A 243793-nucleotide genomic window follows, 5' to 3' on the forward strand; every position below is an offset into this window, starting at 1 on the left:
TGTCATAGATCTGACATTAAGACCATTATAAGCAAATAATATTCAACATGTTTATATCTGAGACTCAATGTAGAAATAGTTGACTGTAAAACAATAAGTTAATGTCCCCTAGAAATTTGCAAAAGGTCAAGTTATTTTCTTTGGTAGATTTTCCATTTTCCTTGTTTCTTGCTTCGGTCTCTATTTATTTTGTGAAGCTGTCTGTTGTGACATGCTGGCAGTACCACAGGGATCAGAAGTTCATTATTTCCAGCAATATTTTATGCAAGCACATCATAATTTAACTGAAAATAGGAATTAGCAAAACCTTCCTGCTAAATTTATCGGATTAATAACATAAGATAATCAGGGGAAATCTTCCCCTAACAGTATCATACAAAAAATATGAATCCAGGCCTCTCTACCTCTGCAGTGAAAATGGAGATCATTCACAAATCATCACACAAATAGGCTTCAATTAACAGCAGACCTGAACACAATGAACAACAAAAGTGGATGGATGAATCAAGTCATTCATTCACACCCATTATATTTTCCTAACTTGCTCATCTATTGGTGATTAGATTCACACCATTTGTGCTTACTAAGTGATCTGTTTCAAAGCAAGTTTCTGGTTGTGTAAGCAACTTCAAATTCCTGGGTGTCAACATCTCAGAGGATCTATCCTGGGCCCAACACATTAACACAATCATGGAGAAGGCACTGCAGTGGCTCTACTTCATTAGGAGTTTGAGGAGATTCGGTATGTCACTAAGGACTGGTACAAATTTCTATAGGTATACAGTGGAGAGCATTCTGACTGGTTGCATCACCACCTGGTATGGAGGCTCCAATGCACAAGATCGCAAGGGACTACAGAGGGTTATAGACTCAGCCAGCTCCATCACAGGCACAGCCCTCTTCAAGAAGCGGTGCTTCAAGAAGGCGGCATCTATCGCTAAGGACCCTCACCATCCGGGACATGCCCCCTTCTCGTTACTAACATCAGGGAGCCTGAAGACCCACACTCAACAAGTCAGGAACAGCATCTTCCCCTCTGCCATCAGATTTCTGAACTGTCCATGTACTCTACCTCATTATTCCTTTTATTTTTGCACTATTTATTTTTGTAATGTATGGTAATTTTATGTCTGTGCACTGTACTGCTGCTACTAAACAACAAACTTCACATCATTTAACTTAGAGTTAATGAATCTGATTCTGGTAAATCTTTCAGCCTGATGATGATCAATCCTTGTATCCATTTCTTTCTCCAATTTTTACAGAGCCTTCATTAGGAGTCAGAGTGGTACAGCACAGAAACAGACCCTCTGCCACCAAGTCCATTCCAACATTTTTGCTCAGCTAAACTAATCCCATTTGCCAGCATTAGATCTGTATCCTTCTAGGCATGCCTGTTCAAGTGCCTAAGTGTCTCTTGAGTAGTGATTGTATCTGACTCCACACCTCCTCTGGCAGTGATTTCCAAATATCAACCACTCCAGATAAAAATGTGTTTATAAACCTTCCTTCCAGATACCCAATAAAACTCTTTCCTCTCACCTTAAACTCATGGCCTCTTGGTTTTGACACCCCTGCCACTGGAAAAAGCTTCTGCTTATCTACTCTCTTTATGCCTCTTAATTATATACACCTCTATCAAGTCACCCTCAGCCTCCTTCGTTCCAGAGAAAACAAGCCCAGGCTATTCAATCTCTCCCCAAAATCTTCCAATCCAGGCAATATCCTGGTGAATCTCCACAGCACACTCTCCAGCCCGGTCACATCCTTCCTCTAGTGCAATGACCAGAACTGCGCACAGCACTCCAAGTGCGATCTAACCAGCATTTGGTAAAGTTGCAACATAACCCTGCAACTCCTATTTTCTTGGCCCTGACCTATGAAGACAAGCATGCTATATGCCTTCTTCACCACCCTGTGTACCCGTGTTGCCACTTTTAAGGAACTAAGGACTTGAACCTCAAGATTTCCCTGCTCATCGTTACTCCTTAGCAGCCTACTATATACTGTATATGTCCTCTCCCTACTTAACCTCCCAAAATGCACCACCTCAGACTTGTTGCAATTAAATTCCATCTGCCAATGCTCCACCCAACTTTTCATCTGTTCTTTATCCTGCTGAAGCCTTAGAAACCTTCACTATCTATAACACAACTAACTTTTGTGTTAGCCTGCAAACTTATATATCATACCTCACACTTTCACATCCACATTATTAATATATTACAAACAACAAGGGTCCCAACACTGATCTCTGTGGTACACCACTTGTCACAGACTTCCAATCAGAAAAGCATCCTTCCACCACTATCATCTGCTTCCCATCACCAAGCCAATTTTGGGTCCAATTAGCCAGCTTGCCTTGAATTCCATGTACCCTAACCTTCCCACCAGCCTGCCCAGCTATCTGATCTGTTACTTCCCTCAGCTATTCCCATTGGGATAGAGAAACAAAGGACTGCAGATGCTGGAATCTAGATGAAAAACACTATGATGCTGGAGGAACTCAGCAGGCCAGGCAGCATCCGTGGAGAAAAGCAGGCAGTCAACATTTCGGGTCAGGACCCTTCTTCAGGACTGAAGATAGGAAAAGCAGAGCAGTGACAGGTGGACAAAAGAGGGGAGGTGGGGTGGGCACAAGGTGGTGATAGGTAGCTGCAGGTAAGAGATAGTGATAGGTAAGCGCAGGGGAGGAGGGGAGAGCAGATCCACCGGGGGATGGGTCAAAAGTAAAGAGAGAAAGGAAAGGATCTCATTCAGCCTTGGGAATTTATCAATCCTTATAACATTTAACACCACCTCCACCTTCATTCTGACCTGCTCCAGATTATCAACATACCTCTCCCTGAACTCACCATCTTGCACGTCCTTCTCCTCCTCCTCTTTGAATACAGAAAAGTAGTATTCATTTAGGATGTCGCCCACATTGCCCAATCCACACACAGATTACCCCTTTGGTCCAAAGAGGACCCACTCTTTTCCTGGTTATCCTCTTGCTCTTTATAAATTTATACAAAGTCTTCAGATTCTCCTTAACCTTACTTGCCAAGGATATTTTGTAGCCCCTTTTTGCGCTGCTAATTTCTTTCTTAAATTCTCATCGCCATAGATATTGCAAGGAGTGACAGCTCAGGGGAAGCACCTGTGAATATTCTGGATATGTCACACACTCTGGTCCTTTTCTTAGGAATAATATGATGGTACATTTTAAACAACTGCAATGCAGGAACATCAGAATTAAAATAGCAGGCTCTAAACTGTCAGGGCAAATAAATCCTGTGATTATTTTATCAGATTAGTTGTAATAACCTCACCCCCAAAAGTATATGGAGAGCACTGCAGGAGACTTGTAATGAATAGGAACAGAGTAGGAAGAGATAGGCCCCTCAGCCCTTCAAGCCTGCTCACCATTCAATAAGATCAATGGTTAATCTGATTGTAACCTCAACTCCACACTGCTACCTACCCACAGTAACCTTTCGTCCCCGTGTTTTTCAAAACTCTACCCAACTCTGCCTTAAAAATATTCAAAGACTTTGCTCCCACCACTGTTTGAACAAGAGAGTTCCAAAGACCTCTCAAAGACCTTAGCAGAAACATTTTGCTTTTATCTTTGGTTATCAGAGGTTATTTTCGAATAACATAACAAAATGATTACAAGAGCAGAAGGCCACATTAGCCTTTAAGTCTGCACTGGCATTCAATAAATCACAAACAAATTAATTTGCCACTCATCTGCCCTACCCAGTCCTCGTCTCCCTTAATGTCCAAAAATCTATTGATTTCAGCCTTAAATATATTCAACATCTGAGCTTGCACAGCCCTTTGGGCTGGAGAATTCCAGAGATATTCCCTTCTGCTGCTTCCTCAATTAAAGCTTGCATTTAAACTTTAACTAGAAAATTGATCTTAGAAGGATTGAAGAAACGTGAGATAAGTTGATCTCTAATTAATGGGCTGATCATACAACAACCAGCCGTTTGGAGTGAGAACCAATGTCTGTTTCTACACTGATGCTATCTTAATAAGGATGGTGGCTTTTACCCAGCTGCCTTATATTAAGCTGCAAAAAACAACTTCTCTTATCACAGTTTCTGTATCGACCTGTTAACCCTCTGCTGTGATAAGGGAGAGACATTTTGCAGTAGAAAAACCAGAAGCTGTTACATGGCTACCAGGCTCTGTGAATCCACATTAAAACAAGTTCAGTGTTGAAAGTACTAATACAGGGTGGCAGTCAGAGGAAGCTGATTATCTCCATGCTGCTCCGCTGTTCTATTTTATTAGCTCACTGAACTTGAAAGAAAGCTCATAAGTACATGGTGCAATTAAAATTGACATCAACCTTTGAAAAATGTTATGTTATTATACAATGCCAAATAAGGCCACTTAGTCAGCATCAACTCTTTGACAGACCCATCAAATTAGTGCCACTCTGCTTTTTCTCCATAATCCTGATTTTCTTTTCCTTTTCTGGTGATTCAAATTTCAAAACTCATTATTTCAGACATCAATTTCAAACAATAAATTTTGCTTTGTTAAAACAAAAATCACCTCATCTCCTCTCCATTTCTATTGGCGATTGCTTTCAACGGATGTCCTACAGTTACCAACAGCCAGTGGAAATAGTTTCCCCTCATAAAAATCCTTCAACATTGTAAACACCTCTGCTAAATCTCCCCCTACCCCTTTCCACTCTGAAAATCAATTTGCAAATTCTACAGTCTCTCCATGTGATTAAAGTTCTTTCCCCTTGGTATTTCCTTAAGCATTCCAGATAAAAACTATTAAGGCTTAGAATATAGAACATAAAACAGTACAGGCCCTTCAGCCCATGATGTTGTGCCAACCTATATTAACCTTATTTCCATTCAATCTATCTCCCTCTCGACTTCACCTCCCATAACCCTCTATTTTTCTTTTGTCCATGTGCTTATCTAATAGGCTCTTGAATGACTCTATCATATCAGCCCCTACCACCACCCCCGGCAGTGCATTCCAGGCACCCACCACTCTTTGAGTAAAAAATCTACCTCTAACATCCCCCCTGAACTTTCCACCACTCACCTTAAATGGGTGACCTCCAGTATTGGCCATTATTGCCCTGGGGAAAAGATGATGGCTGTCCACTCTGTCTATGCCTTTCCTAAGCTTATATACCTCTATCAAGTCTCCTCTCATCCTCTGTTGCTCCAAAGAGAAAAGCCCTAACTTGCTCAACCTCTTTTCATAAAAGGTGCTCTCCAATCCAGGCAGCATCCTTGTAAATCTCCTTTGCACTGTCTCCAAAGCTTCCACATCCTTCCTATAATGTGGTGACCAGAACTGAACACAGTATTCCAAGTGTGGTCCAATCAGAGTCTCATAGAGCTGCAACCTTACCTCTGGACTCTTGAACTCAATTCCCCGGCTAATGAAGGCCATCACACCATACACCTTCTTAACTACCCTATCCACTTGTGCAGCAACTTTGAGGGATCTATGTACTTGGACCCCAAGATCTCCCTGTTCCTCCACACTGCTAAGAATCCTGCCATTAACAATGTACTCTGCCTTCAAATTCATTCTTCCAAAGTGTACCACTTCACACTTCTCCAGATTGAACTCCATCTGCCACTTCTCCGCCCAGCTCTGCATCCTGTCTAAGTTGCGGTGCAACCTACAACAACCTTCTGCACTAATCTACTACACCACCAACCTTCATGTCATCTGCAAACTTACCAACCCATCCTTCCAATTCTTCATTTAAGTCATTTATAAAAATCACAAAGAACAGATGGTCCCAGAACAGATCCCTACAGAACACTGGTCACCAACCTCCAGGTTGAATACTCCCCTTCTACAACCTGTGGGCAAGCCAATTTCAAATCCACACAGCCAATTTTTCATGGATCCCATACTTCATGACTTCCTGAATGAGCCTACCATGGCGAAACTTGTGAAACGCCTTGCTAAAATCCATATATACCACATCCACCACACTACCTTCATCAATTTGTCTTGTCACTTCCTCAAAAAGCTCTATTAGGCTCATGAGGCACGACCTGCCCTTCACAAAGCCATGTTAACTATCCCTAATAAGACTCTGCTTCTCTAAATGCTCATTAATCCTGTCCCTAAGAATTCTCTCCAATAGTTTGCCTACAACTGATGTAAGACTCACTGGTCTATAATTCCAGGGATTACCCTTTTTTCCTTTCTTGAACAATGGAACAACATTTGCCATCCTCCAGTCCTCTGGTACCACTCCTGTGGTCAGGGAGGACTCAAAGATCATCGTTAATGCTCGAACAATCTCTTCCTTTGTTTCCCGTAGTAACCTGGGATATATCTACCCTAATACTTTTTAGTAGCTCCAAAACCGCTTCTTTCTTAACCTTGCAATGCTCCAACACATTTGCCTGTTCTACGACAACCTCATATTCGTCTAAGTCCCTCTCCCTGGTGAACACTAAAGCAAAATATTCATTTAGGACCTCCCCTACCTCTTGACACATTTCCCCCCCCTTATCCCCAAGCGGTCCTACCCTCACCCTATCCTCTTGTTCCTCACACACGTGTAGAACACCTTAGGGTTTTCCTTAACATTACTGCCAAGGCCTTCTCATGTCCCCTTCTAGCTCTCCTCAGTCCTTTCTTAAGCTCCTTCCTGGCTACATTATACTTCTCAAGAGCTCTGTCTGATTTTTGTTTCCATAACCTTAAATATGCTTTCTTCTTCCTCTTAACTAAACCTTCCATCTCTCTTGTTAACCATATCTTCCATAATTTTTTATTCGATCACTACTTACTTCTAAAGGCAGTTATCCTACATGCTTGTTTAACACCCCAAACAACTGATGCCTTCAAGATTTGGGTATTTCTATTTCTAAATGACATAGAAAGCCTTTCGTCCCATGGAGTCTATGCCAGCTCTCAGAGCATTCCCATCAATCCCATTGCTCATTCATTTCCCTGCAACATATTCTCTCACACCCATCCAATTCTCCTCTCACCCACCAACACTAGGACCACCGTACATTTGCAGTTAACTTAACAACCAGCAAGTCGATGAGGTAGATGTGAGGGGAAACAGGATGTGGGAGGAAACCAGAATATTTGGGCACAGATAGAACATGCAAACTTCATATAGACAGTACCCGAAGTCAGAATCAAACCTAGATCATTGGAGCTGTGAGACAGCTGTGCTACCTGTAGTACCACTGTGACAGCAATATGTGAACTCCTCGCTCAGAATGCTACATTTCCCCTCCCTTTAAGACAGTCTTGCTCCTTCCATTCCTTTCAAAATGCATCACTTCAAATTTCTCTGTTAAATGTCACCTTCCTTCTATCCGTCTGTTAGTGCCTCTCACCTACTTCCATCCTCTTGACTGCTTTTTACCACATTTCCACATCCTTTGTTTTCTGTTTCAGAAGGGCCTCCATACTGCACAGCACTCCAGCATGCTTGGGAATGGACCCAAGGCCACAATGGCTGTCACAGCCACTTATAACCCTGATGAAGAGTCACAGACCTGAAACATTGACATTTTTTCTTTCCACGGCTGCTGCCTGGCTTGCTGATTTTTCCAGTGTTTCAGTTGTTGTTCCGATAGTCTCATCTTGAAGGTGTAGGGTAGCTGCAAGGAGATTAGAACCAGGCGTCTCCTGAACTTGTTGATCTATTGCTTGTGCGATCAATTTTAAGGAGTCATCGGCAGTTTGTGTGTGGCTGGAAGCACTCAATAGGTCAGGCAACATCTGTGGAAAGAGAAACAGAGTTAACTTTTCAAGTCCTAGACGCTTAGTCAAAATTGAGAGGGAAAGAAAAAAGTTAGTTTTCAATGTACAGAACAACAGGAAGAGGGTTATAGTACAGGAAATATCTCTGACAGGGAGAGACCAAGTGACTTAAAGTGCCAGTTAGAGCCCATTATGCTTCTTTGTTATATATTGCTAATAGTAGGCCTATGGGATATGTACAACAGACTAGACAATATTAATAGAAAGAGAAAAACAGCCAAAATTATGATAGGCAGAAATGACCAGTTCTGATGCCAACAGAGTGATCGAGTGAGTTAGCTAAAGTTAGAGAATTTGATATTGAACCTGGAAGATTGCAAAATGCCTGGGGTGTTGATAAGGTATTTTTCCTCAAGTTTGTGTGGTTTCTTTGTAGCCAATTTATACGGTTGGGTATGTGAGATAGTGTTCTGACATGCTGCTGTCTGAGTTATATTTTCAGGGGCTGAGCTTTATATATTTATCTGTAAATCTATGGCACACACTTAACCAGTTTAAGATTTGCCCAGATGATTGGGCATTGAGCTAGCTGAGTAGAAATCTGGCAGGGTAGACCTGAAGCTAAAGTTCTGATTACGGTGGCACAGTGGTGCAGCAATACTGGGGTTCAATCCTGGCCTCTGGTGCTGTCAGTGTGGAATTTGCATGTTCTCAATGATTAGCATGGGCTTCGTCCAGGTGCTGTGGTTTGTTCCCACCTGCCAAAGACATGCAGGTTGGTAGGTTATAGAGTCATAGAATATTACAGCACAGAAACAGGCCCTTTGGCCCATTTAGTCTATGCCAACCTGATCTTTTGCCCAAACCTATCTACCTGCACCCGGACCGTAGCCCTCCAAACTCCTCCCATCCATGCACCTGTCCTTTGTCAAAGGTTAGTCAGCCACTGTAAATTGTTCCAGTGGTAGTGGTAAAATCTGAGAGGAATTGATGGAAATGTGGGGAGAATAAAACAGGATTAGGGTAAACGGATGTTTAATGGTCAGCGTAGATTTTGTGGTCTGAAGGGTCTGTTTCTATGCTGTCTAAGCCAATGCCCTAAACCAAGCCAAAGTATTCTGGAAACCTCTCATGACCACAAATTGCGCAGCATTTTCTACAACTCAAAATTGTTTATTTAAAAATGAACAGATCCTAAGAAAAAGTGAAAAACAAGAATGGAAACTGATTCTGAAGAATGATGTACAATTTACGAAACAAACCATTGCAAAGGTTAACTTGTTGGAAATAGCCAATTACTTTCTCTAATTATATTTCAATAGAGGGCTACATTTCAGATAATTAGATCTACCTTTTGCTTAAGTGGTCTCCAATACATCAAAGGTCTACTCCAACAATATCACATCCTAGGCCATTAGTGCCTGAATAGTACACCTAATTAACAAAAGATTTTAATTAGCCCATCAGAGCCATTGGTCAATTGTCTATTTCACATCGAGCAACCTCCACAGCACTTGCCCTCTAATTCAGAGCAGCATGGCAGATTACATTATTGATTATGACAAATCTCAACACATTATGCCTGGAACAAATGAGCATTAGCCTCAGAAAAAATACGTTGTTAGTCATGCTGCATACATATACTTGTGCATATGACAATAAACTCAAGTTTGACTTTGACTTTGTATGCAACATTGATAGTCACTACATTCATTAATGCTTCATCTTGTAGAACACTTTGAGCTGCTTCCATACAATAAATGCAAGTGTGATTATTGTTATACGATAAGTGCAGAATTCTAGCAACAGATTATATGCTTCTGGGTATGTGGTACACTGCATACTGCAAAGCTTCATGCACAAGCATTAAAAAATTCTGGTCTAAGAGCTAAGAGGTTACATCTTTAAACAATTTCCTCCTATTCAGAATTAGAAAATTGAGAGTAAACACTGTGGTTAATCATTTTGTGCATAAATCTTACCTTACTCAAGGCCATGGGTTATAAACTGCACCATAATATTGCACCTCATCTTCTCTAATTATCCTTAATAATATTTGACATTTAAAATTTGTTCAGCTTATTTATACCAATATTTAATTTCACATAGTGCACATACTTTGAAAACTAAAAATAATCTTACATGCTCAGATGCTTAATTAAAAAATATGACACTAGCTGAGCATACTAAAAGGTTCTGATATATATATAAAAAAATCAATAATGTTATTTGTCGTGAAGATTCAAGGAGACAAGAAATAGGAGCAGTTGTAAGGCATTCAGCACCTTGTGCTGCATTGTGATTCAACAAGTTCATAGCCAACCTTTTATCTCAGAACTAACCCCATATCACACCATTCCATTAAATCCATGAATGTTATCCCCACTTACTCCTTCTCCAGGCTGTTCAGAAATGTCTTTGCCACTCTCTCTCAGCTAGCACCACCTCTTCTCGTATCATTTAGTTTCCCCTAGACTCTGCTATATCACAGCTCTTTTCTTCTGTCACCTCTCCCCTCTTTCTCTGTACCCTAAAGCTTCTTTACCTCCAGTTTTTCCCCAGTTCTGATCAATGACTTGAAACACTGTATTTTCCAACTACCAAGCATCGCCAGTGTTTCACATTTTATTTCCAATTCCTCCCGTCAGCAGCATTTAGATTTTGAATGAGTCATGCCTGTCATGTTCTTTTTGTAATTTCATGCAGCACATCTTGAAGAGCTGGATGTTTAGTTGTTTTATTGCTGAAGATGAATGGAATATGCAGTCACAAAGCCCTGATCGAACTTAATGGCAGGTCCTTAATTAGTTAAAATGCTTCCAATCCCCACCCACTACCCCAGCCAGATTGACAGCCAAGATGGCGGAAGGACAATATAGTGGAGGGGAGGGTTGAGAAGAAACAGGGTTGAGGGTCTCTGCTCAGTCCATGTAGTTTCAAAACCAAGCACATCAGTCAGATTATGGGAGGGGAATGAGACATCAGGGATGGAATTAGAAGCGCTATCAATGGGATGGTGAAGCATGTGAGGATTGAGTTGGAGGGTAATCATAAGTGCATTGGGGGAAATGCCTGAGAACGTGGAGGGAGATGGTCCCATGCATGGGCCTTGTACAAAATGCAACAACCCGCAGTGTCTCAGCATTTGCACAAAAGTGTCAGTCAAATTGTTGCCCAGAAGTATAGGAGTAAAGTTTGAGCTCAATTTGCAGCAGCAAAAAAACTTTCCCTCTTCATGTGCCAGTGAAACTTTGGCCATAGAAATCAAATAGTTGTTCAATCTCATAACTCACCATAAAGCTGCAAAAACAATTTTAGATTAACCTTTTTTCAATCCATTCCAACCAGCCTTATAGATCACAAGAGCTCACTGTGTATAAAAATAATTCTATTCATCTCACCTCTAGACCAGTTGACAATTATCTTAAACCTCAAATTCCAGTATAGTTTTTCTTATAACATAATGAGAAATGAGTCTCTGTGTTGCCTTGAAAGGGCAGCTGTAGAAGTGGTGTCAGTTGTTAGAGCTGATTTTGTATAAACTGATTTTGAAAGTGCATGGAGCTATTAACCTGCAAGTTTATAACTATTGTGGGTGGTGATCTGGAAACAGCCACATATGGACAAACATTGAAATGTAAAGAAAAGATGTCAACATTAATACTAGAAGCAAACTCTGGCTTGGAAAAGGTCAGGGCTGCAAAAGCAGCAAGAAGCTGTCTCTTTTGTCTGAGAGCACATAATGCCAAGGAGACAGAAATGAAATGAGAATTACAGAGTCAGAGCAATACAGCACAGATACAGGCCCTTCAGCCCAACCAGTCAATGTCAACCAGGTTGTCCACCCAGCTAGTCCCTATTTCCTGCATTCAGCCCATAACTGTCTAAGCCCCGCCCCTGCATGTACCTATCTAAGTGCTTCTCGAATGATAACACTGTACCTGCCTCAACCACTTCCTCTGGCAGCTTATTCCATATTCTCAGCACCCCCTGCATGAAAAAGTTGCCACTCAGGTCCCTTTTAAATCTTACCCCTCTCACCCTAACCCTATGCCCCGTAGCTTTGGACTCCCGTACCCTGGGGAAAAGACTGTTACCATCCACCTTATCTCTGCATCTCATAATTTTAAACACTTCTGTAAGGTTGCCCCTCCTTCTCCTACATTCCAAGGAATAAAGACCTAGCCTGGCCAACCTCTCCCTATAACTCAGGCCCTCTAGTCCTGGCAACATCCCCATAAATCTTTTCTGCACTCTTTCCACTTTAACCATGTCTTTCCAAAGACAGGATGACCAAAACTACGTACAGTGCTCTAAGTGCGGCCTCATCAACAACTTAAACAACTGCAACATAATGTCCCAACTCCTATACTCAATGTCCTGACTGATGAAGACTAGTGGGCTAAATGCCTTTTTTACCATTCTGTCTAGCTGTGACACTGCTTTCAATGAACTATGCACTTGTACTCCTAGGTCCCTCTGTTCCATTAGACTCCCTAGTGCCCCATATATAGTACAAGTGGCTGCAGAAAGGACATAGAACACAGAACAGTACAGCACAGGAACAGACCCTTTGGCCCATGATGTCTGTACCGACCATGATGCCAATTTAAAGTAATCCCATCTGCCTGCAAATGATCTCTATTCCTCCATCCCCTGTTAGAACGTAGAACTGTACAGCACAGTACAGGAAGGACATGTTTAAAAGTGTATAATTTTGCAGGGTAAATATAGAAAAGGAAGGTCTCTTAATCCGTCTGGATAAGGGTCTCAACCAAAAATGTCTACTGTCCATTTCTGTCCATAGATTCTGTCTGACCCATCAAGTTCCTCCAGCATCTTGTGTGTTGCTCCATCTTAATCAACGCTGGCAGACTCACTGCAGTACACAATTGTTTCTTGAAATGGCTACCGGTTTGTCCTGTCTTCATGATCAGTTAATTTCATGTGTCCATTGCTCCTTGGGTTCCTGATTTTAAGGTTGGTGGACAAAGTTTGCACATCTACAATAAATGCCATGAAACCCGACCCAAACTGAAGTCAGGGCCGAGTTTGCATGTGGCCAGCAAGGTTTGCACCAGACCCACACTTTGAGGCAAGATGCTACTTTGGGGTGTACAGGAGATCACCTTAGTTGTCCAGCAGAAGATGGGGCAGTGACCCATGCTCCTCTTGGTCCTGTAGAAATAATGAACACTTCCTTTCAGCTGCTTTTTGCATGGCCTCCAATGTTACCTTTGAGAACATGTTAAACCATGCATTGTTGCATGGATGGGACATTGTGTAGAAGATGGTCATATAATTTATTTGTTTTGATTCATTAAACATCATCATGATACACTTATATGTTTATATCAATTCAACATGACAGCTCACGATACACAGCTATATGAACGCCTATGTGGTGAGTTGGGGGCAAATTCCTAGATTAACAAAAAACAACCTGCTACCACAGCAATCTCAACCATTGTCTAACCTTCCCCCCCCCCCCCCCACTCATCATGGGGTAGTGAGTGGGTTAATTTTATGACCTCAGATTTTTAAGAGTGGGTCTTGTCACAAAATACCAGTTCACAAGATCTGTTAAGTTACAGCCATCTGATCAGTCTGTGCCAGTTTTTATTTTCTGCATAATTTGTATACCAGATGTCTAGCTGAAATAATTCTGCTGTGTCTTATTTCAATTACTCGCATCAAATGGATACACTATTTACATATTTATATCTTTTAGTATTCAAAGGAGTTCTCATTTAAGAAACATTGGTAAACCAGCTGCTCTCAATTCCCCATTGCTGCTTTTGCCCAAGAGTTTGAGATAAATGGTCTCTCATCTTCCCTCCCTTTGAATGAAAATCAATGGCTTCTGGTTAACATCTGTGTGAAGTCTACATGAGGAACCTATAGAGAAAATTCGAGGTGTTAACCTGCATCTTAGCAACCCAAGAACGCTGGTACCCTTACATCAAACCAACTTTTATCAATTTGCCTTTTAGTAATGTGGATAAAAAACAACAGTGAAATCAACAATAATTAAATGGTATCTGCACTGAGTGCTACAACCATACACCATCAAACCTTGATCTGGCAAATCCCACCTTCAATTTTGCTGCTGGGTTTCCGGGAACATCATGGGAAATCTTGCACAGCAACTGTTGAAAGTAAATTGTACTGAAACATCCTCATGTTAATATGTTGAATAAGTGTCATGTTATTTTTGCTAAGTGAAGGGTCATTTTATCAATCTATTAATATGATATTGTAGAAAAATCCCCAGCAGGAAGAACTGCCAAGATTCAGAAGCATGGAACCCACTTCTTTGTTTTATTTATTTACAACTACAGTAAATGCAATCATCAACTTTTCAAACCAATGGTGCAAATGACGGTTGATCTCAGAAACTTGTTTGGCATCAACAGAAATTTGAACATAAGCTCTTAACAGATGAAAAAGGAGAAATATAATCAAAAATTGAAGGATGATCTGAGAGCTTAGTTTTACATTATTTATTTGCAACATTGCAATTGTACAAGCTTCCTCTGGATGACCTCAAAAGCTGGTAGTAGACCTTTTTTGAATCATTGCTGTCTTTGTGGTGATGACATTCCAGTAATCACAAGGCTCAATATTTTGGAAGGTTATCCACCATGCATCAAGTTTAATTTTTGATCCATTAATGCTTCTCACTTTCCACTAAAAATTATGGGAAGAAACTGAAAGAAGAACATTTCAACAAGTGCAATGAAAAGAAAAGCAAAAATACTGCAGGTGCTGAAAACTTGAGAGATCATCAGCCTGAAACATTAACATGGTTTCTCCCACTGCAGATGCTGCCCGACCTGTTGAGTATTTTCAGAAATTTCTGTTCCTATAGCAATGAAAAGACAAAACAACAATGCAGCAAAATAACCTTCCGCAATGAAGTAGTCCGTTTCTAGTACACAATGACTCTGAACAGAGGAATGCATTGGTGAACTTCCAGTTTAATGCTTCTGTGTGTAGAGTTGTACACAATGAAAGAGCCTAGTGGAAACAATGGAGCAGATTTCTCAAACTTACACATAGAAGGAAGCCATTCAACCCATCTCGTTCATGCTGGCTCTCAGAGCAATCACATCAATCCCATTCCCCCTTTTATTTCCCCTTAAACTATTATCTCACACATGCCCATTAAGACACCTTTAATTCTCCCACCAGACAATTTAAAGTAGCCAATTAACCTATCAGCCAGCAAGTCTTTTGACAGGGAAGGAAACTGGAGCACCTAGGAGGAAACCTACATGGTCATAAGGAGGACATGAAGACTCCACACAGACAGCACTGGCAGTCAGGATTGAACCTGAGTAGCTGGAGCTATGAGGCAGCAGCACTACCTGCACTGACACTGTGCTGTCCTTACTCGATATCAATGCACCAGCTGTTGGAAAGAACCAGCCCAATGTTGCAACTGGGGCAAAGGCAAAAAGATGGATGATGCCAGAATCTGGTGCAGGGCCCAATATTCTCAAGAGAATTCTCTTCCAATCTCCACGTGTGGACAAGTTGGCAGCCCACACTGAAACACCAACCAGAGCATGCTTGTAAGACTTCAAAAGAAGTACCATCAACTGAGAGATATCACATCTATGGTGCAATTTTAAGTAATCCCAAATTCTCTACAAATATAGGTAACCCATTCCAGAAGGGTTATCAATCACTGGAAGCATTGCTGGCTGCTTTGGGAGCTGACAACAAAGGAATTTACCTATTCATTGGACCATTCCCAGGCCTTCCTCCTGTCTACAGAGTGACAAGGCACTGTGACTTTCCATGCTAACATTGTGCCCAACATGCAGGTCTTTTTGGTACACTAGAACCACAAGACCAAGTGCATTGACATCCAGTTAGTGGCATAATGGCACTACAGCTGCCTCATTGTTCCAGTTACCCAGGTTCAATCCTGACCTCCAGTGCTGTGTGTGTGTGGAATCTACATATTCTTCTTGTGACCATATGGGTTTCCTTCAAGTGCTCCAGTTTCCTCCCACATCTGAAAGTCTGTTTGGTTAATTAGCTACTCTAATTAATTTGCACATGAGAGAGAACAGGTTAAAAAGGGAAATAAGATCATAATTTGCCCACATTGTGAATGGATTGCAAGTTGACCATGTCAAAACACTTGGGGTATTTCATTTATCATTAAAAAGCTGGGCATAAATTGTGTTTAATTGTTCGATTTACTGTTCAGGGATAGGTGATGATCATCTAATTCGTGGTCGAATGTATTTAGATTCCCTTTACTAAAACAATGACTCATATAGGCAATCTGGATTCATTTATCCTCTAAGTTGTTTAAACAGGAAGTTACCAAACACTTACAAGCATTCCTCACTGATGTGATAACTTTCTTTCCAACATACTTGCTTTCAAACAGAAGAAACAACAAGTTTAACACTTAAAAAGAATGAACATCCCACACCTTTGTCACATTTTTACAAAATAACCTTGACTATCACCATAAAGTACAATTTATCACAAAGATTGTGTTTTTTCTTGAAAGACTTCCAAGAAATCAAGATGTCCCACTAAGTTCTTTCATTTCTCCTTACATAAATGGATTAATGGAAAAAATAAGTCAGTGTATTCAGGGATCTACAGCAATAGCAGAGATAAAATACTTTCACTCCTTCTCTTCAATATAGTGACTCATGCATGTTAAAACTATTATGGCAGTATTCAACTGCATTTGAATTGTAGCAAAGATGTATACGATATTTTTTAATACAAGCATACCTTTTCACGATGCAAATCAAAGAGGATGCAAACAACAGTCAGTGCAAGCCTATTTTATTGGTATTTTAAGGATTTCCTATATTATGGCTGCTGCTACATTGTGAAGGCATTCCATTGACTGCAATGATCTTTGGGAGCTCATAAGAGGTGCTATACAAATCCAAAGTCTTTCTTTTTTATAGCTACTACACAATAACTGACTTATAGGCGGCACGGTAGTGTAGCAGTTAGTGTAACACAATTACGGCGCCGGTGACCCGGGTTCCATTCCTGCCACTGTCTGTAAGGATTTTGTACGTTCTCCTCGTGTCTGTGTGGGTTTTCTCCGGGTGCTCTGGTTTCCTCCCACATTCCAAAGACATACAGGTTAGAAGCTGTGGGCATGCTACGTTGGCGTCGGAAAAGTGGCGACACTTGCAGGCTGCTCCCCAGCACATTCTCAGTAATGCAAAAAGATGCATTTCATTGTATGATTCAATGTACATGTGACTAATAAATAAACATCTAATAAATATCTAATATCTAATTATAGTGGTTGTAATGTACCTATTGAAAATGCATGATTGTCTTCATTAAACAATATGTTAGATATCTTGTCCTAGCTGGTCATCTGTCCAACTGATTATAATTTAGAATAGTTGCTGGTATAACTTCAATTTAAAATTTTGTGACTAATGAAGACCTAAACAAGTTCATTTTGCAGATTTTTTGTTCTCCTTCCTTTTTCCTTCAATGATCATCTTTTACCCTTGTCATTCTTTTGATCCCAATTGAAAAATCAAAACTATAGATGCAGCAATCTGAAATAAAACCTTAATGTTGGAAACAATCAGCATATCAGGCAGCATCTATGGGAAAAGAAACAGAGTTAATGGTTCAGGTTTTCACAAATGTTTCCTGTCATGCTTCACATTTCCAGCATTTTTTTCCAGCTTTAAATCCCATGTTGATGCCAATATAAGCAGCTTCTGGAGTCATACAAAAGGGACTGGTAGCATCTGCTGTGGCTCAGTTGATAATACCCTTGCCTTTCAGTCATGAAGCTGGTGAAGTGATGTCCCAATCCTCATTCTAGAACAGAAAAAAAAAACTGAAATTAGAATTTAACTTGGACAAATACGAAGTGTTGCATTTTGGCAAGTTAAACCAGAACAGGACTTACACAATAAATGGCATGGCCCTGGAGATTGTTGTAGAACAGGGAGACATAGGGTTGCAAGTATATAGCTCTCTGAAAAGTGGCGACACAGGGCATTGAAGGTATTTGGCATGCTTACCTTCATCAGTCAGGGCATTGAGTATAAGAGTTGAAACGTCATGTTACAACTGTCCAAAATGTTGGTGAGACCACACTTGGAGTATTGTGTGCAATTCTGGTCACCCTGCTATAGGAAGGATGACATTAAGCTGGAAAGGGGGCAGAAAAGTTTCACAAGGATGTTACCGGAACTGGAGAGCTTGAGTAAGGAAAGGCCAGATGGGCTGCTTCCCCCCCCCCCCCCCACTGAAGTATAGGAAGCTGAGAGGCATAGATAAGGTGAATGGTCACAGTCTTTTTCTGCAGGGCAGGGGGGGGGGGGGTTCTAAAACTAGAGGGCATAAATTTCAGGCGAGAGGGGAAAGATTTAAAGGGGACCCAGAGACAACTTTTCCCCCAATACAGAGAGTAGTAGTTATGTGGAATGAGCTGCCAGAGGAAGTGGAGAGATTTAGAGGATATGGGGCAAGTGCAAGCAAGTGGGACTAGCTTAGGTAGACAACTTGGTTGGCATGGAGGAGTTGGGCCCAGGGGCCTCTCTCCATGCTGTATGACTCTCTACGACTCTTCAGTGCTGCACTGAAGACTTGTTTGCACTATTGGAGGAGTCACTTTTTGAATGAACTATTGAACTGATTCCCAGTCTCCCCTCTTATACAGACTTAAAAAGAACAGGACTACTTAAAAAAGAGCAGAGGAGTTCATCTCAGTTTCTGGCCAATATTTATATATTGATCACAAAAACAGATTACAATTAATGAAGGGCTATAACTTTGAATTTACTTTTTGTCTGTAGAGCAGTTTATGACGTCCAAAGGTTGTAAAAACGACCATAGAAACGAAAGGAGGATTTAGTTCATTCTTATTTGTTTATTCTTTTACTTCCTCGGTTGCTTTACTTCCCTGTGAATGGAAAATTATTCCTGCTTCCCAATGTGCCAAGATCAGAATCTCTCCCTAATATGACTGACTCCATGGTAAAGCAATCTAAAGTGTAGTGTCCAAAATAAATGACATCCAGAAGGAAACAATTTGCATCATGACTGATTAGTATTTTCTCAATGTGTAATTAAATAGGTTAACCATCACATGGTCCATTGCTGCTTAAAATCTAAGCAACATCTTAACATATTTCAAACTTCAATTCATGAAGAAACACTTTGAATATGATTCATCACTGGAAAAGTTCAATCCTGGAAAATTACTTCAGCTATGGTGAGGGACTCAAAGTCATAAACTGCTGCTTCCTTTCATCATTAAGGGCTACGAATCCAATCGAAAGAATGAGATGCAAAGCTGCAATCCACAAGGATGCTGCCTGAAATAAATTTGGGTTGTCTAAACCCAGTACAGTGGCCGACAGCATTCACATTGTAGATTGGTTAGTCTGCAACTGGAGGGTAATGTATGCAGGCAGCAAGAAGGAGAACAGAATGGTCACCTCTGCTGGCACAGGTAGGACATAATCAATATGAATTTAAAATCCTCTCAGCTTATTAGCACACATCATAGCATTTTACTCATTAATTCTAAATCTAGGTTATGTCAAGTCCATCAATAGACTGTATGTAACATCTGCAAATCCTCAGGGCCTTTTTCTTCCTCTGTGTGCCCAGACTACAGATAGTTCTCAGACATGCTAAAACTGGAAATCTTAAAGCTACTGAAAAATCAAAAACAAAACTGCAGATGCTGGAAATCTGAAAATACAGAAAACGTTCATTTGCTGTCTGACCTGCTGAGCTTTTGCAGCATTTATTATTTTTATCTTAAAGCCAATATTCTCTGTTCATGGTCTTCTGCACGTACGTACATCTTGTGACAGTAAACAAAAAGGAGGAAAAAATAACTAAAACAACACACTGCACTCTGATGAAACACAATAGGTAACATTGAGATCCCATTGCTCATAAGGTAGTCAATACTCTTCAAAATGCCCCACCACACCAGTTAAATGGTTTGGATCATAAGTGAACAATTTTCACTCTTATATCTTGGTTAGAATTTTTTGTTAGAATTTCCTGCAATTTAATGTTTATGTGTATGGTCTGTAATTCAGCTCTCCAGTAAGGATTGCTATTATTAATTATATTATTTCATCTTCATGAGGGAATAAGTGTCTTTCTAGTCCATATATTCTTAACTCACAATTACCAGTGCTCTGCTCAAAAGGCAAGAAGACACAATGTCAACTGATACTCCAATGCAGTACAAAGGCAATACTTCATTTCTGGAGGTCCTATCTTTCAGATTGGACAATAAACCATGTACAAATCTGCTCTCTCAAGTAGATGTAAAATGACACATGACAGTATTTCAGAAAGCAGCTCCAGAATGATCTGCCAGTGTCCTGGGCAATATATATCAATCAATCAATATCATTGGCACAGATTATTTGATAATTATCACATTGTTGTTTGTGGGAGCTTGTTCTCTGCAAATTAGCTGCAATGATTCTTTTATTACAATAATGATTACAATTCAAAACATTCTTCATTGTATATATTAATGTATTCCCTTTGTTCTGCCCTCCCCTCTCCCCCACCTTCTTTGAAACATGAAACTAACTTGTTTTCTGTCTTTCCCAGTTCTGATGAAAGGTCCCAGACCTGAAACGTGAACTGTTCCTCTTTCTACAGATGCAGCCTGACCTACTGAGGATCTCCAGCAATTCTGTTTTTATTTCAGATTTCCTGGATCTGCAGCTCTGCTTGATTTTCCTTCTGTTTAAGCTTCTATTGGGTTTGAATCCACTGATCTTCAATGAGTTTCAAATCTGTAACATGCATTGTGTTAAATTTTTGCCACATTATCTGAGTTGCTTTTTCCAATTTGTCCTCTCCTTATCTACCTTTCAGCTGGTATTGGTTCTACTTAAAACTTTTGATTTTAAATGCTTTTTTTTTCAAATTTCCTCTCTAAAGAAACTTCTCTAGCCTATCCACAAAACTAAACTCCGTCTTCAAGTAAATATTATGTCGTTCTTCCTGAAGTGTGGCTCCCAGAACATCCTTTTTTTTCCTATCTATATTTATCTCAACCAGCATCCTCATTTATCATAGCCTTGGCATATCCTTTTCTTTGGTTGCCTCCACAAATAGATTTCCATTTTAGTCCTAATCATTCTGCCATTCCTCTGATAATCCTTTTACTATTAATATGCTTATAGAAGACCTTTGAATTCCCTTTTGTGTGATGTGCTAATCTACTCTCACACTTTGCACCTCCTATTTCCCTTTCTATCTCTCCTTTGTGTGTTTTTGTTCTCATCCAAATTTTCTCTGATATATCAGCAAGTCGAAATCTGCCATACATGGCCTCAATCCAGGTTGTTGTACCCTCCTACACCTTTGTTATCAGTGTACCACTAGCTCCAGTTTCCTCCCCATTGCCCCTTGTGGAAATGTTCCCAGACAATGCCCAAACCGACTTTTCTTTCAAAGCTGCCATTTTTCATTGGCAGTCTGTTCCAGGAGAGATCTTTTTTCAGTTTGAAGAAATTAGCCTTCCTTTGGTTAAGTGTTTTTTTATTCTAGTCTGTTCCTTGTCCTCTTTTTTTAATCTAGACCTTAAAATAATTCCTGCAGTTCATTGGATGCTGCTAATTTAGAAAATAATCAGGCAAATATTGCCATCTTGAAGAGGCCATTATAGTTAGGTTAATGTTTCCATGGTGAACATCTTTGGTTTTATTGTCGGCGATGGAGGGAAATGGTTCCCCGACGACGACCATACAATGGAATTTCCGGGGATTGTGAAATTCATATCTTTTACTTCATGAGTTTCAAGGACTGCTTTATTAAACACTCTTGATACTTTTTAGATTGTTAATGGATTTTTACCATGTTTAGATTTATTTATTTTTGCTTGTTTATTAGTTTTTATAAGTGGCGATTTTCTTTTTGTTTTAAATCACATTCCAGTTGTATCTTTTTTTGTAATGTTTTAACTAGTGTAATAAATTGTTTTTTTTGTGTTTCCACCCATCAAATGATGTGATTAACATTATAACTAACTAGATGAAATAAGCCCTGGCTCTTCTGTCGGTGATTCTCCATCATGTTGCCTGCCCCTTTGTTAGACAAAGGGAAATAGTCTAAAATTTGGTACCAGTCTTTCTGGAGTAAAATTGGGAAATATTTCTGCACAAAAGGTGACAGAAGTTTAGACCCCTTTTAGGCAAAGCACTTTGTTAACTTCAAGTGTGACATTTAGATGGGTATCTAGAGCTGAATCACAGAACCCATTCAATGGCAGAACAGAGTGAAGGAGGTGAATGGTCAACTCTATTCCTGTTGTATTTCTACATCTCAAAGTAGTTTACTGCATGCTGATAAGGGCAGTTTCCTCTACCAGCAACAGTGAGCGGTAACTTCTTGATAACCATGTTATTTGTGAAACAACATGCACTGAGAGAGTTAAACAGTCCAATGAAGTTTGAAAGATCAAAAATAATTAAAAGTGCCCTCAGGTTTTGCTACAACAGAACCTGGTGCTGTCTGCAACGAGGAGCATAAAGATTCCAAATAAGTGTTACCTCCAAATTGTGAGGTGTCGTCCTAAGAATAGTTTCCAAGAATCATATCAATTGTGAAATCAACTGTTCTAAATAGAAAGACAAAGGTGATGCAAATAAATCTTGGGAATTTGGTAGTTCCATTTTCCATCACTATCAGGATAACAACCCTGTGACATGACCTCTCCCATTTCTTTGCAAAATGATAGCGGAACAATTCCAATAAGAACAAACATTAACAACTTAATTCTAGTGTTCGGTCATCTATCACTTCTTACAGAAAGAAAAATGTTGGCTTGTTTGAAATGTAATCATTCTTTATACTGACATTGATATATTTCTTATTCTACAATTTGCAAGGATTCAAACAAAAATAATAATGGTTCAGTCAATTGCTCAGTCATTTTCCTTCAGTGTAAAACTGTCCCTTACATTGACATTAATGGAAAATTTTAGACCATCTAAATCAGAGGCTACAAGTACAGTTTGTGTAATCATATGCTTGTAACATTAAGACAAAGGTCTTTTGCTGAGCTTTAGTGGAGGGAACTTTAATCTGATACTAATAGTAACAATAGAAAGTGAACAAATTGTCTCACTCTCATCAAGCAATGTTCAATAAATACAAAGATTCACCAAAACTAATAATAAAGGGGAAAAGTATTGAAACATTTGTAATGTGTATTCACTGTGTCAGTCAGAACAATGAGGTAGAAGATTATTCCTGTCTTGTTCACTTAATCACATGCTGCACAATCAGGAACATCATTCTGCTTGGGCAGTCCCATGGGATCAAAAATGATCTGCTTCTACTCAGTTTTGTGGGTTCTGAGGTAACTGGTGACACCAATATGGGAACAGCAGAATCTTCCACAGATGTAGCAAGAGGTGGTGTACCTTTTCTGCCACCTACACAGGGCTTCTGTGTGCTCCCAGTCCATGAAGGTTCTCAATACCGTGAATGCAGCTTTTCCACATTGACCAGTCATGGGGCAGAGGTTCCCACAAATCAGTGAAAATGTTCCATTTAAATAAACAAGGCAGTTTTGGGCACATTTTTAAATCTTTTCACTTTGAGGTCATTGAAATTTAACCTGGAAGTAAGATGCGAATTTTAAAAAAAGTAATCAAAATATTTCCCAAACTTTTTTTGAGGTCATTGAAATTTAACTTGGAAGTAAGATGCGAATTTTAAAAAAAGTAATCAAAATATTTCCCAAACTGCAATGCACTCAAAAGATAGGGGAATGATGTGTTTGTTCCATGAACTTAGAAGTAGCAGGAAAAAAAACAGAAAATACTATAAAAGCTCAGCAGGTTGGGTGGCATCTGAGGAGAGAGAAACTAAGTTAGTGATTCACATAGAGTACTTGCATCAGAAACATTGCATCACCCCATTTAAATTAATGGAACAAATCATTAGCTGCAGTGAAAGACATTCACAAATGTCAAGTGCGTTCCCTACACCCAACTCAAAAGTGATTTGCTTATGGGTATGAAATGTCAGTTCCAGGAGGCAGGCCATGGTGTTGTACCATCAGATTCAAGGCAATCTACTGTTGACCTTAAACATAGAAACCAGTGACCATCAAGGGAAGAATGGCCTTTAATGTTTATGCATCCATCTTCTTCCAGTTAAATAGTAGGAAATATCTGCTGTAATACTGAGAACAATCATACAAAAAAGGTGATTGATGCATTGTACAAAATTGTATCTTTTCCTACTGAAAAGTGACAGCAGCATGACACAACTATATAATTCACAGCAGGGTTGCCAGATGATTGATGCAACTACATGTCTATCATACAACCCCTAAGCACAATGCCACGAGCTATATAAAGAGAGCAGATCTTTCCGCTATGAATATGCAGCCTGTTGTTCCCAGAGTTCTGTCTCTTAATTACACTTCAAACCTATGGCTTGCATCACATTTATTTTCAGATACAGGCCATGTGCTGCCGATTGATGCAACTGGGCCCATTTATACCTTTTTTTTAATGCACAAACTATGCATATAAGTTATTTGTGCATATTTTAATGTGACAGTGATACTTTGCTGTTGAAATCCCAACCACTGGGAAAATTGTACCAAGCAATTTTGGATGCTGTTCACCTTGGGTTGACTGTGCCATCAGCACATGTTATGGTGTCATCAACGTGTGTGGTGTTCACCTCTGCTTTATCAACAGAAATTGAAGCAACAGTGTGCAACCTACCACCTACATTTGCAAATTCCAGCAAAACAAGGAGCAAACCCCACAGCAAGTCAATAAGGAGATACAATTCAAAGGCCTCATCTGGGACACCAGTGTGGTTTGTCTCAAGTGCCTGGCCACATTGTCATTTTATTGCTGTGTCTGCCAGTGCTCATTGCTGAGAGCAGAAGACACAAATGAAAATATGCAAAGCCAAGTCCAGAATTGTGAATGACTATTGAAAAAAAACAAGCTTAATATTTCCTTATTTGAATGCGCATAGCATTTGTAACAAAATGGACGAGCTGATAGCATAGATAGTGATACGAGTACAATGGTTGCAGGGTGACCAGGACTGGGTGCTCAATATTCCAAAAGAACAAGCCAAAGGGGAAATGAAGTTGGGTGGTGTTAATCAAGCAAGGTACCAGAATAGTGCTGAGTTGTGATATAAAGGCAGTGGATAGTGATGTGAAATTGGTTTGTGTTAAAATCATGAATAGCAGGGGAAGGAAGATACAGGCGGGTTTAAATTGGATGAACCAAACTGCAAGGGTATCATAGAAGAAGAATTTGTGGAATGAGACAGGGATTGCTTTTTAGAGCAGTACATTGCTGAGCCTACACAGGAACGAGCTTCTTTAAGATTTGGTTGTGTAATGAAGGTTAAATAAAGGACATTATGGTTAAAGATTTGCAATGGGGTAGTGACCATAATATGATAGAATTCCAAAAGCAGTTTAAGGATGAACACCAAAAACATTTTTAGAGAGCCAGCCTTTAGCTTTAACCTTTTAGGTCACGATTTTAAGGATTCTTTTGGTCTTATTGATTTTGGGGATATTAGTGGTCATAGAAGTAATAATTCTAATTTTATCAGTGTTAGTGGTCTTAGTGATAGCAACAGGATTAACTTTGTAGCCAATAGTGCAGTCACACAGAATAGTAATAGGCTTTCCCCTGGTTTAGTTGTGAGAGACCACAATGTTGGTACTGGTACCAAGGATGACTCTAAGGTTAGAAGTGACAATGTTCTTGATGGACACAGAAGGAAGGTTGTGCTGAATATTCCATTGCCAAGCTTATTTGTAGTATATGTTTGGAAGGTTTTGTTGCATTTAATATACTTGAAGCATTTTGTAAGGTGTCACACGAATGTTGAGATTAATGTAAAATGCAGTAAGTGTGACAAGGCAGGTAAATACCACGCCACTGCCTGCCACTTTTCCAAGTGTAGACCAGGCAAGATGGTTCAGACTATAGCAAGTGCTAATGTGGTAGGTGTTGAAAGATTTACTTGTGAGGTGTGTATTGAAGAATTTGCCTCAAAGATTGCATTAAGTTGACATGAAAGACACAGGCACCTGCAGTGTCTGTTTCTTGAAGAAGGGGTGTCGAAAACTAGAGGACATAGGTTTAAGGTGAGAGAAAGGAGGTTTAAAGGGGATCTGAGGGGTAAAATTTCTACAGAGCAGTTGGTATCTGGAATGATCTGTTGGAGGAGTTGACGGAGGCAGGAACGGTAACATTTAAGAAGCAGCTGGACAGGTACTTCAATGACCAGGGCTTAAAGGGATATGGAATGAACGTAGGCAAGAGGGATTAGTATAGATAGGCATGATGGTCAGCCTAGGCACAGTGGGTAAAAGGGCCTGTTTTGATGTACAACTTTAAGACTGTGACTCGTCTCCAGATAGTGCTGGTATTTCCTGGCTAATTTTATCTGCAGGTTTTCTCAGCCTCTCTCAGGAGGTCCATTCTTCATGAATGAGACGATGTCAAGAAAGAAACACTAGTTGCTGCTTACTAATTCTGTTTCATACAAGGAACAATACAGAATTATAACAGGGCCTGAGTCTGGAGAGATGCTTCAGCAGCTTATGGCAGTCTCCGACATGCTGGGAGCTCAAGCAGTGTTTCTATAGGCCTATACCAGGTGCCAGAAAATATAACGCAGCAAAGCCAAGCATTAATCATAAGCAATTTGAAAAACCTTTAATCAAACACAAAATTGTTAACAAGGCAATTAAATATGAAAAATGTGGTTAGTGCTTGGAACATATGAGCAGGGGATGTTCCAAAACAATAGCAATGTTCAAGAAACAATAGCAATGTTCAAGAGACATTTAGACAGACACACAAACAGGCAGAGAATAGAGGGATACAGACCATGTGCAGACAGATGGAACTAGTTTAGATTGGCCTCAAGGTTGATGCAGATAGGATGGGATGAAGGCCCTGTCCTGTATTGTTCTACATTCTGTTTACTGTGTAAACACTGAGGTAAGGCCTTAGTGCACAAAGTTTCCAAAGCCTGTTACATTGAACTTGACACCTTAGGCCTGGTGCATTGCAGAATTTTGAGACAGTCCCATGAACAAAATATGATCTACCCTTCCAAGTCTTAATTCATCATGGTTTGATGTGCCCTTTCTAACAGAGATCTAGTCCTACACCATATTGTTCACAGACCTCTTCAATTGCATTATCAGTAGTACCAGACTTTACCAGAGGGTGCATACTTCCTGATGCTTTGCTGCTGAAGTTTTTAAACACATCCCCAACTTTTATTGTGCTCAGTGGTGGCAATGTAAAACTAATGGACTAATGGTGTCTTGGGCATGGACAGAACAGGAATATCTGTACAGCCCCAAAGACAGCTGAATGGTGAGTTTGAAGGGGTTAGGACAAGTACTATGGTTGACTATCTTCCCCCTTTTTCATACTTTCTAACTACATCCTACCAGACTCTCAAGCAGACAGTTGCACAATTGAACCTTCACTAACAACTACTAGGTTCCAAGTTCACTGATCTGAGAAAGCGAGAGACACCTACATTTACACAGCAGGTTTCACCCCCTCAGAATATTCCAAAGTCAATGATTGCATGATCCAGCAAGGCATCCAGCTCCAGAAATGATTATGAAATGCAACTACCACAAGAACTGCAGTGGTTCACTGGAAATGAACAATATTTTCTCAGGACTAAACAAGAATGGGCATAAAATGGACTATTATTTGCATCAGTCTGAAAAAGTAATAGTTTCTCTCTCCACAGATGCTGCCTGACCTGCTGGGTATTTTCCTCACATATTCTGCTTTTATTCCAGTGTCAGTAGGCTTCTTCCCTCAGTAAGGAGGTTCAATACCTCCAACTCCAGGGGATGCTTTTAAAAGAATGAATACAAAGAATGTCTGAGATATGGAGAATCATTAGGACCATCTACCAGAACCTGAAACAGGTGGTAGCATATCAAGAGGAGTCTAGAAACTATAGTTACAGTACAAGGAATTGTATCATGTCCCCCTTGAACAATATTGCTACTTCAATATGAAGCAAATCACCCAGACATAGAGTCCAAAGAACCATCTTAACACCTACCACTTCAAATGTGGTTCCTATCCACTTTAATAGCATTTCCCTTCACAAATGTGCATTCTATTGGTCAAACAGCAGGATGCCAATAACTCTAACTCCAATCAAGAGCAACCTATGCACCAGAGGAGCATTTATTTTACTAATTGGAAAGCAGCACCAATCGACATTAAGGATAAATAACAAGCTCTGGTTGACCTTTTCAAATTACAACAGAAAATAGGTTCCAATTAGAGAAAGGAAGGTTTAAAAAATGTTCAAAACCATTAATTATTTTTGATGGATTAAATTAGGTTAAGCCTGTTTCTTTTGGTGAAGAATTGGTAAACAGAGGACATGAGTGAAAAGAGTGTATGAGCATTTTTTTTAATAAGTGCAATGCATATGGGAAGAAAATTTAGCAGTCATTTTTAAAGAGAATGGGATAATTTGAGAAGAGAGCTACATGGAATTAACTAGCTTTCAAGAAGCCAGCAGAATTACACTGGGCTGAACGGCCTCTTTTTTTTTTACAAAATGTTTATTAGCTAAAAGCACTACAGAAGACAACCATTATCAATACATTACATCTAATACAGAAAGAAACAACGAAGCAACTACATAACTACAGAGAATAATGCAAACTAATACCCGTGAAACACACATACAACATTATGCCCGCTACCGCCACACACAACACTTCAGATCAAAATAGCATCGGCCTCGTCCACGACACACGCGATCCCCTGAGGGGCCCACCGAGCACGGAACTCGGCCAGGGCGCCCGAGGAGACCGCATGCTCCCGTTCCAACGACACCCGTGCGCGCACGTAAGCATGGAAGACGGGCAGGCAGGCCGACCTGCCGCTGGATGGCCTCTTCCTGCACTGTATCATTCGATGTTCCCCTCTGAACATAGAGAAAAAAAAACTTGAAATATCACTCCCATGGCTCTTAATACTCTTAGCATTTCCTTCACTGATCTCAACCCCATTTACTAATAATCCAGTAGAAGACGTTCAATAACAGACTCTTTCTGCCACAAAAATTCTTTCCCTATTACTTCTTTGCAGCAGTTAGTTTTGTGTGGAAGCTGTTGCTATTAAATTGCGTTTTTCCCTATAACCAAGAACATTATATTGCAGCTGCTTGAACTAGCTTTGGCAGATTTACACCAGTTAAGTAATCAAATGATTCAAGAGAATTAAAGGATTATTATTTTACATATGGAGCCACTGCTATTAAAATCGTATCCCCATGAATCACATATTTCGCTAAAGCTCATGAGCGACAATGAAAAATTGATAGTTCACAGTGTTTCAAGTAAGAATATACTGCTTGTGTGGATGGGTTGAATGAAATTATGTTAATACTTTAACAGCTATTTTAATATCTATTAAAAGTAGCAACACAGCACAACTGCAAAGTTCTTGGTAGACAAGGAACTAAGACAGGTTTTTATTCTATGCCACACATCCATTTTACAATTGAGGGCAGGCTTAGCCAAGAATAATATTAAATAATAATTCCAATGAACAGAGAGTGCAGATATTTAATGGCTTCCCATCTTAATTCCTCAGTGCATGAAATGTTTGTAAGCTTCCAAAGCAATCCAAGTTTTAGCATGCAATTAACATTTTAGGTGCTTATACATATTTAAAGGATGACCACGACAGAACATTCAACTCCGCCAGAGCTTGCTCTTTCAAAATGCGGAATGCATTCATGACAAATGTTATTACAAACCATTTGCACTCATGCATCTTTGTTATCATAAGTGTGGAAAGGTCAAAGATCAAAACCAAATTGGCCCATAAGTTACTTCTTGAATTCTGTGCTGTCACTTGCCCTTTGAGATGGTTTGTCTGAATGGTTAATGAAGTGCTTCTGCACTCAATGGGGCATGATTGATGCAAAGTCACAGATGAGTAAGCTGTGGTTTTAGTCAGTGAAGAAAATCTCATTTATCGAACTAAAAGGGATCTGAGCAGTCACAATTCAGCTCACGTTTCCCGTCATTAAAAAAGAGGCTAATTTAGAAAAGTCAAGATACCTTTTTGGTAAGCTTCTGTGATGTAGTCATATCAGTTGAACTTCAAATAACTGTAAACACTGACAGGCTGGCTGTAGTTATTTTTCTATCTGCCTGCCAATTTTTTGGCTCATTAGTTGTATATCTTTCCCCACCAGGGAGGAGAGACTGAATGCTCAAAGCTGCAGGAGCATAACACAGTGATTCATCCCCTAAGCCTTTCCATTACTATTTGGAGTTTTGCATTGTACAAACAAGTAACAATGTCCATCAGTTTTACATTAGGATGAGAGCTTGCTAATGATATTTTTCAAGTCTTCTTCTGGGTAAAACCGTACTAGATTCAATGCATTCCTCTGATGGGACTAAAAACAATTATTAATCTGAATATCAAATAATTTATCAGCTACCTTGTGAAGAAGGTGGCCTTCCAGACAAAATTCATAAGAATTCTCCTATTATCAGGACAAGGCAAAGTTCTGAGTTCGTGTGATTATCAATTTTTGGTTGTCTTGGAAACTGCAATCTATGATTTAAGGCCAGAGTCTGCAAATTGTTCTTTGCAATTTGTAAAAGTTACATTTGAAAATGATTGCCCCTTGAAGTAAATTTGTACTCTATCTTCTGAGATTATTAAAGCTGCTTGTTTTCTTACAGTCTGCTGTCCCTGGGCAGAGTGCTGCAGTCCCCATGTGACTGCACCCTGACCATGTCACTGGGCTGTGCACAATCCTCGACCATGAAGTTTGAGTTTAGCTTCAGCCATGGACATTCAAATCAAAGTGGGTGCCCCAAGTTAGGCTCCAGCCTCGAGGTAGACCATTGTCTGAGCTGTGTCCACCTGAAGAAGCAAAGTCTCCTGACGCTAATCATTTCACTCACTGCCAGACGTGTCATTCGCCACTGAGAACATGCCCATCGAGGTGGAAGAGAAATATCTGTCACAAACTATTGATCAAAAGCATCCAGTCTCCTGCATTAACCACATATCGAAACTACACAGCAGCATGGGGTAGATCTTTCCACTGTGACACTGGGGTGCTAGATGTGTCCATTGACCTACTGCCTACTCTCACCCATATTCAAATTCATCTTTAAATTTCTGCCTCCATATATTTCTGCTTCCATATATTGAAACCAAGCGAAAACAATTATTTTACCACTTCAACAGCATTACCTGACATTTGCACTTCATTCAACTCAAGCTGCTCCCCAGAGTTATTTATTGGTGACTGTCAGAAACCTTATGCTATAGGCAAAGGGCAGAAGAATGGGACTAAATAAATAGTACTTTCAAAGCACTGGTACTGGTATTTACTGAATGGTCTCCTCTGTGCACTGTAAGGTTCATTGGGTATAAACAGCCTAACACACCCACAGGGAAATTGATAGGATTAGATGCAACACTATTTAACAATTCAGAAACAGCTTCTTCCCCTCCTCCATCAGATTTCTGAACGATCCGTGAAAACTTGAACACTACCTAGTTATTCCCTTTTTTCACACTATTTATTTATTTTTGTAACTTATAATAATTTTATGTCTTTGCACTGTACTGCTGCCGCAAAACAACAAATTTCATGTTATACAAGTCAGTGATAATAAATCTGATTCTGATTTTATATTGATGTCTTCATTATATCAGAATGTGAAATGTGAACATATTTCAAGGACAATCAATTTTAATGATAACTTCTACAAATTCCAAAGGATCAGTATTGGGCAATGTGCAAATCTATCATTACATTGGATTGTATTGGCATTCTGGCTGAAGAGCCTAGTTAAATTATCCCCTGGGATTCTGTGAAACCATCATAGTCAAATTGGAAGTTGAGAACTTTTCTGAAAACAAGAAAGAAGCCGGGCAAGTGGAAGTATTTTTTTATTATATAGGTATAGAGGTATTTGGAAGGCTTAAAAAACAATCTGCTGGAGGAATTCAGCAGGTCAAGCAGCATCAGGACTGATGCAGGGTTTCGACCCAAAGAGTAGACAATTCTTTTCCCCCAGTAGATACTACTCGACCTGCTGAGTTCCTTCAACAGATTGTTTGTCGCTCCAGGTTCCAGCATCTGCAGTCTCTTGCGTCTCTATTTGGAATGCTTTCTGAGCTCAATATAAATGCAGATATTCAATATTGTCATCTATTCAATTGATAGAATAAGGGACAGGGTGGGGGAACCAAATGGCTCCTACATCAGCAAGGTAATTCATACTTGCTCCATGCAGTTAATTGGTAAGTGCAGTACATTGTTAAGCAGAATGATTCAAAGGCTTACAGTTGTATTCCAATATGTCCTGAGTTAGCTGACCCAAGCCTAGTATTATTAAGGACATAAAACTCTGCCTTGGCATACTTAGACTAGGAACAGGAAAAATTATCCAGAACATCCCCCGGATTACTAACCAGCAACATATCGTGAAAAATGAGTGTGGTTATTGGGTCAAGATAAAACCAGGTCAGGTTATGATGCTTCTCCTGACTGGATTTCCTCCAAGGAATGTTTAGATTCACACGTGAAGAATGATCACTTGAATAAGGTAGAGAAAGGGAAAACACAGAAGGGAACAAAAGACATTTTATAACAGGGGTAACAGAAATTCAAAATTCCCTCACCCAAAGGTTTGGATCAACTGAAATTTTCAACAGAATTTTTTTTAACAGATGGAAGTATACTTTACTCTTTAGAATTTTTTCTGATTGTTTTCCTTTATCTCTATCCTTTATTCCTTTGTGTATGCCTATGTCTTTGTTTTGCTTCCTGGACAGTGATTTATTTTCTGATTTTCACATTCTGCTTTGCAGTCTCTGTGTTCCAGTAATGGTTCCTCAATTTAATTGTTTGAAAAGTCTCTCCACTGCTTTCCAGATCAGGGACACCACAGATTCCCTGTAGCTGACATTATATTGAAACAGATATAGTACTCCTAGAAATTTCTGCCAATAAGTTCATGAAAAATCTTTGGGCAGCTGCACTTGGAGTTAAAAAAAGAAAGTTGTTCCTTTACTACTCACAAAATCTGAACTTACAGTATTATCACCAATTCACATCATGACATTTTGTGCTACAGGAAAATTTCATTAATCTGGAACACTTGGGACTTTGGTAATGAATTGATAGGTTTCCTGGGGTATTGGATGTTATCCACAATTAATACTTCAACATACTTTTTTAAATTCATTGTTTTTGGATTTTACACAGTAATATAGTAAATTTTCCAGCAAACCTGGAGAGTTTAAAGGGAACACAGGAAATAGAGCCCCAGTGAATTTCGATTGTGAGATACAGAACCAGGTGAGCTTCAAGAGAGTGTGGGAAGCGTGGCCCAGAGGAGTTTAAAGAGGGCCCTGGAATCAGCACCTGGTGAGCTAAATTCTGAACCATTAGGATTTCCAAATGGTCTGTAGATTATCAGAGTTTTATTGTAGTTACAGCATTTAATATGTCATTTTACTTAATCAACGAAAGTGCTTTTTTTAGTAATTGAACATAACAAATAGCATTTACGGCTTCTGCTTGCTGGCCTCAAATTGAAAATTCTCATCCTTGTTTCCAAACATCTCACTGGCCTCCAGCCGACCGACCTCTCAAACTTCCTCAGCCTCCAGGACCTCAGCATCTCTCCTTTTCTGTTCCTTGTATCTCCCTTATTGTAAACTTTAATCTTCCAAAGGCTGAGGTGCTGTAATCCCCTGCCTTTCCCTCTTTTTCTGTATCTCTGTTCCTTTAAGATCGTCCTTAAAACTGAGCTTTTTGACCAAGCTTTTTGTCACCTGCACTGATCTTATTTTCTTATTATGGCACAGAAGGAAGCTATTCAGCCCATTAGGTCCATGCCTGCTTCCAGCAGAGCAATCTCATCAGTCCCTTTCATCCTCTCATTATTTTTCTACAACCCTGCAACTTATTCCCTTTTACATGCCCATAAGTCCTCTTTGACTCTTTTTGTCACATACCTACACTAACCTATAGTGGTCAATTAACCTACCAGAATGCCTTTGGGAGGCAGAGGGATATTGAAACACATGTTGGACACCTATATTGTCACAGACTGCACCTGGGGTTAGGATCTAACATAGTCCCTGGTATCCCCTAATGTCCAAATTTTTATTTGCTAATGCTGCCATGAAATGCACTGCGATGCTTTGCTGTGAGGTTTGTGCTATATAAATGCAAATTACTGTTGTTGCATAATTCTTGAGTTCTCTCAAGGGAAATTTAATCTAAATTATTTAAATGATGAAACAATCACGTTTGAACAAAATCCCCAACTAATATTTCTATAAAAATACAGTTCACTATAACATCAATATAACCATTTGCCAATCTTCTGAAAGCTTTTTCAGAACATTGCCAAGGATGGACAAGATCAATTTTATTTTTGCATACTTAAAGGCAAAAGAATAATGCAGATGGAGGGTGAAATATTCTGACAATTCATGGTACTGGAATAAGTGAAGAGAATAACCTTGGCTGACAACTTGAACAACTCTTCTGTTTCTCTTCCCTATCTTTTTTTTTCAATTACTATATAAACGGATTGTGGTGGAGCTAGACAAGCTGCTACCTCAGAGCTCTAGGCAACCAATCCAGTCCTAAGCCTGAGCACTCTCTGTGTGGAGTTTGCACATTTTCTTCCAAGTGCTCTGGTGTCCTCCCACATTCCAAAACAAAAACAAGGGTTGGTAGGTTAATTGACCACTATAAGTTGCCTTTAGTGTGTAGGTAAGTGGTAGAATTTGGGAGGGAGGAAATTGATAAGAATGTGGAGAGAATAATAGGGGTTGGGGTATAATTAGTGTAAAACAAAGGGTTCTTGATGATCAGCGTGGACTCAGTGGGTCGAAGGGCCTGTTTCTGTGTGGTATTTCTCTATGCCTGCGGAAGAGCTAGTTTAACAAAAATGATATTTATGCTAAATAACATTTTAAAAAATCAGAGGAAGAAGTATATCTTGTTAGACTTTCTGGCCCTATTGCATCATTGAATGGTGCCAGATCAATGTGTATTGAGAGATCAATTCATTATCAGTCCTTAGAAGCCACCAATGCTTACTCAAGATGTCCACCATACTCTCTTTACTTTGAACATGGAAGACTATAGCACAGGAACAGGCCCTTCATCCTACAAAGTCTGCGCCAAACACAATCCCAAATTAAACTAATTCTCTTCTGCCTGTATATGATCCATATCCCTCCATTCCCTGTATAGCCACGTGTCTATCTAACAGCATCTTAAACACCACTATTGTAACAGCTCCCACCACTCCCCCCAGCAGCCTATATCAGGCACCTACCACTCTCTGTATTTAAAAAAAACCTGCCCCACACATCACCTTTGAACCTTCCCCCTCTCACCTTAAATGCATGTCCTCTAGTACTTGACATTTCTACCCCAGGAAAAAGATTTTGACTGTCTACCCTATCTATGCCTCTCATAATCTTATAAACTTCTATCTGGAGGACCACAATTACATGAATACTTCAAGTATCACAAGTTCAGAAGTTGTGCCCACAAAGCAGATTGCCTTGAGAAGTACTGATATCCCTATCATACTCAATCTCTGATTGGTGACTTGTGAATCATTAGAATTCCTCAATAGAATTGTTTGGCAGAGGCAAGGGCTTGGAGCTTCATCTCCACAGTATACTTTCTGTTTGCAGGGTCCCTGTCTAGAAAGCAGGTAGGAACCATTCTGGAGCTGGGCATAACTATAGGTGAGAAGGCACAAGAGACTACAGATGCTGGAATTTGGAGCAACACACATAAAGCTGGAGGAACTCAGTGGGCCAGGCAGCATCTGTGGAGGGAAATGGACAGTCAACGTTTCAAGTCGAGACACTGCATCTGGACTGAAAGATAGACGGGAGATGGCAGGTATGATGTGAGGACCCTTCCGTTGCTTAATATCGGGGGTTTGTGGTTGAAGATGGGTGGTTGTCCAAATCATGATTGATGTAGGAACTGTGGCATGGTCCCTGATGTTGGGGTATTCAGTGGTAGAAAGGGGGCACTTAACAATGTCAAGAGATCAATTTCAATAAATCTGGTAAGTTTGAAGGGTTAGTGGGCAGCAGCTGAGCTCCTCATGACCCAATAGTAGTGCCCTAAAGGCTCATAGCTTTTCACTGAAGTAATCCTTACCTACTATTAACCTAGCTGTGGTTAAACCTGTAAAATAAGTTATATCTTATTATACCTGTAAAATAAGTTATAACATAATAAGTTATATCTGAAGCCCCTGATCACATTAAAGTACTCAAGTGACCAGCCAACCTCCTGGACCAGATTAGCATTCTATTCCCCTCACCTCCTTGCACTGAACCCTCAACCCATAGCATTAGAGACGGATTGAGATTGTGTTGAAAAAAAAGTTCTAATTTTTACACCTCATTCAACCCCAACACATCTTCCAGGATTCAATTTAACCCCATTGTGTTCTGCATCAGAAGTAGAATTATCTAATATTTACAAGCAGTTCTGCATTAATTAAGAACCTGTTCAATCAAGCATAAATTCTGTTTCCCTCCACCCCTACTTACAAACTGCATTTATTTTCGGATGCTAGTAATCACTGCTACCACCCAAAAATTGTAATTATGTTGTAAAATATTTATTTCACTTTGAATTTACTGAAGGAAATATCAGACAATTATGGTTTTCTTTCCACCAAAGTTAATTACTTTGACATTTTTGTTCCAACAATCCAGGAAAACTAATTATGACAACCAGGGAACAAAGCCTCAGGAGAAACTATGGCAATAAATTATGTATTATTGCTCTGCTAATCCAACAGGAAAGGTTATCAAAATGCAAATCGATTCATTACTATAGCTTGAATTATTCCATCCTCAGTTAAAGCTGCTCAAGTGTTCAGCTTGTTTATTTGGTAGTCAGGGTGGGTCCAAAGCTTGGTTGATGTTGAGTAAGAAGACCTCGGCTGGAAAGGTGTCATGAAGTCCCACAACTATCATTGGCACCTCTGGGTTAGGGTCAGTCAAGTTCTCTTGCACCTGGTCGTGATCTATGCACATGCATGAATACATAGCCAGCTAGTGTTCTGCTAATGATGAGGGAGGAATTTTCACCCAGCTCACCAGAGGCAAACCCACAGAGTCAGGCAAAACTCCAGTTTTGTGGAAACAGTATTCCTCCATTTTCTTCAATATACCATAAAATCAGACAAGGTACAAATCAATGTGGTGCCCAGTATCATCAGTTTGCCGACATGTGGGTAGGATCAAAGTTTTCACCTCATTATCAGGATTCATCCATGAAGATAAACCTCCTGGTCATGGCACACAAATGAACCTAGCAACCATTATCAAAAAAATACCCAACAACTTTAGCAGTAAGGTAAGATGAAACTGTAAAACAGTTTTATTTTGAATATCGACATCCATCAAATTCTGTTTTCCTGAGAGAGAGAGTATAACACTTTATAGGGCCATTTTTCACACTCTGCAAGACACAATCTGATCCTATCTATATTTCCAGGTTCAGTTCATTCTAAAGATCAGGACATTTTACAGCTGATGACCTGCATTCTGACAAGGTCAAATCAAGTAGGCTTGCAGTACATGAGAAGCCTGAAGCGGCTGAAGTCAACCATGAATGCAATGGCTGACTTCAGCTGCTTCAAACTTCTTATGTACTGCAATGAGAATTAAAACTAAGTGCCATTCAAAAATATTTTGATGTCTTGGGATGGGAGAAGGCAGAGGTGGCAAAGAGGAAGTTATGCTCTTTCTTTACACTTTTGTCACATCAACTGCACATTCACTTGCTGATCTTTTCCCGGACATTATGGATACAAATGCTATATCTAGAGTCCTTTCATGAAATTATAGATATTACAACAAATGAATGACAGGTAAACATAACAAAAAAAACTGCATTCTCATTAGCCGAGTGACTTCTATATGTGTAACTTGTATCTTTAGGTGTTTTGGTTATTTTTACCTCTTTCTTTTCAACCATCCCTCTCCAGATCATCATCCTTTTAGGATAAGTAAATTCTTTCAATCAGCCAACCCTTCTCTCAGTACTGTTTCCATCACTCGGGCCAATGGGAAACATTTGGGACAATACTGATAAGTTTGCAAAAAAAAGCTTCAATCATAATATGTAGTGTGCTTGATATGGATTTACTGTGCAGACCAGAACTAATGACAAATGTTGTGAAGTGATGTTTGAAGGGTTAAAACTTCTTGTCTCTTTATTTCTGCCCCCAATCAACACGTCACAAAATATGTTACGGAATTCTCATTGGCTGAGCAAAAATAAAGTAGTAAGCTCTTATTGATTAAGTGACAATTTACATAGTGGATTCTCATTGGCTAAATATTAAATTATGCACTGTGTTCTAATTGGCTGTGTGGATGTGACTTGGACCATAATCAGAAAACAGCAGGTGCTGGAAATCTGAAGTGAAAGCAGAAAATGCTGTAAATACTCAGCAGATCAGGCAGTATATGTGGAAAAAGAAGCAGGGCTAATGTTTCAGGTTGATGGTTTTTTTTGCCAGAACTGGGAAAGAGAGATGAAGTTTCTGTTTGGATGAAGCATTTTATGTAAGTGACTGTATTCAGTAACTTTTCTGGATCAATTTGACATGCTGATCAACTGTGAAGCTGGTATGATGATTTTATTTTCTATTAATTTTTAATTTTTTTTAGTTAGAAATTGTCCATAGACAAGGAGAACTATAATGAGGTTGACAACAGTTTACACAATCTCACTATAACTGTGGTTGACAACACCTTGTCACGAAGTGCAGCTTTATTCTCAGGCACAATACAAATACTGACTAGGAGTACATCATTTGTCATAATAATTTGAACCCTATTGAAAATGTTGAATAAAATCAGAGTCCCACACTCTTCCCTGATATGCTCTGCTCAGTGATAAATGTGCCAGATAAAAATAAAGTCATTGATGAAAAGTGCCATCAGATGGGAATGATCCAAAGGCAAACACAATTAAAGGACCCAGCCACTCATTATTGATTGCTGTTTGACTTTGGCTGATTTTTTTTCTAACCATGAAAACTGACTTCTAACTGCTGAACAGTTTCTTTTTAACAAACTAACTGTAGTTACATTGTGGTGTTAATGAGGATAGTTGTGGAATGGACGATTGGAGGAGCATCTTCCACAGAGTATAGGTACCCCTTGGCTCTACATAAGAATTTAGGACAATAATAACATGAATCTTTCAAAGCACATTTTCCCCCAAAGCCAAGATGTATACTGCCTGACCTTTATGCTGGTAATGTTAGTTGCCAGTCTGACTGTCCTATCATCAGATGATCCATGATGGGAATCATTGACCTAAGAATATCCAAATTAGGAGCAGAATTAAGCCTCTCAAGTCTGCTCTGTCATTCAATAAAGTCAAGGATGATCTAGTTGTAACCCTGTTTATATTCCAGTTCTATAGCCTTGTTTATCAAATAGCCATCTATATCTGCCTTTAAAAATATTTGAACATTATGCTTCTATTGCCCTTTGAGGATGAGAGTTCAAAAAATTCATGACCTTCTGAGAGAAACAAAATATCATCTCATCTCTTAAATGGGTGATCCTAATTTTTGTTTTATTCAGTGACCCTTGGTTCTGGGTTTTTCCCACAAGAAAACACACTCGCCCCATCCACCCTGTTTAGAATCCCTTTGGGAGTAAACTGGTTGCTCTACATTGGACACAATAATCTTTGGATTTATGGAACCCAGGCAGACATTGAGGCTGGAACCTCCATGCTCTGTGGTAGCCTCAGTGGCAGGCTTGGAGCTAATGGCACTTCTCTTGGAGTGTGCTTGTTGACTTTCTTTGGTGTGTGGTAGGGGGCAATGAAAGGGTTTTATGAAACTTGACAGGGTAATATCATTACCTTCTCACTCAGAATAGTTGTGCTTACATCAATTCTATTGAAGATGGCGGATCGATTGGCCAACCACATATGAGTTGAAGGGTTTCAGCAATGACTTCCTCTGGGGCAGGTTTCTACCTAAATTCTCACCATTCTTCCTCAACTTTGTTTTTCAGAAAACGCAAGAGTCACAGGACTCCATCATGGAAACCTATTGTCCAATTATGCTGTGCTTTAATCCATGGGACAAAACCAAATGACTCCATGGATCAAATCATTCTTCAGAATCATTAGTTTAACTTTCTTTGATTGCTTACACTGGCACTTGTAGATTAAATTGTCGCTGGACAATCCTGATTGTCAATAGAAAGCTGGATCAGCTTCTAAGCAGGAAATTGCAGGATGTTTATATTATTATTATTTCTTCTGCCGAAAAATGTTAATGGTAAGCTTCATGGTATTTGTCAAAAATGCTTATCAAAAATGTATGTTTGAAAAGGGAATGTTTTCAACTGCTCTTCACACATATTGTCAACCAGTTTTCCATTATTACCTTCTTATGAGCCAGACAGACCTAAGAGTGCACCCTTCTGTAATATGGCTCAGTTGATACTTCACAGGTCTTGGATTTGGTCTCTTTGTTGGTAATAAACAGCCAGTATTTTCAACCACCAGTCTTTATTCATTTATATTGTTGCAGTGAATCTAGAGTGCAGAATTATTCAGCCCAACTGGTTTCTGGAGGCATTTATCTTTAAATGAGCCATCTCGCAGGCATGATAGTGTAGCTGTTAGTGTAATGCTATTAGAGCGCCAGCGACCCGGGTTCAATTCCAGCCACTGTCTGTGAGGAGTTTGTATGTTCCTCCTGTCTTTGTCTGGTTTCCTCCGGGTGCTCTGGTTTCCTCCCACATTCCAAAGATGTACGGGTTGGGAAGTTATGGGCATGCAATGTTGGCGCTGGAAACATGGCAACACTTGCAGGCTACCCCCAGAACACGCTACGCAAAAAGATGCATTTCATTGTGTTTCAATGTACATGTGACTAATAAAGATATCTTATCATACCTGTCTGCTATTTCTTAATGCAATTCCTGTACTTTTAAATGGCACTTTCCTTCCAAAGTTACATTTACCATAATTTCCCATCATGCTTTAGGATGAACAGAAAGAGATCAGAGCACTTTACAAATCCTGTAGTGTGGTGAATAGAAATTTAGTACAATCACTTGAAAATTGTGACTTCCTATCCTTTTCTAGTTTCTGTTTCCTATTTGTTTCTATACTGTATGTAAAACACATTTGCTACAAGAGGGCTTAGCATTTATTAAAATGTATTCATTTGGCTCATTACCACATTTAACTAGGACAAAATAGGACTGGTTGCCTTTTTGCTCAACATCACAATCATCTCAACATTAAAGAAGATAATAATTACACTGGCAATTTGTCAGTGAATTTTAGGTGGAACTATATATTTAAATACCTATGTGAGAGAAAGCAACCTCCCTCCAAATACTTTGTTGTGAAATAATAATAAAAATTTAATAGTAGTTCTGTGGTGAATTTTTCCACAGCTGTGTGCAATTCCACTTGAGGATAATCAGTAATTTATGCCAAAAAGGTGCTTATAAAATAGCTTGCATTTTGAAAAGCAGAATTTCTTGTGGTGGCTTTCCCCACAGGAAATGACAGACCTTATAGAAGATTTTACTGAAAAAATAACGTAGAGCACCGAATTGTTATTCACATGATTCATAGCTTAAAGTGGTATCAACCAACATTAAATATATTATGTCCCTCCTTTAAGGATGAAAGGAAAAAAAACAATTATATTTTAATAAATAATTGCCTCTGCAGTTTACTTTGGCACAAAGCCTTACAAAAATTTCCATCATAGGTCTGGCCTTCCAGTAAATGAAAATAGAGGGAAAATGCAGATGCTGGAAATCTGAAATAAAAACAGAAAATGCTGGAAACACTCAGTAGGCCTAGCAGCATCTGTGGAGATGCAGTCAACATTTCACATCAGATATCCTTTGTCAGATCACACCAGTCCTTTGTTGTTCTGATTTAAGCACAGCATTTAAATTTCATAATTTAATTAACCAACACTTCTGGCACTGTCTCAGTATCTACTATCATTTTCTCTCAAAGTTACTGAAGGAAAGATGGTAATTAAAACCAACAAACAAAGATGTTCTATTAATGAACTTGCATTGTGCAAAACAACATTTCTGACACAAGCTTCTCTATAGAGACGGACTTCCCAAGCAACAGAGGCATTGTCTGCTTTTACTTCTGACTGTCCTTATGGATCTGATCCAGCTGGTTGTAGTTCTCCTGGGGCCTGCATTAGTGTTAGTGTTGCATCCTTCCTGGTATTATCTGCTTCTGTCTTGTCAAGAAGGTCTTCCTGCAATGATGCTGATTCATCCATCATGGGACACCCTTCTCCATCGTGGCCTTGTATGATCTGGGCTATGCAATGTATCAAGTCACCACAGCTTCCAGCATGTCTCTTGTAGGTCTCAACTTCACTGTGTTTCCAATTCTTAGCAGCAAGAAGAGTGTTAATTTAGACCTGTCTTCTTTTGCCTGCCTCCATTTGTCTTAATTCAAATAAGGGAGTATCAAAGGATCCTCCCTGCACCTTGCTGCACGTTTATATTTAAAAAACGTAATTTTTTTTTCACTCTTAGCTGGTTGCAGTGTGCTTGCACTTTCCAGCATCTTGTTTGAGGACCTGAATGGTCTGATACAATGCTCTGGTCCTGCAACCAAAGGCATTTCATAATATCTTTAGTTTAGTCAGCTGTGATTTATCTGTTGTAACTATCTCAACATAGAGTGAAGACACTTCCCTTTGTTATCTCCATTCTTTTTTTTTCCAGAGAAATACACTATCTGATGGTTCAGGCAGCTTTATTTGTTCCATTGTGTAGTACCTTAATTGAATTACCCCGTTCATCACTCTTTCAGCACGTTCATGTCTTATCGCAATTGAAAGGGATCACACTGAGCCTTTATTATTCTGATATGAATACAGCATCTAAATTTCATAATTTAATTAACCAGCACTTCTTGCACCATGTCTCAGTATCTTCTATCATTTGCTCTTGAAGACACTAAGGGATAGGTGATAATGAAGGTGCATTATCAATTGAAGAACTTGTATTGAATAAGGCAGCATTTCTTAAAGAAACCTTCTCTACAGAGACACAGATTTCCAGGCAAATTCTACATAAAACAAGTTATAAACAGCACAGCTGGCAATTGGTCACATACACAACATTTAAATGGCACCAACCAATTTGATGTAACAGTAGGGAATTCTACCTTAACCAGAAAGTGCAAGGATAACACATACCTTCTTGGGCAATATTGACTTTGGGTGCTAGTTCAAAATGAGTGGTAGTAGATTTAAAATGGAATATTATCCATGTTCTAAATCTCTCCCAACTTTAATTTTTCTGTTGAGAAAAATAACTGGAAATTAAGAAGGAAATGGGGCAGGAAAGTTAATCAACATCACCCAAAGTCAAACTTAGCCTGAAAAGTTTGACATGTAATTCATGGCCAGTGTCTGTGTGGGGACCCAGGTTGGAAGTGGCTAGGTATACATTTGACAAGGACATGATTCTAAAAGTGAGACTGATTGGTCTTAAATATAAATGACTTCCTCTGTATTTTCAGCATTTGGAATAAACTATGCCAGGAAGTTGCACGGGGGCCAGAAAATAATGTAGATATCAATGCACCTTTATTAAAAAGAGACATAGCAAGAGTATTAAGTTCTGCCTTGTTTGACTCTACTGAGACACCAGTACCCAATTCTGGGTTGAAGGAGGTGGAAGATGGAGCAGGTTACAGTGCTTTCCTCCCATAGACAACAACGGTTTCTCTGTGTCCCCCTCTGTGTCCCTCTCTCAAATCAATATCAATATTCTGTATAAAGCTAACAGTTTTGACTAAATGTTGTCATCTAGTATCCCAGCTTTAAGAGATTAACAGGTTATGAAAGTGAATTAGTCCAATGCCCATTATCATAAGGAGGAGGTAAGATCTGGAAGAAGAGCTCATCCAAGTAACGTTAATAATGGTTCCTGATTCATAAGCTGAATGCTAATGGACCACGGTAAATGGCCATAATGCCCAGTCCTTCTACCATTAAAAGCTACTAACACTTTCGGGGCTATCCTGTCAAAGCTGTATTTGCAGCTAAAAGAACCATCAATCTATGGCAATCATTTAGTGAGCTTTCTACCAAAGGCCACTGTAATTTAATGGAAATTATACACTCATTCTACCTGACACATGGTCGTGTTTCAAAGTCGCATGGTGCATTTAAGAGATTGACTGTGCATCAGTCAGGATTTGAGGAGGTGGAGGAGGAGAATGTTAAATGTCACATGAAAATACTGGAGATGGTTCTCGATATCTCAAGCTGAGCAGTAGAACTGTAAGAGTCAGAATGATGAGGCTATTTACACCCTGATGACTTGTAAGATGAGGAAAGTTAAATGTTTAGTGTGAAACTGATTGGGGAGCATACTGAGGCCAAAATTATCTTTAACTTGGCCATCAATTTCATTCAATTTTTTCACATTCTCTTGTTAATACTGCACAGACTTTCAATAGAATATAAAAAATAGAACACTGCAGGCCCTTCAGCCCACAATGTTGTGCTGACATTTTATCCTGCTCTAAGATCTATCTAATCCTTCCCTCCCACAAAGCCCCCTATTTTTCTATCATTCATATGATTTTGAATTCATCCAGATACAGTATAAGAGAAAATACTTTGCACCTATCAAGAGACACAAGTTATGCTTCACGTGTATAGATCTCCTCTGATAAAGTCTGAGTTGGTGCCCATTCAGATAACCTTTGCTCTTATTTTAATCTCCTTTCAGAATGTCTTTAAATGAGGATATTAACATTGGACCATAAATCATACTGTGCATAAAATTCATGTGCTAAAATGACATTTTGCAGGAGACTCCCTGCTATTAGTGCCTGATTTTTATGCCTACACTTTGTACAAGTGTGTGCACGTTTGAATTTTCCTCCATTTCTTTCTCCTCTTCTTTCTGTTCCAGGATATGGCAAGGGCTGTATCCTTGTTATTGCAAAAATGCTGACCATACAGCAGATCAGGGGAAAAAGTGCAAGGGACCCTCTTTTGTGTGAAATGCAGGGTACTTCTGAAACCATTCCAACATGAGGACCTAAGTTTGATGTTCCTGATGGCTTTCTCCATTGGTTGCAATTTTGCTTTGCAGCCCCAGCTGGAGTGAGGAAGGTGATAGATCTTGTGACCCAACAATCATCCTGCTCTCTAGCATGACAACTGAAATACAATGACCCAGCAAACAGGATGGAAACATTATACATGCTTTTTGCATATGTGACATGACGGGAGATGTTTTCAGTTTGCAATCACACACTAGCTGAAAACTCTTGCAGGACTTGCATGTGGAGTCCAGAATGCCTCATGAATGCAGCGCTGGCAAATCTATGTGCTCATAAAACCTTATAGTTTCTACTCATGGATGTGGAGATGAAGCGCCTACTGCTTGCACAGAGAACATGTTTGAATTCTCATATCTAGTGCTGGGTTGCAGACTGCATTATGTGTCATGTTACTTGGTCACCACTGCCCAGAATGGCCCAGGGATGAAGTAGTTCAGTGTGACAGTGACATTCACCTCTATTGATATGGGTATGTGATTGGATCTCTGCATGCAGAAGATGACAGAGCTCTCTCTCTCCCCACTAAGTTGGAGAACTCTATAGATCCATTAATCTTCATAGATTTGAGGGGAAAAAAGAAAGAATCTAGTTCTCAGTAGATGTTTGGAAGGATATTAACCTTAGAGTATGGTCAGATGATATTTTAAACATCCTCACAAATTTGCAACACTAGCTGCAACGAAAACTATATCTACATTCATAAATTCAAACAGCAAGCTTTGAAATTTTATCGCTAACCACAAATTTTATATTTCCATATTTCCTTACAACCAAAATGGAGGCTATTTCAGCCTATTAAATCTATGCTGACTCACAGAGCAATTTCATTCCCCCACTAATTTTCCCTGTAATCTCTTCTTATGTTCCCATCCACTCCTCCCAAGTTCTACCACTCATCTACACACTAGGAGCAAATTTACAATAACCAATTAACCTACCAGCCTGCATATCTTTGGGATGTGGGAGGAGACCGGAGCATGCAGGAAAAACCCCGCACGGAGAACTCCACACAGAAAGTCTGCCTTATTATTGAAATACACCAGAAAAGCTATTGATGTCCATGATCAAACACTACAGGCAACCCCTGTGTTACAGCGTTTGGATAATGGAAATTCACCCTTTTAGAATTCACAAATCACTGCCCAAAAATATGAAATACAGAATAAAATTTGCTCTCTCGGAATTTATATGAAGAGAAAGTAAATAAATACATTTTCTTCAACTCAGGTTTCTTGATGCATGCACAGATAATGGTGATATGGGCTGTTTTGTTTTAGGAACACAACCTCACCCACACTCCTGTAATATGGATGTCGCCTGTACTGCATTAGTTTCAAATTTTGCTTCAGGATCCTCTGCTTATAAGCATAGAAACAAAGTCAGGTACAAGCAGTGGCAGCCAACAGCATGCAATCCATGTCTGGTTACTGATTACACAAAATTCACCAACCCAAACATGGCTGATGAGGTTACATGCCACTTGTGCAGAAGCAGACCCTTCGTCCGAATGGGAGTCCAGCTTTGGCAATACTTAAAAGGAACTGGTGGAGCAGGAGTCAGACCTGGAGTTCGGTGATGGGAACCCACTGCAGATCGGTGCCCTTTAGCTAAAAGAATTAACTGTGATTGCTGATCTTCCTCAGGCTCACCTGGTCAGAATCAAGTGTTTCATCCCTTCCTGCTTCAGAAGCTGATTACAACAATGCCCCAACCTTTTCCTCAAGATCCTGGTCGGCCCCATGGCTGATGCCTAGCCCTGCTCCCTGAGTCCTGTGCTTCATTGCTCCCCCACCACATAACCTGCAACCTACCTGCTTTTCTCCCTTCATTCCAAAATGAATTAAGAAGCAGATGATAAGTTTTGTGTATATTACATATGAAAGGCCAGCTATACTGCATGCAGTGCCTGGTGCCTTGTATACAATGGAATTTTGCAAAGTTAGAGCCCCATGCAAAATCTTCTTTGGGCCACTACACACTGTGTGTTTAACTTGCCTTTCCTGGTGATAAAGGAATTTCTAGGCTGAAGTCTTTTGACAAGATAAGAAAATTGAACAGGGCAATGATGATTTTTAGTAAAAGAAATCTAGTATCAAATTAACACAATATGAGTACCATAATGAAATTAAGGTCACTGAAGTATGCTGATTCAAGAATTTTTTTCCAGTGTTTTGGAGGAAATTATTAACAACAAATCCTGAATTTGGCATGGAACACTGAAAATTGTAAATGTCATCTATTCAAGAAGTAATTGTCACTTACAAATTGTGACACTTTTCTGAAATAGCACATTGAAAGTTAAGCTCTCAGCTGTAGTACTAATAAACCGAAATAATTGAACTTCCTATCTACCAATACCTAGTTTATATGTCATTTCCTGCAAAGTTTAACAAATATTGTTTGTGTCACGTGTAACCATGAGGTCATTGTACAAAATATCATTCAGAGGTTTGTAAGTTCAAAGCTCCCCCAGCAGCCCCAGGTATTAGAGCCTTCGCACTTGCCCTGTGTTACTCCAGCACTGAGTGCTTGCCTGATGTGGGAACACTTTACCCACATAAGTAACATCGACAGGGTGTGGAATTTCAATACAGAATTATCATTGGCTGCCTTAAGCTAATGAACATCCAACAACTTATGTCACTGGAATCCTACCATCAGGTACTCGGAGAGATGTGGCCATCCAAGGAGAAACAGAGGATGGCAAGGAGGTCACAAGGCTGCAGATAAATGCCTGGTGTTGTGCTTTCCCATGACAACACCATCAGGCAGGACCATTGCTGTGACCAACCATGAGGAGCCATTGCAGGCAGGACCTGAAGACACTGACAGTGGGGTCAGCACAGGTGTTGACCCACTGAGTAGTTTTCTGAGAGCAGAGAGGTGAAATGGACAACTGGAGGGCCCTAAAATTGGGAACACAGATCAGCTGGTCAGAAATAAACATGGTGAAATAGGGCAACACTCAAGATCTGTGACTGCAGTGAGAGGTAGACCATACAACACCTCTTGCCTGCCCATTGCTTAAGGATGCATGGTCCAGGATCCTAAGGAGGCCAGGTCTCAAACTTTGCATTGTGTCCATCAATGGAAAGATTCATGACTTTGGTGGATGGACACACGAAGAAGAAGATCCTCAATTCACAACCTTGGTCTACTCTAAGAAACCTTTTGGAGTGGAGGTTAAATGTCTGAAGGCATACTTTCATTCCACTTTCCAATTCGTCAATATGAAAAAGAAATAATACAAATTCTATAAGAAAGGTGCCAACCAAAAATATTTATGTTGCCATTTTGTTTTTTCTGGTCCATATGCTCTTCTGCAGAATTATATTTTCACATAGCGTTTATCTAATTTATGGGAAAGAATTAAAGTTTTAAGGATGTCTAATTTTTAAAAAAGCAACAAAAATGTAGTTATTCTATTTGCACATTTTGTTTTGAATTAAGAAATCATCTGCATTTCCATCTAATTCTCCATTTTGATTTTCTAATACCAAATATGATGTGCAGGACAGCATTTTTTATATTTAAAAGCTAAAACATGGATATTTGGGTGCAAGAGGAACTACTATAGGGGGCTTGAGAAACAAAGGACTGTAGATGCTGGAGTCTAGACGAAAGACACAATAATGCTGGAGGAACTCAGCAGGCCAGGCAGCATCCATGGAGAAAAGCAGGGGGTCAATATTTCGGGTCAGGATGTGAATTAAGACAGAAAAAGCATAACTTATTAGAATAATAATTAGATGTGCCTTGTACTTCCTTTGACAAAGACAAAAGTAATCTCAAAGTACTTAAAATGTTTACCTCACCTCAGAGGGCAGATAAAGAGAAAATATATGATTTAATGGGATATTAAGAGTGAGGGAGATGATTTTAAAGCATGAACTAGACTGTCAGGGAGTGGAAGCAGGACACACTTTCACACAATCCATATTAAACATCTTAGCTTTCTCCTAATGCCTGTAGATACTAGAACAACTGGCAATGATGGACTTCAGTTGATCAAGGATAGGAGAAGATGTGGAGCAGAGGTGAAATACGGAGCAGCCATCGTCTTATTAAATGGTGTGTTTTCAGTTTTTTTGTCATTGTTTTTATTTTTTGTAACCAATTATAGCAATTTTAATAGTTGTAATATTCTCAAATTTCAGGGACATCTGTAAGTTCTTAAAATCCCCGATAGCTTTGACTGGACACAACACCCCTCTCCTAAAGTCAAAGCTTGTTGGGGAATGCAGGGGATGGGGCCTCTGCACTATGCTGCCTGAGGCCTGGTCACCGCTGGGATCTTGCTGCTGATTCAAGGGTGCAGAGCACCAGCGAAATCAGCTAGCTACATTCAGAAGAAGTAAATGAGGGTGGCTGGGTACTGCAGATAATGGTCCAGCATTATCTAGCCCCTGGTTCCAATCATATTCACCCAACTGAGGCTAGACTAACAGGTCTATAATCTCTTAGCTTATCTTGAACTCAGTTTTCTGAAATAACGACCCAGCTTCCTCAACTTCCTTGCTGATATTTTGGCCTTTGAGAACATCGGGTTAGTTCTAATATGTACACAGTTGAAACCGAGTCTTGATCCCACTGTCAGTCGTGAAACTGCTTACAAGCTGTCTGACTCTCTTCCTAAAGTTAAGCTATAGATGAATCAAAACTTCCCTTAGCTAAACAATGGGAAGCCCTCTCATTTATTTTAAATATGCTGGACTTTGGCAGTCTGTTCAAACCAAAGCTGAGCTTCAAAGGTAACATCCAGTTTATTGCTAGACAACTTATTTCCACCAATTCATTATTGTCTGCCTTCACTGTTCAGCTTCTGAAACCCTTAGCTCTGTGACAAAAGCAACTTTTAGTGTAAATGCCTTCTGCTTCCACCTTGCCAATCAATGCTGGTCCATTCTTCAAGACTTTCAGATTATTTAAATGCAACCATCCAACTCCTGCAATAAAAACAGAAAATGCTGGAAACATTCGACAGGTCAGGTAACATCTGTGGAAAGGGAAACAGTTAACATTTCAGATCAAAGAAAGAAGAAACAGGTTAATCTAGATAAAGGAGAAGGTGGAGAGGACACTCCATCATTATAACCCATCCCTCCTTTTGCCTTTGAAAATTTCATAATGCCAACTTTAAAACCAAACATTTTATCTCTTGTTCTTCTAAACACAAGCCAATATCTATCCCTGTACTTTCTTACATTCTGTGAAGTACCCCATGAGATTTTTTTTAAATATTGAGAGCATTATATAGATGCAAACTCAGCCATTTGATGTTGTCAAGGAAGATATTTTCTTATCCCAGTTAAATAGATATTTTGAAGAATTTATGCGGGTCCATGGTTAATTAGTCAACATATGATAGAACACTCAAAGTTGATTGAGACAATTGCTGACCATAATCAAAGACCCCTCCCACCCCGGACATTCTCTGTTCTCCCCCCTGCTATTGGGCAGAAGATAAAAAAAGTATGAAAACGCGCACCACCAGGCTCAATGACAACTTCTATCCCACTGTTATGAGATGCTCGAACAGATGTTTTGTACGTTAAAGATGAACTCGACCTCACAATCTATCTCGTCATGGCCTTTGCACCTTATTGTCTACCTGCACTGCACTTTCTCTGTAACTGTAACACTGTTTCTGCATTCGGTTATTGCTTTCCCTTGTATTAGCTAAAATACTTGTATTTTGAAATGATCTGTATGGATGGCTGGCAAAACTAAGTTTATCACTGTATCTCAGTACATGTGACAATAATAAACCAATACCAATGTAATGGCAGAACGTCAGCTGAAAATTTCCATCAATCTTTTACCAAATGTTTGACCACAATTAACGTAACCTTGCATTAGAAAGCAGACAGGAAAAAAATCTAATTGTTGTAAACCCACTTTAAATTAACACAAAAGGTGAGTATTGAAAAGGTTTTCCAATTACGCATTCTAAACAAGGAAGGCAGCTTTTGGTCCTCACTCACAATGATGGATGTTAATTCCAATTATTAACCTATTTTAAATGTTTGCCATTCTACTCAGTACCTTAGACCTATATGTATTATGAAGGATGGAACCAATCATCCCAGGAAAGGATCAACGGGGCAGAACACTTCATTGTTTGGCTCAACAGCACTACTGTAAGGAGCCAGTGTTTGTGAATTCAGACATATTCAGAATCAGGTTTATTATCACTGACATATGTTGTGAAATTTGTTGTTTTGTGACAGAAGTACAGTACAAGACATAGAGACATTAATATTACCATAAGTTACAAAAATAAATAAATAGTGCAAAGGAGAAATAACAAGGTAGTGTTCATGGGTCCAGTTGAATAAATGCCACCTTCTTCCACATCTCTTGATATGCAATTTAAAATATCATTCTTGAAAAAGAAACAAAAGGGTAATCTTAATAATTTTGCTATTTAATGAGAATGCTGTTGAATGACCAGTTTTCAAAGGCCTTTGAATAATCCAGGAGATTGCAGCAAACAAGCACAGGAAACAAAAATATCAGTTTTGACACATTAAGCACAGGTCCAAGGAGATGAAAATTAGGCTACAAAGCTTATGCTGCAAATAAGTAATGTATGAATCTATTAACACTAATATGATATACTCAGATGATTTCTAGCTCTCTTGACCAAAGCGATAATTCTCTTTCCATCTCACAACTATCAAAACCAGTGATTGAGTTTGAATAGCAAGATTGCTGCTTAGGGATTTCAGGTTTGTAGATCTCATCCCATACATGTGCAGAATGAGAAAAATAATGCCACTTTACAACATGGGAAATGCAATCCATATTGACCCTGCAAATCCCCTTCTGTATAGAAACGCTTCATTGCAATTACATCAGCTTGAGTACGGAACCGTTCTATTATCTTCACAATACATTTCCATTATAACAAGTAAAAGATCCAACCTTTTGAAGTGGCGAAAGAACAAAGAAAGAAAATGCTACAATCAAGAAAACACTGTGAATAGTTAAGGACATGGTTATAACAATAAGAATTTCTGTCCTCCACAATTTGCTATTTCTTTTACTTATGGTACAGTCCTAGAGATTTAAAAAAATATAGAATAATCTCAAAAAAAAAGTGAAACATTGACTAAGTACTGATGGGAAGAATTACTAAATATGTACTTTCCAAGCTTGGAAACTGAGAGTAAGATGCTTTGAAGATTCAAATTGCTATTAATCAGACTAGATACAACTCTCCATCTCAGTACATAAAAAAGTATGTTCTTCATATTTAATCATTGTTCCAAATTTTGAAGAAATGCGAACTTTATATTTCTGCCTTCAGCAAGAATCATTGAATTTATTCAAGCTGGGAACAGTAAGTCAACTGGCACAGAGTATCTTCATTGTTTATCTGCCTACATGGATTATATCTGCAGTTTCAGAAACACAATCATGGACCTTTACAGCACAGAAACAAGCCATTGAACTCGTCCAGTAATGCAAAGTTAAATCAGTGTAAGGTCATTCCCTTTTTATATTTCCTCTGCTTCAAACATTTATCTGATGTTTACACTAAAATATACAACAGCATACTTGATAAAGTATTACATGTGCCAACAACTTGGTCTGAAAGATTTATCCTGACATCTGTCTCGCTTTCTCTGCATAAAAAATTAACTTCACTGCTACTTATCCTAGTTTTCCAATTAAGCAAAGTAGATTTTTTTTCCTGTTCTCAAAGTTTAAATACTTCTATCAAGTTTCTTTTCTTAGACTTCATTATTCCAATATTTCTGCATTCTCCTTATCTCTGTGGTTTATAAAGGCTGGTATCATCTTTGTGAATACACAAGTCCTTTGTAACTTTAATATCCTTGCTGATTGGCACTCAAACCTGCACACGATGCTCTAAGTCTAAATCAATATATTTTCTCCAAATATATCATTTATTTGTGCTTGCACTCCCCATGTATAAAACCCAAATACTGTTGGTCTATCTATGGTGTTTTATATCTGTACTTGTAGTTCCAATGATTCTGTACTTAATACCTAGTTCTTCAAGTTCAGCAAAACTTATGAATCTTTTGTATTTCCCCCAATCCATGTTATTTTCCAAAGTATAGTCCCTCAAATTTAGCTATATTGAATTATGTATGCCATCAGTTTGCTAACATGTCAATAGTTTCCTGTAGTTTTAAATGTTCTTTAGTATTTGACAACTCACTTACTTTTGGGTTATCAATAATTGGTAAATTGGTTTATTATTGTCTTATGTACCACAGTGCAGTGAAAAACTTGTCTTGCATACCATTCATAGAGATCAATTCATTACAACAGTGCATTGAGATAGTATAAGGAAAAGCAATAACAAAATGTAGAATAAAATGTTACAGTTACAGATAAAGTGTTATAGTTACAGAAAAAGTGCAGTGCAGGTAGACAATAAGGTGCAAGGTCATAACGAGGTAGATTGTGAGGTCAAGAGTCCATTTTATTGTACTAGGGGACCATTCAATAGTCTTTCAACAGTGGGATAGAAGCTTGTCCTTGAGCCTGGTGGTACGTGCTTTCAGGCTTTTGTATCTTCTGCCGGAAGAGAGGGGGGGGGGCGTAAGTGAGAATGTCCGGGGTGGGTGGGGCCTTTGATTTTGTTGGCTGCTATACTGAGGCAGTGAGAAATTTCTAAATATTCACTCATTTTAAATTATGGATTCTAGGAATTTACAATTGATATACATGAATTGATTTATCTTTGTTCTTTTCGTACAGGAATATACCATCATTTGTTCCCCAGCCCTGCAACATGGTCTGAAAATAGAACGTGGAACCATTCCCATTGTTTATTCGACTCCTTTCAACATTGCCACGGATTTAATCAAGTTAAATTCTGCTAATTTCTTTTACCAAGAAAGGTCTGATGAAGGGTCATGAAGCTGAAATATTAAGTCTCTGTCTCCTTCCACAAATGTTGCCTGACCTGCTGAGTATCTCCAGCATTTTATGTTCTAATTATAAAATAACCTTATGTTTAACTACATGCATAAATTACTTCCTATTTGATATTTGGATTGCTACATCTACAGAAAAATGAATGAATTTCCCAACTCATTGCTTGGTTTCTCAGAAACTTTTGTGACCATGTAAGGAATGGCAGTGCAACAGTTTAGATGAAGGAGTGAAATGAAATCACCATCCAGAATAAGCATAAAATCTCTGCCCCTGCAGTAAAGCCTCCTGGTTATAACTTGCAGCATGAAACAGGGAAGGTTGCAAGTCAAATCTAACTGGCTACCACAATCAATTGATTACATGGATGGCATATTAGGGTTTCTATGAAATGTGACTGTCATGACCCTGATCAAATTCTAGGCCACTTAATGGAACTCTGCTCATCTATATAAATTTCACAGTAAACATTACAGAGATGCACTCCCTCTCCTTGGGAGCATTAGACTGAATGACTAACATAAACTGGATTTACAGTTGTTTCTTCAAGTCAGCTATATTATAGAGGAAGACACGATATTATTGTTTTGTTTATAATTGATCCTTTTGAACTGCTGCACGATGTGGTGGTTTTGTTTGAAAGTTTAAAAAAATAACTGGGAAGATCTGTATGAGTTTTTTTCTGGAAAAAATAATATATTTAAAATGAATAAATACTCTTCAATTTTCAGATATTAGTCACATGTTCAAGAAATGAATATATGCATGGCAGAAAATACAGATAAAGAGGATAAAAATTTCTCTTTGTCCAATCAGTCCTTCAGTAAATACATTTAAAATATCGGTGCAATTAACTTAAATATCTTTTTTCTCTTCTGCTTATTTTCTTAAGAATCTGCCCACAAACTAGAGGGGAATTTTTCATCAAGTATTTTAAATCTACTCATTAATCATTGCAGTATGTGCTGCCTCACGTTATTTGCTTTTTCCAACTGTTTGGTCTAAGGTAAACATTGTCTTTGTGGAATGTTGGCCATATGATCTGCAATCCTTGCTTTTAACCATTTTTGTCACTGAGCATTAGATTTAGCAGACTCAAGTACACAATTCCCTTTGCTCCCTGGCCACAGAATGTTCCTTAACCTCAAACTTCCACTTTCTGCTCCAGAGGAACACTCCCATTTACTGTTCCCTCACCAGCGATTCCTCCTCTTGAATTCTAAGCCACAGAGTTACTTTAATGGGACCGCGTGAGAATTTGCCAAGATCAGCCAATTTCCTGCTTGGCCTTTCATAAGACAAGTTACCAATTCCTTAAGGCATTTCAGTTTATACAAGTTGACAGTGATGTCCACGAACAATCATGGCAGCCATTTTCTTCAAAAACAATTAGTTTCCAATGACATATGCTTTAACAGGCATGGCTTCCTACATGTGAATTCCTAACTTGCTGGGTGCTGTAAGGATGCTATTCTGCTTTCACCAGCCCAATGTCAAATGCAGTGGCTAGATGACAAGGGGTACTCCCTTTTGCACACAACACCTTTACACAGGACCACCACGTGCTGCAATGAAGCACAAAGGAAGGGAAACCAAGGAGATACTTAATGGAGGGTTCCAATAGTTTTAGCAAGATGAATCTAGTACTGTTTCAAAAACTATGAGAGTATTTGATGGCATAAAATGGATGACAGTGGATGATTCCTCTCGTGATTTTCATTTTCATGGACTTCACTAGAAATGGAAGTAGGCAGAGTTGTGTAACAAAGTTTGATGCCATGGTAACCGATGTCAAAATTCCTTCCATTGTATAGTTCACCTGGAAAGGATGGACATTCAATTTATAAAGCATGTCAGAGGTCCTGCTGGTAACAGGCTGACACTGAAAGCAGTCATCCATTGTAATTATAACTGCTACTGGATAGCTAAGATACATTTTTGGCACACCTTCTTGTACAAAAGGAACATTTATTATCATGGATTTGCCATGCATAGTAAATCTTTCTCCTCCCACCAACCTATCTATGGTCCAGATCAAATTCTTTCCCCTCATAGACAGACATCACATACTAAACCTGAGCATCAGCATATTACCTGTCATTCAAGAAAATTGGGAAAACAGTCCTTGATTCAAATATTTTCATATTTTTGTAAACAATCTGCATAAGTGTAAGTAGGGATGAAGATTTTCCCAAAAACTGAAATAAACATGTTTTTATTTTGCACCACTCTTCAATGAAGAAGCTCTTGCAGAAGGCTGATGAAGTGTATTCCTATATTGCAACTGTGAGATCAGTAGCCTCTGAGGAACATACACTAGCTCTACAACTGGTAATGGGAGCTGGATTTTGGAAATTATCAACATGGGTGTTCCCACAAGATACAATATGCTGTATAATTCAGTCAACGTTCACCTTCCAGATGAAAATTCCAAAGACTGCCACAATCAATGCTTTGAACTGAATACTTGTGTGGATCTCACATGGAGCTTTCATTTGGCGCTGCAGCTATAACTATCACCAGGGTGTTCTGCTGTGAGTTGAATTTCTCATGCAAGTTAGTGCATGACAAAGCACCAGGATTTGTTGTTTTTCTGGCAGTTTGATTCACACATCTGCTCTGCTAGAGTTCTTCATAGAAGGACCACCAAGATTATTAAATCCTTGCCCATTCCCATTTCTCTGGCTGAGCAGTGCACTAAGTCAAATTGCGTGCAGATACTTCATCTCTACCATTCTGTAATTTGAGTAAGTGTGCCTTGACTACTGAGTACAAGAGGAGGATGAATCCTGGGGTGGATCAATGTTTCAGCAGGGGGTTAGAGGACAAGAGGCCAACAACATATTGCTCTTCAGCAACCACCTTTTAATGAATCCTGGGATGGTGTTAGCTAAGTTAGCCAAAAATAAAATCAGTAGTATGGGATGATTCTTCAGAACGTTGAAGGAGAATCTAATACACTGCTTGATGTCTGAGGTGGTGCAGTAGGAGGTGAGAGAGTAAAGTTGTCGTCTATGCCATTTCACAACATCTTTCATTGGTTACTATAGCAACAAGCCTGCAAAGAATCACTTAACTCCATTAAATAAAGCCAAGCACATAACTAGATCAACCAAGTTACAATAAGTAAGAATAAAACAATAAATGCAATAAATTCTCATGTCCTATAATTAGAAATGTTTTGATGAACATATAGAAAGATATAATGTGCAGAGGAATTTTCAGAATTTCTTAAGCCACAAGCACAAATTTAATTCAATGGCATTTCATCAGTAAAGATCCATATTCCCCTCCTGAGTGCCCCCACCTGCACCCTCCATACCCCTAACCCCAAAACAGCCCTTTGATCAGGACCCCATTCTCTTTCAGATGAAATGTGAAACGTCATTGTCCAGAAATATAGAACTTATTTCACCTGCATACTAGCTGCCAAACTTTCCACACATTTCCAGCATATTGTAATGCAGTTTCAAGCTTTATCGAGATCCAGAAAACAGAATCAATTATTGTGACACTTAACAGCATTACCATTGTTAGCACAATTGCAAGTTGTCTCAACCAGATAAAACATGTCGATGAGAAGTTGCTGCAGTCTCTAAGTGACATGAATTTGTCATCTCATTTTGAGCTTTGCACCATTACCAATATATGCTCCCATGACAGTTTTGGATTATTAAGCCCCCTTGAACTGAGCCTCAGTTTATCTCTGCCAGCATAAGAGCTAAAACAAAGTTACATTTTTGATTGCCTAGCTACTGAGAAATAAAAAGTAATGATTCTGTCTCTCATTCTCCCCATGACTGCATGGGTTTCCCCCAGGACCTCTGGTTTCCTCCCATGTTCTTAAGATATGGACATAGGTTTAAGGGGAGAGGGAAGAGATTTAATAGGAACCTGAGGGGCAACTTTTTCACGCAGAGAGTGGTCAGTTTATGGAATGAGCTGCCAGATGAAGTGGTTGAGGCAGGTACATTAACAACATTTAAAAGGTACTTGGGCAGGTACATAGATAGGAAAGGTTTAGAGGGAGATGGGCCAAATGTGGGTAAATGGGACTAGCTTAGACGGGAATCTTAGTTGGCATGGACCAGTTGGGCTAAAGAGCCTGCTTCTGTGCTGTATGACAATTTGCTTAAAAATGAAGCCACTCAAAACTTTCATGGTTTCCTTAATATTCCGCAGTTATTCTGAATATTCTTTTTTTCTACTTGGGGTTCCCATCCACATGCAGCCTGATTGACAGGCTGTGAATTTTGGCTGAGAAGCCAGGTTACACAAGGCCATAACCCGTTAGTAACAAGGTAGGTTTGTTAGAGAGAGAGAGAATGAGATGGCGAGAATGGCCCCACTCAGATCACAGAGGAGATACTGATTACTAAGTTGCTCCAAAGATGAGGCATTCCCAATTGGGAGGATGGGAGTTTCAAATGGATCATAAGGGATGGTGGGTGGGGGAGGGGTTCAGTCATTGAATTGCAAGAAAGTCCCAATTACAGGAGGGAACTGAATGCCAGGGGGGCAGTCTATTGTTGATGAGGAGAATGTCCAGAAGAGGAGATCTACTGATGACTGAGGAGATCCACAGGTGGCTGAGGAGGTAGAGGCCGGGGAGAGTGACGGTGATTGGACAGAGTAGATGGGTCATATTAGAGTGAATGATGCTTACTGGATCACTGATTGAGCCAGATGGTAGCACTTCTACTCCTGATGGCCCCGAATATTGCTTTAAGGACACTTGCATTATGGATTTAGCTCTTTATGCTTCTGTTCAGCTGCCAAATCTCCCAAGGCCTAGGAGATCTGACCAAAGTTAGTAAAAAATGGGGTGACTATCAAAATTAAGCCATTTCCTGCACAAATTGGTTATCTGCTCCTCATCCTGCTCCTGTTAAAAAGTATGCAGATTCAAGGATGGATGGAGTTCTTGTTTAAGAATCTTCCCATTGTAACCTGTAACACAACCACAACCCACCTATTCTTGTGAGCTAAGATTCAGCCCACAGACTTTAGTTTGTTAGGGGTTACTTCTGAATGTTAGTATACTTGCTGGTTCAAACAAAAAGCCAAGCTGCAATGCTGACCAATTCCGATGTCCACAGAGAATAAAGGCACTAAGTTTAATAAAGTGAACGTTTATCTCCTTATTTTGTCTCTCACATGGGAAAAATCCAATGAGAATGGATGTGTAAGAGTTGAGAGCATTTAAGAGAGATTTATTTGAAACTGGAAACAGCTGTACTTCAGTGTTCTGCATCACTTCAAAATGCCTGCAACCTCAAATACCATTTCACTTAGTCATGTTTGTACTCTGTTCAGCAGCTTCATGGATAATCTGTTAACCATGATCTTTCCAGGGGCAGCAGCATTCATTGCAGAGAGATTAATTTCCCATTCAGTAGACTACCAGCAGCTGAACCACTGCAAGCAGCAAAAGAATTGCAAGTGAAAAGACAGTGTGCCATACTCAGCTCTCAAGGGATCATCAGTAACTAATCCAACAAGGTGCTGTCTGTAGGTCAATTCTCTTTGGGAATTTTACCAAGTCTTTTTTACCTTGGTAATTGCATCAAGCTGACTGTCAGAAGGCACCAGAGAGCACTAACGTGCTGGCAGAGGAGCCTGCATCCAATTTGTCACAGTCAACAATATAAGCAGTTTGTAAATCCTGCACAATCTGTCTGAATACTATTTCTGAGGTGATGCACTTGTTATTGCTCTGCCTGGCAGGTTTGCTGAAACCTATCTGCTGTTTGTAGACTCCGTTTAATCAAAAGTCATTAAGATCAGTAGCCAGTGAGCAGGATAAGTGTCACACTGTCAGAATCTAGACTCAATGGCATTAGAGCAATATCACTGCCCCTTAATCCTCAAAGATTTCTCAGTGGAACAGTCCTGTAAGAATTGATAGCACTGAGGAGAAATCTATTTGAGCAGAGAAGCAGCTGTACTTTAACATACTGCATCAATTCAAAACGTCTGCAACCTCACATATTATTTCTCTTAATCACTTACCTCTCCCCATGCCACTTGGAATATCATCCCTTGTGTATAAAAGATTAAACATAAACTTAAACTAACACTTCCTGAAGCATGCATTCATTAGGCCATGGGAAAACAGTGTTGCATCCATTTCTATTCCAGTATAAATATGTTATGTCATCCTTATCTTTCATCCTCCACAGAATCAATTACATCAGATCTGTTCAAGCTGCCTGTACAGCCGTGCAGTGTTATGACAGTTTACACAATTTTAAAAAAGCTATACAATCTTATAATAGTACATAATGTGAACTTTTCGACTGCTAAGTGTCATCCATTTTGATTGAATCAAATCCAACAGATTTTTATAATGTGTGTGGCTCTGAAAAATAGAAGAACTCCATATGTTATGGTAGCAGCTGGAATATGTCTCATCCATCTTGATGTTGAATCCCTAATGTTGCAATAATAGACAAGGCCACTGTCTCCAAATGCATGGCTGCCTTCTAAAATGGTTCTAAGTTAGATTCTAACTATGACAAGGACATTAATAATAATGTGGATATGGCATCTCTGATTATCAGACCTTGACACAAACAGATTTCACCTGGGCACAGGTACCTGCAGTGCATGACAAAATTGTAAACGCTTTTCAGCTTTGAATCCCAGAGAGGGGTTGATCATTCACATGCTTTAACAAGCCTGCATGCCTCAATTTCAGTTGAATGCAGGCCAACCATGGACAACCAGGCAGCTAACGAGGACTGCTGGGAGGTAAGGATAAGTGTTCTCCAGCAGTATTTGAAAAGACAGGACCTTTCTCCCCCACCCTAGCCCATTAAGGTAACCTGCTTTCACCACTGAACTTTAGATCACTTCAGTGTTTGGAATTCCCAATGATCTGAAGGCTCCTAGAGATATCACTGATGCACATCCCACCTTCTGATCTGTTCCCCCTCAACATGATCATCAGCATACCCGCCACTATTGATATCCTCTTACAACCACCCACATCCTTTTAAGTCAGGATGTAACAGTTACAGTAGAATATAACCTACTTCAGTTTTTAATGTAGTTCATCTGTGTAATACTATACCACCACTAGTTAATGCCAGGAGTAGGAAAATTTAAAGGAATAAACTAAAATAAAAACAGCAGACAGCAAATTGGAAAGCCACCCACCAAGAACCAGGGTTTAGCCCATTTAGTTAATTATAATGTTACTAACATCATTCGATGTGTTGAAGATTAAAAACTAAACTAAACTGTAACATATTGCAATTATTATAACATTACAAGAAAACCATAATTGCAACATATTAAAAAAACATCACCACAAAGCCATAAAACAATAAGAACAAGTTCAAAGTCCATTTAAAAAAAACTAAAAATGTTAATTGTACTAAAAAGTGTGGACTTGGTAACTTGGGCAGTAAAAGATTTGAATTTTTCAATACCAAGAAAGTCCATAACTTGGTCATTACCTGGGAACCATATTCCTCTCGCACCAATAATAAAATCAAAGAAGCTTACCGTGGCAACTTCGCAATTGTCCTTGATGGCAGCTTCTAGGTGACAATATATTTATTGGCCTTCTCGAGATATGCAGCTCCCTGTGACCCCATATTATCCTCGATCCAAATGGACATGTCAATGACAACAGCTTTGTCACCCTTGACGAAGATAACATCAGGTATCCAAACCTTCCCCGAGCTGTCCAAAAACCTTGACTCCTTAAAAACTCTAAAACCAGCTTAAGACGCTCTCACATGTAAAAGTTCTAAAACCTTGTTATGCTTGTTTATCTGTGGTTGCTTCATATGCCTGAAACATGGCCAAGGTCTCAATCGCAAATTCACACCTTCTGCAGATTTTATTCATGTTGGGTGTGAAAAAGAGCAGTTATAAAATCTGATTGTCTAAAAGGAATAAAACCTTTAATTCAACTGCTGGATTGGGGAGCATTTTTATCATTTGAAAACCCAATTCCCTGATATCACATTTGGGTCCAAGCCCCGAATTCTCTCCAATTCCCTGAGATAATCCTAATTTCCCTAACTGTAGATTCATCTTGAACAACATCATCAGTATCAATTCTGGCTTTCAAACACATACCTTTCAATCACTTGATCAAAACCAATCAAGCAAACTCAAAGGACAATCCAACCAGCTTGTCACTGGCAATTTTAAAATCATGATACTTATTGGTGATTGACAGTGGGATTTAGGGATCCCAGGTTCTCGCTCCTTCATTCTTAATATAAAATACCATGAAAAATATAAAAATTCCTTAATATTCTTTCTAATAACTTTAAGAAGTTTAACTAAAGTATTCTGTGGAGACTCATTTAATTGGTAATTGGTTTATTATTGTCACATGTAATGAGATACAGTGTAAAGCTTTTGTTTGCATGTCATGCAGACTGATCATTCTATACAAAAGTACGCCGAGGTAGTATAAAAGGAAAAAGACAATGCAGAATATAGTGTTACAGTTACAGAGAAAGCGCAGTGCAGATAGACAAATAAAGTGCAAGGGCCATGACAAGGTAGACTGAGAGATCATGAGTTCATCTTTAGCATATAAGAGGTCCATTCAAATGTCTGACATTGGAGGGACAGAAGCTGTCCTTGAGCCTGCTTTTTAAGGTCTTTTTTTTAACCAGGGAGTAGTAAAAACAAGGAATAAAGTATATTTTTAAGATCTCCAATTTCTGGGTGGGTCCAGGCCTAACCTTGGAGAGATTTTTGCCCCATTCCTTGAGTTTACTCACCCAGACTTCCGTGGAGCACTTGATCCATGTGTTACGGACTCAGTGAAAGTCCCTTTAAGATAGAGAGTGTGTGTGTATGTGTGTGTGGGGCGTGCTTACGTCAATAGAAGATAAAGGACGTAATGACGTTGTTGAAGAAGTCAGAAGAAGGAGAGAGAGAGAGAGAAGGGAGAGAGACACCAGCCTGCTTGTTTTCTCTATCGATGGATGAGAAACAATAATTGTGTTTGCCACTGAAATCCATGTATGGAAGTTGGAAGTAATCCGGTGGAGTTCACTTTGTTGCTGACCTGTAGAAGGAAACAGGTATTTGTGTGTGGACGACCACGGTTCGGATGCTTTTCGGGGTGAGGAAGTCACTACCGAGTAAACACTGAAGTGTCGTTTGGGTTCCATCGAGGAACATTTGGATTTCGTATGTACTCTCTCTATGTTTTTCTACATCTACATCTTATCTTCAGACAACGGTGGTTGTTGAAGAAGCCCTTGCTCATGTTTCACCTTATGGCTTGCGGAACTGAACTTTAAGAACCATTCAGGAACTGGGAGTTTTGGACTTTGTCACACACACACACGACGAGTTTAGTTTTGGGGTTAACGTTCGAGGTTTAACATTCTTGAATTCTAACATACTAACATTTTTACTTTTATTTTACGTATTATCATAAGTAGTGATTAATAAAATAGTTTTTAACACTAAATCATGCTCAGTGTGTTTCTTTTGTTGCTGATTTCGTGACAAAATTGGGGGCTCGTCCGGGATAGTTCCCAAGGTTAACGAGATTCGTCCGGGATCCAATCCAAAGATTTTTGAGGGAGGTCTGATAAATTCTTTTTAATTGGCTTGTGTGTGTGGAAACCAGCAGCAATGGATATTAAGGCATTTTTGGAGTCACCAACCCAAAAGGGATTGGAGGTGGCGAAAAAGGATGATTTGATAAAGATTGCTACAAGGCTAAACCTTACAGAAGTAAAGCAGTCTATGAGAAAGGCAGATATTCAGAGACTGATAGCTGGCCATTATGTGGAAAAGAAGGTGTTTGAGAAGGAAGTGTTAAAACAGTTTCCTGGCAGTGAAATAGCAATTTCTGAGGCACAGGTGCAGCTGGCAAAGATAGAGGCTGAACGAGAGCAAAATAAATTAGAAGCTGAACGAGAACAAAAGAGATTAGAGGGTGAACGAGAACAAAAGAAATTAGAGGCCGAACAAGAGGAAAAGAGATTAGAGGCCGAACAAAAGAAACACACTGAGCATGATTTAGTGTTAAAAACTATTTTATTAATCACTACTTATGATAATACGTAAAATAAAAGTAAAAATGTTAGTATGTTAGAATTCAAGAATGTTAAACCTCGAACGTTAACCCCAAAACTAAACTCGTCGTGTGTGTGTGTGACAAAGTCCAAAACTCCCAGTTCCTGAATGGTTCTTAAAGTTCAGTTCCGCAAGCCATAAGGTGAAACATGAGCAAGGGCTTCTTCAACAACCACCGTTGTCTGAAGATAAGATGTAGATGTAGAAAAACATAGAGAGAGTACATACGAAATCCAAATGTTCCACCATGGAACCCAAACGACACTTCAGTGTTTACTCGGTAGTGACTTCCTCACCCCGAAAAGCATCCGAACCGTGGTCGTCCACACACAAATACCTGTTTCCTTCTACAGGTCAGCAACAAAGTGAACTCCACCGGATTACTTCCAACTTCCATACATGGATTTCAGTGGCAAACACAGTTATTGTTTCTCATCCATCGATAGAGAAAACAAGCAGGCTGGTGTCTCTCTCCCTTCTCTCTCTCTCTCCTTCTTCTGACTTCTTCAACAACGTCATTACGTCCTTTATCTTCTATTGACGTAAGCACGCCCCACACACACATACACACACACTCTCTATCTTAAAGGGACTTTCACTGAGTCCATAACACATGGATCGATCCTGTGCCAAGATATTTTTCAAAATTCCCTGGACTAACAAAATCTAACTCATTACCATTAAAAGACAACTTATTGATGGTGTTAAATGTGAAATTCTTATTCTGAAAAGCCATATAAAAACCCACCATTTTACTGACATTTACCTCAAGGACTATTTTCTTCCAAAACCTTTAAAGGATCTTGAAGTTCTTCATCATATCCTTGTGAGAATCACTCATAAGGGCCACATCATTGGCAAAAGCCAGAGCAGTACATTAAATAAAAGTACAAATAAAAGTGTCCATCCCTATCTGAACATGATAAAATTTCCATAACAGTATTAAATGAAATGAGCGACAGTTGGTCACCCATGATAGGGATGGTTCCGGGCCTGGCTTTGCTATTTCAATAAAAGTAGATGGATTCGTATACAGATCTGAGATCAGGTTCAATAAACAAGTATCAACCCCATTCTGGCTAAAGCTTTAAAAATTAGCTTATGGCCAATGGAGTCAAAGGCCTTGGTACAGCCCACCTCTGATCTGTTCCCCCTCAGCATGATCATCAGCGTGCCACAATCACCAAATGCCTCCCCAAAACTCTTGATATCTTCTTACAACCACCCACCATCCTTGCATCTATACCTTTCAGTCCCAACTCCTCATCACAACCTCAATCCTGGTTGCCTCACAGTTCTAGGGAAACTGGTTTGATCCAACCTTCAGTGCTGTCTGCTTGGAGCTTGCATGTTTTCCCTTCAACTGTGTTTCCCCCTGATGCTCCAGTTTCTTCCCACATCCTTAAAGACATGCTGCTGGTTAATTGGCTGCTGAAAATAACCCTTACTGTAGGTTAGTGGCATAAAAACTAAGGGGGAGTTAATAGTCATGTGAAAGAGAACAAATTGCAGGACTATAGGGAAATGACAGGATTGATATCTTGGGAGCCAGTATGAATCCAATGGATTGAATCACCTCCTTTTGTGTATTAGTAAGTAAGCATGGAACCACTGCTACCACTTCTGCAGTGTTTCCTGCCTGAAAGAAAGCTGAAGGAACACATACTCATTACATCACTAAACTCAGAGTAATTCTTGGGGTAGAAATTTGTGTACAGTGGCTTGGACTAACTGGTGACTGCTAACCATATGAACTTGTATCAGCACAACAATCAAGAGAGTGCATATGAAAATTCAAGCTCCCTTTCCACATATAATCAGTGAGTGTTAAGATCAATGCAATCAAATTTAGGAAGTTAAGTGCAATATGCACCCGCCATTATGTTGCATGTTCAGTGAGTTAACATTTCCACCCATTACCAAGCCCTATCCCGAGCTTGGGAATTCCATCCCTGTAAATATTAGAGTTGTTGAGTCTACATTATTCATTTTATTAGACTGTTATCCAAATGCAAAGGTTGTGGCTATCCTCAACTTACAGTGCTGAATTCAGTTACTAAAAGAATGGCTCCAAGGTTTTCCCTGACATCCATAGTAATTATCCCTTCAACTAAATGGGCCATTACATTATTCCTCCGTGACCTTCAGTCTTTAAGAGCATGACTGGTATAGGTGGTCCTTATGTGTATAGCGCAGTGAATGTACAGTCATCATACAGGTGGATGCATCTATTAGAGGGGGAGAAACACGCAAAGCTATTTTATATGATGCCATTCAGTACAATATTGCAAAGGGGTCTTGGCCCTTATTTGAATTGATATTTGGTACAGATGATGACATTTTAAGAAATTCTGCAAAAACTGTTTTTACTCACATGATGAAGCCTGAAAAATAAAATGGATTTTAAACAACTTCCCAAAAAGTCAAAGTAACTTGATTCTGTTATTGCAATAGAAAATATCATTTTCTCGTGCTTTAAAATCCCTTTTAGTTCTGAGGTGTATAATTCAGTTTTTAAGATTACTTAAAAATATTAAATGATTCATTGGTACATTAGAAAGCATACCAGGACAGGAGATGAATAAGCAGGAGCACAATATCGATTTTCCTCTGTATGATAGTCTCCCGGCTTGCATGCCAGAGACAAAAGAGAATAACAAGAGACTCACAGGAAGGAAAAAAATATGCAATATGAAAGGTGAAATGGTTTATTCAAAATTTATTTTACAGAAATGTTTTTACTGCTAAATGGAGATATTGATTTGCATTCCAATTTAGAACTCTGAATGGCTAAGTTGCTGAATAATGACATTACCATTTGCTGCAGTCAGTTTCAGAGCATAGTGACATACAGAGACATTATAAGTAAATGCAACAAACAAGATAAAGGACCATATACATTGATCTGTTGAATTCTACTAAGCTGCACTGGATTATTTTAGCCTTCATAATCCTTTAAAAATTGAAACATCAAAACAACTACATGTTAAAAATAATCTGGTAAAATAATGCACTGAATATATAATTTCTTGCTTCTAATTCAGCCATACCAGAGGACAGCACTTAACACCAAAATCAAGAATGTGCCAGATTTAAGACCTTGGATTTTCAAGAGTTCAAGTTCACATGCATATTTGATGAAATAATTGTACACAAAACTGTGGGAAAATATTATGAATGTTATTATTTTAAGCTTTTATGGAAATATTTGTTCAGATATTTACTGTGGCGGATATGTCCTAAACTGTAAGATTAGGGCAAACATAACAGTTGATGGCAGAAGCTTAAGTATAAAAAACTTAAAATAAAGTTATATTTATTGATTTTTTAAAATTATGGATTGCAGAGATTTGAAATTTCACAAACATAAAACCATTTTTTCAGAGCTAGAGAAGTTGTTTAGCATTAATTATTCCACATTACACCATTTAAAACTCAGTTAATCTCCACTCAACAAGGCTTAATGTTTTTGAGAACCTTTACAATGTGTATAAATGATTGAAGTACATGTCAAATCAGTAATTTCAGATATTTACAATTAAAACAAAGAGAAGGGAAAAGTTCCCTGAAAGTACAAGGTTAGGACAATAGTGACAGCATTAGTTCACCTGAATCCTTCATGCATCTCAACCCTTCACCCCAACCAGGATGTGCATGCCCTTCTAGCTCTTAGTACCAACCCCCCACCCCTCAATCAATCTATTTCTCCTTACCCTACCCACTCAAGTTCTTAACCGCACTCAGTCCACTTTCAGCACTTCCCACAGTTCTTATGTCAAGTTTGTACACCCCAGCACATGCTCAGTCTCAATCACAACATTCTCTATAGCCCCTGCCTCAAAACTCTCTGCAGCTTCAACCCACTCCTAATTCCTAATACAACACCCTCTGCAGTTCCTATCTGAGCACTCGCTATTGTCCCTGCACATTCCCACTCCCTCTTTAGCGCTGAGGCACCTATCTCAGCACTCTTTTCTGCTTATCAGATCCTATTTCAAACCCCTCAACAGCCGTCATCCCTTCAGGCAGCTCTGGAGCTACGGGGAGGAAGGACAAAATGTTGCAATAATAATGCATGATCATCTATCTCATCAAAACATTTTATCTCCATGTTGCCACTTGGAACAAAACAAGATGCAAAATCCTGTGGACTTGTAGCATTTTCTACCAGAACTCTGAAAGTTGAACTTCGTTCTGTTTACATGGAAACATTTTGCCCCATGTACTAGTTTGTCGACGGTACAACTATGCAGAGAATTGATTAAGAAGCATTAAGCATTCCAAGCCTGCTGCAAACTGAGTGTGTGGTGGTTAAAGTTTGGTGGCTGTAACAACATTCAGTGTCAATACCGCACACCTGAATTCAAGGAAGGAATAATAGGTTGTGCTTCATGGTAAGGGGCATAGAACGGCTGTAAGGTATTGTATATGCAAAATATACCCTCAAGATATCCCCTAAAATTATTGCCAAAAAAGCCAGAGGCTCCATGGACAGATATTAAAGGAAGCCCAATACTAGCTGTGCAACTAAGGTGACATTTTGAAATCAAGTGCAACATGATGAAATCATCAAGGATGCCTGCTCCCATGACTATTTCCTTTTCTAGGAGAAGGTACAGGACCTTGAAAGCCCAGATGACGAGACTCAGGAACAGCTTCTTCCCCACTGCTATCAGACTTCTGAGCCAATCACCTCTTTCTCATCTCCTTCCAGGTGGTGCTGCCATGTTCTTGAGCCCTTAATCCTACCCCTTCTGTTATTGTCCCTTTAGCACTTCTTTCTGTGCCACCTCAGTTTGCACTACTATGCACCATCCTGTTGTTTTGCACTTGTCGCTGTATTTATCGTTGTATCTATTATTACCATGTATACTGTTTAGTCTGTGAGCTTCATGCAAGCAAGGAATTTCATTGCACTCTGGTGTATATGACAATAAACTAAACTAAACTTAACTGAAGCACACAGAAATCTTGTTAGCAAATTGTGGAGGTGGCAAACTTAAGGAAAGCTTCTATGGTTAATGATAGATTTTGAGATTTCAGACTTTACCACCACAGGGGGCAGCATTGTTGTAGTATATGTTTTATCTGCTGTTCTCTTATGTTTTCCAGTGATGGGGTTAAACTTGCAGGAGTATAAACCTGAGAGAAGTATGTAACATTTCGATGGGGTGTCCAAGCTGTTTGCTTAAAAGTCAAATTGGATATGTTATTCCAGTTGGACCATGGTTGAGTTGAATCAATGCATTTGAACTCAACTGGAATTATTGCTTGGGTAGTCAGCAGAATTCTGCTTCCCGAGGTCTGAAGTAAAAAGGAGGGAGAGATGCACGTATTCAGCATAACAGGTTTAACGAAGGCTGGGACTGAGCTGGGAATAAAACACAGTAGATACCTTTTCCCAGCATAAGAAATAAAATGACAAACATTGAATTCTTCTGACTATTCGGCACAACAAAGATAACCTAGGATTCTGCAAACTCTGCTATTTTCTTGATGAGCCACCTGGAGTTGTTTTTTAAAAAACCCTCAGCTCTCCCTAGGTTATGCCTCACCTGCCATATATTCTGAACATTTTCTGTTTTTGTTTCAAAATGTTCTGCTCTCTCTCTATCTGCTCTCTCTCTAACTGTATTGGGTATATAATTGTGCTGCTTTGACCCACAGATCAATATTTTGCTTTGGAAGAAAAGCCTATAAATCATTATTTGCAACATTGCTGTAGAAATGTTAATCACCATCTGAGTTCAAACTTAGAGAAAGTGTTAACCTATTTATTTTGAATTTTAATTGGCTAATTGAAATTGAAATGCTTAGTGGTGATATTTATTAACAGTATAAATGTAAATTTTTAAGGTTAGTTTTCTTTGAAGTGAAGACTGTTCTTAATGAAAATAATAGTATGGTCCTAATGCCAATGTCTGATTCACTGTTTTTAAGTATCTCTGATAATCAGACATTTAAAAGCAGTTGAAAAATGACAAATAATCAATGAAGATATTTAAAACAATTAAAAATCCAAACATTAGAATAGTTATAAACATGTTAAAGTACTGCAAATTGATTAGAAACATAAATTGCACTGGAATAAAGAAAAATAAGCAAAAAATAGACTTTGTAATCACCATCTCCATTTAAATGAATGGGTCGTCCTCAATGTGCTGGCTACTGCTGACATAAAGCAGAAAGGCCAAATGCAAAGTGTATCCAGCCCCTCGGCCCATCCAGCAACTGAACACGCCTGGGCTTAGGGCTGAGTCCAGGAGTGGAGGGAAAGGTTAGGTGAGCCTGCGTCTGACTTAAGTGGAGTCCATACCTAGGACCTGTCATGCACAGGTGCTGGATGGATGATAATTGGAGCCCAATACATATCATGCAACCAAGATAATATTTTAATTGCAAATGTCACAGAGGAGGAAGATCTCCAAATACTTGGTATTCAGGAAGAACAGAATTTCAAACTCCAGAGCAGTGGTTTATCTGAACCTGATAGTAGATATGTTTGGTATATACCCATGTGACAGTGTCTACTGGTTCAAGTGGCAGCTGCTGAGAAGGCACAGATGGAAACCACACAAAGACTTCAATGCAGCCTCACTATTATCCAGGAGAGGTCTAGTCTCTGCCATATGCGAGCAACTTGAAGCTCCTCAGGAACAGCCATATGCCCCCGGGAAATATAATGATGTCTTCATTGAGCAGAGTGATGGCATTTCTGGCAGCAATATACCTGTCATGAGCAGATTGTTCTCGGTGGACAAATCAGAATTAGGTTTATTATCACTGACTTATGTGGCGTGAAATGAGTTGTTTTGCAGCAGTGGTACTGTGCAAAGACATAAAATTACTATAAATTACAAAATAAATAAATAGTGCAAAAAAAACAGTGAGGTATTGTTCATGGGTTCATGGACCATTGAGAAATCTGATGGCAGGGGGAAGGAGCTGTTCCTAAATCGTTGAGTGTGGGTCTTCAGGCTCTCGTACCTCGTCCCTGATGGTAGTAACAAGAAGAGGGCATGTCCCAGATGGTGAGGGTACTTAATGATGGATGCCGACTTCCTGTGGCACCACCTCTTGAAGATGTCCTCGATGGTGGGGAGGGTTGTGCCGTGATGGAGCTGGTTGAGTCTACAACACTCCGCAGCCTCTTGTGATCCTGTGCGTTGGATCCTCCCCGTGAGCAGCTTGGGGTTCCACAGGAATGAAGGTAGAAATGCTACATGTGAGTAGGTTGTTGTCCTGCATTAGCAGTGAGATGACATGCTTGAACAGATCACTGTCTGACAAGATCAGAGATATAGTACACATAACATGTATTTGGTAATTAGTTTATTATTACGTATACCGAGATACATTGAAAAGCTTTGTTTTGCATGTCATCCAGACAGATCAGTCCAACCATAAGTACACCAAGATATTACAAAGGGAAAAAGGAATAACAGAATGCGGAATATAGCGCTACAGTTACAGAGAAAGTGCAGTGCAGGCAGACAATAGGTGCAAGGGCCATGACAAGGTAGATTGAGAGATCAAGAATTCATCTTTATCATACAAGAGGTCCATTCAGGAGTCTTATAACAGCAGGATAGACTCTGTCTTTGAGCCTGGTGGTACATGTTTTCAAGCTTTTGTATCTTCTGCCTGATGGAAGGGGGGGAAAGAGAGAATGACTGGGATGGGAGGGGTCTTTGATTATGTCAACTGCTTCCCTGAGGCAGTGGAAAGTGTAGAAAGAGTCAATGGAGGGGATGCTGGTTTTCATGATAGACTGGGCTGAGTTTGCAGCTTTCTGTAATCTCTTGCGGTCTTGGGCACAGTAGTTGCCATACCAAGCTGTGATGTAGCCAGATAGGATGCTTTCAATGGTGCATCTGTAAAAATTGGTGAGGGTCATCGGGGCAGGAGCAGAGATGTGTCCAGCACATATACATCTCTTTGTGTTCAATGGAATCCTGCTCAGAATGCAGAGTTAGCTAACTCCAGGGAGAGAAGTAAAGACAGCTGGTACCAGACATCTGTGAAATGTTTTGACCTAGATGGATGGGCTAGCTTCAGACTGCTGCCCCTGGCCAGCTATCCCAGACTGCTCCACGGACAGCAGTCTAAAGCTTATCCATCCACCTAGGTCAAAGCATCTCTGGGAACATTTGTGCAGACTTGAAAGAAAGTATCCAGCAACCAGCCTGAAGCCATATAAAGGCATAAATGTAGCACTAAAATGAAACTATAAGGGAACATCATAAGAGTTTAACTTGAAAGACATCGACTGCAATGTTTGCTTTATGTATTACTTGATCTCAATTTATTATAAACAATTTTCAAGGCATACACAATGTTCAAATGATTTCTCATGTAGGACACAGAGCAACTTTAAGTGTGCAGAGGTAAGTCATACTGGTGTGGCAGCTGCTAGCATTGCTGCATACATGACGCTGCCTCACCTTGTAAGGTTGCGTATACCATGCATTTAAGATCAATGTGTTGGAGGAAGATCTTGATTGCTACTAGACAGGAAAGGATAAATTTCAAATATAAATATTGGTGTCATTGCAGCACAGAAAATGATGGTGAAATTGTTTGACAGATACCAGAGCTGTCACATCATTTTGGTAAAAAATGAGTCTGACCTTCAATTTCTCCTTTTTCAGGATTTTTCACCCTGATTGTTGTCCTCTTCCGATTCTGAGTAAACCTTACAAGAGCCTGAAGAATATAAGGAAGGTCACAAGGAGAGATGAAATAACTGCTCGATGCTGCCTATTCTCTAGGAAACCTCCTTTTAAGCCCATGATTGAAAGTGACAGGAAGAGATAGCTTGGTAACATAGCTGTGCAGTAGTCATGTCCAAACGTTTCACACAGTGTGCAATGTATCTTTTACCACTGAAATATCATCAGTTCTCCAGCACTGTTTATCTTGAAAAGTTCCATTAGTTCAATGGCTAAAAAGGAACCACGATTGTTGAGCATGACAACTGACAACTGATGAGCATGCACTTCATTGGTTTAGAATTTTATCCTATCTAATCCCCTTACCTAACCCATTTCATTCCCATCTGATCACTATGTTGTGTTGTGCATTACTCTCAGCTGCTGTGGCTACAATGATGAATATCCATAATCGAGAGCGAGTAGCAAGCCAAAGTATGAAAGCTCTTGACTATCGGTATCCTCCACAGAGCGGAGGTCATCCAGGGAAAGTGCATTCTGTGCAAAGGTTAAGGTGCTTAAAGCAAGCTGTCATTTTTCAGAAATACAGAAATGCCATAAAAAGCTATTAAGTAATCAGAGCAGGGAAAGTTGTAGTGTATGTAATTTTGTTGGTGATGTCATTGATAAAATTATTGCAATATGGGCTGTATTGACTATAGCTAACAATTGGAAGGAGATTTCAAATAAACTGCCATACCTTGTTTATGCCAGAAGATGAATCCCTCCAGAGCCCAACACGGTCTCCTGTTCCTCTTGCTCCTGCTGTTCCTCTGCCTTGGCTTCTGAGTCCAGGCTCCTGCTCTCCAGGCTGCTTATTCTCAGACACTGTCTGCTGTCCTCTGTTCACCAGGTTATGCAGCTTAGAGTGCTATGAAATCTCCACATTTATGGAGTGTGTACTGCAGTGTGCCCCCAGAGTGATGAAGGCAGTGGGATCTCATCTTCAGTCAGTCAATGGCATTCTCCACCAGCATCCTTGTACGAGTGGCTGTCATTGTACTTCTGTCAGCTTGTGTGGTTGCATCATGAACAGATGTTATGAACAATGGAAGTAGAGAGTAGCCCTTGTTCCCAAAGGTTTTTCCCTCCCTCTGGGCAGTGCTGACCACTGAAAACTTTGGGCATTGTGATGCCCGTCAGAACAAAGGAATCATGGGTGCTGCCAGGAAGCAAGGCAATGACCATCATAAAATTCTTCTCTTGGTCAACAACAATTTGGATATTTAGTGAAATGAAATGTTTTCAATAATAAAAAGTTTTGGACTATTCATTAGAGCCCTTTTGGGCACACAAGCCCAGTAAATGACTGTCGGCACTTGTAGGAAGTCAGCAACACTAGCAAATCCCAGAGCACAAGTCACCATTTTCTCCTTAGTGAAATCAAAACAAAATAGACCTGTTCCTTCAGAGGCTGGGTGACCTCTCTAATGCTGTAGGTCAGCAAACTGAGAAATGTGGGAGAGATGGGCAGCAGTTACCAGGAATGAAAGTTTAAACTTACCATAACCTTGACCTCCCATGAGAGAACAGCCACAGGTCAGAGGTTGTCCTTAAGAATGTCACATATGCCTGCTGTGATAGCCTCAGAAAACTTGAGCCTGCAAAGGTGTTGCACATTATAGACATCTAAATGTGATATGGTGCCTCTGAAGACTCTCTGTGCGTAGAATCTTAACACATGGTAATGCCTTTTAATTCAGTCCAAAAGACCCCACTCCTCCAAGTGGCCACTCATGCCTATCCCAAATGCTTCCAGTAAAGAGGTGCTCGTTGTAGTGTCACCATTGAAGCACCCACTGAAAGAGTAGCTCAGGAGCTAACAGTTTGTACTGAGGTGCATAATGGATATGGCTGCACTAGAGAGAGTGCAGAGGAGTTTCACCAGGCTGTTGCCTGGATTGGAGGACTTTAGTTATGGGGAGAGATTGGATAGGTTGGGCTTGTTATCCCTGGACCAAAGGAGTCTGAGGGGTGACCTGAAAGCAGTATATAAAATTATGAGATGAATAGATGGGATAAATAGAATCTTTTTCTTCCATGGCAGGGATATCAAAAAGATGAAGGTAAAGATTTAAGATGAGAGGAAGGAGGTTTAAAGGGGATCTGAGGGGAAAGTTTCTTTTTTATACAGAGAGAGGTTCACATCTGGAACATGCGACCAGAGGATGTGGTGGAGACGGATATTATCATTACATTTAATAGGCACTTAGAAAAGTACTTGAATGGGCAAGGCACAGGAGGATATGGTCCTGAGTTGACAAATGGGATTAGTGTGGATAAGCAAAAAGGTCAAATGGGCATGGTGAGCTAAAGGGCCTGTTTCTGTGCTGTACAACGCCATAATCCAAACACAGAGAAGTTGCAATCTTTGTCAGTGATGCTTGTGGACAAAAGTGGAACACAGCAGAAGCTGTAGGGGAAAAAAGTCAATGCCCAGGGAAACTCTTTAATTCATAGCCCTTTGCCGACTGGCTATGAGATTTGCTCCTTGTTTTATAATGAGTGAAAAATAGTCATTATAAAACATGGGTCATACTTTCAGTAGCCAATTTCCACCAGTAAATGCAGCAATGGATGTTGCACACTGGATACTAGAATTAGTTGTGCATGTGATGCTGGGAAATATCAGACAAGGCAAGATGAATAACACCAAGAATTGCAAGAGTCAATTTCCTGATGGTCACTATTCATCTCGGAAATTATCGCTAATATGATCTAATGTATGTAAAACAGCTTTTATGCACAAAGGACACATGAAAAGCATATAAATATGAGTCCAATTTACTGGTAAGTGTGAACTAAGTACATCAGGGTAACCCAGGTTGAGCAATATCACAAACCCATCAGGATCTAGCTAGACAACTGTGACTTGGGTTCCGATCCCTAAAGGAAATCATGCAGCAAACACTACTGCTTCAACTTAGGGGCTCTCTTGCTGGAAACAATGAAAGCTGAAGAGGGGTAGCAACATGCACCCAGTTTTCAGAGAGAGAGACCTGGACAGATTAATTGACAAGCTCACCTGCAGGAGAGAAGTGTTATAGCCAGGGAGAACAGGCACCTTCTGTGCAATAGCCAGACGTAAACCTGGCCACACACACACACACACACACACACACACACACACACACACGCACGCACGCACGCACGCACACACATACACACATTCCACCTCCCCCAATTTCCCCCCAGCTTCCCAGATTCATTTACCCCCTCTCACACCGGAACTAAGGCAAGCATGTAATGCACGCACCTCCCTCAAACTTTTTCTCTGATAGACCAACTTTGTACACAACAAGTAGCAGCTGCAATGGACTAGAATGGAGGTCTGCTTGGGGACGATGACTGGAGCACACCTACGCATTTATGGATTTTGGGGCAAGCTATTTATATGCATCAGGGACCACAGAGTGTGAAGTCAGTCTCCCGGACATGAATTAATTCAATCCTTCGCTATTCTACATGACAACACATTGATGCAATCACAAAGAAGGCATGCCAACAGCTCTACTTTGATAGGAGTTTGAGGAGATTTGGAATGTCACTAAGAACTTGTACAAATTTCTATTGATGTACAGTGGAGAGCATTCTGACTGGTTGCATCACAGCCTGGTATGGAGGCTCCAATGCACGAGATCACAGGAGGTTGCAGAGGGTTATAGACTCAGCCAGCTCCATCGTGGGCACAACCCTCCACACCATTGGGAACACCTTCAAGAGTCGGTGCCTCAAGAAGGTGGCATCCATCACTAAGGACCTTCACCATTCAGGAAATGCCCTTTCCTCATTACCATCAGGAGGAGGTACAGGAGCCTGAAGACCCACACTCAGTAATCCAGGAACAGCCTCTTCCCCTACGCCACCAGACTTCTGAATGGTCCATGAACACTACATTTTCCCTTTTTTTTTGCACTTAATTTATGTCTTTTTGAAGTTATTTTATGTATTTGCACTATACTGCTGTCACGAAACATCCAATTTCCCGTTATATAAATCAGTGATAATAAATCTGATTCTGATTCTGATTCTGATGGCAGTTACACAGAAGGGAGTTCAGAAGGAGTGGGTGTGCCAATATTAATAAGGGCAGAACTGAACTGGACAGAAGATCAGAGAAATCTCATTAACATCTCATAGGACCTCTGCTAAGGACACTTGAATGGCCAATTACACACATGACACATGGCTATCTTGTCATCAGCAGGTACCATTTGGAGAGGAAAGCATTCACGTATTCCTGGAGATTCCTGGAGAAATATCATGCCATCATTTTCAAACCATTACATCTGCAACCCTTCTAAAAGGACATTAGCCCAGTAAAGAGTGCTGTAGATCCTGATATACAGAGTTACAATAAAAGTAAACAGCTTTCTTTCACATCATGCTTTTTTTCAGCACTATGCTATTCAATTTTAGTCCCTACTATCTAAAGCTGCATACTGTATTCTACAAGATTCCACCCGAAGATTAAACGAGGTAGCTTTTACCACCCCTCAAGGATGTAATAGACCTAATGATCTCCTTCTGTGCTGTAAATTTTCATGATTCCATTCAATTTTATTATACTTAAAGTACTACAGTAAGCCAAATACATTCTGGTAAGTGGTTAAATAGCAGCTGTTTAGCTTTGATTGCCAGATTGCTTTGATTGGACCATCGTAGGAGGCATAATGAATAAACCTGAAGCTAATTTTCATTTACAATGCCCCAGGATGTAATATTACCAAAACATTTCCAGAGGAGTCAAATTAAGTCTTTATCAATGCAATTAATACAGATCAAATACCTTAAAAAAACAAAGTGAGTAACCAAACAATGAACAAAGTCTTGAATCCTATACAACCAAACATGTGATTATAACACCATAGATAATTTTTCAGGATAAATTATTACATGGTCATCTAATAGGTAGTGCTCAAAACAGCCATTTGTATATAGAAGCAAGAGATGATATAGTGCAAAATAACATAATCTGTCAATGTACAAGTTCAGTATAGTTTATCCAGGAATCCGAATTACATTAATGTTATTTTAATGCTGTTTAAAAATATAAAGGAGAGATGAATTTGAAGCAATCAGTGAACAGACATATTAATGGAAAGGGTTGGTACAAACCCATAACATTACAGAAGTAAGTTCTACTTTACCTCGTCTTGCAAACATGGCAATGGTAAAACAAAGTTATTGTTTGCTGAAGACAAAACTGATCTGTTCATAGTAGCATTCTATCAGCAACACCAGAATGGAAGAAATATACACTATTTGCTTGAAATACAACAGCAGGACATTAATTAGCAACTTCAAAGTTACAATCAACATAAGTAGACTCCTACATGAAATATCAGATTTTGCATAGAGTACAATCAAGAATAATAATTCCTTCACCTAAGCTCAAAACAACCCAAATATTGTTGAGGATGAGAGGGGGATGGGTTTTGCCACACACTCCAGGACTTACAACATTTACTGGGTTGATGAATACTTCTGGAATCTGAATTCAGCACTCTTTACAAGCGATCAATAGCTATCTGTGAGCTGGTTAAGCAATAGAAGGCCTCTTCAACCAATCATATTGAAGAATTGTTACTGAGACTTGCAAAGCAGCAAGTTAAAAATAGGAAGTATTAGTTAAATTTTAAAAATTATATGAGAAGCAAAAGAAAGACTAGGACATAAACATGTAATTAAGGAAAGGTATAGAAAGAAAAATGTATATTTGTTCAACTTTCATGTAAATGACGTAAAAAATAATTGTGCTGCCACACATGACTGAAATCAAAACAACTGCAAGAACATTGGAGGCTTGTGTAGCTGTATGAGGATTACCTGGACAATTGTATTTGGCCTTTGCAGGCTATCAGCAATTTGTTGCCCTATGCATCTATTACTTCATAAGGGCGAAGGTGGGGGACCCTACTCAATGAGCAGCATATTAATCTTGTTGACCTTGGATAGAAAACAGGAGGAATTGTGTGCATGGTGCTTCTCTGGCATTGCAGGCTTCAGTATGATGCAGGGTGCTATTAACTGCACTCATGTCACTTTCAGGGCTCCACCTCAAAAGGCAGAAAAGTACTGCAAACACGAGATATTTCACTCCCTTGCTGTTCATATGGTGTGTTGCCATATTCAATAGATCTTTATTTCCAATGGCAGATATCCAGGGACATTTCACAGAACCTTCATTTTACATCACTCCTCTGTCCCAACTATCTTCCAGATATACAGAAGACAGGAAACCCCTTAAATGCTTGGCTACTGAGATCAGTGCATGCTGCCTTTCACTATAAGAGCATTGTGCAACCATACTGCATTCTAATTGAGCAGATTACCTTGGTGCTCTGACAACAGTTCAGCGGCCTGGTTGTGCATGCCAGAAAGGCTCTCTCCACAACCTGGGTGATCATGCAAACTTGATCCTTGCCAGCAATTACAGTGAAGGAGGAAGTTCATCAGGGGGAGGAGGAAACTGGAAGAAATAACATGTGCAAGCACGTCTGGCCACATGTTGATGTTGTAGTCAGACAATATTTATGGGTCTGTTTATTCAAGTGTTTTGGGATGAGCTAGCTCAAGTTGAAGCTAACCGGCAAAGACTGAAGTAGTGTCCACATCTCTTAGAGGGGAAGTACTCAGCAGGAGGGAAATGAGGATCTCCTGCACAAAGGAAAACAAATAATCAAGTGGCAATGGGAGAAGGTTCCAAATGAGGTCAACGCCAAGCACAAAGAACACAGACATGGAAGAACTGCCGCAAAAATTTCCACATCAATAATGCAAGATGGAAGAAGATAGTTATGACCTGATCCATTTGTGAATTATTGCCAGTTTTTCTTTTAAAAAAACTATCTGTTTGACTGAAGACTGGAAGATGATTTTGAATCTTAGATGTTAATTTGATCCATCCCTTCATAGCACTTCCTCATGTGTGGAGGAGAAAGGTCTGAAGAGATGTTAAGTTAAATTACAAGTCAATTGTTATTTTTCTTGGAAGATTTGTTTGATTAGCTGTTTCTTAGCTTTCTTTCTGGACTTGGAGAGTCGAAAAGAACAATGGATAATTGAGTTTATTTCTTCTTTTGAGTACCAGTTGTGTTTTGTTGAAATTTTGGACAAAATATGATGTCCACACTGGTAAAGCCATTCTCAATATGTGTAAGCAATGTATGTTATGAGGTTTTAAAGTACAACAGCTCCCCCTTTAGAGACTGTGCAGTAATTTAGTGTATTCAGCACTCTACAGTTCAGCAGTACCTGGATAAGGACTTGAAAGACCGTAATTTACAGGGCTACAGGCCAAGAGCTGGGAAGTGGAAGTAACCCAAAGTCAGCTTTTGACTGGCATGGACAAGATCGGCCAAATACCTCCTCCTTTCCTATAAATTCTTATCATCCTTTGATTCTATAAGAGTGTAGGTTTAAATGTAGCCAGTATCAGCACAAAAGATGGATTGCATACCTCCTCCAAAGTTGAAATGATACTGGTAACTCAGAAGAATATGGAAAACCATTATATAACTGTGGCACAGTTGGCAGAGCTACTGCCTCACAGCTCCAGTGACCAAGTTCAATCCTGACCTCCAATGCTATCTATGTGGAGCTTGCACATTTTCACTGTGACCACATGGGTTTCAACCGGGTACTCTGTTTTCATCCCACATCCCAAATGTATAAAGGTTGAAAGGTTGATTGACCACTGTAAGTTGCCTCTAGAGTACAGGTGAGTTGGCGGGAATGTGTGGAGAATAAAAACATGATCAGGGTAGGATTAGTGTAAAATGGGCTGTCAGAGTAGACTTTGTGGGTTGAAGGGCCAGTTTACTTGATGGGTGAATCTGTGATATAGAATCTGAAAAGCACCTGCCAGCATTTCACAGGGGAATTGTGGACTTAGAAGTAATAGCCCCTGCATGAGTCTCAGAAATATGTGAAGCACTGCCCCTTTATCTAACTGCGCAATATATTAAGTTTGGTATGTGCAATCCATCACAAACTTTTACATGGTTTATTACAATGAGGACAACCCCATAACACTATCTAGTGCCTTTTACAGTTAGTTCACACAGCATAGGAAAGGGCCGTTCAGCCCACCATGCCTGAAGCTTTACCCCATTGAACCAGTGTTTATTGTAACAGTAGAGTGAGGGATATGTTGCACCACAAATTGTACATTATATATTATTTAGGTTACTCCTACTTCCCAGCTCTGAGTGCCTTAGTTCCATGTTTGGAATCTTTAATGCTAAGCTTGTTTTGTCTCTCCTGTTACAATTTCACATCCTCTGTTAAACAATTTCCTTTGCATTAATTTAAATGGATTTAAACACTGTTTCTATATTCAGCCATACAAAAAGCTGGAGAACTCAACAAGTCAGGCAGCATCTCCTCCTTGTTTCTATATTAATCAGGGAAAAGTTAAATATTAGTTTTAATCTACAAGTTATAGCTTCAAAGTGTCACTGTGAAAATTGGAACTGGCAGAGCCCATTCAGGCCTTCGAGACCTCTTGCATTTGACTGGACTATAAATTACCTCCATCTTAACCCCATCTACCTCCTTTGAATCCATATCCTCTAATTATCTTGTCTTACAAAAAGCCATCAATGTGTTTTGGAATTCTCAAATGAGCTGCAAAATTAACAGCTCTGATTGGGTAAGTGTTTCAGATTTGTGTGATGGTGTGCCTCTCAGCAGCATACCTGAATGTTCAAAATTCTACCAATTGTCTTAATCATTTCAAACACACCAAATAAATCACCCTTTAAACCTTTCATACTTAAGGATACTTACATTCTGTAAAGATGGTGTCTGCAACAGGTCCTCACAATTTAACCACTTTGGCCTGGCATCAGTCTAATCATATTGAGATCTGCTGAGCTGGTCATAATTGCCTTCTCTAAGCTCTAACTTTGGACTTGAGGTATACATGATCAGCTGCCTTCAGTTGGAATTTATTGATTAGATGTATAGTCATTAACACCACTTATTCAGTTATATCTTCACTAATGTCTGAAATTGCTGTACTATTGAGCATATTGTTGTCAGAGTCTATACGCTGCCTACAATCAGGATTGAAGCCTTATCATGAAATATCTGTGGAATGATATGGAGTTTTGTCAGACAGCACCATATAATGTTGGTAAAATTAGTTACAGCATCACTCAAGAAGTTGAAAGTGTTAATTCTTTGATGCTTCTTGTGTCAAAATAAAGCTCAGCCACATGAAGTGATGTAACAAATAATCTGCTGGAGAAACTCAGTGGGTCAAGCAGCATCTGTAGGAGGAAGGGAATTGTCCACATTTTGGGTCAAAACCCTGCATTAGGCATAGGGTTTCGACCCGAAATGTCGACAATTCCTTTCCTCCCACACATGCTGTTCAACCCGCTGAGTTCCTCCAGCAGATTGTTTGTTGCTCTAGATTCCAGCATCTGCAGCCTCTTGTGTCTTCTCTGGACTGTGCGTGATTCTGTCTAAGGTGGTGACAAAGTGCTCATCCACTGTTCACACGAGACAGCAACTTTTCCAATTCAACCCAATATGTAGCAGTTAGCATAACACTTTACAGCGCCAGCGACCCGGGTTCAATTCCGGCCACTGTCTGTGAAGAGTTTGTACATTCGCCCCGTGTTTGCATGGGTTTCCTCCGGGTGCTAGGTTTCCACCCACATTCCAAAGACGTCTGGGTTAGGGAGTTGTAGGCATGCTAAGTTGGCGCCAGAAGCGTGGCGACACTTGCGGGCTGCACCCAGAATACTCTACGCAAAAGATGTATTTCACTCTGTATTTCAATGTACATGTGACTAATAAAGATATCTTATCTTATCTTTTAAATTGTGGAAATTTAAAGGAAAGGAATGTTGCATAAAAAAATGTACTCACCTCTTTTCTTCTCAATTAGGTCCTTTTTATCTGTGTTTGATAACTCCAAACTACAACACACTGCCCTCCCTGTGACTACAGCCAGGTGAGTGGGGGTATGATCTGATTCTGTGCACTCAACATCAGAAAGCCATGCTAGACATCCATTAATAGTTCCTTCCCTGCAAGGGCTGGCTTCCAATTGCTCAGAGTGAGTACAGTTTAGGAATTCACACTGGAGGATACCAGCTTGAATGTTAAGTGAGAGATAGTATCCCTCCTGCAGTGCTGCTTTCAGCTTGGGTCTTGCATAACTCTTCTCCTGCTTAACAGCAGTCTGAGCACGTAAAGCAGCAGTCTGCACACAGGTGGCATCCAGCTGGATGTAGCTTTAGCCTCCTGGGTCAGATGTATTTATTGACCTGACTCCGCCTGTGAACCAAGGAAGCAACAAGAAGGTCCACTCAGTCATAGAACATAGAACATTACAGCATAGTACAGGCCCTTCAGCCCACGATTTTCTGTCGACATTTTATCTTGCTCTAATATCTATCTGACCCTTCCCTCCCACATAGCCCTCCATAAGTAGTCATGTAATGTCAGGTGATTGTGGTGGAACGCCAAGGGTTAGTTGAGTTTATTGTGGACAGGACTCCCATATGGTCCCCAAAAGCTGAGTGAATTACCAAACAAATTACTTCCCTATGTAGTTTGTTAAGTATCATCTCCAGCTTTCCCCTGTGTACTTCCCTTCCACGGTGCTCATCTTTGCCCTCTCAGTCAGAACTATCCATTACCATGTCCTCCAGCCAGAGCTCAGAGTGTCCAACTTTTCCATTTGGTCTATCAGCAGCCCCTAGGTCCCCACTGCTTCACTCCATGTAATGGTATCCATTGCTCTGGATCCTGGCTGCACATCTCTCGTGCCCATATCTGAGTGGGTGCTGTGTGAAGTCAGACAGAGTGGCATAGTGCCCGTGGCAACAGCAGGACACTCTATGAACCAAGCACGGTCAGGCTTGCCTGTGTCCACAGACCCTTCACTGTCAGACTCCTCAGAAAGTTGCCCCACCCTGTGCCTCTTACCCCTCCTCCTTCTCTTGCTCCCGTAAACAAGCTGCATCCCTCCTGTATCTATTCCACACTTGTTCTTGCTGCAATGACAGTGTTTGTGAAGGCATTTACATTAAAAGATAGGACAGACATGTCACTAGCTTAGGAAAGGCCAGTAATCACAGAAATCAGCGAGATCTTACAGTAAGGAAGGAATGCTACTTAGCCCTTTGACTCAATGTAACAGCTCAATGCAAGACTGTACCAGCTCTAAGCAAGACCAGCTGATCCCACTCACATGCCTTCTCCCCTTAGCCTTGCAGAATTCTGCCCTTTCAAGGATATGTCCACCTCTGCTTTGAACATCACAAGCGAATTTGGCTTTATCACTACCCCAGCATTGCATGTCAGACCCGAACAACTGCAGTGTTTTCTCCCTGTGCCATTTTTGGTTATTATGCCAATCGTTCCATGTCTCCGATCTCTTGACACTTCCACCAATGGAACAGTATCACTTATCTACTCTGTCTAGACTCTTCATGAATTTGAAAACTTCATTCTCATCTCATCTGAACTTCCTTTGTTCCAAGACAAACAACCCCAGTTTCTCCATCTATCCACGAAACAAAAGTCCTTCAACTCTAGGATCATCCCAGTAAATCTCCTCTGCAACCTCTGTAAGACCTTCTCATCTTTCGGTGTATTTGGGGTCCAGAACTGGCCATAATACTTCTATTGTGGCTGTACTAGTGTCTTACCAAAAGGTTCATCGTGATAACCTTCTTCTTGTACCTTGTACCTTCTTCTTGTACCTTGTACCCTGATTTATAAAGCCCTGGTTCCTGTATGCTTTTTTATCAAACACTTCTCAAGCTGCTTCTACTATTTCCAACAAAATACTTGCATATACGCCAGATCTCTCTACTCTCATGTGCCCTTTAAGTTTTTACCTTCTGGTTTATATTGCCTCTCTCTGTGCCCTTTATACATGTGTGCATCAGTTTTTATTGCCTCTGTTCATTCTTCCTCCCAAACTGCGACACTTTGCATATTGCTGCCTTAAATTTCACTGACCTCACGCCTGCCCATTCTGTCAATCTGTCTACATCATCCTAAGGTCTATTCCCAGCCTCTTCACAATTCACCATGCTTCCATGTTTCCAAGTTTTTTTTTAACATCTGCAAATTTGAAAATAGTGCTCTGAATACCAAAGTTAATATATTAAGAATATCCATTGTTCTTGGACAGACCCTTGGGAACTCCACTGTAAACTTCCCTCCAGACCAAAAAGTGATTGGTGTGTTTCCTGTCACTTTGCTAATTCCTTAGTCCATGCCATTACTGTCAATCTTAATGTCAAACCTATAATGCAGCACTTTATCAAATGCCTCCCAATTACATCATCTCTCCACCTGTACCATCCTCCTATTTGTGTACTCATTAGTATGTGGCACCAGAAGAGACTTGGGTATTACTTCAGGACCATTGTAGTTCTCTTTCTTAATCTCTTTCCAAACTTTGAAACCTGCCTGCAGTATATCATTACCTTTTCTACCTATGTCATTGGAACTGATATTGGCCGAGACATCTGGGTGCTTGTAATCTCCCTCCAATATATTCTGCCATCACTTGGTGATGTCCACACCCCTGGTAATATACCATCAGGAGGCAATATACCATCCTGAAACCACAGAAACACCTATCTACTCTATATTGCACAGTAGTGTAGCAGTTAGCTTAACACTATCACGGCGCCAGCGACTCAGGTTCAATTCCGGCCTCTGTCTGTGAGGAGTTTGTACATTCTCCCCGTGACTGTGTGGGTTTCCTCTGGGTGCTCCAGTTTCCTCCCATATTCCAAAAACGTACAGGTTAGGAAGTTGTGGACATGCTTATGTTGGTGCCAGAAGCATGGCGACACTTGCGGGCTGCCCCCAGAACACTCTACACAAAAGATGCATTTCACTGTGTGTTTCTGTGTATGTGTGACTAATAAAGATATCTTAATCTTAATTATAGACTTTGCCTTTATTTATTGCCCTCATGAACTTTGGCCTCCCCTGCGATTTGTAATATAAATGAACGATCTGGGCATTATTGTAGGCAGCATGATTAGTAAGTTTGCAGAGGACACAGGATGGTGTTGTTGACAGTTAGAAGGGTAGTCTTCAGCTACAGAATAATATCAATCAAGTAACAAGATGGGCAGCAAAATTGCAGATAGAATTTAATCCTGAAAAATGTGAGATGATATATTATGGGAGGACTGCAGGCAGCAACACAGATGGAAAAGGTGGTTAAGAAGACATGAAGGATACTTGCTTCATTAGCAGGGCATAGAATATAAGAGCAAGAAGGTTATGGTACAAGTATATAAATCATTAGCTAGGTCACAGCTGGAGTACAATGTGCAGTTCTGGCTGCTGCATTATAGGATGGATGCGATTGCACTGGAGCAGGTGCTAAGGAGATTCACTAGGATATTGTCTGGGATGGATATTTTTAGAGGAGAAACTAGACTGGCTGAGTTTGAGGAAGCTATAAGAGGACCTGAAAGAAGTATACAACATTATGAAGAGGATAGATAGGATAGATAATGAGAAACTTTTTCTCCGAGTGGAGATGTCAGTGACCAAAGGGCAAAGGTTTAAGATAAGATTATAAGATAAGATTTCGTTATTAGTCGCATGTACATCAAAACACACAGTGAAATGCACCTTTGCATAGAGTGTTCTGGCGGCAGCTCACAAGTGTCGCCACACTTCCGACGCCAACGTAGCATGCCCACAACTTCCTAACCTGTACGTTTTTGGAATGTGGGAGGAAACCGGAGCACCCGGAGGAAACTCACGCAGACACGGGGAGAATGTACAAACTCCTTACAGACAGTGGCCGGAATTGAACCCAGGTTGCTGACGTTGTAAAGTGTTATGTTGAGACTTGAAGTAGAATAATTTCACTCAAAGGGTGATTGAATTCTGGAACATACTATCTGAGGGGGCTGTGGAAGCAGGAACTTTCACAACATTTGAGGTATTTAGACGCACACTTGAAATGCCATGGCATAGAAGACAACAGGTTAAGTGCTTGGAAGAGGGATTGATATAGGTGGGTACTTGATGGACGACATAGACACAGTGGACCAAAGAGCCTGTTTCCATGATGAATTACTGAACGACTCCCTGACTCTATTACCTGGAATTAATCAATACAAAGGTCCTCTGGTTATCTACCATCAAATGTTCATTGAAAGAATGTGCTTCCTTCCTGTCAGTGAATAGCTGTGAGTTGCAAATGAGAAATATGATAGCAAGTACAGTGCCTTCATTTTGGGGAAGTATGCCATGGCAGCAAATGGGCAAGCCCAGCCTGAGTCCCCTTGTAAGCTGAAGGAGAAGTAGATAAAGTCTGCTCTTCTGAAAAACAGAGTGTCAATGACCTCCTGAATGCAGCAGTGATCATAAAAGAAGACCCACAGACGAGAAATCAAGTCCCACCACAGCAGCTGGGGCACATAATTTCAATTAATTAAATAAATACTGAAATATGTGCTCTAATGATGACAACAAAATTACCAAGTTGTCACAAAAACACATCTGGTTCGATAACAACATTTCTGGTCAGGTCAATATGTAACCTTTAACTGCACTCTGGAATGGCTTAACAAGTCCAGTATAACAATAAGTGGGGCCTGTGAATTGATAGATGTGTTACTTGAATGGCAAAGTTCAGATTTGAAAAGATTTAGTTATTGTGAGTCTGAACAGCGGGAGAAATGAAATAAAAACCTAATAATTAGGTAGCCCATAAAGAAGCAATTGAGTCAACAGATATATGGTGAGAAGTGATTAGCTCTTCAGTTTAAACACTTGAACTTAGAAAAAGTTGCATCCTGAAAACCAAGGTCCATGCAGGGGTTGGAGCAACATCTGAGTGGAACAGTACAGTGAAATAAGATTCATGCCTAAAATTTTCCATTGCAATTTCCAATCTCAATTGCAAAGTGGGGAAATTACCACATTTACATTCTTGTAATCAACATTTACAGTGGAATATTGGTGGATACAATAGACACAACAGTTAGAATTGAGAAACCTAAAGCATAACACAATGATAAATGTTGAGGTATCAAACAAGCTCTTCAATATCTTTTATTTGTGAATAGTTGTTGAATGGTAATTGTAAAAGAAGTTGTGAAATTTGGTTAAGTAAATTAAGGATTAAAGAAAGCTATTAGTGAACATGTTCAAATGGTTCTGTTGACTAACAATAAGGATCATTGGTTTTGTAATTATCTTAGGAAATGTTACAGAACTGAGACAAGGTCTAAAGGCCTCTTTGTTGAAGTGGCATTTTTTGTAATGACCTGGTGCAATAGGCTGTCTCTGTCCCAACCCCCTTCTCCACCTGGTTCCATCTGCTCATCAACTCCTCACTTATGATCCACCAGCCTCTATCCCATCCCCCACTAACCCCACCACCGCACCCCCCCCCCCCCCACCCCCACATACTGCAACATACTGGCAATCTTTTCTGTTCCCTCTGAGTCCTGATCAGGGTCTCGATCTGAAACGTTGACTTACACACTTTGCCTCCGTAGATACTGCCTGACCCACTGAGTTCATCCAGTGTTCAGTTTTTGTGCTAAAGAGGTGCTAATTGGTCAAATAATTAGCTACTGTAAATTTCCCCTAGTGTAGGCGGTACGAGGTTTGGGAGAGGGGGTTGTTGCTGATGTGATTTGAGAGTTGAAATGGGATTCATGCAGCTGGTTGCTTTGCTGGTCATTGCAAATCTGATGGGCCAAAGGTCTTGATTCCATGCTGTATGACTCTAAAACACTGACCTAAAATGCTGTCTGAAACAAAAAACTTATTCAAGACCCAAGGCAATGTATTGTGGATTTCAGCAGCTTCGAATGACATGGGCAAATTCTAAATTTGATCTGAATGGGTGATGAGGGCCTTGCTACCTGAGTGACAAATCAAACTCTCCTTTGCCTTTGGATGTATTAATCCAGATCAAACAATGATAGCATCATCGCATTGCACCCTGATATAAATTTGATAAAGATATCTCTGAGATAAACATCCCCTCCAAAAAGTCCAAAATCAAACTCAATGTATAAACATTGCTCTGGTCAAATGCAAAGGAATTTCATGGCTGCATGTTAACATGGAGGCCACCAAATTTTGAAAATATAAAGGTAATTCATTAATACAGTGAGGGAGCAAATTGATAAATTTTTTCACATGTAGGCCATGGAAATGAATGTCAGGAGGGTGAGTGTATATAAATATATTAATTAGGGGAGGAAAGAGGTCACTCAGCCCCTTAAGCCTGCTCTGCCATTCAATAAGATCACAAATGGTCCGATTGCAATCAACTTTCCACATTCACGCCTAAACATTTCACTGTCAAGCTATTCCACAAACTAGTGATAACTCTTCTAGATTTTCTCATGACAGCAACCTGTCATCCCCTTTCTTATCATCTATCTACCTCTGCCTTAGAAGTATTCAAAGATTCTGCTTCCACTGCTTTTTGAGAAAGAGAGTTTCAAAGACTCATGACCCTCGTAGAGAAAAAAAGAATTCTTACATGGGCAACCCTTTATTTAAAAACCACTACATTCTCCCACTAGATTCTCTCTCTGCATCCACCCTATCAAGATGCTTCAGGATGTTATATGTTTCAATCAAGTCACCTCTCACTCTTCTAAACTCCAGTGGAGCACAGCCTGTCCAACTATTCCTCATCTGACAACCCACCCATCCAGTTATTAGTCTGGTAAACCTTCTCTGAGCTATTTCCAATATCCTTCCTCATATAAGGAGTAACACTTTTGGTCAATATATTTGAATGCTTTTACATTTTTTCATCAGATGATTCCCATTCTTTCCTTTGATCAGGTGAAGACTAGGAATCTGTACCCATGAAAATATAGAAAAGTTATCACTAGTTTGTGGAATAGCTTGACAGTGAAATGTTAGAACCAAGAAGAGATTTCAGAAGGGAATAGAAAAAAATAATAAATTCCATACCTCATTTCTTTAATTTTATAATTATTACCCATTTTCCTAACCCAGCAAATCATGACAACTTATTTTTAGTTCCTTGAGTCTGATGAATCTTGTCTTCATTTTTTTGACTGTCACTACATATGACTCCAGCTGTATACTCAAAGCTCCAACAGAGTTTAGTTCTTCTGAATAATATATAGCACTAATGGTTGTAACTCTGCATGTTACAATCCATATTTTTCTATCAATCCCTGAGTGCAAAACATTTTCTTCCATTTTTCTGGGACCATTTAGTAGTGATATTCAATAATGCTTTAATGGAACATTTTGAAGAATGGAAGGCAAGCAACACGAGTTAATTAGATCTATAAATAGATTGGCAAGGACAGGTATTTTTAAGTACTGCATGACATTCTGTAGCTAGTACATCGTGCACTGAGATCTGCTTTGTTCATTTGATGAACTACATTAGTGCCACAGGAGATGAATATTGTGGCGAAATAAAGGATCTTTGTATCTTCTGAATCGTGCTTTAATATTCCATTGCCAGTCCATTGTATTATTCTGTACTTTTCTTCTCTGTAAGCTTTTCCAAAATTCAATTAAATACATGCTCAGAACAGAGATTAAATGGCACCCATTTTGCAGTATAAAATAGGAGTCTAACTTGTGGTGAGGCACTTACGTGGTCATTCCATAACAGAAATGTACTGGCTGGTATAAATGCCTCGTTCATGGGCATCAAGTCAGATTCTGAACGCTCACAATAATAATCAACTAATACACTTTGTCGGACCCTTTTGTGGAATTAGTCTGCTCCAGTTCATATGACGGCCGTTCATATTGAAAAGAGCATTTGTGATGGTGTTGAGAACCTCAAGAACATGCATTATGTGCACACACAGGTAGATGGATTCTTGATCAGCAAGGAGATGAAGGGTTACTGGGGTGGACGGAAATACGGAAGAGAGGTTGCAGTCACATAAGCTATGATCTTATGGAATGGCATAGCAGGGTCAAGGGGCTGTGACCTACTCCTGCTCCTAATTTATACGTTTGTATTCAGCAGATCAGACATTGTCTGGAGAGAGAGCAGAGTTAACATTTCAGCTCAATGATCTTTCATCAGAATGAAATCGTGTGGCTTAGGTTGTTTACACCATTCTAATCCCCTGATCATATTGCTGCCTTTAATTCACTCCCACACTTCCAGTGATCCATTTTTTAGGCAGTAATGTAAATGCCCCCATGAATATAAAATATGTACTGCTGACAGGCTATTGTTCAAACTGGAATCACCACAAACTTTTCTCTTGGTTCCAGGTACAAAAGTTCTTGTCAAACACTTCATCACAAATTCTGTGCTGATTTAATGAAAGTTTGTGTTTAACAACAGACTGTGGAGATTATTAATGATGGTATTCCTGGGAGAAACGAGGGTCAAAGCACATTGCTCCTCACCAGGGAAACAAGCCAGCTTTGATCCCGAGCGACTACCTGAGAAGAAGATGAGGATATAGGAGAATTCCTTGCTGAAAAGCCTTGGTGGATAGGATCTCCTGCTGAGGGGCTCTGACAATCCTCTCTTCCAGCAGGTGTGGTTTGTGGACCTTCTCATCATTTTTTTTTCTAATTGTATTTGGTTATTACTGTCAATGTACTGAGATATGGTGAAAAGCTTTTAGTTGCATGCCATCCAGACAGATCATTCCAAATATAAGTACATCAAGTCGGTACAAAAGGAAAAGCAATAACAGAATGCAGAATACAATGTTGCAGTTACAGAGGAAGTGCAGAGCAGATAGACAAATAAAGTGCAAGGGCCATGACAAGGTAGATGGAGAGATCAAGAGTTCATCTTTATCGTGCAAAAGGTCCATTCAGTGGTCTTATAACAGTGGGATAGAAGCTATCCTTGAGCTGGTGGTGCGTGTTTTCAAACCTTTGTATCTTCTACCCGATGGAAGTGGGGGAGAAGAGAGAATGACTGAGGTGGGAGGGGTCTCTGATTATGTTGACTGACACCTAAAATCTTCAAGTCTGGCAGCAACAGGATTTACCTAAAGTTTAGAGTGAGTACAATTCCAACTTCATAGAGAGATACAGCATGGAAACAGGTCCTTTGGCCCACTGTGTCCATGCCAACCATCAAGAACTCAATTTTACATGAATCTTAGCCTAATTCATTTTATTCTAGAGAAACAAAGGACTGCAGGTGCTGCAATCTAGCGGTTAGCATAAGGCTATTACAGCGCCAATGACCCAGGTTCAATTCCGGCTACTGTCTGTAAGGAGTTTCTATGTTCTCCCTGTGTCTGTGTGGGTTTCCCCTGGGTGCTCCGGTTTCCTCCCACATTCCAAAGACATACGGGTTAGGAAGTTGTGGGCATGCTATGTTGGCATCAGAAGCATGGCGACACTTGCGGGCTGCCCCCAGAACACTCTACGCAAAAGATACATTTCACTGTGTGTTTCAATGTACATGTGGCTAATAAAGATGTCTTGTCTTGTCTTGTCTTGTCTTGTCTTGTCTTGTCTTGTCTTGTCTTGTCTTGTCTTGTCTTGTCTTGTCTTGTCTTGTCTTGTCTTGTCTTGTCTTGTCTTGTCTTGTCTTGTCTTGTCTTGTCTTGTCTTGTCTTGTCTTGTCTTGTCTTGTCTTGTCTTGTCTTGTCTTGTCTTGTCTTGTCTTGTCTTGTCTTGTCTTGTCTTGTCTTGTCTTGTCTTGTCTTGTCTTGTCTTGTCTTGTCTTGTCTTATGATGCTGGAGGAACTCAGCAGGCCAGGCAGCATCCGTGGAGAAAAGCAGGCGGTCAATGTTTCAGGTCAGGATCCTCCTTCAGGACTGAAGATAGGAAAAGGGGGACTGAAGATAGGAAATTTTCCCCACGGTCCACTCTTGGAGCAATTTACAGCAGCAAACTAATCTATCAATCCACGTGTCTCTGCGATGTGGGAAGAAGCCAGAGCACCTGGAGGAAAACAGCGCAGTGACAGGGACAATGTGCAAACTCCACACAGACAGAATCAGAGGTCAGGATCAAACCAGGGTCTCTGGAGCAGTAAGGCAGCAGCTCCATTAGGTGTGCCACTGTCCCAGGCTTCACATACTCTCTGAAGTCTTCAGATAGACCAAACACCACTTTCCCTATGACCAAAGCACCTTCAAGTCTACCATCAATAATCACGAGAATAATTGTTAATCCCTTTAAAGCATGCAGTTTGTTGGGGGGTGAGCTGTGGGGTGGGGAGTTGTGGACAAACTACTTCCAGCTGTTAACTACTGGATTCTCCACATGAGGTGAGGAACTGAAGAAGATTGAGGAAAAATTTAAATGAGGTGGGTAAAATTATGAGAGGCCTAAACAGCGTAAAGGACGTATTTCCCTCAGTGGATAGATTAGTAATTTGGAGTGAAAATCAAAACAAAAATGACAGTTGCAGCTGCAGCCTGACCTGCTGAGTATTTCTAGTAACTTGGAGGCCATGATTTAGGTTAAAGAGTAGGACTAGAGGGGAGTTAAGAAGAAAAATTCTGTCACAAGTAGTGGGAGTTTGTTGAGCACTGCCAGAAATGGTGATGGAGGCAGAAACCCCCACAATGTTTAAAAAGTGCCTGGGTGGGCACTCGAAGAACCATAACCTGAAGGGCTATGGGCCCGGAGCTGAGATGTATAACGAACCTCAAGTCCATTTTTGGCTAAAATGGACATGATGGGCCAAATGTCCTCCATCACTTATGCAGAATTTCTGTGTGTTCTTGATGCATGGTCTCAAGGTTCTCAATACCATTCCGATGCTCTTTCTTCACTTGGACCAGACATGGGCCAGGGTTTCCCCGAAGTCAGAGGGGATATTTCACTTCTTAGAGCAAATCCTCGGATTTCCCTGACTGCCTGGTAATCTCTTCCCATGACAGAGCTCAAAACAAAGAGTCAATGCAAGGAATCTAGAGTGAGCATGTGACATAGGTGACTGACTGTAACCAGGGGCCTCAATACTGGGGATGTTGGCCTGGGAGAAGGCACTCCAGTGAATTTGGAGAATTTTGCAGAGATGCTGTTCCAATTATTGATTCAAAATACACATTTCAAGAATATTGTACTGAATTTGTATAATCCCTATTTCATGTCAACAAATGGGGAATTAAATTAAATAATTGAAATGTGGAATTCAGGAACAAAATATTTTATATATTACTATACAATCTATAACATACATATAACTTTCAGTAGGCAGGACTTGTGCATAACTCCACCCGGCAAAACTTGTGCTTCACCAACCATTTCCCCACTATTATCAACCTCCTCCACCTGGCAAAACTTATGCTTCACATCGCCTCATCTTCACCATGGACGCCAAGCCCCTATACAGCTCCATCCCCCACCAGGGTAGCCTTAAGTGCTTCTATTTGTTTCTAGAACACAGATCCAACTGGTTCCCCTTGACTAACACCCTCCTCCGCCTGACAGAACTTGTGCTTAATGTTGCTCAACATTTAATCAGATGTCAGGGTCAATCATGACACAGAACTCAATAATTATTTAGTAGGATTGTTTACAGATGTTCTTATTTACACAGAAAGTCTAACTTGCTTTTATATTGCAAACTGTTTTGTTATTTTGGTTGGAAGGGTTTGTTAACGGGTGTGGAAAAACTGTGATTTCTTGAAAACAATCAACCAGGAAATATCTGTTTTTCATCAGTAGAAACCATGGATGATTTTACTGGTATTAACTGCAAATTTGGAATCACTTTGTGCTGTTTCTCTTTTGAGACAAAGATTCCATAAACTATTCACATTCATTTACATTACTTACTTTACACAAATATTTTATAAACTGCAAACTACGGGTAATGATTCAGGTCATTTCTTTAAAAAAAACTTATTTCTTTTATCATAATACTGCATAACTTTAGTATTAATACAGTCTTAAACGAGATTTAATCCATTATAACACAGCTAAACAATAAATCATTTCTACATATAAAATAACTTACAAAAGCCGTAGATTACTGTCAGATAGTAAATTACACCATGAACAGCTATATTCATTAATGTCCTGTGGTTTCTTTGTTCAGCAATGTTTTAAACTCGCCTCACTTAAACTTCCTACAAACTTGTACTCTGTAAGTAAGAGCGCCACACCACGTTTTAAGGAAAATCACCAAGATTAACCAAACAATTATCTTCAGATTAAACCAATTATTTGCTAAGGTTGAACCAATTCCTTTCACTAACCTTCAGTCAATAGCCACAAATCCAAACTAATTTGGATCAATAACACCCATTATTTTGATATTCTGGGTGCTGTTTGACTACCAGATTGATTGTGTGGGAACCGTGCTGGATAAGTTGCATTGGATGCACATTGGTGAAGTTGTTCGTGCCCGTGCAAAATGAGTGCCCACTAGGAGTTTGCAGAGCAGACAGATAACGATGCTAGTTAATATGTCATCTGATCTTATGCTACTGCTTTGGAGCTCAGTTCTCAAGTTCATGCTCTTTATTAAACACGTATAGCTGAAAATGCATTTGGGAGCAGGAAGGAAGCATGCCGGCATTATTTAAAGACATCAGCCTAAAAAATTTGGTTGCATGGTGTTGTTTATTTTCCTGCACTACAGAATTAAAAATCCACTATTTCATGGTATGGAATGCAATTGCAAAGATTTCTAGGTTGAATTGCTCCACATGGGAAATTCAAGCAGCTAGTTAGATATAAATGCTGTGGTTTTTACATTAAGAACATATGTAGTTGTATCACTTTATTGCAATGTTCCTTCAGAGCTTTGCTCAGGAAATGAGGTCATGCTGTTTTGAGGTGCATCCATCATTTGTCACTGCCAATGAGGACAACTGGGATTTATTAGTCCTATTGCCTCTGCAGCCGCATAATTTGAAATGAGCCTCACTAAGCAGGCCCCAGCCTAGCAATGGGAACCCGAGTCAGGTGGATCCCCTTCATTCTAATTACTTACCAGCTATTCCAGGCAACTGGTCCGCTCTCACTCTACCACAACCCACAGTCCAAAAGATGATGACTTTTGTCTGACGCCACCTCACAACAATCAACCAAAGACATTCCCTGATGAAGACCTTCTCACCAGGCACTGATCCGTGACTGCTCTTGACCCCAGGCCCTGATACATGCCCTCTCCCACTCCCTCCCCTCCGCCCCCACCCTCCTTGGCTTCAAAGGACTTTCAAATCTGCGAGACATCCAGAGGCACAATCAGTTCCCCTCCACCACCACCCTGATTCACTTGGCTGAGTTTGTGCTTACATTGAACAACTTCTTTAACTCCACTCACAAAGACGTAGCTATGGGAACTCACACAGGCACCAAATCAGACTTCTGAGGACTCCTGTGGACCCATAGAAGATTCCTATGAACAACTCCTCCCTGAGATCTAGCTGATCCCCCACCTCCGCAGATCCTGATCAGATTTCTGACACTCACCCCTCCCCCAGGCCCTGCATTTGCTTCCAAACCCCCACAAAGAACCCAACACCTCAAATTGTACAACAAACCCACCTCAAAGCCCAGGCTCAATCTAAAGTGTAAGACCACCTAACCTGCAAACAGGCCTCATTGCACTTCCAACCACCACCATGATTGTTGTTCTGCTCAGCCCACACCCTTCCCCCTGCATTCCTCAGACCCCAATCAAATTTCCAACCCTAACCATCAGCAAATCTTGCCCCACAAATCCCCCATCTGTTCAAATACTTACCTACTATTTCCATTCACACACTATGCAATGTTTCAATATGCAATGGAAAGTGCAGTAATTCCCAGTGCCTTCCACCACATAATGACTATTTGCTGCATAAACGTCACATAGTTTAATTACTGTCTAATTTCTTTTGATATTATTCTGCAAGTATTTTGGTATTAGTATTGGTTTATTATTGTCACTTGTACCGAAGTACGGTGAAAAACTTGTCTTGTATACTGTTCGTACAGATCAATTCATTACACAGTGCAGATACATTGAGTTAGTACAGAGTGCATTGAGGTAGTACAGGGTAAAAACAATAACAGAATACAGAGTAAAGTGTCACAGCTACAGGGAAGTACATTGCACATAGACAATAAGGTGCAAGGTCAAACAAGGTAGATTGTGTTGTCCAGAGTCCATCTCATCGTATAAGGGAACCGTTCAATGGTCTTATCACCGTGGGATAGAAGCTGTCCTTGAGCCTGGTGGTATGTGCCCTCAGGCTCCTGTATCTTCTGCCTGATGGGAGAGGAGAGAGAATGACCCTGGCGGATGGGGACTTTGATTATGCTGGCTGCTTCACCAAGGCAGCGAGAGGTATAGACAGAGTCCGTAGATGGGAGGCTGGTTTCCGTGATGCGCTGGGCTCTGTCCACAACTCTCTGCAGTTTCTTGCGGTCCTGGGCAGAGCAGTTGCCATACCAAGCCATGATGCATCCAAATAGGATGCTTTCTATGATGCATCGATAAAAATTGGTGAGTGTCAAAGCGGACATGCCAAATTTCTGTAGCCTCTTGAGGAAGTAGGGGCACTGGTGAGCTTCCTTAGCTGTGGTGTCTATGTGGTTGACCAGGACAGGCTATTGGTGATGTTCACTCCTAGGAACTTGAAGCTGTCAACCCTCTCAACCTCAGCACCATTGATATAGACAGGTGTATGTACACCGCCCCCTTTCCTGAAGTCAATTACCAGCTCTTTTGTTTTGCTGACATTGAGGGAAAGGTTGTTGTCATGACACCATACAACTAAGTTCTCTATCTTCTTCCTGTACTCCGACTCATCATTATTTGAGATCTGGCCCACTACAGTAGTATCAGCTGCAAACTTGTAGATGGAGTTAGAGCAGAATCTGGCCACGCAGTCATGAGTATATAGGGAGTAGAGTAGAGGGCTGAGGACACAGCCATATTTGATTCTTTCTATAAATGGTTCAATTTCCAAAACTTGACCTGACAAAATCTAAAAAGTTTTGAAAGATCTTTTGTTAACGTCAAACTTCTCGACAAACCAGTTTCGCTCAAACATGATTGCTTTAGAAGGCATTCCTCATGCAATATGGCATGCCTGGGTGAATGCGTAGAGAGAGCTGCAGAGCAGGACAAGTAATAAGATGGGCTGGAGAAAAGCTATTAACTATAGTCCATATTTTCTTAAGGAGCACTTCTCCTAACTCTATGTAGAGATGTCTATTGAAATCTATCACTTTCTGCAGACACAATTATACAGCCCCAAAGTAAGGGCCAGATTGCGAGTGGCTGTCTCGACAACTAACGCCATGTGTCTGACTCTTGTCGGCCAGTATTGTTGTAGTAAATGAAATTGAGCAGACCTTTGTTTACTGAATGGAATATGTCATGGCTTCAAACAATGGCTTTGGTTATGTAAGTGAGCTTTTGTTGATATATAAGCAAACATAAAACAGGAAGCATAAAGATTTACCATTATTTGTTATAAAAGTTGGAGTCATTTACTATATGAAACATAACATTTCATCTAGATTAACTTAAGATCAATATTTCATATTCATTGAATAGCAGCATCTGCAGTCATAATGTTACTTGCAAATTGTCCTTGGCAATAAAATTGCAGCCAACATTGCTGTTCCTATTAAACTGTGTTTAATAGCTAAAGTCTGCCCTCTGGTGGACAATGTGCTCAATTGTGTAGAAGAAACTGTCATCAAAGGTGTTGCAAATATGCTGCAAATGCTGGAAAATAAAACAGAAAATGCTGGGAACACTTAGCATCTCAGGCAGCATCTGTGGAAAGAGAAACAGAGCTAACAGATAATGGCAGCCATGAAGGAGAGAGAAGCTTCAGGGGAGAGGGAGAGAGCCCAGAGATGAAGGAAAGAGGTCTGGACATCAGTGAAACAAATGCCAGGGGACTATGAGGGATAACTTCAGAAGAACCTGGCAGGAGATGTAATTGTTACCCCCTCCTGGTGTGGGAATCCTCACAATCAATGTTAACTCTGTTCCCCTTTCCACAGATGCTGCCTGACCTGTTGAGTGCTTCCAGCATTTTCTGTTTTTATTTCAGATTTCCAGCATCTACAGATTTTTTATCATCATTTACTGCCACTTCTACGAATGCCATCTTGAAAAAGTTCTATTCAGCTACAAAAGAACATTAAGTTCCAATTAACTACAAACATTTCTCTTTCCACAGATTCTGCCTGACACACTGAGTGTTTCCAGCATTTTCTGTTTTTAACACCCAAATAAATTTCATATCCTCACTTAAAAGTGTTAGGGTAAGTGCAGACATCTGCAGTAATTAGATTAGGGATTCACCTATTGTACACCTTATAACCACCAGCAAAGCAGCATGTGAGGGATCACTAAGTATCACCTTGGCTCCCCCATTTGAATATTGGTGTGCTATTTTGTTGGTGACCATTGACATGTAGAAAATGTCATTTGATTTCTTTTAAGGACTATGATTTTGCAGGCTCCTTTCAAGAAGCATCACCCTATCAAGATTTCCCTTATATGCCATGCAGGGAGCATTTGCTTCTTCTGATCAGCTGGGAGATAAGGCCATGGATGCTAAGCAGAGATATTCTCCTCCTTCTTCCTCTGCTGCTCTCCAGACTCTGTCTCATGGCCCTCAGCCTCCAGGTCTTCCTGCTATTCTTCCTCCAGCAATGGCTAGCTGGCTAGTTGTGCGGGGTACAGCACACCTCGATGAAGTTTCCACACCTGCCTGGCATACAGTCCTCAGACTGAGACGGAAACTGAATCTCATTTTTAGAAGATGCATAGTATTTTCCATAATTATTCAGATACTTCCGTGCCCCTCAGTGTATCAGTACTGAGATGTTTTGAAAGAAATTTGAATTGGTATAAGGAGCCAGGGAAATAGAAGGTAACCCTTGTCACCCAGGATCTATTACAAAGGGCAGTGCTGTCCATTGAAAATGGCTGGCATCATTGTCTCCCTTAGGAGAAGGCATCATGTGTGCTTGCTGGGAATATGGCATTACTTGTCAATTTTTCTTTACTCTGTACACAGACTTGTACACAATTTTTCTTTATTCTGTACACAGAAAAATTTTGTCATTTTTTCTGTGTACAGTGCCTAGGTGAATTCTCTGGTGTAGAAGTGAACACCAAATTGAATAATAAGCTAGAGATCTAATGCAGCTGCTTGGAAAAATCCTGAGGTAACGTAGGCGAGTATCCTCAAAGGAGAGAGGAGTCTAGGCAACAGAACGTGGGCAGGGGCTTCTCACACAATCTCCCATATCTCAGCAACGTCAGCCTTGGAAAGCCTAAGCTTGTGAATACGTTGTTTGTCAGTGAGGCCCAGGTGGGAAATGGTGTCTCTAAAGACTCGCTAGGAGCAAGCTTTTTGCAGATCGGCACATCTTTGCCTTCAGACTCTAAGTGCCCAACCCACCCTGAGTGGCCAGTCATGGCCAGAAAGACACCTCTAGTAAAAGACTGCTGCCATTACTGAAACATCCGTTGCATGAGTATCTCAGCAGTTAAACACCAGTGAGACCACTCCCTCAAAGCGTTCGTACATTCCTTGGAATTTAGGAAGTGGCTTGAGTGGCCTGCAGTCATTTCTGAAGCTGCTCTGTCAGATTATCTGATGTCAGTAGAATGCCCCTCGATGTGGGAAGATTTATTAGATTTACAATGAGGAGCATATGGGTTAGAGAAGATATGACGATTTTTGTTTTCACCGACAGGGTGGCTGCAGTCTGGTACACACTCTCTGAGGAGATGGTGGAAACAAGTAGCTGGATGAGTACTCGAATCGCCCAAACACAGAAGGTTGTGGACCAGGTGCTGGTAAATAGGTTTAGTATAGATGTGTACTTGATGGCCAGCATGGACATGGTGGGCCAAAGGGCTATATGATCTTTGACTCTAAAAACCACAAACTAGCATGAGGTGTTCCAGGTTGTACCAAGACTGTTCCACACAGTTGTAGGTTGAAACTATGAACTCCAATGTACGTCAGGACAGGCAGAAATGCGCATAGTGTGATTGGTGACATTATTAGGAATGCATCTGGCAGTGGGAATATGTCGGAGCTACTAGCATGGATGGCAGAGATGGCACAAAGCTGGGAAGCATGATAAATGGTAATAAACTTCAAGAAAATGTTGATAAACTGGCTGAAAGGACAAGCAAATGACAGATGAAATTTAGTACAAATAAATGTAATGTGAGACACTTTGGCCTCCCATAAATTCCCCCTCCACTGAGAATAATCCAAGCTTCTCCAGTTTAAACTCATTATCCCTGGAACCCCATCATATTCCCAACACTGAGGGAACAGCACTATCTACCACCCTCCAGTCTGAAACCACTCCCTTAACACCACTCTCTGTTTACTGGCTTTAAGCCAATTTCATATCCATGCTACTGCTGACCCCAATAATTCCATGGGCCTCAGGTTTGCTAAGACACAAGAGATTCTGCAGATGCTGGAACCTGGAGCAATACATACAAAATGCTGGAGGAACTCAGCAGGTCAGGCAACATCTATGGAGGGAAATAAACAGTTGACGTTTTGGGTCGACACCCTTCATCGGGACTGAGTTCCTCCAGCATTTTATGTGTTTTGCTCAAGTTTGCTAACCAGCCTTTTGTTTGGCACTTTATCAAATATCCCCTGAAAATCCATATAAATGATACCTACTGTATTCCCTTCTTGAATATTCTTTGTTACTTCATCAAAAAATTCAATCATATTAGTCAAACGTTATTTGCCATTAAAAATCTGTGCTTGCTCTCCTTTATCAATTCAGATTTTTCCAGGTGCTTATTAATGTGTTTGATGATTATTGTTTCTGAAGGTTTCCTGAAATTGGATTAGGGTTCAGATTGTTGTTTTCATTGTTTTTTTCCTTGTAGTTTTCGCTTTCTTTACGCTTGCTTATATGTTCGTATAATCACCCGTTGGTCTGTAAACTTTTGGTAACTTGTAGTACATTTGGTTCTATACTTCTGTAGTTTCTTTGCCTGCAAAGCAAAAATGTGATTCAGTCAGTACCTGCTAAACAGGTTTCTTATCTAAACTGGTCTAGACTGGTTTGCAGTCTAAACAGAAAGCATGTTCTTGGGTTCCTTTGTTACTGTTATTTCATTACTTCATCATGGCTTGGTACGGCAACTGCTGTGCCCAGGACCACAAGAAACTGCAGAGAGTTGTGGACACACCCCAGCGTGTCACGGAAACCAGCATCCCCTCCTTGGACTCTGTCTTTACCTCTCGCTGCCTTGGCGAAGCAGCCAGCATAATCAAAGACCCCACCCACCCGGGTCATTCTCTCTTCTCCCCTCTTCCATCAGGTAGAAGATACAGGAGCCTGAGGGCAAATACCACCAGGCTTAAGGATAGCTTCTACCCCACTGTGATAAGACTATTGAATGGTTCCCTTAAAAGATGAGGTGGACTCTGACCTCATGATCTACCCTGTTGTGACCTTGCACCTTACTGCACTGCACTTTCTCTGTAGCTGTGACACTTTACTCTGTACTGTTATTGTTTTTACCTGTACTACCGCAATGCACTCTGTACTAACTCAATGTAACTGCACTGTGTAATGAATTGACCTGTACGATCGGTATGCAAGACAAGTTTTTCACTGTACCTCGGTACAAGTGACAATAATATACCAATACCTTACTTGCCTTGCTTGTTGGTACAGACTGACTCTGTCTGACCTGTATTATGATGAACATCTAATAAAACAGCTGTAACCATAAGATTTGCGCTTCATTCTCGACTTCCAAAGAACCTTCTGGACTACATCATCTCCAGATCTAACACCCACAATCAAGGTTAAGCTGACTGGTCTGTATTTCTCTAGCACCCCTTTTTTTATCACGGATGATACAACTGTCATTTTCCAGTCCTGGGGCACCTCTCCTCTAGTTGAGTGAGGAAATTCAGAGACCATGGATGGCGATTCAGAGGGTTGAGCAAGATCCAGATTAGTTGACAGAACCAAAATGATTTGCTGTCTTTTAATTAGAGGCAATAATAGCTTCTTAGAGCACATGTGTGTTAATTGTGAAGCAACATATTCAGGTATAATGAACCTGCAGACATTAGCCGACATCAAATCTCACCACTTATTGGTATTGGTATTGGTTTATTATTGTCACTTGAACTGAAGTACAGTGAAAAACTTGTCTTGCATACTGATCGTACAGGTCAATTCATTACACAGTGCAGTTACATTGAGTTAGTACAGAGTGCATTGATGTAGTACAGGTAAAAACAATAACAGTACAGAGTAAAGTGCCACAGCTACAGAGAAAGTGCAGCGCAATAAGGTCCAAGGTCACAACAAGGTAGATCGTGAGGTCAGAGTCCATCTCGTCATATAAGGGAACCATTCAATAGTCTTATCCCAGTGGCGTAGAAGCTGTCCTTAAGCCTGGTGATACGTGCCCTCAGGCTCCTGTATCTTCTACCCGGTGGAAGAGGAGAGAAGAGAGAATGACCTGGGTGGGTGGGGTCTTTGATTATGCTGGCTGCTTCACCAAAACAGCGAGAGGTAAAAACAGAGTCCAAGGAGGGGGAGGCCTGGTTTCCGTGATGTGCTGGGGTGTGTCCACAACTCTCTGCAGTTTCTTGCAGTCCTGGACAGAGCAGCTGCTGTACCAAGCCGTAATGCATCCAGATAGCTGTTTTCTATGATGCTTCAATAAAAATTGGTGAGTGTCAAAGGGGACATGCCAAATTTCTTTAGCCTCCTGAGAAAGTAGAGGCGCTGGTGAGCTTTCTTGGCCGTGGCATCTACGTGATTTGACCAGGACAAGCTGTTGGTGATGTTCAGTCCTAGGAACTTGAAGCTCTCAATCTTCTCGACCTCAGCACCGTTGATGTAGACAGGTGCATGTACACCGCCCCCTTTCCTGAAGTCAATGACCAGATCTTTCATTTTGTTGACATTGAAGGAAAGGTTGTTGTCATGACACCATTCCACTAAGCTCTCTATCTCCTTCCTGTACTCGGACTCGTCACCATTTGAGATACAACCTACAACAGTGGTATCATCTGCAAACTTGTAGATGAAGTTGGAACAGAACCTGGCCACACAGTCATGAGTGTATAGGGAGTAGAGTAGAGGGCTGAGGACGCACCAGTGGGGCACCAGTGTTGAGAATACTCGTGCCAGAGGTATTGCTGCCTATCCTCACTGATTGTGGTCTGTTGGTTAAAAAATCAAGGATCCAGTTACAGAGGGAGGTGTTGAGTCCTAGGTCTTGGAGTTTGGTGACAAGTTTGCTTGGGTTATTGTATTAAAGGCAGAGCTGTAGTCAATAAACAATAGTCTAACGTAGGTGTCTTTACTGTCCAGATGCTCCAGAGCTGAGTGTAGGGCCAAGGAGATGGCGTCTGCTGTGGACCTGTTTTGGCAAATTGCAGTGGGTCGAAATTGTCTAGGAGGCTGGATTTGATGCGTGCCATGACCAACCTCTCAAAGCACTTCACGATGGTGGATGTCAGAGCCACTGGTCGGTAGTCATTGAGGCATGTTACCTTGCTTTTCTTCGGTACCGGGATGATAGTGGTCTTCTTAAAACAGGTGGGAACCTGAGATTGAAGCAGGGAGAGGTTAAATATGTCTGCAAATACTTCTGCCAGCTGATCAGCACAAGATCTGAGCACATGGCCAGGGTCACCATCTGGGCTACATGCTTTCCTCGTTTTCACTCTCCGCAAGACTGATCTTACAAGTGCCCTTCAGAGTCTCAGACAACCTCTTCAGGGTGGTCGGTTAACTTCTGAATTGATACTGTATGAAAAATGACACTGTTCAAGTTTCTGGATTCATAGAGATTCAAACCAAAGGAAACAAGAGGTCCACTTGTATAATGCAGGGTGTGAAGCTGAATGTGTATTAGCCTGGAAATTCTATCACAGTGTTTGTTTTAATGCTTATTGATTGAAAAACTCAAGGTATGCTCAAACATCATGTAAAACCTACATCATTGTATTGTTTGTACGTTATTCAAAACGTTTCCAACTTCTCCATGCACCTTGTGTATGAGTGCAGCCTGCAGAGAGGCAATGTCAATCACCATGCAACGCCCTTTTTGAACCTCCCTGATGAAATTACATCAACTCCTTCTGGTTAAATGTGAACTTTACAGCATCCCAAAGGCACAAGAGGTAATCAAGCACTTTATTGCTTGTTGGGGAATCAGGTGCATATGAGCTTGGGTGCTTGCAGGGGGCACGAGATTATTGCAGTAACTAAATTCAGAACAGGTCATGTGTGTAGTTAAACTCTCTTCAGTCAGTACCTTTATGCTTTGGGTTCATTAGTGGTGGATCTGCTAAGTGTGCAACAAAACAAGGAACAAGAGAGGACCTGCAAGTAAGGCAAACTCGCAAGAGAAAGGAAATGTGGCAGAAGATCACTTTCCAGGAAACTCCACCTGCCAACAGTGAATACTGCTCCTAACTTAAATAATGTTTACAGGGATGTACACAGAGGCTATGGTTTTCCAAAACACTGGTGTTGAAGATGTGTCATCTTCTGCAGACAGACAGAACTCCACCAAGTCCACATGCTCGAGTTATTCTGCACGTGGAGATGAAGATGACTGTCATCCTGAACATTTTAGTCTCTGGACGATTCCAGGGGCAGCGCAGAGAATCAGAATCAGATTTATTATCACTGACTTTGATTATGTGAAATTTGTTGTTTTGAAGCAGCGGTACAGTGCATAGACATAAAATTACTATAAATTACAAAAATAAGTAAATGGTGCAGAAAAAAAGGAATAACAAGGTAGTGTTGATGGGTTCATGGACTGTTCAGAAATCTGATGGCGGAGGGGAAGAAGCTGTTCCAGTATCAATGGGTGTGCGTCTTCAGGCTCCTGTACTTCCTCCCTGATGGTAGTAATGAGAAGAGGGCATGTCCCAGATAGTGAGGGTCCTTAGTGATGGATGCTGCCTTCTTGAGGCACCACCTCTTGAAGATGTCCTCAATGGTAGGAGGGTTGTGCCCATTATGGAGCTGGCTGAGTCTATAACCCTCTGCAGCCTCTTGCAATCCTGTGTATTGGAACCTCCATACCAGGCTATGATGCAACCAGTCAGAATGCTCTCCACCATATCTCTAAAGAAATTTGTAAGAGTCTTTGGTGACGTACTGAATCTTCTCAAACTCCTAATGAAGTAGAGGTGTGGCATCCCTTCTTTGTGGTTGTGTCAATATGTTGGGCCCAGGATAGATCGTCCGAGATGTTGAAGCCCGGGAACTTAAAGCTACTCATCCTTTCCACCACTGACCCCTCAATAAGGATGAGTATATATTCTCCAGACTTCCCCTTCCTGAAGTCCACAATCAATTCCTTTGTCTTGCTGACATTGAGTGTGAGGTTTTTGCTGCAAGACCACTCAACCAGCCAATCTATCTCACTCCCGTACGTCGCCTCATCGCCATCTGAGACTTTGCAAACAACAGTCCTGTCACCAGTGAATTTATAGATGGTATTTGAGCTGTGCTTAGCCACACAGTCATGAGTGTAGAGAGAGCAGAGCAGTGGGCTAAGCACGCATCCTTGAGGTGCGCCTGTGTTGATTGTCAGCGAGGAGGAGATGTTATTACTGATCCATGCTGACTGTGGTCTCCCTATAAGGAAGTCAAGGATCTGGTTGCAGAGAGAGGTACAGAGACCTAGGTTTTGAAGCTTGATGATTAGTACTGAGAGAATGATGGTGTTGAACGCCGAGCTGCAATCGATAAACAGAAGTTTGATGTATGTTTTGCTGTTGTCTAGGTGCTCCAAAGCAGAGTGGAGAGCCAGTGAGATTGCGTCCACTGTAGACCAATTGTGGCAGAAGGCGAATTGCAGCGGCTCCAGGTCCTTGCTCAGGCAGGAGTTGATTTGCGCCATAACCAACCTCTTGAAGCATTTCATTACGGTAGATGTGAGTGCTACCGGGCAGTAGTCATTAAGGCAGCACACCATGCTCTTCTTGGGAACCAGTATGATTGCTGCCCTTTTGAAGTAGGTGGAACCTCAGACCACAGCAGTGAGATATTGAAGATGTCCTTGAACTCTCCAGCTAGTTGGTTGGCACAGGTTTTCAGTATCCGGCCAGGTACACTGTCGGGGCCTGATGCCTTGCGAGGTTTCACCCTCTTGAAGGATGTTCTGACATCGGCCTTTTGAGAAAGAGATCACAGGGTTGCCGGATGCTGTGGAGATTCGTACAGGTGTAGTGTTATTCTCCCTTTCAAAGCCTGGATAAAAGGCATTGAAGTCATCAGGGGGTGAAGTATCACTGCCATTTATGCTGTTAGGTTTCGCTTTATAGAAAGTAATGGTATGCAAACCCTGCCACAGCTGTCGTGCATCCGATTGTGACTCTAGCTTCACACGGAATTGCCTTTTCGCTCTCACAATGGCCTTCTGTCAGTCGTACCTGGACGTCTTGTAAGATTCTGGATTGCTGGTCTTAAACATCACAGATTAAGCCCTTAGCAGACTGAATCTTCTGGTTTGGGAAGACTCTGTATGTTCTAGAATGCACACACGCATCCACACCAGTCTTGATGAAGTCAGCGACAGCTATAGCATATTCATTCAATCTGAAGATGAATCCCTGAATATGGTCCAGTCCACCAATTCAAAACAGTCCTGTAAATGCTACTCCACCTCCCTTGACCATACCTTCGCGGTCCTCACCTCTGGTGCTGTGGTCCTCAGTCTCTGTCTATATTCCGGGAGTAGAAGTACAGCCCGGTGATCAGACTTGCCAAAGTGCGGGCGTGGGATGGCACAGTAAGCGTTCTTGATGGTGGTGTAACAGTGATCAAGTGTGTTGGCTCCTCTGGTTCTACAGGTGACATGTTGGTAGTAGTTGGTCAGAGACTTCTTCTAGCTGGCCTGGGTGAAGTTCCCCGCGATGATTGGGAAGGCATCAGGGTGTGCTGTCTCATGACTGGTGATCATGGTACTCAGCTCCTCCAGTCTGTCAGGGGTGGAATGTACACCGCTACCCGGATGACGGCAGAGAACTCCCTCAGCACATAGAGTGGTGTCACATAACAGATAGCAACAGCAACTGGATTTTAATCCTGATCTATGACTAAGTCACATGAAGACTGAAGCTGGTTGATATAAAAGGTCTTTATTCATCACGACAAGCAAGCATTCTCTTGGAGACACTCTCAGAAGAATCTCCCCGAACTCAAAATACACTGAGTTTTTATACTCTTATTTTTATCCTAAGAACAAAGAAAACATCAGATGATTCAATACAATTGCAATAGCTACAATGACATTGCTTACTTCAATTTTTTGAGTCTAAGAAATGGTTCCATTAAATTACATATTTACAGTGGGAGCACACTGTAACTGACAAGACACCTCTGAATGTTCAAATACCTTTGCAGGAACAAAGTAATTCTGAAGGATGTTCTAAAACCTTCTGAGGATAAAGAATCCAGACACCAAAAATTAATGTTGTGATGGCTGACTCTTTGAGCACACAAATATCCCAATTATTGATAGACAGAGCAAATATGCTGATGACCATGTTTGATGTGCTAAGTGTCAAAATCTGTCTGGTCTGGAACCTTCTTTGATCTCTATCACAATGATGCAAAATAAATTGGCTGAAGGTGCCTGATGCCTGGTTTGATGTAGGCCAATTAACATACTACCATTGTCTTATGTTTGGCTGAAGCTTACGAGATTGTGTCATGGTCATGTGAGTTTGCAAACCATATCTCTTGAGCGGTTTCCTGCTGTGGGCCAGTAGCCTGTACTCTGTAGACAATACTGTTTGTAAAGCTGTCCTTTTAATTCCAAAACTGATTACTGCTTTAGTTTACATTTGAACAGTTTTTTAAAGTCTGGTTCTCGGTTGTATCAATGCCTGCTATCCACATAATTCTGGAAGGATGCCCTATGTCTAACAATCGCTCACACTGTCTGAGTGAAGTTTGCATGTGTTCCCTGTGGCCAGCACAGCGCTGATGTTTCTGCGTTGATGTTGATGACTTCCGTGACTGTGGAGATGGTGGCTGATCTGTAACTTATATTGTAGTTTGCAGCTAATCACAAATGCCCTCTTCTCAAGGAGAGGGAACTTCATCTCCATGTCCTTGGGTAGAGACCAGCAAGCATTGTTTTAGAATGATTACAAACATCCTGAGGTTCAGGGAGTCATGTACTGCACTTGTGATGTGTTCTCATCTCCCCATCTGAACCCAGAATCTGGATTACTTACAATGACTGTTACTCCTTGAATTTGCACCATCTCTACAATTATGACATGAAAATCCTCATCATCAGTGCCATGCATTCAGGGAATTTCAACCCAGGGAGCCACAGTGCCTGTCATATTTCAGATGCTGCATTGGCACTTGGAAGACAGGTCCTGTGCCCACCCCCTGTGGTTTTTCAACCCTTTCCAGGATCCTGATCATGCTGCTGAGCAGCAGTATAATTGAAACCATACGGCCACTCTGAGCCAAGTGAATTGTCTCATTGGGCTTCCAGCTATGTTGTAAAGAAGTATGGAAATATGAAGATTAATATCCGTGATTCTACTGTGAACAGCTCTGAGTTTAGAGCCCCCCAAAATAAGTCTTTCTCCCCCCACATTCTCTTTGAACACTCCTGTTGATAAGTTAGAAAAAATATTGGAGGTATTGCGGTGGAGAAAAGGCTGCTTGGTTCAACCTGTATAAGAAAAAGGAGCAGAAGTATGTGAGTTGGCCCCTTGCTCTGGCATTCAGTAGGATCACCGTTGATCCAATCTTGGCCTCAACACCAGTTTTCCCTGCTCTCCCTATACCTCTTGATTCACTTGTAACTTAAATGTCTGTCAGTTTCTGCACTGAATATTTGTAATGACACTACCTCCAAAGCTCTCTAGGTACGTAATTTTAAAGCTTCAGGACCTTTCATCTGAAATGGGTAATCCCTTATTCTAAGGCTATCAAGTCAAGTCAAACTGAGTCTATTGTCATATGCACAAGTACATGTACGTACAGGTGCAATGAAAAGCTTACTTGCAGCAGCATCGCAGCCACATAGCATTAGAGACACAACATTCACAAGGAAAACATAAATTAAACATCAATTATAGAATAATTATAACAAAAGAAAAACAGTCCATTGTAGTGCAAAGTATCAAATTGGTCATAGTGTTGCTGTAATGAGGTAGTGATTAGGTTGGTTCAACAACCTAATGGTTGAAAGGAAGTAACTGTTCTTGAACCTGGTGGTGTGGGACTTCAGGCTTCTGTACGTCTTGCCCGATTGTAGCTGTGAGAAGATGGCATGGTCTGGATAGAGGGGATCTTTGATGATAGATGTTGCCTTCTTGAGGCAGCACCTCATGTAGATACTTTCAATGATGGGAGGCTAGTTCTTGATTTCCTCTTGTCTGTGAAACATGCTCTTGGCATCCATCCTATCAATTCCTCCACAAACCCTTAAATGTTTCAATAAGATCACCATTCATTCTAATGATCATAGGCTCAAGCCTTCTTCAGATATAAACCACTTCATCTCAGGAATCAGCCTAGTGAACCTTCTCTGCACTGCCTCCAATGCAAGCATATTTTTTATAAAAGATAGCTTTATTAGTTACATGTACATCGACACACACAGTGAAATACACCTTTTGCGTAGAGTGTTGTGGGGGCAGCCCGCAAGTGTCGCCATGCTTCCGATGCCAAGATAGCATGCCCACAACTTCCTGACCCGTACGTCTTTGGAATGTGGGAGGAAACCAGAGCACCCAGAGGAAACCCACGCAGACACACAGGGAGAACGTACAAACTCCTTACAGACAGCGGCCAGAATTGAACCCGGGTCACTGGCACTGTAACAGCATTGCGCTAACCGCTACACTACTGTGATTCCATCACTCCTATTCCCCTACTGATTTCCCTATTCTCTCACACATGCCCATTAACACCCAATTGATTCTTCCACAATCAACCAACAATAGTGATAGTTTATGGAAGTAATTTAACCTAATAACCAGCACAGCATTGGGGAAAAATCCAGACAGTCACATGGAGAATGTGTAAACTCCACACAGATCACTGGAGCTATGAGACAGCTGCACTACCTGCAGCCCAATGTGTCATAGATCCACACAGTAATGAAACAGGCCCTGAGGTCCAATGAGTCCATGCTGACCATCAACTAGCCATTCACACTAATCTTATGTTTTATTATTCTCCCCGCTTTCCCATCAACTCCCCCCAGATTCTACCACTCACCTACACACTCGGGGCAATTAACAGTGGCCAATTAACCTATCAACCCTCGCATTTTAGGGATATGAGAGGAAACCAGATCACCTGGAGGAAATCCACATGGTGGCAGGGAGAACATGCAAACTCCACACACACACACACACACAGCACAGGAGGTCGGGATTGAACTGGGGTCTCTGGTGCCCTGAAGAAGTGGTTCCATTGCGCCCCCCAACACCCCCCCCCAACACGAGGACTATATGCAATATTCCAGATGTGGTGTCACTTGTAAAGTTGCACCAAAACCTCTCTACTTCTACTCCCATATACACCTTGGAACCAAGTTGCCTTCCTCACTGCTAAGTATCCTGCAGTTGGCCAATGAAGAATTCCAATTGGTGGGAAGGGCCCTGGATGGACAGGCTGGCGAGTGTGGGCGGGGCCGTTGGCCACGTGACCCGCACTGGCCACGCCCACCCGCCTCCTCCGGCTCGTGCCCATCAAGGGAAAACTGTCAACATTGCCTCGAGGTCGGCGCCAGGTGCGCGCAGGCGCGTTTCCGTACTGGTCAGCGCCGGGTGCGCGCTCCCCGCTTCGGCTGGTCTGCGCGCGTGCACGCGCCCCGTTCGCGACGCGACCGAGGTGACGGGCACCAGCCGCCGAGGCACTGCCTTGATGGCGGCCTAGAGTCTCCCTCCTACCGCCCCCCCCAACCCCTCCCCTCCGGCTCCGACAGCACAGGCCCGGCGCAGCCCCGCCGTTGGGTAAGTGGCCGAGTCCGGTCCCATGTCGCTGGCGCCTGGGCTGGGAAGGGTTTACAGCTGGGAAGGCCAGTCGGGTCGGGTCGGGTCGGGTCGGGTCGTGCCGGCCGTGGGGATGGGAGGGAGCTCCGGGCCGCCGCTGTCAGATTGACAGCGGGCTGGGGATCGCTGGGTGAGGCACCACCAGCTAAAGACGGAGGGAGGGAGAGAGGGTAAGGTGGACGGGGGTGGGATGGACGGACGGGTTAGAGTGGGGTGGGGAGAACTGACCACAGTGGAGAAGGTGAGCAAGGAATACAGTTGCTGCGTAAGGTGCAGGGGGGAAGAGGGCCAGAGTCAGGGGGTGGTTGCAGGGATATGGAGGGGAGAGTGCCAACTGTCAACAGAGGTGCAGGAGGAAGAGGGCCAGAGTCGGTAAGATGGGGAGGCTGTGGCGGGAGGGGGGAAGGGGGTGTGGAGAAGAGGGGTGCAATGCAGTTTAAGGATCTTGTGTAACTGTGGTGCATCCACCTTTGATGCACGTGGGAGCTTAGAATAAACCTTTCATAGTGTTTATATCTTGCAAACAAATAGAATATGAATGAAAAGTTGGAAATTTAAAAGGGAATGCAAATGTTGGATATCAACATCTGTGTGAGATCTTTAAAACCCATCTTTTTGCAAAGCTTTTGGCCATTTATTCCTAAAATACTCTTATGTGGCTTGGTGTCTTTTTTTTGCTAATTGTTCTGTGAAATGCTTCAGGATGTTTTGTGATGTTAATGTACTACTATCATTCTTTACAATGGGATGATACAATTAGAGTGAATTGAATGGGGTGGCTTACTGGGCCACATCAAGGGCAGGGTTAAGAATCAAACATGTTCTGGGACAAGAGTTGAGATGAAGGCTCTTAACCCAAAACATCAACTGTCAAGTTCCTTCTGCAGATGCTGCCTGACTGCTGAGTTCCTCCAGCAGTTGTTTTTTTTTTGCTATAAGAATAGCAGATTTCCTTCTCTAAAGAACACCCTGGATGAACGTCAAAAAAAAGTTGCAGTGGAATGGCAGACAAGAAATATAAAATTAGAAAAAAATCAGCTAAACTTTTATTAATAGCAGTTTGCAGATGTCTGACTTTTGCATATTGTTTCCAAGAAGAAAACAGATTAAACTACAAATACTTTTTACAAATATATACCTGCTAATATTGGTGTTGTCTCATGAATCCTGTTGAGGGCCAGATCTGGCCCTTCAGCAACAACTGGGACTTGAATAGGATAGCACTGTTACTCCAGAAAGGAGTTGCTGTTTCACTGTCTCACACCCAGACCTTAACATTCAGCCTGATCCACACTACCTACCTGAAACCTCAGCAGGCAGTCCACATGTTCACCATGTTTCTTGCTCTCTGACTGTTGCTGACCCCTAACTGTGATCTGATTATGCCAGTGCTTCAATACACATGTCTCTCTTCCATGTTCTTGAATCAGAAATTTCTGAGAAATTGGCCTTAGATAGGGCCTTGAGCCATTTTTTTCTTAATGACATCAGTCACATTTTTACTGATGAGACTTTAATTCTTTCCAGACATTTTTCACTGAATTCATATTCTCAACATTGTGGTGAGATTTGAAGCAGCTTCTGGGTATCCATCTTTTGACATCACCACTTTTCACTGTACATCTGACATAGATCCAGATTTAATTGATATATGATTCTAATACTTGTCATTTGTATAAAGTTTGTAACCAGTCAGGAGGGAGAAAACTATTGTTCAATTCCTAACTGAAATGGATTTTCAGAATTTCTGCAGGTGATAAGGAATTTGCTGACTTTTAATTCTTAATTCTTCTGTGCACATTGACAAGCTGAAATGAACTCGAGGGGGACCAATATCCTTGCAGGCAGGTTTGTTAGTGTGGTTCAGGAGGGTTTAAACTAGTTTGCGAGGAGGAAGGGAACTGGAGGAATAGGTGAGTGGAAGAAGTGGATGGGGAAAAGTCAGATCTAACAGGCAGAGAGGCTTTGAGGAAGGAGAAGCAGAGTACAGGGTATAAAAGTAGAAAGGTGGATGGGCTAAAGTGCATTTACTTAAATGCAAGAAGCATCAGGAATAAGGGTGATGAACTGAGAGCTTGGATAAATACATGGAACTATGATATTGTGGCTCTTGCAGAGACTTGGCTGTCACCAAGGCAGGAATGGATACTGAATATTCCTGGATTTCAGTGTTTTAAAAAGGATAGGGAGTGGGGGAGAAGAAGAGGAGGAGGACGGGTGGTGTTACTGGTCAGGGATACTATTACAGCTGCAGAAAGGGTGGATAATGTAGCAGGATCCTGGCTAGAGTCAGTATGGGTGGAAGTTAGGAACAAGAAAGGAGCAGTCACTCTACTGGGAGTATTCTATAGGCCCCCTGGTAGCAGCAAGGATGCTGAGGAGCAGATCAGGAGGCAGATTTTGGAAAGGTGCAAAAATAACAGGGTTGTTATCATGGGAGACTTCAACTTCCCAAATATTGATTGGCACCTGCTTAGTACCAAAGGTTTAGATGGGGCAGAGTTTGTTAAGTGTGTCCAGGACAGATTCCTGACACAGTATGTTGACAGGCCGACTAGAGGGAATGCCATATTAGATCTAGTATTAGGTAATGACCCAGGTCAGGGGACAGATCTGTCAGTGGGAGAGCATTTGGAGACAGTGACCACCGCTCCCTAACCTTTAGCATTGTCATGGACAAGGATAGGAGCAGAGAGGACAGGAAAATATTTAATTGGGGAAGGACAAATTATGAGGCTGTAAGGCTGGAACTTGCGAGTGTGAATTGGGAAGACATTTTTGAAGGGAAACGTACTATGGAGATGTGGTCGTTGTTCAGGGATCTCTTGCAGGACCTTGGGGATAAATTTGTCCTGGTGAGGCAGAGAAAGAATGGCAGGGTGAAGGAACCATGGGTGACAAGAGAGGTGGAACATCTAGTTAGGAGGAAGAAGGCATCATACATGAGGTTTAGGCAGCAGGGATCAGATAGGTCTCTTGAGGAATATAGGGTAGCAAGGAAGGAACTTAAGAAGGGGCTGAGGAGAGCAAGAAGGGGACATGAAAAGGCCTTGGCGAGTAGGGTTAAGGAAAACCCCGAGGCATTTTTCACATATGAAGAGCAGAAGGATGACAGGAGTAAAGGTAGGACCAATTGAGGATAAAGGTGGGAAGATGTGCCTGGAAGCTGTGGAAGTGGATGAGGTCCTCAATGAATTCTTCTCTTCAGTATTCACCAAGGAGAGGGGCCTTGATGACGTGAAGGACAATGTTGGTAAGGATAATGTTATAGAGCATGTTGCTATCAAGAGAGAGCATGTGTTGGAGCTGTTAGAAAATACTAGGACAGGGAAGTGCCCGGGGCCTGACGGAATATTCCCTAGGCTGCTCCGTGAGGCGAGGGAGGAGATTGCTGAGCCTTTGGCTAGGATCTTTGAGTCCTCATTTTCCACGAGAATGGTACCTGAGGATTGGAGGGTGGCAAATGTTGTCTCCTTGTTCAAAAAAGGTAGTAGGGAGAGTCCAGGGAATTATAGACCAGTGAGCCTTACACCTGTGGTGGGCAAGCTGTTGGAAAGGATTCTTAGAGATAGGATCTATGGGCATTTAGAGCATCATGGTCTGATCAGGGACAGCCAGCATGGCTTTGTGAAGGGCAGATCATGTCTTACAAGCCTGATAGTGTTCTTTGAGGAGGTGACCAGACAGATTGATGAGGATAGTGCAGTAGATGTGGTGTATGTGGATTTTAGTAAGGCATTTGACAAGGTTCCACATGGTAGGCTTCTTCAGAAGGTCAGAGGGCATGGGATCCAGGGAAGCTTGGCCGTGTGGATTCAGAATTGGCTTGCCTGTAGAAAGCGGAGGGTTGTGGTGGAGGGAGTGCATTCAGATCGGAGGGCTGTGACCAGCGGTGTCCCACAAGGATCAGTTCTGGGACCTCCTCTTTTCGTGATTTTAATTAATGACTTGGATGAGGGGGTAGAAGGGTGGGTTGGCAAGTTTGCAGATGACACAAAGGTTGGTGGTGTTGTGGATAGTGTAGAGGATTGTCAAAGATTGCAGAGGGACATTGATAGGATGCAGAGCTGAGCTGAGAAATGGCAGATGGAGTTCAATCCGGAGAAGTGTGAGGTTGTACACTTTGGAAGGACAAACTCCAAGGCAGAGTACAAAGTTAATGGCAGGATTCTGGGTAGTAGGTAGGAGCAGAGGGATCTGGGGGTCCATATCCACAGATCCCTGAAAGTTGCCTCACAGGTGGATAGGGTAGTTAAGAAAGCTTATGGGGTGTTAGCATTCATAAGTCGAGGGATCAAGTTTAAGAGGACGAGGTAATGATGCAGCTCTACAAAACTCTGGTTAGACCGCTCTTAGAGGACTGAGTCCAGTTCTGGTCACCTCATTATAGGAAGGATGTGGAAACGTTGGAAAGGGTGCAGAGGAGATTTACCAGGATGCTGCCTGGATTAGAGAGTATGCATTATGAGGAGAGACTAAGGGAGCTAGGGCTTTACTCCTTTGAGAGAAGGAGGATGAGAGGAGACATGATAGAGGTGTACAAAATATTAAGAGGAATAGGTAGAGTGGACAGCCAGTGCCTCTTTCCCAGGGCATCAATGCTCAATACAAGAGGGCATGGCTTTAAAGTAATGGGTGGGAAGTTCAAGGGCGATATCAGAGGAAGGTTTTTTACCCAGAGAGTGGTTGGAGCATGGAATATGCTGCCTGGGGCGGGTACATTGGTCAAATTCAAGAGATTACTAAATAAGCATATGGAGGAATTTAAAATAGAGGGATATGTGGGAGGAAGGGGTTAGATAGTCTCAGGCGAGGTTTAAAGGTCAGCAGAACATGGTGGGCCGAAGGGCCTGTATTGTGCTGCACTGTTCTATGTTCTTCTTTATCTGTTAGCATACCTCCATTATAGAAAGCAAAGTTATTTCAAGTATGGGAGTATTAGTGTCCCTGGATGCTATATTGCTTTGCAGCACTTTGAACATTCATGCACTATTGTGGCCTGTCAACAAAAATAGGCAAATAATAATACTAATAATCACAGCCTTTCAGTTGTAAAGTCTTGACTCAAATATTTAAACTCTTAAAAAATGGAAAGAGTACAGTTATGAAAATTGATATTTTTAGTTTTATTGCAAACTTCATTGTTACTTACAATGCTTAATTCATATTAAATTTAAATTGAGTACAGAAATTCAGTGAATACAAAATGTTTAATGTATTTTTACATCAAACTGAGTTCCACCCACAGTAAATGTGTAGTTAGATAATATTTGACAATCTCTTTCAAAAATGTAAAGAATGTGTCTGCTAGATTTTGTTTGTTTTCTTTGCTAACAAAATCAAATTAAAGATAAGAGTGTAAATGAATGAGTTAAAACGTTTAAGCAATACTGATCTGGAGCAGTAGTAGTGGAAATGAAAGTGCCAGATTTAAAATAGGGGATGCACAGAAAGTTCTGTAAAGAGTAAAGGCAGATTATAGTATTTTCTGTGTACAACAAGGAATGTGCTCAAACATCATGGCTTTTGTATTTACAAAGGTTACTCATGTTGCATGTTTTCAGGTCTTTCTGATTTTGAGTTATAAAACTCCCATAAATGGCAGAAAGAAAGAATGAGCTTAACAGTTTTGAAGACCAGGACATGAATGTATTGCAGCAGAAAATTGTGTGCTAAACTTTGACTCACTGCAGGGTAAGAATGAAGACAAACATTAGATGATACATTTACAGATTAGAAGGAACAAGAAGAGAGTCATTGTTATTGGACCATTGTTAATATTAATAACAGAATCAAAAAGAGGTTTATGGCAAGTAGAGAAGGCATTTCCTTGTATCTGTCCTGCAATTGACAGAAGGGTTATTAGTTATGGATTAGATCTTCAAGGAAGACTAGATATAAATTAGACAAAATTAGGAAGAGATCACAAAGTGGGATTAGTTTCAGTTTGCTCTGCAATAGATCCAGCATAGATTGCTGAATGACAACAGGCAGTTCTGTAAACTTGTGGCTTTATGAAGGCTAGATCTGTGGAGTTTAGGACAGACGATCCAAAGTCATACAAGAAGTCCAGATACGACCTCCAGAGGCCATCATGAGCACGAAGAGAATTCCAGACTAAATTGGAGTCACCATGGTAGTGTAGCGGTTAGCATAATGCTATTACAGAGCCAGCGACCCAGGTTCAATTCCAGCCACTGTCTGTAAGGGGTTTGTACGTTCTCCCTGTGACTGCATGGGTTTTCTCTGGGTGCTCTGGTTTCCTCTCACATTCCAAAGACATATGGGTTAGGAAGTTGTAGGTTTGCTATGTTGGTGCCAGAAGTGTGACGACACATGCGGGCTGCCCCCAGAACACACTACACAAGGATGCATTTCACTGTGTGTTTCGATGTACATGTTACTAATAAAGATAAAGATATCTTATCAAACAGACACTCAACAGCCTGACAGGGCATGGACACCATCTCTTCCTATAAGGCAAAACCAGGTAATGTATGTGGCAACGACCCATCAATTCCAGATGAGCTCCATGCTTTGAAAGGGAGAATAATGACACCACTACATGAGCTCTCACAGCTCCTGACGACCCTGTGATATCAGTCTCGGAAGCCAATATCAGAGCATCCTTCAAGAGGCTGAACCTACGAAAAGTGTCTGGTCCAGATGGCACACCTAGCCGAGTGCTAAAAACCTGTACAGACCAACTGGGTGGTGTATTCAAGGTCATCCTCCACCTCTCACTTCTGCAATCTGAGGTTCCCACCTGCTTCAAAAAGGCATCTTTAGCACCAGTGCCCAAGAAGAACACAGTGACCTGCCTCAATGACTGTCAGTAGCACTTACATCCACCACAATGAAGTGCTTCAAGAGGTTGGTTATGGTGCGAATCAACTCCAGGCTCAAATGATCTGGATCCCCTTCAATTTACCTACTGCCACAACAGATCAGCAACTATTGCTATTTCACTGGCTCTCCACTCTGTTCTAGACAATCTGGACATCAGTAATGCATACATCGGGCTGCTGTTCATCGACTACAGCTCAGCATTCAATACAATCATCCCCTCCCAATGTACCACCGGGTTCCAAAACCTGGGCCTCTGTACCTTGGTTTGCAACTGGATCCTTGACTTCCTCATTAGCAGACCTCAATCTGTACTGATCAGTAACATCTCCTCACTGACCATCAACACAGGTGCACCTCAAAGATGCATGCCTAGTCACCTGCTCCACTCTTTACGTCCATGACTCTGTGGCTCAGCGCAGCTCCAATACTATGTACAAATTTGCTGACGGCACCATTGTCATCGGCCGAATCACAGCACACAAATGCAATCATGAAGGTGTGCCAGCACTTCTACTTTCTTAGAAGCTTAAGGAGATTTGGGATGTCACTAAGTCATTTGTTTTGTGCTCTCTTTTCTTCTCTTCACTGTCTTGTATAATACATGTTCTGTGTGTTGTGTGAACCTATGTTTCCCTTGTGGTGCTGCAAGCAAGTTTTTCCACTGTACTCATATGACAATAAACTTGACTTGAAGTGACTCTACAAGAGGAATGGAGATAATGTGTGATATGAAATGACTGTAGAGAAGTAGTATCAGTACAATATAGTTATAGAGTACATTTAAGAGGTAATGTTTAAGGGAAAAGAACAGTGGAAGATTTTAGAGCCCCAGGAAAGTGTTGAATTAATGGAAACTTGTATTTTACTGTCAAAAACTGGCAATGCAATGAATCAAAACATTGTGGTGCATGATCATGGCAGACTATTGAAATTGTAAACATGTATAATTCAAAAGAGTACAGGAAAAAAGATATATGACTGAATATGTGCACAAATCATTGACGAATAGATTGAGAAACTGATTAAAAAGGCATACTGTGTCTGAGGATTTACAAATAAAGGCTGGGAGTATGAAAGCAAGGATGATATATTTACCCATTAAGATATACTGTTCAGCTCCAACCAGGAGTACTGTTTGATTCTGGGGATTGTACTTCAGAAAAAATGTGTAGATCTTTTTAGAAAGTGGAAAGGGGATTTTTTTTGGAATGACTGCATGAATGAGGGATTTTAATTACATGGATAAGGTAGAGAAAGAACATAGAACATTACAGTACAGTACAGGCCCATGATGTTGTGCCAACATTTTATCCTGTTCTAAGATCTATCTAACCCTCCCCTCCCTCATAGCCCTCCATTTTTCTGTCATTCATGTGCCTATCAAAGAGTCTCTTAAATGTCCCAAATGTATCTGCCTCCACCACCTCTGCCAGCAGTGCATTCCACATACCCACCACTCTAAAAACTTACCTCTGACATCCCCCTATACCTTCTTCCAATCACCTTAAAATTACGACCCCTCGTGTTAGCCATTTTAACCCTGGGAAAAAGTCTCTGACTGTCCACTTGATCTATGCCTCTTATCATCTTGTACACCTCTATCAAGTCACCTCTCATCCTCCTTCACTCAACCTATCCTCACAAGATATGCTCTCCAATCCAGGCAGCAGCCTGGTAAATCTCCTCTGTACCCTCTCTAAAGCTTCCACATCCTTCCAATAGTGAGGCGACCAGAACTGAACACAATATTCAAAGTGTGGTCTAACCAGAGTTCTATAGAGCTGCCACATTAGCTTGTGGCTCTTGAATTCAATACCCCGACTAATGAAGGCCAACACACCATACACCTCCCTAACAACCGTATCGACCTGCGCGGCAACCTTGAGGGATCTATGGATGTGGACCCCAAGATCCCGCTGTTCCTCCACACTGCTAAGAGTCCTGCCATTAACCTTGTATTCTGCCTTCAAATTCGATCTTCCAAAGTGTATTACTTCACACTTTTCTGGGTTGAACTCCATCTGCCACTTCTCAGCCCAGCTCTGCATCCTATCAATGTCTTGTAATCTACAGCAACCTGCTACACTATCTACAACACCACCAACCTTCATGTCTTCTGCACATTTACTAACCCATCCTCATCCAAGTCATTTATATGAATCACAGAGAGCAGGGGTCTCAGAACAGATCCCTGCAGAACACCACTGGTTACCGACCTCCAGGCAGAATGTGTTCCATCTACAACCACCCTGTCTTCTATGGGCAAGCTAATTCACAGAGCCAAGTTTCCTTGGATCCCATGCCTCCCAACTTGGGCCTTCCATAGGGAACCTTCTGAAACGCCTCACTAAAATCCACATACCTTCATCAATGTGCCTTGTCACATCCTCAAAGAATTCAGTCAGGCTCATAAGGCATGACCTGCCCCTCTCAGAGCCATGCTAACTGTCCCTAATCAGCCTATGCTTCTCCAAATGCCCAAAAAGCCTGTCAATAAGAATCTTCTCCAGTAATTTGCCCACCACTGAAGTAGACTCACTGGCCTGTAATTCCCAGAATTATCCCTACTCCCTTTCTTGAACAAAAGAAACACATTTGTCACCTTCCAATCATCTGGCACTATTCCTGTGGCCAGTGAGGATGCAAAGATCATTGCCAAAGGCACAGCAATCTCTTCCCTTGCTTCCCGTAATAACCTTGGATATAACCCATCCAGCCCCGGTGACTTATCTATCCTAATATTTTTCTGAAGTTCCAGCACATCCTTTCTTCACATCAAGATGGTGTAGCGTATCAGCGTGTTGTACGCCATCCTCACAAATGTCAAGGTCTCTCTCACTGGTGAATACTGAAGCAAAGTATTACCTCTTCCAAATCCAGGCACATGTTTGTCTTCTTTTATCCCTGATCGGTCCTACCCTCATTCTAGGTCATCCTCTTATTCTTCACATACGTGTAGAACACCTTGGGGTTTTCCTTAATCCTACTCACCAAGGCCTTCTTATGCCCCCTTCTAGCTCTCCTAATTCCATTCTTAAACACCCTCCTGGCTACCTTGTAACTCTCCAGAGCTCTGATCCTTTCTTTCTAAACCTTAGGTAAGCTTCTTTCTTCCTCTTGACAAGATATTCTACGTCTCTTGTCAACCATGGCTCCTTCACTCCACCATCATTACCCTGCCTCAATGGGACAAACCTATCCAGAACCCCATGCAAGTTCTCCCTAAACAACCTCCACATTTCCATTGTGAACTTCCCCAAGAACATCTGTTTCCGATTTATGCTCCCAAGTTCCTGCTTAATAGCTTCATAATTCCCCCTCCCTGAATTAAATCCTTTCCCGTATTGTCTGCTCCTATCCCTTGTAAAGGTCAAGGAGTAATGGTCACTGTCTCTAAAATGCTCTCCCACAGAGATCTGAAACCTGATCAGGCTCATTGCCTAGTACCTGGTCCAGTATGGCCTCTACATACTATGCCAGAAATCCTTCCTGGACACACCTAACAAACTCTGCCTCATCTATCCCATCTACACTAAGGAGGTGCCAATCAATATTAGGGAAGTTGAAGTCACCCATGACAACAACCCTGTTATTTTTGCACCTTTCCAAAATCCGCCTCATGATCTGCTCCTCAGTGTCTCTGCTGCTATGAGGGAGTCTGTAAAATACTCTCAGTAGAGTGATCGCTCCCTTCCTGTTTCTGACATCCACCCATATTAACTCTGTAGACGATCCCTCCAGGACGTCCTCCTTTTCTACAGCTGTGATACTGTCCCTGATCAGCAAACCCACTCCCCACCTCTTTTACCTCTGCCCCTGTCCCTTTTGAAACATCTAAACCCTGGAATATCCAGCAGCCATTCTTGCCCTTGTGACAGCCAAGTCTCTGTAATGCCCACAACGTCATAGTTCCGTGTACTTACCCATGCTCCAAGTTCATCACCCTTGTTCCTGATACTTCTCAAATCAGAGTACCCACACTTCAGCCCATCCAACTGACTGCAATTTTTCCCTTTCAATTGCCTATCCTTCCTCACAGTCTTTCTTCACACTGCATCTACTTGTACACTAAATGCACCAATGTCTAACTTGTTACTCAGGTCAGGTTCCCATCCCCCCTGCCAAACTAATTTTAAACCCCGCGTCCACCTCCCCCCCCCCCCCATAGCTCAAATAAACCTGCCCGCAAGAATATTGGTCCCCCTCCAGTTCAGATGTAACCCATCCTTTTTGTACAGATTGTATCTTCCCCAGAAGAGATCTCAATGATCTGAAACCTTGCCCCCACACCAACTCCTCAGCCACGCATTCATCTGCCAAATCAACCTATTCTTACCCTCACTGGCACATGGCACAGGCAGCAATCCAGAAATTACTACCCTTGAGGTCCTGCTTTTCAGCTTTTGACCTAGCTCCCTATATTCCTTCAGGACCTCATCTCTTTTCTTCCCTATGTTATTGGTATCAATATGTACAGTACCACACCTTCTGGCTGTTCACGATCCCCTTTCAGAATGCTGTGGACCTGATCCAAGACATCCTTGACCCTGGCACCTGGGAGGCAACATACCATCTGGGAGTCTCTTTCATGTCTACAGTATACCTGTTATTAAAGGGAACAGCCACAGGGGTACTCTGCACTACCAGCCTATTCTCTGTACTTCTCCTGACAGTCAACCAGCTACCTGCCTCCTGCAGCTTAGGAGTGACTGCCTCCCTGCAGCTCTCATCTTTGAACTCCTCATTCTCCCGTAGGAGCCAAAGGTCATCCAACTGCGATTCCAGTTCCCTAACGTGGTCTGTAAGGAGCTGCAGCTGAATGCACCTTGTGCTGATGTAGCTGTCAGGAAGACTGGAGGTCTCCCAGAACTCCCACATCCCAGAGACTTACCTTAGCCTCCACCTCCTCTTGCCAAAGCCTCAAGCACTCCACTCTAACCCTGGTCCGCTCCAACAATGGCCACTCTGCTTATACCTACCTTCCTTTTATTGACTTCTGTTAATTAGCCAATCAACTATTAACAACTTGTAAATGTGCCTCTTTTAGACTCCTGCAAGGTGAAACTCACAAGCACAGAGACTCACCTCTTTTCAAAACTCCCGCTTCAAATCTCCTGATGCTGAGGTTATTTCCCTGACAGCAGAGAAAATTGAAACATGATTTAATGGAAGTATTCAAAGTCATGAAGGGTTCAGACAAAGAGAAGTAGATGCTATTTCCAGTGGTTGAAGGATCATGAACCAAATGACACAGATTTAAAGTGATAGATTGAACCAAAGGTGACATGAGGAAAATTTGTTAGTGATATGCATTTATTGCCAAAAATTATGATGGTGCTGGATTCATTCATGTCTATCAAAAGAAATCTGAAATTATTAGCAGATAAAAGACTGGAAATGTTAACAGGTCTGAGAGCATCTTTAGTGATAGTCATGGTTAACATTTTCTGGTTTCTGTATTTGTGTGGCTGTATAGAATTTTACCACTGGCACTTTGAAGCAGGTTAGTGCACTTGTTTTGGCTTTGTGCCAAAATTGTCAGTTTTACACAAAAATTTGCATGTATGAGCAGCAAGTATTTAGAAGTTTTAGTATTTAAATACCAAAAATTATCAACAGAAAGTTAAAGAGTTTCATTGTTTGATTAAATCAACAATGCATTTTTGGAATATGTTTATTGGAGATGGTTTACTCTGCTAAAACCTGGTCTGGTCTGTTGTAACCCATCACTTTAAAACCTTTCTTTGCAATTAAAACAACTTTTAACGTGGATTATTTGTAAATAAGTAGCAATACCAATTATTTAAGTTGTTTTCATTTTTATGAAAAATTGTTACCCACTGTATTGGCGCATAATATACATAGAGTTTCAATGATCTCTTGCAGATTGCATCGGAAGCAATCTGCAAGTTTGAAGATTTGATGAAGCTTCTTCCTTGGGGACTATTAGACTCTGTTGGCAGTAACATTGAGAGTACTATAAATGTTTACCACTGTGACATGGCTTTAATGTCATCATTGTAATGGTAATTTACAATTCTCAATAACTTGAACTATTCACACTTAGATAAACTGTTTATTTTATTAGAAGTAATTTGAAATGAAAGTAACCAAAATAACTTGGAATAAGAAGGTAGTTAGAATTTTGTTTAAAAAGACAATTGAAGAAATTTTAAGATTGCACTGTGTGGAACTGAATTAATGCTAATGTGATTTGCTAATCCACAAAATTACTTGCTTCTACACTGCTAAATATGAAAAAAAACAAGAGATGCCATGCTACTCTGTCAGTATCTGCTATGCATGGAAAGAGTACACATAAATTTCTTAAGCAAACTTCATATAAGCTTTCCTTTTTGCCCAATATTGAATTGGAGTGAAAGATTTTAAATTGGTACATTTCAACCAGAGAATTTAATTACAAGTTAGGCATGGCTTGTTTTCTTCATTTGGCAGGCACCGTTCCAAGACAATGTCGTTCATAACTACTTTCTTCATCCAAAGCTCATTTTGTCTGCTGAGGTGGATCTAGTTTTAAGAATTAGGTATTTAGAAAATTACAATTGTTTAACCTTTATCAATTCTAACCCTAAAAAGGTGTTGAGCTGAAGATGGTATACACTGGTTAAAAGACTCCCTCCACTTCTATGGCCTTAAGAGAATCTTATCAGCAGGTCAAAAGAGGATGCATGTCACCTTTAGCTTTCTTTAGAAAGGAGGCAGTTCAGATAAAATAACTCACTGGTAAGTTAATTTACAATGCATACTTTTAATCTACACAACAGAATCAAGACCTTTGAAAGAGATAGCATTTGGCATCGGGGAGCAACCTCTCAAAAATAAAAAAAATACCATAGGCATCCCAAGTGAGGACCTGAGGTGTCACTCTTACATTTAGAAAGAAAACCCAGCCTCCATTTCCACATCCATATTGTGGAACATCCTGAATTAGAGGGCTTTGTAAAGGACACCACCCTCAATATTTTAAGCCGTTGCTTGCAATCACAATATAGTTGGTTATTTGACTATATTTGTGTGTGGCCTTAAGTGCAGTGTATGATAATTAACAGGTGGGCTTTTTTGATGACCACATATGCCAAACAAATAGCCCAGAGTAACTCTATAGCTAAGATTTCACTTTAACTTTGAAGTAGACCTTATGGGGCATATTTTTATAGAGAGAATTTTAAGAATTGTAAAATATACATTTTTATTATCATTAAATCGAAAGGCTATGGATTTAAGATCATGTTGAGAAGACAATACAAGTTTGCAATTCAGTGCTTTGCTCTGTGAGTCTGGTAATCAACATTCTTTAGCCTGCTCAGCATTACGTAAATGATCCCATGCTATGGTATCCCATCCAGCTCCCTCCCTCAACTAAAACATCATAAATTTAAAAATAAAATGCTGGAAATGCACAGTAGGTTAGGCAGCATCTGTGGAGTTTGCTGCAGTTTCTACCTTACTCTTGTTTTTATATGGTCCATATCTGACTCTTCCCATTCTTGACTTCCCTATCTCCATCTCACTTTGTGACCAATAATCATTATAGCAGCCCACACGCTCCCACAGCTATCTTGACTATACATATGCCCAGCCTGCTTCCCGTAAGGATTCTATTCTATCCTCCCAGTTTTTCCATTTCTATTGTATCTGTTCTATTTCTTCCAGACCATGCCTTTTTCCCTCTAACAGTGGTTTCACAGCTGAAAGAGTTCTCAAATGTGTCACATCTATTTATCAACAACACACTCACTCCCCTCAACTACAACTCAGAGCAAGCATAGAGTTTCATTGTCTTCACTGTCCACTCCACCAGGCTCCATATTCAATGGATCATTTTCCATTGTTTCCAGCACCATGATTTCCCTCCCCTTGCAGCATTCTGAAACTCCCCAGTTTGCTTTTCCAGCTCCACTAACCACTCCCCTTCACACAAAACTATCCCACGCAGCCCAGGAAATGCCTGAACTATTATCCCCACCCACCAGCCAGGGCCGATATAGTCATTCCAGGTGAAACAGAGATTCAATTGTATTTCCTCCAAGTTAGTGTATTGCACTTTGTGCTCACAGTATAATCTCCTCTACATTGGAAAAACCAAATGTAGATTGGTTAACCACTTTGCAGAACACTCCTGATCAGTTCACTAGGCTAACCAGAGTTTCAAATTGCCCACCACTTTAATTCTCCATCCCATTCAGATCTCCTTCACTACAGTGGCTTCCTTCACTTTAATGTGAGTTTAAGAAACATCTTCCATCGTGGCATGTTGCAGCACTTGAGACCCGATCCATCAATTTCAGATAAGCAGCCTGGCCATTAACTCTATTCACTCTCTGGAAGATATTTTCAGCCTTTTCCTTTGTTTCAAATTCCAAGAAAATGATATGTTTTGCTTCTCAGATTTCCAGCATCTAATCCTGTTTATTTTCTCTCTCCATAACTGCCCTCATTCTCCTATTAACTGGATGGATCTGACAGCATTGTGCCACTTGGATAATCTTGGTCTCCATTCTATCAGAAACATTCCCTTTGTTCTCTCTGCCTCTTCCCCTCTTTGTAACTCTGAACGCACTTGTTTAGTCACTTCTTCAGTTCCAATGAAACGTTAGCTCTATTTCTTTCTCCAGATTTGCTGCCAACCTGCTAAATATTTCCAGCATCTGCAGTTCTTGATTATCAAATATATATTGTTGTTCATTCCTGGGACTTTGGTTGTAAATCATTTTTGGATGCCTTGGGAGCATATGACACAGTACAAATGCAAGACCACTGTCATTTAAAAAAAATGTTCTTGCTGTGCTACAAAATATTTCATTACATGATCACTGAATTGGATCACTTGAATGCTTCTACAATTTGTTTCAAATTCATAGCAAATCTGAATAAGTCAGAAAAAAAGCTTGGCATTTTCTTACCAAGACTTCTGTGTTAACTGTTTTCCAATATAGTCTCTTGACTGCTGGGTCTTCAAATGTTTCAAAGTTTAGATGCGAGAAGAAATATCAAATGTTATATTACAAAATTAAAAATTTATCAGTACAATAAAAATACAATTAAACATTTATAGTTCATATTTTTAGCATCATGTGTTTAAAATAAAGCTTTTTTTTTAATTATGGCTTCCATGCCGAAGGAGACATTATGTCAGACATATTAGTGTATTGATCATCTTCAAAGGGCATTGCTTGAGAAATGAAATTATTTTTTCTCTCTGCTTGAACATTTTCTTTCTAATTACTCCATTTTATTGCTGTCATTTTTAGCAGTGTAGATGATGCAAGACTATGAGACTTGTCATCTTATTGGGTGAGGCAGCTAGATATGTAGTACATCTTTGATTGCTTTGTGAGAGAAACAGGGAGGGGTGATACTTTTGAAGCAAACAGTAGGTTGGAGTGTGAGAGAGGTGCAATTAAAGGCTGCCCTGGGAGTACATTATGATGGCTATAATAGCTTTTGGGAGGTGGGAATAATTCAGCTGGGAAATTCAAGTCCTGGAATTGCGAAGGAACTATAGTCTCCAATATACTCTCTAAACGTCTAAAAGAGAAATTATGTCTATCTGTTGAACCTATAACAAATTACAGTAATTAATAAATTTTAGTAAATGTATTCTTGCTTGAAATATTTTTTTAAGAACTTGATCTTTGTTTTGCTTAAGGTTTATTGGGCAGAATGTAACGAAACGCCATCCACACAAAACATCCAGTGATGCTCTGGTTTTTGAGAGACATTGATACCTTGAAGTAAAAGCTTTATTGAAGGTATTAAAAACCACAAAATAATTCTTTGTGGGTTATTTTGTTAAACCTTTGTTCTGGTCCTTATAAATTTCACTTACTAAGTAAATAGGAACAATGCCTACGCAACTAGTAATCCAGAGATCTGGAGTAATGATGTAGTGTTAAAAATTCTAGTTACATGAGGATAGATGGAGAATTTAAAGCTAGTTAATTGAATAATCTAAAATTAAAGAAGCTAGTAACACATAGTGAAAATTATAGTTCGTCACATAATTCCATCTGATTTATTAATGCTTTTTAGGGAAAGAAAGAAACCTTCCCTTACCTGGTCTGGCTTGTTGGCCTTGAGGTTGATCCTTAACTCTCCTCTGAGATAAGTTGCACCAAACCTCAAGCTGTTTAAGAAGGCAGCTCAGCACCACCTATCCAGGACCATGGGCAACAAGCGCTGGTCTTGGCAGAGTTGCTCACATCCTATGTGTGGGGAAAAAAAAACTGGAACGTATTTGTGTAGTTTTAATGTTTCAATGACAATATGTTTAGATGGGGATGGTTTAGAAGGTTGAGGTTTATCTCACTTGTGCGTTTATTTAAGTTTGGAATATTACTTGGGAAGAAAATTGACTTCAAATGCCGGAAGTGAGAAATGGACCAGATGTTTAGTAAGAAAGGGAGAATGATATAAACAAGCATACTATAAAATAATTGTTTGTTCTTATAAGAGTGGAAAGAATATAAAGATAATGTATGCCTTTCAGTGAATTACATAGGCATAAATCTTCAGTTTTGTGTAATTAATAAAGCATTCAATTAATTTGAACCCTTTTTGAAGTCTTTAATGCTGCAGTTATTCTGATGTCATGCTACAACAAATATTTTCAAGACTTTTTTTCAATATTGTTAAAATCTGAAGTTGGTTGCACAACTTGGAGGGTCTCCGTAGAAGATTGTTTCAGTAAACATTTGTTACAAAGGTTTTATTTGATATTGCTATGTCCATAATAAATGAAAATTAGAATGCAAAATACAATGCCTTTTTTTATTTCTTGCACTTGTACATTAATTTCCTTTATATACAGTTGCTGCTGATCAAACAAATTTATTACATAAGCTCGCCTGCTTGATACTTTAACTACAAAATTACAAGCCTTAATTCTCTGGGAGCAGGCGCATTCACACGCTTATTTCATCTCGTTAATTTATTCTCCAAAGTTGGGAAGGGACTACTTTGCTTGATTGTCACTGGTAGTACTGTGTCTTGAGAGTGTGTTGAAAATTGATTGAAATTGGTCATTAAATTGACAGACCTTCCAAATTAATGGAGAAACTCCATTTAATTATTCCAGGTGTTAAGCTATCTAAATAATGGTCTATAAAGGCTGCATCCTTCTCATTTCATGTTACTTTAATGGTATAATTGCCACTCAACATGCATAATTTTTGTCATTCCACTTTGCTATTATTAGGACCTTGCTGCGTACATATCAACTACCAAGTTTACTGCATCAGAGCAACGTGATACACACCCTTCTTTGGCTGTAAGCTCTTTAGGGCATATGGAGAATGAAAAAGGTCATAGACAAATGTAATTTCTTTTTCTGTTTCTCTCAGTTAAAATTAACATTAGAATTATTGTTCTTATTTCCCGCTGAGAAATTATCCAAGATTACTTTTATTTCAGAATGCTGCACAAGTATCTGCTGTGGCTCTCTGTGTCTCTAGCATTTTCTTGAACTTTTTTTAAAAAATGCTGATCTTGTATGTCCTTGCACCTTTCACCTTTTGTCAGATATTAATGCACTTCTCATGGTTGAGAAGAGATTATTGTTGGCTGCAGCATCCATTTGATCCTCAGTTGATACCATAAATCAAACCATTGACACAGCAATAAATTATAATTGTACTGCAGTGGCACTTTAAATCTTTATTTTGATGTTTTCAATATTCATGGAAAAGCACTTTTCTCTGCAATATACATCTCTGATAACATTTAGTTGTAATGTTCTTGGTGCTCCAATTTTTAATTTTCGTCATTTGCAGTTATCCAGATCACAACACCATATGCCAAAATTTTGTCTTCCCTTTGCATCTTGTTTCAGTAGCACGGCAAACACTTAGCCAAGAGATTATACTTCATATTTGCATGGGCAGCAACTGAAGCCCAAACCATTGTCCATATATATATCTAACAGCAGCAATCAATGAAAAGTGATTACAATCTGGAACATTTCTGTTTCCCTAGAGTGGGGGGAGAAAAGGTTAATTGGAATTATTGATCACAGTCCTGCTGGAGATAAGATAATGCGACACCTAAATTTCCTATTCAGGTCTACAGATACTATAGAATTTGCGACAAGACTGCATGGACACCAAAGGAATTCTTACACTGACAGCCTGTGTTTTTGTTGCTCGTCAGCTTCACAAACAGCTACTTTGAAGTTTGGAAATCTCTTGATTATAAATGATAGAAGTGATGATAGGAAGATCATAAGATCACTCTAGCCTCCATTATCTAACATGGATGGATACTGGAAGTGTACCTCCAAGTGGTTTTTCAACTAAGAATACCATTGGAAAAGATCATGGGAGGGAGGAAAATTGCATTAGAGTTTATTCTTCTGATCTTTATGTCAGAGCAGCTTTGGACATTGGAATGGAGTTACTGACTTTTGAAAAACAAATTTGCTCAAAATATTGTCTGTCTTCCCTAATTTAATAAAGCCACTGAGTAGGAAGTAAGAGTAATATATTTAAATGACCAGTGATTAGTACCATTTTTATATTTTCCTGTTTTTATTCCAAAAGGATGGATCCATCCAAAGTTACCATGGAATCGAAGGATGCTGCATCAAATCTCTTGAGCGCACTGCATACTTTTTACCAGTTTGGCCATCTGTGTGATGTAACTGTCCATACAGAACACCTTGGAGTTCAAGAAGAGTTTGCTGTTCACAGAGCAGTGTTGGCTGCCTCAAGCAATTACTTTCGAGAAATATTCCTAAGGGATGAGCTATCTGTGAAAAAGGAAGCGACAGTCACCTTGCAGGATATTTACACTGAGGATTTTACCTCCTTTTTGGAGTTTGTATACACAACAAAAATGGAGATTGAACCACAGAATGTATATCGAATGCAGGAGGTTGCTGAAAGATTGGAATGTAAGGATCTTGTGGAAGCCTGTGAGCACTTGAAGGTGAAGCTTTTGGCACAAAGTGCAGATGTGAAGGAACAAGTTTGCAAAGAGCACCAACTTGCTGGTAAACTTGAAATTGATTGGAATAAGGCACATCCACAAGATCTGGATGGCCAGGATACAGAGAGTTCATCCAAGATTGTTGCTGCACCAATGAGAAACAGACTGTGGGACAAAGTACCAAAAAAGAAAACACTTGAAAATAACCAGTCACAATTGGATGACTGCATACAACAGGGAAGTATAAAAGATGTCACTGGGTCAATCAATGTCATTGATCCAAGCACAAGAATAGGTAAATCAACAACATATGCCACAGAAAATGTGAACATGAAGAATGTTAATGTTGTTGATGAGTTTACTGAAAAAGATAATTGCAAAATTAATCCAATAATCCAGGCTGATTCCCCAGAAACTAGAATTGTGATCAAGAAACTCCACTGTCTGGAAGATGAAGATGGAACACAGGATGAACCTGAAAGTTCAGATTGTTATGGATTGAAAAAAGTAACTCGGAGCGCTTCAAAACGCATGGCTCAGAATTACACATGTGACAAATGTCACCAGACTTTTCAGTTTTTGAAACCATATCAAGCTCATATGAGCTCTGAGCATGGCATTACCATTGTGGTAAAGTACAGCTGCAGTATGTGTTCTCAGCTCTTTTCCAATTATCAGAACCTAAGGCAGCATAGACTGACTGTTCATAACAATGAGCGTCCCTTTGCATGTTCATTGTGTGACAAGCGATTTAAACGCCAAAAGGACATCAATGACCATATTAGGAGAGTGCACGAGAAGAAAAGGACTCCTCAGACATGTCCGTTTTGTGACAAAGTTATTAGTTCAAAATGTGGCTTGACTGTTCACATCAGAACGCATACAGGAGAGAAGCCTTATAAATGCCAGTATTGCCCTGCCAGTTTCGCTCAGCGATCTGCTTACAACACTCACGTAAGGTATTTCAATTCCTGTATACATTGTTATTAATCTTAATGGACTGATGTTGCTTTTTACAAAAGTTATTGAAATCTAAAAATAGTACTGAAGAATTCTTAGTCCTGTCAGAGATAAATGCACAGCAATTAGTGGTAAACCCTGTATTTATACCTATGTTGTTTAAAATTCAGAATTCCCTTCAATACTATACCATTGGTATTCTGTATATCTCCTTTCAGTAGGATCTATTCAAGTATTGTTTAATTGTGTTGTGCACAGAGTTTGAAAATGCACTGACATCTGTCCAAGTCCAGTATATTTATCAATGATATTTGAGCATGTCTCACCCCCCCAATGAAAACTTTTGAATTTTTGAATGCTATAACCAAATGATGCTCTATTCAGAATTAATTACCTTTTTTTACGATTGAGTCTGCCACTAGATATCCTTTGTTTATTATACTATGATATAGAAAGTCTCATTCCAGTAATTTTACAGAACTGTCTGAAGAATTTTCTGTTGAGTCCCAGTAAGCAAATCAATATTGTTTGACTTAGCATATTGTAAAGTGAATTAGTATTTTTAACTGTAACCTCCACAGAATCAGAGTATATTCCAATATATTTCTAAAGAATATATAATTTTTTTCATAACTGCCCCATCAACAAAGCAGAAAACTTACTAAAATCCACGTAGTAATAACACACCTCAGTCTGGTAGCTTTCTCAATTCCTGATATTTCTTAGAAACTGAAAGGCGAATGTTGCATGAAATGCTCATTGTTCCCCCTCTTCCATCTGAAACAAGTGCAGTTCAATTTTAAAACTGAGCTAGTTGTTTTAAAAGGAATCTTTATACCCTGCTGATGTCAACCAATATTAAAAATTCTGATGGCATGCAAGTAGAAAACAAAAACTTAGCACATTAAGGATGGCAAAATACAAAATGCTCCTTTAGCTGCTGCATTCCACGTTATTACCACTGTTATGTAGTGCATTCCAGGGACTTGATCTATTTATGATAAAGGATAGTTTATTTCCTAACTGAGCTTATGTGGGCCTTAGGTGGAGAGTTTGTGCCTACTGTTAGTCCTGCTAGATTGTAGAGCTCTTGCATTTTAGAGCTTCATTAAAGAGGCTTTAGAGATATGCTGCAATATATCTTTTACATTGTCTGCATCACAAACATGATGTGTTAGTGGAGGAAGTAAACATTAAGATGAGTGGATAGGTTACCATTCAAGCCTGCTGGTTGCTCCTGAATGTTGTGCTTCTTAAGCTTTGCTACAGCTACACACATTCAGGTATATGGAGATTCTTCCATCACAGACCTGTCATGCCTTGTAGATGCAAGGAAATACTTTGGATATTCGGGAAGCTGGTCACTCATGGTAAATTAGCCAAACTTTGGCCTGTTCCTAAAGTTCAGTTTGTACATGGTTAGTCCATTAAAGCTGCTGAGCAATAGTGAACACAAGATGGAACATTCAAGTATGATAGTTCACTTGAATGTGAGGTGGTTAGAATCTCTCTGGATGGGATTGGTCATTGTCTGCATTTGGGTAGAGAGTTACCAAAAGGTGACTGACTAAATGAAGTAATTTTCCTCTTTTCAATCAAGTGTTAGTTTGACTTGGTTTATAATGCCATCATCCCTGAATTAAATGGATTCAAGCCCCATTGTGGATTTGAATGTGCTTGCTGTTATAGCAGTGCAGTATTGCTTTCAGATGGTATGTTAAGATGATATCAAGGCCTTCCTCCCTGCTGTAGTGATTGCTGAAAAATAATAAAAGGTGCAAAACAGAATCCTATGGTACATTTGTGTTTTTCAGGTATCCAAACTAATATTCATCCATCTACCAACACTGACAAGAAAGTGCTATTATTCATTTATTTGCTTTATGTGTCCAAAATTGTCACATGTTCCTTATAACAACACCAATGGTACTACAAAAGTAATGTATTAGGATGTCTCAAGGACATGGTAAGGCACTACATTAAGATATATTCTTTATTGTTTCCTTCTCACCCTCGGGAAAAGTGCCTACCTACATTTGTGCTTTCAGTTTGGTATCTCTGTGGATAGCAAATCCATAGCCAACCATTGTGATGTAGTGGTTTTGATGTGCCACACATTATATTACCACGTGGCCCCTCGTGATTCCCCCTCTCACTTGTTGCTTCTCCTATCTATAACACCTGGTAAATGTTTATTAACAAAAAATTTTTAATAATTTGGGCCTGACACATGCAGTGTTTTAAATAACTCAGTCTTTCCCATTGCATGCATTAAGAATTATGTGTTTACAATAGAAACAAAAGATACTTTCTTGACATTTATTCTGAAATGCAAAAAAGTCCCTAATATTGTGTCTTTTTTCACGTTCCTAATTCAACTGTCTTTGAGCAAGATCAAACAATCTCCATCAGATCACGTTAGATGAATATTTTGAAAGAACATTAACAATAGAAAACAGAACTTTGATATTGTTTGAGTTTGAGATGTGCAGTATGTTAATGTGTTTTGAACAGTTATGCAATTGTGCGGCCCTTCTGCTAATGAAATTGTTTTGCTCTTAATGTATTGAATATGAATTTCAAAGGATCTGCAAATAATTGTGTATTGTGCTCCACAGAAACAATGGATCAGATTTTATAATCAGAAGCAAAAGAAAGGCACCTTGCTGATGGATGGCTGTGTATAATTTCAGCAAATTTATGAATGAAAATTATTTCTGTATCATTTATTTAAATGTATTAGTGATGGGAAATCAAACTACTCATAAACAATGTCCAAGAGGTGTTAATTTGCAGATGTTTGCTAAATTAGATTATCCACATCAAAGATTGAGACATGGTTTTTGTTCCAGGATTGACATAAGTAGCTTTTCTTTGATCAGAAGGAAAGCATTTATACTTTTTGAATATGAAAGACAATAAAATTAAATTAAGTGTATTTTTTTTAACAGAAAGATACACGAATCTGGTCAAGAGAAGAAACCACCATTTATGTACTGGAAAGTAGTGCCACAGGCAGATAAGCCAGATGAAATTGCTGGTATTGTCATGGATGTCAGTAGTAACAGAGACAAATGGGATAGATCAGAAGATAATGACTTGGTCATGAACATTAGCAATAAAAGAGAAACATGTGATGAAGAGCAACAGAGTACATCTAATAGAGAAATTACAGAGTGTAATGATATAAATGAAACTGAAGAAGAGAAAGGCAAAGATACAAAGTGCACAAATACACAAATTAGTCTACTAAATAACAAAAGATGTCAGGTTAAGAATGAAGATAGTGGAGATGATGAAACCGAAGACTTTGAAAATGATGATGAAGAAAATGATGCCGAAGGAGAGTGTGGAGTAGAGGGCAATGAAGAAAATAGCACAGAGTATGAGGATGATAATGATAAAGATGTAGACTACTCAAATGAACATGATCCTGAACCAAATGATTCTGACGAGGACTTTGAAACAAAGAAAGGCAGTAAAAGAGGAAGATCACAAAAATCAAATCACATTATTAAATGTGATAAATGTGATGATGAATTTGAATCCAGGAAAGAATATGTGATTCACTGCAAAGATGTTCATCAATCACTACCAGGAAAAGTGTATCACTGTGAGATTTGTGGCAAGGCTTTTGCAACCTACAACAGTTGGAAAGAGCACTGTGCTTGTGTTCACAGTGATGAAAGACACTTTGCTTGCACTCTATGCAATGCGACTTTTAAGAGGAAAAGAGATGTGCGGACTCACTATGCTCGGAAGCATGAAGGGCGTATAAAACGTCCGTTATGCTCTGTTTGTGGGAAGATTCTGAGTTCACGAACAGCACTGGTATTCCACATGCGGACACACACAGGAGAGAAGCCTTATGAGTGCTCCATATGCCATTCTCGATTTGCCCAACCATCACAGCTCAAAATTCACACAAGGTCACATCTTTACACTTGGTTTATGTTTATCCACTGATTTTTTTCCCTTCTGATAGTAAGGTCAACTAGGCTTCACCCTTACTGTGTCTCCCCTTGTATGGTTTTACTTTTATCTAATTATTTAAAATTCTGTGTCATAGGTTGACAAATCTGTTTCTGATGTAATGTTTAAATTGCTTGGTAAATGGAAAGGGAGCTGTCTCCTCATGTATGCCTTTAGAAGTTAGAATTAGATAACTTCTTGCTCAACCATATTACCTATTTGATTGTTTTTGCTATTCAGTAATTTGTGAAAGAAGGTAAACGCTTCATAGTCATTGGCTGGCATTATACACATCTTAGAGAGTTCTAGGATTTACAGTAATATCTGCATACAAATGCATTTTAATTTTACCTATCTGTATAAAATTCCATATCATGTGGTATATATAATTATTTCTGGAATTTTTTGAAATTATTATTGTGCATTGACAAAAATTCTAAAACTTAATAATTTCATACCAATTGCAGGTCACACACTGGAGAGAAACCCTATATTTGTGAGGATTGCGGAGCCTGTTTCACTGATAAGGCTAAATTAAATGGCCATAAGAGAACACATACAGGTATGCAACAGTCATGAGTATATTCTGGATTTTTTTGCAGAATTTCCTAATATTTTTGACGTATTAGGTGGTTATCTAGTGCTGTCTCTTTCATTTGAATGGGATTGCTGACCTGCATTATAATTCCACCCCGCCCCACTTTGTTTGAATTAAATGCTTTCAATTTACATATATTGAATGTGTATTAAATACACTTACTTTTAATTTTTTTTTTACTTACTTAAATGTTTGTCAACTGTTTCTAAATATTCCCGACGTTCAGAGATGTGGAATAGCTTTTCTGACAGGAGGCCATTGGGGTAATCTGTGAGCAGGATAGTTTCCGATGGCCACAGCCTCATTGTTGCTCACAGTCCACTCCACTCTGAAAAACAGCTGCAGCAGTGAGGCAGACAGGAGATTGGAAGTCACACAGCCTCAGATGGCCGTTGCAGCTACCGATAGCCCATGAGAGGTGAACAGCTGGTGCTAATGCTGGTCCAGCATTATCTGGTCCATTACTCTCATAAAAATTAATACTAAGCAAGTGTTCTATAAAAGAATCATTTGAAACAATGAATAAAGTTAGGATTTATGAAGTGACCATGTGAAGCAGTTATCTATTGCTAGGGTATGTTCCACAATTGTCAACCATTACAAAGGGCGGGTATCCTAACCTGTACAGCTTTTAGGTTTTTGCCTTTAATGCATCATCATACATTAGTAGGTATACAATGATTATGACAGATTGCAATTATATAGCACTTTTCATGTCCTTCTCAGGATACCATTTTTTAAGTGAAATCAATCCAAAATAATAGGATTTTCTTTAAAAAGCACACTTGTAAAACCAAGAAGAGAGATTTTTCCTGGATGCAATACCTGTCCCAAACTGCTTTTGTAATAGTGACCTTTTTATCTTGAAAGGAAAGAGTCATAGGATTGCCAGTTACAGATTCCTCACCCGAATTCCAGAATCACTAAGGAATCGGATCGGAATCAATAGAGAATGCATCCCTTGGTCTTCTACACTACCAACCAATATTTTTAATGAATGCATTTAAAAAGTATTATATTTAGGATAAACTGTGTTTTGCTTCTCAGAAAAAATTCTAAAGCAAATATTAAGTTTCTTGTTTGATTCTGCTCAAATGGTACTGCTTGAGTAGAATGTCTAATTAAGCAATTAGTTTTACATGTAGGAAGATACCAGCTTGATTCATCAGGTAGGAAAAAAACCGGTTTAATTCCTCAAGTAAGCTGAGTTTTCTGATCTCTGCACCTCCAGCAGAGAGGAAAACTGACAGGATTCCTACTCATAATTGCTGTCTGGTGATGGTTACTGGTGGAAGTTTGCATGCATGGAAATTGAATAAAGGATAGACCCAGCAACCTTCACTCCTTAGACTCTTGAATGTACAAAGATCATTTATCTATTTTGGTGGGGGGGGGGGGGGGGGGGAAGGTGAGAATCAATCATTGCTTTGTTAATTTATTCAGCAAAGAACCAACTTCAAAAGAGTTGGTAGAACGTTGACAGAGAAAGGTAGAAGGAAAACAATTGTTTTATTAATGTATTTGTTGTAAGTGGAATTCTGAATTAGCAAATTCATAGTTTATTAGATTCTTATAATTTAAAAAGTGTGGTTTGAGAAGTGATGGACAATAATGTTTGATTTATTTTGCAGGGGAGCGCCTTTATGGCTGTGATGTTTGCGGGAAGCATTTTGCCACCAATGAGTACTTGAAATGTCACAAGCGATGTCATATGGGTGCAAAACCTTACAAATGTGATGCATGTGGGAAAACCTTTGGTCTGAGAGCCTCCTTGGCCCAACACAGCAATATACATGCAGGTCCGTAGCAATTCTGTTAAAGGGGATCAATGTCTCTCCATGTAATTATCTGCTCACACAAAGTTTCTGTTATTCCTTTTGAGTTTCTATGCAGGTTAAAGTAAGGCTCATTGTGAGGTAGATAAATTTTTACTTGAACTTCCCTGTTCAAATGAAAACCCTCCCAACTTCTCTATTTTCCCTATGTAACTATTTCCATATCCCTGTCACTATTCTAGTAATTCTTCTCTTCACCTTCTGTAAGCTCTTCTTGTCCTTCCTAAACTACCTTGCTCAGAATTGGGCATAGACGAACCAATAATTTACAAAGATTTAGCAAAACATTCTTGCTGCTTGCATTCAATGCAATGTTTGTGAAGCCTGGAATGTCATATGCATATGAATTGTTGTTAGAGTGGAATTCCTTGGTTGTATTGCTGGCCACTTAGGAGTGAGCTGCTGTGATAGGCCATGCTGAATGACTAAACTGGCCACAAAGCACAACTGAGACTGCCAGTCAACTGGAGATCTGTCACTGCACTTTTGGGTTTAATTATTCAGGGTGAAAGTTGCAATAATTTATTATCTCTACTATTTGTGATGGTTTTCCTTGAATTTTATTATGTTTCACAGAAACGCGTCCATATTTTTGTGAACAATGTGGAAAAGCTTTTACCCAACAGGGAGCACTTCGGCGTCACCAACGAATTCACACAGGAGAGAAGCCTTACAAATGCAAGGCTTGTGAGCGGACTTTCACAGATATGTCCACACTAAGAAGACATGTGTCTGTAAGTGCTTCATATTTTTAGTTAATACATGCTTTCTGCTTAATTAAGAATATATTTTGGTGATAAAATATTGAAAGTGATTGGCTCTTAAAGCTACTCAACCCTACAAACAACAATGCATTCCTAGTAAAGAATTGTTGATCATAAGCAATGCACTCAAAATCATTATTTCTAATGATAGGTTTATCTTTTTACTCCATGGGGAACGGAGAAGTCTCTCCGGCATATTTATTAAAAAGTTGGATGTTAGTGCCATTATTTTATTGATCAAATATTATCAATTTAGTTTTTGAGAATGCTCATTGCTGCAGCTAGTTTATGAAGTTCCACTTGACAACATGGTGGATGTTGATTTAGGATTTGTTTTAGGAGTTGGTATTTAACTCTTTTTTTCAATAAGCTCTAGGTCAGCTATATAGAAAAATAAAAGCAACTGTTAGAATACTATTACTGATATCTATCATCAGCAATGCAGGGAATAGCAAATGGACTAGGAGCATGAGTTTGAGATTTCACATAAACTTGCTGCAGGAACCCCTCAGCAGGTCTCTGAGCGCTGGAAACCATATTTCTGTACATTAGCCACCTTAATTGATTAATTGTAACTGAGTATTTCAGGCAGAATAATTCTATAAGCAGTACTAGAATATTTGGAAATACAAATTTAATCTTCTAATCTGTACACTTTTAGAAAAAATCATTTTAAAAACATGCCAAAGGTTTAACTGTATTTATATTCTTTATCTCTTTCACTGGCTTTGCTAAACATAACATGCATATTGTAAACCTTTTCCCAAGTAATTTTCAATGAGTCAAAGGAAAACTTTGTTCCAACATATAGCCCAAAAAATGTTTGATTCCAACATGCATCTCCTCCAAAAATAAAATTACACATAAGCTGGAGTTCTCCAGTCTTATTTATTACGGTGTACTACACTTACTGGGAAATTGACAGAATCACGTCACACTAAAGAAGATCCTCTCTAAGATTTACAACATTTTACTAAGAAATATTTGAGTAAAATTGGATCACTCATCACTAGCTTTTTAATTAAAAGTAAGTAAATTACATTACTGACCATTTCCAGATTGATTTGTGACTATTATAAGACTCCACCCCTGCAGGCCAGATGGTTTCCTAGCACCAGGTACACACACAACGATGCAGTCATCATACAACTGCATTCCAGCATTACCAACATAAATTTAAGCCTTTTGGTTTATAAAACTGTAGTCATTTGCCAGTCAAAGAGAAAGCTAATTTGTAACCTGCTGCATTCTCTATTCAAACACTATTTAAAAGGCCACTAGGCTAGTAACAGAAAATCATGCTGTAACGTGCTCAGAGGTATCTTCAAATATTATCCAGTGCTTTTTCTTGGTCTTGTTAACAGCTTTGAGCTTCCTATAGAACTTTCTCATCAAAGCACTCTTACGTTAAGATTTTCTAGGAACAGATCTATATACTGAGGATCTTTATCCCCCTTCTGGTTCCAAAGATTGATGCGATAATAATTAGTGTGTGTGAGAAAGAGACTGGCCATTTTATTTTGTCACTTTCAGGTTGAGACCCTGATTCAGGACTGAGAGCGCAGAGTAGAAATGGCCAGTATAAGGAGGAGAGAGAGAGGGGTGAGGCAGGCTGGCAGATAAGGGAGGCATGAATGGAAACATATGGGAGAAGGGATAGGAGACACAATAGGTTAAGTGTGTGTGTGATAGCCAGATAGAATCAAGTAGGGGAGCAGAACAAAATGGGGTGCTGGTGGTGGGGGGGTGGAGCGGTAGCTGGAACAAGACCCAACTTCCCTCCCTTATCTGGTTCCACATCACCTTCTTATCTGATTCCAGCATCTGCAGTCTCTTCCAGCCTCTATCTCTGCATCCACACTCCCCCCCCACCCTTTCAACCTGGCTCCATCTGCCTTTTTCTTCCCCTCTCTCCTTATCTGTCTCTTCTTATCACCCACCAGCCACTGTCTCGCAACTCTACCCTTCTCCCACTTCGTTCCATCTGAAAATCAGAGTTTCATGGATTAAATAGGGTTATTACGATCTACTTGCTGTGCACTCCTGTATCTAGGAGGAAATGCATTAAAAAGGTTTCTAAGGAGGAATGTTTTGCACTCTCTGGAATCCTTCTCTGGTTTTGCTCTATTTAGCTTCTTTCTCTTAAAGGCATGATTCATGTTAAAGTTTCTTAAATGCCTGGTGACAAAATTCTTAAGCTATTTTGTATTAAGGAACTGTGTGAAAGATTAACATTTATTCAGATTTTTTTGTTGTTGGTTGTAGGTCCCAAGGCATTTTGTAAGTATATTAAAAGCAAGAGGGTGACCAGGGAAAGAGTACAGCCCATTAGGGACCAAAGGGGCAATATGTGCTTGGAGCCAGAGGATGTTGGCGAGGTCTTAAATGAATACTTTTCATTTGTATTCACTAAGAAGTAAGATGTTGTAGTTGCAGATTTCAGGGAGGGGACAGGGATATTCTAGAGCATGTTAACATTGAAAAAGGAGGATATACTATATGTCTTAATGAGCCAAGGCATCAAAGGCAACAGGTCTAGTGCTAGTAAATGGGATTAATGTAGTTGGATACTTGATGATTGACATGGTGGGCATAAGGCCTTTTTTCTGTGCTTTATGACTCTGTGTCTCCATTTCTGTCCAAATGTATTGTTCTTACTGCAATGATGACTCCAGAACGTATTTTTGTTGTTTATCTCTTTTCCTAAGGTTGTCCTTGAATGACTGTTACTTTAACATTGGACAGTTTATCGTTAAGACATCTTAACTAATTACATGCCTATCCACCATATTGTCTTTCTAGCTTATTCTGACACCAGACAAAAATTATTTGGCCACCAAGAGAGACCATGTAATGTACTTTATTTCGATGGAAGGCTTAAACTGTTTATATTGCTTCCATTGCATGTTGTTTGATTCCTGCTGAGTACCTCCTCAAAAAAAAGATATAATAACAACAACCTTTTTAATGCCAATCTTGAATTACATCTGTTAACTTTTTATTTGTATTTTGTTTTGCTTTTAGGTCCATGACCGAAATGCCCACTGGCGGTCCTACTTGATTGATCTTACCTCAAAGAAAGATCATAATTGGTCAAAAATTGAAACATTAGCAGACGTGTGCCTCTCAGATGACCCTGTACCTGTTAGCTGGATGAGCAAACGAAATGAACAGCCAGTGGAGGGCATGCCACCAGGTCACTGACTGATGTTACATAAAGGCATGAAAACAGCGCACAATATATGTACTGTCTTTAAATTTATGATGAAAAATAGGGTATATTTTTATTTCTAATTAACTGTTTCTTTAAAAGCTAGTAATACTTTAACTATATACAGCTCTGATATACCATTCAGTTAGTTAAATTTACAATAATAAGCCACATTTTAAGTTTTAGATCCATTATTGTCATCAGGCACAATTTCTGTAGTTTGTCCAAACCTGACATATCTAATTATATTTGGTACAAGTAAGCTAAAATCAATAACCAATTTAATACTACTATTATAACCTTTAATTTTTTTTTCTATCTTGCTTTTGGAGATCAGGGTATTATCATCCAGTATTTATAAGAATTAAGTGCATTCATCAAAATTTTCCATATATGTACACAGCTCACCAGCATGCTGTAGCTGAACTTTCTTAAGTTTGCTAAATTGGTGTAAGCAGGAGCATACTGCAGCTTAAATTTCCATTAATCAATTCAGTTGTACATTTCTAAAATGTATCTGCATTTGGAATTAACCTCACCTGACATGTACCTTAATTTGTTTAGTAATGCTAACAGGGTATAATTGGGGTAACCTGATTTCTAGGGAGCTACCATTTGCATCTGCTTATTTTAAACTATGTTAGAATATTTAAATTAATATAACATTTAACTCCTCAAAAGATTAATAGTTCAATACTTAAAGTTTAAAAGAATTTGGTTAATGATATAAGTGCTTTTGGACATTTTGGTATTGACTTCCTTTGTTTGTGCTCTTTACAATCAGTGCAATATCATGAAAGCAAGGTTTGTAAGCAAATCAGCAACAGTGTTATTTAATCAAAATATTCTTTCATTTCACAAGATGTCTTGGTAGCTTCTGCTATTGATTACTGTCCTTAACATTGAGACAGATGCCTGAAAATACAATTTTTTTTCCTACACTGAGCACACACAATGACATTATACTAGTTGGAACACAACACAGCTGATCCTCATGTGACCAGCTGTAATGAGAGTATATGTTAGTAGCATATTTCCTCAGCATTTAGTGGGACTAAGATGTTTTATCTGCCAATAATATCATGTGGTCACATTGTAATATCATTTGTTAAATGTTACAACTATATAATGCCACATAACTGAGCTTCTGTGAATTGTGCACCATTTACTTGTATGGTTATATTGAATAAACATCTGTGGTACAAGATTTTTTTTTACTATTACGAGACATCCACTGAAGTTTAAAGAAAGGTATTAATCCTAGTCTGCTAAATATACTAGTCAAGGTATATTTAAAGTTTTTGAAGTTGAATTGATAGAGATGTGTCATTAAAAAATTAGTGCAATAATTGCAAAACATATCATTGATCTATTGCATTTAGCAGTATGAAATCAAGAAGCATTAAAGTCTTTTATGTGAAACAAACTGTAATGATTTTGTTTTTAATTCATGTTTCAGTGCTTTAGAAACAATAGTGTACAATGTAGTTAGGTGTAAGACACCAATATGTCCCAAAATCCAACAAGGATCGAGAAGGAAAGGTCTAACCTACCAAGTCCTGCCTCAAAACTGAGCATCAAGAAGTTTTCCATAACGGACATGGGAAACACTACTTTCTGTCTCTTAATAGTATCAGAAACATAAATGGTTATTGGCTGGGAGATTTGATAACTTGTCTCACCTCAATTCACCTCGATGCAATGGCCAGTGATGAATTGGCCAGCAGCCTATCATGCCTGCAAAGGGAAAGAAAAATAGCAGTCAGGGAATTAACACAGCAATGGGCCTTAATGCTCAATTTTCTCACATAATTCCTCCACATTTTATTGGCAGGTCAACTGGACTTCTGGATTTTGAAGTGTACGAGGTTGGTGCAGGAAAATGGAGATCTGGTAAAAGATCAGCAATGATCTTGTTGAATGACGGAGCAGATATAAGGGGCTAAATGACCTACTTCTACTTCTGGTGTCCAGCGTTATATTGGCCAATTCCTAAATAGATCACAAAGCAAATGCACCCCCCCCCCCACCCCCACTGACTTTGTCTATCTAAAGAACATATACAGGATCACTGAAATAATTGAGAAGAGCTCCTGAGTGAGGCAGACTTGGACATAAAAAGATGGAGGACATAAGTTAGATTCAGAAAGGATGATTCAATAAAAGTTAGTATTTAGTTCACTAAGAAGCAGTGTGACATTTTATTATTTAACTGCTGTTACAGTCCTAGAACATTTTCACTTGCCTAGATATTTGGCAGTATAAGTAGATCGTTGATCATAATGAACACTGGATATGTTTTGAAAAATTTTCATGTCATCGAACCTAAGAAACTGTTTAGAGGGGATCTGAAATTTGTCACATAGAAGATTTAGAAATAACTAATTATAGACAGTGAAGTGGGTGTTGATGTCTTTTAGATTGGATGTTGGCTTGTATTTTTTTTAAATTAATTATCTATGAGGAATAAAGTTCTAGACACAGAACATTTATCAATGTTCTGTGGGAGTTCCCTGTTACCACATTTTATGATTTGGATACCATCCATGTAGTAGTATGAATGATTTTGGTAAAGTAATGAAGCAGTCCTTCCATCAACATTTGACTCATAATTATTTGGAAAGTAGATGGTTTACATTCTGGATTCCTATGGATAACAGGCATGGAGTTTAATGAATTTTATTTTAACATTCTGGATATAGTCTGATACCAAAATAATACCTTATTCATAGATTTTATATGTGAACATAGCTTAGAATAATCTGGAATATTGTGTATATTCATGTATTAATTCTTAATACATGAATATTGTGTGAAAGTTTCTTCTCTGTTTTGAACATTGGGGTAAATTTTCCCCAGCAAGATTCCTATTAGAACACAGCTGCTTCAGATTGTGGAGCACCCAATCAATGCTCCTTCTATCTCCATTATCTTGCAGTCACTGGTGTTTCCATAATCATTCTGGAACTAACAGTGAAATAAATATTACAGAATTACTAGAATGCAAGAAACTGACTTTTATCGCAGCATAAATAATCTACATTATTTGTGTATTCAGTTAAATTAATTCACTTGAAAATCTGATCTCGTTTCATGTTCATTTGTGGGTGTGGAACTTGTTGCACATTATGGGCACCAAGTAGTAATTTAAGACAGATAATTAATGATTGAACGGTTTTTGTCAGTACTAATATTTATCTTGCATTTTCCTGCTGTTCCATTTTGTACTTGCTGCCTATTGTCCATACAACTTTTGTGTCAACTGTTCACTGTGATAAATTCCTATAACTGTATTCACAGTATGCTGTGTTGATGTATTCTCACTGCACCATAGTTGCAGTTTTCCATCCTTGGTGACCTAATGGCACAAATTGTGAGTGGTCATGGTAGCGTCTATCTTCGAATGTTAAGTGCAGAACTGGAGCTGCCCGCTGATCTATGTTCCACGTCATTGGGCTGAAAGTCAATATGTTCAAAGTAGTGCTTTTTTTAAATTAACCAGCCTGAGCATTTCTCCCCAACGTGAGCAGGCTGTCCTGCCTTTTGCAGCTGGAACAATTTTAGGATTTCCATGCTAACTTTATTTTTTAGGAAGCAATACACTGATTCCCCGGAAAGAAAGCAACAGTGATCAAACTCACCTGCCACATTCAGTGATCTTCTCAACACCACTGCTCTGGTTAAAACCTCTGATTCAAAAGCCCTCTTGGCCTTCTTGCTTCCTTTAAATTTAAATTTTTCAGCAGCTGGATCTTCACCCTTCACCTTCAATAAAGTTTTTTTTCTGTGCAATTTTCTGCCCTTGGTATTTTTAGACTTCCAAGTCCCCATGCACATTTCTAAATACAATTACATTTCAAAGACATTTGGACAGGTACATGGATAGGAAAGGTTCAGAGGGATATGGGTTAAATGCGTGGAAGTGGGACTAGCTTCAATGGGCATCTGGTCAGCATGGAGGGTTGGATTGAAGGGCCTGTTTCTGTGCTGTATGACACAATATAAACGTATACCAGGGCTTTACCAATGCTGAGCACTTCCATTCCTCCTGTTCCCATCCACACATATTCTAGAGCCTGTATTTTATGCAGCATTTTAAATTTTCAAGTAGGTGTAACTTCAATCATTAGGTGAAATTGACCGTGATGTGTGGGTCAACCCATCAATGATAATTCCTATTTGATTTTTGAAATATTCCTCTCCATCCCTGTGTCTCGTCTCTTTTTTATCATGTCTTCTCTCCAATCCTTGGTTTCATTTCCTCTGAACTTGCCCATCTCTTCTTTTCCAGTCATCTCTTTCTTCTCTCTCCCAATCAGTTCCATTCTCTGACACCTAATGCAGTTTGACCTGGAAAAGATTTAATCTTGACTTTGTTTCTAAAGGAACAGAAAATAAACTAAAGCTTTTAAAATGTAGTGAATGGAATGGTTCTTTTATTAATTATTCTGATTCTGCAAATGAAACATTAATATTCTTTTGTAGTTGTAACTAAGTCATATTTATATCTGCCATTTTAATGCCTCTCATCTCTTAAGCAGTCTGTTGGGATCGACGATGACTTGCTTCCACTCCAGATCTGTGGGTTCGAAGGTGGCTGATGATGCCGTTATGGAACTGATTGCGTCTGCCACAAGTGGGGCAAGTGATTCTTGACAGGTCAGGTCAGTGGGTAATTTAGGAGGTGGTGCACTTGTTCTGCTATTTGCGCTTGGCTTCTATTTGTTCTGATGAAGGAACTTGAGGTTCTCAATGCCATTCTTAATGCTTGTCCGTCTTGAGCAGTCATAGGCCGTGGATTCCTATGAGTCAGTGAATGTTATGCTTTTTCAAGGAAGCTTTGAGAACATTGTATCATTTCCCCTCCATTTGGTAATCTCTAACCATGATGGAGCTTGGAATAGATTGTCGGTTTAGGGAATCTGGAGTCAGTGGCCTCACTATTGACTTGAGTATAATTAGGGCCTTTGTTGGGTTTGTGGGCCTAGTAAAGGACACTGACATTGGTTTGCTTAACCTGCCAGTCAATTCAGAGGAATTAGCAGACACAGTGTTTATGGTACCTCTCCAATGCTTTGTGGTGCCTGCTACAGGTAGTCCTGGTCTCGGGCATAAGGAAGGGCAAGGTACAATGCCATCTGGTAGACCATGAGCTTTATCCCAGATTTAACGAGACTGATGATCAAGACCTGTCATCTCAATAAATAGATCGGCACCTGAGAGAACAAAGATAGAAATGACAAATTCCACATTAAGGAGTGAGAGTTTAAGATGGTAAGGGGAACCAGTAGAGTAAGCAGCAAACAGCTATTTCTGTTGATTAGGGATTAAAGCTAGGCCTTTTGAAACTGTGTCAGGAAACACTTCTGCAAGCAGAAGGCGATGGAAAGTTGGGACACACTAGAAACCTGCTCACAATATTAAGCATTTCAATAGCATTGTCTACACCAAATAGGATACCCGTCCAGTACTCCACAGCAGTTGTGTCATTTCACTCTATTTTTTAAACTGTATCTAAAAATATTCAGAATATTGTAACAGAAGAGATGTGTGCACTTTCAGGTCCTGTATGTTGCCATGTTTTCCTTTCATATGCATTTTCAAGCAGTAACAACACTTTCTTCTGCCCTTCAATCATGATGAAAGAGTTGATCACTGTCTAGTTCGGCAACATTCTATTTGTGGCAAAAGTTTGAAGACAGCCACCTGGTGGTTACATGATGGAAATTCCCTCTCTATTCCACATCTATAAAATCTTTCTATTCCTCTAAAGTTTCTATTTGTAGATGTTGGAAACAAATGTCTATACTTTTAAAACTATAGTTCCATTGTCCACTCATTTATAATACCCTGCCAGCAATTTGCACAATATGTCCATGGCAGTTTCCATGCAGAAGATCATTTTGTTTACTTAAATTGGTGTAACAGAATGATGTGTTCTGTAGTTGACGTTTGCCTTTTGTGCACTAAAGGATGACACAGAGTTTAATGACAAAACAAAATGGTCAGTGAGTTTATCCCGGCATTTTTAATTTTCCTCCGAGATACTTATTTGTAAAGGAAGCAGAAGAGGCTTTACACTGCCAGAATAACATAGGTAAATACAGCTCAGTGCTTTGAAAGCAAATATTATTATTCATTAAATTTCTATGTTAATTTGACACCATGGTCTGCAACAGTAACCGCAAAAAAGTTCAATTACTGCAGACATAATGTGGTTCTCAAGTTGTGTAACAGCCTTTGGCATAATATTTTATTGGCTATTTAAAAGAAATTGTTATGCATTAGTTTAGGTATCAGCTGTTATGCACATTCATCATTTGGATTTATCTAACCAGCATGAAAAATATATTTAATAGCATTAAATGGGGGTATTCATAATTTCAGAATAGTTGCAAATATTTTTGTGCCTATAACTTGCTAATACATTATTCTTTACTTAGTAACAGGGTGGCTCAGTCGTGCAGGAATAGAGCCTACTAAGGTTCAGCCTTACTTCCCGTTTGAGCAGGAATAATGTGTAGGAATTGTGCTTTGGTTTGTAAAGCACTGTTCAGGCAGGCACGGTAGTGTAGCGGTTAGCGTAATGCTTTACAGCGCCAGCGATCTGGGTTCAATTCCGGCCACACTCTGTAAGGAGTTTGTACATTCTCCCTGTGTCTGCGTGGGTTTCCTCTGGATGCTCTGGTTTCCTCCCACATTCCAAAGACGTATGGGTTAGGAAGTTGTGGACATGCTATGTTGGCATCAGAAACGTGGCAACACTTACGGGCTGCCCCCAGAACACTCTGTGCAAAAAGATGCATTTCACTGTGTGTTTTGATGTACATGTGACTAAAAAAGATATCTTATCATTCAGAGCTGACATCCCAGAGCAGCAGTTTCATCCAACACACCACTTTCAGTGGTTGATCAAGCAGCATCTGTGAAGGGATGAACTGTTGAAGGGTCTTTGGCCTAAAACGTTAACTGTTTTTCTTTCCACAGATGCTGCTTGTACCGCTGAGTGTTTCTAGCATTGTCTCTGTTTAATCCAGATTTCTAGCATTGGCTGTTTCAATTTTAGCAGCTCCTTTTTTCCACATGACACTTATCTGCACTCTTATATTTTTCCTGCTTCCAACAAACTACCACAGCCTTCCCACCCCATGCCTAATACTCACTAATACAATGCATGCATAAATAAATAATGATCGAGACCATTCTTGATCCAGATCACTGTTCGCTCTATTCCAGCACTTTGATCCAAATACCCTCGGGCCTTGCTCATTTCTGTCAAAGTCCTTTGAATTTTTTTTAAAATCTCTGATGATCAGAGACACTAAAAAACAATTTAGAAGGATTTAAATAATTAAATAAAATACATTTAAATGATATAACTTAAAGAACAATTAAATAAAAAAAACACTAACCCATTCTTCATTCAAGGGGAGTGATCCTCAAGTGAAAGGGGATCTGCTTCATATCCCACCATAGTAGCTTAAGGGCCAAATGTGAAGTTCACTACATTTGTGCTCTGGCTCTTCTAATTCTTTTAAATGTGCATTTCCATACTAATTTCCATTGAACAAAATTTAATAAGACAGTAACAAAGGTTTATTATCTTAATTGGTGTAATACTGTATATAGATTCAGATACTGCACCTTATTGACCTAATGAATCTTCACTAACCAGGAATGTGATTTTGCACCTTCATTTTAATGTTGAAAAACTAACATTCTCCAGTTAGGTACTGTTTCAAATCACACAGTCTGCCATGTGAAAATGAAAAAACTCTATTGCACATACTGCAGCACATTTGTAAGCACTTTATCTAACTAGCAGAACTCTTTCCTCCATTTTAATGATAATTTTGTCTAAAGAGTAGATGGGGAAAATAAACAATTATTGTAAAGAAATCATACCTCAAGGCAAGAAAACAGCATCACGTGCAGGACCCATCTCTTTTCATTCCTGGTTATCTTAAGAGATTTGACACACACAAAATGTGCGCTGAGAGGCAGTTTGAAAACATTCAGGAGATGGAAATAGAGTTACTTTTTGGGGTACCTGACCTCATTAGCCCAGATTTGTTTATAATATTCTGCATTGAATGTTTATGTTCCTGGAAAATCTTCGACTAGAAATACCACTATTTATCCAAAGCAGTACACGAAACAAATTGTGTTTTGCAGTAATACACAAGTCAGCAATTCCTTAAGTTCCCCATGGATCCCAACCATAACAGGGGGACTATAGCTCAGCTGTGCATCGAACACCTTGTGCGCTGCCTTGCAAGTTGCTGAGGATAAATGTACCTCGCCTGCCGATTAACCCCTAGAAATTAAGTTCATGTGCACTGCAGGAACACAACCGTTGACAGTAAAACTGATTAAATAAAACTGCATTCATAATTATATAATAATTTTACATCACGAACAGAAAAAAATCCATTTTTGATGCACAACACCTGCATTCAAGTTTAAAACTGAACATGAAAGTAAAAGAAAACAACTACAGATGCTGGAAATCCGGAATAAAAAAAAACAAAAAATGTTGGAAACAGGCAGCGTTCACAGACGGGGAAAGACTTAACGTCCCAGACCGACCTTCGGCGCTGGATGCAATCCCCCTTGTACCACGCATGCGTGTGCCGGCAGCGGCTGACCCGCGCCTGCGTGCCCCGCCCCCCCTTCCGCACGGCGCCGGTTTGCCTCGTTCCTGGGCCGGGAGGGCGCGTGCGCGTGGAGCTGAGCTGAGCTCGGGACCCCGGGTGACGCGACGCGACGTGACGTGACGTGACGCGCGGGTCGAGCAGCCCCTCCCGACCCGCAGCAACCTCGCCGCCGCCCGATGGCGACCTAGAGCCCCCTCCCCCCCCCCCCCCACCCCTTCACCTCCCCCCCCCACCACCACCACCACCACCACACTCCCCCCGGCTTCACACAGCTCCCGGCCTACTCCACACGGGCGGTCCGGGCCGCGCAGCCCCGCACTCGGGTGAGTCGTGAGTCGGGTCGTCGTTCGCGGTCGCTGGGTCACTGCCCCTCTGGGGTGGGGTGGGGTGGGGTGGGGAGGGGAGGGGAGGGGAAAGGGGAGGGGAGGGGGTTTGAGGTGAGGTCGAGGACGGGAGGGAGTTCCCGCAGCTCCGGGGCCGCCGACCTGATACTGACAGGAGGCTGAGGGAGCGGAGCGGGAGTCGGGGGGACGGTGCTGCGGGTGGGTTGAAACAGCTGGAGAGAAGGGCTGCGGGAGGTACAGGTGCGGGGCAGGTGGTGGGAGCGGCGCTCGGTCTGGCTCCTGTCGGGGGTGAGCTCTTTCCCCCTCTCTCTTGTGCACTCGCTACCCACACACGATGTTGAGGGGAAAGGGTCACAGTCTTGCATGATTACATTTTCCAGAATGAGGATACATTACACTGAAAGCCCCCCGACCCACCCCCCCCCCCCCACCCCCCCCCCCCCCCCCCCGAATTACTCCACATTGTTTACTGATTCTGAAGTGCCCCGCCGGACCTTATAAGTATTTTAAGATCCCTTAAAAGACGCTGTTATAAGTAGCTTTCAAGGAGTGCTGTAATTTTTGTATACAAGGAAATGGTCAGAGGGGAAAAAGCTTGTCTATGCAGCCAATCAGAAATAATTTGTGCATTATTGTATACTTCCCCAGACACAAACACAAACATGCACACACACGGGAGAGTTGAAAACCTAGGCCAGTTTGGATAAGGGGACGAAAAAAAAATCATTCCACTTCTCCATCCATCCTCCTGACCTTGGTGATCAAAACCTGTCTGGAAAATTACTCTGGCTGTGATAATTTTATGCAGCATTGATCTTCTGTACAACTTGGTCTCTGTCACAGCCTGAAGTAAATCCAGCACTCATTTGAAACAGTTTACTGAATCAGCATTACAAGAACACAAGAAAATAGGAGCAGGAGTAGGCCACCAGACCCCTCAAACCTGCCCTGTCAGTCTGTATAATCTTGGCTGATCTATGCTGGCCTCATCTCCTGTACCAGTTCCTCATAGTCCTCAATTTCTCAATCTTCCAAATATTTATCTATCTCCACCTTAACTATATATCTTATGATCTAGCCTCCACCACCCTCTGGGCTAGAGAATACCAGAGATTCACTACCTGCTGAAACTTCCAAGCACCTCAGTTTTAAATGAGCAGTCCCTTATCTTGTAACCATGTCCCTTTATTCATTGACTGTCGTGCCAGTGAAAACACCCCAACATTTACCCTCCCAAGCCCTCTTAGGATCTTGTATGTTTAAATAAGGTAATTCTTCTAAATTCCAAGGAAAATAAACCGAAATCGTCTAGCCTCTCTTGCTTGAACAGCCCTCTCATCCTGGGAGTTAACTTGGTGAATCTCCTTGCTACTGCCTTCAATGCTACTATATCCTTTTCAAATAAGAGGACCAAAATTGTGTTCAGTATTCCTGATGTGGCCATACATCACAAAAAAAAAGGCAAAGTCTTTTTGAAAGGCCCACTATCCTTGAGAACCACCACTAGATCGCAGATCCAGATGTGGTCTAGCACCACTTAAAAGCTGTCATCCTTTTGTTCTTATTTAGAGTCATAGAGAGAAACAGGCCCTTCAGCTGACCATCAACCACCCATTTACCCTAATATGATATTAATCCCACGTTTTATTCTTCCCACATTCTCATCAACTCCTCCCAGATTCTACCACTCATCTACATACTAGGGGCAATTTATGGTGGTCAATTATCCTACCAACCCACACTTCTTTGGGATGTGGGAAGAAACCAAAGCACCTGGAGGAATCCCACACAGTGACAGGGAGAACATGCAAACTCCATGCAGACTGCACCAGAGGTCAGGATCAAACGCAGGACTCTGGCGCTCTGAGGCAAATGCCCTCTCTACTGCACAACTGTTGATACAAACCCCTTATATTTGGTAGAAATAGTCAACTCAGCACAACTGCCAATCTGAACCTTGATCAGATTGCACTTTGAGAGTGCTCTTCTTTGAAGTGTAAATTCCCCTTAGTTTTAGTCCACCTTGCTAATTTAGCAGGAATTAAACTTAAAAGTCTCTGGAAAGGTGGAATTTCATGTTTCTGAAATGATCCAAATGTCGTTTGCTTCCTTTTGCATTTCATATAACTATATGACGTGAACATGCTGATGTACCCTTGTTTATTTGGTACTATGTTTATCCAGTCCAGAAAGTGTCCAAACTAACTAACCACATCCATCTGACTTCCTATCTGATCTGAATAATAAGTAGTATTGCGAAATAATATTCTACAGGAACAAATAGTAGATTATCTTTTTTGCCCAAACTCTTTCTATACTATGCAACGATGTAATCGTAATACAGTTTTGTAATTTTTGTTATTTTTTGCTTAACCTAAAGAGATTGAATTTTATTAAAATGCTGCATTAATAGTCTTTTTGTGCTTGGTATATTTTGAAGAATGAAATCACAAATATTGCAATCTTCATTAGTCATTCTGTTGAAACAGAGAGCATGTTTTAGCAGTTATTTCATTTATTTTACAAAATCTTGATAGCTAGGTGATTCATTTTCTCAAATTTGTTACCATTTTGTCACTTTTGCATTTTAATTGTCCTCTTGATAAGATTGCTTTTTTTGCTTTCCTAATTTGTCGATGATCTTAGTACTTGCAGTCTTATGAACCTGTGCAATTTGCTAATATTGAAATATGTGTAATGACCAAAACACTCTGTGCTGCAATTATTATGGTATATTATGGTAGTTTAACTTTTCTAAGATCAGGGAAAGAGTGTACTTAATTGTACACAGTCAGTTTTCAGTTTTGGCATTCCGTACCTGACCATACAGAGAGAATTGCAGCTTCTGCAACACCGTTGTTAGATGCTGATGTTTCCATTGGGATTGTGTAAAGTGGGAGTGAATGAACAGGGGTTGTACATGTGGAGATTGTAAATAACTTCCAAGCTATAGCCAGAACAAATTTAATACCAATTCGGTGTGGCAAAACAATTTATGAAGAAGAAAAGCTATGCAGCCTTTCAAGCTCTAGATGCTGAATGAGGAACTAAACAATAGAACCAATTCTACTCTTAATTACGTAATTATTATTTAATTTCCTGATGAGTTAATTTTGAGGCAAAGGTTTATGTGAGAAATTATGCTGCAGATTCCTCCTGTCTGATATAAACTCTCTCTCCAGGGGAAAAATACCTTCAGTTTGTTATTTGTACCTTTACAGGGAATTGGTATTTCATGCATGCAAAGCCAAAATCTGTAACTCTTCAGGCACTTTCGTTATTAATATTTGGCTGTCTTCCATATGCTGAATAATGGATGTTCCAGTGTATATTCAAGGAATGTTCTGTACAAATACTCAAATATTTCCAAAGGTAATCAGGCAAAATTGCAGAACAGTTAATTTATTCTCACATCCATACTATTAAACACTGTTCTACTGACCTCATCAAATAACATTCCTTTCACTGAAGCACTGTAGTGGTCCTTAATGGTTGCGGCCTATTCATTTCACACTGAAAGTACTTAAAAGGCAGATGTTTGAAATTTCACTCTACATCATACAACAAAAAATGCTGTGGGTGCAGTTTAAAATAAAATTAAAAAGAAAAATACATATAGTAAAATTATATTTTTATAAATATTCCAGTACTGATACATTACAAACATAGAATTTTTCAGAAGTGCACAAACTGGGAGAAGTAGACCATTCGGCGCTCAAATCTGCTCTCCCATTTAGTTGGATCATGGCTGATCTGATTGTGGTTTCAACACCATATTCCAGTCTATCCACAGTAACCTTCTACTCCCTTGACTTTCAAGTAGCTGGCCTCCCCAAGTTTTAAATATACACAACAAACCTGCCTCAGTGCCCTTTGTTGCAGAGAGTTTCAAGGATTCACATGTGAGGAAAATGTTTGTTCATCTTGGTTAGGTAGCCAATTTCTATCTTTGCCATTGTGTCACCTCCTACACCACGGGGTTTTGCTTTCCACAAGGACTAGGTGATTGTTTTTACATTTTGTTCCTGGTGGCATCTTGTGTTCTTTCTCTTCCATCGTACAGTAAAACCATATTAATCCAGCGTGCTCAGTAGTGCCAAATTGACAGATTTTACAGATAATATGTTATTGTTAATTAATTAATACTCCAACACACCTTTAAATCACTTTTTTTTAGACGTTACACAGTATTATTAAAAAAAAGTTCTCAATGAACCCAGTAAGTTTAATGGGACTGTGGGAAATAGGATCCTGGTCAGTTTAATCAGAGTAGAAAATGAGCTCCCTCTGAGTCAGAAGGGAACTGAAATACCACTGAGTTTGAAGAGAGGGTGGCAGTCAGGCCTCAGTGAGTTTAAAGGGAGTGGGGGAATAGGGCTTCCAGTCAGCTAAAGGGAGTGCAGGAATCCAAGCCTCTGGTGAGTTTAAGCATGGGAACTAGGGCGTCAGTGTGTTAGAGGGAACATGGGAATCAGCATCCGATGAGCTATAATCAGAAAAAAAGAACTGCAAATGCTGAAACTCTAAAACAAAAACAGAAGATGCTGGAAATACTCAGCAGACCAGGCCGCATTTGTAGAAAGAGAAACAGAGTTAAATTTTCTGGTCAGATATGAAGTTCTGACAAAGGTTCTCTGACCTGGAATGTCATCTCTTTCTCTTCCTAAAAATGTGGCTTGACCAGCTGAGTATTTCCAGCATCTTCTGTTTTTGTTTCTGATAAGCCATATGCTGAACCAACAGGATTTCCGAGCAATGAGATAGCAATGGATTATTGAAGTTATATATTTAACCTTGCTGCTAGAAAGCAAATTAATAACCTTGTCACTGAATAAACACGTCTTACACCAAGAAAAATTGTGCAAATTCATCTAGAACAAATTAGATCAGCTTTCTTTAGATCATGTTAGTAGTTAGTCATAAATTTCATTATTTTTAATTCAAGTAATCTGAAGCTATCAAGTTTCCATCACGAAGAATATCTACCAAGAACAGCAATAAAGTTGCAAAAGAAAATACCAGTCTTGCTTTCTAGCTAAAATGAACTTATCTTTAAAGAAGATCATTATTGTTGAAGGCGAAGAAAGTAATAGAATGCTTTCAGTTTTTCTGGTGCTTTTTTCTTGTTTTTCTTTCTAAATTTGAAAACAATACATCACGTCTGTGCTTCAGCAACCAGCGCAGTGAGATTTATTACATTGAATCTACAGCATAGAAACCAGGCTCATCAATATGTTCTGATGTTTGTGCTCCATGAGAGCCTCTTCCTCTCATCCACCCTGCTGTCATATTCTGTAAGCCTTGCTCATGCACTCATCAAAATTCCTCTCAAACACAAATCGGGTGATGCTTTGTAATAACGTCTGTACAGTCTAAAATCATGACACTGAGCTTGTCATTTTAATTCTCTGGCTCATTGTCATTTTGAAATCTTTCCCCTTGGTCTCCCGCAGTGTTCTAATGAAGTTGAACAGAAGGTTGAGGAACAGCACCTAATCTTTTGACAGCTTTCCAGACTCGTCATTGAATTCATCAATTTCAGATCACGATTACTGCCCTTTTGTCCCCCCAAAGAGTAACTGTTACCAGTGGTCCTACCTTTGCCAATTCCAGCCACTTCCTCTTACCATACCTTGTTGTTTTACACTTTAACATTTAATCCTCCCACCCTATCACACCCCCTCCCCAAACCTATCCCTACCTCCACATACGTAAAATCAGCTACACTCAAACTGTTTCCAGATATAATTACATTCATCAACATTAAATACTAACTTTGATTCCTTCTCCACAGATCATGCTTAATCCACTGAATATTCTGGCATCTGGAAGTATTTTTCCATTACATTAATTTTAGATTATTTTTCACAGAGAATTAGAAATGTAAAATTAACATTGTGAACAATGAGGCCTTACCTCAGGAGCACTGTTTTGTTTATATCTGTCAAAACTAATTTGTAATTGTTTGCCATATAATACATGTTGCATGAATAATTATGTATTAGTTTGGATTTTTTTTGGTAAATAATATTCTTCAGGCTCCTTGTTCAAAGTAAAGCATTGTTTTTGTGTTATGCACAATATATTATACACCAATGACAATCAAATCTAATACTAAGCAACCTTGGTATAATGTGCCTTGTTAGATTGTATTTTGGCCCATACCTCAGCTGTTAAGTCCTTCGAGAGGGATGTGATTTATTTCATTGCCATATACAGGGCAAAATTTCTGGTGTGCAATGTGTGTGTACATTATGTTGTTGGGTCCACTAACTAAGTGGATCTAAATTGTATTAGATTTACAAGGATAAATTAATGGATTAATTGACTGGCAGAGTTGTAGCAAATAATTCTGATGAGGATCTGTGTCTATGGGACCTATACCCAGTGATTCAATACCTATAGACTGCCATCCAGTGAGAGTCAGTGTATGATATTGTACCCCAGTGAGAGTGTCTTTGAGACCCATACCTCCGTGAGAGTTGACATCCATGGAACTACCCCCATGAGAGTTGGTGTGTATGTGTCCATCTCAGGCTATGTATCACTACATGGGATCTTCTAGCTCCAGTTATGAGGGTCATAGCAGAATGTAACAGGCCTTTGTGAAAGTCCCTCTGACAAAGTTAGTAATGAGGAGAGAGCAATAGATTTTGAGATGAGATCAACAATCCAACGGTAGGATTTGTTCTACAAATTGTAAAGCAGTGGAGATTGGGTGGAAAGAATGCAGATGAGTGTCTATTCTATCTCTGTGTGTATGGTGTGTGCTCCTTCATGCATGTCTGCGTGTCGGTACTTGAGCAATGGCGAAGGTATTGGGATATTGAGCCATGTTGTGGAAATGGAAATGAGGCACAAATCTTTGAAGAAAGACAGATTCCAAAATCGGGTAAATTTTAATTTCATTTATAATATTGATGTTAAAATTGTCCCATGACACCTGTTGTGCACTGTATTTGCAAAGTTTTACCAATCCTCACAATTCCTGTGGAATGTGAGATTGGATGTTGTTATAATAATTAAAGAATGGTGTGTTTTTGAGTTAATTTCACACAAGAAAAAGAGTGTCTATCAAGGGATGATATTCCAGCAACCACCTATTGAATACAAGCTGTTTCAGTCCCACTGAATGGAGGGAAATCCATGTTCTTTTCCAATAAAGACTCAAATGCTCCTTATTGTAAGGACTTGAATGACGTAAATGAGTGACTGTGGGTTTCACTAATTGGGCCATCTGTTGACTTCACACTGCGTTTTTATTAAGGTTGGAAACTTAATCAGACATGCACTTGATTTGCATTTGTACCCCAAGTACAGAATGACGATCATCTTGACATTCGTGACAAATTTGATTCTTGCATACTGAACATCACAATAAGTTTTTATCATTTTGATTATTCCCACATCAACAAATTGAGTTGATTTATTTCTTGGGCTTTCAGGCCTTTAATCTACAGGATGGGGCAATGACCAGGAAAGCCATGGAATAATTGAGCTCAGTGTTAAATCGGCATGTGGGCTGAGGGGAGCCATGTTCTGAAGAGGTGGTAGGCAGTTTTGTTATACACGTGTCAGGAGACCAGAAGCTAGAAATGGTTTTAATTGGAAGGCCTTGATTACAGATATTTGACAATAAAATATGATGGAACAGGTGGCAAAAGAATGGAGTCTGAGGAAGGAGATGAACAAGATGATCTCACTGTCATTGAAATTTAATTGAAACAAAGGATAGCTGACCTAGTACTCAATACACAGTAAGACACACGGTCTGAAAATATAGTCAACAGCGAGATTGAATCGTGCTAGAGAAATGCATGCACTAATAAATTTCATATTAAATTTGCATGGAGACCAAGAATAGTCAAGTCTAGCATTTAACAGAAATATGATCTGTGACAATGTTACAATATATAGATTGGTCTGGAGCTGAGGACAATAGTTCAATTGCCAATCTGTGCTGATTTTCATAAACAGCGTGATGCTTCACTTCATTGATGGCTGATGTCTTGAAATACCTTTTCTGTTACTGCCTTATCACTATTATTCTACATTCCTTAGGAATGTATAATTTAACATGGGGGTGGTACAATAATATGCACCCATACTATTGAAAAGTGTAGTCTGTTAAGTTAATTCTTTCATGGATTAAATGGATCAACATTCTCACTTGCAATGGATTAACATTGCTGTTTGCTGATTGAGCTGGTTGTCTTCAAAAACAGCAGCTCTTTTAGATCTTTAGTATAATGGGGCAAAACTTGCTGACTAATGTTGGGGGTACGGAAAAGTACCTCGTGATAAGTCACTTAAATGGCAGTAAGTCTAGAACTATGTTCATGCTCTGTCAAATGTAAAAACGCTGGACTTCACACACGCAATTGGAATGCTGAATCTGTCAGTTGGCTCTGCCTTGAGACCCACCTATGATCCATGAGCCTTGCTGAGATTCCACAGCATTAGGCTACAGAATTGCCCCATGAGCTTCAATGGGAATTGAAGAGCTGTGGATTAAGAGGAAAATTATATTAGTTGTTTTAGTGTCAGGCTTCTAAATGTTTTTAATTTATTGCAATTTAATAATTTTTGCATGTTTATTTACTTCAGTTTCAAGAGTTTTAAACAATTAAAAACAAAACATTCAACTTTTATGGCCAAAAATTAAAAGAATAAGAATTACAGCATTGAGTATAAGAATTGGGATGTTTTGTTGCAGTTATACAAGATGTTGGTGAGACTGGACTTGGAGTATCGTGTACAGTTTTGGTCACCCTCTTATAGGAAAGACATCATTAGGTTGAAAAGTGTGCGAAGAAGACTTAAGAGAATGTTGCCAGGGCTCGAGGGCCTGAGTTATAGGGAGAGGTTGGGCAGGCTAGGACTTTATTCCTTGGAGCGTAGGAGACTGAGGGGTGACCTTTTAGGGGTGTATAAGATCATGAAGGGCATAAATAGGGTGAATGCACAGTCTTTTTCCCAGGGGAAGGGAACCAAAAACTAGAGGGCATAGATTTAAGGTGAGAGGGGAAAGATTTAAAAGGGACCTGAGGGGCAACTTCTTCAAGTAGAGGGTGATGCGTACATGGAATGAGCTGCCAGAGAAAGTAGTTGAGGCAGTACAGTAATGACATTTGGATATCTATATGGATAGAAAAGGTTCAGAGGGACACAAGCCAAACGCTGGCAAATAGAACTAGCTTAGGTGGGCACTTTGGTCAGCATGGACGAGTTGGACTGAAGGGCTTGTTTCCATGCTCTATGACTCTAAGCTGTGTGTGGGGTTCTGCCAGCAGTCAAACCTCTCAGAGCAGTTTCAAGGATAGGACATCATCACTGCATCACCAGAGTTCCTGCTGCTGAAGTCTGACATGCTTTGGGCCATCAAGGGTGACCCTGTGCATCCAAACCAGTTATACGTGGGCATCCATATTTCTGGCAGGACAGTACATTTTGAGTGAATTGCCTGCATAGGATGAATTTCTTTAGCCAGATTGAGCTGGCTGTGGGTGGTGGATCTGAAGAGATCTACTAACACTCGAAAGTTTCCAGGTATGTAAATCCTAGCCTTGTATGAACCTACCATGTATCTAGGGCATTCTGCTTGAGAAACACTAGACATGTCACTTTTCCCATTGATGGAATCCACATAAGAACATAAGAAATAGGAGCAGGAGTGGACCACCTGGCCCTTCGAGCCAGCTCCTCCATTTAATAAGATCATGGCTGATCTGGCTGTGGACTCAGATCCACCTCCCTGCCTTTTCCCTGTAACCCTTAATTCCCCTACGATGCAAAAATCTATCTAACTGTGTCTTAAATATATTTAATGAGGTAGACTCTACTGCTTCCCCGGGCAGAGAACTCCCACAGATTCACTACTCTGGAAAAAGCACTTTCTTCTCATCTCTGTCCTAAATCTATGCCCCCAAATCTTTGAGGCTCTGTTCTCTAGTTCTAGTCTCACCTACCAGTGGAAACAACCTTCCTGCCTCTATCATATCTATCCCTTTCATAATTTTATATGTTTCTGTCGGATCCCCTTTCATTCTTCAAGTAATTCCAGCGAGTATTGTCCCAGGTGACTCAATCTCTCCTCATAGGCAAACTCCCTCCTCTCCAGAATCGACCTGGTGAACCTCCTCTGCACCGCCTCCAAAACCAGTATATCCTTCCTCAAGTAAGGAGACCAGAACTGCACGCAGTACTCCAGGTGCAGCCTCAACAGTACCCTATACAGTTGCAGCATTACCTCCCTGCTCTTAAATTCAGTCCCTTTAGCATGAAGGGCAACATTCCATTTGCCTTCTTGATAACCTGTTGCACCCGCAAACCAACCTTTTGCATTTCATGCACGAGCATAGAACCCAGTGGTAGAGTCTGATTGTTCTGACATTTCCCAGAATTGCATTGGGGAAGCCACCTTGGACGCTGCTCAGGTACCAGCTTGAAACATGACCTAAGGCAGAGTACTTAAACTGTTTTACCTATTGGCATTAATAAAACTATCTCAAATGAACTATGGATGTGCTTGAAGATGAAACAGCAAAATTGATAAAGAATAAATCATCCTGACCTGAATAAAGCACTGAGCTAAACTGGCATAGCCTGACTGGATCCAAACCCAGATGGCTTTGTGAGCAAACGTTACATTTTTATTTCAAAGCACATTTCAACAAATAGTTATCTCTTTAAGGCACATAAAGACAACAGGGCAAATAGTGTAACCGTGGGCTTTTGGGGGATAAAAGAGGGAATGGTTAATAAAGTTGCCAAAAACAGCAGCAAGTCCAAGCATTTTAGAATTCGTTAAAGAATGACCAAGAAATTAATAAAGGGAAAATAGAATTTGAGAGTAAATCAAGAAGAAACATAAAAACAGACTGCAAGAGCTTTTACAGGTATGTAAGAAGGAAAAGATTATAGAGGTCAAAGTTTCCCTTGCATACAGATGTGGAAAACCTTGTGATGGGGAATAAAAGTAATGGCAGAGAAATTTTAAAAAATATACTCAAGGTATTCCTTCGCAAAATAACACATCAAAAACTCGTATAAGTATTGGAGAATCAATGTTCTGTGCAAATGAGGAAAAAAAAATTAAAAATAGATTGATAAATATAAAGTAGATACCTGGTTTTCATCATCCAAAATTCAGTAGGATCTGGAATAGTCCCTGCAAATTGGAGTGTAGATAATATGACCTCATTATTGAAGAAAGTAAGGAGAGGAGGTGAAAGCAAGGGACGACTCACTTGTTAGCTTAACATCAGTCATGGGGAAAATGCTGGAACCTATTATAAAAGGCTGATATCAGTACAGTTAGAAAATAATGATGGAATTGAGTAGAGTCAGCATAGATTATTGAAAGGGAAATCGGGTTTGACTGATCTATTGGAGTTCTTTGAGGGCAAACCAGTGGATGTGTGTTTGGGTTTTCGGAAGGCTTTAAAAAGGTCCCACGCAGGAGTTTGGGGAATAAGGTTAGAGCACATGGAACTGGGACTAGTGTCTTAGCATGGATTGAAAGTTGGTCAACAGATCAAAAAGGGGTCCTTCGCAGGTTGGCAAACTGTGCCTTTTGTGGACACAGCCCCAGCTATTCATAATCTTTAATAATAATTTGGCTGAAGGGACCAAATGTAATGTTTCTAATTTTACTGATAACACAAAACCAAACAGGAATGTGGTTAGTGAAGAGGATGCAAATTGTTTTCAAGCTAAATGAGTGGGCGGCATGTGGATGGAATACAATGTGGAAAAATATGAGATTATCCACTTAAGTAGAAGGAAAAGAAATGTTTTTTTTAAATCGTAAGAGATTGGGGAAATATGGATGTTCAAAGAAACCTGGAAATCCTTGTGCATGAGTCACTGAAAGCTAACGTACAGGTGCCTGGGGCAATTAGGATTGCAAATGGTATGTTTGCTTTTATTGCTAGAGGATTTGAATACGAGAGTAATTGTACAGGACCTGGTGAGACCACACCTGGAGTACTGTCTACAATTTTCCTTATCTAAAAAAAAGATATAGTAAAAGAATGGAGCAAAGATTCACCAGACTGGTCTCTGGAATGGCAGATCTGACATATGAGGAGAGATTGAGTAGACTAGGCCTATATTCTGTAGTATTTTTACATCTACAGGCTGTCCCTGGGTAACGAACAGGTTCAATTTTTACAGACCTCTGTAAGTCAATTTTGTCCATAAGTCGGAAAATACACAAAATCACATGATGTGGTAACCGTACTTCTACAGTATTGTAATGGATGGTGTTGATGAGGGCTAATTAATATGAACATTTATTTACTGTCTTCCCCTGCTTAGTTACAATGGTACAGAATCAGAAGGTCCCACGCTCAATGGCTGGCTTTGATGAGCTTGAAGTATCGGTGAATGTTACATTGTTAATAGACTATCATTGCACAAGTATCAATAGAAGCAATTATTTGTCAATTTTCACAGCAGCTCCGGTCCGCGGTGAAACTGGTAGCCTGCATTCTTAAGAGAAGTGGTGTCTGACTACTGCGGGGTGGTTACGTGTAAACAGGTTTTTTTCACAACTGGTTCTCATTTGATTTTAATAGTATTTATGGGAACTTGTTTGTATGTATGGGTAGCCAAAAGTCAAGCATTTGTATCCCAGGGTGGGCCTGTACAAAAGTAAGGTAACTTTTCCCCAGACTTCAAAAAACATATTTATTGGGTGCGTTTTCATCAGGTTGATCTTTTGCCTTCTAAATTCAGAATGTATATTGTTGAGTTTGACTGTGTACATTTTTGTTGCAGGGGTTGAACTTAATAAAGGAAGATGGTAAGCAATCAAGTTGTACTGGAGTCAAAGGCAGCCCCTAAAAACCTATTGGAAGAAATGCACAAACTCCGCATCTTATGCTACTTCTGTGATGTGACAGTGCAGATAGAGCACCAAGGCAACAAAGAAGAATTCGTTGCTCACAAGGCTGTGTTGGCTGCTGCCAGCAGTTACTTTAAAGAGCTATTCCTTAATGAAATGGTGAACACTAAGATTACTATCGTAACTTTGCAAGATATCTACACAGCAGACTTTGCCTCTTTTCTGGATTTTATTTATACGGCAAAAGTGGAGGTTGAAGCCGAGAGGGTACAAAGAATACAGGAGATTGCAGAGAAGTTGAAGTGCAAAGAGCTTGCAGAAGTCTGCAGTCAGGTAAAAACACAGATACTTGAGACTGCTCTGATGGACTTGGGCAGTTTGGCTGATTCCCACGAAGTAGAGGGACTCAAAGGCAACAAACAGCTTAGAGATTCTGTATCCATTCCTTCTCAAAACACATCAGTGATACCTTCTACAGTGCACAATTGCAAAGTATCCTCTGGCCAAGATGTTTCAGATGAAGAGAAAGTTCATGAGAGAGATTTGAATGCAATACCAGCAACCACCAGAACCAAAGGCTGGGAGAAATCAGAAAAGGAAAAGAAAATGGGGAAACCATTAAGTGTAAAGGCCAAGCGAGCCAGTGGAAGGCTGGCAGGCCGAAAAGTCTTTTTAGAAATTCCCAAAAAGAAATATACACGGAAACTAAGAGAGCAAGAGAAGGTTAATCAAGATTTGGAAGAAGAATCTGAAAAATTGATCTCTGTGGAAGATAATCAAAACATGGAAGACCAAGTCAAGAAGGAAACAAGTGCAGAAGTTGTCATTGAAGAGCCAGATGATGAAGAGATGATGGAAGGGGATGATGAAGATGAAGAGGAGGAAGAAGCAGAAAGTGATGATAGTGATTTTGAGTTGGATGAAGATACTAGAAAGACTTCTGATGAGAATGAGAAGAAGAGAAGAGGTGGAAATTTCAAGTGTGATAAATGTGAGAAAGACTTTCAGTATGAGAAAAGCTATTTGAAACACATCGAACAAAATCATGGTATTACTCCAGAAATCATTTACCGCTGCGAGACCTGCAACCAGACTTTTGCTAATCGCTGCAACTTAAAAAGCCACCAAAGACACGTTCACGTTGAAGAACGTCGCTTCCCATGCTCACTCTGTGGTAAAAAGTTTAAAAGGAAAAAAGATGTGAAGCGGCATAACCTTCAGGTTCATGAGGGGGGTGGAGAGCGCCACTTATGCTTGCAGTGTGGTAAAGGACTAAGTTCCAAAACCGCCTTGAGGCTCCATGAAAGGACGCACACTGGAGATAAACCTTATGAATGCACTGAATGCCATGCAAAATTCTCTCAGCCGTCTGCACTGAAGGTGCACTTGAGGTAGAAATGTATTATATAATTATATAATGACTTCTACCACTTCGGTAATATAATCATTATTTGGATCCAAGATAGTGTTCCATCTGTTTTGACCTCATTACAGCAGTATAATTTAACTTGCTGTTATTGACCAGATTGTGTTCAATCACAGAATTGCAAGCTGTTTTGTAATATTTTGAAGGAGTGAACAATCCACAAATCGTAACCAAGTCAACCATAAGACAGAAAATGCTGAACTACACAGCAGGTCAGGCAGCATCTTAAGAGAGGCAAATGGAGTTAACATTTCAGATTGATGACTTTTTTCTGATGAAACGTCATCATCCTGAAATGTTAACTCTTCTTTCTCTTGCTACAGATTCCACCTGACCAGAGGATTAAGTATTTTCTGTTTTTAAGATTTCTGACATCTGCAGTTTTTTGCTTTGCATGAACATGACTGACTTTATCTTTGACGATATAGTCTATTTAAAGAGTTATGCTACTGTGGTTTTCATATTACATAGAATCTTCAGTTCTGTGTCTCTGATTCAAAGATGTGTTTTGTCAAACAACAATGTATTGAAGACAGATTTGATAGATTTTTGAACAGAAAATTAAGGGTCTGGGGGTTGGGAAGAATTTTGATGAGTTACAGGATCATCAATGATTTTACTAAGTGGCAGAGCAGACACAAGGGGCAGAATGGCCTACCTGCTTTATTTGTTCTTAAAATGTACACTTCCACATTTTATGCTAGCATTCCACCGTTACCAATCTCAAGACATTGCACCTATGATTGCTTGAATGGAAGAATAGAAAATAGGAGGACAGATGGACATGCATTTATACAACAACATTAGTCTCATAAACTGTCAAATGTAAAGGCCTGGATACTACATTGAAGAGATAGAAAGTCAGAGAGTACATCAAAGAGATTGGGATTTAAGGATTTTTGGAAGTGGAGAAATAGAAAACAAGACAACATCTTAGTAGTGAATTCGACTGGATACTGGTGTAGGACCAGTGTCATCACCTTGGCTTGCCTTGCTTTGTTTACTTAATGAAACTGTGGAAGCAACAGATGAAAGACTTAACATCTGTTTTTGCATTTGAATAATTCTCCTAAAAGGTATATTACAAAAATACAAAATGGATTATTCATTTTGAAATGGAGAAGTCTACAGAAAGAGTTACTAATACATTCATTTTAACAGCAGAAAAGTAAAAAAAGTAAATGTTTTCATAAATAAAAACAAACTGCTGGAGGAACTCAGCGGGTCAGGCAGCATCTGTGGGGGTAGATGGATGGTCAGCATTTCAGGTTGAGACCCTGAGTGTCCTCCACAAATGCTGTCTGAGTTCCTCTAGCAGTTTGGCTTTTTTTGCTCTAGATTACAGCATTTGCAGTCCCTTGTATCGACAATTAAATGTTACTGGATATTTGAAGTCCAGAGCTATAACCTCCATGCATTTAAGATTATCTAAGTTCTTTAGGCTGTATAGTTCAATGTAATTCACTTAAGGTCTGATATGTTTGGAATTTTATCTTTAAATATTGAGAATATTTATGGACCATATTGTCTCAAGATTCATTTCTCTTTCTCTCTTATGTGCGCACTCTTAAGGGTGCATACCGGTGAAAAGCCTTTTGCCTGTGATGAATGTGGTGCCAGGTTCACACAGAATCATATGTTGATATATCACAAGAGATCTCATACAGGTAATAATTTATTTTACTATCTTCCTGGAGTTTTGCTGCAAATCCAGTAATAATGAGATATGTTATAAATTAAGAGTTGTGATTAAGCCACATCTTCAACTTATTTACAAATAATTGGAATTGGACTCTGTAATTAAAACAGCCAGTAGCCTTGGTCCTGAAATGGCAACATGTTTGAAAGAGAAAAATTGAAACAAGCACAATGATAGAATCACAAGGATCATAGAAAAGCCTGTCAAGGAGGATAACAGTAATGTTAGACTGCTTGATCTGTCTCATCTTTAACGCACAACCATCTTTACTAAAGCATCATTTTCTCCCTACTGTTCACCCACATTTGGAGGGATTGAAACCTTGTGGTGTGATTCTCTTTGGCAATGGACACTAACACTTAGTACAGTATTCATTATTTGTGTATTCATTATTTGTGTGGGTATGTTAACAGTGAGTGTCACAAACTAATTTAATTCAATTGCACTTCAGCTGAAGCTGAACTTGACATCTTGCCACTCAACTGCAGTTTCTGTAAAAATCACTGGATATCAGATAGGCACAAAACTTGCTAATTTATAAGAACGCAAGAATTAGAAGAGGGAATTGCCCATTATGCCCCTCAAGCCTTTTTGCCATTTGGTTTGTTCCTTGTCAGCTTTTCGGAACAGTCCTCATTACCCTGATTCTCCTTATGTCCAATAGTCTACTGATCTCAATCTTGAACCTACTCAACAATTCTGCACCACTAGCGTAATTACTCATCTCTATTTTCATCCCATCATCTTGTCCTACTGCTTGACTGAGATCAAATATTTACAGGTTGAAATTAAATCTTACCTGATCTTGTGTGGGTGAACTATAATAAATATAGCTTTTGAAGAAGACTGAAGTTGACTTTTTAAATGTTTGGAGGATTTTGGAAAATGTTAGAAAGGAGACAAGGATAAGGCCTGAGTAAATAACAACATGAAATTTAAATTACCCATGTGGACTTTGCACAACTGCAGAAGTTATCTTGGTATTCTGGACATTTGATATGTTGGGCAGGAGCAGACATCCATGACATAGGGAACAGCTACAATTAATTGTAGCTATTCTCTTTCCAATTTCAGAGATGTATAGAGAAATTTGGGAATTACAAGTATCCCATTAAAGTTTCTGGGTGTAAGTTAAGAGAAGTTCTTAATAAGTTGTTGAAAAAGATTTCCTGAAAACTTAATAAATTTGGCCTGTTGGTCATTGTTGGCACAGAGTAGGAGGAATTAAATTGGCTCATGGCAATATCTGTCAATAGGGAAATACTTGAGCAGCCAATATAGTAATCCATGTAATATGCAAAGACGGTGGCTAATACTTAAATTTTGTTAATTAGCATGATGGCCCCTTTCTACCAGTAGTGTCGGTTCAGTTGTGCTTTAACGTTGATTTGAAATACTATGGAGATTTTGTGGAAAAGGTGCTTTCAGCTAACCTTTCATGATCTGAATTTTCTTATGGCTGAAATTTGTGAAATTTGAAGTTGAACTATTTTGGTGCTCTCTGGAAATAATTTACTCATTCTATTTGTTTGTTTGCCTTCTTGATGGCAATCATATTGATTGAGCTGTGTCTTTTGAAAGTGTAGAAATGCGTTTTGCCGTAAGGGAGGGCATTAACATGAATCCCTCATTTCTGTCCCCATATTTGTTTGTATGTATTTATCAGCAGTGATTTTTGACTCACCAGAAATCCATGCTAACTCAATGTTTGGAGGAATGTACTGCTTATCCTTGTTATATGAACAACCTCAATAATTGAATATTTTACGGTCTATTTATTTTTATGTAACATGATGCGAATATCAATTCAGTTCAGGTGCTATCACTTTCACTACAAACTGCTGCACACTGTACTTCAACCCAAAGTGTTTGCCTTTTTGAGATGAGTGTAAAGCTTTGTGACAGTGGATAAATGTGTTAAGTTTTTCCATATTTCCTAAGCAGGTTGAAACAGTGAAGTTAATTCTTTTAATCTGCTTGGGGATATTCATGAGATGCAAAAAGATACTACAGGAAAGCAAGCTTGTTCAGGGGATTTAGAAAAGGAAGTCTTTTGTGCAAACAAGTTTTGTTTTGAACAACCTGTTTTGAAGAAACATCGATGGATGCACCTGCTCCAAGTTTATAAAGAAAGTAACAGACTGTTGGAACTAGATACATATAAACTCTAAATAGAGGAAAAGCAAGGCTAGTTGACCAGCATTCAAAGAGTAGGTCAACTTCATTTTTGTCACTAAAACATTAATGTTTTTAGATAATGATAATTTTGCTGTGAATTTCAAAACATTCATGCCCTTACTTCAGCATTCATTCATAATATTTAATCTTTTGTTTTACTACCAATTAAATGTGAAGGATTCTGAATGGGATTGTGACATGACCATTGCTGATTTTATTTTTGCAAATGGTTATTTCATACTCAGCCATTATGATTCAGCATTTAAGAAACTGAGTGCTTTTATAATATAGTACATTGCAAGGTGAATAAAATCAGCTGCAATGAATCAAAATATCATTATTAACCATTTTTAATTTTTCATGGGTTTCATGCACATTTTGTTTACTTGTTTTATTGCTATTTAAAATAATATTGAACATTGAATTGTGGTTAGATAAATATTTACTCAGTAACAATGTGGTATAGAGACACAATGTCTGTGTCCTGCAATAATAGGAGATTTGTTCAAGCTATACTTTCTCACAGTGAACTTGCTTCTTATCAATAAGGTGTTAGTTAGCAGAGGTTAGTTAATTCCCCAGAAGAGGAAGTTTACTTTGGCCCCCTGGTGCTCCCTGCTAATCATTATTATAGAGTCTGGAAGCACAAGTTGAAAAAATTAGATGCCTTTATCAAATGAAAAGACAAGAATCTGAATATTGTAGAAACTAGTTTAGTATGCTGAAATGGGTATCTTTAAATACAGGTAAATTTTATTCTCCTGATTTAAAAATGCAGATGATAAATCTCATTACAATTTTGAGCAGTCAATTCTGGCCAGAATTTGTTGTCATCTTTACGTCATTAATAACATCAGATATTCCCATTTTGTTGCTTGGGATTTCTATTATGTATTTAAAGCTTTGGTAACATAGTGCAACATGATTGTTGATCATGTTAGCTTATATGAATGGGTTGCATTTGTCAGTTGTTTGTGATCTTTTTGCAAATGAACTATTCTTAATAGTTTCTGAAAGTTTGGTTACGTATCCTCTAATTCATAATCAAATGGGAAGAAATTCTGTTTAAAAAAAAATCTTTAATTCAAAACCATAAGAGGATTGCAACAGGAAATATTGCTGTGAAAGTTTTTGGTTTACTTGGGCACCACTGGTTGAAGACCAAGTTCCATCATGTTAAATTCTTTTTAAAATTTTTTTAAATTTTATTTACAATGTGTTAACAGGCCCTTCTGGCCCAACGAGTCCGCGCCGCCCATTTTAAACCCCAAATTAACCTACCTGTACGTTTTTGGAATGTGGGAGGAAACTGCAGTACCTGGCGGAAACCCACGCAGACATGGGAGAACGTACCAACTCCTTACAGACAGCGACGGGAATCGAACCCTGATCGTTGACACTGTAATAGCGTCAAGTGAATCCAAAAGTGTGATGAGAGGACGTCAGTACAGTACTTCCTGCATCATGGAAATGCATCCACTCCATCAAGGATTAATTCACAAACTTTTTCTTCACCGAATCTTCACTGCAAGCTATGACAAATTTCAACACGGTTCTGTAGTCCATTTCCCCTGCTCTAAATCAGTGGTTTTCAACCTTTTTCATGCTGCGGACCAGCAGAACATATCCTTGTTAGATGGTGGACCCCCAAAGCCCATAAAATCAAACAATTGATAATTCATGTATACAACACTTAAATTACTGCACATAGGCCCTATTGAAATAGTGACTATTTCAATCACTGATAATTACCAGCGGTGTCTTTCAGCGTTCAGTTCAATGTGAAGCTTGTGCCTGTCTGGCACTGCAGAGTTTGTCCAAACATGGTGGTATGTGCGACAAACGTACGTGGATGTCATCCTCAATGTTCAGTCTTGATCTGTATTTGGTTTTCATGGCAGTGACTGCAGAAAATGCTATTTCGCACACGTAAGTGGTTGAAAATGGTAACAGAACATTGACGGCTTTGCCGGACAGCAGTGGATACTCCTGGGAACATGCTATCCAGAACGACAACAGTGATCTTCGGCTGAACTGCAAGCGCAAAGTCCTGTCATCTGACAGTTCTGCCAGTTCTTCTTGGTCACGTCCAGTTAAATCAGTAAGCCTGCATTCAGACAGATTTCAAATCCAATCAAACATGCTCATGTCATCGTCGCCGAAATACTCATGGAAATAATGTGACAGCTGTTGAATATGGTTCAAAACGGTGCTCGCAACGGCCTCTGTCTTAGTCTCGTTCACTGTCAGAAAGTCAGCCAGCAACGGAAACATTATCATAGACACCTTGCTCGCATCTTCCTTTCCAGATACAAAGTTTTTTCTGGAAGGCATTGATTTTGTCATGAGTTTTCAGAACATTTGAGCCAGATCCTTGCAGTGATAGATTTAAGCTGTTCAGAATGTTGAAAATATCTGCAAGATAAGCTAATCTCGCAACCCACGTCTCATCTGTCAAGAACTGTGCCAATGATCCTTTATGCTCCTTTAGAAAAATGAGCAGTTCATCTAGCAATTCATACACACGCCGCACAATGCGGCCTCGTGACAGCCATCTGACTTCTGTATGTAGCAACAAATGCTTATGCTCAGCTTCCATTTCACGGCATATGTTTTCAAACAAACGATGATTAAGCGGCCTGGCTTTGATAAAGTTAACTATTTTAATGCACGTGGAAAACACATCCACAAGATATTCATCCATATCCTTTGCAGCCAAAGCCTCACGGTGAATCATGCAGTGGGTTGCTGCTACATGTGGAGCTACTTCTTTCACTCGTGCGACTAGACCCGACTTCCATCCCGTCATTGCGGCAGCACCATCCGTGCATGCTCCAATACACTGTGTCCACGCCAATGCCACTCGTACAAAAAAAAAGTCAAGCACACGGAAAAATTCTTCACCAGTTGTATGCCCTGGGGGCACCTTGCAAAACATAAGTCTTCCAAAGCCTCTCCTTCCCAGCAATATTGAACGTAAACCAACAACTGCGCAGCACTGGCAACATCAGTACTTTCATCGAGCGGATTCGCAAATCTGACTTGCTGAAGACGTGCTATCAGCTGGCTCTGTATATCTTCTGCCATATCACAAATTCTTCTGCTTACTGTGTTATCAGACAGTGGAATGGCTTTCAGTTTTTGACTGGATTCTTTTCCCAGTACAACTTCGCACATATGTACTGCTGCAGGCAGTATAAGCTCTTCTCCAATTGTGTGAGGTTTTCTGGAACGTGCTGTTTGTAATGCTACCAAATATGATGCGCAAAGAGCCTTGTCATTTACAGTGGTGTAGGCTGTCATTTTGCCTTTCTGCTTGAGGTACAGCTCCTTTTGCCGCTCAAAATATTCCTTCAGCTTACTGGCAATATCTAGATGCACTGTTGTTAAATGGCGCTTCAATTTCTCTGGTTTCACTGCATCGTTGGACAGTGTTTGCAAACACATAACACAGAGGTTGGTCCGCATTTGTCCCCACTGATGAAGCCACATGAAATGTATTCTGGATCGTACTTGCATTGTTTTCTCTTTTGGTCACCCTTATCTCCTTCGTCATCAGAATCTTCCGGTTTCTGGTCAGCTTTTCTCTTCAGAAATTTCTCCAAACTCAGCAATACACGCTGGGCAGTTTAATTACTATTACTGATAAACAAAATTATCAAAACTAATCTAAAATTTACACACTTGCGCACTTTTCGTTTAACAGTGACGTCACTGTGGCGTAAATGCACGGTAAGTAAGCAATATTATTAAGGCACACCAACAACGTCACTCAGTCTCGCTAACACTACAGTGCACAACAGAATAGTAGTGAGTAGTGAACACTACTGACTACTCTGACTATACAAATTGAATATTAAGCGGCAGTTTACCAGAAGGGAACACCGTCTAAGCCTCTAAGATTGTCGCCTATAACAGATAGAATAGATAGGGCTGATTTTCTGAATGGTGGAAAACTGGAGCAAGCAAATAAGCTATGTCTTTGTAACAGGTCACTTTTTCATTTTTTTCTTGGCTTGCTCGCGGACCCCCTGGCAACCCACCACGGACCTCCAGGGGTCCACAGACCACAGGTTGAAAACCTCTGCTCTAAGTAACCCATTTTTGCTAAGGAACCCATTCCTGTTTTTGCTAAGCTTCACCAGCTCTGTCTGATTCCTTCTCAACCCATGATAATGCAGTAGTGTCAAGGTTTTGTTTTCTACATTTGCATTTCATTATAGCCTCTGCCACACTAAGTGATCTTGAATCATAAGATATCTCCATATCATTGCTCTTTTAGTTCTGAAATAGAGTTTGTCCATTCTCTGTATACTAACATTAATGGTCCATCCTAATATTATACTCCATACCTTCTAGAACAGCTTCCTTAACCAATTAGCCGTGCCCCTTTTAAAACTTCTTTCTATATGGTATCATTTCTCCCTAGATTGATTTAAAATTGAATTGGTACAAAATAAAATGATTTTTTTTAATTAACTAGTCACTTCGACTGCACATAAGGCAGGAAATGGTAATATTGCTTGCATGCTGGAAAACCTCAGCAGGTCAAACAGCACATGTGAAAAGAGAAACCTTTCAGAATTTGTAAACTTGTTTCTCTTGCCACTGCTGCCTGACTTGCCGAGTTCTTCTAGCATTTGCTGCTTTTATTTCAGATTTCCAGCATCTACAGTGTTTTGTTTTGATTTTTTCAAACAATGAAAGTTGTGCTTTTGTTTTTGTGCATCAGCTTGTGCAAAGCTTCTCTATCACTGGAACACTGAACTTTTGTAAAGCACATATGGACCAGAGCATAATTTACAAGGTGGAGGGTCACTCTCAACCTCGGTGTTTAAGCTAACCATATACAGCATCCCAGAGCTGATTCTTTCCCCTAAAGACATGTTGGATCTTTTGCATTTCTTATCATGTTAACCATACATGGAAAGTTCGTTTGTACACTCAGCTCTGTCTCTCACCAGGCTATCCTTCAAACTGAGCCATTGATTACCAGTGTTCCCCATTTCACAGTTCAGTTGATATACTTGAATGGGCTGGTCTATTGTCATTAACCTGGCTTTCTTTAACAGAAGCTAATTTACTCGTATGTATTTATAATAATTTTATTTTGGAATGACAGCCCTTTCCTTTAGAAAAGATTTTAATTGTACAGAACTCTTATTACATCGTCATCTGTGCTCTTTCAGAAGGTAAACTAGCAGAGCAGCATCGTCACCAGAACATTGGATTATGAGAAATTATATGAACTCTGTTCCCTGGAATATAGAAGGCTTGGAACTGATAGGATCGGAAGAGAAACTTTTTCCACTGGTGGGAGGATCAAGGACGACAAGATGTCAATTTATAATTAGAGTCAGAGCATTCAGAGAAGTTGAGAAACTCTACACAAAGGGTGGTAGAAATAGGGAACACACTCACACAAAATGCAATAAATTCTAACTCTATCTTCAGATGCAAAATTTTTTGTTAAATCTTTAAGAGGGTATTAGGAAATATGAAGCCAAGGGAGGGGATGTTGATGTTAGGATATTGGTCATCTTTGATTGGATTGAATGATAGTGCAGGCTTGAGAAGCTGAATGGCCTACTTCTCTTCTTATATAGTTAATACTGCTGTACAAATTATAGATAGTTTATGCAGCTGTACTAATTTGACTTTATCTTGCAGGTGAAAGACCCTTTATGTGTGAAACATGTGGGAAGAGTTTCGCTTCAAAGGAGTATTTAAAACACCACAATAGAATCCACACTGGATCAAAGCCATTTATATGTGAAATCTGCTATCGAGCCTTTGCACAAAGAAATTCTCTTCATCAGCACCTTAGAGTTCATACAGGTGTGATATGATTTTGTTTTAACTTTGTTATGAGGCTCAGTCTCCATGAAGACATGCTTCATTACTGTATTTATTTGAAAATCAAGTACTAAATCTGAACTTGAGTACAGCTTTTCTAAAGAGATAAAATTAAGTATTTGTATTAAGTCTTACAAGATTCAGGGCAAAGAAATAGCTAAATTTTAGTAATAAGAGTGGAGTGGGTTCTTAACTTCCAAATGTTATTTGTACTAGATATTTTTGTCTTTGGTCCAGGAAATTTGTATCAATGCATCAAGAACCTTTACCTGTAAAATTTCCCTTCGATGACATTATTCCCAGGTATGAAGTCTACATCCAGCCCCATCTTAATAGGTGCATTGTCAAGAGCAATTAGGTAAATCCAGCAGTAAATTAAAGAAATGCCTTGCTTTTATATGCCAGATTCTGTAACTTCTGTGCCTGCCCGCCCCCCCCCCCCCCCCCCCCCTTACCCCACCTCCCAGATCAATTTATAGCCAACTACTTGTGGCCACTGTTGCTGGGAGAAAAGAGTAGGAAATTTGAGTAATATAGTGTCTCACCAAAAAATGAAGCAGTGTATGGAAAAAGTGATGGAGTGTGGCTAAATAGACTGCTCTTCAAAGAGCTGGTGGCCCAAATATATTTGTTTGATCAATCATTATAAAGCGTCTTTTCCAGGTGAAAGGCCCTATTGCTGTGATCAGTGTGGTAAACAGTTCACACAGCTGAATGCTCTGCAACGGCATTATCGGATACATTCAGGAGAGAAACCTTTTATGTGCAGTGCCTGTGGAAGGACCTTTACTGATAAATCCACACTCAGAAGACATGCCTCAGTAAGTATCTAAATGATCCTACGTTGTGTGAAGCTTTCTCCATAAGGCACTGTTTGCAAATAAATGCTTGGCTGGTTCAGGAATAATTTGATTTGCAAATGATGTTAAGGTCTAAATGGAACAAAATGGATTCTAACTTACCTGAATTTGCATGCTCCCATTTCCCAAATGTAAAACTTTAACTTGAGAGTTAAGATTTTAACAAATATATGCCAGTTTACAAATATAATATGTGATCTCTCTAACAAAATTCTTGAATCGGTATATTATTTGTAAACCTTCCCAATATAAATTTAGGACAGCATTTATAACAGGAGACTGCAAGTAGATCAGGTAGAGGTATTTAAAATCATGAAAGATACAGACAGAATAGATAGAAAGAAACTCTTCTCATCATTGGAGCAGTCAAGAGGATACAGAATAAAGGCAATTGTCAAAAGATTCAAGGATTTCTTTATTCACCCAAACACACTAAGTGGTTAAGGGCTCAATTGCACTGCCAAGGGTAGTGTGAGAGTGATTCAATTACAGCAATCAAAAGAAAGATGGAGACAAGGGATTCTACAATCTGGAGCAACATGCACAAAATGCTGGAGGAATTCAGCATCCATGGAGTGAAACAAACAGTCACTGTTTTGAGTCAAGACCCTTCATCAGGACTGGAAAGGAAGAGGGCAGAAGCCAGAATAAGAAGGTCAGGGGAGGGGGGTGGAAATGAAGAAGCTGAGGCGATAGGTAGAAGAGGCAAAGGACTGGAGGAGAGGAATCCAGTAGGAGGGGACAATAGACCATGGAAAAAAGGGAAGGAGCTGGGTGGGTCATTAGGGCAGGGGAGGGAGCAGAGAAGGGGTGAGGTGGCCACAGGAATGGAGGGAAAACAAGGGGGCGGGGGTTGATGAGTATTTGAATAGGAAGGATTTAGAGGACTAGAACTAGCTTCATTTAAAAGATATTTGGACAAGTACACTGATAGGGAAGGTCTACAGGGATATGGGCAGGCAAATGGGGGCCCACCCTCTATAATTGCATTTCCACTTCATCTTGAGGAAACCATATTTTAAAAGTGATCTTGTATTCTTAACAGGTCCATGACAAGAATGCACCATGGCAGTCCTTCCTTGTCACTTTGGACGAGGGCTCAAAAAAGGGACATGTTCGTAAAACAGACCTCCATGCATTTGTTGATTGTGAACAAATTTCCCCATCCGAGGCACAAGACAACTCTGCATCTTGTTCAGAATTGATAAATGATCAAAATGCTGTAACGCTTCATAGAAACATCTCCAGTGGACATGAACATGACACATCGGGAACATCAGATTGGAGGGCAGCTGATCTGCCTTCCATCACTATGGTAACTCAAGGAACCTCAATGGCAGCCACTTTTAATGAGCTTGCAGTGCTTCATGCCCCAGCAGATTCAGTACAGCCTCACCTGCACACCTTGGCTAACGTTGAACAGTTAGGTACAACAAGTTCACAAGGTCTGGTCCTTGACAACAATGCATTGGAGAAAAATGGGACTACCAACACAAGCATTGTGACTACAATTTCAGTACCTGCCTGCTTAGCTATGACTAGTCACATGAATAACATGTTAACACATGCAGCAGGGGTTGGGCAAATGCCAAGTGGAACTCCTGTCACTATATCTACAGGTTCTCCACAGTTAACTGTTATGCAGAGTGGTAACCTGCCAGTGTTGCAAAGTACAGTAAATGGAGTGACCAATATTCAGATGTAAGGTATTAAGCGGTAATGCTATTTCCATTACCCCTTAGACTCATGGATTCAATTTCAATCTAGACTTTGAAAAGGACAAACAATAATAAATTATCACATTTTTGTTATCTGTGAAATACCTGTAATTTTTGCTCATTGACTATGACTGTATTCTGTAGTGAACTGGAGCATCAATGGTACTGTATTTTTTTTTACAATTCCCTTTGAGGCTCAGTTGCAATTCTCTTGTGCTTCCACTTTTTCTGATATTGTGTGATGGGGTTGCATTGTAATGGATTTAGATTTTTTTTTAAATAAAGTAAGTTGTAGTAACTAGTTAGTCTGACTATTGGTTTTAAAGCATCAGAAGATCTTTTACTTGTGATTTGTTAAGTCCTCCAGAGAAGATCATGTGATGCTAATTTTGATTGTCCCACAGACATTTTTTGGAAGACTGGTATTAATAATGGTATATTACACAGCACATTACTATTTGATACTCATTATTACAAAATGGCATGCTTAGGTTTTTGTCAACAACACGCAATACGACTTTTTTGTTTGAAGACCATAGCATCTCAGACCCAATAGCCTTACAATATGGGTGTGTTTTCTGAAAATCCCAGACTTTCCCCTGTGGAATTGCACATGCCTTTTAATGCCGTGTAATAGACGAGAAATTTTGGGGAAGTAATGCTTATTGTTCATTTATGCTTTTACCAATAATGTCAAGATACCAAACATGGTCTTAATAAATTGAACATATTTATAACTTTGCAAATCGGCACTGATGTTCTGAAGCTATTGAAGTGCTCAAACAAAAATGATGATTAAGCTGTACAGTGTATGAATTTTGAATGTATTAGTATATAGAAAATGTGTGGTAGGAAAAATTTATGAATCTGTATTTAATCCATGGTTTCACAGTGTGCACAAATACCATTGCAAATGGTTGCAAATCAAAATGGTATTTGTCTTTTTAAACACTTGCAACTGCCCAGAGTGCTGCTCTCGTATTTGTATATGCTAACTTATCAAGCATGAAAAATGTTCTTATTAGGACTTTTAGTCAGATTGAGCGCTCTTTGAAAATGAATTTCATGGGACCCTACGTTCTGCCTCAGATTGTGAATACCACCTTTCCTATCATCTGTGGAAAAACACCAAATTGTCCCATCGTTAAACAAACATTTTTACTCAATTTAAAGCTTCTTAGAAACTGTCAATCTAATTTAATATTGATAAAATACTGATATTCTCATCTGCCTACTTCATACAGTGGTTCCAAGAGCTTTCTTCAGAAGAAAGGTAATTTTTTGTCACACTGTGATCCAGTGATTTAAATTTGTAAGCATAAGTTGAAGGCTAGTTGCCTTAGAGCCAATTCACATTAAGCACCAAAATAAATTTTGTAATACATGCTAATAAGCTTGGGCCATTTTAAGTGGACTATTTATCCAGCTATGAACAATACTATAGCAATCCCACAGCAAGGTTTAAAATGCTAACTTGTTTTAACAAAAGGTATGCAGTGTTTTTTCTCCAACATGTTCAGTATTGAAACAAAACTAGTCAAATCTGCACTCCATCTGCAAAAGGCAGAGTGCATGTTGTAGGAGCCTGCTATTATAATCATTCCTGATTTCTAGTATAGTTTCTCTTCTACGGACATTTTGCATCAAAAAAAATTACTTAATCCATCTGCCAAATTTCAGTAATTAATCCTGAGCAATTATACTCAGTATTTTGTGCTTATTAAAACCTTTCACTATTTTCCATTTTTATTATCTGCACGTTTCCCTCCCCCCCCCCCCCCATTATTTCTAATCTCACTCTTCACATGACTTTTAGCATAATTTTGTCTCCCTTTGGTGATTACTTCATTTTTAATTTCTTATCCTGCCTGGTTGCCAATGCTTTCTGCCAAATAAAATTAAACCACACTGTTGCCAGAAATATTGTAGGTTTAGACCTGTCGCAAACAAAGCATCAGCTATGTATATCTTCAATATTATATCTCTTCATTAGTAGTTATTGTTTCTAATACTCCACTTTTATTTTGAATACTCATCTTTTGGATGTGTGCCACTCATTGATGGCTCCCAAATTTTTTAAATCTTTCTTTACCTCATGGCTTCTTCCTGGAGGCAAAAAGCATTTTGTGTAATCGTCTGTTTTAAAGTGCTCTAAACTATCATTTAAAAAAAAGTTTCATTTTGAGTCAGGGATTGGTGATATTACCTTATACCACCAGGTCCCAACGATGGCAGTGGTTGAGGGTGCTTGGTCCATTTGAGGATACTACAGTTGAAAGTGCCTTCCATAGGAAGTAAAGGTAGCCCACTTGTATGCGATTAAAATGAATTTTCATTCTACGTTTCTCAGACAAATACCCCATTCTTGTTACGGAACCATTTGCGAAGGGGCATGGTCTGTGCAGGCCAGAAGTAACAAAATGATGCTCATGACCTGTACAAGCATCCCTAGATTTTAGCCAATCTGTATCACCGTAATGGACAGGAATTTAACTGCTGCCAATGACAGCAAATATTTTTAATGTCTAGCATCTCCAAAAGGAGTTGTGGTATTGGTCATGTTGAATTGATTAGGTCCCTTAAGAACACTACCTGAGGCAAATCTGTAAGTAAATGGGGTGGACAGTGTATACTGTCTGGTGTATTAAAATTATGAAGATGCTTGTATCTTGTATCCTTCTCATCATTTTGAATTAATAATGACAGCAGTGTCGAATTTTTTGCAATTTCTTTTCCTGTTTTTTTTATTTATATATATATATATATAAAAAAATCACAAAGTTTGAATATCTCCAAGTTGTGTTATCAGTTGCATCAACAATCTGAAATCTTTACTGAGCTTTTAAAGTGAAATGTCTACTGGAAATACTATTTAAACTCTACTTCAAATTCATTAAACAGTTTGTCTGGTAGGTTATTTTGCACTTCATTTGCAAGACTTCTGGTAGTTTTTGGTGCTACCCAGAATAGCTTGGGCACATTTTTCCCCAAAAGACAGTTTTAAAAGAAAAATACAGGCATTATCATCTAACTTTCCCGTCTTTCCACAAAAAGCCCTAAAATACTATGGAAACAAAATAAAGACTGACCTTGCACAGTTGCTCCAAAAGACGCCAATCATTTATTCTCCATTCACTTCTGTATAACAAGAGGAAGTATATTAGTAAAATAAAGCCCATACATCTTAAATGGAATTAATGCAACCATTGAAGTTGGACCATATTTTAGACCAGATGTTATCCACCATAGTATTATGTTTTTTAAGACCTCAGTAGTCACCAATAAAATCCAATATTCAATTTTTGTACTGTTATGGTCTGTTTTTGCATGATGTGATTCAGTTATTTTGAATTAAACAAGTTTGAAGTCATTATTCCTAATTAGTTTTTAAGCATTAGTAGTCAATATTTTCACCCAGGAATGTCATTTATGAAAATGGTATGTGGGTAGTAAAGATAAATGTACAACAGACCTCTTAATGGTGTGCTTTTATCACCTCAAACTATTGTACTTCAACAACTTGTTAAAGCTTAAGTTGACTTAAGATTTCTTTGTTGAGCTTATTAGACTCTAATCAAAACAGTAAATCCAACACAAATGCTCTGTTATCCATCAGTGGCATCGAGAACAGGAATAGACCACTGAACTCCTCGGGCCTGTCTGCCAGTTAGTTGGATCATCATTGAACTGCTCCTCAAACTTCAGCTTTTCCCTTGGTACAGCAGTAATGCATAGTTCAAAACTCCACATTTTTAGTTTTCCGTTCTATTCAAGCCAAGCCCCTCTTTGATGCACAATGAAATTATGTTTATTTCCTAATATTCAAAATAGCATTGTGTAACTGTAACACTCAACTGCTTCCAAGGAACAATTAAAAAATGGTTAGACTAAAAATATTGAGTGTAATGAGAAATCACTCGAAAGAATACAGATTATATTGCTCAAGAAATGTACTTGGATTACAATGCACAAGTAACCTGCACCAAAATGACCCAGGCCACACGTGAAATTTATGATGTGCGTGCATTAGGACTTAAACAAATCAGACAGTTCTGACTGTATTGGTAATTGCCTAACCAGATTCCCACTAAACTGCTACCCACCCAACTTCTTTTCCAGGTCCCCTAGTTGATATTGTTAACAGTTCTTATACTATCACCATCTCCATCTCTGTCATAAATCACCCCTGAACAAAAATCCATGGATTTTAGTCCTTGCAAACCACTTCCCAAGTGTCATGGCTTAGATTTTCACCCATTTTTGAACACAAATCTTGTTTGAATCTCTGCAATATTTCTCCCCTGCCATCTTAGATACAGCCTACCACACTATCCTTCTCAGGATCTTCCAAGTAGGGGATGGCCTCGTGGCTGTTTTCCTGATGCATCTAGTCATAGCCAGACAACTGCCACCATTGGTTTCTATTACCGCAGTGACACCAGCTCTACCCCATCACCACCTCAGTTCTCAAATTGTAATAAGACTGCAGATGCCTGACGTAAAAACAGAAATGCTGGAAACACTCAGCAGGCCAGGCAGCAGCTGTGAAAAGAAAAACAGAATGTTTCAGGTCAAATATCCTTTGTTTATAATTTGTCATTTGCAGTGCCAGCTGAAGAAAGATTCCCTGGAACAAATCATTGGGAAGACTGAACCCATAGTTTTCAGAAACTCAGTTCCCTAGACATCAGCTCACTCCCTTGCTCTAACAACACAGAAACTCAACTAGGATGTTTGCAACTCTTATGTAATTTTTGACCAGAGCTTCAGAGCCAATATCTGTTCCATCATTAAGACTGCTTATTTGTCATTGCTGAATTCAACACCTGCTTCAGCTCATTTACTGATGTCACCATCCATGTCATTGGATGGAGATAGCAATGCACTCCTGAATGACACTGCACTCTGAAAACTTGAGGTCCTAGAATGTCCTAACCTACACAACTGGTCCACTTGTCATCCTTCTTGCTGATCCACACACTCTTCCAGTTAATGCACCAATTTTAAAATTCCATTCCAGTCTTCCCCTTCAATATCTACGAGGTCCCCTCAAGCTCCTATAGTAATGGCCCATAGCTCATTCCAAAATTCACCCAGTCAATCACTATACCATTGGACACAAGCCTTCAACTATCAAGGTCCTAATCTTGGGAGTTTCCTTTCTAATCTGTTCCTTAAAGACACCCCTTAAAATCTACCTCTGATCTACACTGTACAGCATTATATGGCTCAGATGTTTGATAAGACATGATGTGTCGTAGGATATCTTTGCTATGTTAAAGATGCTATACAAACAGCACAATGTTGTCACCAGTTCAAGTCAGTGATAGACCATAAGACATAGCAGAATTAGGCCGTTCGGCCCATCAAGTCTGCTCCACCATTCAATCATAGTTGATTTTCCCTCTCAACTCCATTCTGCCTTCTCCCCTGTAACCTTTGACACTTACTAATCCAGAACTTATCAACCTCTGCTTTAAATATACCCAATGACTTGCCTCCACAACCATCTGCGGCAAAGAATTCCATAGATTTACCACCCTCTGGCTAAAGAAATTCCTCCTCATCTCTGATCTAAAGGGAAGTCCTTCTACTCTGAGGTTGTGCCCCTGGTCTTAGATTCTCCCACTACTGGAAACATCCTCTCCACGTCCACGCTATCCAGGCCTTTCAATATTCAGTAGGTTTCAATGAGATCCCCCCATACCCTTAACTCCAGTGAGTACAGGCCCAGAGCCACATTGATAATTACAGCTAGATCGTACCTCTTAAAAGGAGAATTGCATTGTGGATAGAACTAGTGGTAGAGTTACTTTCAGAGGTCTTTGCAACTGGCTAGAAGAATTAGCAGTAAACAGGTGCCAAGATTTCTGGATTAGCACTGGAGACTTGGGTTGAGGGGGAGTAAAGGTCTACTGGAGGGGACAAGGAAACCCTCTGAACCCACATTAAAACACTGTCTGACTACAAGTGAGGCAAATGTGGGGAGACAGAAGGTGACATTGGAGGAGCCTCAGCCCTAGCAGTTGTCAAACAGATAAGTATTCTTAAGCTGTGTGGATGAGAGGAGAGATTGCAGGGAGGACAACAAGAATTGCAGCACCATATTGGAGAGGGCTATTCAAGTGGGGGTGGTTGGATAGCAACGTGGTTGGGATAAAGAGACAGCATAGTTAGCGGGATAAACAGTGTTTTCTGCAGCCACAAGTGAGTATTTCCAAAGGCTGTGACATCTGCCCAGTTCCAGGGTTAAGAATCATCTTCAGGACCAGAGAGGAACTTGGAGACACAGGATAGATCCAGAGACCTCTGTGAAAACAAATGACATAGGACTAAGGAGGAGTTTCTGCTGAATATTAGCAGCTGGAGTCCAACTTAAAGGCAAGACTAAAAATGATGGTAATCTCACTATTACTACCTAAATTATGTGCACAGGTAAATAAAATCAGAGAATTGAACGTGCAACTCAAAGACTAGTGTGTGACAAAAGACAAACTGCTGGAGGAACTCTGAGCCGAGCAGCATCTGTGAAGGGAAAGCAATTTTTGATGTTTTGGGTCGGGACCCTGCATGTATGTGCGGGTGGGGAGAGTGGGGGTGGAATGGAGTTTCAATTCATGGAATATTCAGTTCATGGGGAAAAGAGGGAGCTGTTCTGCTGGGACAGGCTTCTCTTGATTTGAGCTGGAGTTAGTGTGTGAGCACATTGACTGGAATTTCAGTTGTTCATAATCTATAATCAATCATTTGGATGAGGGGACCAAGTTTGTTAGTGATGCAAAGCTGAGTGATAAAGCAAGTTGGGAGGAGGAAGTAGAGAGGCTACAGAGGGATACAGACAAGAAACATTCCAGCAGCGATACTGTAAGTGCTGGAAGAGCATAATGTAAGAGTGCTCAGACAGGCAAGGGAGGTGCAAGGCAGACTTTAGGGGAATGCAGGACAGTTGACATTTCCACGTACAATTACAACAGTTATGATTGGATGTACAATTATGATTCGAAAGAGTGGCAGTCTGGATTTCGTGCAATGTGTGGTAGAAAACCACACATTGTGGGCAGGCATGGTAGCGCAGCGGTTAGCGTAACACTTTACAGCGCCAGTGACCCGGGTTCAATTCCTGCCGCTGTCTGTAAGGAGTTTGTACGTTCTCCCCATGTCTGCGTGGGTTTCCTCCGGGTGCTCCGGTTTCCTCCCACATTCCAAAGACGTACAGGTTAGGAAGTTGTGGACATGCTATGTTGGCGCCGGAAGCGTGGCGACACTTGCGGGCTGCCCCCCAGAACACTACGCAAAAAATGCATTTCACTGTGTGTTTCGATGTACATGTGACTAATAAAGATCTTATCTTGTCTTATCTTAAAAAGGTCCTCTGATGGTCATGAATAGAAAGATAGGAGGAATGAGGAAACGTTGTGGGCTGAAGATGATGGTTTTTAGTAGCGGTCTAAAAGCTACAGCTTGTGTCCCTGGAATCCAGGCAAGGCCACGCCATACTCTCCTAGGAGCACGAGATAAACATAGTTTGGGATGCAGGTAAGGGAAAAGGAAACCCTAGTGTTGATACCTTTAGGAGAGATAAGACAGTCAGATCAGTTGTGGCATTAGAGTGGTCTCAGCAGAAGGAGTTCTCTCAACAGAGCATACTAAGAGCAAGGCCAGGGATAACAAAAGGGTCACAACCACGTCATCTTATTGAGGAGTGGACATTTCAGGTATGTGTCTATTGTTATTGGTTACTTTATTATTGTTTTTGTTCAGGAAGGGGAGGTCACACACCAGTTCTCATTGAGGGGGTCAGCGGTGGAAAGGGTGAGCAGCTTCAAGTTCCTGGGCATCAGCATCTCAGAGGATCTATCCTGGACCCTACATGTTGATGCAATCATGAAAAGGGCACACAAGCGGCTCTACTTCATTGGGAATAAGACTCATACACACTTCCACAGATGTACAGTGGAGAGCATCCTGACTGATGGCCCGGTATGGAGCCTCCAATGCACAGGGTTGCAAGAGGCTGCAGAGGGTTGTAGACTCAGCCAGCTCCATCACTGGCACAATCTCACCATCATCAAGGACATCTTCAAGAGGCAGTGCCTTAAGAAGGCAGCATCCATCATTAAGGACCCTCACCATCTGGGACATGCCCTCTTCTCGTTACTACCATCAAGGTGGTGGTACAGGAGCCTGAAGACCCAAACTCAACAATTTAGGAACAGTTTCTTCCCCTCACCATTAGATTTCTGAATGGTCCATGAACACTACTTCATTATTCCTTTTTTTGCACTATTTATTTTATAATTTATGGCAATTTTATGTATTTGCACTGTACTGGTGCTGCAAACCAACAAATTTCACTTCATATGTCAGTGATAATAAATCTGATTCTGATTCTTAATAGAACAAGGTAATTAGGCTGGTGATGCAAAGAGAATTTTAATCAACCACTCAAAATAGAGTATTTAAGCTCTTGCACAAAGAGTAGGAAATGGATTGAGAGTTGAGGCAAGTCTTGGTTTAATAACTTGATCAACCGGAGCAAATGAAAACCGAGGTTGCTGACAACAGCCTGACAACACTGTTCAATGAAAACTCGGTGCAGGGGTATCATATTAAGTGTTGTACATCTACTTGGTATTATTACACCGTTTGAACCAATAAACCTGCTCTATTCCTTATTCCCCTGGGTAACCTGGAAAAAATTAAAATCTTACATCATTTTTCTTTGGTTTTGCCCAGGGCAATAGTCCATAAAGCACTTGTTCGTGGAAGCAACAGGATGGTGCTGAAGCTTGAAGTCAATACATACCATACTACTTTCTGCAGCACCACTCCCTATAGACTTCACAATCTGCCTTGAGGTTTGGCAAAAGACTAGCCTACATTACTGAAACCAATACTCTGTAAATGAACAAATCTTTACGTCATGCAGCAGGGGTGGGATGGCTTCCCACCTACCTTAAGGGTCTGTGTGAGAGAAACATAATGCAATAGCTGCTCCAAATCAGCAATTAGATAAATGACACCACAATCCACCTACTCAGCACATGAATCACATCATGTGTTACTAGTACACTTCCAATATTCCAACAAAGTTCAACTTCCACAAGATATAATATATTGGAAATAATGTATCTTCCATCGCCCGCAAACAGGCATTACAGAGCCACATTTTACAGTTTGAATATAGGTTTCAAATAAAATCTACGTTGTTTTCATTTTTGTTTTTAAATCTGAAGTGTTAAATTATATTGGATTCTTCACTTACATTAGTTTAATGAGAATGTTTCACATATTTTATACAGTAGTAAATACACTTAATCAAAATTCAGAGGTAGCAACTTTGATGCTACCAGTAACATGCCATAAACATTATTTAAATACCAGATATTTTATACATATTAAGAGCAAGAGGATAGCTAGGGGAAGATTAGGTCCACTCAAGGACAAAGGAAGAAATTTATGTGTGAAGCCAGAGGAAGTAGGCAAGGTCCTAAATGAGTACTTTGCATTAGTATTCACAAGGAGAAGGACATGGATGATGGTAAGATTCAGGGAGGGGTATGTTAATATGTTGATATTCTAGGGCACGTCGAGAGGAGGTATTGGCTTTCTTAGTAAACATCAAGGTGGGTAAGTCCCCAGGGCCTGATGGGATCTATCCCAGGATACTGAAAGAGGCAAGAGAGGAGATTGCTGGGGCCTTGACAGAAATCTTAGTAGCCTCTTAGCCATTGGCAACGTTCCAGAAGACTGGAGTATAGCCATTGTTGTTCCTCTGTTTAAGAAGGGCAATGGGGATAATCCAGGAAATTATAGGCCGGTGAGCCTTACTTCAGTGGTAGGAAATTATTGGAGAAGATTCTAGGGACAGGATTTACTTGCATTTGGAAAAGCATGGACTTATTAAGGATGGTCAGCTGGCTTTGTGTGCGGGAGAGTATGTCTCACAAATCCAAAAGGTTTTTTTGATGAGGGTAAGGCAGTGGATGTTGTCAACTGGATTTCAGTAAAGCATTTGACAAGGGTCCCTCATGGTAGCTGGTCCAGAAGGTTAAGGCACATGGTCCACAGTGAGTTAGTAAGCTGGATCCTAAATTGGTTTGGTCATAGAAGACAAAGGGTAATGGTGGAGAAGTGTTTGTTCTGACTAGAGGTCTGTGCCCAGTTGTGTTCTGCAAGGATCAGTGCTGGGACCTCTGTTGTTTGTGATATATATTGATGATTTGCATGAAAACATAGGTGGTCTGATTTATAGTCAACACAAAAGTTGGTGCAGTTGTGGATAATGAGGAAGGTTTGTCAAAGGATACAGTAGGTTATAGATCAGGTGGAAAATTTGGGTGGAGAAATGGCAGATAGAGTTTGATCCAGACAAATGCGAGAGGATTCATTTTGGGAGGTCAAATGCTTGAGGAAATATGCATTAAAACTGGCAGGACCCTTTCAAGCACTAATGTACAAAGGGATCTTGGGGTGTATATTCATAACTCCCTGAAAGTAGCAGCAGAAGTAGATAGGATGATAAAGATGATGTACAGCATGCCTTGTCTTCAGTCAGGGCACCGAGTATAAAATAAGAAAGTCTTGTTGCAACTGTATAAAACTTTGGTTAGGTCGCATTTGGACTATAGTGTGCAGTTCTGGTCACCACATTACATGAAGGATGTGGATGCTTTGGAGAGGGTGCAGGGAAGGTTCACCAGGATGTTTCCCAGATTGGAGTGTATTAGTTGTATGGAGAAGTTGGACAAACTTAGATTGTATTCTCTGGAGCGTCAGAGACTGAGGAAGTTTATAAAACTGATAAACTTGATAATCCACCCGATAGAAGTTTATAAAATTATGCGAGGCATAGATAGGGTCGAAAGTCAGAGTCTTTTTCCCCAGGGTGGAAATGTCAAATACCTGAGCACTTAGATTTAAGGTGAGAGGTGGAAAGTTATGTTTTTTTAAAAAAAATACAGTTGTAGGTGCCTGGAACGCACTGCCAGGTTTGGAAGCAGATATGATGGCAATGTTTAAGAGGCATTTAGACAGAACATGAACAGGCAGGGAATAGAGGGATATGGACTACGTGCAGGCAGATGGGATTAGTTAGATTGGCATCATGGTCAGCACAGACACAGTGGGATGAAAGGCCTGTTCCCTCGAAGTCCTGTTCTACATTTCAATGCTCTATATTGATTGCTGCTATGTGGTTGACTACTTATACATATGCAGAAAAGTGATAAAATATGGTGATGCTTTCTGCAAGTTGAAATTTTTTTTTTAAATGCAGTGTTTTTTTTTATAATGTGTCCCAAGCCAGGATCATAGGGATTACGTCTGCAATTTGTTTCACAAAGTCCTTCAAATCGTCTCACCCCCAGTCATCAACTTGTCCTTCACTTCCGTTCCTAACTGCTGCAACCATGACTGACCAGATCAGGAATTCCCATTCATGACATGTAACAATGTCTAATCCCACCCCACCCCCCCCCCCCCCTCCCCGTGCTGCACCAACCTCAGGTGATAGGTGGATCAAGGAAGAAATGGGGAGGTGAGTGGTGCGAACCAAGGGTGGCGAGTATGAATAACTTAATGGGAGGGAGAAGAAAAAAGGGAACACCTCTCATCACTCAGCAAAACAACTTTCAAATTGTTTGAATCAGCATCCATATAATAAACATCACCACACATCCACCATTCTTTCACTAAAATATCTGCCATAACTTCCCAGTGATTCCATCCCAATTATTTATTTCACTTGGAATTACGGACAGGTGATTTGCTGCACAATTGCAAGTCTTCTCCAGGTTAGGAAAGCCCAACTTGTGTACAGCCCATACATACAATCGAGGGATTGGGAGATCGGTGGGATGTATTTACCAGCTGCTGCAGGGCTGCAGGCATCTTCTGGCTTGTGGGAACGTAGTCTGTGGCAATATCTGAGTGGTTGAGTTAAACGTCCTGTTTAACTACAGCCCTGGTTTGCCTATTTTTTTATTTAAATATAATCGCCAGGTGGCCACATTTCCGATTTGTGAACTGTTCAGGTTACGAACGGTTCTCGGGAATGGAACCTTGTGGTGACCTGGGGAGGAACTGTATCAAAGTACTGACATTTCTAATTTGTCATTCAGCCCACATCCAGTTACTGGGTGAACAGAAGTTTGGGGAAAACAAAACCAGCATCAATGCCATCACCTGCCTTAATATTGAATAAACCAGACTATTGTACTCTCAGTATCTTATTTGCTCGCTGGTTGAGCTTTTTACTCTATCTTCCCCTTGGTATTGGTATATTATTGTCACATGTACTGAGGTACAGTGAAAAACTTGTCTTGCATACCGATTGTACAGGTCAGTTCATTATACAATGCAGTGACATTGTGTTAGTACAAAGTTTATTGAAGTAGTACAGGTAAAAACAATAACAGTACAGAGTAAAGCATTACAGCCACAGGGAAGTGCATTGCAGGTAGACAATAAGGTGCAAGGTCACAAAAGGTAGATTGTGAGGCCAGAGTCCATCTCATCGTATATGGGAAATGTTCAATAGTCTTATCAAGGTAGGATAGAAGCTGTCACCAAAATGCTCCTCCACTGACTCAGCACCTGTTGTTCATCAATCATGGCATCAACAGTCTGTACCTTAAGATCTGGAATTCCCTTCCTTAACTATAAGACTTTCCAGAAAACCTGCCTCCTTGTTCAAGCTTAAGACTTGTCCTACTATTGCCTAGTGGATATTTCCAAAATGCTGTCCGATTATACTCCTATGACATGCCTTGAGACAATTTGCAATAGCAAAGACACCATCTGTATTCAAATTGGCACAGGCGACAAGGAACTGTTATGTAATATCTTGAAGAAATAATATAAGAAAATTATATCTTTCTGTGAATGAACACATTCATATAGCCTCCAGTACATGCACATGATTAGGAATAACTGGTCTTATGCCTCTGAATTACGTTAGTTTCAGTGAAGAGATTTGTGGAGGTTTGTTCTTGCTCCAAGCACTACTTTGCCCGGAGTAACTTTTGTCAGATGAATGAGAATTGATAACTCTCCTCCTTCTCTTCACACCCGCTGGAAACAGATGCACTGAGTGACCTGGCCCTGCTCCTATTTATGTTCTGATGATTCAGGATGAGCTTGCATTGGAGAGGCTTCCTCTGGTCAACACAAGATGGAAAGTATTTTCACTTGGTCCATTTATCCTGCATTTTATTGTTTTAGTTTATGTCAAAGGTTCTTCCCTTGTAAGAACAATAGAATGTTCAGAAAATTATTGGGTCTGCATTGACTGCACATGTTACATGTTTCATTTTCATAATAGGCACTACATTTGACTCTGGTGAGTTATCCACAATTATGCTTTTTGCTTGCTCAGGTTAGACTTCAAGACAGAGTGAGAATTTGAATCTGTTGTGCCGATATTTCTAACTCTTGGTATTACTTTTGTTAATATTGAAAAGTTTGTGTATGTTAATATTTCTGTGGTACTGTGTACAGGAAGCGATCTCAGAACATTTGAAGGAATAACTGTGTGAGCAGAATAAGGATAATGAAAAACAAGAAACGTGGGACAAGACTGGCATTGAGTGAGATCACAGCTAATCTGTGGCCTAACCCTTTGTCATAGTCATTCAGCAATGGATACAAGCCATTTGGCCCACCACATCTCTGCTGACCAGTGGGCACCCATCTGTATTAATCTCATATTCCAGCACTTGACCCGTGGGCATTCAAGTGCTCATCTAGATGCTTCTTAAATACTGTTAGTGACTGCTTCCACCACTCTCTCCAGCAATGCATTCCAAGTACTCACCACTCTCTGAAAAAGATCCAGCTCAGATCCCCTCCCAATCTCTTACCCCTTATCCTAAATCTACCTCCTCTAGTTTTATTCACTTCTGATAAAGGGGAAAATATTTCTGCAGTCTACTCCAATTTTATATACAACAGCTCTCTGGGTTTTGAATGACTGACTTACAGAAATCCCACTTTATGTAAACTCTGCCATATGTTTTTAAAGCATTTTTCAAGCTAATAATAATATTTCATGGTATTCATTAATGACTGGATACAGTATAAATCCCTTGTTTAATTATGAGTAGTGTTTGAATGATTATTCAATGAAATGAAATTATAGCAAGTGATATGACAATGGGTTACTGTAAAAAAAATGGATGTTTCTGACATAGAGAGAAATTAGCTTACAGACAGTTCTCAGGAACAGAATCCTTACATAACCTAGGGACTGCTTGTACCAGAATCATTTCCTCTCTTAACCTCCAGCATCCAGAGAAAACAAACCTAGCCTCTCCTTGTAACTAAAACTCTCCATCCCTGTCAACCTCATGGTGAATCTCTCCAGTACTATCACATCCTTCCTATAGTGTGTTGAGCACTGCTGCTCAACACCATAGTGCTGGGCTGCTCTGTACCACAGTGTAGGCTGCTGTTGAATGAGAAAGTTGATGCAGAATGAGACGGTTGCCTTGTTTGTCAACCCTGTCTGACTAAATGCATGAGATGGCAAGGAGTGTAGAGGAGTCCATCTCCCCCTTCATGCAAGAGGCTGTGTGGAGTCAGGAGAGCATCATACCCACTCTGGAGCTGACGCAAACCTCTGTGCAAAGAGCCAGCAACAACCTTCTCAGCTGCTATGGAGGCACTGGCAAAGGACATATGAAGTCATGACACCTCCACACAAACTTAGCTGACCCAATTAGGATGCTGCTGTCTGTTAACTGGGACTGTTTCCATTCTCCAGGAACAGAGAGAGACTGACCACCTCTTCCCTTCCACCCCCCCCCCCACCCCCACCCCCACGGGTTCAGACAGTTCTCTATTGGGAGCAGATTGACACCCAGAGTAGAGACATGACCCCAGGAGAAACGTAAAGAATGTAGCGTCCAAACATCTGAGATGCAATAACTGTGCAGATCTGTGGGTTGAAACAATGGGACTAAGTCCCAAGAAGTCCACCGGCATAGAGTTTGATATTGCTGGCACTCTCAGAGAGTTTCCTCCCACCACAGGCTCTCAGGTAATTCAATCACCTGCCTGCCACAGCCACCAATTGCAAACTGCAGCTTCACGTGGCTGAGTGCTGTAGTCTTAAGCTGGACCACCCACGTCAGGAGATTCTTGTAGCTATCCAGCAGACATCTGCTCTGTACCATGGTGTTTGGTCTTCCATAAGATCATACGATACAGGAGCAAAATTATGCCAGGTGATTCTTACCTCAGTGGTTGGTAAGCTGATGGAGAAGATCCTGAGAGGCAGGATTTATGAACATTTGGAGAGGTATAATATGATTAGGAATAATCAGCATGGCTTTGTTAAGGGCAGGTCCTGCCTTATGAGCCTGATTGAATTTTTTGAGGATGACACTAAGCACATCGATGAAGGGAGAGCAGTGGCTGTAGTGTATATGGATTTCAGCAAGGCACTTGATAAGGTACCCCATGCGAGGCTTATGGAGAAGGTGAGGAGACATGGGATCCAAGGGGACATTGCAGTGTGGATCCAGAACTGGCTGGCCCACAGAAGGCAAAGAGTGGTTGTTGAGGGGTCATATTCTGAGTGGAGGTCAATGACCAGTGGTGTACCTCAGGGATCTGTACTGGGACCCTTACTATTTGTGATGTTTATAAATGACCTGGATGAGGAAGTGGAGGGGTGGGTTAGTAAGTTTGCAGATGACACGAAGGTTGGGGGTGTTGTGGATAGTTTGGAGGGCTGTCAGAGGTTACAGAGGGATATAGATAGGATGCAGAGTTGGGCTGAGAAGTGGCAGATGCAGTTCAACCCAGATAAGTGTGAAGTGGTTCATTTTGGTAGGTCAAATATGTTGGCGGAATATAGTCTTAATGGTAGGACTCTTGGCAGTGTGGAGGATCAGAGGGATCTTGGGGTCCGAGTCCATAGGATGCTCAAAGCGGCTGCGCAGGTTGACTCCGTGGTTAAGAAGGCATATGGTGTATTGTCCTTCGTCAATCGGGGAATTGAATTTAGGAGCCGGGAGGTATTGTTGCAGCTATATAGGTCCCTGGTCAGACCCCACTTGAAGTACTGTGCTCAGTTCTGGTCGCCTCACTACAGGAAAGATGTGGAAGCCATAGAGAGGGTGCAGAGGAGATTTACAAGGATGCTGCCTGGGACACGGAGCATGCCTTATGAAAGCAGGTTGAGGGAACTCGGCCTTTTCTCCTTGGAGAGACGGAGGACGAGGGGGGACCTGATAGAGGTGTATAAGATGATGAGAGGTATTGACAGGGCAGATAGTCAGAGGCTTTTCCCCAGGGCTGAATTGGTGGCCACAAGAGGACATAGGTTTAAGGTGCTGGGGAGTAGATATAGAAGAGATGTCAGGGGTAAGTTTTTTTTTTACTCAGAGAGTGGTGAGTGCATGGAATGGGCTGCCGGAGGCTGATACGATAGGGTCTTTCAAGAGACTGTTAGATAGGTATCTGGAGCTGAGTGAAATAGAGGGCTATGGATAAGCCTAGTAATTTCTAGGGTAGGGACATGAATGGCACAGCTTTGTGGGCCAAAAGGCCTGAATTGTGCTGTAATTGTTCTATGTTCTATGCCATTTGGCCCATCGAGTCTGCTCCACCATTCAACCAGGCTGACTTTTTTTTTTAAACCCCATTCTCCCTCCTTCTCCCCATAACCCTTAACTCCCTTACTAATCAAGAACCTATCAACCTCTGCCTTAAATACACCCAATGATTCGGCCTCCTCTATGTGGCAACAAATTCCACTGATTTACCACCTGCTAGCTGAAGAAATTCCACCTCATCTCAGTTTTATATGGATATCCCTTTAGGATCAGAGGGCACAGCCTCAGAATAGACTCCTACTAATGGAAACATCCTCTCCACATCCACTCTATCTAGGCCTTTTAGCATCTGGTGGGTTTCAATGAGATCCCTCTCATCCTTCAGAACTCCATCAAGTATAGGCCCAGAGACATAAAACACTCCTCATTATGTAGAGCCTTTCATTCCTGGGATCATTCTTGTGAACCTCCTCTGGACCCTCTCCAGGCCCAGCACATCCTTCCTTCAATACGGGGCCCAAAATTGCTCACAATATTCCAAATGTGGTCTGACCAATGCCTTACAAAACTTTAGCAGTACATCCTTGCTTCTATATTTTAGTCCTCTCAAAATGAATGGTAACATTGCATTTGCCTTCTTACTACTGACTCAGCCTGCAAGATCACCTTGAGGGAATCCTGAACTAGGTCTCCCATCATTTCACCTTGGCCAAGGTGAGAATAATTCTCAGTAGTTAAGGCTGGGTGCTGCAACTCCTCAGGCAGATGAGTCCTTTAATAGAGATAAATCCTTTGCATAGATTATACACTATGATTCTCCCCAGCAGAATCTGACTCTCTGAACGTGAACACTAGTGTAACACGCGAATAATACTCATAGTGCCCATCCCCCCACCCTGCCCACCAGAAAAAGCCATACACCTGGTCAACATCTCACTATATTACAATGTACTGAAGGGCAACAAGTCATGCTTTCTGCTTCCATTCACTCTGCACAACAGTCACGATGACAAATGCTGCTGTAGCTCTCTGCATGTTTTCTTCATTATTAATAAGGACATTTATATTGAAAGTTGGTTTCTTACTACAAAGCAGAAATGTCCGTACATTGGGTGGTCACGAAGGGGTTAATCTATCCCATAACCAAAGCACAAATAACTTGGATAGTAAGGGTAAATATACACAAATGTTAAATACTATACAATGTCGATATAAACATACCTGGAAATCAAAGTCTGATGATCAAATGTTGCTGCTTGCGGCTGTTTCATCCTCCAGAGAGTCTGGTTATCAGTATTCTCTGAGTACTGATAGCAGTCTATAATGACAAAGCACACATCTGAGAAACTACATGCAATAACTAAGGCTTCATCAACATTATTACTATCTTTTTCTTGCACTGGGCCACATAGAGTACTATAGCTCTTGGTCTTGCTCATTGTTGAGAACATTAACCTGAGTGTAGGTCCTGAGGTAATCAATATCCCAAGCATCCTTACTCAGCCTAGAGATCCATTTGATTGGTGAGAAGTGTGTACTAATTGACAAGACTGGAGGTGGAAGCTGGATCAATAAGGGCTCATTATGCTGTCAGCTGAAGTCAATGTGAGCAATTACTCTGCAGGGGCTCTTCCCCCCCCCCCCCCATCATCCCACCCCCCACCCCACCCCACCCCACCCCTTCATCCCCCTTACAAGAAGAAAGCTGTGATCCTTGCTTTGAAGTACACAGTCAGACTTCAGGGAGGGGTGTTTCCGGAGTTGATTGGCCAGAAGTATCGATATAAATGCTTAGGATCCCTTCATAGCAGCAATTCATCCTTCAGAGGCTAAATGCTTCCATCGATTAAAGCCTCATTATCTGCAGCTGCAGCTGGGTCTACAGTTAAGTGCCCTCCACAGATGTAGTGAGGTGACCCTTTCAAGCAAGGCATTGAGCCAGCAATCCTTCTCATTCTCTGGGTTTGAAATTAATAGGCAGTAGTTGAGAGCACTAACTGGATGAGTTGATGAGGAATTTTATTATTATTATTCATTTACAGTAACGTATCACCTGCAAGATCAACATCTATTATCCATCTCTAATTACTCTGAACTGAACAGCTTATTGGGCCATTTCAGAGAGCAGTTAAGAGCAGCTAACAGAGAAGGAGAGATGTAGTTGTATTGCCCAAATGGATTAAGGATTAACAGACTACTCCATCCCAGAAAGTCAGCAGTGTGAAGCAGGTTCAATTTTTTTTCCTCTGGCAATCCAGTATTTTCAGTCACTGATACCAGTTTTTCCTGTCCAGATGTCATTTAATTAGTTAAATTTAAATTCCGCAGCTGCTGTGTTGGGATCTGAACTTATGTTCCTGGATCATTAGTTTAGGTCTTAGCAACCAGTCCAGGTAAAATGATGAGAATTGAGTTTTGTGTGATCACAAGCTGTCCAACTGCCATTAACTTTGCACATGCTCCTCATCTTCCTGTGAGGAACAAGTTTTCGGTTAGTAACAGTGGGTTTTGCTTTCTTCTTAAAAGTTATTATATGGGCAGAGATTAAATATGGGATAGAATGGGTGGTGAGGCCACTGATAGACGTTTTAAACAAACAGATGGCTAACAGTGAGGCAATGTATTGAGAGGAATATTTTGGCTGTTAGGGTGCCCTGACAGCATTTGTCCTTCCTGTGGTGATCCACATAATCAGGCTTTTCCTCACTTGTGGTGCCAAATTCTTGTGTCACTGCCCTTTCTCCTCAGGCACCTGTCTCCTGGTTGCATTGGTTCAGACCTGCATGGACAGGTTGTGAGGCATGCAACAGGCCATCACAACCTATCCTGAGCTTGGACTTGACAACTGTGTGCCTTCAGACTGGTGAACACTATGGATTCCTGTGTTAAGGTGAGCGGCATTTTCCACTACCATAGCCATCACCGGCAATGCTCAGCAGGATTGGATGGAGTACATGGAGGTAGAAGAATGAGTAGACCTTGTCTTTGGGGTACTGACCTCCTTGAACCATGTCTGGCACAATAACCATGTCAGCTTCCAGATTTTATTATGAGGAAGCTCTCATGATCAATATTGACACATTTTAAGTGAAAGCCCTTTTGATTTATGAGATCTGGGTTCTGCAGGGGAACCTGTATTTCAACACGTGGAGCCAAACACAGCCTGCACTTTTGAGAAAATTCAGCAATGCAGACAAAGCCATATCCTCTTCTCTGAAGGAAAACTAGCAGAAGACCTTTCTCCAGCTAGAGGCATCAATGACCTTGCTGACGTTGCAGTGATCTACAAACTGAAATATGGCAATGGAGCAGATGCAGACATGTAGAGCTATTCTCTGGCCTGGAGGCATAGAATGGCCAGGACTTGACCTCTGCAGGTAAAGACTGTATGCACAGCTTAAGGTCCACCTGCTGAAAATCACATATCCTAACAACTACCTTGGTAAACCTAACCCTGTGCAAATTGCTCATTGGAGGCAGAGATGTGTGTACTTCCATGTGGATAGGGGTTTTGAATATAACCATTTCTTGCCTTGTCCTTTGGGTGCCCTGACCTTGTCTTCACTGCCTGCAATGACTGGCCTTAAACTCCCAATCAAAATGTGTCAACAATCTCACCATGGTAAGTAGTTTTTAAATGGAGCTCATGGAGGTGTCCATAATGGTTGAGCATTTTAAACTGTGTAAACAGAATCCACAGAAGGCTAAAGCTGCCTATAGTTTCCCATTGTAACAGGAGTGACCTTTTAAAGGGCATTCCAATCAAGCTCAGCATGAATACTTCTTTGGGGACAGTGTTTTACTGGATCTACAAGTTTAAATGCTGAAATTTGGTATTGCACAATGTATCCTGACTAGAGGTGTCCAATTGAATATCCAGAGAGGAAAGAGTCACATTTTTGCTCCACTGCGTAAGATGCCTTTCTTTCCCTTCATCTTGTCAAGTGCTGGAAAACCAGCGCTCTGCTATTTATTTCTAATCAGTTTTGAGATTCTGGAAAGCTGTTAAATAGAAGTGGGATTGGAAACTTGGGTATACTTCTGATGAGAATAGTAAGGCGGCACTGTGTAAATAAGAGACCAAGGATTGGGCCTCATGGGTATACTGCACAAGATTAAAATGAAGAAATGAAGCTTCAATAATACTTGAGTATTTTATTTTCATTGAGAAATTTAGCTCATCTCAGGAACAAATCAGTTGCCGCTTCACCCCAGAAGCACCAGTTTTGTAAATGAGACAAAACATCACATAGATTGTCCTGATGCATAAGATCTTAAAACGATTTATAATATGTAGATTTGTAACATTGCTTATATGACCTCATAACATGCTGAATGTGAATAGTTACACTGGGACAACACTTCAGAACACAAACAACACATTGGAACAGGCATACAATCCACACAACTTAGTGGCAAAAGCTTAACACCATAACAGATAATAAGATGCTGGATAAAATACTTAGTCAATTGACAAAATAGTCCCTGGTCACCTGACAACAAAATAAAGTACAATTTAAAACAGGGGCGGTAGAAGAAGATTGGAGTATGTTAAATGACCTTTTTGTACTAGAGCCAGTCCCAGTATGTTTCTTTCCATTATAATTTCTTTTCTACTTCCACTCAGAAGGAATTTCATTCCTACCCTAAAGTTTGTGCATCTCTATGGCATAATTAAAGTTGCATGTCCCACAGTTGTCACAATTTTTCAACAAGTCATATTTTAACAATTAAACTATTCTATGAAGGACAGATTTAGATTTTTCCAGGAGCTGAAATGAAAAGGCTTTCAGATATGTTTGCACCAAGTTCTCTCCAAGGATCTGCCGACCATGGCACCAAATCTTGGAAGGGAAAGGAAAGCTCAGTGATCAATATATTTGCAAGGCATCTCCATACGTGGGGATTTATATAATCGGACCAAACTGCATTTCCAGAAATATGCAAATACATTTAGTTTGGGATTGGATGGGGATGAAAGAGAGAATGTTACCAACTGCGGGTCACTGTTCTCCAAGTCAATACCCAACAACAAATATTCTAATCAAGTTTGGAGACCACCTCTTCAAAGCAAGTGCTGGAACTTTATTAATTTGAAAGCCACTTGCCAAAACCTCCAGTAAAACAGGTTGTAGCCATTTATCAATGTAACTGCAAAGGCATATTTCAGGAATGCAAGGGAAGATAGTTAAAAGTACTTCATCCTCACTAGTTTGCCCGTGTGTTTATTTGCAATATGCCAGGTTACAACTCACTGCATTATGCAACATCAGCATTTGTGAAACTAGAAAAAGAGTACATTTTTTCTCCATTAGATTCCCAAAGCAAAGTATTTTTCTTCATTACCATCATATTAATATTGAAGTTCTGGAATAAATAATTGGACATTACAGAAAATCTGTAATAGTAGTTAAGAATCAAATTTATCATTAATGGTTTTTAATAATGGGTATATGACATCATTTCATAAATCTCTGAAGAACTACTTTAAGTGAGCATTTCCCCACTTGGTAAACTACAGTTTTACAATGTTTCAAGTGGCAATTCCAGATTTCAGACAATCAATAGATTTACAAAAAGCAGCACCCGTAGCTTACACTAACTTCTGCGTTCACAACAAAATCCCATATATTATACTAAATTCTATTACTCTATGCAATAGTCAAAAATAACATTCATTTTTTAAAATCTTAGGTTAAACAGCTGAGGATTTCATTTAAAAAAATCAGTTTTCAAAACATTATCAGGACAGAACATAAAACAGATCACCAAATGTAACAGCTGAATAGATTTAAATAAGCACAAGTAGTACAGAGAACAAATCAGTCCCAGCTAGCATTAATACATGGGCTTGGCTGCAATTTTCATTCTGAAAGTATAGAAAATACAGAAATTTTCATAACCAAAGTTAAACAACAACAGCTTTGTGTTCATTTGTCAGAATATAGCAGTTTTACACTTGCCAAGTAAAAAAAAATCTACTCATGCAGGGTGTATCTCGAGTTGACACTTTCACTTGAAGCCCATAGCAGGTCTATAGATTAAAAAGCTTTGTTAAGGACCCAAACCCACTGATACAGCTTCACAATAATGGAGAAGAAAACATCCTTTGTCACATAAAATGCAATCTTTTGCTTAGTTAAAATGAGTATACTACATCCATTTAAAACAAAACGGCTAGTCCATTGTAATACTGAGCTTTAGAATGCTAATGAAACTCTCCGACCCGTATTTATACTTTAGGATACTATATGATACACAATAAGACCCAACACATAGACCCAATATATAAAGCATCTGGCTTTTAAAGATTGTGCATGGGATGGAATGTATTTATTTTGTGAAGTATATAATCTGGAGCCAGAGACCTAAATGAACTTGCACCACCTTCTGCTCCCTGGTCCTACCGTACTTCCCCATTCAGCTCATTAACTCTACTTGTCCACTCATCCAGAGTCATGTAACTGCTAATACTACTTATTTTAAGCTGAGCAAGGCAATATCTGATCAATGCCATAATCCTTCTCAATTACATACACTAGACCACCATAACTCTTCCAAGTCTTAAGTACTAGCAGAGCCAACTGAATCATTTGTTTATTGGGGACAAATGTGTCCCCAATAATAAGAGCTTGCAGTCGAAAGCCTGCCTGGACCAAGATATACAGTTAAACTGTTATAAATTTTGATGAACACACATGCACAGAAGACAAAGACATGGAAAATCAGCATTAGCCTTTCACAAAATACTGAATTCTAGATTTACAAAAACAAACTTTCATATAAAATACTTAGCACATCCATGTAGTTGCAACCCTTTCAGACACAGTAAATTGGAAAAGGTTCCACCTTATCAATTATGCAGTGTAAACAAAAATAGCCAGTGGCTGCACTATATTACATGAGTGCAAAACAAACTTTTTCCATTGTGCCCATGAACCATCTGGGTAACAAGAAACATTTGCAAAACAGAACAAAATAAGTAAAAAGAAAAGAAAATGCTTTTTAAAAAACATCCTTGATCAGCAATAAATCTTAAAAATGTTTAAATAGTTTAAAAACCATTAACCCATCTAAATGTCAGAGAGTCATCATCCAGTTCACAACTCTAAATGGAATGACTAACAAAATGCTTTCAGTATAAAGTGAAACAAATCACATTGCCCTTTTCTGTTAGACCTTTATTGTCAACGACAAAGGACAACAATAAAACTAAATGGTATTCACATCAACACCTACAATAACTCCTCAGTAACATACAGAAGCAGCAATTAAATTTTTCTTTCTGAATACCATACTATTAAAAATCATTTTAAAAATTAGAGGTGTGTCATTTGTTGAACTTTCACCAACTACTGGATTAATCCGAGTACATGAATTTCAGAAACAGAATTCAGACCCTTTTGTTCTTGCACTTGTTTCTTCACAATCCTTTGCTGCAGTATTGAACTACTACCCAATGGACTTGCGTTAACACAAGAAGAATTTTAACTTCACCAACATTCAGAACATTTTTCAAGCAAAATGTTAAGAGTTTTACCATGCCCTTTGTAGTGCTGTGATGTTTATGGCCAGGACCAGTTCCCACGTTGGGCATTAATCAGTAGATGGGCACAACAATATATCTTAAACTCACAATAACTGGCAGATTACACAAAGAAAACAAAACCCAATTATTAACATTGAAACAGGTATAACCAAGTTTGTCACAACCCAGTACACATAAAAGCAGGTCACAAATTTGGCAAAATGCCTTAACATATGCTGATCTTTCATTTCAGATCTCCTTCTCCATGGATGGATTTTTTGATACGCAGCAACATGGTTGTAAGCCACTGGTCAAGTCTTGATATGGAATCAAATTCCTTCACCTACAAGATCAAGTAAAAATTATACCTGTGCAATTAATAAGAATATCTGAAATGCACACTATATTTACAGAGAAAATGCTGTCATCATTAAAACACCTTTCAACTGTGTGTGGGATGGGTGGTTGCACTTTAATATTCCAATCTTTAATCAGAATTTCATCAATGCAACATCAAACACACCACATTAATTCCAGCATTTGAATTCCCTTGGGTCAGAAAGAAATGATAATTCAATTCCAACAATTACTCTTTGGGATGAATTTTGAACCTTATCTGTCCAACAGAAGCCAGGTAAGAATGCAGTTAAATGAAAAGCAAGAAACTTCAGATGGTGGAAACCCAAACTTAAAATACAAAATGCTGGAAATACTCAGCTGGCTAGGCAGCATCTGTGGAGAGAAGAGAGTTAATGCTTCAGGCTGGAGTAGTTTCAACAGAGCTAGGAAAAGTTAGAAAATCGAACATGTAGAGTGAGTGGGTGCAGATTCAACAGGATCTTGACTGAAATGGAGGGCTGTAGCTATAAGGAGAGATTGGCTAGGCTGGGTTTATTCTCACTGGAATGTAGGAGGCTGAGGTGTCACTTTAGAGTGGTTCATAAAGTAACAAAGGGCATAGATAGAGTCTTTTTCCCTGGGCAGGGGACTCTAGAACTGGAGGGCACAAGTTTAAGGTGAGAGGGGAGAAATTGAAAGGATATGGTGACTATCAGACAGAAGGTGGTGAATATCTGGAATGAGCTGGCAGAGATGGTGGTAGAGGCATACAATTACAGCATTTAAAGGCATTTGTACAGGTACTTAGATAGAAAAGGTATAGAAGGATATGGCCTAATGGATAGACAGGCATGGACAAGGTAGCCTGAAAGGGGTTATTTCTATACTGTACGATTCTATGATTGTTTTAAGTTGCATTGAAGAGGGAGGAGTGGAGAGAACAAAGGGAAGATCTGTGATAGGCTTTAGACTGAAGCACAATGTGATACGTGGAGGGGGTGCCAGCTGAGAGAGGGTTTTGAAAGTTTGTTAATTGCAACTGATCTGTCTGGAGGAGATGTTATCAGAAGAATGAATGAGGACAGAAAGGAGAGAGAAAAAATGCTGGAAGTCTAAGATACAATATGAAAAAAGAATGCTAAGAATACACAGTGGGTCAGGCAGCAAGAATAGAGGGAGAAAAACTAAGTTGAAGTTACAGGTGGTTGACCTTATTTCGGAACTGGTCAGTGCTAAAGCCAACTGCAAAGGTTGGTTGTCTAAAACTACTCAATGTCCTCTGGGCAGTAACATGCTTGTCTGGAAGGCGAGATGCTGTTCTCCTTGATCTTACATTCAGCCGCAACGGCCAAAGACAGGGGTCAGATTGGGAAATTAAAAATGACGAGCAAAAGGAATCTTGAGGGTGCTCTGCGAAGCATTCACACAATCGGTGTTTGGTTTGTCAAACCTAAAGGAGGTGTCATTGTAGGCACCATTTGCAATACACGATGTTGGAGGAGGTCCAAGTGAATTGCTGCTTCACCCGAAGAACTGAATGAGAAACACGACGATGCTGGAAGAACTCAGCAGGCCAGGCAGCATCCGTGGAGCAAAGCAGGCAGTCAACATTTTTCGGGTCAGGACTCTTCTTCAGGACCACATTGTGTTTTTCATCTAGATTCCAATATCTGCAGTCCTTTGTTTCTCACCCGAAGGACTGTTTAGGTCTCAGGTATGCTGTTCAAATCTATCCGCTGACTTACCTGCCAAACATTTGTCGAACAGGTAACAACACTGCCCAATCAAAGCCAACAGGCTTCATCCTCCAATGTGCAGGATCCTGTCCCATTATTAGCCTGGAATACAATATTACCTTGACCCAAGCAGATAAACTGCTGAGGTTCAGCAGAAGGGGATCAAAAATCATTGTCTGTTCAAAGCATTTGCTCTTCATCTTCCTTGCCAATGCAAGATTTATTTTCCAAATACCACAAAAAACATATACATCTTCCTCGCCCTGCCCTTCCATTGACTCAGAAGCCTGTTCCCCGTATTTAAACGAGGAGCTTGATTTACCACAGGGCAGCCCATTCACGTTTCAGGCAGTAAATCAGCAGGTGGTGTGTTATAATGTGGCCTCGTTGCACTGCGTTTGGTCAGGAAGTAAAATACCCCTTGTTTCGTTTCCAAGCTAACAACCACAGCAATGCAAAATTCACTGTGGAGTTGTTCCGCTTTTGTCAAGATGCCTTGGCATCATGCTGGAACACACTGGAGCTTCCAGTAGTGAAGCCAATGAATGCGGACAAGTTATCCGAATGAGATTCAGGGCCAATGTAATGTCCACGCTTCCAACTAAGCTTTTGTTTTTTAAAATTCAGTCATAGGACCTGGGTGTCTTTGGCAAGGCCCTGCACTTATCAATCGTCCCCAACAGTCCCCAAGAAGCTAGAGCTCAGTCACTATGGCACATAAAGCGGAGAAAGCCACATATATATGCTCCACCATTCAATAAAAATCAAAGCTGATTTTTTCCTCTCAGAGTCACTTTTCTGCAGTAACCCCATATCCCTCAAATCAATAATCTATTGATCTTTCTCATGGATATACTCAGCAACTGAACCTCCACATTGAAATGCACAATTCAACCCAAGACCAATGAGATCACCTTTCCTTCTCCTAAACTCTGGAGAGTATAAACCCAATCTGTTCCATCTCCCCACAGAGAGCAATTCTCACTCCTCAACTCCACCCAACCACTTCCCAATCCCAGGAATTAACCAGTGAACCTTCGCCTCACTACTTTTATCGTTGGTACATCCTTCTTCAAGTAGAGGCCACACTTGCATAGAGGTGACCCCCACATTACAAAGGAGGTTGCATTCCTAAAAAGTGGGCCATATCATGATTTTATGTAACGTGAAGCCAGGTCATCAGTGCATGCATCAAGAAATGTGGATTGAAAAGAAAAATAAATTTTGTGTTGACTTATTTTCTTCCCCCATCCTCACACACAAATTCCTTGAGTGAATTTTATTCCATATCCCAGAATGCTAAATTAGTGAGTTGTGAATTCTGTAAGGGCAAATTTCCATAACTCAAACAGCAGGAATACGGGGATTGCCTGTACAATATTCCACCGTGCTGATAGGACTGTAATCCAGCAACATAATTCTCAGTCAGAACAATCTGTAACTTTGAGGTGATGCAGTTCCCATTTCCCTCGGATACCACCAGGAACAGAAACCTTTTCCAATTTGACTCTTCCTATCCCAGGTTATTAAATCCAAACTTTTATAGTCTACCTGCCTCACCCACGCACCAATGAAAACCGGCAAGTCATGCACTTCATTTTAAATTCCCATTGTTCATATTCATATCCACTATCCAGGCCTTTCAGTCCTATATTGAAAGGCTTGGATGGAGTGGATGTGAACAGGATGTTTCCAGTAGTGGGAGAGTCTGGGACCAGAGGATCACAGCCTCAGAATGGAAGGATGTCCCTTTAGAACAGAGATGAGGAGGAATTTCTTTAGCCAGAAGGTGGTGAATCTGTGGGATACATTGCCACAGACAGTTGTGGAGGCCAAGTCATTGCGTATATTTAAAGCGAAGGTTGGATAGGTTCTTGATTAGTAAGGGCATCAAAGGTTACAGGGAGAAGGCAGGAGAATGGAGAGGGAAAAATAAATCAGCCATGATCGAATGGCAGAGCAGACTCCATGGGCTGAATGGCCTAATTCTTCTCCTATGTATTATGGTCTATTCCAATCAGTATTAGAAGTGATTGCTGCAAGCTTGAAGGAGGATATAAACATTGAAGAAGTGACAGTGAAAAATGTTAAACACCAATGTCTAGGAATATCTAATAGAATTTTTTATTGGCACCTTTTCTTTGGCTTCCTTTTGCAACTGACGGTGTCACATCAAGGCTACTGTACTCTCCTTTGTTGTTGCTTCTGATCTCTCAGCAGGATAGTTCACATACCCACCTCCTCCACAAACTATGCCATCGATTGTTCACATATTCTTTTCTTCCAAAATACTTACAGGCTTTGACTCCTGCTTGGTGTTAGCTCAGTCAGTCCTGCCGAACATAACCTGCCTTTTCAATTTTAAAAGTCACCTTTGCAAGAGCTGCAGTTTCTGAGTGGGAACACTGAGTCAACGCCACAGTCAAAGAGCATTTCAGGAGACAATGATTTATGTGCACCACCACATATTTCACAAACGCACTGCATCATTAGAATTCATCATGGTAGCATGACCTCAGTAGGCAAATTGCTTCCTGTGTTTTTAAGTGAATTAAGCAATTAAATCTAAACTCTCACACCACAAATTAATATGGAGCCATGTTTATGAAACACTTATTTGACACATGCAGGCTGGAAGTTTGAAACATTAACACAACGTCAAAATCTGCAAACTGTCTGTACTTACTGCTTCAGTGTAAGCGTCACCATTCTGTTCCTCATGAGCTTCAAGCAATTTCTATCAACAAAGGAGGAGGACAGGCAATTATAAATGCAGATCTGAGTGCACAATATGGCTATTATCCAGCCATTGTCAACCTAGCTGTGACTAAAGGAATGACAATGCAGAGGTAGGGGCAAAAACAGGAGAGTGAAGCGGGATGTCTAGGACGGTGCTAGCATTGGGAGAGTAGAATATACCTCACTCAAAAAGACTGATGAGCGGAAGAATGCGGGCAAGAAATTAAAATGAACCAGGCAGCTACCATTATTTTCAAATCAGCATCAGAAATGAGAAAGAAAATATTTTACTCTTCTGGAATGAAGCACAACAGATGGTTTTGTGACACTGTTGAAATTCTACCGAGCTTTTTTTAAAAATATATATTAGTGTACCCTCCAATTCCAGCACATAGGATGATGTAAGTTGCATGCTGCACACCTTTCGAGTTGGCATGGACTTGCACCCACATTATCCTGGAGCACCTGTCTTGGGCACCCCCAGACAACATGGCTTTATTAGCACGATGCCAGACTAGGATGCCTGCCAGGTAGCAATAATACTTATCTTCATCTTTGACCCCATTGCCACCATCCTTCGACCCCTGCCCCACACTGTGATTTTAAGCTTCCCCCCCACCCCCCCCCCCAAAAAGAACGTTCTAACCTTCCTCAGGTGACAAGCCACCCAAGTTCCCTACCCACTAATCCCCTTCAAACTATGATGTTCCAAATCCCACAAGCAAAGCTAGTCCACTTTCAAGCAAAAAAAATGGAGGAACTCTGTAGATCAGGCAGCATCAGTGGAGGGAAATGGACAGTCGACACATAAGGTCGACCAGACGAAGGTGCAGTCCTCATGAAATGCCCGAAACGTCCATTGTCCACTTCACTCCACAGGTGCTGCCTGACCTGCCGAGTTCCTCTAGCTTTCTTTTTATGCTCCAGATTCCAGCATCTGCAGTCTGTTGCATCTCCATAGTCCAATTTCAAACTCTTCACTCCCCTCCTTCCCCTTCCCCCCTCAACAAAGGCCCAATTGGGCTTGTAGCTGTCACCTGTTACAACCTCACCCCTGGCTCTGAAAAGAGTCAAGGTCAGCCCATTTTTAGGCTCAAGTGGAAGTTTTGAGCAGAAGGCGAAGAGCTATCAATTACATTTGCCTTGTGCAAGTTTCCTGAGGCTAACTCGCTGGAAACTGTTTTCTCTCTGGCAAAGCCTGCCACATTCAAATCCCACAATGTGGGTTTAGGAAGGTGGTGAGAAGTGCAGAACAGGGTCCACACAGAAAAATGGAACAAAAATCTTTGAAAACCAGCCAAGCCAAGCCCCAATCATAAATAGTGTCAAATCACTAAAGGCTGCAGTACTTAGCTGGTCAGGCAGCATTTGAAAACAGAAACTGAGTTAATGTTTCAGGTCAGTGGCCTTTCTTTAGAATGTCGTCAATCTGAAACATTTGCTCTCTCTCTGTAGATGCTGCCTGACCTGCTGAGTACTTCCATTATCTTGTTTTTTTTTTAAATTGCCAATTTCCTACATTCACAGTATTTTGCTTTACAAACACTATTTGAGAAACATTCCAAAATTAAACTATAATTTTAAAATATTAAAAATAACAAAAAATTCAAAAATATCAGAATAACCACAATTTAAAAAAAATTATTGCTGATCTCGCAACTTTTCTCCTTTGTTGAAATGGAAATAGAACTCCCTGCACCATGTCAAAGTTGACAAGATTATTTGAGGAGATTTGCCAACACAGGTACTGGAAATCCCACAATTTCCTGCTCTTGCTGCCAAACTCCACTAGGAATCTAGTTAGTGAGGAGCCCACCTTTGGGAAACTGCTGAAACACAGATGCCTGAACGTTTGAGACTTGCACGTTTGTGAGAACCAGCAGTTGCGAACTGCCAGCATTTCCCCACTAAATTCAGCCCAATAATTTCACATTGGACCCAAAGTCTAATTTTTAACAATGAGGGTATCGTGGAGATCTATGCTCACAGTTTAGCAATACCGATGATTGTATCTCTAATTCCCCATGTCCTAACATGCAACAAGTTCCATCCGCCCAGACATTTGAGTTCACCCTACCCATGATCCAATTTTTAAAATTCTCTTTTATTTCTCTCTCTCTCTCCAGGGCCACACCCCTAATCCTATCTTGTTCATTTCATCCACTTCTTTGTATCTGCTTTCTTGCAATTCTAACCAATCATCACCAAATGTAAAAATTGCTCCCCTATTGGCACCTGTGTGTTAAATTCTAAAGGCCTTCAAATCTGGAATTTCCTTCTGTCAGCCTCTGCAATGTTCCTTTTCCCTTACTGAAGTAACTTAGCTAATTATTTGACTGAATCTTTGGTCATCTCGTATGTGACTTGATGTCAATTTTTATTTGATAATGCCCTGTAAAATGCCATGTGGTACTTTGTTACATTGAACGCACTATACAAGTATTTTTTCTATTTCTCAGTCCTTATTAGTGGTTTTCTATTGTTGCGAGAACTGAACTTTGCTATTTCAAATGCAAACTGAATGTGGCCAACATTTTCTTTGGAAGTCCCGCAGTGCAAAGATTTAAAACTTTACCTTTAAAAGTTTGCATTCCCGTGAGTCTGAAAATGCTGGGAACATTTCTTCATATTTCTCTAAAGCCAGCTGCAAGAAAAGAAGAACTTAATTTCATTCCCCACACATTGAAACGACACGGGCACAATACATTGGCACTGTATTGATTCAAGTTCTTCAGTGAAAGAATGGCTTTTGCCATACACAATGTACAGTTGCCTGGAACATATAGTGGGCTTGTCAGCTACAACCACCAATTAATGGGTATCTACTCAAATTTAGCAACCTCTACAGGAAATTGGTGGTACTGTTGTGGTGGTCGGGCATCAGGAAGGTTTTTCCAACCAGACCAAATAAATCCTCTCTAGAATACACACTACAAACTGTACCAACATGCATATTAGGATAAGGAGAAGGCCATCACCATTAAGCCTTTAATAAGATCACAGCCAATGTGCAATGCACTCTCAACTCTAAATTCTGACCTATCAAGTACCTATGTAGCTTCGCCTAAAAAAAAATTCAAACATTCTGCTTCCACTGCTCTTTGACAACGTTTCAAGGACTTGTGACTCTCACATAGAGAATTTTTAAAAATCACCTCATCTCTTATATAGTCGACATCTTATTTTTAAGCAATGATCCCTAGTTCTAGATTCTCCCACAAGAGGAAATGTTTTCTCAACATCCACTCTGTCAAGATTTGTCAGGATACTTCAAACAAGTTACCTGACACTCATCTAAACTCCGGTGGATACAACTGTATTCTGTCCAACCTCTCCTCAGAAAACAAACAATCTTCCCCAACCAGCAAGTAAGAAAAAACAGGAAGTATACAATTACAATAATATAAAAGGCTTAAAAGTGAAATATTGACAAAGAAACCCAAAATAATTATTTTACTTTTATTCTTTCAAGAATTTGCTCCATTTTCTTTTGAGGGAACGAGACTCCACAGTTGTAAGAGTAACATTTCAAAGCCATCCAGGCACTTCTGACACTTGCACCTCATTTAGGAAGCTACTCATGGTCGATTAAGTCCCAATCTTCAGACTGAGGATACTGGATAATTACCCCACTTTCATGCAAAGACAGTGCAGATTTTATAAGTGCTGGCAGCAGAAACATGGTCAGTGGATGAGCAGGATATCACTGACACAATCTTCCAAACTTGTATGTGTGCTAGCACAGATAAACACATCAGAAGTTGTTTCAGTTTCTTCCCATGAGATCATTGCTGACAACCTCACCATAAATAATTTACACATAAAAATCTGGGTTGTTATTCTCTCTTCATTTTGAGAGGAATGTCACTTGGGAATAAAGAACGAAGTGTTTTAATTTCAATTCTGTTATTCTGCTTTGGGATGGATTACACTGCTCTCCATCCTCGACTAGAAACCATTCCTCCCGTCTTCATCACCACCACATTCCTTCCCCTCCCCAGTGTAGTTACATTTCAGCTGCAATCTCAAACATTATGGGGTTTACGGATCTGCAAAAACTTAACTGGATCAACCCTAAATAAGGTGGTTGCAAGGGCAGCTTAGATTCTGGGTATCCTGTGGTGAGTGACTCACCTCCTGACATCCCAAAGCCTTTCCACCATCTGCAAAGTACAAGTCAGGACAGTGATGGAATATTCTCCACTTGTCTGGATGAATGCAGCTCTAATGACATTCAGGAAGCTTGACATGCTCCAGGACAGAGCAGCCCACTTGACTGGCACCCCATGCACTATCCTAAACAATAATTACCTCCACTTTCAGAGTACAGTGGCTGCAGTGTGTACCATCTACAAAATGCACTGTGGTTACTCACTAAGTCATTCCCATAGCACCCACCACAAATCTGTGACCTCTACCACAAGGAGGACAAGGGTAGCAATGCACATAGACACCAACAAGTTCCCCTCCAAATTGCACATCATCCAGACTTGGATCACCATTCTTTCGCTATCACTGGGTCTAAATCCAGGAACTGACTCCCCAAACACATTGCATGAATATCTTCAGTGCAAGGACTACGGAAGCTCAAAGTAGCTTCTCAAGGCGAATTAGGGATGAACAATAAGCACTGGGCTTGCCAGTGACAGCCAAATCCTGTAAATTTAAACAATTAGTGTCCCAGCACTGGGAAAACATATTGTAAAGCAACCACCATGTTCTTTTCCAAACGCATCTCTCTCGAACATCAAAATTAAAATTAGACAGAGTCAGGTCTGTTACTCAACTCTTCCAGCAACACCAAGTGCATTACTTTCACTAATATCTCATGCAAAAGGCAGTTTCTTTGGATATGGGAGCCCACACTTTCCAAACAATGTTAATTTAGTGCTGCTAGCAATTCACATGATGATTGTCATAAAAGCTAAGCTAGTATCTCTAAACACGATTCTAAATCTTCCTAGAACTTCGTGAGATTTTGTACCTACCAAGATGAAGGCTGCAAAGATGAGCTAATATAAAATTAATTTTTATTTCTCCTCCAAAATGTGTGCAACCTTGTCCCCAGAATGTCACCATTCTGACATTGTATTATTCTAACCAATCTTTTCTATTCTCTCACCAAGTGAGATTGTCAACTTATGCTCCAATGGAAGCAAGTTCATACAGGAGCCCTAGGTAGTGAACGTTCACATTAATTCAAGGTAGGGACATGATAACCAGCAGAAATTAAATGCACTTTTTCCTTACCAGGCCAATCTTAATTTTAATCCAAGAACATCGTTAAACAACAATGAAGTCATACCCACCTTGGCATTCAGCTCATCAACAATAAAATGGCACAATGCAGCTTTGAAGAAGTATTCCTTTGCACTATATTTCAGCAATGGATTGTCCATAGTGTTGGTCCCAACCTGCAGCACAAAAAGCACTTCAACTGCACTTGACTAAACACAAGCAGAAAGCAATCAAGTAAGTTACACCCAAGGTAATAATACTACCTTTAGTTGTTAGTGCTAAACTAGTGCTTGAATACAAGATGTCAATGTTCTATATTTGTCAACAGAAATAATTAGCAGGAGGCAGTATAATGTCCAATGTATATTCTAACATCAATTTAATACTATCCTAAAACAAATGTTAAACCCTGACATTTCTCTGGAGGTTCTTCTAATTGTCCACTGTAAATCAGAAAACAATTGGTTAGTTACCCAATGCAGAATGTTAATAAAATGGCTGGGAGAAGCTCATGAAAATTCTAAAATAAGAAGTCAAAAACAACTTTAAAAAAATACCTTGATGTATTTCATTTGACCTTTATTTTTGATGGACCTCACTAACCTCTGTCTCATGCAATTCAGTTGACGTATAAGATTTCTACCCCACACAATCTCTTACTCAGGTCTTTAGTCAAACAAAACCAAACATTTCCAGGAAGATACCTATGAGACTTGACTAAACTCGATATCAATTTTTTTTTTTCGCTGATGACTGTGGCTGAGACAAGGTCATCAGAGCCTGCAGCTGAACTGAATGCTCAGGAGTTATTTTACCTTGCCTTGGACCACGCTAGCTGTTTTGCATAGGGGCAAGAAGGAGCACATTCTCATTTTCTTGCTTTCTGTGCTGGACTGTGTTACGGTGTGTGCACTTTGCCACCAGTGACCACAATTCTATTAGTTTTACAATAGTTATGGAGAAAGACACGAGTTAAGGTCTTAAATTGGAGCAGGCCAATTTTGGAGGCATCAGGTGGGATTTTGGAGAGGTTGAATGGGTGAGACTGTTTGCAGATAAAGGGACATCAGGCAAGTGGGAGGCTTTTACAAGTGCAATGACAAGAGTTCAGGGACAGCATGTTCCTATTAGGGTGAAGGGCAAGGCTGGCAAGTTTGGGGAACCTTGGTCAATGAGAGATATTGAGTCTCTGGACTGGAAAAAGGAGGCATACATCAGGTTTAGGCAATTGGGATCAAACAAATCCCTTGACAAATATAAGCAAGATAGGAGTACACTTAAGAGGGAAATTAGGAGGGCAAAACGAGGATAAGAGATGGATTTGGCAGGCAAGGTTAAGGAAAATCCCAAGAGATTCTACAGGTATATTAAGAACAAAAGGGTGGCTGGGGGAGATAAGGTCCCCTTGAAGACCAGCATGGCTGTGTGTGGAGCCACAGGAGATAGGTGAGATTTTTAAACGAATATTTCTCATCAGTTTTTACTGTGGAGAAGATTGTGGAAGCTAAGGAACTGAGGCAACCCAGTTGTGATGTCTTGGACCATATAAGAATTGCCAAAGATAAGGTATTGGCAGTTCCAAAGCACATTAAGGTGGCTAAATCCCCGGGGACTGACTGAGTGCATCCTCAGACCTCATGGGAAGCAAGGGAAGAAACTGCAGAGGCCCTTGCAAAGAAATTTGCATCATCTTTAGCCACGGGTGAAGTTCCGGAAGACTGGAGGGTGGATAATGTTATACCATTATTCAAGGGCAGCAAGGACAAGCCAGGGAACTACAAGACAGTGAGTCTGACAGTAATGGGCAAGTTACTGAAGGGAATTCTATCAGGATCTACCAGCATTTGGATAGACAAGGACTGATTAGGGATAGACAGCACAGCTTTGCATGTGGGAAACAGTGTCTCACAAATCTGTTAAGAGTTTTTTTGAAGAAGTAACCGAGAGGATTGATGAGGGCAGGGCAGTGGATGTCACTTACATTGCTTTTAGCAAGGCCTTTGACAAGGTTTCACATGGAAGGCTAGTCTGGAAGGTTACATCGCATGGGATCCAGGGAGAGCTAGCTAAGTGGATATGTAATTGGCTTGATGGTAGGAAGCAGTGGGTGATGGTGGAAGGTTGTCTTTCAGACTGGAGTCCTATGACTAGTGGTGTGCACAGGGACCACTGCTGGGCCCATTGTTGTTTGTCATTTAAATAAACGATTTGGATTCTAATGTACAAGGCATAGTTAATAAGTTTGCAGATAATACTAAAATAGTAGACAGCAAAGAAGGTTATCAAAAATTACAAGGGGACATTGATCAGCTAGGTAAATGGGCTGAGGAATAGCAAAAGGCATTCAATCCAGATAAGTGTGAAGTGTCGCATTTTGAGAAGTCAAACCAGGGTAGGACTTTCACAGTAAATGGTAGAGCCCTGGGGAGTGCTGTAGAACAGAGGGACCTTGGAGTCCAAGTATATAGTTCCCTGAAAGTGGCATCACAAGTAGACAGGGTGGTGAAGAAGGTATTTGGCACACTGACCTTCACCGGTCAGGGCACTGCGCGTAGGAGTTGGGATGTTATGTTGCAGTTATACAAGACATTGGTGAGGCCACACCTGGAGTACTGAGTACAGTTTTGGTTACCCTGTTATAGAAAAAATGCCATTAAACTGGAAAGAGTGCAAAGAAGAATTAAGAGAATGTTGCCAGGACTCAAGGGCCTGAGTTATTGGGAGAGGTTGGTCAGGCTAGGACTTTATTCCTTGGAGCATAGGAGACTGAGGTACACTTTACAGAGGCATAGATAAGGTGAATGCACATAGTCTTTGTCCCCCAGGGAAAGGGAATCAAAAACTAGAGGGCACAGGTTTAAGGTGAGAGGGGAAAGATTTAAAAGGGACCTGAGGGGCAACTTCTTCACAGCGGGTGGTGCATATATGGAATGAAGTGGCTGAGGCAGATACAATAACATTTAAAAGACACTTGGACAGGTATATAGAGAGGAAAAGTTTAGAAGGATATTGGCCAAATGCAGACAAATGGGACTAGCTTAGATGTGCATCTTGGGCCGACGGTTACAGTGAATTAGACAATGGTGTTTTACCCTCGGATTTCAGTTCTTATCCCTGCTTAAAAAGGACAATGATTTTGTTTTTTCCATATTTGAGGTCTAACTTGACATGAAAGGGAATGAGTGGAGATTTGGTATGTCACCAAAGACTCTTGCAAATTTCTATAGATGTACAGTGGAGAGCATTCTGACTGGTTGCATCACCACCTGGTATGGAGGCTCCAAAATGCAGGATCGAAAGAGACTGCAGAGGGTTGTAGACTCAGCCAGCTCCATCATGGGCACAACCCTCCCCGCCATCGAGGACATCTTCAAGAGGCAGTGCCTCAAGAAGGCAGCTTCCATCATTAAGTACCCTCACCATCTGAGACGTGCCCTCTTCTCATTACTACCATCAGGGAGGAGGTACAGGAGCCTGAAGACCCACACAACATTTCAAGAACAGCTTCTCCCCCTCTGTCATCAGATTTCTGAATGGTCCATGAACTCTACCTCGTTATTCCTCTTTTGCACTATTTGGTTTATTTTTTTTGGTAACTTATAGTAATTTTTATGTCTTGAACTTTTCTGCTACTGCAAAACAACAAATTTCACAACATATGTCAGTGATAATAAACCTGATTCTGATGCATTATTTGCTACTTTAAAATTTAAGAGACAAAGTCAGCAGTGAGGCTTTGCTACTTTTATACGTGGATGTGGAGTCATGTAGAAGCTGAAAACATTCCAGCATTGAAAAGCAATAATCAACAACACAGGTCGCTCCAGGTTACGAACACCTGAGTTACGGACACCCCTACGTAAGAATAAGCTCCCATAATAATATTAAATTCAAAAGTCTGATGTACATGTATTTGTTCATTCCTACAAACTGCAGAACTAGCTTCCTCTCTCTCTCCCCCCACTTCTATTAATTGCTTTTTCTTATCAGCCTTTTTTGCTTTTGATGCCATTCATTACAATAGCGTTGAGGTACAGTTACCATCTCAAGTGATTTTTGTGTATTCTCTGACTTATGGACAAAATCAACTTACGGACGTCTGTAAATTCAGAACCATTCGTTACCCAGCCTGTAAATGCTAGACCAAGTAACAGAAACACAGCAGGACTTCAAGGCTAGGATTAAAGACTCAAAATAGATTTGAAGAGCACCATTCACCCAGAGATTGGTCCAACACTGCCCCATTATATTTAAGAAGCTCCTTAAGTGGCTGTATGTGCCCATGAGGCCCTCCTGCTCCAACTTATGAGAAAAAAATGATCATATTTATCAGGGAAAGGGATGGGTCAAGTACAGAACAAAATGTGACTCACCTGCTCATAAATTTCTATTGCCTTCTGATACTGCTCCAGTTGTGCTGCATATGCAGCCACTTTCAACAGACACTTGTTAGCTGAACTGAAGTAAGAAAAGCCAAATCAGTTGTAATTTTAATGCAACGCGAATAGAATTCATTTATTCACTGGAGGTAATATTGTGTTAAATACCTGTTTGATTCTTCTCCTTTGTAATAATCTGCAGCTTGTTCATAATGAGCAACAGCCTGGGAAATTCAAACGTGTAACAATGTTTAAAAGCCACAGAGCCACTCTCTGGGGGTGGGGGGGGGGGGGGGGTTCTTTATCAGATTCTGAAGACTTCAGTACTGTATGTTACTTAAGGCAATTGATATATAGCCGAAAGATTTCCATTCCCCCTTTTCATGTATATCACCAATCTCAGTCAGATTACTTTTCTAATTCACAGGATATGAATAGATGTTGTACCACATAGGGAGCACTGTGCACAATTCTCAGAAGCACTATTTAAACAGGATCTCAAAGCACTTCATAGGGCACAGAGAAGTCTTAACACCTGAAATGTACTGCCCAAAATCATTATTTCATGTGAACTTTCAAAGAGTAATTGCATGTCTATTTAAGAAGATGCACATGCAGGGTTACGAGAGTGTGTGCATGGTCATATTTTAGGGTGTCTGACAACTTTTTTCCAAAGAGCTTAGGAAAGATAAAATAGGCAAAGTCCCTCCTTGAGGACTGCATGCTTCATGAGCAGCTACATACTGTAATTGGCAGAGTGACTAGCGTGACCCTCCATGGATCTATATTGGGCTCTCGCCTTTTCACAATGCCTTAGATGAAGGAGTATACTGTAGCTGTATATCCAAATATGCTGGCAATGTAGATGGGATCAACATGTTCGAACAAGAACAAGAATAGATTCAAGGGTACTATATTGGGGGGAGGGGGTGGTGGTGACAGGAATGATAAGCAGAATGTGACTATTATTCACTTGAAGAACATAATGGTAAATTAGAGGAGCCTTCTTTCTGCTTCCCCCTCAACTTAGGTTTATTAGAACATACAGCACTTAGCCATCAGTGGCAGAAGGTAGGCCACTGATAAGAAAATAGCTGTGATTGGAAAAACAATACAGGGTGAGGAGATGGAGTTTCATGATATCCAGCTGAGAGTCCAGCATGGGCATCCACTGTGGTTCTCTAATCCCTTTATGATTATTCAAGATAGTTACCAAAATGTATTCACACTTTACAGGAAGGTATACTAAAGAGAACATAGTGTTTATGGAAAAAGGCTCAGTCTAACACAATACCTTTTCAATGTCTACCAGCTCAGATTCATAAATTTCTGCAATTGTAATGTGGTGCTTTGCTGCAATTGTAAATCTCCCCTGTAGAATAAAAACAAAATATTTGGTCATGCATTTGACGTGCTTTCAGATAAACTTTCTATTTAAGCATCACCTGCTACTCTGCAGGTTACTGATGCATTAAAATAATTGCGATCTCGGAAATAGATTAATGAAGTTCCTTACCATATCTGTGTATATATCAATGGCAGCATTTAAGCAGTTGATAGCCTCTGTAAGGAAAACAATAAGGGTACTTCAGAAAAGCAATCTCCATCATTGAGCGATTCAATCTATAGACTTCATCTTAGTCATTTTAATTTACAAAATCCTACAGACCTGCTAAGGAGTGTCACGTTGGTATGAACATCATTCAAATCAATTGGCCCGCATTCAAATATATAATCCACAAGAAAGCAGCAGATTAGATGGACAAATCTGAGAGATCACTACCAACAGAATCAGAATATCAATTATTCTACCATCAAGCTAAATGAGCTTTCTTAAATAAAAATGGAATTATAGTTTTGAATGCTAGCTCCTGCTGACGACACAATGATTATTTTCCAGGAATCGATAGATTCTGGCATGGTTCCGGAGGACTGGAGGGTAGCGAATGTAGTTCCGTTGTATAAGAAAGGTGGGAGGCAGCACAAAGGAAATTACAGACCTATTAGTCTGACGTCAGTGGTGGGAAAATTATTGGAATCTATCCTCAAGGAGGAGGTTACCAAATACCTAGAGGCGCAAGGCAAGATTGGACCTAGTCAACATGGTTTTGTGAAGGGGAGGTCCTGTCTGACCAACCTATTGGAGTTTTTTGAAGAAATCACAGGTAGGGTGGATAAGGGAGAGGCGGTAGACATTGTGTATTTAGACTTTCAAAAGGCCTTCGATAAGGTGCCTCACAAGAGACTGATTAATAAGATGAGAGGTCATGGAATTATGGGTAGGATAGCAGAATGGGTGGAGCATTGGCTGGTTGGCAGGAAGCAAAGGGTGGAAATAAAAGGATCTCGTTCTGGTTGGTTACCGGTTACTAGTGGTGTGCCGCAGGGGTCGGTGTTGGGGCCGCTCCTTTTTACCTTGTACATCAATGATTTGGATGATGGAATAAATGGTTGTGTGGCTAAGTTTGCGGATGACACCAAGATAAGTGGACGAGTAGGGAGCATAGAGGAAATAGAAAGGATGCAGAGGGACCTAGACAGTCTAGGAGAATGGGCAAGGAAATGGCAGATGAGATTCAATGTTGAGAAATGTGCAGTTGTACACTTTGGAAGCAGAAATAAGCGGGTAGATTATTATCTAGAAGGAGAGAAGATTGAAAGTACGGTAGTACAAAGGGACTTGGGGGTACTCGTACAAGATACTTTAAAAGTTAACCACCAGGTTGGATCGGTGGTTAAGAAAGCGAATGCTATGTTGGCATTCATCTCGAGAGGTATAGTGTATAAAAGTAAGGAAGTGTTGATGAGGCTCTATGGGGCACTAGTGAGGCCTCATTTGGAATACTGTGCGCAGTTTTGGGCCCCACATCTTAGAAAGGATGTGCTGACGTTGGAGAGGGTTCAGAGGAGATTTACGAGAATGATTCAGGGAATGAAAGGGCTTACGTATGATGAGCGTTTGTCGGCTCTTGGACTGTACTCACTGGAGTACAGAAGGATGAGAGGGGACCTCGTAGCGACATTTAAAATGTTGACAGGAAAGGATAGAGTAGATGTGGCTAGGCTGTTTCCCTTGGTGGGCGAGTCCAGGACCAGAGGGCACAATCTTAGAATTAGAGGGTACAGTTTCAAGACAGAGATGAGGAGAAATTTCTTTACCCAGAGGGTGGTGAAATTGTGGAACTCCTTGCCACGCACAGCAGTGGAGGCCAGATCAGTGGGGGTGTTCAAGGAGGAGATAGACAGATATCTAAATAGTCAGGGTATCAAGGGATATGGGGATAAGGCTGGAAAATGGGATTAGAATAGTTTTTTTTCCCCACCCCATTTCTTTTTCCCTTTTCCTTGGAGCAGACTCGATGGGCCAAATGGCCTGCTTCTGCTCCCTTGTCTTGTGATCTTGGTGACAACAAGAGATATGAAGTATTAAAGTAAATGAAATTGAATGATACAGTCCTAGTGCAGGGAAATGGGATAAGTGTAGATGGGTAAAAAGGTTGGCATGGACGTGGTGGGGCTGAAGGGCCTGTTTCTGTGCTATACAACACCAGGACCCTATGAAACCAACTCATGTTGAACCTTGTTGAACAATTTCAGGCAAGGTTCTGCTTACAGAGGTTCTCCACTTGGAAAAACCAAGACCACCAGCTCCAGCAAGGTTCTTCAAAGGACTGCTGTTGTTGGTGGTGATAAGACAGGTCTTATTCGTCAAGAAGTAGGGATGGGCTGGGTAGATGATCAGAGTAGAGGAAAGGTGCTTTAATTATGGGAGTTTCACTATCCTACCTGGATCAGACCTTTAAATTCTGGTCCCATTTCTGGGTTTTACCAAAGAATTCCTTTCTCCGCATTCTTAAATTTCTGCTGCAAAACTCATGCCCCTGGGAGACAAATATTGACTAGAGGATAACAAGGCCTAGGAATTGTATTGCATAGTACAACACTAGTGTGCACCATGTATACAATTTCAGTGGGGAAAAAAAAAATCGACTGTAAAAGAAAGTCAGGGATTTACTGCAAGGTCCGCAAAATCAGTAATCCTCATACCAGATCCTGTGCCTGATGTACTAATATGCAGAGATCCACAAATGTTTCAATCTTGAGTGGCAAGTGTGTGCATAGAGTCAAAGAGTAATACAGCACAGATACAGGCCTTTTGGCCCAACGAGTCCATGCCGACCATGGTGCCCACCTAGCTAGCCCCAATTTCCTTGGTTCAGCCCATATCTCTCCAGGCCTTGCCCCTACCTATCCAAGTGCTTCTTAAGTGATACTATCATACCTGCCTCAACCACCTCCTCTGGCAGCTTATTCTATATACTCATGCCTCTCTGCATGAAAAAGTTGCCCCTCAGGTCTCTTTTAAATCTTTCCCCCTCACTCTAAACCAACTAGTTTTGGACTCACCTATCCTGGGGAAAAGACCATTACTGTCTACCTTATCTACGCCTCTCATAATTTTAAACACTTCGAGAGTTGCCCCTCATTCTCCAAGGAATAAAGACCTACCTGGTGAACCTCTCCCTGTAACTCAGGCCTTCTAATCCTGGCAACATCCTCATAAATCTTCTCTGCATTCTTTCCAATTAAACCATGTCTTTTCTTTCACAGTGCAACCAAAACTGTACACAGCACTATAAGTGCGGCCTCACCAACGACTTGCACAACTGCAACATAATGTCCCAACTCCTTTACTCAGTTCCCTGACTGATGAAGGCCAGTGTGCTAAATGCCTTATTCACCACTCTATATATCTGTGACGCCACTTTCAATAAACTATGCACTTGTTCTCCTAGGTCCCTCTGTTCCATTACACTCCCTCGTGCCCTACCATTCATACTACAAGTCCTACACCAGTCAGACTTACCAAACTGCATCACCTCACACTTATCTGTACTGAAAACCATTTGCCACTCCTAAGCCTACTTCCCTGACTGATCAAGATCCCCACGTGATGTACGATAACCTTCTTCACCATCAACAACCCCTCCTAATTTCATGCCATCTGCATACAAAAACTGCAATTTTTTTCAGCGATATCAAAGGACTTTCTCCTATGATATTAGTGGTTCCCAAAGTGTCCTGCTAGATGAACTCGAGAAAAATAAAGAGGGGATACCACTTACTATTATTCCTCTTTTGCCACCAGCCCATTTCTCTCTGAACAGGTAGGGGGTGCAGGTAAATGCAGTAAACCAATTGCTGACCTCATACATCTGTGCCAGGGGTTAAAGGAATGTGTGGTGGGGGGGTGGTGGGTGGGTGGGGTGGCGGATCAGGCTCCTACAGGATACCTATTATTACCTACAGATGAATCACTGCTTTCTTTACGTGGAAGAGAACATCTCCACTGAGTCATTTTGCAGAGCCTTATGCTGCCGCAACAACTTCCGTTCTTGCCTCAGAGAATTGAACACTCCACTGACAACTGCCAAAAGCCTCAAGACAAAAGCTTTTCATAAAGCTTTTGGAGTATTGTGTTCAGTTCTGGTCACCTCATTATAGGAAGGACGTGGAAGCTTTAGAGAGGGTGCAGAGGAGATTTATCAGGATGTTGCCTGGATTGGAAAGCATGCCTTATGAGGATAGGTTGAGCGAGCTATGGCTTTTCTCTTTGGAGAGGAGGATGATGAGAGGTGACTTGATAGAGGTGTACAAGATGATAAGAGGCATAGATCGAGTGGACAGTCAGAGACTTTTTCCCAGTGCGACAATGACTAACACGAGGGGACATAATTTTAAGGTGATTGGAGGAAAGTATGAGGGGGATGTCAGGAGTAAGTTTTTTTTTTACACAGAGAGTGGTGGGTGCGTAGGACGCACTACCCGCAGAGGTTGTGGGAGCAGATACACTAGGGACGTTTAAGAGACTCTTAGACAGACACATGATGAAAGAAAAATAGGGGGCTATGTGGGAGGGAAGGGTTAGATAGATCTTAGAGCAGGATAAAATGTCAGCACAACATTGTGGGCTGAAGGGCCTGTACTGTGCTGTAGTGTTCTATGTCCTATACACCAGAAGCAGATTCAAATTAAAGGGAGTAGTTACCATTACAACAGTTCAGGGCATTATTTACTGAAGCTCCGACTCTGGGCTAACCGGTCTCATGAGCTAAATTCAGCCCTGCTTAAATTCTCCACCTCCCCCCGCCCCTCCCCCGTTACATGAAACTGTTAGTCTGGCCAGAATGGAGAGTGGTGGACAAAGTGTGTGTTCACATGGCCTTAGGTTCTCATTCTCAGCCGGTAGGGAACCCCTCCACGTGGTTCAAGAAGGCTGGTATCATAGCTTAGACTGGTGAGGGACTGGACTGAACTAATTGATTCAGAAGGCAACTGAAAGCTTCGAAGAATGGTAACGTGGGTAGTTTCCCCACAGCACACCCTCACCTGAACTACCAAGCCTGACTTATCCAAAGTAAATACAATCAAGCTGGAGTTTTGCGTCAGCCTCATTTAAAAATCCCTTACCTTGCGGATCTGCTTTCTTGTACGCATTCCCTGCATCCACAAAACTGGTGGCAGCATCGTGTTTGCTTTGTAGCTGCAGGTGGAGCTTGGCTGACTGGCAAAATGCATTCCCCGCAGCTATTCAATGGAAAGGAAACAATGAGATCTGCTGTACTTCAACACATGGCAGAACAGTGACATCTCCCCTGGAACCCAGTGAGACTGTTCCCCTTGCTCAGCACAGCTGACGTAACCAGTAGATATAAATTATTTCAGTTTCATGACAAACTACCCATCAGTGAACAGTTCTGGTTTATAGTTTGACTAAACGCATGGATAGAAAATACACAGACACACTTTGTTGTGATCTTTAATCCTAGAAATTTTGCAGTTTATAATAACATCAAAATTTGAAATATTTCCTTTGCGACTCAAGCTACATAAATACTCCAAAACAAAGAATGAAGGCCAAGGAGCTCGGAGTTTAATTATCTCTTGGCTCAATTATCCTACGTTATGCCGTCACATCCTCACTTCACAAATTCAAGCCATGATCATAGATGAAACAGTAGCTATTATTCCTATTAAGTCTGCAAAGTTTTGACCATTGTGGTAGCGAAAGAGTTCCACAGGAAGGAAGGAAGAGACCACATAGTCTTGGTTTTGTTTGCAATCAAGCTGATGTTACAACTTTTCGTGGACTGCATCTGTTACAGATGATATCTCCCTTTAATGTTAACTGAGAAATTAGTTGCAACCTCAGAGAAAGAAAAGGACAGATCCAACAAAAAATAGTCAAAAAGATGATGCCTACAGCTTTGTGGGCCGGAGGGCCTAAATGTGCTGTAATTGTTCTATGATCGTTTTATAGATACATCTGTAACTGGTTTGGCAATGGGGGTTTAGATTTAAAAGCATTAGAAGAGAGAACCAGGGAGGAGAGGAGAATAAAGCAGACTATGCTGGAAATATTCAGCAGGTCAGACTGCATCTGTGGGAAGAGAAAGAGCTAACGTTTCAGGTACAAGATCTTTCACCAGCAAAGGAGATGGTTTTCTGCAAGGGCCATGTACTATCTGAAAGGGAAATGGAATCCTCTTCCACTAGAATTTTCGCAAAGGGCAACTGGATAAGCAGGATTGGTGGGGGGGGGCAGGGAAGGTGGAACACGATTTGAAATTGAAACTGTATCCAATTTCAATTCTCGCTCACACACACTTTGTGATCCCATCCAATTTTGCAATATCAAAATCTCAATTGCAGCAACATTAGGCAATGTGTGAAATTATTCTGATGAAGCCTTGTAATCCTTCTGGTTATTTTCCAACACTGCTGATTCATATGCTCTAACAGTGAAATCAGCTATACAGAAGGTACAATGGAATGGAAGATCAATAGGGAAGGAGCAGGCAATTAACAATTTGCATAAGAACTTTGTCTGGTATGCAAAAAGGTAAAAAAAAGATTATATTTTATTGTTGTAAAATTTTAATCAATGTACATGGGTAAAAATGTGAATCATAAGTATGAGACAACAGAATTGGCAGAGGAAGATTTAAAAGGGGCTAAAGAGTAATAGCAAGCATGTCACTTTCAATGTGCGTACAATGTACGGGTAATGTACTACAAAAGGATGGAAAGTGAAATCTCACCTAGACATTGTGCTAGGGATAAGACTTTACAAGAAAAGATAATTATAGACATTGTGTTCACCAAAGATGATTACAAATACTGTATTCACCTTCTGGAACTAAGCCTTAACAAAAATACATATACAGGGGCTCCCTGGGTTACAAAAGACCTAACTTACGGAAATCAGGTCCGTAAATTACGCAAATTTTCCCATAATTTTTTTAAGGATTTTTCAAGTCAGGGAAGTTACATACAGAAATATACAGAATTTTCAGGAGTTATGGAATAGGGGTAACAGCTAAGCTGGTTAATTCAAAAAATAACCCGTCTTCAAAACAAAACTGTTTACCTGTAACCTTCCACAGTAATCAGTTACTAAGGTCTGTTAAAGAGGCAGGCTGCCGTTCACCTTGGGAGGCTACTTAAGAGATTTTCTTTGGAAGCTGACAAGGCAAACTCTTTTATTGACAGCTGTAAAATATTTAACATCCATTGATACTTTAAGACAATCGAAATTAGCCATTGGATGTGGGAAATTCTGATTCTGTACCATTGTAACTACACCGGGGAAGACAATAAATAAATGTTCATGTTGATTGACTCTCGGTGAAATTGTTCATTTATGACTTATGGAATATAAACAAAAAAATACGGTTTACAGACAGCCCTCAGGAATGGAAGCCTTGCATAACTCAGGGACTGCCTCTACTAAAAACTGTACAAGAGCAACAAAACTGATCTGAAGCGCAAAAGGCATGGGCTACGAAGAAAGGGGGAGCTTTTAACCAGCAGAATAATCTGCTGGTTATCCAAGAAAAGAGCATGTTCTAAAGCAGAATTGGATTTGACAGGTGAGCTAGGTCACTAGAGATGGATAATGTTTTACTTAACTATTCTAATGTGCATCTAAAAAAGTAGATACATGGTATATTTGCAAATGTTGCTTTTTTGTGACATATAAAACACATCCACCTGAACATTTGTACATCTACGAGGGGATGACCAATGCTACTAAACATCTGATATGATAAGATCTTTATTAGTCACATGTACATCGAAACACACAGTGAAATGCATTTTTTGCATAGTGTTCTGGGGGGCAGCCCGCAAGTGCCGCCACACTTCCGGCACCAACCTAGCATGCTCACAACTTCCTAACCTGTACATCTTTGGAATGTGGGAGGAAACCCGAGCACCTGGAGGAAACCCACACAGACAGGGGGAGAATGTACAAACTCCTTACAGACAGCAGCGGGAATTGAACCCAGGTTGCTGGCACTGTAAAGCGTTACGTTAACCACTACACTACTGTGCGGTGCACTATTAGGAACAAACCACAGCATGAAGCACACAAGCAGTCCTTCTTATGTGCTTATTATTAGAAAGAGAAGCCCTGTCTGTTATTTTACTTGACACCTAGGTTGATAGTAGACTTCTTTTGATTTCACAAAAACATAAGAAAATAAGAACAGGACCAGGCCCCTCAGGCCTGCTCTGCCATTCAATAAGATCGTGGCTGATCTATGCTGGCCTCAATTCTGTGCCAGTTCCCCATAACTCTCTCATTCCAAACCCAGGTCAACAGACTGATCTTGGTAAAGCTGTCAGCAGATGTCAGCGTCAGACAGTTTCTCCAGCAAAAGCATGTTATTCATTCCAAATGTGAGAAAAGGCAGTATTTGTGGATTGTTGAGTGGGATGGAGGGGAAATCTTGGAAACCAGTATCCCATTCAGAAACGAGATAAAAATAAAATGTGAAAATAAAACTGAATATTGAAGTTTACTTTAGGAAAAAGCGACAATGTTACTGCAAGGATACAAGACAATTTATGTGGATTATAAATTTTGCTTCCATTAGCAGTTCAATTATCAGCTTGTGAGAGCGCAGCTGGTGTCAGAGATCACAGAAAGGTATCATCAACTAAGTATGATTGATACCTAATTCAAAGCACTGAGTGCAGCTGGCCCCATGTTTAACTTTGGATTTTGCATACTAATATCAAAAGTCAGTGACAATTTTGTGCCTCTTGATAAGTTTCACATCATACCCACTGAAATTATGGATCATTTTATTATAACTTTGTTTTTACTGAAATTCCCAACAAAATTGTCTTATTACCCAATTCAACATACTGTTTTACAAAACAAAACCATGTCATGTTCCTAGCTAAATGCAGTTTGCCTGGTTTTGAAGCAGGATAGACCAGATTTAAGTGTTATTGTGCTTCTTTGAACTACGACTTCTCCAACTACAATTAGCTCAAATTTGAAAAGACAAGACAGACTTGAATATTTAACCATGATACTACAATTATACAAATCATTGCCTTCTAAACTCTCAAAAAGCTTCATCTGTCTACTGGCATGTGTCTACCTCAAACGTCACATTTAATCCTCTAATCCTTTTCATCCATTTCCTGGGGTTTTAAACAATCTTTTAAGTGAAGATTTGTTTTTGCCCATTTCAAAGGTAAATCTATCTAATCCTTAAGCTGTTCTATTATCTATCTATAAGAACCAAAATGTAATAAATGAATACTTTATAATAAACTTCCAAATACATGATAGAGAGAAATGATTTGTTAAAGATACTGAGCAAAAGATGACTTGAAGCTCACAATGAAATCAACGATCCTTGCTAAAGTAAATCAACTTTAACAATTTAAGAAGTCAGAATCCATTGAAAGGAGTGCCTTGAAAATGAAAAAAAAATATTGCTGGAACTATAAACAAGAAGTTGGAAAGGTTCAACAGGTGGGGTGCACTTTAGGGGTGCAAGGACCAAGACCATCATTTTGAATGTGCACAGACCAAATAGACAGCAATGGCAAATGCTTTTCTGCAGCATGACTTGCAACCATTGGTGCAGCAACAGGCTGTCTGCTGCATTTGATGCTCTAGCAGATATGGAGGAGGACCCACTGCATAAATGAAATCATTTATACAAACACATTCTTTGAAAGGTGAATTATGTTGAGCTTACTTGGGATGGTTGCCTTTAAATGGTTAGAGGTTTATACCATTGCAAGAAAATGCAGATCACTGTGGATTGCTTAACAGAGATATGGGAAAAACATAGAATACGGAGGAAAAAAAATACAAAAACACAGTCATTGTCATTTTAGGCAAAAAAAAATGTTGCTCAAGATAATGTCTGTTCTGAAGAATATGGAATATAATTCAACCTTAGTAAATCAACATGAATTCCATTCACTTTGTATAGTTAATGCAGTTTATGTCCAGTTGTCACCTTTATTTTGAAGATTTGATCAGCAGTATCATGTTAGCATTCACCGTGAACCATAATCCAGATTTGAATATGTAACTCACCACTCCAGTTTTTAGCCATCTTGAACATGTTTGCAGCTCTTGCAAACATTTCACATGCTTCTTCTACTCTTGAGTTTCCTCTGTCATGAAATATAATATTAAAAATATAACCAATAGTCCATCATTTATTTCCTAATCCTACCTCCCTCTTGTTATTATAGTTTCAAAATAAAATCTCAATGATGTTTTGAATAGAAATAAGTCAATACAATTAATCATGCCCAGTGAAAATCATCTGGTCTAGCCGTGCTATCCAATGATCTGATCATTCTTCAACCTATCCTCTCCTAATCCCATAGAGCATTCAATGAAAATAGATCCAATTGCATTCAACTAACACAATCTCAGTTATAATCCCTTGGGCGAGCTGCCTGCCAGGCACACCTTAATGTACAACATTGAATGTCAGTGTGTTATTCAGTAAAGGACTTTATTTAATCCCCCTCCTCTTCCATTTTGTTTGAGTATTTTTACATTATATTCAGAAGATGTCATTTCTTTTTCCTCACAATACAACTAAATATTAAAGACCTAATAATCAATGATGGAATTTTATACATTACTGAAGTGAATTTCAAGTTAATTCTAGAAGGAGGCATCAGTTGTCTGGATTTATACTGTGTTTCTGGTACCTCAAAACTCAGTGCAGAACAGGACAGGCTGTTCATGACATGTCTCATGAAACTTGGGCAACTCTGTTCCATTTAACAGTTTTTTTTTAATTTGTTGTTCCCCCTCCCCCCCCACTGTTTGTGAGCATGGAGGATTCCCCAAAGAACATTACAGCATTATGACAAAACATCTAAATCAGAATCTCAAGATTTGTTAGGTTAAATATTTGTGGAAATACTGATGCAAGTGTAATATGCAATCTTAAGGCTCAACAGCAAGCATCCAACAAAAAGACTGGATGCTACTGGAACAAATGTACAGTTTTCCCCATTCTACAAGCTAGTGATAAACAAAATTGTATACAATAGCTCATGGATTTGAGTTTATCGGGGGCAAATGACAGCTATAGATCACAATTAAAGTAACCAGTGGAAGCATGGTTTAAATTCAAACAAACCTTTGAAGAATAAATTATGAAGAGAATTCTCCATGCAGTCAATGTGCTGTTTTGTCTAACATCACATCTAATAGGACTTTGCTATTCCATAATTACTCATGCATGGTTCCTTTGAACATTAAAAAGCATTTATTAAAGAACAAGTCAGAAAATGAAAGTTGAAAGGCAAGTAAGATGCTTCGTTTCTGCTGAAGTATTTTAACTGTCTCTATTAATCTCCCAATGACATGTCAAAATTTATCCAATAAGTAACTAAGGCCAACAGACAAGAAAATCCAAAGTGTAATTCCCAGCCTTTGCTGAATTAAATATTCCTCTGAGATAGAGGTAGGGTCACTAGAATTGGTTTAACCTGGTCCTGCTGGAAATCCAGTAACCCCCTCACCCACTGGAAGATGTGTTTTTGTGTAGGTAATGGGTGAGTAAAGGATTGGAATGGATTATGATAGCCCCAGCAGCCAAACTATTTGATGTTCACCCATAAGGTTCACAGATAAACAAAAAACACTGAGCTGAAGACTCAGGCAGTGCTTTGCAGTGACGCTACTGGAATGCTGCAGAGAGGGAGCAGGAAAGATCTGCTTTTTAGTCAAATTTGTCTTAAATATACAATGAGGTTTTACTATTAAACAGTGCACTTCTATTTTTCCAACTGGATCCACGTGAATTAATAACAATTTCAGCGAAACAAATCATTGGCGTGGAATCTCTCTGTCCTACAAACTTATTACAGTTTCAAAGTAAAATCTCAAAGATACTTTGAATAAGTCAATACAATTAATTATACCCAGTGAAAATCGATAATAACCTTTTGAACACCAAACTTATTTCTTAAATTCAACACTCCAGGGAATATTTAAGAAGCGATTTATTTCGGAGCGACTTCTAGAGCCAGTAATTCATGCTGCTGCTGGTGGTTATAATCCCAGATCCACACTTGTAGAGAGTGGCGAGGGCCACATTTTGTGCAGGAAACATGACAAGGACCAGCACCAGTGTCTGGACAGTAGCTGCAACCTTACCCGTGAGAGACGTCTGGTGCACAATTCCTTTTACTCTCGGCAAACTGGCCTTTTCTTGTTCAGCAATTTAAAGGGCAAAGCCCAGTGCGAATAGATTACTTTTCAAATTATTTTCCAATTAATTACCAGGCAATTTTCCACGCCAGCCTCAATAATTGCATTGTACGTAATAGAAAAGGACAAGTACTCCTTGTTGCCCCCAACCCCTTTATTTCCAATCAGGGAAGGTATATTCGTGCATCTGAAATTATTCCACAAGCTCTTGTATTCAAGATAAAAAGATGGCAGACAAAACACTGCAGTGTTTTTAAAGAAGATTCCATCTGCGGAATTATTCAGTATAATCGGCTTTGGGATCTTCCCCCGCCACAGAACATAAATATGCATTGCAGTTTCGTGCAATGGGCAAAATATACTGCCATTTATTTAATTAAAAAAATGATTTTCACTTGATAAATGCAAAGAATCAGCTTGCAAATGCCCAAGGCTACGCTTGCTGAGACAGCAGTATAATTACCCCGTTTACTGCCCAGCGATGCTGCTGCCACCTCTCTTACCCAAACAAGCCTCCCAGGAACGAATGCGACGATTTCACCTTCTTCTCGGCATCAGCCATCAGCTGCATGGCTTCTTTCTCTTTGCCCGAATTATCCATGTTGCAATTATTCCCGTTTTTGTTTCAAAGCAAGAACATGTAATTCTACCGCCGACTACGACCTTGCAGCTTGCACCGCGCCCCCCCGCTTCCTTCTGCTGCACCTGGTTGACTGCGACCCACTACGCCCACGGGTCCACCAAGTCAGCGCACCAGAACATCGCCGCGGCTCGCAAAGCACGTCAAGCTTAGTAGTTCCAGCTCTGCAGACTCCCGCATCGGTAACCGGGGGAAGGACTACAAGTCCCAGAATGCTCTGCGCCAAGCCGCGTCTTGGCAACCCCCGAGCATCCGATGCCAGCTAATGGGAATGGGTTGATGGCGGCTATTTGCAAATAGTATTTGGTGTATGGGGGTCATTCAGAAAGTTTAGTGCTAATGCACACAAATTTGCATCCCAGAAACACGTTATTCTGCTCAACTGGATCTTGCCAATGCGTACGTTTCACATGCACCTCCTCATCATCATTTCCCCTATGCCTTTCTCTAACGTGTAATTACGCAGCTTCCTTTCAAGTGCATCCATGCCATCCTTCTGGAAATAAAAAGAAATCTGCAGATCCTGGAAATCTGAAACAAAAACAGTAAATGCAGGAAACACTCAGCAGGTCAGGCAGCATCTGTGGAAAGAGAAACAGGTCCCAAGACTCTCATTTGGAACTTGGAAAGATTCTTGACAAGAAAGAATGTGGGCAAAAGAATATGTGCAGAACATTATTCTACATTTAGCTACCATGTTTACAAAATTGTAATCACTTAGTTCATTGTATTTGTACAAATTAATAAACAATGGAGCTTTTAGACATTAAATTTGATAAATTCTGTAGTTTGGTTACATGTCACCATTAGAAGCTGCAGGTATGAAGCGGAGTTTCAAACATCATGCTGAATTGTTAATATTCAATTTTAAAAGAATCATATTGTTTCAATTTTTCATTCTCTGCAACATCACTGTTTCCTGATCCAGCCTAACCAGTATGAAGAACTGGTTGTCAAATGCATCCCTGAATGAGATGTACAGGTAAAAAATTAAAAGCTCCATTTAAAAATAATTTAAAATTTTGATGAAAGGTATTGAACCTGAAATATTAACTCTGTTTCTCCTTCTACAGTTGCTGTCTGACTTGCTGAGGGGTTCATTACAGAAACGTGGTTGCAGGGCGGAGGTGATTGGGAATTAAATATCCAAGGGTATCAGGTAATATGGAAGGATAGGCAGGAAGGTAAGGGAGGTGGGGCAGCGCTCATAATTAAGGATGAGATCAGGGCGATAGTGAGAGACGATATAAGATCTAAGGAGCAGAATGTTAAATCCACCTGGGTAGAGATTAGGAACAGCAGAGGGAAAAAAATCACTGGTGGGAGTTGTCTGTAGGGCACCAAATAATAACATTACAGTGGCACAGGCAATAAACCAAGAAATATTTGATGCATGTCAGAATAGAACAGCAGTTAATTTGCTCAGAAAGAGTGATCACAGTAAGATTAAATTCTCATACAAATGGAGGGTGCAATAGCTCGACCTCAAAACAGTGCATTATGCCTAAACAAGGGAGTCTACAATGGGATAAGGTGGGAGTTGGCGAGCATAGACTGGGAACACAGGCTATATGGTGGGACAGTTGACGAACAGTGAAAGACTTTCAAAGATTTTTCACGGTGCTCAACAGAAGTATATTCTAGTTAAAAGCAAGAACAGTAAGGATGGGAAGAGCCAGCCTTGGATAATTAAGGAAATAAAACTAAAAGCCTATGCATACCCAGAGTAGTGGGAAACTGGAAGATTGGGAAAACTTTAAAAAGCAACAAAGAACCACTAAGCAAGCAATAGGGAAAGGGAAGATAGATTATGAAAGTAATCTAGCACAAAATATTTAAACAGATAGTAAAATTTTTTTAAATTATATAAAGCAGAGAAGGGTGGCTAAAGTAAACATAGGTCCCTTGGAAGACGAGAAGTGGGAATTAATATTGGGTAATGTGGAAATGGCCGAGCCTTTGAATGACTATTTTGTGGCAGTCTTCTCGGTGAAGGACACGTCTAACATGCCAAAGAGAGATGTTATGGATGAGATGGGAGGTGAGGACCTCGATAAAATCACTATCATTAAAGAGGTAGTGCTGAGCAAACTTGTAGGCCTAAAGGTAGATAAGGCCCCTCATCCTGATGAAATGCATCCCAGGGTATTGAAAGAAATGGCATAAGTTATAGTGGAGACGTTTGTGATAATTTACCAAAATTCTCTGGATTCTGGGCAGGTCCCGGCAGATTGGAAGACAGTGAATGTCATGCCACTGTTTAAAAAAGGATGTAGGCAAAAGGTAGGTAACTATAGGCCAGTTAGCTTAACCTCTGTAGTTGTGAGAATGCTTGAAGCTATCATTAAGGAAGAAATAGCGAGACATCTGGATAGAAGTGGTTCCATCAGGCAGGCACAGCATGGATTCAGGAAAGGCAGGTCTTGTTTGACAAACTTACTGGAGTTCTTTGAGGATATAATAAGTGCAGTGGATAGAGGGGAACGGTTGGATGTTGTATACTTGAATTTCCAGAAGGCATTCAATAAGGTGCCGCATAAAAAACTTATCCATAAGATAAGGATGCATGGAGTTGGGGGTAATGTATTGGCATGGATAGAGAATTGGTTAACCAATAGAATGCAGAGAGTTGGGATAAATGAATGCTTCTTTGGTTGGCAATCAGTAGTGAGTGGGGTGCCACAGAGGTTGGTGCTGGACCGGCAACTGTTCACGATATACATTAACGATTTGGAAGAGGGGACCGAGTGTGGTGTATCTAAGTTTGCTGATGACACTAAACTGAGTGGAAAAGCAAATTGTGCAGAGGATGTGGAGAGTCTGCAGAGAGATTATAGATAGGTTAAGTGAGTGGGCAAGGGTCTGGCAGATGGAGCACTTTATTGGTAAAAAGGTAATCCACTTTGGAAGGGAAAATAGAAGATTAGATTATTATTTAAATGGTGAAAGATTGTAGCATGCTGTTGTGCATAGGGATTTGGGAGAGCTTGTGCATGAATCACAAAAGGCTGGTTTGCAGGTGCAACAGGCTATTAAGAAGACAAATGGAATGCTGGCCTTCATTGCTAGAGGGATTGAATTTAAGAGCAGGGAGGCTATGCTGCAAGTGTATAGGGTACTGGTGAGGCCGCACCTGGAGTACTGCGTGCAGTTTTGGTCTCCGTATTGAGCAAAGATATACTGGCTTTGGAGGCAGTGCAGAGGAGGTTCACCAGGTCGATTCCAGAGATGAGGGGGTTAGCCTATGAGGAGAGATTGAGTCGCCTGGGACTATTTTCGCTGAAATTCAGAAGAATGAGAGGGGATCTAACAGAAACATATAAAATTATGAAAAGGATAGATAAGATAGAGGCAGGAAAGTTGTTTCCACTGGTAGGTGAGATGAGAACTAGGGGGCATAGCCTCAAGATTTGGGGGAGTAGATTTAGGACACAGATGAGGAGAAACTGCTTTTCCCAGAGAGTGGTGAATCTGTGGAATTCTCTGCCCAGGGAAGCAGTGGAGGCTACCTCATTAAATGTATTTAAGACACAGTTAGATAGATTTTTGCATAGTAGGGGAATTAAGGGTTATGGGGAAAAGGAAGATAGGTGGAGCTGAGTCCACAGCCAGATCAGCCATGATCTATTGAATGGCGGAGCAGGCTCGATGGGCCAGATAGCCTGCTTCTGCTCCTATTTCTTATGTTCTTATGTTCCACAGTTTTCTGCTTTGATTTCCTGCCAGTCCTTTCCTTGCTCCTTGCAGTAGCTAGTTCCACATTCCAACTGCTGTCAGGGTAATAGAGTTTCTCTAAATTTCCCATTGGACTTATTTGTGATGGTCCCATATTAATAGCACAACATACAATCTACTGGAGGAACTCAGTGTATCACGCAGCATCTGTGGGAGGAAAGGAATTGCCAATGTTTCCCGTCAAAACCCCACATCAGGCCTGAGTGTGGAGAGGCAAGGTGGCCAGTATAAAGAGGAGGAGGGGAGTGGTGAGACAGGAGTCTGAGGTGATTGGTGGAAGACTGTAAGATGACAGGCAGGTTACACCAGGTTGGGGGGGTGGGGGGGGAGTGGAGTTGCAAAACAGTGGCAGGTAAATGATAGATGGAGGCAAACAAAGAGAGAAAAAAATGAGAGGCCGATCTCAGTCCTTATGCAGGGTTTCCACCCAGATTTTAAAAATGAGTCAGTGTAGGTCAGTTAGCACAGCCTTCTTGAGTGAACAAGAGCTGTGGTGAACCTAAATAATTTTGGAAGGGTAGATGTTTATGTAGGGTAGAAGATGGAAGGCCAATTAATTGGATTGATTGCACCACCAATGTGCAGGCACAAAGATGATGGACAGAATGGCCTCATGTGCTGTATCTTTATGGGTCAGTTGTCCGTTCTGGATGGTGCTGTTTCTTCTGGAGATGTATAGCTTGGCCATTGATTTGAGTCAGGTGGGACCTGACTAAATGAGAAACTCATCAAACTGCAGATGCTGGAAATCTAAAATGGTGAGAATAGGTTACAGGGTATTCAGTGGTGGAATGGGACTGATGGGAATATTCTGAGAACTGGTACAGGTTCGATGAATCAAAAGCCTCCTTCTATGTCGCAAAAAAATGTGAGAAAATAAAAAAAACGACACAGAAAATGCCAGAAACACCCAGCAGGTCAGTCAGCATCTGTGTAGAGTGAACCAGAGTTAACGTTCCAGTCAATGACCTTGTTTCTCATGCCACAGATGCTGGCTGAATATTCCCACACTTTCTATTTTGTATCCCTGACTAGATATGTCAGGATTAGGTCAGGTCTGGCATGAGAAATAAAAGGATAAATCTCAGGAGTGGGTGCAGTTGGACTGGGCCAGGCTGCTTGGTATTTTACTGCACTTAAGTACACTAACCACATTTTTCCCTGCTTGCAATGCCAAATAGAATGGTCATGTGGCTGCATACCTGGTAAGCTTTTCACTGGGCCAAACCATTTCCAGTGGTAACTGGTTTATTATTGTCGCATGTACTGAGATACAATGAAAAGCTTTTGTTTGTGTGCAATCCAGGCAGATCATTCCATAGACAAGTACATCGAGGTAGTACAAAAAGAGTCATGGAGTCATACAGCATACAGGAAAAACAAAACAAATTGAGAATATAGTGTTGCGATTAGTGCAGGTAGACAAACAAAGTGCAAGGGGCCATGACGAGGTAGATTGAGAGATCAAGAGTTCAGCTTTATCGTGCAACAGATCCGTCCAAAAGTCTTATAACAGCGAGGTAGAAGCTGTTCTTGAGCCCAGTGGTACGTGTTCTCCAGCTTTTATATCTTCGTCAGGTCAGATATGGAGAAAGATCTGAGTCCTCAGGTTCAGCTTTGTTTTAGTTTGACACCGAAGCAGACCACTACCAGGATGAGTCTTCCAATGGGAAGCTGGTTCTCGGCTGATTGGCTAGGTCCTGTGAAGCACAGGGCATTTTGACTATGGGTTGGCTCTGTCCCCCGACTGACTGACTCTGAGAGTTAATGAGGTCTTGACCCCAAGCTCACCGAATGACAAAAAACTGTTGCTGGTCTATGACTTACAAGAAACAAGGTAGAGAATCAATGGGATTCATCAGTTTTTGGGCTCAGCGGCCTTTTATCTTCTGTTGGATACAGATAATGCTGGATGGACTCTGTTGTGTCCTTGCACCTGATTGTCTACCTGCACTGCACTTTCTCTGTAACTGTGACACTTTACTCTGAACTGTTATTGTTTTTACCTGTTCTACCTCAATGCACTCTGTATTAACTCACAGTTACTGCACTGTGTAATGAATTGACCTGTACGATTGGTATGAAAGACAAGTTTTTCACTGTACCTCAATACAAGTGACAATAATAAACCAATACCAATACCAAATGCCAGTGGTGCCAGGTGCAGTTCTGCTGAATAAAATTGCTCACCAAAACTTGCAGTGTTACCTTAGTTTGCTGCAGTATGTGAGGGCACTCAGTGAAAGGAAGTAGACATTAGTGTTTTTTTTCCCCAGTGGGCGAGATGCCTCTTGTAGGTAGTCCAGGTCTCACAAGCATCTGGAGGGCAGGGATCACTGCTGCCTGGTAGACTATGAGTTTTGTGCCAGGTCTGAAGGTGTGAACTTCAAGTACCCCTTTCCTCTATTGACCTTCAACAAAAGTGTTTCCAACCTAGTGGGGAGTCGGCTATCCCAAGTAAAAGTGAACTCTGTGACATGCGGAGGGAATCCAGTGGCTGAGGCCATAGCTGACACAAAGGAACATGGGATTTGCTTATTGAAGAAAATCACTTCAGCCTCAGGCAGTGTTCCAGACTCAAATACCTTCACCTACTTCAACAATAGCCTTCCATTCATCATAAGATCAGGTGTGGAATGTAGCACCAGTATTTATTTGAAAACCTTTTGAAGCTTAATACTCAACATTAGCATCACATTTGTACTTAACAAGACACAGTGCAATAGTGTAATAATATGCATTCCCCTGAAGGCCCCCCTTGACCTTCAGAGTAGGCAGATGAGGAAGAGATGGTCATGTTACAGTTTGGTACTAAGAAAAGCATGGCATAACAACTGTTGGCTGCTAAGTCTACAAGCTTTAACCTTCCATATTCTTTCTGCTCAAACACAATAAGATGTCCAGTGTGGCCCCCACCAAATTGGGCAAAACTTACATTTCATATGAGTATTTCTCTTGATCAAAATTCCTGTTGTATTATTTCAATGCAGAAAAGTAGTGACCAAGCCCCAGAGGCCAACCTGGATGTCAATGAGTGGACCACGTGCCATGTAACATACTGCCATTGCAATATCTTGAATAGTGATTCCAGTGGAAGGTGTGAATGCTGTAAGAATTTCAACTGCATGTTGTATCTGAAATGTGCAGCCTACTGGTGTGCAAAGGAGGCAGGGAAGTCTTGTAGCTTGATAATGTGAAGGCTTTCGCTGGGTTGGCATGCAGGAATTTATATAATCTTTGGCAGTCTTATCTTCCCTGATTTTCAAAGTACTGTATATTCTAATCTATTCTTGGATCTTGCAAATAGTCCACACACTAATGCTCCTGACCACCACTTTCTGTCAGGCACAGTGCAGTGTCATTTTTAAAGAAGGTACTCGAAGTTCAAATGGACACACCATCTGTCACACACCAGTCTGACCACTTTACTAACCATGGAACCAGTGATTAGATCCACCAGTGTGAGAAAGGAATCAATTAGGGAAGGAATCAGCCATTACAAACTATATTTGGGTCTCCTTTTACTTCATATTCATGCAGCATATGTTTCCCCATTCATCCCTTTCTTTGCAAAGTCCTCTAAGATTATTAGCCCCCTTTTCCCAAGTGCCCAACTCTACTTTGAAGTAGTTACAGCCCTTTACAATTCAGGGATGATGTAATTCTACTTTTCCAATTGTAATTAGATTGTTTTAGGAGCCTTGGGATTACGACTACTCATTCACATGTGCTGATCTTAGCACGATCCAAATAATCAAATACCAATTTTGCATTAGCAATAACCAGTCCTCTTACTAAACCATGAGCACATTCCTCACAAGGTCTTGATCCAGGGCTTTGATCCGAAATATCAACAATTCCTTTCCTGCCACAGATGCTGATCAACCCGTTGAGTTCCTCCTGCAGACTGGTTGTTGCTCCAGATTCCTGTCCCTTGTGTCTCTCCGTTCCCCACAAGGTTTCATTTTAAGTACTTAATTCATTGATATAAACTTGGAGTTGAAGTTTGGCCCCAGCTGCTCCAGTGCAGCTACCTCCTGCCATGGTTTTGCAGGAGACTGATAGCACTCCGACACCTCACTGTTTGAGATAGCAACATCATTGCCACTCCTGCACCATTCATTATCTAGGGCCTTCTGGGCAAATGTCAACGATATCCTGGTAAATTGTTATTGTTGTACTTCCCATTGAAATAGCAATCACCACATGATGGCATTGTAAGGCCTTTGATCTGCCTAGTTGAGCATAATCACATCAGTATGGAGTTATTCTTTAAGCTATGCTGGTGTTTTAAGTAATAACTGTGTTTCTGTGCATTCACAGGATCTATTTTCTTTCAATACCTCCACAGGTGCTGGGAATTTATAAAACCTCATTGCATCAGATTTCAATTTAGGACATGGATATGAATATTAAACAAGAGACAAGTCTGATTTCATCCACATATTGCGAAAATATGTTACTATTTTAGAGTGGGAACCCACATGTTAGGCGCAAGCAAATTACAGGCTGCCCCCAGGTTACAATCACCCCAATTACGGACACCCCTATATACGCACAAACCCTCATAACATTATTAAATTCAGAAATCAACCATACGTACAAACATTTATTCCTAAGAATGGCAGAACTAGTTTCCTCTCTCTCTCTCTGCACTTCCAGTAATTGTTCTTTCTTATCAGTCTGATGTTCTTTTGATGCCATTCATTGCAATACTGTGGAAGTACAGTTACCATGTTGAGTGATTGTTGTGTATTTTCCAATTTACTGACAAAATCAACTTAAGGACATCTATAAAAATGGACCTGGGAACCGCCTGTTTCTTTTTTTATTTCCCAAGCCATCCACCACCACCACCCCACCCCCAGAGTAGAGTTACTTCATCTACATGATACTGGAGCACATGATTATTTATAAAAAAAACTTCTGTGATATTATCTTGATTGAATTCATAATATGTATTCAAGGAGGTTTTGTGAAGCAGTGTAAACAAGTCCTACCAGGGAGAAAGTTGTACTAGATCTTATCTTACGGAATGAGGATGAGCAAGTGATAGAAGTATGTGTGTGCAGAAACCCTTTGGGAACAGTGAGCATAGTTTGGTAAGTTTCAAGGTCATCAAGGAGAAAGATAAGGTTGGTCCTTAAAATAAGGCTCTAAACTGGAGGAAGGTAGATTTCAATAGTGTTGGACAGGACATGCCAGAAGAAGATTGGGAGTAGCTGCTAGTGAGGAAAGCAACATTCAATAAGTAGGAGGTGCTTAAAAGCAAAATGGTAAGAGTTTAGAGTCAGCATGTCATTGTCAGGGTAAGAAGCAAAAATGGTAAGATTAGGGAACTTTGGTTAGCAAAGGATATTGAAGGTTTGATCAGGGAAAAGAAGGAAGCATATGTTAGGTATAGGAAATTGGTATCAAATGAATCCTTTAAGGTTTATAGAGGATATAGCAGAGAACTTAAGAAAGAAATCAGGAGGTAAACAGGGCCCATTAAATTATCTTGGCAAGTAGGATTAAGGAGAACCTTAATACCTTTTATATTAGAAGATAGTAGCCAAGGAAAGAGTAGATCCCCTCAGAAACCGACAGGGTAATCCATGTGTGGAGCAAGGGGATATGAGCAAGGCCTTATATGAATACTTCTCATTGGTATTTACCAGTGCAAAGAATGTGGAGCTGGAGAGTTAAGGGAGGGGTGTGCTGACATTCTGAAGCATGCCTGTAGCAGGAAAGAGGAAGTGTTAGAAATATTGGAGCACATTAGGGTGAATAATTCCCCAGGGCCTGATGAGATCTATCCCAGGATGCTAAGGGAAGCAGGGGAGGAGATGGCTGGAGTTCTGACTGAGATTTTTGCATCTTCATTATTCACGGGTGAAGTATCAGAAGACTGGAGGATAGCTAATGTTGACCCTTTGTTCAAAAAGAGCAGTACAGATAAGCCTGGAAACTACAGACTGGTGAACATTACATTAGTGATAGGGAAGTTGTTGGAGAAGATTCTGAGGGACACGATTTGTGTTCACTCGCAAAGACAGGGACTGGTTAGGAGGAGTCAGCATTGTTTTGTGCAGGGGAGAAAATTGATGAAGGCAGTATGGTTGATGTGGTTTCCATGGACTTCATTGAGGCTTTTGACAAGGTCTCACAACGGTAGGCTGGTCCAGAAGGTTAAGTCACAAGGGGTCCATGGTGTGTGGGGAAACTGAATCCAAAATTGACTTGGTGAAAGGAGGCAGAGGGTAATGGTGGGTGGGTGTTTTTCAGACTGGAAGTCTGTAACAAGTAGTGTACCGCAGGGATCGGTGCTGTTTGTTGTTTGTAGTATATTTAAATGAGTTGGATGAGAATGTAGGTGGTCTGATAAGTAAGTTTGCTTATGACACAACAATTGGTGGAGTTATAGATAGTGAGGGAAGTTTTACAAGGAAACAGTGGGACATAGATCAGCTGGAAAGTTGGGTGGAGAAGAGGCAGTTGGAATTTAAGTGTGAGGTAATGCACTTTGGGAAGACATATAGAGTAAATGGCAGGGATGCATGATGTACAGAGGGACCTTGGGGTGCAAGTCCATAAATCACTGAAAGTGGCAATACAGGTGGATAGGGTAGTGAAGAAGGAAAGAGGAAATGTTAGAAATATCGGAGCAAATTAGGGTGGATAATTTCCCAGGGCCTGATGAGATCTATCCCAGGATGCTAAGGGAAGCAGAGGAGGAGATGGCTGGAGTTCTGACGGAGATTTTTGCATCTTCATTATCCATGGGTGAAGTATCAGGAGACTGGAGGATAGCTAACGTATGCTTGCCTTCATAGGCCAAGGCATTGAGAATGAGAGTTGGGGTGTCACGTTGCAGTTAGACATGACATTGGTTAGACTGCATTTGGAACATTGTGTACAGTTCGCAATGTTCACTGCAGGAAGGATGTGGTAGCAATAGAGTGCAGATTCACCAGGATGTTGCCTGGAATGGAGCCTGTAGTTGTAAGGCGAGATTTGTTCGGCTGGCTTTATTCTCACTGGAATGTAGAAGGCTGACCTTACTGAGGTTTATAAAATTATGAAAGGCATAGATAGGATAGATAGAGTCTTTTTTCCAGGGTGGGGGGTGGGGTCTAGAATTAGAGGGCAGAGGTGCAAGGTGAGAGGAAAAATTTAAAGGAGATCTCAGAGGTCAATTATTCACACAGACGGTAGTGGCTATCTGGAATGAACTGCCAGAGGAGGTGATACAGGCAGATACAGTTACAAGATTTAAAAGGCATTTGGATAGGTACTTCAACAGGAAAGGCATAGAGGGATACACGCCTAATGCAGGCAAATGGGATTAGTGTAGATAGGTATCATGATCAACATAGACAAAATGGGCCAAAAGGGCTCTTTTCTGTGCTGTACATTCTATGATTCTATGAATACTACATGGACATTTTTACGATTTTTCCTCTCTTAAAAAAAGGGCTTTAACAAAGATTATTTTCATGATGATTAGGTATCAGCACTAACAACATTAGTGTTGACACCTCAGCACTAAGGTATCAACATATATATTATATTTTCAAAGCCAATGTCCATAGTAGATCTTGCATGCTACTCAATGCTTTGTCAAAAAGACTAATAATATGCTGCTCTGTTCTGAATTAAAACAGTTGTACACATGTTTATATGCTACAGCATGTTCTGATATTCTAAGTAGCAAGGACTTTACAAAACCAGAGGAGCTACAGAGATTATTGCTTCATGTGCAATCTTAAGGAAAACTCTCTTCCCTTTTAATGTACAAAATGATAGGTTCAGTCTTTACGTCATATTCCGTTTGACCAGCCTCTTATTAGATCATTAAAGTGTGCCCAAAACTATTCATAAGAAGCTATTGTGACTTCATGACAACAGAAAGTATAAATATAAAGAAATTCTGTAATCTTTAGAGTTTCCAATATGTCCAAGAAAGAGAAGATTTATGAGAAAGACTTATCCATAGCTTAAGTGTTATTGGAATACTAAAATCTTTCAGAGCCATATATGGAGCAAGTTATCTGAGAACATTCCAATGACATATTTTGGCTTCCACAACTTGCAAGGTATACTTTTGATCTTAACAATAGTCAACATGATGAAACTGAAATAGTGTATGGTATTAATTCACTTTCAAATGAAATATTTTCCCAGAGATTTGATACTAGATTTCCAGCAATTACTCAAAATCAGTGCCTCTGATTAAAAGGTTGCAATTTGAGCACAATAACTAAGATAACATTTCAGCACAGCATGGAGAGGGTGTAAACCCCAGTGCTAATCCCAAGGTTGCTTTTACCTGCTGTGGCATCTGTGGGAAGGGCTGTCCTGGCAGCCTCCATTCCATGGTCTTTCTGTGAGGCAGACAGGCTATGAGTAAAAACCAGGCATCAGCTGGCGGAACCTGAGGCCCCACCCTCAGCTCCGCCAGGATGGTGTTTGACATTGTCAAAGACATCCATTAAAGCCTTTGATATTCAGAGACATTTAAACTCAATCCAAGTGGATATAAATAATTTAAGACTAATAATTACCTAAAAATAATTAAAAATAAAAAAGTTAATAATACATGCAACTACTGTAATTGAAAAAAGAACATAGTAAAATAAAGAAAAATAAATTTAATGCATTATTCCAACTGGTTCAAACTCTGCACTACCAATAATTATTCTTTAGTCAGATTGATTAGGAACAACACAATTACTTGCCCTGATCATGTGGAAGATACCACATTTTTTAAGTAGTTGGCAAGCACCAGCCTGCCATGCAAAAAGTACAGAGAAAATCTGTGGCAAAATACAAATCTAATGAGTGTTTGATGCTATGTTTGCCACTGTTAGGAAGTAGGGTCTACTTTCACCTTTACAACGCTCCATTAGCTTTTACATGCACTCATTATGAACCCGCAGATGAGATAAATATAAAGCAAAGCACTGCATTGGAACTTGGAAGGTGGCAGAGATT

The 243793-nt window shown here is 40.2% G+C and overlaps 3 protein-coding genes and 1 long non-coding RNA gene across 9 annotated transcripts; 3 read left to right on the top strand and 1 right to left on the bottom strand.

The window, feature by feature from the left end:
• The first annotated feature begins 19162 nt into the window (after positions 1–19162).
• On the top strand, positions 19163–40002 carry LOC127568821 (uncharacterized). Its single transcript, XR_007956074.1, has 3 exons — positions 19163–19207; positions 35517–35730; positions 39900–40002. It is a non-coding gene; the product is annotated as an uncharacterized LOC127568821 (long non-coding RNA).
• A 71306-nt stretch (positions 40003–111308) lies between these two features.
• LOC127568235 (GDNF-inducible zinc finger protein 1-like) lies at positions 111309–144194 on the top strand. 6 transcript variants are annotated; one of them, XM_052011753.1, is made up of 10 exons: positions 111331–111602; positions 124377–124516; positions 125088–125234; positions 128161–128263; positions 131048–132394; positions 135347–136324; positions 136835–136929; positions 138597–138764; positions 139377–139534; positions 142589–144177. In XM_052011753.1, exons 5-10 carry the CDS (start codon positions 131049–131051, stop codon positions 142766–142768), a joined length of 2925 nt encoding a protein of 974 aa, XP_051867713.1. In that variant the 5' UTR covers positions 111331–111602; positions 124377–124516; positions 125088–125234; positions 128161–128263; position 131048; the 3' UTR covers positions 142769–144177. The 6 variants fall into 6 exon arrangements, with proteins under 6 accessions (XP_051867717.1, XP_051867713.1, XP_051867712.1 ...); XM_052011757.1 differs by lacking the exon at positions 124377–124516 and having other exon boundaries at positions 111309–111368; XM_052011752.1 differs by lacking the exon at positions 124377–124516 and having other exon boundaries at positions 142589–144194.
• A 7278-nt stretch (positions 144195–151472) lies between these two features.
• gzf1 (GDNF-inducible zinc finger protein 1) lies at positions 151473–178661 on the top strand. Its single transcript, XM_052012984.1, has 6 exons — positions 151473–151755; positions 164560–166017; positions 167625–167719; positions 175600–175767; positions 176449–176606; positions 177691–178661. The coding sequence occupies exons 2-6, from the start codon at positions 164582–164584 to the stop codon at positions 178348–178350; spliced, it is 2517 nt and encodes an 838-aa protein (XP_051868944.1). The 5' UTR covers positions 151473–151755; positions 164560–164581; the 3' UTR covers positions 178351–178661.
• Positions 178662–199065: 20404 nt separating this feature from the next.
• Positions 199066–231253, bottom strand: LOC127568616 (beta-soluble NSF attachment protein). The gene is made up of 11 exons (XM_052012579.1): positions 230946–231253; positions 228298–228377; positions 223356–223472; positions 218401–218447; positions 218179–218256; positions 217053–217108; positions 216879–216963; positions 212577–212681; positions 209843–209911; positions 207215–207265; positions 199066–202796 (listed from the first exon to the last, which is right to left on the bottom strand). The coding sequence occupies exons 1-11, from the start codon at positions 231041–231043 to the stop codon at positions 202698–202700; spliced, it is 885 nt and encodes a 294-aa protein (XP_051868539.1). The 5' UTR covers positions 231044–231253; the 3' UTR covers positions 199066–202697.
• Between the last annotated feature and the right edge of the window lie 12540 nt (positions 231254–243793).

This window comes from Pristis pectinata, chromosome 3 (genome assembly GCF_009764475.1).
Source record: "Pristis pectinata isolate sPriPec2 chromosome 3, sPriPec2.1.pri, whole genome shotgun sequence".
Classification (NCBI taxonomy): domain Eukaryota; kingdom Metazoa; phylum Chordata; class Chondrichthyes; order Rhinopristiformes; family Pristidae; genus Pristis; species Pristis pectinata.

What these genes read in the sequence shown, in the direction of transcription:
- LOC127568235 (XM_052011757.1), top strand. Translation starts at nt 131,049, where the DNA reads ATGGATCCATCCAAAGTTACCATGGAATCGAAGGATGCTGCATCAAAT. An exon ending in ACACAGCAATATACATGCAG is followed by an intron (nt 138,765 to 139,376) that starts GTCCGTAGCAAT and finishes TATGTTTCACAG; the next exon opens with AAACGCGTCCATATTTTTGT. An exon ending in CACTAAGAAGACATGTGTCT is followed by an intron (nt 139,535 to 142,588) that starts GTAAGTGCTTCA and finishes TTTTGCTTTTAG; the next exon opens with GTCCATGACCGAAATGCCCA.
- gzf1 (XM_052012984.1), top strand. Translation starts at nt 164,582, where the DNA reads ATGGTAAGCAATCAAGTTGTACTGGAGTCAAAGGCAGCCCCTAAAAAC. An exon ending in GCACTGAAGGTGCACTTGAG is followed by an intron (nt 166,018 to 167,624) that starts GTAGAAATGTAT and finishes CGCACTCTTAAG; the next exon opens with GGTGCATACCGGTGAAAAGC. An exon ending in GCACCTTAGAGTTCATACAG is followed by an intron (nt 175,768 to 176,448) that starts GTGTGATATGAT and finishes CGTCTTTTCCAG; the next exon opens with GTGAAAGGCCCTATTGCTGT.
- LOC127568616 (XM_052012579.1), bottom strand. Translation starts at nt 231,043, where the DNA reads ATGGATAATTCGGGCAAAGAGAAAGAAGCCATGCAGCTGATGGCTGAT. An exon ending in TTCCTGGGAGGCTTGTTTGG is followed by an intron (nt 228,378 to 230,945) that starts GTAAGAGAGGTG and finishes ATTTCATGACAG; the next exon opens with AGGAAACTCAAGAGTAGAAG. An exon ending in TTGATGAGCTGAATGCCAAG is followed by an intron (nt 209,912 to 212,576) that starts GTGGGTATGACT and finishes CTTTTCTTGCAG; the next exon opens with CTGGCTTTAGAGAAATATGA.